Raw genomic sequence first — 288,358 nt, 5'->3', positions numbered from 1 at the left:
AGCAAATGGGAATTATGTGCTGTAGTAGGACCAGGTTTGAACCTCGTTTTCTCATTTGTAAATCTGAGACACTTCCACGGGACTGCAATCTCATTTGATGTAACCTTACAGGCAAGCGAATTCATTATTGTCAAAAAAAATCGTTATGAAACTCAACGAAAAACAGTAAATAATATGATGAAAAAGGGGTCCTGAACTTAAGACATCTTAGTCAAAATACATTAAAGAAATTAACGTAATAACCGGAATCAAATATTTAAAAGACCATCATAACTCATTTGTAGAATTAATCAAAAATATAAAACAAAAACACGTTTATTATATTCGTGAAATTCTGTTAGTAATAAAATGAAATAAAAATATGTTAAATGTCTATTATTTGTGGTACTTCAAAAAGTCATATTAAGCCTTTAGAAACCGTACTAAAACTAATTATAAAAATTATTATTTACCAAAATTCAACTTTTCTCTCCAGCCAATTATTTTAGGAAGCTGGACTTTTGAATCTACGAGAAATCTTTTGCCAGCAACGTCTAAAATATATTTCTATGCGCCAACCATAGAATTAAGAATTGTCCAGAAACCACATCAAACAGAAGGCAACTCAACTACTCATAAATGAGTATTTTTACGTTTTGACCCATTAGTTTCTTTGTAGACGTCGCTTAGTACGCAACTCCTGATTTGAATTCAGCTATGCCGTGTTGTACCCTTTTAAAGTGAAGAAATACTGCTAGGATCTTAAAGAAACAGGATGCAATCACATTTCATGTGTAATTAGCTAATAAATGTGTATATAACAAATGCATTACTTAAAAAATAAATTATTTTTCCATCTGTCAGATTGTCGAAGAAACAAAATGGAAATTTTGTTAGTGTTGCCAGGGTAGTAACAATTTTTACCCTACTTTGCTCATATAATGAGAGAATAATTGAAAATTGAATCTCGAATTAAACAACTCTGTCAAAAAACATCAAATATTATTTGACATGATATAAAAATATCCGTTTCATGTCAAATAAAATTTGTTTTATATTTTAAGTTCAAAGTTCATTTATTCAATTACTCTTATTAAATGACCCTTTACTTATCTACTCTGTTGTGTCAATCAATGTTTCCACGTGCACAATAAAATTTTAGAGAAATTAACAGATTGCTTTTTTTTAACCTTACATTTGTGTTATGGTTATATTCTTCGCGATTTGGCAATATTACCCGGTGACTTCGAGTATGCGCGCGGCGAAAGTGTGTCGAAGTGGGGGAATTATTGGACACAGTCCGATGTATTCAAATATGATTCTACGCTCCTTCTGGACAATTCTTTATTTTATGGCGCCAACATTTCTTTCCTAAAAATTTTAATCGATATAGTCAAAGATTGACTTATTTGTTTACTTGAAATCCCTTATTGTGAATCTAGACTTGGAAAAAAACACTCATTTTTCATAGCTTCAAAACTGTTCAATGCATTTCATATGGACTGTATGATAAATATTAATTATTTGAATATATTACGATTGAAATTTTCGATGAAATTATGGATAAAAAAAGGATTGAAATACCTTCTTTTTTTAATGAATAGAATATACAAAAAATAGTGTTCTAATATCACCACTCATTTTTTAACTTATTGATATATATTGTATACATTCACTAGCTTTTTTTTCAATTAAAAATAAAATGTATCCCACACACAGGCCATTGCTTTGTGGGATTTTTTTTGTGTTAATGTAATAGTTTTATTAAGTATTTGTAACTAATGTATACCTATTGTAAATGCGAAAAATGAAATATCCTTTTGCGTTAAGTACGGTTAGTATACATTTGTTAGTAATAGATTCATCCAAATTATAATATTTGATAGCCACAAGTCATGATGTATTTCTGATTCAGTACCCAGTATCCTCCCAAAATGACTTGCACTCTGTAATTTCACAACTTGCTTTATTGTATTATTAATAAAATGGCGCCAGTGCAAACATAATAAACATGCGCCATCTTCCGCACGCAAATATTACCTGCACGCAATAATTTGTCGAACTCAGAAACCTGTATTATCGGACGAACTAGAAATCTGACTTGGTTACCCAAATTTAATAAAAAAAGAACGACCTTAAACGATTTATTCAGAAATAATAAAGGCCCACCCCTTTCTGGGATTTTTAGGGTATTTAAGGGCACTTCATTAAAAATCAGTATTATCGTTAAGCTTTATTTAAATGTGCTTTAAAGTGTTATGGAATGAGTCATTATTTAAAAAAAAAATACCAGTGACTTCATATTCTTAGCACAGTCCCAACTCATTGACTTTTGGGGTCGGCTCTTTTCGTTCTTAGGCTGTATAATCTTAAGTTCTGTGTGTCACTTTCATCTAGGCCGCTTCTATATAGAATTTTGGAGCATTAAGGTATCCGGGAATTTTTTGGTCTTCCTCTGGATTTACTGTATGGTCTGGTGGTCTCCGTATTTTGTACTGTTTAAAATTGCCTGGAGTAGAATTTATACAAATTGTACGTAGTCCAGCATTCGGAGCCATGGTGACTTTATAAAATGTAAATAACTAACAGCACATATTAAAATTAAGTAAATTAACAAATTATTCGCGTTCAATTAATAAAAATAATAAAAGGTTTATTCCGGGAGGCAAGGAGGGTAGTGCAACTCTGATTTCCATATTTTTAAGTGCATGTTCTAAATTTTTTCATTTATTTACAAAAAAAAAACCTATTAACCCTTAGATTACACCGGCTTGGAAATTATTATAGTGAGATTGATCTTTTTCGTTTGAATATTTTTAATGCAATAAAAAAGTCTATGTAGTTATTAAATATTTTTTTATCTTTAAAATTTAACTTAATCTCCATAAGCGATTGCTTATGCAGATACACAATATATTATTTTTCTTATATTCATTGTTTCTGATTTTGTTATTTTGTGTACACATATTTGGCTGATTTGATTTATTTTACATTATTTCATTGATGGGCGCCGCACCGTGGCGCAGTTGGTTGGACGGCCAACTGTGAAACTAGCGTTGCGGGTTCGATTTCCGCAAGTGAAAAAAAAGTATCCAAAAATGTTTTTTTTCTCTATTGGTCAGGGTGTTGTAGTGTATTTTTTATCACCTCCTTCCGACTCCTCTCTTCCTAACCTGCCAATAAGCCACTAAAATAAAAGCTAAGTGATTTAAAAAAAAATTAAATATAAAAAATTACATATAAAATTACGCATATTTTGTATTACTGTGCATAACTATAATGTGCTAAAGTACCTAGGACGTATAAAGCAACAACGTAAAATGAAAATAAATAACTAGGTTTATGAAATAAACATAAATATAACATGTCATTGCGCTATGCACTAGCAGTCTTTTGGAGTGTCTAAGTCCAACCATTAAAATTTTACTCGCAAATTTAGCCATGTCATGTCACGGTAAAACTACAAGAATCAGATGGTTCCTTGTTTTTTTTTTTTACTTTCGCAAACAAAATCGAGCACAAAATTAAATTATTCAAAATTAATAACTCATTCATACGTATTTCAAATAAGTAGTTTCGTAATTAATTTAAATATGAAATGCCTTCTTTTTACCATAATATTTCATATTGCTTGTTGCCGCAAGAAGTGGTAATTTGTGTGTGTCAAACCGACGTTATTTGGAGAGCAAAAACCGATCTAACATCTTATGCCATACTTTATTGAGTAGGCTCTTGAATGTATCCACTTTTATTAGTTGGAGACATTTATCATCCTTCCCATGATTTACTGCAGGCGCTGAAGACCAGTTTAGAGACGATGAGAGGTGTATGGACACCTTTAATTATATCGGGTTTCAGATGCCGCGCCGCGCCGCGCCGCCCTGTTTCCATTACGTACACTAAACGGACTGACCCGGCTTTGACTTCTTTAAAAAATCCAGGGCGGACTCGTAAAAATTCGTTAAATATGTTTAGGAAATCCTACAAATACTTAATCGTTGTACATACTCTAATATTATGTAGTTGTTAACTTGCATTTTTTACAAATCACCTACATCGCTTTGTTATAGCCACGATACTTTTATAAAGGCAAGTTCCAGATTGTCATTGATATTTTCATTACATATTTTATTTGTACGAAATATTCCCAATCAGCAAAAGCGCGGGTATGAGGGGATATTATATACAATAACACAATAGTTTAAATAAAAAGTCTATAAAATAATATCACATATCACTCGCCACACGGGCTGTAAGAACTGTTTTATTTAGGTGTTTTTAAGTACGTATATGTTTTGTATATTTTTAGGTCATTAGAAAGTGAATTGTAAAAATTTATTACTGTATACAAAAAACTGTTTCTTTTTCTGTTGGTCCTAGGTTGTTCGCAAGTTAAATTATTTGATGCTCTTGTATATATTTTATGTATGTTGTAGTTAAAATTAAATTTAATATTTGTCTTAATTTTATTTTTTTTCATCTTAAATATCTTTTTTTTTGTTGTGTAGATTAATTCCTCTAGAGTGAGCATTTTTGTAACCCTATATCTTTGGTTCCAGTATATTTATTAAAATTAAATGTTACTTTAAGTGCTTTATTCATTGTTCTTTGTATTGATTCTTGCATCTGTTTACTACATTGCGACCATATAATTAATCCATATACGAAGTGTAGAAGTATAAAAACAGATTCTTATCAGCACTGCATTGGTACTCCGTATCGCAGGAATTTAGCTACACTACCCCTGGTTACGCTACATTTACTTTGTTGGATTTATTTGCTGTATACTGGGCCCTGGTTAAGATGTTGCGATGCCTACTGTGGGTACGTACCACATTTTTGTCTCCGGCCCAACATATCCAATATTCAACATTATTCAAATGTATTAAACAAAAAACAAAATATCATAACCAAACTATCAGTGTGCATGTGCTTTAGATATTCTCACCGCTATCACGAATACGTTATTTTTGCGATCAATAACTCACTTAATCCACTGTGTCGTGTAATAATCAAGGAATCACGTCAAGTGCCCCTCTATCCTGATCACAGGATCTGATCTGATCCTGACCACCGCGAGAGAAGTTCCAAACAATAAGGTGTCAGAACTCCAGGATAAGGTAGGAAATTGAATTCTTTGTATTAGGGTTCAGTGACAAAGTAGATAAAAATAACACATCCCGCGAACTAGACTCATTTTGAGCGTTTATATGCCACCAGAAAAATGGTGCGATCAACTCCTACCATCATGGCATTGCCCCATAGGGGTAAGTAGATTGAATGGACCGCCAAACACGTCTATCCAGACTTACATTTTTAGCTTCTTCTATATTCATACATCTTGTCATGCATGCCCTTCGGTGTCTTTTCGGCATAACAAGGCTTAAAACTTTGTCGCCTCTGTTTTGCTATTATTCAATAAATCGTTCGTTTTTCATGACCAAAACATCTTACTGATCCTTAATCTTATCAATTATAGCTGTCTCAGATTTGTACTCTTGTCTGATTTCAATATTCGTAACCATGTTTTACATATATAGTTGGATAATTTATATAGCGCCATTTTTGTGAAAATCACCTCAAGGGCGCTGTACAATTAATAAATATCCCAGTACGTCTTGCAGCTACAGAGCGCATGGACGGTTGGGATTCTAGTTCCTCGTTTTTAATTAAGATCAATAAAAAATTATAGCAGATAGGAGCTAGATTACAGGACGTCTTGCAGCTACAGAGCGCATAGACAGTTAGAAATTTAGCCCCCATTTACACATTTACACATTACATCGATTACTCACACATTCGTCTAAGAGATCGCTTACTGATTATTGATAATACAAATATATAAAGACGAGATGATCAGTCTGACATTGGACGCCACTCCAGATACAATGAAATATTGCAGTGATAAGCCAGTAAAAATTAGAGCATTTAATTGTTCTGCAAAGTTTATTGAAAATGTACGAAAATAATAATAAAAACTATTTTAATTGAAACGAACTACTTTGAACGACGTCACTAGTTCATATGAAACAACCAATGATAAGAGAGTTGTGGAAGATTTCCGATTTCCGATTATTACGACCAAACGGTAGAACCGACCGAGAAGAAGCGGAAGAGAACTTGAGTAGGAACAGTAACACGCGCAGTAATTTCATAAATACAAAACTTTAAAATATCATAGCGCTGATAACACGATACATAAATCTTTTTTTTTTTTAATTTTGGCTTAGTTTAATAGTCTATTAACAAATGAAAAATATAAAAAACCACTGGACTTCCTCATTGAATACAAATCGTCGTGGTTATTGTTCAACGGCGGATTTGCGAAAAATGCGACATTGACTTTCTTTCACATTTGGTCTTGAAAAGATTATATTTATTTATTTTATTCACAATTTATTAATGTTATATTAATTGAGACACAAATCCCATCCATGAAACCCAAGTCCTGTGTTGAGTTGGGACGAATATATGAATAACACTTTAAAAACATACTTATCACCATATATACTCGTATACATGGTGATAAGTATGGTTTAATAACAATACATGTGCCAGCCAGGATTTGTAGACGGTACCACCTGTTTAATGTACCAATAAGTAAAACATCGTATGTTAAAAATGCTTTTTTTCATAGGACTTTTTCAATGTACAATACAAAATTTAAAAATATAGATTACACAAACATCACTCTGTCAGATTTAAAATTTACACTAAAAATGTATTATGTAACTTAGTAGACATTATAATAATAAATATGTACATCTCCCCTCCCCTCCTTATCCTCTATTCAAGCATTTTTGTCCTTATCCCGCCCAATTTACAGTAACTTAATGTTCTTAAAATTAACATTTAAAAAATCTTTGATGTAATATATTTTCTTTACTAACTTTGTATACTATGTGGAAATCTGTTATTAGTTCTGAGTTTATACACTATATCTGTTTGTTTACTAAAAATATGTATGTAGAACTGTTGATTTCCCTAATAAAATAAAATAAAATAAAATACTATACAGAACAAAAACATCATTAAATAATACATTGCATATCACATGCGTCATTGTTCTATTATAATGACGAAATGTTTCCTCTTGATACTGCTGGCAATCTAATCCGGGATCTCAGGGATGCACATAAGGCCGAATACGTAAATTATGGCGACAAAAATATAACACATGATTTTATTTGATATTCTGATCAGAAACGAGTTGTGGTCCCGTGGCTAGTGTTGCGGACTCACGGATCAGAGGTCCGAGGTTTAAACCCCACTCTATCCCAACTTGATTTCCATTTTTGAATAGTGAGTTATTTACAACTCATCGAAAATGTCCCCAAAATTGAAATATTTAGGTAAATAATAAGAACGCAAATATTTCCTTGTTAAAAAAAAAAAGAAAAAAAAAACGCGCATAAGAAGAATAGTTTAAAAATTAATTTTCAGAAAAATACTTCATTGGAGTTAGTTGGGGAACAAGTGCTCAAAGTATTCTGTTTTTTAAATATCACATCATTATTTCTGTATTCTGAAATGTACCCATGTATATAATTTATGTACAACTTTTATTAAATATATTTTTTTCATTTCAATATTTAAAAAATATATATATGGTGTTTTATAGTATATGAGTATTATATCCATTCTTTCTATATATTTTATATTAAACATTATTTCAGACGAAATTACATACCTGACGCTTTAATATCAATACTGAAAACCTTGCGATTCTAAATTCAGGAAAACATGACGAGCGTAGTTACTCCGTCAACAATCCAAGCGCAACAAAACGGCTGTTGGCCGTGTGCGAGATAACCTAACTTTGCGAACATGCACGGACTGTTGTGTTTCGTCAGTAAAAAAAAACTTTTACGGTGCATTGTGCACTTGTTTATTACAAACGTTTTATAAGTATTTGTGATTACTTTGAGATAACAACTAAGCCTGTTTTTGTCGTAGTAATTAATGTATTCGGCCTTATGTGGGGTGGCAGGCAAATGCACTTACTGCAGTGATGAGCCACTTAAATACAAATGTTTCCCCTTGATCTTGCTCGGAATTGAACCCGGGATCTCATATTTTGCAGGTAAATCCACTAACCGGTATGCCGGAAGGCCGATTCATTTCCATTGATATCCTTCTTAAGAATTATTACCTGAGGGTCGTCAGCGGGTCGAGAACACTTGTCCGGGATTCTAGTTATAGTTCAAACACAGTAATAATTGGCTACAAAATGTGGACATTTTATGTAGTTTGACTACTACTACCATCACGCTATTTCTCCATAGGGGTAGGCAGAGAGAATGGACCGCCACACGCGTCTATCCTGGCATATATTCCTAGCTTCTTCCACATTCATACATCTTGTCATACATGCCATTCGGTTCTGTCTGCTTTTGACATGACCAGACTTAGGATTTTGGTTTATCTGATCATGCCACGTCTTTCTTGGTCATCCTCGTCTCATAAGAGTATAATAAAAAAACTTATTTATTATTGTTTAAACATTCACGAACTATTTTTGATAAGTGTTTTTGAACTATAAGGAAGAATTTTTAGACAAATTTCTTAGTACATTAATTTTAAAAATTGGTGATAAATTTTCTCTATTGTAGATCCTAGCTTCCCACTAATTTTAGACCAATCTGAAACAAAGTGGAAGATTTTTCTTCGCTGTGTTATTTGGTTGAAGTTTTAAGCCTCTTTTGTTTAATGCCTTAACAGTTATTGCTCATTTTATTTATAGACTAACTAATCCTTTACATTGAATCCTTATTGAAAACGGATAAAGTAAAGTGGAAAATTTTCCACTTGATTTGTTTTTACTTTCCTTGAAGTGATAACGGTCTATTAAACATTCATAATACAATCCTTTTCTATTTGAGGATATCTACCCCTTAGATGACCAGATCTCGCAAGGGATGAAGTTATACTATTACTAAGGAATAGTTGATAGAACCGAAGGGTTGTTTTACACTTTAAACAGAGTAGTTGGCACAAGAGTCACGGAGTGTTCGTTTTACGGAGCGAAAAGAAAATCATATTACGAGGGCCAAATACGATTCCTATAGCGTATGGGATACAAATGAATTTACAAAACGAAATAAATACATGCTAAGGAGTCTGAGCTATTAGTTAATACAACTTTCAACTGTTTTTATACTGATTATTCTATAAAATTTTAAATTTTGACAGAGCAAAAATTTTTAGCTTCGTACCCAAAACTGTTTTGTAAATAAAATAACTGTTTTTGCTTTACATTATTTTAAGAAACCCGTAAGGGTAATATATAAGAAATATTGTAAGGTCTAGTCATATTATGTGCTTTTTCCGGTTGATTTTTTTAAATTTGCCTCCACTGTATTTTTTTTAAAAGTGGTAAGGTAAGTCATTGTAGTGTTTAAGTCCATTGTATATTATTTTTTTGATTCTTTTATAATACCTCAGAATACTTATTCACTAAATCATTTTCTTTTGTAATCTTGCTCATTTAGGTAAATCAGTAGATTTTTCAATCTTCTCTCTTCATTTAGCAGGAATTTTCTCAATTTTAGGACCAATTAACTTTATTTCATCCAGTTTTTAAATGCTCAGACAATCCGAAGTAACATAATAAAACAACTTTCTACACAGTTTTAAATCATATTAAATAGCAGTTACATTTACGCATATTATAAAATAAAAACAAAAATACCAATCAAATTACAGAATCAATGAATGCAAATTAATATTCACTTTCTTAAAACAAATTCACTTGACAAACAAGACAAGCGCACAACAGAGATGAAAAACATTTAAGAGAAGGCAATATAGAAGTCCAGGCCTCTACAGGGCTTATGACCTGTCAATGGCTGGTTTAAGTGGCCACTTTACACACTGTGTAACATTCACCATTCTGCCTATATTTGAATATCTATATTCCTTCAATTCTTTCATCTGTTGATGTTTGTGAAGTTAAAGAGCTGAAACCTTTATTTATGCGGGTGAGATTCATCTAATTGAATTATTTCAGGCGTATTATCAGGCGTTGCCTAGTATGTAGGTGGTAACTTTTTTAATTAAAAAAAATAGTCAAGTTATAAACTTCTCTGGTCGAAATTATTATGCCAGTCTTACGATTATAAAATATACGTGCAATATTGCAATGTAATGTATTTTTCATAATCTCTTTCCATATCCTCTCTTTCTCACCTGCTGACAAGCCTCTAAATGGAGTATTAGCGGGTTATTTATGTGAAAATGGTAACAAATACTTTAAAAAAAAATTGTTTATCGGTTTTTGATTGTTTCTTCAACAACTTGATTTGATATAATGCATTCACCCAATATTGAAATAATAAAAGGAACCCGTTTTTTTTTAGTCAATAAATTATTAAAATACAAAAACAATATTTGCGTTTCAATTTAGCGTATAAATCAACTAGTGATTACTGTGCTATAAAATAAGAATAAGTTGTAGTAAAACGTAGTTCGAATCTCGAAATACTCAAAATAGCAAGCTTTTAAGTCATTGGTATCGTAATTTTTAAACCACGATTCACCTTTGATTTTTCAAAGTCAAAATGATTCAGGTAGCAAGTAATGATGTTTGATAGTTTTTCGATAGGTGGCATTAGTAATTCATAACTCACGATTCATGCAAATTAGAAGCTCACCGGCCTTAAGTTACTATGACGAATAAGATACCTTCCTTTATAATAAATTTCCTTTTTGAAGCCAACATTTATACTCGGTATACCCAATACTCTACCTTTTGGCCCATTTAATACGCAACGTTCAAATCCACACGATACGTTGCTTTAAATAGTGTTTACTTTCAGATAAAATTCCGGCAAATAAAATCGAGTAAAAATTAGTTGGTCGGTAATTACTGGTTAGTGCGTTTTTTTTTTTTTTTAATTTATTCAAACACACATTTAAATAAATAAAAGTAATTTATAACACAATAAATATAAATTCACCCTAAGTTGTGCAGTATAAATTTCGCCATGGTGTGAAATGGGCCTTTGGTCGACATTTCATTCGTTTCTGTTAATGCGTTTCGCAAACTTTAAACTCGAGTACAATACATTAGTTAAATTGCTAAATTACATATATATGAAAATCTCAAGTGCTCTTTTCAAAAATCGTCATCCTCTGTAAATACAAATCAAAATTATTTTTAATTTGTTTATTACGTAATACAAAAATATGTATTTTTTCCGTTATTTCAATGATTAATTAATTATAATCCTATTAGTGATCAACCGATGTTTCAGTTTCGGTTTTGGTCAGCTTCTGCCGCGGTTTAGGTTTCCGAAACTTCGGCTCAGCCGAAACCTCCGGTCTCAATGTGTCGGATTACGTTCGGCTGTACTCGGGTACATTTTATGGCTTTTGACTCGTTTGCCTGACGTGTGACCTTTAGTTTGTTTCGGCAGTGTTATTGAGTGACATAGAAAACGCTTTAATTTACGTAAAAGCACTTTTTTATGGATTGAATGAAATGAAATGAAATATCGACTTCATTCGCTCATTCCAAGCAAGCATTCAAAGCAGACACAGCTTGAGTATGTGGATCCTTGCAACAGGTTCTGATGCCTCCAATTCTTTTACGTTTTTGCTGTCATGCTTATTTCTTACTTTTCTTACTATGTCTGTATCAGTAAAAGGCTCCATACAATCAATATCTGCACTGTTTATCAAAATTTTAAATCTCTACTTCTGAAAAGCCTCTGCTTCGAAAAGAACTTAACGGTAAATCATCTTCGGGGTAAAATTTTTCCACACTTTGACCGGAAATGTCATCTGATTCAAATAACATGGGCCACACAGGTTTTTTAAATATTTTTTATACGGGAGTTGCATTATTTTTTACCTTGATTATTACATTATTACAAGGTTTATATTTCAAAAAGAGGATTTTTCTGCTATTGTATTACATTATTTTAGCTAAATTGTTGGAATCAGGGAGGATATTCTAATGTGGGCCAATCAGGAACTTCTCAGCATTTGCTCATGTGGAGAGGAAACCACTTAACACTCCTAAGGAGAAGCCGGCCTGTTATCAGTTGTCAACCGGCCTTTCGTTTCACTAGAAGAGTGTTCGGCATTTTGTTCCCTACTTTGGTTTATTTTACCAATTGCCTGCACTATATGTATCATGTATGATACTACCTCTCGTGTGAGTGGCAACACAGGTTTAAGAGAGGGGAGTCGTTCAGATTATAGAGGTGTTCCGATTAGCTGGAGTTCGGACTATCGAGGCCCTGCTTCAATTTGTGTTAAAATTCGAAACGCGAGATATTAATTATATCTTTAATTATTGGCGCATTGTACATTTTCTAAGTAGTAAAAATATCACTTTTTCATCAAATTTTGATATTGTTTAAACTAAAATCTTGAATACGTGCGTATTTCGACCGGCATAAATGTTTGTTACCTATTAATTCAAGTTCAGATGGTCAAATTTATTTACTGGTTTTTAAAATTTATCGAATATATTTTTCATAACAAAGCCCAACTACGTAAGATAGTTATCGTTAAATTATAATACATATTTTACATAACGTAGAGGCAAGTATCGAATAATATCCACTCGCGTTGCCCGCTCAACGAGTTTTTGTATTAGCCTACAATATAAGCTGTGATTTATGTATCTTACACTTGAATTAATTACATAAAACTAATTTCGTAACGTATATTTTCAAATACCAAATACATTAAAACATGTTAAATGTTCCATGTAATGATTTTTGGACATGCAAATAAATGTCTTTGCCTTTTAAAATAATTGAATAAACTAAACTCAACCTTCAATGCGACATATTTATTGCAATAATGTTTTCTTGTTACCATAAAGATAGTATTAATGGTACGATAAAGTCTGTAATCCGTAATTTTTTCACAAAAACATACTCGTTTAAAATTAGCAAAAAGAGTACCTAATTACATTATTATTAAGTATTTTACTTTAAAAGTAATTACTTTAGATGATGTTTTAAAAATGACAAGTAATTAAATGATTAAAATAAAAATTTAACTATAATTTTCTATTAAATTAAACTGTGATTTTTCCTAAAATGTTTCTAGTAAAGTTAATAAGGAAGATGTTTTACCTATATATCGCGAATGAAGGTATTTTCAATGATTTTTTATTGATTTCACGGCTTATGTCCTTTTTATTAATTTAAAGTATCTTGTTATGTGTTACTCATTTAAAGTTGTTAAAGACGAAAGTCCAAGTTGATTCTAATAAAAGAGAAATGAATTCTCATTATTTAATTAATTATCATGATCATTGCCATATTCTGACCTGCATCTAATGGTGAATGAATAACTGCGTTAGTAAGAACATCCAATACAAAATAACTTGATCATTTATTTATTTATTATGGATAACTTATATAGCGCCATTTTCGTAATAAAATACCTCAAGGGCGCTTTACATGGTTATTTGATTGTTAAATTAATTTAATTGAAGCTTTTAAATTTGTAATTTAATTAAAACAATTTATTTTGTTGTCACGTGCTGCGGATTCATTAAAATGATTCAAATGATTATTATTTTTTTTAAATTTTTTTTATTATTTATTAATAAAACATATAAGACATGAATATCATGATATTATATTCCCAGGAGTTGTACGAGAAAACTCATTTGGGACGGTACATAAAAAAAATAGTACATTTCTTGATTATAATAATTGTTATTTAATAACTATGGTGAATGATCAATGTTACACAGCGTGTAAAATGATCACCTAGGCCTAGTTATTTAATAATTAATAATAGTTAAAAATTTAAAGTAATGGCTTAAGATTTTTTAAAAGTATTTTTTTCATGCAAACAGATAACGTCGTCAGACTGGGGCGAGACTAAAAAAAATATTATGTCGTCTGAACCAAAACCATAATGATTTGATATTATTTTGAGAATAAACGTGTTTACATAATACTATTTCACCCGGTACGACCATACAGAATGATGGAATTGATTCAGTTGATTGAGCAAAAAAAGAAATAAAAATGTCTTCGAAAACTCGAAAAAACGCGTATTTAAAAATATATATATTGTCGTTCTTTGTGATTATTTTAATTTTTAAAAACGATTGGATTATTCAAAATCTTATTTTCAAAGCTCAGTAGCAAACGGAATTATTTAGAAATATGCATTTAATTTAATTATACGTACGCAAGTATCTAAACATTTGCATCTATGAAATTCAAAGAGGCATTTGCATACACCAGATAAAATAATCACCGTTACGATGACCGCTCTAAGCTTATAACATTGTCACCAATTATGCGGTCTTATGAAGGCAGGCAGAAGGGTGATATTAGAGTGCTCGCTCGTCTCGGAGCTTAGCAAAGTTAATAATTAAAGCAATTAATCGATTCAATTATGTAATGAGATTGACTTTTGTCTTTGTTAAATACCGGATTATTTCTTTGCTTACCGGTTTTGCCGTGAACATACGAGGTGCGATCGAAACATTTGGATATAATTATATTTTCAATGCAAAATAGTTGTATTATTAATATTGAAATCATTAACTTTGTGGTCAAACAATTTACTAAATGTTATTAAATATTTGTAAATAACCACTTGCCGAATTTTCATCAATAATAAAACAACCTTTTTATATCACCAGTTATACGATGTTTGATTGTAATAGTCGCCCTAAACCTATTAAACTCAAGCTTTTTCTTCCATCCCCTCTCCCTTTTTTCAACTATTTCTCAAACAACATAAAATATTTTCATAATCTAATCAGTGCATGTTTGTCTTAATCAGTGCACGTGCTTATTTAAATGCATGTCATGTTGATTTTATATTTTTGTGCAACAACTATTTGATTGGTGTACTGACGAAGGACGGGTACGTCTCGAAACCGTCTTGAAACTGGTAGACATAAAAAAGTCGGTAAGTGGTCATATACAAATATTGGATAACATTTAGTGAGAAAATTTGTTTTATATAAACGCGAAATGTAATAGATATTCATAAATGTTTATGCTGGTTCTTTTTGTTACTGTGAGTAATAGCATCGAATCTTACCATAGACTCAATATACTCTGTTTTTTAGTTTAATTAAGGTATGGAGATATTGGTGAGCAAAATAAAAAGCAGTTGATTTTAGTTCATGAATTTGTTGCATAAATAAGTATACATATTTAATTTAATTCCATACCAGGGAATCTTTAAAAAACTAGTGGATTTGAACAAAAATACGGAGCGTCCTGTGGTTGAAATAGTCTCCGTCTAACATGGCTCAACCTGTTCTAAGATGGAATTGTTTTAAGTTGCAAAGTAAAAGTAGTTCTACACTAATATTACAATAACATAAAAAAATAAAATATAGCTACTTTATTATAAATGAATTGCTAATCAATGTAAGAATTTAGAATCATATAACAACAACAACAACAGACCATCACGCCGTTTCCCCGTAGGGGTAGGCAGAGAGGATAGAACGCCATAACACTCTATCTTGGCATACAGACCTCGCTTCCTCTACATTCATACATCTTCTCATGCACGCACGCCAATTATTCCTACTTTTGACATGTCTATCTTCAAGTATTTGATGGACTTGATCGTGCCATGTCTTTCTCGGTCTTCCTTGTTTTTTGCATCCATCAACATTTGCATCGTAGATCCTTTTAACCGTTCTTTCGCTGTCCATTCGCTCTACAAGGCCAAACCAACGCAGCATCCCTTTCTTGATTCTGTCAATAATGCATGTCTCAGCCTTACACACTTCACGGATCTCGACATTTGTGCACCTATCATACATCGTTTTACCACACATTCACCTGAGGGATCACATTTCGACAGCATTCAACCTACTTTCATCATTATTTTTCCAATTCCATACTTTGCTCCCATACATTAGAGTTGGAACCATTATTATATAAATATGTTTTATCATTATAATTGTAAAAATAATTTATAGTTTTATTCCACTTTTATTTATAATTTTTTTTAATGTTTTTACCAGTGACCGGGTTTTGTCGTAACTGACAAACTTTAAAATATTTTTATTTTTATAATTAAAATGCAGTTCCACTAAGAAATGTCAGCAGAAAAACTCAATATATGTTTTATCACTTAAACATAAATAATATTTTATTTGAATTATTTATTGACAATTTTTGGTGGAATTCCATTGTACTGATGTAATAACTTATATTTACATAGAAGTTATTATTTAAAAAAATACTTGGTACACTTATTTATTTTTTACCAATTAGAGGGTGAAAGCGCAGTGTCAAAATAAATAAGTGGAAGTGTACCAAGTATTTTTCAAATTGATAACTTATATGTAAATATAAGTAATTACATCATAAATAATATTGTAAAAAAATGTTTAATGAATTTAAACTTCAATCGAAATGGTTAGCACTAAAATAAACAAAAAATAGAAAATTACACGTAAAGGGTTAATTGTATTTAGACGTACGTATTTTCTGATTGCGTCCCTTATTGTTGGCGATTAATTGGCCGAAGATAGACTTCATGACGCAACTCGGCGGGAGTAATGCTTTACACGAACAACTATAAATATTGTTCATCTATAACACTTGATTCTCATTCGACAATAATTATTACCGAATCCGTGACCGGACTGCGGCCATCGCGGGGAGCTGCAAAGGAATTACTTAACCCTCAACATGCCTTTATGTCAAGCAGATACCCCAAACAAAGACATTCAATCTTCATTATCATCATTCCCTTTCCGCACCTAATGGTGCACAGAGGACTGCATTGGTACATAAATCGCAGGAAAGATAATTATCCTTGTGCCAGTCCAGGGATTACGAAATATTCCAGTGTAAGTTTTGTGCGGCTGTGATGTTACACTAGTCAACATACCAGGGGCGAACCGTGTATAGAAGCGAATATGCGCAGCTTAGCATTATATTTGACCAACCATAACAAAGTTTTACTGTAACTTTAATTACAGAAAAACAAATAAATAATTATCATTTATTTTAAATCATTTCCACCGATTGTATTTTTATCCAAATATAAATATAAATTCTAATAAAACGCCCCCAGCGCCTGCGGTGAGCCAAGAAACTAGCTGATTATTCCAGCTTATTTTTTCGTACAAATAAGTATACTATATTTTAAATGTATTAACCCTAGTGTGGGTTTTTTCTTCTAGATTAAATTTGCAGATTACACAAATTATTTGAAGATTCTTGATTTAGAAAACAGTATTTTAAACATTGTTTCTTAAAGACTGTTTTTCTTTGAGATGGTACTTTTGACATAAGACTATAATAACTTTTGTGCGTCATATTGCAGGACATACAGTGCTCCACGCAGCCATTTTTAGCACTATTAATTACTAGAACAATTCGGCCAGTTGACATTTCAATTGAATACCTAATATCGACGGAATTCATAGTGGTATTTTTATTTTTTTTTAAATGAAAAATGTATCAACGTAATGGATAATATATCACGAAGTAACAAAGTTTGAGTTGATTTCATAGATGAGAGTTGTTGTATCACTCATAACCACAGAAAAATATCAATTTATAGTATATAATACTTACATTATATTATGTACCTCCTATGTAGGTACAAATATATGATATTTTTTTACAGCTTACCTGTAAATAAAATCACCATTTGCCACTACTACATACGGTACAAGAAGAAGTTGTATTTTTTGTAATCTTCAAATGGCAATTTTCACACCGGATTTTCAAGGTAAAATTTGTAGAACTATGCGTAATTTTAACAGATTTTTTTTATCCTTGCTGCGCGAAGAATGAATGTGACGTCAATACATCAATAAATATGCATAAGAGAGATCACGAAGATAGAACTCATAACAAGAAAGACAGAGACGCTGTTCTGTGGCCGGTGTTTGTGAGAAAAGAGATTTAATCAGTTACAGGGGATACACGCACGCATGTAAGATGACCGGAGTCTTTTTTTTTGTTTTTTTTTGTTCGAAGTTTAGAATATTCCGTCTTTTGCTTGTAAATACATCATTTTAAATAACCACGCGCAAACGAATCATTTACCACATTCTTTTAAGAGGTAAAAACGCCTTTTAAATAATTTTATTTTAAATAAATATTTATCCATCAAAGATTTATCACCAATATTTTAAAATCAAATCTTTATAGACAAAGAGAGGATTTCACTCCCTAAGGAAGTATTAAGATATTTTTTTTTACAACAGAGATGGAGAATATTATAGAAACGGATTATGTAAATACATCGACTTCTGTGCTCCCTTTTCCAAAATGTTTTCTATCTTTATAATAATATGTTGATTTTAGATATACAATATAATCCGAAAAATTGTATTCAATTTACTTGTTTGTTTTACATTTAACGAAGTTTTTGTTCGGTGTAAAATTGAAATAAACTATGCCAAAGAAAATCTGATCGAATAGGTTTTTTTTATCAGTAAAATATGAAAAGGAAATAATTAAAATAAAACACATAAACAATAAAACAAAAGTAACCCACTGTGTAAAAATAAAAAATGAAAAAGTTGTTAAATATCCAGGGATTTATATAGACTGTCAACTAATGGACTGAACAAATCAAAAAGTTAGTTAGTTAGAAATAAAATGAGATAGAGGTATATTATATATATTGAAAATACTAAGTGGTATTGTTAACTTAAGAATTATAACATTGGTTTACTATGCCTTTGTACATTTATGTCTATCATAGGGAATAATTAGATATGGTAGAGCCTTAGACAAACACATAAAATCTTTAGAAATAGCACACAAAATAATACTTAAAATCATGCATAAAAAATCCACTATTTCCCTTCAACCTATTATTTACCCATGAATTTAAGAACAGTACGTACAGACTACACCCATGTAGGTTTAAAAAAGATATTTTTCATATGTACTGTAAACCTATGTAATTATGTATAAAAAAAATCTGTTGATAAACTGAATGATTAGGTCAATTAAACCAACTGACACTTGAGGGTTAAGTTTCCTCTGACCCGTAGATATTATAAACATTAGATATCTATTGGCGTGTAATATCAATAGGTACAATAATAATTCGGATACAATCTCCGGCCTAGCATCTACTCGTATACCCACACTCTGTACATACCTGGTAACAATTATTAGGACCTCTGGCTAAAATGTAGCTTAAAAATATCGCCTTGATTAAGTGAGGCACGATTTTTCGTAGGCGCTTTCTGCTACTCCAAACTAACTTCATACTTGCGAAATCAATGGCTTCTAATTAAAATACATACATAAATTCCGTTGTTTATTCTTCTATTTGAAGATTTTACGATTTTTGAATTAGAAATTTCCACGACTAGCCTGTATCAAAATTAATAAACGTAAATAAATTCTTTCTTCGTATGTTTAAATAAAGCTATTTTAATTCTTTTTCACCTAAAATTTAATTACTTTTAAAATCTTTAAAAAAAAAAAAGGTTCCACTTTGCCTCTTAATTACCATCAACTATACCTTTTTCTTTTCAAATCAAATGATAGTTATTTAATTTATTTTTTTAATCATTCTATGAACACTTAGAAGACTACAAAAATGATTACGCATTAGTACCTAACGATCACTCTTTTTAGTATTATCAAAGCAATCGTATCGCCATTGGATGTCCGTATATTTCATGGCATTTAAATTTCTCTTAGGAATTTCTAAACTGTAATATGTATTAACAAATTACAACAGGGATTTAACATTTTAGAGAAGAGAATATGTAAGTCTAGGCATTTACAGGGCTTATGACTGTGGTAATTTGTTAATCTTAATGACTCTAGGGAGTGAAATCCAGTCTATTGTCTAGAAACATTTGGACAAATACAAAACATTCTAATACGTACGTCCATTTTACTTGACTTTTTTAAATTATTTTTTCTATTTAACCAATCTGTTACGTACATTTTGTAATGTATTGATAACGAATTAGATACTCGGTAATGTTCTCAATTTCAATAAAAAATATAAAATGAAATGAATTGAAATTATTCCTACCCATTCTAGATTACGCTGATGTTTTTATGACTGATTTAAAGTGTGAACTACTTGATAAACTCGAATGAATGAGGAACTTCAGCCCTACGGGGAATTGGATACAAAAAATGTTTTCTTACGCGGGGTAAAAATTAGAGCATTAAATTGTACGGCAAAGTTTCTTGTAAATGTACAGAAAAAAAAATAATAAATATTTTGATAAAAACGCACTACTTTAAATGACGTCACTGGTTCATGTGAATCAACCTATAATCTAAGAGCTATGGAAGATTTCCGGTCTGCTTGTCGCTTCTGGACCAATGGGAAGAACTGAATGAGAATAAGCGGAAATGAACCTCTGACGTTACACGCGGAGTTATTTCAGAAATACAAAACTTTGAAAAATCGTAGCGCCGATAATACGATATATAAAAATTAAAAAAAAAAAAATTTGACATATTTTAACAGTCTATTAACAAATAAAATTTTAAAAAAAAACCACTGAACTTCCTCATTCAGAATACAGGTATTGCGTATACTTTATTTAGTATTAAGAGATATTACCACATATCTGATTATCCAAGGCAGCCGAAATAGCTCAAAATTAGACAGCGCAGCGGAGAGACTATCACACTTTTTCATTTCTATTCACTGTATTTCATAGTCCTAACGCTCCTATATGTCTCCGTGAATAATTTCAACGCTTATCAATTTGCGATTTACCTCTTCGTTCTTTTCTCTCAAAGCACCCTCTCAATTTCCATCCACAATCCTCTTTCTTCTCCAATTCACATAGTGTCCTTGCAGCTCGACTGTGGATTCACCTCCCATCCTCTATCAAATGTGTTTCTACAGTATCAATATCTGTTTAAATCACGTCTGAAGAAACATCTTCTTTCTCTTCGTTAATCTCCCCTCATTTTCTCTCTCTTTATTCCCATTTTTCATTGATTTTAATGTATTTTTTTTACAAATGTTCCTGTTTCTATATTTGAGTCTATTTTTATTTGATTGTCTCTCGAATACGTTTTTAAACTTAAAATTACATAAATAACATAATTTTTTCTATCGGTTGGTTGGAAAAAAAAGCCATATGGCAATAAGCTCGCAAATGTACAAATATATATTATGACTTAAAATAAGTTTAATAAAAAATAAATAAAAATTGTCTTTGTTAGTATCAATATATACATATTAATTTTTTAGTTGAAATATATTACTTCTATAATTAAGATAAGGACATGTTTATTAAGTGGAGCAAACAGTATCTAAGTGAAAAATGGTAGACAATATTTAGAGTTTGTCCAAATGTTTGTAGACAAGGACTGGATTTCACACCCGGGCAGTTTTTAAGATTAGCATTTAGATGGAAAAATTGTAAGAGAACGAGTATGGAGAAATTGATATGTTTCGTTTTCTATTGTCGGTTTTTAGATTTAAAATTCTTACGGTGATAAAATTAAAATAACTTACATTTTTTTAACGCTGTTTAAATCACCGACTTTTTGTATTTTTCTTACTAACACTTAAATAATTCATATTGTCTCCATATTTTTTTGCCTAAAACTGTTAATTAAAAAAAATTATTTAGTAATGTAGGTACCTACCTACTTTTATGTAGTATTTTTTATATATCTGTATGTATCTATAAAGCATAATATGATTCGATATTTAAACATAAATTATAATCCTTGTTTTTTTTTTTTTTTTTAAATCGTATGTCAGTATCTGAGTGGATGAAAAATACAGTTCTGCGTGCAAATAGATAAAGAAAAATTAAAAGTGATAATGACGCACGTTTCAAGACGAAAATATTATTGAATTAGCTAATTAGTGTAATTTATGTAGGTACACGCATTTTGTCGGAAGAGCTCTATTTCCGTCGTAAAAATTTGGAAGCAATTACTTTAGTTATACGGATACAAAAGTAATGCTTCTCTAAAGGGGTTATTACGATACTAAACTAAAGGTGATAAACTGTCCCATAATGTTTTTTTTCTCTTTTTATTTACGAGCGCACTCAATCTTTATTTCACGTACACGAATATTGCGAGGCAATGATCTCCGATAGCGACTAAGCGACTATGGGCTGCAAATGTAGAAAAAATATGTACGGCTATTAAAATTATCCGCCTTGCAATGTTATTTAGATGAACCGGCCAAATTGTCGGATGGAATTTTCAAGATTTATTCTTGGCTAATGAAGTGATTGAAAAAATTCTCAACATCGTACAAGATAATAAATATGGTCAGCTTTATTGATTATTTCGTGGGTAACGTAGGTATTTAACTCTAAAATTATTATTATTATTAAGAATTAAGGGAATGGAAGAGTTTACGAAATTTGGATGTTCAAACATAGGCAAAATGGTGAATGTTACACAGAGTGTAAAGTGGCCACTGAAACCAGCTAATGATAGGTCATAATCCCTGTAAATACCTAGACTTCCATATTCCCTTATTTAAGGTATTCTCCATTCCTGTTGTAATTTGTTAAGAATTAAGGGTACTAATACAAGTGAGTCTTGAAATTTTGTAAGCTACGAGTAGAATGCAATAATTTTAATATTTAAAAAAAATATTTGTGTTGTTACGATTTCATCATCTTTGTTCCCCTATCCGCATCCAATGGTGCATAGGGCGCTGGAAGATAAGTTGGTCAGTCTTACACTTCAGATGCCAGTCCAGAAACAATGAAATATTGCAGCTTCAATATTTAAAATAAATTATTTTATTATATCCAAACGTTTTTTAACAGGCTGGATTTTCCCCTTTTAAATAATTTTGTAGCAACTACTTAAACCAGCATATGACAGGTTATAAGCCTTGAAAATGCCTAGACTTCCATACTATCTTTTATAAAATGTTTTTTTTCTCTGTCGAAACTAATTTAGATCAATATTTCACGTCTACCCTGCCATGATTTAAACCCATGACTTAAAGATTGATAAGAAAATAATTTACCTAAATATTTTAATTTTGAGGCGATTTATTTTTGCTGTCCATAACTGTGATAAAAAATATTGAACAAGTTGTGGTAAAGCAGGGTTCGAACCTTGGACTTCCTGATCTGGAGTCTGTAACACTGCACACGGGACCATAACCTGTCCATTATTTTTTCATCCTTTCAGGATTGAAGGGTTGCTATCTCATTATGGATGTTGGGAAAGATATATATTTGAAAAGTGTTCGTGCCATGCATAATATGACTTATTCAATAAAAAAAACATCAAATCTTCTTGATTTACAAAAAAAAAATATTTTTTTTTATTTTCGTTATAATTTGACAAATAATGTATTGTTCTGAAAAAAGGTAAATGTTTCCATTTTTTAGTACGTCTTTAATTGAAATGAAATCAAATTGTAGAGCTTTCTATGCAAAATCTTCAACAGTACAAAGCTATCACATTCCGGCCTATTAGTTGGTGAATTTATGTGTTTTACAGTGGTGAACAATAAATTTACATTAGTTATTGCGCAATATTTTTTATTACTTTTTATTATCTACTTTCTGCATCTTTAATTACTTCAAGCACTTAGGTAGTAATTTATTGTGAATTTCCCATAACCTAGATTCCGTGAAACGGTTGGATTATTTGGGTATCGTTCTAGCTAATGGTTATTCAAATATTTCTGATTATAATAATATCTTAGCATTTATCAATAGTTAGCGAAGTGGCTCTTCTTAATACTTATTACCAAAACAGATTTTAATCAAAAACTTAATCCAAAACAAGTTTCCATAAAGATCATTTTAATAATGTACGTACTAAATCTTGAGCGAGGTAATGAAGTGTGTTTAAATAATTAGCTTTAATTCTAGATTAATTTAAAAGCTGTGTAGCGGTTATTCCAAAGGCAGTTTACTAAAAATTATTGGTGTACAAGTATTTAGGATTTATCTGCATAGCTAAAACATTACGACAAAATAATGTTTAAGCGGAAACGGTATATTAAAAACATTTAATGTTTTAGTCATAAAAGTTAGTTGACTTTTTTAATTGAGTCGGTATACGATTGCATTTTTTATGCTTGCTTGCTTATTTTTTCGTGATTTTTTTCCACATTGACAGCTTACTGTAAATTAGCATTTTCTTCTTACTAACCAAAAAATACATTGTGATGTTATTTTTTGTTACAATACGCATGTAAATAAAAACAAACACACTACCGTAGTCTTCGATAGGAAATAAAATATGAATAATGTTTAAACAACGAGGGGAGGTATTAAATTTTAGAAATATTATTGAATCTAGTTATTCAATAGCTTTTACCAGTGGCTTCGGCCACGTAATATTAGGGAGAAATTATTTAGGTAATTATTTGGTCACTTAAACCAGTCAATAACAGGACATAAGCCCTGTCAATGCCTAGACTTCCATATTTCCTTATTGAAGGTATCCTCCATCCCTGTTCTAATTTGCTAATTATTTGGTCGTTTATCAATAAGAGTTTTTATTTAAAATTACTGATTTTCCCAATATGTTTTATATGGATTTTTTTATTTTATTTATCTATTTTATTCACAATATATTTATGTCACATATGTTGAGACGCAAAATTCCAACTCCATAGAACCAAAGTTCCGTGTTGAGTTGGGACGAATATATGTATAACACTTAAATAACATACATATCAACATACATGGACGAATCATCTTGAAATAATTGCTAATAAACTTAGATATTTAACCTATGTGTTTAAACGGTTAAGTATTTATGCCCAGCTAAATACTATTAAAATGGTATATTATGCACTTGTACAGTCATCGCTTTCCTATGGCATAATTGGATGGGGGGAGCTTACAACAACCATATTAAAACATTAGAAACTATTTAAAAATTTATATTAAAAATAATGCTTCACAAAAATCGCACTTTTCCCTCTTTCCAATTGTTTCAAGAAGCTAACCTTTTAGATATAAGACAAATATATTGTTTTCAATGTTTAAAATATATACTGAAGAACCAAAATGTATTTACAAGTAATTCAAATAGATCAAATCAAAAAATGAATCGTGTGCTAGAAATACCACATTGTAAAACGAGGCTAGCATAGAGACATGCATATTTTATTGGCCGAAACATGTTTAATTCTTTTTTTACTGATAATATTTCATTAATCCCTAACTTTCAAATTTTCCTTTCTTTTAAAAAAATACGCACTATTTAAACTAAATATATTAACTCTTTATTTCTATGATATGTTTTGTTAACCTTTAATAATAAGGAATATTTTTATACTTTTTTAAAAATAAAAAATATTTCCTTTTTTATTTACTATACAATAAAAAGTAGTTTTCAATCTTTTACAGAATATTTTCATTCTCTTTCTTATATTACACTAAAATATTATACCTGTCTATTTATCATAGGAACAAAAATACATAAAAATTTCTTGCATACTCACAAACATACCATGCCTTTGTGTGGTTTTTTGTTTACTATATTTACTGTTAATTTATATTTCATTGCTATGTTATTATCCTTTCTTTTTTTAATACTCTCTTTTACCTCTTATGTATATTGTAAAAAACAAACAAAAAATAAAAATAAATAAAAAATCACCATACATATTGTACAGAACAAAAATATCAGTATAAAATACATTGCATATAAGCATTTAAAAAGACATGCAATAAAAAAACATTTAAAGTAGATGAAAAAATATCATTGAAATAAACTCTCTCAAATATTTGAAAAACCATCAAGAAGTTTTTCATCTATATCTTCCCCCTAAGGATGATCCGATTCTGAAACTCTTTTTTGAAAATAGATTTTGTAAAGAGCGGAGAGACTATCACTCCCTCTCACTTCTTTTCAAAGTACTTCATAGTCCTAACGCTCCTATATACCTGCGTAAAAAATTTCAACGCATATCAGTTCGTGGTTTACTTCTTCGTTTTAATTCTCAAGGCACTCTCTTAATACCCATCCACAATTCCTCTTTCTTCTCTAACTCATATAGTGCCCATGCCGCTCGACTTTGGAATCATCTCCCATACACCATCAAATATGTTAGTTTAAATCACGTCTGAAGAAACATCTCCTTTCTCTTCCTTAATCTCTCCTCCTTTCCTCTATCTTCTTTTTTCCTTTTTGCCCATTGAGTAATAGTATTGATTTAAGGTAATTTATATACAAATACATTTATTTATATTTTCATGTTTCTTTAGCATTTTTTTATCTTTATTTTCTATTAAATATGTTTTAACTTGAGTTATAAAAATAAAACTTGAATTTTATTGGATGGTTGGAAGAAATTACCATTTGGCAATAAGCCGGCTAATGTACGATTAAAAATATGTACAAAAAGTTGAATAAAAAAAATACGTATCCTATTTTACTTTTCCTCCACTCCAGCTATCCCTATGCAAAAAAATATGTCAATCGGTCGCTTTGTTGAGACGTGAAGGAAACACAAACAAACAAACAAACGCACTTTCGCGTTTATAATTTTAGTGTAGATAGAACATGGTCCTAAAACTCTAGAGCTGTTTTTTTTAAATAAAAAGATCACGCATCGAGTATTCATAATTAATTATTTCGATTCTAGTATTGTTTCGACGAAAAATAACTCAGTGGCACCCATCGAATAAATCTCTCGATAATAGTCATCATTCCATCACCCATGCTTCTACATGCTTCTACATGCTTCTCCATGCCCTTACTGATATTGCGTGATAGCAATGATAATAACTATGATTTAGGAATATTTTTGACAGGATTATAATGATAACCTCACACGCACAACCAAATGTATCGAGGAATTGAGAAATTAACCACCCCGTTTTTTCCGTACAATTTAATTCAATGAAATGTAAATGGTCATAAATAATGAAATTTTATTAAATACCGAGTCAAATTGGTAGGTTTAGGACATTTATAAATATTTCTTTCTATTCGACAGATTGCTTGCGAATTATGTAAAAATCTTTTATTTAAATATTATATAGGGTGTAAGCATACGAAATTATTGAATAAGTAAACAGAAAGAAAAGTATCGATTTTTGAAAATACGTTTTTATTTCACCTTTTGTACAAACACGTTTAAACAAACAAATCATCACGCCGTTTCCCCGTAGGGGTAGGCAGAGAGGATAGAACGCCATAACACTATATCTTGGCATACAGACCTCGCTTCCTCTACATTCATACATCTTCTCATGCACACACGCCGATTATTCCTACTTTTGACATGTCCATCTTCAAGTATTTGATGGACTTGATCGTGCCATGTTTGCATTACTTTATGCGAAATGGCATTTTTTTCCCACCAACCAATAAAATAAAAGGTCTTGTTTTACGTCTTCCCCATCTGAGACATTGTTTCAATTCATGAAGGTACTGGACCATTTTTTTTAAAAAGAGTTATTGACACATTTCTGGTCATGCGGCTACAAGAGTAGATCCCAGCAGAATGCTCGTACGAGGTTTTCCTGTAATTTAAATAATTTAATTCTAAAAACACGTACGACTTTTGCTCAGAGGAATTTTTCTTTTGTGGCCCCAAGAGTGTTTAATGTCCTACATATTAAGTTCTTCAAAACGAAGGCCATTTTCAGGAGGAGTGTACAAGTCTGGATTTTATCTAAGGGAAAAGACCATTGCAGGAGACTGCTGTGAGATATTGCATAGATTTATATACTATTAAGTGTGTTGTCCAGATGCCCTTTGAAATATACGTATGTTTTGTAATAATATTTGATTTTTATTTTTGTTAATATTTAATTATGTACGTGCTTCCACTTTCCATTATTTTGTATCCTAACTCAACACAGAACCCTTGGCCTCATAGAGTTTCTGATACTTTATTTTTGTATTTTTTGTGATATGTTTATATTTGTTTGAATGAATGAATAAATAAATAATAAAAATGATTTTAGTTTCAAAACGCATGCGAAAAAAAACCAAATAGGAATGTGTGTATCTAAATTAATTAGTATCGATACTAATATTCAATGGATAAAGATAACAAAGAGATGGGAAAAGATGAGATATTAAAGAAAGGAAAGGATATGTTTCTTCGGGTGTGATTTAAATAGAGCTACTGTAGAAACATCTTTGACAGTGTTTGTGAGAAAAAATATTCAGTCGAGCTGCATTACATGAGGCAGTGAACTAAATTAAAATATTTACGATAAATAAAATAAATGTATGAAATAAGGGTACTACTTTTTTTCCAAATTCGATTCTAAGTGAAGCATGTGGACATCACCAAACGCCTCCGGGAGACCTAATCACTAGCCAGGACTCTCGCCTTCTCCCACGTCAATCCCGCGTCCCTTAGTTCCGCCGAATAAAGCCGAAAGATTGTCATCGCTGGTCTTCCAGGACGCGCGGCGGGAGCCGTACGTGTGAACAAGAGGCAACCTAGGTGGAGGCTCTCCTGAGGCATCCAAAGCCCGTGTCCAAGCCAGGTCTACAGCGGCATCCTCAAAACGCTCGTAAAAGCAGGCTACTCCTTGCGTTCTCGCACTTCCATGTTCGTTGTTACATCGAACCATCTTATGCCTAATGCTCTCATTAAAGGAAGTACTACTACTAATTCCATTAAGTAATTTCCCCGTAGAGGTAGATATAGATAGTAAATAAAGGATGTCACATGTCTATCCTGACTAGACACACTCATAGTTTCTTTCGTATTCATGCATCTTGCATACATGCCTTCTAGACAGGAAATTTTGTTTTATCTAATCATGTTATGTCTTTTTCCGGCCGCCTTTTCATACGTTACTGTATAAATGTTTTATCATTCCTTCATCATCCATTCGTTTCTTTTGACCCAGTCTTAGATTTGCATTCACGTCTGTAGCTTTATCACAAAAAAACTATCAACGTGCTAATAAGCGATTTGATAACAATGTCTAAACATGGTTGTTTATCAATGTACACAATGGAACATCCGTGAACACCTAATGTTAAATGTCAAAATATATACCTTTCGCGGCGTTTAATCTTGCTGCGCAATCACATATTTGAATTTCGCCCGTGTTAGTATTCCAAAACTGCTATTTTTATTTATTTATGTATTATTTGCTGTTTATTGCATTAAGCCGGCGCGGCGGTTGGCAAGCCAAATGTCAAGAAAGCAGTCGCCGTAGTAATTGTAATTTAATTTTCACTTTTTTGTATTAGATACTCCTTACTATTTTACGAATGCAATAAATTGTATTTTTTTTATAGTAAACGCCGATTTTTCGCCAATGAACTGAATTTATTTACGAGGAAAATAAAAAACAAACCGACACGAGCGTTGACTTAGAGATTACACACGCGTTGACTTGCAATAACTTAAGCATGTTCATTGTTGTTCATTGTGATCGCTCAAATGCTTAGTCTGATTTTAAGCACGTCGATAGTAATTTGTGATTGAGCTACTGATTTCATCATATCTTATAATGGTTAAAAGTAACGTAAGTAATAAAATAATAAACAACTACCTATCATTTATATGTGTATACACTAGATGTAGCACTGAGCACCCGTCTTATATTCCATCTAGGTTCCGGAACCTAACTTGTGGTCAGTAAACGTAAAGCAGCGTAAAAAGGCGCGACATACTGCTTGAATACACCGTAAACCGGCATAGAGAGTTAGTCTTTTTTACTCTAATACGCGTTTTGCACGACAATGTTTACGCGAAAACGCATTTTTTGGAACATGATTTCAAAATATCGTTTTATGAAGCATCATCTCTATTTGATTATACCTCAGTAATACCTATTAATATTATTTCAGAGGAGTATTTTCGCCAATATAAAGGAAACATTTATCGTATTGATTTTTCTTTCACAAGAATTCGTTTTACATTTCATAACCTGATTGGTTGGTAAACTAATATTTCGTGGAATTTACTGTCTATTTGTGTATTCACTTTATTTATATGAATAATATAATATTATTTTTAAACTCCTGTTTTTGTACTTCCTGTAGGTATAAATGTTCTAGACATTTAATTGTTCCAGTTTTTTCTACTGAACTATTTAAAGGACCAGTTCATTAGACTATTCAAATATTCTAGTAATATTTTAATCGAGTGATTTATATTCAAACTCGGGGACTGAATCTTCGTATCAATTAAATCAATAAAAAATGCAAGTACGCTTTAGTACCATTTAAAGCAATTGATCATAAATGTAATAACATGTCTATTTTGTGTTTAGATGTAATGTTTTTAAGATCGTAATCAAGGCAGCAAATTAAGGAAAACTAGCATTATTTATAAGTAATAATTAAAAATTTAATTGAAGGTAAACATGCTGTGGCCTTATGCTGTAACTTACTTGTTTCGTAAATTTATTCTTATCGTATGAAAGCGAGCGAGAGCAAAATACGGTTTTGATTGCGTTAGAATGAGATGGATATATGACGAACGAACAAACTTACGAAACGAAATTGTGACAGAATAAGCCTGCTGATATCTTTTTTTTTATTGATTAATATTGAATCCTTATAATCGACGTCAAAACAAATAGTTACATTAATTTTTTTTTCGTTTGGTCATAAAAAAAAACAAAAATTATAATGTATAATACCCGTAAGCAGAGACAAAACTTAAGGTGAGGAAAGTACATTCTAATTTCAAATGCAGAGAATAACCAGAAGGTGATGACAATAGAATGTACTCTCCTCACCTTCAGGTTTGTCTCTGCATACGGGTATTAGTGTCTTAATATTAACGTTTATCCAATTACGATTAAACTATATACTAATTATCAAAATTTCTTAACTATTTATTTAAACTTGAGACTTATATTTCATCACAACACTAAGGCAATAACGAAAAAATTGCAGAAAACAAAACATTTTCAATTTTGGGAAGAACCAAAAGATTTGTTTTTAAGGGTTCATGCAAAATCACCTTTAACACGATCACTGAACCACATACTAACCACTGCAGCAACACATTATCCTATGAAACCACGACATATTTTAAACAAATTCACCATATCACAAAACAAAGCTTAAAGAATAATCCCGACAAAAAAAAACAGATACACAACGGTCGAACATAAAGTCGATGTTAAATGAATTAAAAGTACTTACAAATTGATATCAAATAAAAACCTTTAATACAATGATACGAGGCATATCCAGAAAGTATGAGTATGAAATTTTTGTATTGAAAGATAAAAGTATTAAAAAAAAATTACAGTACATTGTTTGTATATAATATATTACTTTTTTTTCTACGTAGTCGCCTTCCCGTTCTATGCAGGTTGTAATTCGTGGCACAAGCTTTTTGATGCCCTCCTTATAAAACTCTCCCGCCATCTCCTTCGTCCATTTCAAGATCTCTGGTTTCACCTTCTCATCGGTAAGAATTTTTTTCCACCCATGTGAATCTACAGGAAAGTAATGAGATGACAATCTGAAGGCGCTAGCAGGATGGTTCAAAATGTCCCAACCAAACGAGTTTATATGCTCCTTGGTGGCGTTAGCCGAGTGCGGGCGGGCGTTTTTGTGCAGCAAACACACTCTATTTGTCAACATTTCCCTCCGTTTGTTTTGAATTGCGCTTTTGAGCTTTTGTAGGATCTCACAGTATCGTGCTGCAGTATTCGTCTCCCTTTGAGGCAAAAAATTAAATCAAAATCATCCCTTTTTGGTCCCAAAACACGGATGACATGATTTTTTGTCCGAAATTGAGTTTTTGAATTTTTCGGCAGATGGGAAACTAGATGGGGAAATTCGGCAGATGGGGAAATAGGGTGTACTGCCACTGTGGTGACTGTCTTTTCCTAGTTCCCCCACTTAAATACGTTTGTTTGGTTCATAACACCTTCGCCATAAACAGTTTAGATCCGTGCAAAAATTTCAGTCCATCTGTTGACTTTTGTTTGAAATAACTAACTGGTATGAGAAGTACAAAAACTGTAAAATTGTTTTGTAGGTAAATTGGTTCAGCCGGATGAATCTCACACACATGATAAAGGTTTCAGCTCTTCTACTTCACAAAAGTCAACAGATGGAAGAGTTGAGAATATGTGGATGTTTGAACATGGGCAGAATGGTGAATGTTACACAGTGTGTTCCGAGTTATATAATGTTACACAGCCAATGACAGATCATAATCCCTGTAAATGCCTAAACTTCCATACTCCCTACTCAAAAACGTTTTCTCTGTTGCAATAAATTTAGAAAAGAAATTGCTAAAAATAAGACGCAAAACGAAAGACCACTATCAGAAAGGTAAATAAAATTCTCAGCAAGATATTTTGGAGCGCAAGGATTGTGAATAAAAAAAAATTTTTTTTCAATAAAAACCTTAGCGTAAAAAAACAAAATATACAGTAAAAAAATGGAACAATTAAGGTTGAACTTGCCATAAAAGAGTCTTGCTCTTGTGTTTAGTTTACAAAATATTACAGAATATAAATAAAAGATGAGTGATACTTAATCGTAATGCACAAATTTTGAATATCCAGTGACCGGTTTCATCGCTTTCGCGACATCTTCATAATAAATTACAATGAACTTCCATCAAGACTTTTCACTTAAAAACTTAAATAATACAGAAAAGAAACTAAAAAATGCAAAACAAAATAATAAAATAAATAAAAAATTAAACAATTGTAAAAATTTAGAAAACTTAATACTAATAACAGGTAAAAAAAAAGAAAAACACAAAAATAATAAATTGATATACACAAGCACATATTATACATACATTTCTATTTTCAAAATATATTTTTTATGTTAATTATGTCAGGATTAATGAATTAATTATTAAATTTTCCGTAATTTATTTCTTGATGTTGACCTTCCCGTAATACGGTCCGATGGGAGGCTCTCTTTATGCACCTGGAGCATACAACACTTCCCATAGATATCCTCCACTCTTAAAATATTAAATTCTTTGAACAGTTCGGTAGTTGAGAACAAAGATGGTTTATATAGTATAATTTTTTTTTTTTTCTGTAGGAGATTTAAGGGTCTAAGATAAGCCATAAAAGATTGATAGTCTATACGCTGGTGTGGAAAAAAACTACTGGCTGCGGAAATGATGAGTTTTGTATATTTTATTATTATTATATCGAAAAAATATTCGACGCCAAAGAACTCGGTACTCTTCGGTACTAAAAGTAGGTGCCCCATTCTTAAATCTTGAAGTCGCGGCGCTTCACATTAAGTACGCGATGAAGTACTCTTCCGAACTCAGCTTCAAAACAAATTGGAGTACTTTCTGCTTGGCGGGTTATTTTAAATTTAGCTTACACTCCATCTGCGTTACAAGACGGGAAATGCTCCCTAAGTCTTGTACAAGGAACCACGAAATTGTTGACATATGGTAATTTAATTATAAAATTCATTAAGTATTGCCCTTCGTGATAAAGATAGCTAAATGTCATTGCTTCGAGGGGTGATAATATTAAAATCAAAAGTGGAAAGTAGAAAGCGCAGATTATTCTAATTAAATGATTTGAATAAATTCTTTGATAAAATACTAAAGTAATGCAAAGAATATATGAGTATCATCATAATTGTAATTCAAAACAGTGTGTGTTTGGAGTTTTTATTTATACTTAATAATTTAGTGTATTTACAACGTTAATGATTAATGTTTTCTCCCTTTTATTTCAAAATTTATGACATTTCTGCTTATTTATGAAACCTTTTTTTAATTTTTTGTTTAAATATACTCGTTTATCTATGTTTCGTTTTATCCACATATTTTTTTGTCTTTTTTTCTCCGATCCTTATAGTTTACTTAGCACTATTAAGATTTTGATAAATAGTGCAATTGTGTTATTTTTTGTAAAGGATCTTCACAGAAAACCCGTATTTATTGGCTTGGTGAATGTTGTAACTATAAATTTGTCATGAATTTTGGATAGCGTTATTGTATAACAATACGTTAATAATATCAATAAAATCAAATATGTACCATTTGAACCGATAACTACCTTAGCGTTCAAAACAAAATAACAGAAGATAGTATATGAATACCTGTACGCTTTCTGATTTTTAATTTTTATTTTTTTATTTTTTGTTTGTGTGCGGGCGGATGAAGAATACAGTCCTGCGTATGAAATAAAACCAAAACCCTGGCCGTTTGTTTTTGACTCGTTGGCTGTTCTCAGGTAAAAATCCTGAAAAGAAAAATCTTTTGGAGAAATGTCCGCCGCGGCGCTCCACCAGCCCCTGCACTAAGAAGTTAGCGCGTTCGCCTACCAAGCTTGAGGTCTTGGGTTCGATTTTTGGACGTAAAATATTGATTTCAAAGGTTGTTCAAACTGCAATGCTTCATTATTCTAGAACTGGCAGCTGAAGTCTGATCACCGTTCTTTCATGTAAAAGATGATCGAAATATGATGCGTTTGGTGTGCAAATGCAGTACCCTATGCACCACTGGTTGCGGAAAGGGGAATGATGACGAATTGTAATGACATAAATCTTTAATTTAGAGACCACATCCCTAATGACGAGGTTCTCAACAGAATCGAAGAAGGTAGGCTCCCAATCAAACCCATCTCAGAGAGGCGAGCCCGATGGATTGGCCAAATTATGCGCCATGAGGGTCTCCTGCACGACATCATAGAGGGAATGGCTGAAGGGACAAATTATAGAGGGCACCCCCGACGGGAGTATTTGGAGCAAGTGTGCAAAGATTTAAACTGCGCCTCAAATGTCAAGCTGAAGAGGGCTGCAGAAAATAGAGACCAACGGAGGACAAGATGCAGGACTTTGCTGCAAACCAATCCCCAGGATTGAGACTGGGAAGAAAAAAACTTTAAAGTGCAGTACTCCCTCTATAATCCAGCACTCCGCTTCTCTGGCCCTGCCAATAATCCGGCGTTAACCTATAGGCAGCTACCAAGCGCGTCGCTCGGTAATTTCGAGAGTGAATTTTTCGTTATTTTTAGTTTATGTAAATACTTCAATTTCGTGTATGTAATAATGTATTGTACAATACAGAATTACGTACATATACGAGTATGTTAACAATAAAACATAGCGTCTGTCGTTTTATGCGTCATTATTAGTTGTAGTATTCCAGCGTTTCTAGTTATCCGGCAGTGCTCTGGGGCTATTCTACCCACTGGTTTTAAAGCTATACAAGCTTCTTTATCAAAGTATACTTAACTAATGCATTCTATCCTATTTTAATCTATCAATATTGTGCTTCGTATAAAACTAATAATATAAGTCTTTGTGTCTTATAAAAAGCAAAGTATACCTAGATAAAGAAGCTTATATAGCTTTGAAACCAGTCGTTAGAAAAAATCTAAATTACGTATTCAAATGTACAAAAGTTTTTTGATGTATAAAACTGTTTTGAAAATGCAAAAAAACTAACGTGGTTTGGTCAATTTAACCTAATTGAGGTCGCAATAATGTTCTTAATTAAAATCATCATGATTGATTTTAAGTATTCATATTTATTTGACGTTTAATCATCAGTGTGGCCAGATATGAAGCAAAGTGTAGAATGTAGACGCATGCAAAAAATAAAAAATCCCAAATTAATCACTTCCTGAGATAAAGAAGATTAAGAATAGCATCCTAGGTCCGATATCTGCCGGATTACCGAGAGACATCCATGTGTTTTTTTTATTAAAAATCGATTTTTTTTAATGGCGTTACTTTAAAAGAACGGTGATTCCAAATGGCGAAATCGCATTATTTTCTCATTTTTTATCACACTACCTTAAGATTAAATTCGGTATTTTCCTTAAAATATATTGATGTACTTACCTACCTACCAACTCAGATTATTGTTTTAATGATTCGTTTATTTTTAAAGGCAGTTTACACGTGTACAATATAATATTGTGCAGGCTATCTTCACCGAACAATAATTACCCCCCACCCTTCTTATGAATGCGCATAATGCGCAGAATGACAATAGTAATTTGCTCAACGTGAACGTGTCACACCCGCGCGCCTAAAAAACTTGGTGAGGTAAAAGTCTTCTTTTTATTGACTTTTTATTTTTACCTTTGGCCACATAGAGTTAGGAATACGTTATTTTTTTGTAATATAGGTATATTTATTTGTATGAATAAATAAATAATTTAGTTCATTTTTTGCAATTCCGATACATCTTAGTGTAAAATCTCGCTCGTAATAAAACCCCGTCGTGTGTGCATTTTTGCAGCGCTCACGTGTGAAATGCGGGCAAATTTTCGTATTGTCCCAGTTACTGCGCAGTTCAGGATGTTTACAGAGCTGATGCAAGACAAGATTGTCTTGTTTATTTTATTGTCCACGCATAAACGATACTTCAAAATTTATACATTAAATGTCAAAGTAACTCGATACGTTCGTAATATAAACAATCAAAGATTTAAATTGATCAAATCGCACATGAAAATCACAGTGAAACACGTTTGGATACATTAATTGAAACTTGCAAGAAAAACAGCTTATGTAAGTATGTAAATTTATTTACTGATTAGAAATCGCGAAAAAAATAATGCGTCTTCCACCAATCATACAAATCTACATATTTTAAATTCTTTCAATCTGTTATCTATAAAAAATTATACAAATTTTAGAAGTTACATTCTTAACACATGTTGCTTTTCACTGCCACTATTAAATTTTGCACTGAAGTTTTAAAATCTCCGATTACTGAAATGAAGAGATGACTCTGACAAAACTATTGTAATGAATCATCATCATTAAATCTTCATCCTTATCTGATGGTGCATGGTGTTACGGGAAGGTCAAGTGATCAGTCTTTTCCTTCTGGTGCCAGTCAAGGACTGTGAAATATTGCACCCCACCTTATAAACAAATATTTCATGTTGACTCCCCCAGGAATCGAACCCAGGACGTCGAGCACGGTAGACGAACACGCCTATCACTATACTACGGGGCAGACTTTTCTCCACTCGGTTTCCTTTTTTTAGGATTTTTATCTGAGAGTGGCCATCGAGTCGAAAACGTTCGTTCGGGATTTTGGTTCTAAATGAAAAAGAAAAATAATGGAAATTGTATTCTATATTTGATTGATTTGTTTATTGAACTTTTTAAAAAATATTTCTACCTTTCTGTTAAAAATAATAGCAATATTTGACTAATGTATTTTTTATAAATATAATGTATACGCTCATATAAATAAATCAATAAAATTGTACCATACAAAGGCGAAAAGTAAACTTAAATAAAAACTATTTTTTATAAACAATTGTACTACTCTGCAATAAACATTAAAAATAATGAAAAAAAAATGTATGATAAACGGTTTCCTAGAATTTGTACTTCATTTTCATTTTTTTCTGGCTTTAATTACGGGGCTGCTATTCCAAACGCTTTTGGGCCCTTGAAAAAACTTTCATCTCGTGTGTTTACGTGAAAAATACGCGAGATAAAAGTGTTTTCTACGGCCGCGAGAAGGTTTGGAATAGCAGCGCAGGGGTTGGATTGTAGAAAACACCTGCACTCTCCTTCCCCAATTATTCGGGTCCTTGACGGCTCCGTTCAACTGGCCATAGTATGATGTACATTTAATATGCTCTTAAATCAGTTTGCGTGTTTTTTTATGTAGTGTTTATTGAGTGTTTTCTGCAATTTTGTTTTTATTTATTCAATTACTCGTATTATTGGCAATTTTATCACATCATCAAATTCTTAGCATTCCTTTGTAGGACCAATAATAAAGTTTTTTGATCGAATCAAATAAAATTATAGTTCAATCAACACTGTTATTAGTATATCCAAATATTTGTAGATAAGATAAAATATCACCTCTCAGGGAGTTATAAAGATTAGAATTTATTGCAACAGCGGGGAAAAAATAATGTTTCCAGCCTTGTCTACCAACATTCGAACATGCAGTGAAACTCCAATTATCCTGATTGATGAGTGCCATATTTTATCCGGATACGCAAAAATCCATAATTTTTTTTAACCATTAAATTTGCGCAATATTTTAAAAGAAAAAGCAAAAATTACTCTAAGATTCACATTATTATTTTTTTTTAAATAATACGGCGAATTGGAATCACATAAAAAATTTACTTAAACATGTTAAGCAAAGTTAATTGATTTAACTTTTTTTCATTTCCTGAAAACAATACGGATATTTAACAAACCGGATGGCTGTGATTCGGATAAACGGAGTTCTATTTACTAAAATATTGTTTTTTTTGCTCCAATATAGGCCAGGCCAGGAGGCGCAATTACAGTCGTGAATTACAGCAGAGAACATCCAAGCTTGAGAAAAGTAACACTAATTAATTTATCTAACTGGTACAAAAAGATGTATAAAAATTAAAAATATTTTCAAACGTCGTTTAGTAGATTCAATAATTCAGCCAGATGAATCTCACCTACATCAATAAACGTTTAAGCTATTTTACGTGAGGAAAGTCAATAGATGGAAGATTTTAGGATAAGTTTGTGTTTTGTGAGTAATGCAACCACTTAAACCAGCCAATTACGGCTCATATGCTCTGTTAATGCCTAGATCTCCATATTTGTTTTTTGTTTTCCCCAAAAATGATTTTTTCTGTTATAATTTAAAATGTTTGACCACAAAATTAATGCTTTTAAGACAAATAATAGAATTACGTTTTTCAATATGAAAATATATAATATAAGTAGATTACCAAATTTGATTTCAATATTATAATCTTTCCCAGTATGATATAGTATACATTTCGAGGTAACTTTAACAAAATATAAATTTTTTACATCAATTTTTGAGTATTTGAATTATCATTCTTTCAGCAATTTTTTTATCGGCGTCAGCTAAATTTCCCCTCATGTTATTAATTCAGGTCGTGACGTCACATCCGTCTCCGTCCACTCTAGCCCAAGTGGTCCTCGAGGCTACGGATGCTTCTGCTTACCATTTTCTACTCTTCTCCCCTCCTGTTTAATACCAAGTCGTCTCTGCATCCCTCTCTTTCCTCCAGATACAATTTTGGAGACAATGTCAAGTTACCTTCTGACCACAAATTAATGGAAGAAACCAGTTAAGAAACTCAGAATTACACCAGTTTATATATTTAGATAATAAATACCGTGTTTTTAACGGGAGATTTTGAGAATGTACGATTTTATAAATCTGTCCTTAGGGTGATTTCTCTAAATATTTAAATTTTTAGGTAATTTTTATAAATATAATTCCTCTGTACGTGTGATGTTACTGAACTCCTCCTAAACGGCTTAACCGATTTACGTGCGGTTTTCAGAGAAATATAGATCTCTGCGCTGTGCGTGTTCGTTTCAATCTAATATGTAAAAAAGAAGTACGAAGCACAAATGTTTTATTTATCGATCTACCAGGGTTGCGTTCAAGGAGAATGCATTTGCAAAAAAAATGGAAAGCTGATGTTTTTTTTGCGTATAAAAAAAGTTCGTTTTAGAATGTTTACAAACGGCGTTTGTTTTTTGTGGATCTCAATCAGATTCATTCCTTAAATTCATTATTATTTCTATGCATTTATTTCTTTTTACTGGATTTTTGGCAATACTAAAATAATATTAAATTCAATACACTCATAAAAACGTATTTCTACATAAGTACACCCTTCTGTTGGTGAGAAGACCGAAGTTTGACGTTTGCAAAAAGAATGCCATATTTGAAGAAAAAAATATTTTATGTTTTGAAATTCAACCATAAACAAGTACCTAGGTACCTACTTAAATTTTAAAATTGGAATATTAATAATTTTTAGTTTTGGAATTTAATCACAAACAAGTACCTAGGTACCTACTGTTATGTTTATATTTCACACTTAAAGATTTTAAAGGATTTATTATTCAAATCTTCCCGCAAACGACCAACAGCGCCACTTACGCCCATTTTTTACAACTATTCCAATCATACCAACCAAAAATAACTTTAATTCTCAGCACTGACAACCTAACAAAAACCTTCTAGAAAGGGCTTCTTTCATCTCCGACAGGAAGTTCGCGGATCCGGGCCAGCCAGCCAACAGCAAGGACGTTTCTTTAAGAACCGCCCCGGACTCCGCGGATAACCCGTTCCAGCCATGTTATTAGAAACCGCGTTATCAACGGGCGACGATCTCTATATTTGTCAACAAGCATTATAAAGTTGTGAAGTTTTATATACGACACCGCGTGTGACCGTTTCAACCCGAGCGTCAGTCGGCGGTAAGCGATTCCTCGCGCCCACCTGTCCGCGCCTCGTGACCACGCTGGTCTCCATCCTTCGTAATCTGCCCCATCCGTGTCTCCGATAGTCCTTGGGAGACTCTGGTTTCAACACGGAATCTCTGGCACCCTAGGAACGGTTTCCTTTTGTCCATGCGCTCACCCGAGCCCCAACAACCGCCTCGATAGCCCCCCGGAGGACTTTAACGAGCTCCTGGAAGAGTTGCTTCCCGAGCCAGCCACTTTCCACGTGATGCAGCCTCGACAACATCTCGTCGTCCCGCGTGTTTAACGCGAGGCCGTTTACCGGCCTCGCTTCAGCCAGGCCAGGTCGCCTTGGTCTTCGGGATTCTTCAGACACCCCGTCACGGTGAGATCGTTCCATAATTTCGAGCTAGCTAAACCCTTATTTTTTCTTTAGATCCGAATCAAGCGTGTTGTGGTTATCCTATCCCGCCATTCCTCCTTGTCATATGTAATCTGAGAGTTTTGTAGAACTAAATCTGTTATATTGTAATATTAAATTGGCCCCGAGCCTTGAACAACAAAGCTGTTTTACTTATTTGTGATTCCTGTGGTCTCGAGCGTTGAGGAGGAAGGGTTTGGAGTCATCAAAACCCTTACGATTTAACCTGGATAAGTGTCTTGTACTCTCCGCTGAAACTAGCCGGGCAAAAGCTAAGAGCGGTAATCTCCGTCTTCAAGTAGAAAGTATTATGTAAACTCAGTGGAAGTACTGTACACTTCCCGCCCGTAACACTGTCGCCTTTTGAACGTGGGACCGACTCTAAACCTTTTTTCTAAAACGCCGACGCCACGGAAAAACCAACAGTTTTGTTATAAAAATTAATTCGCCGGTATATGTAGAAATATTCATAAAAAACTGTCTATTAATCCCTTGTTTACAGCAAAAACCTACGTGGAAAAGTGAAATTAACCATGAAAAAATAGTTTCCGCGCATCAAGTATTTTATTTTAGTAACTGTAAGTTCGTTACATAGTGTCAAATAAGCGCGCATTCAAACCGCCAAATTTATCTGCGTCTCGCATCTAGGGCAAATACATTCGACCATAGATCCACTCATTAAAATTCATAGATTCCTTTTTTTCTCTTCGCTCAAAAAAAAATATTATTGTCTTTCGTCTATAATAACCAGGAGCATAAACACAAACAGCTGTGAACTGTCAAAAGTAAATCTATTTAATCAAATGTAAACAAACAATTTAATTATCAATGAAACAATTTGGAATATCTCACAAACGTCAAACATCGTCAACTCACTTCATATACGAGTTAATTAGAAGGAACTCTGTAAATAAGTTATTACCTTTCAACAATTTCGTTACTTTTAAAAAAAAAATAATATCAAATAAATTTCCGAAAATTGAAAATTAAATTCAAAAAGAATTATTAATAAAACAAGCACTATAAAAGTGAAATATATCTATTCTTACGCCAGTCCACAAAATTTCTATTTTTACTTTCCGTTCCTAATAATAGTTTTTTCTGTGTCTTAAATAAAGTGAAAACAGTGCTTGAAAAGTGAAAAATAGCAATGCCTAAAGTCAGTCCACGCCAAAATTTTCTCAAAATTCCTTTTTGCTAAGTCAAAAAGTCTTGCTTCAAATTTGATAATTAAAATAATACTTTAACAAATTTTAAAAATGAAACCTAGTACGAAAGGATCCACTGCTAAATTAACCAAAGGAATATCGTCAGCTCAAAGAACACGCCCTAGGAAGTTAAGCGCAATAAAGGCTCGCACTAGGGGAACCCGCAAAGAACTCGTGCCTCACCGAAACCAGTCATCAATAGACACCAATACCAGAGCAATTTCGTCACAAAATTTCGATTGTAGAAACAATTCGGCAATCTCCCTTACATCCTGGAATCTGCACTTCAATGGAAATACAGATGTTCGCGAATTCATTTTCAGAATCGAGGAATTAACTCAAGCCCGAAGCGTACCCGAACCAACCTTAATTAAATGTTTCGTCGACCTTCTGACAGATCGAGCCCTTGCATGGTACCGCTCCTTAAAAAATAAACCCGAGACATGGGCCAATCTGAAATCAATCATAACCAAACACTTCGAACCTCGCAACGCCCAGCACAATTTGAAGAAACAACTGTATGCGGCAAGACAGTCCAACCGATGCCCCGCAGCCGATTTTTTCATAGCTACCCGCGCCATTAACGATAAGTTAGATGATCCTCTGGCAGAAGCAGACCTCCTACAGATTTTCATACATGGTCTTTCTTCAGAATACGCCAGCATTTTGGCATGCCAGCACGTAGAGAGTATACAACAATTAGAAGACCTCTGCGTCAATTTCGAAACATTCAGACCGGCACCCGAAGATTTTCGAGCAAGTACGAATACATTGAATAGGGGAGATCAGCATTACACCCAACAACGCTCGTGCCACTTTTGCCATCAGACAGGCCACTTCAAAAATAATTGCGAGGCTTATCTAAACCAAAATAGAAACAATAGACCATCAAACTTTCCTCCAGCGCGGCTGCGCAATGAACAACCTTTGTATACTCCTCGCAGGTGTCATTTCTGTAACAGATCTGGTCACATAAAGTCCAACTGCGGAGAATACATTAAGTCTCTATCCAACATTAGGATGCCCCCGCCGATTGATACTACACGTCCCCCGCCACCATACCGGTACCATCATCAAAAAAACTAGCCGACGGTCACCCTACAATATCCGCACCCAGTTCGGAGGTTCGAATCCCCGACTGGCAAGGGTGGCTGAAGAAAGTGCATTTTGTGGATCATATGGCAAATATGTCCTCGGTAAATTGTAAAGAGGCAACGGACGGTCGCCCGTACACCCATTTCACCATAAACAACGTTACCTTCCGCGGATTATTAGACTCTGGAGCAAATGTGTCATGTATCGGAGGAAATGCCCACATACCTTTCATCAACTTCGGATTCCAGCTTTTGCCACACGATAGCAACGTGCAGACCGCAGACTCTAGGCAACAATTGGCCCTTGGAGTACTTCCGTTACCCGTCACCTGTACCGGACAAACCCGTGTCATCAATTTCCTAGTAATACCCACCCTCACACCAAAATTTATTTTGGGAGTGGATTTTTGGAAACTCTTCGAAGTGGCGCCGCATGTCATCACCCCTAGAATACCCCCGCCCGCTGTTCACAAGGTGTGTGAGATCAAAACCATCGTCCCCATAGGAAATTTGTCTCCGGACCAGAGCCAGATTCTACGTGAAACCATCGATAGTTTTTCAGAAATTTCTTTCGACACACAAGGTCTAGGATTGACCCACCTTATAACCCACGTAATCAACACAGAGGGACCACCCATCAAGCAGTCTTACTATCCTCTCTCACCCGTTCGGCTGCAACAACTGGAGCAGGAGCTAAATCAAATGTTATCTTTAGGTGTTGTGAGACCCAGTCGATCACCCTGGAATAATCCCACTCTGTTGGTACAAAAGAAGGATGGTTCGGCACGTTTTTGCTTGGATTCACGACGCCTGAATGCTGTTACCAAGGCCGATGCATACCCTTTACCCTTTATCCACAGAATACTGGACAACCTGCGCAATGCAAAATTCATAAGTTCTATTGACTTAAGCAAAGCTTTCTGGCAGATTCCACTCTCGGAGGAATCCTGCGAGAAAACAGCCTTCACCGTGCCAGGAAGAGGCATGTTCGAATTTGTTAGATTGCCTTTCGGACTGAAGAATGCCCCCTCGGAATTACAGCGCCTGGCCGACAGACTGTTTGGCCCAGAATTGGACGAACAACTATTCTGCTACTTGGACGACCTAGTTATTGTAAGCCCTACCTTTCAGAAACATATCGAAACCCTACGTATGGTAAGAGATCGACTAAAATCTAGCGGTCTAACAATTAATTTCCAAAAGTCAGAATTTTGTAAAGCTCGCCTTCGGTACTTAGGTTACATTATAGATCAGGACGGACTCCGCACGGACCCTTCAAAAATCGAAGCGGTGGCAAATTTTCCCCGACCACAAAACTCCAAGCAAATAAAGTCATTTATAGGTTTATCTTCATATTACAGGCGTTTCATCAAGAATTTTTCAGATATCTCCGCCCCCCTGACGAAGCTCACTGGTACCAGAAAAGGAAAGTCTAATTTTAAATGGTCGGAAGCCGCCGAAACAGCATTCACAACTCTAAAAAACGCCCTTTTGACGGCACCCGTACTAAGTTGCCCAAACTTCAAGCAACCTTTTACCTTGCATACTGATGCCTCCAATGTCGGAATAGGTGGCGTTTTAACTCAACTGGACGAGAAAAACGAAGAACACCCGATAGCGTTTTTCTCACGTAAACTGAACAAACATGAGCAAAATTATGGCATTACGGAAAGAGAACTCCTCGCAGTCTTGGAAACCGTCACTTATTTCAGAGGTTACATTGAAGGAAGTAAGTTCACAATCATCACCGACCACTCAAGCCTCAAATGGCTGTACTCACTTTCCAATCCTTCAGGCAGACTGGCCAGATGGTCTACCCGGTTATCACAATACACCTTCGAAATACAACATAGAAAAGGTGCCCAAAATGTGGTACCAGATGCCCTTTCACGTATTGAGACTCCGACAATAGCAGTTATAAACGCACTCCCTGACACCACCGACGAATGGTACCTGAAAATTTACAACGGATGCACAAACCACCCCCAAAGGTTCCCCAACTTCACAATCCGCGAAGGAAAACTTTACCGTCACTCTAAAGCCTCCCTATCCTTGCTAGAAGATTACGCTTGGAAATTAGTCATCCCCAAAGAACAGCAACAGGCCCTCATAGCGGAAAACCATTCTTCCAGTACAGCCATTCACCCTGGCACCTTCAAAACTTTCAAGAAACTGCACCTACGTTACTTTTGGAACGGCCTTTTCAAACAAGTACGTAAATACGTAAACCACTGCGATGTCTGTAAAGCTTACAAACACTCTACCTCCGCCCCCCTCGGTTTAATGTCTACAGAAAAACGCGTGAATCGCCCCCTTGAAGTTTTGTCCTTGGATCTGGTCGGCCCACTTCCAAAAAGTTATAAAAACAATATGCATATTCTAACAGTAGTTGATGTATTCACAAAATATTGCTGGTTTTTTCCATTAAAGAGAGCAACCTCGGCCTCCATTATAAGTTCGTTAGAATCATACATTTTTATTCCCCACGGTGTCCCGAGGACAATAATTTGCGATAACGGCAAACAATTCATTTCAAAGGAATTTAGGGACTTTCTTGCTAAATACGGCGTGCCTGACATTTTTTCCAATAGTTTTTATACTCCAAACAATAACACGGTTGAAAGATACAACCAGACACTTTCTACAGCCCTCGCAATCCTGGTACAAAAGGATCACCGCACTTGGTGTAAGAATATTCCGCAAATTCAAGCCTCTATGAACAATACTGTAAATCTCACAACAGGATTCACACCGTTTTTATTAGATCATGGTTATGAACAAATTGCTCACGGTTCCTTACATGAGACCATGTTCCCTACAAACCCAGACCTATCAGCTCAAAATTACGCTCATAGGCTGCAGGAACTTTCAGCTATATACGACGAAGTAACCAATGCCTTGTTTCAGTCCCATCAAAAGAGTGCAGAACGTTTCAATAAGGGTCGCAAACACGTGGAATACGCCCCAAATGACATCGTGTGGAGAAGAAATTTCGTACAAAGTAATGCGGCCATTTATTTTTCTGCCAAATTGGCGCCCCGTTTTGTTCAAGCAAAGGTTGTTAAAAAGATATCAAGCCTCATTTATATGCTCGCCGACTTGTCTGGTAAATCATTGGGAAAATACCACATAAAAGATATAATTAAGTCAGGAAGCAGCGAAAAGACTTAAGATGTGAATCGTCAACTGCGTGCTTTCATTACCTGGTTCGCGCATTAAAAACATTCCAGGCGCGTAAACAAATGACAACGCGTTAAAAATAATTCATAAATGCACAAAGAACACCAAATAGTCCTTCCATCTTGGTTTACTTTATTGTACGGAACAATGAGGTAACATTTCTTTTCTTATTTCATTGTTCCCCAAAGTGCATAATTTCAGCTTTCCTACCTATTCTATCTCCTTGGGCAATATTCGAATCAATGTTTGATGAGGTACGACCAAAATTTTAAACCTTTATGATGCATTGTGTACATGCTTAATTCTTTGGACAATTGAGACGATAACCTTGGGTTCGATACCTGAACTCTCACGTTCGCTGTTCCTTGTGATCACCTCAGCTGATCATTGAATTGGAGTCGCATTGGACTCATCGCATCATATTTTAAGATTCTAACAACGCTCAGAATTAATAGCACTATTCCACTGGTAGAGAAATTACTTTTTTCTCTAACTTTGAACTTTAAATAGAAATTGCTATAGGTTTTGTTATGATGTGATCATTATTGATATCTGTTGTTCAATGTTTAGTTGATTTTTGGAAAGTCACAAGTGTGTAGTATATTGGTCGTTTAATCTTGTTCCATGTATACAAATGTGCTTCTCATCGATTTGTTTCTTATATTGGGATAAGCTCATGTAATGGCTTTTCTGTTTCCATTGGCAAAAGCAAGTATAATCAGCCTAAAATATCACGAAGTATCCTGTCTGGCCTCATTAACCAGTCAAGGATTATTTCACCTCAACCTAGAATGGACATTTTGTTGGGAATAATGAACCCAACATTGTGCTCTAAACACCAAATTTTCAAATCAATAAATTCATAAACTTGCCCTTTCCTTAATTTTCTCTTGGAAATTATTATAAATATTTGAAATAAAAAACCTGTTCTTCTATAAAATCTTTAATCAACTTGCAACAACCTTGGATAATACCAGCAACAAAAGCCAAATACCCTGCTATGACTTAAATCTTCATGATCCTTTAATTCATTTAACCTAGGAGTGGCCCTAAAATGCCCCAAACAGCATAGGATCATGCAGATACTCTTGCCTCAAGGCAAAAAGGCAAATTTTATGTATATTTTTATATGTCGAAATCAACTGCCAACAATACTGACCTTCTAATTTAATGGGAAAAGACCTTAACCTTATGTTATACAATCTGTGCTCCCGAATCTGTCTGTTTAGCGGCTCAGCTACTAAACCGACTCATAGGCTATGTCCTTTTTCAAACCAAAATCCCTGTAAGGGATACTACTTGTAAATATTGTGTAAAAATTTGTAAAATATTGTAAATAATGCATAGGTTAAGCAAATGATAATTTGAAGAATTTTATCATCTTCTGCGAAATAACTATTTCCATGTATGTGTATTTATTCTTATTGTATATTCTTGTAATTGTGTAAAGCACTATTCGTATCGGGCACGAATAGGGGCTGTATAAACATGTACGTATATTTTCACCGGTTTAAGTTTAGTAATTCTGGTTATTTGAGAATGTTTCTCAATCTTCTTTAATCTCTTTCAATAAATTCCTTATATGATTTTTGTCAAGAGTAACATCGTCCCATGAATAACAATACCTTTGTATTATTATTGGCAAAACCTAAAAGCCAGACGACACTCTTGCCACAATTCTTTTGAAAAATTTTAACATCATGTAATCTGTATGTGTTGTCTTGACAACAGTTAAAATTGTTATCACCACCTTTGTGTTGATACGGCAGAACATCCTTATTCAAGGCCTATGTTGCTTCAGGAACAACCTACTTTTTATAAACCAAAACTGTCTTAATTTCTAAATCCTTTTGTTATTAATTTAATGTCATTGGGTTCCAGAAACGTACCCCTTAAAACTCTGGTGGCGCTCAAGGGAGATAATCTCATGGCTCTGGAACAGTGAGGTATGGTGAACAACATACCCTCACGTCACAAGTTTTGTGAACTGAGCTAGTGTTTGATTTGGTGCAGTAATTGTGTGTATAACATTACTGGCACAGGAAATTGTTTGTTCAAAAATGAAATTCGTGGTGTTATACGAATATTCCATGGAAGCGTTATTCACTGTGGTATGTGAATTAGTCGCTCGGATTTGTGCACAAAGGTTTTGTGTGGTATTGTATTATTGAAATTGTATTATGGATATCGTATTGTATTATATTCTGAAATTGTATTTTGTATTTGAATTTTTGTATTTGTCTTCTTGATATGCCATTTCCTGTTTTAATAATTGTATAAGAAGTGCCTAGGATTGTGCAGGAGGTAATTTTGTTAGTCTCAGAATATTTTATCTCTGTCGAGTAAATTCGGTTAATTGGTACCGCTGATCTACATCATTCCTGCCCATCCTGACACAATTTGCAATATATTTTGTAATGTTATTTCTTGACGTAATTTTTCTATCTTGTATATTTAATTGTATGTATATGTCATTATTAATGTGCCTGAGATTAGGCATGGAATAATTATTAGATTCAGAAAATTTTATCTCTATAGAGTGAATTCGGTTAATTGGGATCGCTGACCTATTTTATACCTGCCTGTTTCAGTCACAATATGCTGTTATGATTTTATTACGAATGTCAAGTTGATACACTGTAGTACTGGTGCAAACAAGAAGTAATTCACTCCTTACACGAGCGAATCGAGTCCTCGGACTAATGTTGCAACATCTCTCTGTGTCGGCATTTGCAAACGTAATTTATGTATATTTTTTTTTTTGTTAAATTTATATATAACTCGCTTTTCCTGCTACCTCTGCATTCTCTCACTATTATGTAAAATAATTGTAATTTCCTAACTCCTACAACGTATTAGACCACACACACATAGGAAGGTAAATCTCAAGAAATTTTGAATATTTAAAAATAACACTTAGCATAGGGGAACTAAAAAGAAAATGCCTCAAGAAATCTCACCCATCGATTCTACGCTAAGTGTGGGCTTCACCTAAAAATCATAAAGCCAAAGTGTTATTCAGTGAAAAAAAAATTGGCTTCTTCAAATGTGATACAGTGCAAATTCATCACAATCATCATTTATATGCTAGGCTACGCCATAGCGTAATATGTTCCTCAAACATACTACTGAATAGGTTTTCTTACTACTATCAATTTTGTATGTTTTTCCATGCTCAGGTTCCACTACACTACCGTCTGTTGTATACACATTCATATTTCACTAATCGCCCTATGTTACAATTACCATCATTTTTGTATGTTTTATCATGTACAGATTCTATTGTATAACCATTTGCTGTATGTATTTATTACTGAATGTCCTATGTCTTCCCCCACGCACCACATATAGATAGATTAGAGGATTTTTTAGACCTAAAACCTTCACTACCGCGTCGGTTAAAAAATTTGGTTAAATTTTTTTTTCATCCCCCCTGGTTCCGGGAATTGTGTTATGTTTATATTTCACACTTAAAGATTTTAAAGGATTTATTATTCAAATCTTCCCGCAAACGACCAACAGCGCCACTTACGCCCATTTTTTACAACTATTCCAATCATACCAACCAAAAATAACTTTAATTCTCAGCACTGACAACCTAACAAAAACCTTCTAGAAAGGGCTTCTTTCATCTCCGACAGGAAGTTCGCGGATCCGGGCCAGCCAGCCAACAGCAAGGACGTTTCTTTAAGAACCGCCCCGGACTCCGCGGATAACCCGTTCCAGCCATGTTATTAGAAACCGCGTTATCAACGGGCGACGATCTCTATATTTGTCAACAAGCATTATAAAGTTGTGAAGTTTTATATACGACACCGCGTGTGACCGTTTCAACCCGAGCGTCAGTCGGCGGTAAGCGATTCCTCGCGCCCACCTGTCCGCGCCTCGTGACCACGCTGGTCTCCATCCTTCGTAATCTGCCCCATCCGTGTCTCCGATAGTCCTTGGGAGACTCTGGTTTCAACACGGAATCTCTGGCACCCTAGGAACGGTTTCCTTTTGTCCATGCGCTCACCCGAGCCCCAACAACCGCCTCGATAGCCCCCCGGAGGACTTTAACGAGCTCCTGGAAGAGTTGCTTCCCGAGCCAGCCACTTTCCACGTGATGCAGCCTCGACAACATCTCGTCGTCCCGCGTGTTTAACGCGAGGCCGTTTACCGGCCTCGCTTCAGCCAGGCCAGGTCGCCTTGGTCTTCGGGATTCTTCAGACACCCCGTCACGGTGAGATCGTTCCATAATTTCGAGCTAGCTAAACCCTTATTTTTTCTTTAGATCCGAATCAAGCGTGTTGTGGTTATCCTATCCCGCCATTCCTCCTTGTCATATGTAATCTGAGAGTTTTGTAGAACTAAATCTGTTATATTGTAATATTAAATTGGCCCCGAGCCTTGAACAACAAAGCTGTTTTACTTATTTGTGATTCCTGTGGTCTCGAGCGTTGAGGAGGAAGGGTTTGGAGTCATCAAAACCCTTACGATTTAACCTGGATAAGTGTCTTGTACTCTCCGCTGAAACTAGCCGGGCAAAAGCTAAGAGCGGTAATCTCCGTCTTCAAGTAGAAAGTATTATGTAAACTCAGTGGAAGTACTGTACACTTCCCGCCCGTAACACTACTTATCAATGAAAAGTCTTTTTCCAAGGTAAGAAATAGCAGGCGAGCCAACGTTCGGGCAGGACAACGTCTGTCGGGTATAAAATAAATGGTATGCTCGATTGTACGCATCGCTAATTAATAATAATACATACGTAGCGGATACGTCAAACATACAATTACTAGTAATCATTATTTTGTAACTGCCTGTTTACACGTGTTATTGTACGTAGGTACGGTAGACATTTCCCCGATCCCCGAAATAATTATGCAGGCATAATCGTCGGCAACAATTGAGTTTTCTTTTCATGAGTTAGGGTTGATTACTGGCTGTATTGAAGGGCTGTTGTGGAGATATCTCTCGCTGACTCCACAATTTACACAGGGTAGTACACGTTACTGGTGCGTGTCTCGTATTATTTATTAACAACCGCTATTCTTTTATATCTGTTTCGTACACGAATTCATTTGGAGGCGCATTTTCAAACCACAACCTTCTGTTGCTCTAATGGCGGCACTAAAATTATTTCCCTTTGCATTTGAACTTAATGGGAAACCGGAGCAAGGCTACAAGGAAGTTAGCCCTATGGGGACATGAATGAAAACAATATTTCAAATAAATCCCTTTTGTGAATTCCTTCCTTGGCTATATTTTATAAAACAAAATATTATATGAGCTTTTTTTATATTTGTAAATACAACAGAATACAAATATTACAGACAAGTATTAAGAACATAGCTACCAACCAAATTAAAGTATTTTACAGTTTTTATCATTATCCAACCTTCGGTACATGGGTCCCGCCCGGTACTGGAAAAATGCATGCCGCATGTGTCGATCATGTGTTGGAAAAAATGCAACTGGATACAAACAATTTTATGGTTTGAAAAAAAAAATGTCAATAAACCCTTATGTACCTTATGCGGTGGCGCATAGGGTACTACAACACACCAGCGTATCTGAATTATGTGTTACATTAATGGCACTTGCAATAATCCTCATAATTTCCCTTCCTGCACCCAATGGTGCGAAGGGCACTGTATTGGTACTCCAATAGCAGTATATCTTGATCATTTTATTCATGTATGTGTTTATGTGTATTTATATATATATATATATATATGCATGTATGTAACATCAAATAACATTTATAATACTGATTTATTTTATTTGAAATCACGTAACTTCTAATCCGCTGAATAACTAAAACGGTATATGCCACTCTCCACGCACAAAAGCTATGTTAGCTAGTCTTCTTTTTAAAAAGTAACAGTTTTAAGATAAATATAAGCAGATTGTAAAAAAAACACGTATCACTTTATGTAACTATATTTTTACTTATAAACAGTTTGTTAAACATTTTTTTGACGTTCCATACGTTCCACTCCATGGGACTAAAAGTCTTGTGTTGAGTTGGGACGAGTAATTAGTTAACACAGACATACTAGTATTATCACCAGAAATATTAAATATAATCAGAAACATAATAATATTTTTTAAAACAAATATATTGCACATCAATATGGTAAACAGTAAAACCAAAAAATACTAAAAAATAACGCTTCAGTTGACCGAAAAGGGAAAAATTCCACTTAAAATCATATTTTTTTAATCAAATAACTTCTTACATTTGATTCGATATCCGCCAGCTGCAAAAAAAAATAAATCTTTTTTTTCCAATTGGTCTGGGTGTTGTGGTATATTTTTAATTACTTCCTTTTATATCCCATCTTTCCAACCTTCTGATAAGCCTTGAAATATGGGTTAAACGGCTCACTCTTTAAATAAAATATTAAACCTATATATAATTTGTAATTTAAATTACACTTCTTTTTGTCTGTTTTTAATAAAAACAGTATATGTCTCCGTAGGTAACTACTGTTAATTTCTTATTTTAAGTAAAAATTGTTATATTTTAACTATTTTTAGTAAACAAACGTTAACAACACTGAAAAATGTGTGAAAAATAACTTTACTCAATTTTTCTTGAGATCCAGTTCATTACGTATATTTACATTACCCAGCATAATATTTAAAATGATTACACATTTTCTATTATATTCGTAAATCAGAATTTGTATTTTTTTTATGAAACTTGAAACTGTTTCAAAGGCATAATTAATTGTTGAAATATTAGGAAATATCACAAGGTTACAAAAATTCTTTGAAAAAGGAAATACAATAAATGAAAATTTACACGGGTGCACTTATACGGTTTTTTTTTATTGATTTTTCGTAACGTGTACCGTTAAAGCCTTAACACCACAGTGGCATATAGTTAATATTGTCTTACAATGGTTTATTTTTACGTTTTTAGTGTAAGTATTATTAGAAACGTAATAACGTTTTACTATTTCTCTACATCATGTGAAATCACATACTGTTTATGATCTCTATTCTACCTTATAGTCATACACCGGTTCTCTGACATCCACACTTATTAAGTTCCTAATAAATATAAACTTCAGCAATCATGGTAATCCGAATAATATTATAAAACCTTTTAATACATTTTACTCTACGTAGACTGACCTCTATTAGCGTGTCCAAAATCTGACTTGTATCGTAAACGAACTTCCATTAATACTTATCTGTCAAGACATAATATTACTCTCTGTAAATTATTTTATGACTTTGTTCTTTTTTAAATGTCGTCAGTGTTAATTTTTTCATGATTATTCAACTTACAACGTAGGCTTCATAAAGGTTGTTTTTGATATTAGAAAGTTATCATTGTAAATAGACATTTTATCACACGCGTAAATTTGGTATTTCTGAGATATCACGCTCGTGTTAATTATATAGGATGCTGCAAAACACGTGGTCAAAATTATTAAAACTTAATATAACTAAAAAAAATAGAACATCCATTCAAACATTTCATAAACTTTACTTATATGGCCGTAACAAAAAGGTTTTAAATAAATCATTCAAATGTGCGTACTTACACAAGCAAAAAAATGTTTACCTGGTTCACTGTCACGCATCATCATCATCATCATTCTCTTTTCCACACCTAATGGTGCACTGTATTGCATTGGTACACCAATCGCAGCTTATCTTCATCATTTTTTGTGACATGAACGTAAGATGATCAGTCTTATGCTTTAGGAGCTAGTACAAGGACTATGAAATATTAGTGATCACCTTTAAAAATAAATACTTCGTTTCAACCATGCCGGGAATCGAACCCGAGTCCTCTTGCCTGCTAGGCAAACGCGCTGACCACTACCCCAGGAGGCTAACAAAATAAAGGTTTATTGAACATTCGAACACACTGTACACGATCTGTTTTATGAAACATATGAAGTTAAAAAACTTAACCCGGGAATGATGAAAATAATGTAATAATTAGTATTTGAACGAATCAAATAATCGAATGAATCATTCTATTCCGATGTATCATATATAGTGTACACGGACGTTTTAGTTATTGTGACCCGTGGATTGGGACTGGGAAGTCGTGGTTTTGTTTAACCATTTTTTTCTCATTCTTCATTTAGTACAATTACTAATTCATTCGCATGAATTACTGCATTCGGACTTTCATTCGAATGAATGTTGTAATCGAATGCATTAGATTATTTTTATTCGAATGAATTTAGTAATCGCATTCATTTCTTCTTCTGCTTCTTCTGCAGCCTTATTCTCTCCACTGCTGGATGGCGGCCTCTTCCAAACGTCTCCATTCCTTCCTATCACCCGCTTTCATCACCAACGTTTTACCGGCAATAGAGGCAATGTCGTCGACTCATCTTTTCTGTGGCCTTCCAACACTTCTTTTGTTTGCCCACGGTCTCCACTTTGTTATTATATCGCATTCATTACATTATTTTAATTCATCTCTGTTTTCCGGTGTACAGAGTTGTCCATCATCCAGTAAGATTATAATTATTTTTTTCATTATTTTTCAAAGAAAAACTTCCCAAAAATAATCATTATGGTCATCATAATTTTCCTACCCGCACAAAGTGGTGCATAGGGCACTGTATTAAGTCTCCAATTGAAAATCATTTAAATCAATTTCATTACATCTAAAGTAATTTAATTACTCTTACAACTACACTTCGAGCCCCAGTCCAGGGGTAACGAAATATTGCAGTGTAGAATCACATTTTATTTTAATTGAATTAAAACCAATTTATCACATCCCCCTGCCAAAAGTCAAAGAAGTCACTTGAGAGTAGTCATTTAGTCAAAAAAACGATTACGGAGTTCTGGTTTTATTTTTATTAGTTTTCTACACATAGAACTGTATTTCTTATTCGCCCGTACATGAAGATATATATTAACATTTCATTTAATTTAATTAATCATAAATGTTTGATTTAATAAGACACAAGATAAAGGGTTTGGTGGCAGTTTTATTATTATTCCATTAGTCATTTAGTAAAACGCAACGTTAATCATATTCATAAAAAAAACAAAAATGTATTTGGTAAATTTTGTCAAACTTGTAAAACAGTTTCATTTGTTGATAATTTACAAAATTAAAATAATAAATTTATGCTGTAATCACCTTACTTGAAAATATTGAATAACTTGTTTTATTTTTTCTACCATTTGTTTAGTAACACCGTGTACAATATTCATTAGTAATTTTAGCAGACGCTTTCTCCCGTATTTGTATTTATGTGAACAAGATTTCACGATAAACTGTAATTTAAAATCATTGATACATTTGACATTTTAGGTTACATTACCCCGTAATAACCAGGGATCCTCATTTTTAGAAAACTAAATATTTGTGCTTAGGTAATGAATCCAATTATTATAATTTTATTTTTAAAATTTTAAAAATATATGAAAAGAAACATTTAAATGTTAGATGAGCGACTTGAATCAGCCAATAAAAAAGCCCTGTAAATGCCTATTTTTTATATTCCTTTCTCTGAAGTTTTCTATATCTCTGTTGTACTATATATTAATGTTGTGTATGCATTTTTATTTTAGCCAGTACCTTTATAACAACTACAGTACAACAGAGGAATGTTTTTCATTAATCAAATGAACGAAGGATATAAAAAGTGCAGTAAAAAATACAACATATTAAAGAAAAAAGTTTTTTTTTAAATTTAAAAATAAATAACCCGCTAAGCCTCTATTTTTGAGGTTTGTCAGCAGGTGAGATAGAGAGAATATAAAAGAAGGTAATGAAAAATACATCACAACACCCAGACCAATTGAGAAAAAAATCTTTCTTGGATTTTTTCTTGCAACTGGCAGGAATCGAACCCGCGACGCCAGTTTCACAGTTAGCCGTCTAACCAACTGCGCCACGGCGCCTGTCAGTGAAAAGTTTTTTTCACAATTATTTTTTGTGTGGCACTGATTGAAAATATTTACTAATTAAAAATAAAATAAACAAATTATTGTAAGACGTCACTTCCCATTATGTCCACAAAAATTGATTTTTTTCTCACGTAAAAGGAAACGTTAATGATAATATATGTATTACATTTGTATTTAGTTGTGATATATCTGAAGAAACTAAAAAAATATAAAATAATTGCCAACGGTAAATTATCAATATTGTTTTTAATAATATATGTATATTTTCAAAAATAATATGTTGAAATTAAGATGGTGTTTGTCCCATCATATTATATGTATTTTAAACACATAACACGAATGTAGGTATTTAAATTTTATTCCAAACGATTGAAAAAATAATGGACGTAGTCTACTGTGAAATAACATTCTTAAAAATGGAAAAACTTTGTCTGATAAAGGGATTGCAAACAAAGCGATTGGATAATATATCGTTACTTTGCAACGCAGAACCGGAGTAAGATTCCATTAAAAAAATAAACATTATTTCAACTTTCAATTTCTAGTATGTCAAAATATATGAAAGCAAGGCTTTATTTCATTTTCTAAATAGTTATAATGATTTAAATTTACTAAATATTACACAGTGTGTAAAGCGGCCACTTAAACCCACTAACAACAGATCAATAATCATGTAACAAATCATCAGGCTAGACTTATTCCCGTCCTAAAAATATATTTTATTTACTTTGCAATAAATTATAATAATTATCAGAATCAATGTACATTTATTTTTTTTCACTTGAGATTTATTTTTTTCTTGTTACGTTGGTATTTATAGGCAAATTGCAGTATTTTATAATATCAATTACAACTAGAAAAATTGAATCACAATAAAAATCAATTCAACTTTTTTACACACGAATACTTAGTAATGAAATTTGAACGATTTCATCTTAGGATTAAATGTCTAGGAATATTATATATAATATGTTTTCCCTTCTTCAATATATAAAAAAAAACCTTTTTGTCAAGGAGAATTTAAACTTAGTGCAAGATGCTTTTCATATAAATTTCAATTCACTTAATTACACTTTTATCATTTCTATTGTGACTAGATAATAATAACACTAATTAATTAAACTTTTTTCAAACTAGCAAATACATTTTATAATAATCAAAACTAATGTTTGGCAAGATATCAACAATAAGAAACATTATTTGAAAATAAATAGGCGGTTAGGTGGACTGTCCAAAAGGGTCAATTTGAAATTAATTCTTTTACTGTCCATAATTTAATTACTTTATATATAGTTAGGTTGGTTTTATTTTTGTTTTGTAGAAGGAATTTGGATTTGTAAACAGAATAATGATGCAACGTCACCATAGACTAACGGATCGTCGTATTTTTTTCATGGCGATAGTTAGAAGACCAAGCTACTTTCAATCTCGATAAAGTATATCATTCCATCGGGAAATTTTTTATTGATAAACGACATAACTAATTAATTATCTAAATAATTTCTCCATTATACTGCGTGAGTAAAGCCACGGGTAAAAGCCAGTAATAAATATATTTACTGAAATGTGATTCCAAAATTTGACCACGGGTTTAAAAGTAAATTAAATCAGATTGTATTTCATGAGAAAAATTTCAGAAAAGTGAGTCAGTTGAAGAATTTTCCTCAAAGCGCAGTCTCTGCAGAAAACTAATAAATCCCACACTGCTCCTTGTGGCATTGCATAAATTGACCTCCAATTGGAAGTCCAGTGGGCACAAAAAGCCCAACCAATCGGAATTCCGCCGAGTGCAAGTTTCCTAGAAGCGGCCGCGGCGACTGTGTGATGCAGGAAGCTAGAATTCTCATCTTCCAAGGACGTCTTTTGTTTGCAACTTGGTCCTTGTGCGAGTTGTCCAATTATGCGAGTCCCGAGTCCTGACCAACTGCAGACTTTATCCTCGCCGCCTTGATTTATCGCTGACCCAGAGATGGAGACAGATCTGGGAGCTTAACCTCAAAACACCATAACTGCACTTTATTCTTAAAGCAATCCTTTTAAGGGGGCGAAATAACCCAACAATTTATACTGTGGGCGTAAGTACTGGTATATAGAAAATTATTAAAATATTTTTTAAATGTGTTCGCTAAGAAAAAGAAGTAATGTGTATTATATACATCCTACTATTTATATGTAAATATGGGCAAGAACGCTTAAAAATGCCAATTAGGTAGGTACAATTGAACGATTTAGAAGACTGTTAACTAAATATAATATGAAGCCGATAAATTTTTTTTTTTAAATATTTCCATCATTTACTTAAACTTTATTAATTTTCATTGACTTTTCCGTGCCTGATTTTTAAATAAATTGATCTGGAGTGAACCGAATAAATATTTATTTACCGTTATTTATAACACATACATAGCCTTTAAAAAAATATTTTGACATAACGTTGGCGCCCGACGGACGTCGCGTCGCTCGAGGTATTGTTGATACATGAGAAAAGCGTGTTTTTTTGCGTCGTATAAAATTCTTAACTTACTCGTGGTCGCTAGCCTACTGCCCCTCTTTAAGTATGTCCAAATCATCTTAAAACTGAATAGTGTACTTTTTTAAGTGCTGAATCAGCTGCAAGATGGATTTTATGCATAAATACAATAAATATCAAATGAAATAATGTATGGGTGTGTTTGCAATATTTGCGTATGTTTAAATACTACTATAGCTAGGGGCATGAAACAAATTATGTAAATGAATGCCTTAACTCGAATTTATTTCTATCATTTTTATTAATCGGTAAAAACTATATTTTTTCTCTATATTTGCACTCAATATCACAGATTAATAATGAAATATTTACTGCCTGTAATTTATTGAAAAGATCAAACTTGTTGAAAATACAACGTACTCTGCATTATTATTGTACGAAATTAAACAAAAATGATAAAATAATTGAAAGCACTGCTTAAAAACTCCCAATTTATTAATTAATTTAGGTACCGAAAATTTATAAAGATAATGAGTATAAACGAAATGTGTATGATTAAATAGTAAAGGCCTTTACGAGTATGAAAAATATTACGAATACATTGAAGAAATAATACATTTTGCTATTTGCATAATAGGGAGTGAAATTCAATATTTTTTCTACAAAAATTTGGACCAACTCAAAATATTGTTATAAAACCAACTGGTTCAAAAAGAAGTTTAAAAGTTGTAAAATGGTTTTCAGGTGTTGCCTAGTAGTAATGAATCTCTTCACATCAATAATGGTTTCAGCTCTTTAACTTCACTAAAATCAACACATGGAAGATTTAAAGAAGTATGGATGTAGAAACATAGGCAAAATGGTGCTCTAGGCTAGACTTATGACCAGCCAAAGACTGGTCAGAAGCCTAGACTTCTATATTTCTTTCTTTCAAATATTCTCCATCCCTGTTATGATTTGTTAACATGTATAATATTTTATTTATTTTACATGCCATTCACCATTTTCTCTTTTTAATATCTTAGATTTGATTTGATAATAACTGATCATTTATAAACGAGTACAAATTAAACAAGGTTTTTGTTCAACATTATTTTTTGGTATGTGTATTTTTGTACATACACAAATCTGGATTTCTCCCGAGGGGAAGTAGGTATATATTTTTTTATCAATATTCCTACAGAGATGAGGTAGATTTTTTTTTCAAATTCAGGATTATCGATATTCGAGCGTTTACAGGGCTTATGACCTAAACCGAATCAAAATGATACCATTGTCGATATTCGCTAATAAGCGGAATGGGGAATGTTGTACGTAAAGTGGCCACTCAACCCAGCCAATGACAGGTCATAAGCCCTGTAAACGCTCGAATATCGATAATCCTGAATTTGAAAAAAAATCTACCTCATCTCTGTAGGAATATTGATAAAAAAAAAAAAAAAGGTTTTTGTTTATTCATGTCATTTTCAACCAAGTTATCGTTTTAAATATGAACTTCAAATTTTAACTTACTTGAAATTGTGTTGCAATAGTATGTGCTCTCAAACATAAGAGATAATGAATAATATAATCGTAATTTCTTTTTTAAAAAAATCAAATATAAATTGCTGCTTACCATTTTCTGTTTGACAGGAGTGATATGTATTACGTAGTTAAATACATCCACATACACGCGGCATTCTGTATAAAAGACCATTCTGGTGCATGGTCGTAAAATAATAGCGAAATGATGTCTGCATAGATGCTAAACTACACAATATTACACGTATATAATATATGTACGCACAGCTAATTCTTTGTCGTCCAAACATCTCAAGGAAACAGTATTCACTTTTTTCCTATTGGTTGTTTATCGTTTATTGCTATTACTAGGAAAATTTCATAATGGCATGGCGGTTTGAAGGCATTTTAATTTGGCGAGTAACAGACATATTTACAAATATCATTTTCATTTCTTTATTTGTTTCGTTACCGTTATTATATATGTTGTTCGTGAAATCAAAATATAAAAACTTTATCGAACATACGAGTAACATGTCATATATTTTTAAAGGTATGTGTGTACCAACCATTTTGTAATTTTATGGTTATTTTGTCAATATTTTTTATTAATAAAAAAATTAAATGTTTTGGTTTCAACATATTACAAAAGAGATGAAGAACATTTTAGAAAAGGTAATATAGAGGTCTAAGTATCCACAAGGCTTCTGGCCTGTCATTGGCTGGTTTAAGTGGCCACTTTACACACGGTGTAACATTCACTATTCTGCCCATATTTTAACATCTATATTCCTTTAATTCTTCCATCTGTTATGTTTTTGAAGTCAATGAGCTGAAACCTTTATTTTTGCTGGTAGGATTCAACTAATTATCACCTACATACTAGGCAACGCCTGAAATTTTTATTTTTCAATTTTTATACTTCTTCATGGACCTTTGGTTTGGTTTAATATAACTTTTACGTTTAACTTTTGGTCCCTTTAAATGAAGTATTCATAAGAATATTTTCGTATTTGTACATTTTATTTTTGTACATTTTATTTTTGTACATTTATTTATTCATTAAGTATTTTTATTGATAAAAATTTTAGATGATTTATTTATAATGTATTCGTCACTGAGAAATCCCGTGCATCTCATTAGTTTTTTTGACAACAAAACCTTTTTTTTAAATTGAACAATTAAATTTACTTTATATACGAGTTTATGACTTTTAACAAAGGGTCTTATTTTTTACAAATAAATATTTCGTACGTAAACTCGGTTTGAAATCGAACCTAAAACTGCTGGCTGTTAGCACGTGTATTCTGCATTATATTTTGGGGTGGAAAAAAAAGAAAAAAACTTCGTTTACTAGAAACTATATATTTTTTTTTTTTGTATATTTTTTTGCCATTTACAAAAAGATTTTATAAAAATATTATGTTAACATTTTTATACAATATTGTGCATAGAAAACTTATTTAATAGCCAAATACTCGTATAATAACCCATGATCTTAATGTAAGCATGTCCTTTAAAGTATTTTATAAGGGTAATCTTAAATTTAAATCTTCTGGCACAGAGTTTCTCAATTTCATGCGATGTTATTAAAAAATAACCAAAATACCCAAAGATTATTATGATTTGAATTATCACTTAGTTGAATTGTTTCCGTACTGGTTCATTTAATATTTTGCAAAAAAATCAAAACAACGCAATACGAAGTTAAATCCAACCGAGGTTTGGAATCCAGAATACTATGTGGTTCAATTTTTATGCTTTTCATCTTCAAATTGTTTTGTGCACTTATTTTTTATTTGTTTTTTTGTCTCTTACTGTGCGATTTTAAAACCTTGTACAATAGGGAAATTAAAAAAAATAAATATTTGTTTATAATATAATAATTATCAAACTACACCAAATTGAAAAAAAAATATATGGCTTTTTTAGCTATACGATTATTTATAGTTTTCTAATTTTGAATTTGCTCCACGTGCGACGTAACGATTTCTCAACAGTCTTTGATTGTTTGATTCAGAAGAACTAGTGACGTCGTTCAAAGTCGTTCGTTTTTATTAAAATATTTTTGTCGTTTTTATTATTATTTTCACTCATTTTCAAAAAAATTCGCTTCAGAATTGGATGCTCTAATTTTAACTGGGCGTAAGAAAATTTTTTTATATTTAATTTCCTAAGCCTCGTCATTGAGACTCTGTTTTGCTCTTCTTTGGTAATCTTATATTTTTGTATGTAGTTCATGTGTAGGTATGGCACTGATTTCGTCATTTGATAAGGTTACCGACATTAAATGTTTTTTGTCCATAATTATTTAAATTTATTAATTATTAATCAGGTTGGGGAAAAAGTGATAACGTATTTTTCGCTTTATTTCAATTCTTTATAAAAAGTGTAACAATCATTCGTCCATGAGGTTTTTTGTGTCAGCTCGTGTGACACCTAAAGATCGAGTTTTTTTTTAAATTAGCTTTTTTTAAATGATCCAAAATGGTTTTATGATCAAAATTCAGCTCCTGGACGATACAACGACTGCTAATATGACGGTCTGTATTGATATTTTCCATGATTTTATCGACATTTTCAACGATAGGCCTGCCAGAGCGCGGTGCATCTTTCACCTTCACTATACCAGAACAAAATCGCTCAAACCACTGTTGTGCAGCACGAACCAAAGTAGTATTGGCTCCGTATACATTGCAAATTTTTTGGTCGCTTTCTACGCGTTTTTCCCTTTCAGGTAGTAAAAATGTAAAATATGATGAATTCTACCTTTGAGACCTCTATATTCGATGCACGATAGTTCACGACTAAACTGACCAAGCGCAATATTGAGAAAAAAACGTTTGTAGTATACACTCACACTTTTACAACGCCGTATCGTATGGTTCGATATAACCAATAATGAACGAGATATACTTAGTTGAAAACAAAGGGCATGAAATACGAAATTACCTTTTCTCCAACCTGATGGTAGTATGTTGGTATTTTCATCGACTGATGAAAATTTAAATTTTATAAACAAGTGTCCTTTAATATTGAGTTTAAGGCATTGGTGTTAAGAATAAAAAATACCAAACAAATTAAATGACTTAAGATGAGCTACAAATTGACATAATATAATGACGCACAGTTTGGAAAACTCTTTGTCAAATAGAAGGTTTATTACACAATCCTTTAAAATGTAGTTTGGTACATAACAAATTTATCATGAATTTTAAAGTAACATTTTCTTAGTATGCATTTTGTTTTTTTCAACAAAAACAATAAATAAGCATTCTTTAATGTTAACATAATGGTAAAGTCGCTTTAATTACTAATCAATAAATTTAATCAAGATCGCATAAAACCGTAACTAATTCAACTCCTGTTCTCACGTGCTTAAGTTTTTCACTTTGGAACACAAAGTTCTAAAAAATAAGAATAACACAACACAAACAACAGATATCATAATAGTTAAATCTAATTGGAATCCACAAATTTCGTTTTTTATGTTATGGAAACAAGTTTCGCAATCGCGCTAGTTAGTTGTGGGGCCAAGTTTTTAAAACCATTGTGATACTATGAAATGTATATTTGATTCGGTTTTTTAATTTTAGAATTATTCATTGCATGATTACAATAGAAATAAACAAAAAAAATGTAACCTCTTAGTATTTAATTAAATTGGATTACTATGCTACTGATCTGTAAATATACTATACTTCTACCTCAGATAAGATAAACAATTTTAAACTATTTTTCTTTCTCATGCTACTTTTTTATTGTTTTCTTATTTTCTCATTGTATAATTCTATTACGTCATATATATGCAACCCAAGAAAAATTAAACTGTATTATTTTATTACGTTATTACAATGCTAAAGTATGTTCTTATTGTTGTATTTTACTATATTGCTACCGTATTATTGTCGCATGTTTTTACTATATTATTTTAGTACGCTATTTATCTGAAATATTTGTCTGTTTTTATTACATTACTTTATTAAATTATTGTTCTGCAATTCTACAGCATAATTATAGCATAATTTTGATGTATTGTATTTGTGAAATTCTTATATGTTTCTACACTCCTATTTTATCTCTTCATTGCTCTTCTACCATGATAATAATTTATTCACTATTGACTTATATTAAATACTTCAATGTTATATTTAGTCAAACACATACTTATTATGCATGTTATGATACCTGTTTGATCTATTTTACTATAGGCTCGTATAACTACTGTAATTCCATCATTTTATTATGAATGAGTTAGTTGATATGTTAGATAATTTCAATCCTTTTCGATGACGATGAAATTAAAAATAAACTATTAGAGCAGGAAGTTTCCTTGAAAATATTTTCTCTTAACATTAGAAGTATCAACAAAAATTTTGACGAACTTATGATACTGCTTTCAGCGTTTGTTTGAATTGTTTCTAGCCCTTACAAAAAAAAATGCAGAAAAGCTTAAATGCACCCACCGATCTATGGAAAGATCCACGCTTGGTATAAGCCTAAAATACAGAGTTGACGGATAAGGCGTCACGGCCGCCAGATGACACCGCTTTTTAGTTTACTTCTCTGACGACGACCGGAATGGCCATCTTATTACACCCACCACATCACCGTTTATAACGGCCGCTAGATAATGGCACCGCTTTCCTTAGAAACCAATAAAATTTAAGTGAAATCAATAAAATTTAAACTCAAAGTCACAAAGATCACGAAAGTGCTTCTTGTTATTTCTGCTGAAAATGTCCAAACCTAATAATGTTTAAAAAAAAAACCTTTAAAATAAGAACGAATATATTTTTATTGACACGTTTTATTTCGTCCCTTTATGATAAAATGCGTCATATGTTAATATGAAATAGTTTTCTGTAACCTATGAAAATATTATTTACTACATTTAAATTTTCAATAATTTTTTTAATGTTTATAAAAAAATTTATCACTTGTAAATAATATAACAGATGAATGTCAAAAAAATGAAATTTTGAGTAATAAAATTTTAAGTTTTCAAACCTACTGGATATTAATCAATAATATAAAGCAACCTGCTTAATGTAAATAGCCTATACTATTTTATACCGTCTAAAATAGTTTTTATTAAACTGTCGCTTTATTTCCAGTATTTCCTCCTTCCATATCCCATCTATCCCACCTGCTTCCAAGCCTCAAAATAGAGGCTTAGCAAGTTATTCATTAAAAAACAAATTTTTAAAAACTACCACCCTTTACCCCATGTTTGCATTTTTTTATTGTTCAGCTATCTTGTAAAGTAGAACCTTTATGTAAAATTTTATTAAGCAGAAATATAAATCATGTGAACTGCCGTCAGATGGCACATTAGTTTGAAACGCATAAAAATTGACACCTATCCTTTATATCTTGTGCCTTTCATTTATCTTTATCTTTATATATACATATAATTCTTCTGTACGTGTGATTACACTGAACTCCTAAATGGCTTAACCGATTAACATGCGGTTTTAAGCAAAATGTAGATCTTTGCGCTGCGCGTGTTCGGAAAAAAATTTCAATCGAATCTGTAAAAAAAAAGTTAGAAACATAAATATTTTTTTCATCGACCTACCAGGGTTGCATTCGACGAGAATGCATAATATACAAAAAAATGGAAAAATGTTGTTTTTTTGTCTTTAAAAAAGTTTTTTTTTTAATGTTTACAAACAACATTAGCTTTTTATGGATCCCAATTAGGTTATTTTCTTACATCCCTTATAATTTTTTCCCATCAATTTCTTTTTACTGGATTTTTGGTATTACTTAAGTAATATCAACTGACATTCAATACATTTTTGAAAGTCGCCTTTATAAATAGTGCACCCCTGTTGGTGAGAAGAGCCGAGTTTAAAATTTGCAAGAAGAATTATTTTTAGTTTTGGAATTCATTCATAAACAAGTACCTAGGTACCTGCTTATCAATGAAAAGTATTTTTCCAAGGTAATAGCAGGTAAGCAAACGTTCTAGCAGGACAACGTCTGTCGGGTTCGCTAGTATAAGTATATATTAGCTAAAATGTTGTCTAAAACGTCAACAAGAAGGACAAACAACAGACGGCATAAACCAACAAAAACATTATTTATTTCCTTCGTTGAAAAATGAAACATAATGAGAGCATCGTTTCTAAAGTCAAATTTTCAGTTTCAAAATCATCGTTTTTTTAAAAAAAAAATATTTGATTGAAAAACTGACCTCGAGAGTTTCCTCTTCTGTAAAAACTACGCTTAACTACATCAGTAAAGGATGCTCGCTTTTCTGGGTCTCATTTATAACTACTTTATTTTATTTTTTTACGTTTTCTCTGGCGGAATGCCAACTTTACAGTACCCCGTGTTCTAACTATAGGAACACTAACTTACCGCCTGCGCATGCGCCTTCTCGCTTTATGTTACTTACGAAATACGCAAACATTACTTTGAGACTATGCACTGGAATTTTGTATGAGAACTCATGATGAATTTCTGTACCAACAATTTGTATAAGAATATAATATATCGAATCGGTTTGTGGATCCATTACTAGTGTTACGGTCTTACGGGTCAGAGGTCCTAGGTTCGACCCCACTTTACCCTTACTTGATACTCATTTTGTAATGATAAGTTGTCCTTTTGACAACTCATTGAAATTCAAATATTTAGGCAAATCATAACAACGCAAAGATTTTTTATTTTAAAAATACAATCCCTCTCCGGGTAGGTGAATAATATGGTTATGTTTGTGAAATAGAACCAGGCCTCATAATTAGTGTTTTAGAGTCGATATAGATAAATCATGAAAAGGAAAATCGACTGGAGATAGATGCGTAGATTTCCATATTTCATTTTAATGTTCTCCGTCTTTGTTGAAATGAAAATCATTCTTTTTTTTTGTTTTTAATTTAAGAAGCAACCCATCCTTGCAAGGATGATTTGTGACATACAGTGAATAATATTTTTTTAATAAAAAAAAAACATAATTTTAAAACAATAAATTTGGACAAGTGCAAAACCACTTCTGAGGATAAGATTGACAAGATATGGGATGAATTTAGGGGATGGGGAAGGTTTAGTTTCCAATGCGTGGTCTATGCATTCCTCGTCAAGCCGACACACACACCAAGGACTGTCCACTATCTTGATTATAAACAAATGACTATTCACAATACAGTGGCCAATCCTCAGTCTGATAATATTGGAGACGATTCTTTTTGACAAATTATATGCATGAAAATCCATTCTTATTATTGAGAATAAAATATCCTTGTATTTTTCAATTATTTATTTATTAATAAATACATAATTTTTAACCATTTATAAGACACTTATTTTGTGTTGATTTACGTCTTTCAACCCTAGTAAAAAAGTTATTTTTTAAGATAACATACCTATTGCATTTGAAGACGCTGAGTGAAAGACGCATCTACCCTCAGAGTAATAATACGCCACCGGCTTATACAGTCGCCGATACGAACAAAAACCTTTGATTATCTCTCACGAAGTTAGCTACAGCTTACAGCAATACAACGGTCCGTCTGTACTCAAACTAAAAATTTGCAATGCTATTGTTCTATGCAATAGAACGAAAGGGCCTCTCTTGGGAGCGAATTATTACTCTGATGTGCATACTCTTATGATAAAGGACTTATTGTTAATACGAAATATAAGAAAATAAATATCTCAATTCTGATGGTATATTTATGTACCGCTTTGTGTTTTGTGCTAGGTGTCCTGTCCATAAAGGGATAAATCATAATATCACGTTGATTGACGTACCTATCCAATTATGCAACTTCTTATTTAATTTTATTTTAAAAAAACATCGTAAAAATCTTGAATTAGCTAGAAAATATCATTTACTTTTTGAATTCGATAAATACTTATACAAAAAAACTTATTATTAATGGAATTAACAGGAACGTAAGCATTCATGATAACCAAGGGACTTAAGCAAGGGTTTAGCCTGGCTCCTACTCTCTTTAACTTAGTGCTGGAATATGTCATTCGGAGAACATTAATCGACACTGGCTCCCATATATGTTTCAGTAGTATTTAGATAGTCGGATAACATGCAGATGACCTAAATATAGTTGCAAGATCATTAACAGCTATCAAAGAAATCTTCTATTCTCTGGAAACCTCTGCGCGTGAGGTGGGCTTGAGAATCAATGAAGATAAAACAAAGTTTATCACTCAACGTCAAAACCCATCCAACAGAGCAAGATATAGCGTGCAGTTCAGAGATAGTTACTCCTTTGATACAGTCGACCAATTCACGTACTTTGGATCTCTACTCACGGAATGTAACGAGGAAACTACAAAAATAAGGAAACGAATATCGGCGGGCAACAGAATATATTTCTGCTTGCTGAAAACTAAGATAACCCTGTACAAGACCATTATTAGGACTGTATTGGCATATGGAGCAAGGCGCTGACCTGACAGTAAGGTCCGCTGAAATGCTGTATATATTCAAAAGGAAAGTTCTTCACCAAATCTGTGGTCCTGTGAATGAAGAAGAAGAATGGTGAATAAGGCAAAATGCCGAATTGTACAGCATATATATGAAGCCCCTAGCAACGCACATAAAACTCTTCTGGTTGAGAGGGGCTGGACACGTACAAAGAATGCCTGATGCGCGAGTAACTAAAAGAGTCATGACTGGACATTCAGGAGCTAAAGGAAGAATTGGAAGACCTAAACTGAGGTGGAAGAATGAAGTAAAAAAAGATTCAGCACAGCTTCTACATGTCGCAAATTGAAAAATAGCTGCTGCTGACAAGGCTCGATTTGGGCTGTAGCGCCTTCGAAGAAGAAGCAGAAAAAAAATACATTTTTAAAAAAAATATTTATTCAACGCTAAAGAAGCATTTGTTTGTTATATATCAATCAGTTACAATGCTATTTCTATTAGATTATTATTATGTTTAAATGTGTAATTCATTACTGTAGAAGGTATAAGCAACATGGCTATCAAACACAATTTTTATTGTTTATTTTGACATTTTATTTTGGAGAATCAGTTACGCTCGTAGGTTGTAGGCATACACAAATTTGATAATCAGAAATAAATCACTCGAATCATTAAAAATAATGCATATAATTTTATCACGGTTGTAAATTCTCGAGTTTACGCACCACTAGCACAGCACTATAGCGCATAAAACACTGACAGGTAAATCTAATAAAGAGAAGAAAAAAATCCTCAGTAGGAATAAAAATACTATAGGAGCAAAGCCAACTTTGACTAATTAATATATTAAAGGTGGATTTATGGCGTCTTATCAACTTACAAGATAAAAGTTATTATACCATTTCTTAAATGTAATTTGCTTCACGTGGGATAATCATCTTTTTGAGATGTTCTCAAAATATTTCTACTACTAAAAGTTTAATTAAAAAAGTTTTGTGTTTTCATCGAAATGGCAAGAGTTGTATTATCTCACTTTTTTTCATTCAACCCGATTTGTCGATTTTTAAGGAAACGCACGAATTATTTGAAAACGTGGTTCCGTAATATATCCGATAGCATCCTGTTTTTTTTAAAATGTACACGGCTTACTGTCTTTTACTGTACACATTAATACAAAATTAAATGCACCTCCATAAATTGGTACACGTGATGTAAAGCAAACAAATTGAATGAAATATTATATATTAAATCAACCAAATACAACTGCAGAGGTCAAAATTAAAATCGAAAATAAAAATCAAGATAAGAAACAATACACACTTACATAAGGAAATGAAAATAAATATAATAAACGAAATAAAAAAATAAGTGAGATTCTAGATGTTTTTTGGCACTCGTGATAAAAAGGCCAACAATATTCGGTGTTTTTTTAAACCGTGAATTAAAATAATATAAGTAAACGTAACTGCATAGAAAATAATCCAATGGCGTCAAATCGCTGGATCGTGGAGGCAAATGAGGCAGTTCAGTGGTTTTTTAAAGATATTTTATTTGTTAACAGACTATCAAACAAATCCAAGACATAATATATTTTTATGTATCGTATTTCATCGCTACGATTTTTTAAAAGTTTTGTTGTGTTTTCAATAATGCGCTAGTGACGTCACTATATCTCTTTGGTGAGTTGCCCTGATTGGTGGGTGTCATGATTTATTCCCGGAAACCAGAAATCAATCACAACACTCGATCGTTAGTTGATTTAAAAGAACTTGTGACGTCATACAAAATAGTTTATTTTTTTAATTTTTTCATACACTTTAAAGAAACTTACGACGCCGACGTACAATTAAATGCTCTAATTTCCCGCGTTTACGAACACATTTTTCCTATCCAACTTCCGGTAGCAGCTTGCCCACCACATACCGCACACCGCATCTGAGGACATAAGTCTCCTTGGCGGTGCCCACATACTCGGAAAATTCGCTCATTGTCATACGAGAAAAGCTGCCCGAAGGAGCTCTCTGAAATCTGGTAGCCTTAGGATCTTTGTGCTGAAATAAAGTAATCCAGAAGCACAAAATATGTACTTCATTGGATTGAGAAGATGGGGAAGTGAATTTTTCACTAACTGGGATTAAATTGATTGGACATGATCAATTCGCCGAAATGATTACAAAACGTTTTAAAAACCTTAAAATTCTTTTTGGAAGCCACCAGATCTGTATGTCCGACAGGACATATAACAGGGCCAGGGATAGTAGCGAGAAGCTCCATTCGGTAATCATAGAGAAGGGGAAAGGGACAAGACCACAGGATGTGTTCAGGAATTTTAAGTTCACAAGAATTTCCGGTAGCACTAAACTTCCTCATTAACAGGATTATTTATGGAAATAATATTATCGCTAAACTTTTCATGCAGTAAATTTATGGTTTCCCGAAGAACCGTATACGTTTGGCGATCTAACATAGATTTAACCAGTAAATTTTCACAATTTGCAAGGGTCGTTTGAGTGAAAGGCATTCTGTAAATCTGTCGTACTTATATTTAAACACAAGACGTCACTTTCTGAGTTTGTGCACCCATCACCACCTGTATTCCTAGACAACAACAGTTTAACGGTAACTGCAAAAGTCAAATATCTAGAGCACATACTGACTGATAATTGTAAAGATGATCAGGACATAGAGAGACAGAGAAGAGCCATCATTGTCAGGGCCTCTATGCTAGCAAGACGCTTCTTTTAATTCAGTAACGAAGTGAAGAAAATCATATTTACTTCGTATTTGACATCCATGATAAACAGCGTAACTATGGAACAACAATACGCAAGCAGCATGGAATAAATTAAGGGTCGCGTATAACAATTCATCCAGACAATTATTCGGATTGCCTAGGTACTGCAGTGCCTCTGAAATGTTTACAGCTGGACGAATAAACACCTTCGCTGCCCTACTTCGCCAAAGAGCCTGGAGCCTATGGAAACGCCTGAAAAGCTCTAATAACGAAATTCTCCAAGCCACTGCAGGGTGGATCCATTCACCGTTGTTCGAGCTATGGTGCGATATGCTAAGACCACCATAAGTGCTGCAAATATTAAATTTTATTTTATATTTATGTTTATTGTAATATTTATGTTTATTGTAATATTTATGTTTATTGTTATATTTTTGTTTATTTTACAATTATGTTCATGTTTATATGATAGAATTGGCTCTGCACTATATAGCTATTTTACTGGAATAAAATAATAATAATATTAATAATAATTCCATTATCAATAAATTATTACAGCTCAAGAACTATCGTCACAAAAAATCGTTTTATCGTTTACCTACGTTACCTTATTTAAGTCATAGGTATAGTTTTTTTTCATTTTACCTATTGGGTGTTAAAAACATAAGTTGTGTCCGTTTTTCAAATTTAAAAATGAGCATCAAAAGTTTTTGAAAAAGAATTTTGTTTTTTTTTTACGTTACTTCGTTCATTTGATAATAGGCCTTCAAAATGGAATATCAAGAAGACAGAAGTGAGCATTTTCGACACTTCCTTCTGTTCACGTTCAACCGAGAGAATAAAGGAGAAAACAAATAAAAATACATCATTGACTAATTTTTTGTCAAATAATGAAGAAGAACACATTTATTCATTTATTTACTTATAAGTAGTTTATCACACATTTTTTGAGACAAGTCAAAAATTGAATTTAAGTATTGATTATCAACCCTTGATGTTCATATATTGACGGTGGAAAGGCAAAGTTTACTAAGCGACATGTAGCCAACTTTACAGAACAGCCAATTAAAGTTTTTTGTTTTTTATTAATGATTAAATTAAATTTATAAATTTTATCGCACTAACTTTATGGTTATTCATTGTAATAAAATAAATAAAAACAACTTTGATTTTAACCACTTTTTAAGTACTCGTATACCTTGATAAAGAAGCTTGTATATCTTTGAAACCGGTCGGTAGAAAAAAAGCCGTTAAAGACAAATTGTTTTTATTTATTATATTAAATTCAATTCAATTTTAAAGAATTATAAGATTTGCTGATACGGATTCATTCCATATTATTTGTAACACAATTTTTGAACCACACATTAAGTACTGTAGCTGCATATTATTGTTTATCAAACCAAAAAAAATAAAACAAACTAGCCATATTACAAAACGATGCCTTAAGAGTTATTTAAAAAAAATAACCAATACACAAGTGTAAATTAAGCAAAGATTATTTTACAATACTTGCGTATAATATAATTAATTCTATAAAAACACAGAATTTTGGAAAAAAAATATCAAAGCTAACATGAACATTGGGGTAGGGCGATACTTTTTTTTCGAATTTCGAAATAAAAGTGGTCTAAAAAGTTGCCTTTTGGATTACTCGGAATGCAAAAAATTAAAAATATATATATACTTCTTTTGGCCCTCAACCAGAGCTTGAAGTTTTCGAAAAAGTTTTTTTTTTGTGCTAAACCGGCTGACATTTCGTATTTAAATAGGAAAATCAGTCCTATTAAATTTTATAATGTGCATTAAACCTTATTAAATAAGCATCTAAGGGCTTAAATTGCACTTTGGTTTGTAATAAATGTAATGGGCCATTGTTTTCGTCAATATTAGCCAAGCGCTCAACGGAATCAGTTCCGCGGAGTGAAAACTTTTTGCGTTTCGGTAATTTTAAAACGTGTTCGAAATTTTAATGTGATTAAGTTATATCTTAATAACAATTTTTTTTATCAATATATATAATTAACAAAAAATTCAGACAGTTATAAACTTCAAACCTCGGTTGAGGGCCAAAAGTAGTTTGCAATATTTTTAAAAATAATTTTTACGTTCAATGTGATCCAAAATGCAACTTTTAAAACCCCTTGAACTTTGATGTCTAAAACAATAAAAAACTTCATACATCAACGGCCCACTTTAATGAACATGATCACAATACCAGAGAAAAGGTACAAATCATTCTCCCGTTTTGAAAAAGTCAGAAAATTCTATTTTACATAAGGAATTTAAAAAAATATAATGCTATGGGTAAATACATTAAAGTTGGAAAAAAAAAGAAAATTCAATTCGATTTAAACAGAAAGTTAAAAAATATGTGTAAATAATTTATAAATGAAATATGTATGTTGCAATTATTAGAGCACACATAAGATTATGTTTATGTGTGCCCAGATTAAAGATTAAAAAATACGAGTAAATTATTTTTTTATTTTATTTATTTAAATCTTAAAGTAGGGCACACATATCATACATATTGTTATGTGTGTTCTAATAATAACATTGCAAATATATTTAATTTATAAATTGTTTATCACATATGTCTTGACCATTATTCTAAATTTTGATATGTTTTTTTCTTCATAAATATTTTTTTCCATTTCGTAATACTTTTTAATTGCTTTAAATAAAATTGAATTTTGTGACTTTGCCTTTTTCTAAATGGAAGTCTAATTTTGTTCTTTTCTCTAGTATTGTGACCGTGTTCATTATTATTTAAAAAAAATATTACTTTAAATTTTTATTTAAATGATGCTGGAATCCTGTTAATGTATGTATTAATACATTTGTGATTTGCTTATCGATTTTTTTTAAAAAAACTCAAAATTTGAATTATCTCTTCTGTAAAGTTACTAAATGTCGCTTAGTTAATTTTGCCATTCCACCTTCGAATGTAATTTCCAAACTAATATCTCAAATCCGATGTGTTTTGCTATAGCGCGTTCGGGTTATATATTTTTATTGACTAGAAAGTTTAATTTGAACTGCATACCTCGCTGTAGTGTCACTAATATCTGAACGTAGAGAAAATTTTAACGGCCTGAACTTAATAAGCTATTTATACCTCTTTACTGGATTCTACAAATGAATAAGCCCCTTCTCCCCTATCCTACCCGCCCCACCACATACTCGACCTCTTACAGTTGTGAGCCAGCGAGTGAATTAAAAATAAGATTCTCCGATCGTTTGAGCGCGGCGTGTTTGTAATATAAACACTGTAGTACTACTACGACTGGCGCACAATGTCCAATTGTAATACGAGTATATAATTTGGCCATAATTAATTGCTCACCCTGAAACATATTTTATGTATAATTTCATCACCAGAATATAATAATTCTCGTTAGTAAGTAATTAGTTAGTAATAGGGGTTCAAACTGTCAGTAGGGTCGCAATAAGTCACATCTTGCTGGAGGGTGTAATTCTGTAAAATGCTGTGAACCTCTAGTTGCATTCCGCCGGCAACACTACTGACTAAGTCCTACTCGTTAGCGTTCACGTCGTGAATCCCGGGCAATGGGATCACACTCATAACGGTGTGATCACACAGCAGATAATGAAAGGATGAAAGGTGAGTTTTTGGCGCCTCCAAACCAGAACTATCCAGCTAAGGGAAGGTAACCCCGACAGAAAAATCCTGCAGAGAAAGCAACAGGAAACCATTCTGGTTATCTTTCCCCAGGAATCACTATGGCGAGTATATCCAATAAGCAGTTGTCATGGCTGCGGAATACAAGAGTAGCGCAGGACTGAGATGCTTTCGCTGTAGTGATCGCCAACGTCGGGGGACCTGACAAGGCACCGCAAGAAGATGAAGTTAGTAATAATAAGTGTTTTTTTTTCATTATGTTTATTATTATGTACGCCCGGGGGGTTTTAACGTGACACGTAGAAAATTAAGAGTCAAGCGTTTCTTATTATAATAAGACAATATCCAGGTCTAATAAATATGTATGTAAATCTTTAAAAAGAGATCATAATTGCTGCCTTTGCGATGGACTCATCTCTCAAGACGTCTTCCATATATTACACAATCGTCTTATGTTTGACGCCAAGAGGTTAAACTGCAAACAAATGTACGCACAATACGGCCAAATGTTTGAAAACCCAACGGAAGTAATAAAAAATTAAGCCACTGCGGAAAGATGTGTTGACTTTCTGAAGACCTAAGTTATAAAAATGAAAAAAATTCATCAAGGAGCGGACCTAGACCCGTGAAGTATAACTGTTGTCCAAAATATTCCCACTAGGAAAAAAAGCAATAAATAACCGGTACAAGAGGAAAAAAAAAAAACAAATGAATCTATTTTTTTTTAATGTCAAATTATATGCGTTGAAAATATATAATTCCAATACGTATAAAAAAAACCAAGCCTAGGTAGTCTGTATTGTAATTCGGTATTGTAATTGGGCCTCTAGGTCTGTTCTTTCAGTAAAAAAATTTTTTTTTTCCTTTTTTTTAATGTGTTATTTTTCCTGGTATATTTTGACAACGTTACCTAAAAACATACACGTTTTATTTTCATATGCAATATTATAGATACCCAATTAGAAAACTGGATACAGATACGTCAGATACCTACGTAATATTACTTGAAGTTTCAATGCCGTAATAAAATGGCGTTATGTAGCAAAATAATATAAATTCAGCTTGCAATTCAATATTTGTTGGATCGTAAAAAAATAAAATTACGTTTTAAGCATTGTGTATCATTTATTGCTATTTACGTTTTTTTTTGGTAAGTTCCATGACCAAAAACCGTAATAAAAGATACTTTGACAATATATTGTTTACTTCTAAATTGTTGTTTTCGGGCTACTGTTTTGCTCAATTTGTTTTACAATGCTACTCAGCTGGAAATCCTTTTGAAATAATTGACCAACTTTTTGGCTCCAATTGCGCCCTGTGCGGCTCTAAAATAGAAGCAAGGGCTATACGAGGTGTACACACTACGTTAAGGGCTTTATCCCGTGATATATCGCGAAGACTGGCCTAAAATATGTATTACTAGCAATCACGGAATAGACAAACTGAAATATATTTATTGACCGTCCCAGGAATAATAATGTAAATTTACCATGTACAATTTTATGATTAGAAACATTTGAATATCTAAGAAATTCATAATGTTTATAGTGAAATTAATTAAATACCGGAAGTAAAGAGATCTAAAAAATTCGTAATAACAGGACCCTGAAAAATATATGAGTAATAATGAATATGTGATGGATGGTTGCGTTTGAAATGTTTGTTTTTTTTACAATTCTTAAGAATAGATAGAAAAAAATTCCCGAGAATTTTCAATTCTGTTCAAAATTCTCTATTTGTAAAAAAAGTCATTTGGAATCGTTGGCTATTTATTTAACAATATTCTATATTGTTTAATTTAAATTAATAGATAACAATGCGCAATCTTGCAAAAATAAAAAAAAACTTTTTTTCTTTCTATAATGCCAAGACTGTTGAAAACTAAATACCTTTATGTGTTTTCCGACTTATTTTCTAACATATAAGTTTTCTGTCTCGAGTTTCTTAATCGAAAATAGGTACGTCGTTTTCTGAAATTATTTTTTTTTTAAAACCAGATGATTTGAAAAAAAAACGCGTAGACGCATTTTATTCATGATGTGACAACTTATATTTATATTTAAGTAATTAACTTAAAAATACTTGGTACACTTCCACTTATTTATTTGACAATTATCGCTTTTACCCTCTAATGGGCATCTTCAGACTGGACATTTTATTCAAACGAAGCAGTATTTAAAAAAACCCAAGGTTTTAAACAAATAATCAAACTATAAAAAGAACTCTTTTCAAATTTATGAAGATCATACCTTTATTAATACTCGTATATCATGTTTCTTCTTCAATGCACAATATAAAAAGTACGATACAAAACAGTTAAAAATATTTTTCAATTAAATACAGCAGGATAACATACTAAATAATTAAGAAACTAATAATATAGTCAGGATTACAAAAATATTTGAGCATGAGTTAAAAAAACCATGACGATATTTTTTTTATTTATTACGACTTCCTGACGAACATCCTGTATATTTTGTAATTTTAAGAAAAGTAATTAAAAGACAAATAAAAATGTAAAACCTCACACTACCTATTATTGTTGTTTTTTTTTTTTTACTATTAAAGTAGTTTCAGGTTTATTGTTCTTTGTTTTATCTATTAGAAATGTGTTATATTTTCTTCGTTTTCTGTTTAAGAAATGTTTTTAATTATTTTTTTTGTAAATGTTTCCAATAAATATTATTCAAACAAAAGAAAAATATTAACAAATTGTAACAGGGATGGAGAACATTTTAAAGAAGGAAATATGGAAGTCTAGGCATTCACAGGACTATAACCGGAATTTGGCTGGTTTAAGTGGTCACTTTACATACTGTGTAACATTCACCATTCTGCTTATGTTTAAACATCCACAATTCATCAACTCTTTCATCTACATTGAGGGGAAATCCTTAAGCCCACCATCCACCCGCAGCTGTTATAGAGTCCTAGGGGACTCTCTGGCAGCTGCGCATAGAGGAAAGTTATTATAAATATTCCCAAGGAATACAAACTCTATGCAGATTAAGGAGGGGGGAGGAGGATGTATGGACAGAGGTTAACACGTCGTTCCCACCCTTAAGGATCCCTTCAATGCTTCTGTTTTTTTTATTCAAAAATATGTATTAACACAAACAATTTACATAAATAAACGTATCCAAATATACAAAAACAATTTCCTTAAACTATAGTAACACAACAAACATAACTTACACAACAAACATAAGTAAATACACGGATATTTACAATGAGAGAACGCCTATGTTTAAACATACACATTTCTTCAACTCTTCCATCTGTTGACTTTTGTGAAATAAAAGAGCTGAAACCTTTATTATGTGGGTGAGATTCATCCGGCTGAACCAATTCACCTACTAGATAACGCCTGGAAACAATTTTCCAATTTTTATACTTCTTTTACCAGTTACTATGTTACCAGTTTCTAAGTTACTTAGTTACCAGTTACTAAGTTACCAGTTACTGAGTTACCATTTACTAAGTTACCAGTTACTTAGTTACCAGTTACTAAGTTACTAGTTACTAACTAGTAAAAGAAGAAGTATAACAATTAGAAAATTGTTTCCAGGCGTGTTGCCTAGTAGATGAATTGGTTCAGCCGAATGAATCTCACCCAAATGATCAAGGTTTCAGTTCTTTAATTTCACATAAGTCAACAGATGAAAGAGATGAGTAAATGTGGAAGTTTAAACATCGGAAGAATTGTGAATGTTACCCAGTGTGTAAAGTGGCTACTTAAACCAGCCAATGACAGGTCATATGCCACGTCAATACCTAGACTTCCATATTCCCTAATCGAAAATGTTTTCCCTCTATGTTGTAACAAATTTAGATAAGAATAACTCCCTAGGGAGGATATCCAGCTAGTCTGCAAACATTTGGACTTTACTTTACTTTACGATTACTCAAAACATTGTTGAAAAGAAAAATAAATTAAAGCGAATATCAATAAATTTGCACATCGGTCAACTGTAATTTTTAAAGAACTGTAATTTTCCAAATAACGTACAGAATTTCTTCATTACTAATCGATTTACGCTTGTTTACAAAGAATCAGTAGTTTCGTAACTATTAAATTCGTTTTATCTTGGCCATAATATTTTGATGCCTTTGTTTTGAAACTTCCAGCGTACTGCTATCCCTAACGCTAATGTCGAGTATTAAGAAACATTTTTCAAAGTAAACGAAATTACTTATTTTTAACGCACATCAACATGGCTGAGGCCCAAAATATTTGGTCAATGTTATGAGAATATATTAAATTACCACGCAATGTGGATTAACAAATCCTCTTCTAAGTATAACCCCATGTAATGTTACAAAACAGAAACATGTGTAATATGTAATAAGATAAATACTTCTTGACCGCTTTTCGGTAGGTACACTGGTTGTCGTATTTTACTATTATGATTTAAGACTTTGATTCGATTTTAGACAAGATCTCCGAACTTGCATCCGGAGCGTTAAACTTTTATGTAATAACCGATCAATAGCTACTATGCATAAAGTCTTCGGTTTTAATTTGACATGACATTTTTAAAACGTGTTTTTTTTACGTAGAATTTTCACAGTCCCCGATCATAATACCTTTACGCAACACTTGATTACCATTGAACACTGTAATTTGTGTGCTATTGCGGTGCTGTTTTGCACTTTTAGGTGCAAAAACGGGTAAAGAAGACGAAGATGAAGAAGAAAAATGTAACAAAGACAATTAAAAAGAAATATTAGAACACAAAAAATGATAAAAACTTATCGGGTTATGGCCCCGTTATATTGTCACGGATATACGAATTGGACGTCCGAAGATGTTTTCATTGAATTTTACTTTCCGGAATATCTCTTAAAATTACAAACAAATAAAAATAATTTTCTGTTTATTTCTCCATATTAATGCACTGTATTTACTCTTCTGTGCTCTAATTTCTTCCCATTTTTCTTTCGATCGCTTCGTCCGTCCCTCTCTAGGCTAACGGAAATAGTACATTTAGGTCGTCAAAGCTTGGTTTATTGCTTATATTAAGGGCGTTTCTTTGGTTATGCGACATGAATTGGATTTATCGTCCGGACAATACGCAAGTAAAGGTACTTCTCACCTTTTGCCACTCCATCGTCGATTAAACTTGGGGTTGTTGACAATTTTGCTTTATTCACTGAAAAGAAGTTAAAGAACTATCGATGACTATTGGATTTTCTGATATGAGTACTCGTAGAAAACGTAAAATACTGTAATTGTTCAGTATTTAACAGCGGAATCGATAAATATAAATACATTATTTAAAAGTAAATCATAGAAGTATAAAACGCAGAAAATTAAAATAAATCTTACGGAGTGCGTGTCTGGGGTCTCACTTTCCAGTCTCATCTGGGTAAAATTTATGATACTCAGGTGAGACTGATAAAGGATATTGTACTTGATAGCACAACCCGTGAGGCGAAACATATGGGCGAATACATATATATATTTTTGAAAATTATTATTATTATTTTTTTTTTTTTTTTAATTCTTTAATGTCCTGCCGGTAAAACAATTTTGTGACTACAAATTATCTGAAATATAAAAAAAAGAGTTTCCCACACTCACAAAACTAGATTAAAAACTAAGGTCTCCCTGAATTACAAATTAGTTCGGAGAACGAATATTTAATTGCCTTATTCCATGGTTGTTCAATGATCTCCCACAAACCATCATTATTATGAAAGATCTTCAAATGAAAAAAAAGAACTGAACAAACATCTTCTTAATACCTTAAAGTGCCGGTTAATAAATAAATTTCTACAATGTAAATAAAATAATGTAAAATAAACCTGTAAAAAAAAAATATGTGTCTCACCGAAAAGTTTTTAGACTTAGTGGGTAACAAATTGTGATATGTATTACACTGAAACCTTTCAAGTCCAACAATTATTTGGTTTATAAATTTCAATAAATTAACAAAATAATTTCTTAGTGATTTTTAACAGTAGGCCTCTAAATTTTAAGGGGAATTTATTTATGATCTAAAAATACCCCCTTTTTAGCATTTTTTTTTATTCGTGAAATTAAAACTGGAAAATATATTAATTTTGTGACATGGTATTGCTTACAAGTAATTGATAAATGATTACAGTTTATGTTTTTCGCCTAGTGATGGATTATTCTGCATATTCGGAAAATGTAATAAATTAAAATAAACCTGTTTCTTTTTTGGTTGACTCTGTGTGTTGGATTTGTTCCGACGTTTAAGCTACCAGGATCCATCTTCAGGATAAACTCAATCATTAAAAAATCTTCGCACCTATTTTAAATAATCCTATTTGCGATCTAAAAAAAAACAGTGTGATTATTTTTTCATATATACTCACTATTGGAAAATGGAAAACAAGTTGGGGAAGAGTGGGATCCGAAACTTGGACCTCTGATTCGTGAGTCCGCGACACTGGCCACGGGACCACAACCAGATTCAATTTATTTATTTTTTTCTCCAGGCAGAAATATTTCGACTTCAAGTAAGACAGAGCATCTCGTGTAAATAAAAAATAATAACATTTCTAACTTTATTAGCTCATGATATTGCATAGAGCACTAAAGTGTTACATCAACATTCCAAGCATTCTGACTTCGAGACAAATAATTTCATTGAGTAGTTTATTTTTTAAACATTGTTTCAGGTTTTTATATAAAATTTAAATATTCTTGATTTATTTCCTTGGATTTATTGGTTTTTTTTCATCCATAGTTTTTTGGTTATTTTTTTTTTAAGGTTAATGAATCTCGATTTTTTTTTTGGATTGCCGATCGTGATGCCAGTTACTTAATGTTAAAATTATTTTGAAAATAAAATTATTATGCTCATAAGCTTTTGTGCAGAATTAATGGCACTTTATAAACATCCTCAAGATAACAGCGTATAAGGAAAATTAATATTTTACGAAAATACTGGTTTCAATTACGTAGAAATAATTGAATTTTTGTTTATCCAATCATAGCAAAGTTCACTCAAGGATATTTGCCACATTTACTCCGCATAATGGTACAATTTTGGATGTACGAATATTATAAGCATGTAATATTTTTGCATAATAGCTAATAAACATTTTAATGACTCCTTATATACATAGTTTGCAAATATTTTTTTCTATAATAAAGATATTAAATCGCTTTATACGTCTCCGTCGCGGTTTCAAAAATATTCTTAATTTAAAAAATAGATCTCTGAACATCAACATGGTGTAATGGTTGGAAAAAACGTGTTTACTTGTTTTCATTTTCACACACATATTTTTTTTTCATTGGAAAAGAAGTCGAAGCAAATCTGGACGCCTTTTTTAAAAATCACTTTATGACAAATACAATATTTAAATTTGCACATGTAAATATCACAAAATGAACTATCTATAGTCAGGGTTGTTAATAAAATTATCAAATTATATGTTTGTTTGGCATATTTGTATTTTTTTAAATAAATATTTGCATTCTTATGATTTATGGAACTTTCAACGAGTTGTAAATAACTCACTATTAGAAAATGGCCATCAAGTTGTGGTAGAGTGATGTTCGTGTATCTCAGACCTCTGGTCCGTGAGTCCGTGAACCTAGCCACGGGACCAAAGTACGGCTCGTTAAGAAAAAGAAGAAGATAAAAAGAAACGAAATTGAAAAGAAATTGGTAGAGTTTCGACAAAAAAAAAATTTACATACGTGTAAAAGAATATAAATAATAAAAATATAGATTGAAGAAATGTCGAGCTAGAATACATTTAATTTTTTTAAAACCAAAATAATATAATTTACACCTTGTAAAAATAACAGGAGCTAAATAAGAATTAGGTTTTCCTTAATTTGAAAACCAGAAAACGAAAAAAATGCTTGTTTATGTGAGATTAACTTTTTGTTTTTTAATGTGCATTTCTGATAAATTGATTAATTATTTTTTATTAACATACTTACATTACGTATTATTAACGAACTAAAAAGAAAATTAGGATAACTGTTCAAAACTGTGATGCACCTACCGAATACTTTTTTAGATTAGTATTTTTTTACTCATTTATTCATTATTTTTCTTTGCCTTAGTTAATATATACTATTATTTTTTTATTTATTTAAATATTATAATTATATCATACTAAACATAAATTTTATATTAAATATTTAAAAACACGCATAACTACATATGTGTAATTATTTGCGTAAAAACAACAAATGCTCCTCGTGGCATTTTTTCCGCCTCATGCTGTAATGGTCAGTATGTTTGCCTACCATGCGAGAGGTATCTGGTTCGATTCCCGACACGATTAACGTTGAATATTTGTTTAAAAGGGTTTTTCTTTTTTTTAATTAAAATAGTTTATGGTAAAAAATATAATATTTCATAGTTATTGTAACAAAAAACGATAATGCGCTTTGATTCTCTGATTGATGAGGTACGGAAAGAAAATGTGATGAAATTTATTGTATTTGATACGTATCCATTTTTTTGTTTTAGTTTTAATTACATAACATTTTACGATAATAAATTTCATTTATTACGTCGATGTTATTTTTTTTAATCCTAAGAGCATTTATTCATTTCCACCTTCAGCCAGAAAATAGTATATTTACTGCCATCTATTGAATCTCGGGGTAAAATAATACATCCTCGAGCCTTGAGCTTAAGTGTTATCCGTGACACTTACCACAAATCGGAAAATTTATCATCTTTCTTCACCAACCTACGAACTGTTATAAAATAAGCTCTTGTCTGAACAGTATTATACTGACATCTACCGGATATTTTTTTAAACATCCGATTGTTCTAGTTATGAATGAAAAGCTCTAGCGTACATATTTTTTCTTAGAATAATGGTACTATTTGTGGGTATTCTGCCAAAAAGCACTATGTCAAAGTTACTACTTCTGAGATTATTGAAGTTCAAAGTTTGTAACGAAATAACTTTATTTTAATACTCAACATTACTAAGCCAACCTTAAAAAATGGTAAATTGATCTATTGACTACATTTTATTTTATAGTTTAATAAATAATAACTGAACTTTCAGAACATTCTTTTCAAAATAATAGTGGACTGACATGACTTAGTGCATTTTCACTGATACATAATAGCACAGTAAGGAATTCAAATTGAAGTAACATTGTACCTGCAATAGTCACTTTGTGAAAAATGTTTTTTTTCTTTAATTAAAAAAGTGATGTAACCATTTTATCTAATGTACAGTACCTATTACATTGGGTAAAATAATAATTCATTAGTAAAAAGAGGAAAGAAAGAAAATAATAATTGTCACGTTTGCCCCTGAGTGAAGCAGGTAGACATTACTTACTAGACATCTCCAGGATATCATGTCACCGACTAACAATCTCACCTTTTCTCAAGTCAGTACAGCTCCATAAGCTCCGCTGAATACATCCGAAATATTGTTATTGATAGCCCACCATTACGGCGTCGCTTGTCCCTTGGTGCTTTTTCCTTGAACGGATTTATGTTATATTGGTTTATTACAGAAAATATCTCAACTTGTAGTGTAGATAAGATTTAGTGCGTTTTTGCAGATTGTAGAGTATTTTTCAACAATATAACCTCATAATTAAGTCAAAACAGCAAAATTTTAACTGTGCTTTTTCTCAGAATACTCACGTATAAGTCTTCTAGAAGAACATCTGATTGTGGTATTAAATGAAAATTTTGAATATCAATCATTTTTCTCTGCTTAAAACGCCCTTTAAAGTTTAATATTTATCATTGAACATTTTATTATTATATTTGTCATCATTTCGGCGAATTGATCATGTCCAATCAATTTAATCTCAGTCAGTAAAGAATTCACTTCCCTCTCTTCTCAATCCAATGAAGTACATATTATGTACTTCTGGATTACTTTCTTTCAGCACAAAGATGCTAAGGCTACCAAATTTCAGAGAGCTCCTTCGGGCAGCTTTTCTCGTTTGACAACGAGCAAATTTTCCGTGTATGTGGGCACCGCCAAGAAGACTTATGTCATCTGATGCGGTGTGCGGTATGTGGTGGGTAAGCTGTATTATATTTGTCATTTTTCATCAAAAATAATTACTTTTAAAAATAAAAAAAATCTGGCCTAGTAAAAAGAAAAATATTATTTAATTTATTTGTAATATGTATGAATATGTCAGCTTGAGTTTTCTGTAACAATTTCCCAACTGCAATACTTAAAAAAAAAATATATATATTCAAGGTCCCAGTCAGAGTATTAAGTAACTCAATTGACTCATAAATTTGATGCCGCAACCATGTGTCAGAAACACGAGGTCCTTAGAATATCTTCACTTCATCTTCTATCGTATCAATTCAGATCCGCAGTAAGTAGCTGGCGGAAAGGGAAGTCAACGATAGTCAAAAGGGCAGCAGGCTGAAGAGAAGAACGAAGAGCTCGTGCAGATCTTTTGCAGGTGTTGTGTTATTTTCCACTAGTGGCATTGCGCAGAGGAAACTTGGTATTTTTAGCTCCATCTGGGATCGCCTCTCGCCACGAGTTCCGCTCACACTTCGTCTACCGATCGGAGCCGCACGATCTGACTATCGAAGCACGCGTCATGTTCTACCCGAGACGAAAGTGCGAAGAACTAGATTTCAGTGGTTGAAGATCCGTCTGGGTCACGTACGATAAACGAATACCAGCATCTATACATTGCGTGTATTTCTGTTCCGAGTTACTTCGCGCAGTCCACTTTTTGACCGTGGCACAAAACGGACAGTTCGGAAAAGTTAACTAAAACTATACGAGTCGGTCAAAACAGAGTGCGTTATCATACTGTTTAACGCGTAGACGTCTGTGAAATTTAAATGTTTCTTCTCAGTGTTAGACATGAACTTCAATAATAAGATCACCCGTTGTTAAAAATAAGCAGCGCAACTGGCGCAGCCCGCGTTTGTCATGTGTGGGAAAACTTTCGACATCTTTTTGAAAATAATTGTCCGAGTTTGGTCTCAATGACAAACTTTATCAATGGAGTCTAACTAAAATGCATCGCTAACGCCAAGTGGTACTGTGGTTTTTTTTTCTTCTCTTATATCTGAAACAAAAATGGCTCATCTAAGGAAACCTGTGAGAAACTACAGATCCCCCTTTGGCAGGAGCAATAGAAGGGTAAGTGTGTACCCTCCTACGTGTCCTTTAGTAGCATTTGACCTAAATTAAAACATCTAGCCGCCAAAAACAAGACCACATTCCAAACGTCATTTATGACATTTACCCCAATCAATGTTTACTTTCTGAACACATAACTATGATCTTTTCGAAATAATTTAAAGAAAGTCCAAGAGAATTTCAGGAATATTTATTTACCACTAGCATATTATTTATGATTTCAGTATATTTTTCAATAAGGGTATGTCAACTTAATGTATTTTATCCGTTTATACGGGTGTGATTATTGGAGTGTGATTATTGGAGTGTGATTATTGGAGTGCGTTCGATTAACAAGTCGAATTTTTCTTTCTGACTTTTATGGATGTTTTCAATGCAAGTTTTTTTCTTTTATCGTTTTTGTTAATACCGTTGCCAAATATATATAATACGTTTAAACATGTTTATAACATGTAAGAAATAACTATTTCCAAGAATTGACAACTGCGCCAAGAACTGCACTTGTACCTGCAGAAATTGACTGCGTTGATATTTTTTTCATGATATTTTTAGTTAAATATTTTTAATTAAAATCTAATTTACCAAACATGGAATGTATTGTTTGGCGTACAATAAGTTCTTGTAAAAATCACTTACCTACGGTAAAACTAACTTAAAATTTTAAATATTCAGTTCATACGAGATGGTTAGTATAATTATTATGATTGTGATAGAACGTCAACGAATATTTTTAAAACAACAGTTTTATAATAAACAGACTACAAAGACAGCAAAATAAAATATGGAAGCTAGTATATGACCTCCCCTATCTAACAGCAACTAAAGAACTCTTTAAACAAACTAAGCAATTAAATGTAACTGAACTTTTCAAACTAGAATCATTAAAATTTATTCATAAATTAGCCATTGATGTAATTGTAGACGAAGAACTAAAACTTGAAAAAAATTGTAGTAAACATGGACGTAATACGAGAATATCAGAAAAATATCAAATAAAACCTTCAAAAACGAGACAAGGGCAGTCGAGACTAATAAACCAGGTACTGAAATTATACAATAAACTACCAGACAAAAGTAAACAAAAGACTCGGACAACCTTTACAAAAGATGCTTAAAATATTATTATTAACAGTGGAAAAGCGTATTATTATTTTAATCATATTATTTATTTATTTATATATACGCCCAATTGGCAGTTTTAATGACATATTATGTACAAATCGAAAATTAATATATAAGAAAGTAGAAAGATACAATGGTATATAGCAAACTTGGTGGGAGTGGAAGCGGGAGATAAGTGTTTATAATCGAATTTTATTCAGTGTTTTATGAAAGAAGACAACTTGTTCTCAAAAAAATCAAGACTGGTATATTTGTTGGCAGACGTAAGAACTCTGGGCGTAGGGGAATGAAAACCATAGGTAGTTCTATGGTTATCGGTATGAAAGCGTAAGTTTTGTCTGAGGTTTCTAGTTGGGATATTTAATTTTATTGAGCTCAGTAGTTCAAGCGCATCAAAGAGTGAGTTGAGCATTTTAAACAGGAAATTTGAATTATTAATTAAATTTTATTATGACATCATAGTAGAAGTAGGCGAAATAACGCGTTTTAATATGTTACAATATATTTTTTATCCAAGCTAGAAAAACTTCGCAATCAACTAATACTTCGCTGTATTTTTGTTGCAATATTTTTACAATAATATCGTGCGTAGAGTGAACTGCAGTTTTGAGCCAATATGTTTTTAGAAAAATGTAATTACTTCTCAATGGTATTTATTTGTGTATCAATCTATTAAGTGTATAAGCAAATTTATTTAATTAGTAAAATTAGTTCTGTAATGAATGATCAATAAATAAAAAAACATTTTTTGATCTATGAACTACATTAAAAACAAGTATTTTATTTGATTGTCATTATTTTTTGTTACAATATTATCTCACTTACACGGAAAATCACGGAAAATCTGCGCGGTAAATTAAAATCTAAAAGAGTTCGTGTTTGAATGCACGCGCGCTACAAGGTATACATTATGGAGAGGGGTGAAGTATACGGATTACCCCTAACCCGAACGCGATCGCGAAAACTCGGAAAATTAAGGATTCGTTCGGCAATCTTCGGCAAAGTTCGGGGTTCGTGGATCGATAGAAAAGCGCCGCACTATGTCGTGTACAGTCGAAGGCGTGTGTTTTTAAAGGAAGTATTTTTAATAAATTCCAACTCTTTTTATGGTGATTTTTTTCAATTATCTTGATATAATTGAAATACTATGCAATATATATTTGGATTTTAAAAATTAATATAAAAAATGTAAGTATCGTTTATAATTTTTTGTTTTTTTATTATGTATTTTTGCATTATTTAATTTAGTACTTACTATTATTTGGCATATTATTTATTACTCCTATTTCTTACTATAGTATTGAGTGAGTTTCTAGAAAACGTATCTGAATTATCATTTCAATTATGTTTTTATTTAGAAATATTCTTTTTCTTTTGATTTCAATGATACTATTATTTTGTTGATTTTAATAATACCATTATTTTGTTATGTGTATAATTTTTTATATTTAATTATGTGTATAATTTTTTAAGGTCTAAATTTGTATAATTTAAAAAAAATGTTTTTCTGATTATCATTTTTGAATTGTTTTCTTTAGAAATTTATTATTTAATACTTATATCTTTTTTCTAAATTGTTATTTTATTGCATTACGTGTCATTATAATTTATTCTAATTAATTTCACTATGTATCTTTACTGTTAATTATTATGGCTTGACACGGGCATAGCCTATAAAGCCTTAATAAGTTCATTAATATTTAAACAAGTGTAATTTTGAATGAATAAATAAAAAAACAAAAATAAATAAATAAAAGAAATAATATGTAACAAAAATATTTTACTATGACGACAATTTTATTTTCTTTATTTATAATATATTAAAAAAGTTAATTAATGATTTTATACTTTACAATGTACTTAATTATATATAAATAATAAAACAAAACAGAGGTAGATTTTAGTCCCGTGACAGTTTCAGGGACTCACCGATCAGATGTCTAAAGTTTAAACTAAGACCCCGTTTAGCCACAATTTGATGCCAATTTTCTAAATATTTAACAACTAGTTGGGAATGGTTTTTAAATTGAAATACTCGGAAAATAAAAAATGCAAATATTTTTTTTTTACAATTTGTGAATATTTTGTAATTTTAAGTGAGAAAAAATCTAAGAAAGAAACATTTATATTTTTTTCTTCTAATCAATTTTATTTATTCCTAGATCTCTTGGTTTATGATTCGCTGGTTGCTTAACGCAATTTCTCTAAAATTTTACCAGAAATTTACAGCACATTTCCTTTCCAAGATTTAACGTGTTTTCGTATAAAATATGTAATTCAAGATATCGCATCATTATTACTGTATCTGTAATCGTAATATGACGTCATCATCGTGTATCATAAAGATAAGTTATGAATACCGTCATGGACATGAATGTCAACAAACTAAAGAAGAATTCTTAAGACAAAATATGGTCATAGTCAATAACATCAAACATGAAATCGTATGAGTGTTTTCAGAAAAAACTTTTTGTGTACTGTTAACAATTTCAATGTGGAGTTTAAAAAGACAAAAAAAATAATTACACAAATCATCGATATAAATGACCCATTTTCAAATAAAATAACACTACATATTAATATAAAACATTACAAATACATAGTATTAATTATCCAACTATTACAGAACCAAACGTAAAAAAACTATATTCAAAATTTACGGGGGTTAAAGGTTGCTAGGTAATAATAAGCAATCAAGTGTATTTGCTATACGTCTTTTTCATGAATTTTCTTCTTTAACTTTTTCCCTATCCGCTCTTAAGTGTAGCATGACATCACCAGACGCCTCTAAAATGCCCAACCGCTAGTCAGCACTCTCGCCTCCTCCTACGTCAAATCCGCGTCTCTTGATTCTACCGGATAAAGCCGAAATATAGTCATCGACGGCCGTACAGAACGGTGGGAGCCCACACGTGTGAAGAAGAGGCACCTTGGGTTAAGGTTCCCTTCAGGCATCCGCAGGTCGTGTCCATGCCAGGTACACCGCGGCACCCTCAAGACGCTCGCTATAGGAGACTGCTGCGTCCGTTCTCGGACGTCAATGTTGGTAATGAAATCGAACCACCAAATTTACCCTCAAGAACTTACTCTGAAAACTCAGAAGTTTACTGTTTTGAGTTTTGGTATGGTGCCAAATTCGCACCCATATTGGAGTAGGTAATAGCATTATACAAGAGTTGAATAATCCTTTTTTATTTTGACCGAGTTTAGCTAGAGTTTTAGACATAACGCATCATGTTACAAATGGTTCCAGCAATTCCTAAGTGGATTGCGAGCTCTTTGTGCATGTCACTCTAAATTTTCTCGATCTTCTGCTCATTAGTATAGAGGGCGATAATAACGAATTGTTGCACATGATCTGGGTGTTTTCTGTATTAATATTAAGAAGAAAAAAAACAAAAAAGTTCTTAAAGTACCTTTTGTATAAGTCCCAAATTTCTAAACCACGTTCAAATTCAAATAACGAGCAATTTCTAACTCTTTTTTATTTTGATTCTCTGATAAAACGCCACGTGGTTTTCGATATAGAATTTCTGTATAAAATATTAAACTATAAAGTATGTAGATACTAACCTCCTAAAAAAAATACAAAGCAATGCGGGATTGAGAACACTCAGACATCGGAAAATATTTAAACTGCTTTTGTTTTCAAGTAATGCTACATACCACACACCTATGGTCCGCATGTGTCGGGAATATAATATTAACTGCCGAAACAATAAAATTGACGTTTCTCATGACACTCTCTCAACTTTTGTGAATAATCTCTTAGGAATAAATTTTATTTAATAAGTACAAACGTACAACTTATTTTTTATTGCATTGTATCCTGTATATAAAAAATGTCTTAATTTATAAATCTATTTTGTGTAATTCTATAATTAAAGATATATACATGTAAAACTGTATTGACGAATGTTCTCAAATTGTATGTTTTCTAGTATGTATCTTTGTTGAATTACCAAATAAAATAAAATAAAAGATCCAAACGAGTGGAGTTTTCCTGCAGTCTGTCAACAATGTACTGAAAATCACCAATAGACCTTTCAAGAAGAACCTCATCGTCTGCGTAGTCACACAACTTTGTGGAGGGGGAGTTCACTTCGATACCTCAATTATGTGGTACTGGTTTACAAAAAATCCATCAATATAAAACATAGGACACCTCGAAACAATCAGTCAAAAAGCTCAAGATTCTCACACTACAATAATTGCTATTGACGTAGAGCGTCTTCACAACAATCTTGGATGAAATTTCGTACGCCTCGGGAATTTTCAAGAGGTATGGTCGATGCGGACTACCAAATGCCTTCTCGTAGTCAATTTGTTATACGCTTGTATATTTTACCCGTGATATTTTTTCTGCGGGAAATTTCGTAAAGTACCTAAATGTACGTTTTTTAGAAAGCTATTATTTTATGGTATTTCCATAAAATGTTCGTAGTGTACCACTGTACCTCTCTCCCCCTCCCCGTCAGCCGCCCCTCCCCTGCCGCCATTCATCCCTCTCCCTCCCCGCCCCCGCCAGCTGCAGTGTCGCGCGCCGACCCCGGCCCACCCCCTCGCACTGCGCTACTACCTACTACATCACGCAGAGCTGACTCCATCGTATCCGTTGTGCAACCATTGTCAAATACCGCGACCGAATTGTCGACGAACATATTTTGACAGCCGCGCACATATTTAGCAGTGTTTCGTTTCCCGTGATACAAAATCAAGTGCAAGAAATTCGACAGTTTAATCCTCGGAAGTTCCGGAGTGAAGTATTCGCGGGTCAACGGGAAAACACGGTGTATTTGTATACAGTGACCCTTCAGGGTTTGTGTGTTATTTAGACAATACGGGTTATTAATTTCAAGATAAACGGGGGTTTCTTTTTCATATTTAAAGACCGGAGCTATTTTGAATTACATCGGGGTGTTGTGGGTTTCGAGAAAACTCCACGTAACAGTGAATGCTCGCAACTTACGTACATGTCCACTGTTTACCTGTTTTAATGAATCTTAGAACCAAAGGCTTATCTCGTTTAGTAAACATTCGAGGAATAAGTGTTCGTGTCTCCTTATGTGCTCACGTTGGTCTTGTGGCTGTCAGATGGTGTTAGTTTCCTCAAAAGAGGGTAAACACCCCAGAAGCGAACAAATACGTTTAAAGTGTACCACATAGCGCCATAATTGGCGATTAGAATATCCAGCGATCCAATCTAGCACTGTGTCTTAATTAAAATTAGATAGTCAAATAATTTCATTAGTAGATTCTGCCTGTTTAATACTATTCATATTAAAGTACAAAACGCTGACACATCGAAAGCTGTTTATATAATATAATTAAATTTCCATACAAACCGTCGAATGACAACGAATAAAGTGAAAGCGTTTTTTAATTCCGCAATTTTCTTCCGCTTCTCGTTTTATAAAAAGCAAAAAAAATACTAATGTTGAATTGGGATCAAATAAATACGCGCATACTCTATACTTAATATAAATTAAAGTAACTTAATAAATATTTACATCTTGCAAACACCTATCTAAAAGAAACTAGGTCAGGTGGGTCGGGGGAAGTTTTCCGGGTGAAGAAACGTTGAGTTTTGGGTGCTGTGAAGGTTCCTGCGAGTTTGCGGAGCCGCGTTGGGCGCGGAGTGCGGACAGTGCAGTTAGTGCAGATCGTAGAGCCCCGGCCGCGCCCCAGCGGCCCGGCCCTCAGGCGAGGTGTCGACTCAGCAGACCAGCACGTCGGACCAGAGCAGCCGGCCGCTGATGGTGCGAGCGAGCACCGAGCGTCCGGGACCATGTCGGAACATGATGGGATACAATTCCTTCGGACAGGGTTATAACAAGCTATTCACACAGGTCAGGAAGCCCCCGTGTATTCAAATTCAAATTAATGTTATCGTAGGAAAATAACATGTATAAATTTATTTATTCACAGTACTCCAAAATATTCACTTTACGATTTTTGAGACATAAGTCCCAACTCCGTGGGGCCAGAGTCCTGTGTTTACTTAGGACGAATAATAAATTTAAACAGCAAATATTATACCAAATAAGAAAAATCACTAATAAATAATACATGGCACGTCAATATGAGAACGAGCAAAGGTTGAAAAAAACTCAAATATTTTTTTAAAACATCGAGGAGTTTCCTACTCATATCCCTCCCGCCAATGAAAACCCAGTCCTAAACACCACTCTTGAAAATAAGTTTTATCCATGAGAGCTTAATACGCTCTTCCAAAATATCAAACACTCCCGGTGCGATAAAAGAGAAGCGCCTCCGAGAAAAAATAAAAATCGCGTTACAAATAAAACAAAATATTTAATGCGTTAAATTGGGACAGCATGTCAGACCATGGGTGCTTTTCTGAACCACTCTCGTGGCACGAGTTTTTCTCGTGTATTTTGGATGTAAATACACGAGATAATACGGCCACGAGAGCGTTTGGAGTACCAGCCCAGCAATGCAATGAGCTTGATACTATGAAGCCTTAATACTTTTCGATAGCAACAGTACATGTCTTAAACATAGTGTTACTGATGTGAGAGATGTCGATCTCCAAAGTGATCATGTTCAGCTACCTGACAGCACTTCCAATCGGTATACCAGAGGCAGGTTAATTCTGAAGGCCAGGAGGTAAAATAGTATTTGCTAACGCTGTCGGGGATATCCTTTAGGAACATAGAAATTGATACTCACCAAAATGGCCGAGTTCTCGCTATAACCTCTTTTTTTCAACCCACTCCAACATGAGGGAATGTCTCACCTTATATGGACTCCATATCATTATTTCAACCATGCTGCGTAATTTTTTGCAACCATCGTTAATAAAAGACTCTAATAAGAATAGAGACGGTTGGTCTACCGGATAACGATTGCTATTTAAAAATCTCACCTTCATGAAACATCTCTCCCAAGTCGGTAACATGAGACCAATCATAACAAAAGCAGAAATCCTAATACCTTATGTACAACGTGAAATTTTATAGTAGAATCAACTCACACAAATTGCTTTCAATTAATTTTATTTACCCAGCATTAAAAACAAATAGATTTCCATGTTGTTATGATACTAGTTATCCTGTTTGAGGCAAGCCGATTCCAGGACCTGTCCGAAAAATCTTTCACAATATAATTGATTTTGTATTTTGATTTTGATTTGAAAATAGACTAACACGGTGATTTTACATATATTCAAAACATCAACCGTTTGTCATGATATTGCTGGGACGACATTTTTGCTTGTTTACAATCCGGCGCTTTCCGCACATTTTCTTATGAATGTTGTCAAATTAAATTTCATATAGTATAGACATTTTGAAAGATTATAATTTCAAGCATAAATTATTATTGTTGACTCAATAAAGTGCATAACTCCGTGTATTCGTAATATTTTCGTCATTTTCCTCTGCTTTGTCGGGTCTTCCCGACGTTGGCGATCACTGCAGCGAAAGCATTTCTGTTCTGCACTATTGCACTTCGCACTCAAAACGACTGCTTATTTATGAACTTACCATAGTGATTCCTGGTAAAAGATGATCAGACTGGTTTCCCGTTGCCTTCTATGGTGGATTTTTCTGTCGGGGTTACCTTCCCTTAGCTGGTTGATTCTGGTTTGGGGGCGCCAAAAATTTGCCTTTCATTCGTTATCTGCTGTGATCACACCGTTATGAGTGTGATTCCATCGCCCAGGGTTTGCGACGTGGACGCTAACGAGTTGAATTTTCAGTAGTGTTGCCGGTGAAATACAACTGGGCGTTCGCAGCATTTAAAGAATCACACCCTCCAGCAAAATGTGACTTTGCGACCCACATTTACTAACAGTTCAAACCCCTGTAATATTTAATGTTTTTTTTGTTCTGCAACAAGTAGGAAATCCTAGCCATTTACAGGATTTATGACCTCTCATTGGCATGTTTGAGTAAAACCTTTATTAGTAAGAATGTGATCAGTAGTAAGAAGTTTTTGCATTTACTTCTCTTGTTTCTTGATATTCTTTTTTTTTCTCATTATTATGCACTATTTTCCTTAAAGACCAGAAATTCTTCTCCAATTATGTATTTTTCATCACTTAAAGATCCCCGAAAAGCCTTCCACTCAATGTTTAAAGCTCTATTGGCAAGATATCACATATGTAAACAAATGGCGTATGGTTTTAAATCTTAATATTAAAAATATAATCTAGTACATTTAAACGAGATATGATGTTTTAAACATTAGCAAAATGTAAATAATATAAAGTTATCACCTAAACTAACATATTACAGATCTTTATTATTTTAATATTGAAATCAAACACTGCACTGATTTGAGTCAATTTCGTTTGTTTAATTTTAAAAACACAAAAAAAATCAGTCAATTATTTCGCCTCATTAATGTGAAGATGAAGGTCATTGTATACAATTATACAAACATAGGTAGTTAAATAATAATTTAACGGATCGTTCTTGAAAATGCCCGAAAACGATTATCCGATATTTTAAGATTTAAAAAAAAAAACTAGTACACTCAAATCATTGTTCAATTTTATATTTAAACTAAAATATAAAGTTCTACAAAATAACCACCATCTCAATAAAAAAATAAATAAAAAATTATATGTGTTTCTGTAAACTTAGAATTCCATATTCCCTTAATATTTGTTCAAATATAATTTTTTTGGTTAATAGTCGAAGGATAAAAATAACAGAGTTATTTAAAGTTGAATTGGCATATCTAATATGCATATAAATTTACAAAAAAAAGTAAGGTAAACTTGTAATATTTTTTTTTTAAGTTTGAATAATTTTCGCGTAATGGTGTTTATTACAGTAACATCATCATCATTCCCTTTCCGCACCTTACAATGTATTGAGTGCTGCATTGGTAAATCAATCGCGGGGTATCTTGATCATTTTTGGTAAATAAAGGTAAGATGATCAGTATTACGCTTCAGATTCCAGTCCAGGGACTATAAAATCTTCTTGTGTAAAAACCTCTTTTTAAATAAATATTTTCTGTCAACCATGTCGGTGGTCGAACCCGAGACTTCTTGCATGGTAGACGAATGCGCTGGCCATTATTAACCAAAAAATATAACAGTATCTGTAGGTATATTATTTTTTGATACGGTACGACGCTATTAAGTCATAGTTAGTCATTAAAAAATTTAAGTTTGTTAGTGAAAATTCTCGATGGAAGTTCATTGTTATTTATTATATAAATAAAAGACGAGTGATACTGAAACGACTGTACAAAATATTAAATCTTAAGCTAAGAATGGCATACCAGCACCTGTGGTTCAACCGAGAGATTAAGAAGCAGAACATGGTATAAATACATTGAACTTCTTAATAAAGATACCAGTCTCGAAGATTTCGTGAAAGCGATGAAACCGGTAACTGGATATTCCAAATTTGTGGATTTAATTATCACTCGTCTTTTATTTACATATTAAAAAAAAAGTTAGTCATTAAATTACGATAAAAATTAGTGTTCCTAATGGTCATACCTTAAGGAACCCAAAAACATTCCACATAGGTTCATTTAAGAATAATGTGTCCTTCTTCAATCCAGTGTCAAGAATGTGCAGATTATACAACACCATTAAAAACGTGGAGATCGACATTTTTGAAGCTGGATTGTTTAGGTTTAAGAAGTGTATACAAAATGCGTTTTTATATTGATATATTAATTTTGTACATTTAATTTTGATGGATTACATTGCTGGTTTTGTTTCGATGCATATTTCGCTTTTGTTTTCATTAGTTTTTTTATGAATTTTTTTTATTAGTTTTATATTAACGAATAATTTTTTTTTAATAATCTAATTTTGATAATTTTTATTGTTGATTTTATTTAAATACGTATTTTATTCATGTTTATTTTATTATTAATTCGTACAATTTTTGAAATTTTATTTCAATTTTTACAATAATTTAAATTCAATTTAATCATTTATTTTGCTAATTTTATATAAATATGTATTTAGTTAGTGTTTACATGTAATTGATGAAAAATAAGTAGTCTATTTGTTTTATTGTTTCAATATTTATGTGTATTTTGTATTATTTTTACATTGTTTGTAAACTAAATAAATAAATAAATCAAGTTTATTTCAAAGCACTTAAATCGAATTAATATTTATTTATTTTTTTAAGAAATATTTGCGTTCTTAAAATTTACCCAAATATTACAAATTTTGTGGTCATTTTCAACGAGTTGTAATTAACTTACTATTAGAAAAAATGGAAATCAAGTTGGGGTAGAGTGGGGTTCGAATCTCGGACCTCTGATTCGTGAGTCCGCAACACTAGCCACGGATCCACAACCCAATTCACTATGTTGACAGTAGGTACATTTTACTTTTGTCCTGGTGTCAAGTGACTGCTTCCCAAATCGAAAACCTCACCGCACGCCCCCGGTATACAGCTAAATATGTTTTTAGTCCATTTTTTTTGTTATCACGATAACTTTCACTATTATTTTTTAATTAAATGTTTTAGTTCTTGCCCCTATAATTAAATAAACCCATTTATATAATTCATCAATTTTGCTGTATTTTTTTAATTCAGTCTTAAATAACTGTGTTAGGGAAAAAAAACCTCAAATCTGGGGATCGAAACTCAGTTCTTTTTTTATTAAAACATTTAAGTTTGTAAGTGAAAATTCTTGATGGAAGTTCATTAATTTTTTTTTATTAGTAATGGGGAACTTCAGCCTTACGGAAAATTGGATACAAACAATGTTTTCTTGCGCGCAGTAAAAATTAGAGCATTAAATTGTAAGGTGAAATTTCTTTAAAATGTACGAAAAAAATAAAAACAAATATTTTAATAAAAACGCACTACTTTGAATGTGACGTCACTGGTTCATATGAACCATCCAATGATATGAGAGCATTGAAGAATATCCGGTTTGGTCACCGTAAACGAACCAATCGGAAGAACTGTTATTGAACAACCTCTGACGTCGCACGTGGAGTTATTTCAGAAATACAAAACATTAAAAAATCATAGCGCTGATAATACGATAAATAAAATTTAAAAAATAAGAAATAAGCTTAGTTTGATATTCTATTAACAAATAAAAAAATTTAAAAAAGACACTGAACTTCCTCATTCAAAAACCCAATGCGAACGTATTGTTAATTGGACATTTATTTAAATTATTATGAAAATGAAACTTTGTTATTAGTGTTACACAATTTATTATTTTACAAGAACACAACTTTAGTTTCGGGAGAGCACTCCTCCCATCGACGGGTAATATAAAACTAATATAGTAAACACAGAATATTGTTCACAATGTCATAGAATTTAAACAAAAAATAAACAAATTAATCAGTGAAACTTAGAGCAGGAGGGTTTTTTCCCCTCTTATCTAAGGTGTAAGCATATGAATGGATAGAAACCTATTTTTTGTTTATTTATTTAGGTACAATCAATTAGATCTGTTAACACGTCCACTAAATATGGATTTTAAGCTGTGCTCGTGTTTTTATCTTAATACAACATTTTAAAATAAGCTAAAAAAAAATGATTCCTTCGTTTTACTGCCAGTTTGCCCTAGTTATAGATTTTCTTCTTATATTCTGAAAAACTAGAGTTCTTTCTGAAAAGCCACTGGCTGTTACGAAAGTTGCATTCCGCTAGAACTTCTTACATTCGCGTTGTAGTTCGCGTGAGTTGTTTTCATAATCGTCGCGAACACTGAAAACTTAACATTTATTTTTGATCAAAGACTTGCATGATATAAATACATCGGCCGCCGTTTGACAAATTTCGAAACAATGTAGATTATCGATAAAAGAATCAGTTTCTTGATAGTTAAAGTGTTCACGACTGTAAAAAAAATAATCAAAACTGCTTCAGAAAACACGTATCACGTAGCATGCATAACGTGTTTTCGCTCACAAATTAAATCACAATGAGAAGAGTTAAAAGGCGTTTTAATAGGATTATTATGGTTAAATTTTTTATCTTATAATGTTAATAATGCAATTTACAAAGGTAAACAACTTTAAAAATATAAGGCAAACAAAGTATACTCAACATAATTTTTATTGCCGTTTCATAGTACAATGATGGCGTTTACTTTGTTAATCATTTAACAAAATTACCAGCTGTTACTAACCATGTATTTTTTAAGTGAATATTTTTTTATTTATTTTTATTTCGGAAAAAAACAACAGTTTTTACATATATTGTATACAGAAAATAAGAATAAATTTGAACGAAAATTGTGAAAACAGTCAACAAAAATTTTCCACAGTGGTGTAAGATATTGATTAAGTACATTATCGGTATCAAAACAAAAGCAATTAACAATTGTTAGCCATTTAGAAGTTGCAAATACAGTTATAAAAATAAAGTTAACAGAAACAAGATAAATTTAAATTTAAAGAATAAGAAAAGAAAAAAGTTATAAGATAATAATGTAAAAGGTACAAAAATATAACAATGAACAAACGAATACATACATAATTACTGGCATCGTAAAATCTAGTATCTTACAAAAAAAATGCACCTTAATATAAATGATGCCAATACTATGAATAAATTAATTAAACCAATATTAAATTGCAAAGTTAACATGTATACATCATTTTCATCGTAATCTTACCGCCCCCCGAATACGAATGTTAAATAATTTACTTACACGGTTAATTTCTTCTATTAAATAAAAAATGTATACACAGCAACAAAAAAATCTTAATTATTTACAAGAGAAAGTTAATTATTTTTTTACGGCTTATGAGTACGTGTAATATTTCCAAAAACATATTGCCAAACAGAGAAAACCAATCAAATAAATTATCGTTCCCTTTCCGCACCTAAAGAGCACTGCATTTGTACACCAATCGCAGCATATCTTGATCATTTTTGTTACATAAAGGTAAGATGACCAGTCTTACGCTTCGGGCACCAGTCCAGGGACTATGAAATATTCTGGTGTAAAAACACCCTTTTAAATAAATATTTCAAATCGACCATGTCGGGAATCAAACCCGAGACCTCTCGCATGGTAGGCAAACGCGCTGACCATTACACAACGAGGCTGACAAATAAATTACTTCAACTAAATTAAACATTCATTGATATTTAAATACTTAATACACAATGAAATCAATATTAAAATCTATAATTTATTTTTAAACGCCCATCCATTTTCATAACTTTTTTTAAGTTTCCACGCATGTTTAAATGCTGAAATTTCATATTTCCTACCGCTTTTTTAGTGAATTTTCTCCCCTAAACAGGACTTTGTCATGCGTGTTAAGTAGAACAAGCATCGCTGTGCACATTCCAGTAGCTTTATTCCTTTCTTTGAACATTGATCACAATTAACATCAAGCTAGTTAAGATTAACCATAACCAGCCATCCAGAGTAAATAAGCTGGGATCAGCTAACCATTAACCGAGCTATATAATTGCCGTGTAAATCATTTGGCGCTGTGTTGTGCGTAGCTTCTGTATCCGGCTAATTATGTTTCTAAGTAATTCATAAATGCGTTGAACTCAACGTGCAACGAAAAATGTTGTATTTTATTTTTTTTTTAATTTGTAGCATTTTGTTTATATTTCCAATATTCAATCAAGCACAGTCAAATATTTAACTAACTAACTAACTAACCATCACGCCATTTCCCCAGAGGGGTAGGCAGAGAGGATAGAACGCCACACCACTCTGTCCTGGCACACTTCCTTTGCTTCCTTCACATTCATACATCTTCTCATGCACGCACGTCGATTATTCCGACTTTTCACATAACCACTTTCAAGAATTTGTTGTACTTGATCATGCCATGTCTTTCTCGGCCTTCCTCGACTTCTACAACCAGACACATTCGCATCATACATCTTTTTAGCCGTTCTTTCATCATTCATTCGCTCCACATGACCGAACCATCGCAAAAGACCTTTCTTAATTTTGTCGATAATGCTTAACTCAGCCTTGCATTCTGCTCTAATTTCGACATTAGGGCACCTATCATACATTGTTTTTCCGCACATTCGCCTGAAGGATCGCATTTCAACAGCATTCAGTCTACTTTCGTCCCTTTTTTTCCAACTCCATGCTTCGCTTCCATACATTAGGGTTGGTACCAGAACTCCATTATGAACTGCTAATTTAGCCTCTTGCGATAGACACTTATTTGCTACGACAGACTTTAAGGCACCATTAACTCTGTTACCGGCACTAACCCTCCTTTCAATATCCTTGTCCATATTTCCATCTCTAGTAAACATACTACCCAGATATACAAATTCTTCGACCTGTTTCAAACTATCTCCATTTACTACAATTTTACATTCAGTCATAGTTACATTTCTTTCAAAGACCATGACGTTCGACTTTTGCACATTCATTAGCAAATCACTCTCCTTGCACACTTCGTAAACCTTTGTAACCAAGGATTGCAGTTCCTCTTCGCTGTCAGCTAGGAGGACTGCGTCATCGGCGTACAGAAGGCAACTGACAGTTAGATTACTCATTTGCGCTCCCACATCCATACTTTTCAATTCTTTCATACATTTATCCATGTATATGTTGAATAACCACGGTGACATTACACATCCCTGTTTGACTCCTTTAGGGATGTCAAACCAGGAAGTTAATGACCCATTTACCCTTACACACGCTACACTATCTTTGTACAAGGAAGCAATAGCGCGGACAAGGTTGTCACTCACTCCATACTCCGATAGAACCATCCATAATTTTTTCCTATCAACTCGATCAAATGCTTTTTGCAAATCAACAAAAGCGCAAAAAAGCTTCTGGTTTTTCGCCAAAAACTTTTCTGTCATATTGCGTAATGCAAATATTTGATCCATACATCCTCTACCATTCATAAATCCACTCTGTACATCCCATACTTTCTCCTTGGTCACGTTTCTTACTCTTTCTATCAGTATTCTTCCATACATTTTGCCGACAGCGCTCAGAAGACTGATAGCTCTGTAATTCCCACACTCCACCTTAGAACCCTTTCCCTTGTATAACGGCATAACAACTGCCCTTCTCCAATCAGTTGGAGTCCTTTCCTCCTTGAGACACAAGTTAAAAAGTTTATGTAGCCATGTGAGAATTAATTTGCCACCCGACTTAATAAACTCTGCTGCAATACAGTCATACCCTTGCGCTTTACCATTCCGCATACATTTGACAACGCTGATAATTTCTTTCATACTAATCTGACTTACCTCATCATTTGCGTTCAGACACACCTCGGATAGTGTCGATACATCGGCACCGCCCGAGTTACCAGTGTGCGATTCATAAACTTCCTCAAAGTATTCCTTCCATCTCTCTTTTATTCCACTCTCACTAGTCACCATTTTTCCATCCTTATCTTTAACAACTGTCATGCCTCCGCTTTCACTGCTAATCCTGGAGTTTTTCACAGCTTTCCAGAAAACTTTAATGTTTTCATGGAAATTGTGTGTCATTTTCATTCCTTCTTCATCCTTCAATTTTTTCTTCCGTTCACATACACCCTGCTTAACCTTTTTCTTACTTTCACCATACACGCGTTTAGCCGATTCATATTCAATTGTATTCTTTTTTACAGCAAGCAAATTTATCCACGCATCCTTCTTTTCTTTAACGAGTTTTTTGACTTCGTCGTCCCACCACGCATCACCTTTCGTTCTCCCTAGCGTTGTCACACCGCACACTTCTTTCGCCGCCTCGCACATACTTATTTTCAAACACTCCCACATATCGTTTATACCCATACATTCTACATCTTTTTCGTTCAGTCTGTGACTCACAGATCTTTCAAAATTATCTTTTATGTCAGCATTCTGCAGTTTTTTAACTTTGACTCTAGAAGGAGCCTGCACTTTGTTTGTTTGGGACCGCCATCCCTTAAACAGAATCACCCTTGAGACCACTAAAAAATGGTCGGATTCCATCTCGGCCCCTCTGTACACACGTGTGTCGACAGTTACAGGCTTCAATCTAGAGTCAATGATGACATAATCGATAATCGACCTTTCATTTCCTCTCTCCCATGTGTATTGGTGGATTCCTTTATGTTCGAAAAATGTATTTGATACAAAAAGGTTCCATTCCAGGCATACCTCTAGCAGTCTTTTCCCATTGTCATTCACTCTTGCATCCCCAAACATACCTAGAGCTGACTCCAGCCCATCTCTCCTTGTTCCCACCCAACCATTAAGATCTCCAGCCAAAACTATCCTTTCGCTATCTTTTTTCCCATTCATAACATTCATTAGACTCGTCCAAAACTCGTCCTTCTCAGATTCACAGTCGGAGTTGACAGGAGCGTATCCTATGATAACAAGCAATCTTGTCAGTCCGACCCTAAATCTGACAAACATGAGTCTCTCACTTACAAATTCATATTCATTCATGCCCTCTATCATTCTTGGCGATAGAAACGCAGCAACACCCCGGCAAGCTCTGTCCGTCTCAGGGAGACCGGACCAGAGAACCAGAGTATCACCGTGCTCCATCGAACCACTCCATTTCTTCCAAGTCTCAGAGACACACAATAAATCTATACATTTATTCTTCATTATATCACACAGTTCATTCATCTTATCAGTCATACGTCCTCTTACATTCCAAGTGGCAATTCTACATTCCTGAGAATTCCTCCTCTTTGCGCCCCCCCGAGAGAAGCGACCTGATGGGTTGCGAGCCTCATCGCGGTCACGGTCGCAGTCAAATATTTAATTTTAATAAAGTGTTACCTATTGCTGAAGGTTTTTGAATTGATTCAATTTATTTCATGTTATTTTTAAAGTCTTTATAATTTAAAATTGTGTATCAAAACAACGAATCAATATTTAGTTGACAAATTCCTTTAAAAATAAAGTAGGGTTTTAAAATTACTTAATTTATGCCCGTTTACAATGACATGTGGGTTTGGTATAAAACTCTTAATTTTCGATATAAAAGTCCTGTTTTTTTTAAAAAACTCAATTAAAAAATAGAATTCTGACAATTTATTTGAAAATTCTTCAAAATTCGAAAACATTGTAATACTCGTACATATAATTTTTATCGCGTTTTTACTCGCTAATTCTTATTAATTTAAATATTACTTGGTTCTATTTTTAAAACTTTTCATATAAAACTTCGAATTATGCTTACCCTCAAATTACTGAAAACACCGCAAGTTTTTATTTGTCTTCCATCTTCCGTTTCCCATATTTTTCTTTTTAATTAAAAAAGTATCGGGCCGAACAATGGCTCTATTAGCTTCACGCGTTAGAATAATAAAAGTGCTGAAACACAAATTTGAAAAGCCTGTTTCATAAAATAGACATGCAAAGTCAATTGATTTTTAATTTCACAGCAGAGTTTTGCAATGCGACTAAACTCACACGGAGTAGTACCTACAAGTTTAGTACAGCCGCGGGTTATTTAGACGACCATTTTCTCTGCTTGGCGGGTTGCATGCAATATTTAACCAGGCGCACCCGGGGGAAATTATATTGTTATGTTTTGTCGGTCTATATGACTAAGCTGTAATATTCTTTCCCGCGTTACTTCCTTTTTAACTACTGTTCTTGTATCTAAAATACTAGGAACAAAACACTTGAACAAACGAGCAAACGAGCCCAAGAAAAAACCGACACCAAATAATATTTTTTTTTTTTTTCAAAAATATTTACAAAGTAGTCTTAAATTAAAGTCCTGCTGAGTTGCATACATACAACTCGTGAGCAGGTTCTTATAGATTGCATTGATTATTTAAACTTAACCTACATTAATAATAATTTTACTCGCAAAACATTACATATTACATTATCAAAAATTAAAAACCATCACTAATACAAAACACTTTTTTCAATTAACCATAATTTGAGCAAACGTCTCACTCCTGTATTTAACTCAGTATTTTTAATACTGTTTGGTAACATGTTAAATATTTTAGGTTTACTGTATTGCAGTGTCCTTTTGCCATATTTATTGCAATATCTAGGAACAGCTAGCCCTTCCATACAACTTAACTTGTGTTTATACTTGATTGATTACTTTCTAAATAAACATCCAACTTAACGTTAACAATAATTACATCATTTTCCCCATGAAATAGCAAAATGACAACTGCTTGTAAAAAAAGTTTCTTAGAAAAAAATATCAGCTTTATATGCATGTATTTTAATCTAACAATATATTTGTATTATATCCTGAATACGAGTATATTTATGTACCTTCATAAACACATATAAACTCCATAATTTCGAAATATTTTAATTATTTTTTAGTGCATGTTTTCATTTTTATTTGTGCCTCTTTTATGTTTGTAGTTACTGTTTTGAAGAAGTAATATTTATTAATTTATTTCAAAAAAGGTGTGGGTACTCGTTCAAGCATTTGGATGCACATTTTTCCTTTGTAGGTACATTTTTGCTTGCAAAGTGAAAAAAAATTTTTGGCTCTCATATTATCTACCTTATATTTTCTATTCAAAAGTTTATAAATCGAAAATAAAAACAAAGCACGTTAATAATTCAACAATTTTCTATCAATAAATTACATTATTTTATCATTAAACATTTCAAAAATGAATTTTTAACCTTTGGTTTGATTAAAAAGTTTTTTGACTACCTTTAGTTTGATTTTTTAGTGTACTTACTTATTTTCGTAATATTTGATAAGTATTTTCAATATCGTGTTTGATTCAATCGTCACCAAATGTAATTGAAATATAGATATCAAATTTTCATGCTATCAAATTAAAAGACTACCAAGGGTTCATTTTTAACGTACTAGGTATTCATTTGATTTATACTTATTTCTTGTCGAAAATTCCTACAAAGATTTTTAACAGTTTTCTTAATCGAATTAATAATTATTATTCTGAATGCTATTGTGAATTTGTTTATATTCTAAATGTACTATTGCTACTTGATGTGAAATATTATGATGTTTTTCTTTTGTCCACTATTTGCATGCACTTCTTCCTTCAATACTGGCAGTGTTAACATATGACCAAGTATAAGGCTTTGGTAAGATTTTTTACTTTATTCCCTTCGACATTTTTTTGTAACTGAAGTTTCCAGTACATTTTTAAACTCTGGTGAATAAGTAAAAATTTACTTCCTTAATTGGTATGTTTTATGATACTTTTTCTACTGTTGATAGATACATTTTTATTTCCTTTGCTTATATATATTTTTCTACTAATAAAGTCTTGATAAATTACTATTGTCAAAAATTCAGAAAAAATCGCTTACGGCATTTGTGCTGTAAAAATATTTTTTAAACAAATATATTTATTACTTTTTGACTGTGCTTAACTAATGGAATTTTTTTTCTGATGTATGACAACATGAGTATGTTAATGTGTTGGAAGAAATTTATATATGGTCAATAACAATATATTATCACCGAGCACTTTCTACTTAAATTAGTAAATAATAATAAGTTTTGTCTTCCCTCCTTAAAATCACAAAATCTTTATAAATATTATATTATATATTTTTATTGTTGATATATTTTTTTTTAATAATTACCTGTGCATTTATTTTATTATTACATTATCGTGAAATACTGATAATTATTCAACTGTTTGTCCTCTCTCCTGGCTATATTTTAATGGAAATGGCTTTTCTTTATTGTATCCACTTTTCTTGTCATTTTCCTGTGCTGAATGTTCCGTGTATGTCGCATGTCACATCACTTAATGCACAAAATGCGTTTAAAATGCACGCTACGTATTGATTGCAACTGTATAATAATTTGTGCCGTTATAATATGCAATAAAGTTTTCTACAGCATGACTTTTGTATTTAACACATATATACCTCACATTTATGTATACAACACACATACATAATGAAAATGTATAACGCAAATAATTGAAACATTTTACTCAGCGCCGTTGCAGTATATATATTACCCCAAAATATATGGGTTTAGTCGTAAAAAAATATTGTTTTAAAAATCTACAGACAAATGTATAAAATACGCCATAATATTTTTTCAGCTGTTATTAAATCACACGTAGATCACAATAGCTGGTCTCAACGTGTATTCTCAAAAACTTAAAAAATAAACTAGATTTATTTTGGATATGTTTATGTACGCCAACAACAAGCTTTCGTCAAAGTAAATTTGAGTATATCAGCTTTAAGCTGCTCGCTTGCAATTTTAATAATAATAGTAATAATAAGGATACTCAAAACGCTTCCAAGATAACAGTACTCTGTGTTTTTTGACTGATAATAATTATTGCATAAAAATATTAACTAATATTTTCCATAAAAATATATTGACCCATCTTTTGAAAAGTAATGAGGATATCCAACTTTTATTGCTATAAAATTATCAAATAAAACACCTAAGCTGGGCATTTTTTATTTAATTATTGATTATTAATAATATAAAAATAGATTATAAGAAACAAATTGCAATCTTTTGTTTTTTGTAAATAGAATTATACGAGAAATGGATCAATTATCTTAAAAAGCGTATGCAACGTCTCTTAGTAAATGTTCTACTAACTTATTATTATTTTCTTTATTGTCTTTGTTAAATTCAGTATTTTCAGCTGACTTTCAAACTTCAAATAATAATAAAAATAATACAGGTTTCTTAAACATTATACACAATTAGTAAAGCCGATAAGTATATTATTTGTTCCATTAACAATATTGCTGCATTATTTTGGGCAAAGTATAATTTTTCATGTCATGTACTTTTCATAATATGTTATTAATATCATAACAAATTTACGGTTTGAAGACAAAACTGCATACAAAATGTCCGTTTTAAGGTCGCGAATAAGCTAAACCGTAAAATCTCCTGGTATTTCAATAAAACCGCAGTTTGATAGGGCAATCCTATAGATATTAGCAGTTTTAATGATTCCTCTATTGTATCAAACGTATAGGTCGGGTAACTTAACCTTACCGATGCTGACTTCAATGTACATACTTATATCTTTGACGTCATCAGACTATACCCTCGTATTATTCAAGGCTGCATCATAGCCTGTTGTGTAATACACAAAGATGGTTGACTTTTACTAAAGTGGCATCTTCATCATGTTACAGGGGTCTGCTGATTCCAACTATTCGCAGCCCTCGTCTGACCTGTCCCTGGACGAGGAGAAGGAGTCTCTGAGGAGAGAGAAGGAGAGACAGGCACTGGGGCAGTTAGAGAAAGCAAAAGTATGTATCGCAATGGTAACATTAAACAATATCATCATCATCATCCTCATTTCCTCGAACACGAGACTGCAGAACTAGTTTTTCTGCAAATACAACTATATCATAAATGAGTAGCAAAAAAGCAAGTCATCCAAAACAGTTATTATTGTATTTGCAATACCGTATTTGGACGAATTTAAATTCACAACAAATTATTTAATACAACCTAATAAAATGTACAACCGCTTTATCCACGTCGTGATAAATTTGTAAATAATATTTTTTTGATTACTTGGCCAAGTATTCAAGCTTTTATTATTTGTTGACATTTTTTTAATTGTAAAATAAATCCACTTTTCTCAAAACGAGTGGTCTGCTTATATAATAGGTACTTATGCGTTGTGTGTATAATATTATTATGTTCTTTTTACTTTTACGTATGTATCTATGTATGTTTAAACTTATATGTGCATGTATTATGTATATATTATATATATGTCAACTATTATTATAACTAGGAGCATATAATAAAGAATCAACGTTAATTAATGCTTTAATACGGGTTGTGCCCAGTAAGGTTTTCATATAGAAAAACAAGTGTTATGTAAAATAAAGTAAAAATGTTTTTTTTTTTTTTTTAATGATTGTTTTCTGTTATTTTCATATACCTGTACATAAATGGTTTGATTATTTTATTTTTTTGTAAATTTTATATAATTTTCTTATGCACCTATCTAAGTAGATCAAAAGAATGGAATTTAAAAAATATATATCTGTCGTTCAAATTAAGTATCAACTTGACGTTTTAAAAGGAATAAATAAAACAGACAAATATTGGCGGCCTCCGTGGTGTAGTGGTCAAGACGCTTGACTCACGCACGGAAGGTTCCGGGTTCGATTCCCGGTGAAAACACGAAAAATTAAAAATGTGTTTTTTCTCAAGCCTGGGTGTTCTGTGATGTAATTTACCACTGTGATTGGGCCTCCTGGCCTATTGTGGTGCAAAAATAAATAAATAACAGTATTGAAATTATTGAGATATAAATGAACGTGCCAATTCAATAATGAACATGCCAATTCAATAAATGAACGTGCCAATTCAATCAATTAAACAAAATTTAAACTCAGCTTAATTATTTTATGCTAGTTCAATGTTATATTTGTGTTCATTTTTAATACTTGCATTTATGGATAAAATTTTCATTCTATGATAATTATCTACTGTTACTTTTTCAAAAGAACTCTCATAATGTTAAGGCATCTCCTCGTAAAATTATTATTTGATAAAATGCAAAATGGACGGGGTCAACAACTTATTTTTTTGGAATCATACGTATAATTAAATATACACGTTACAAGCGCGTATGGCAATTCATTTCGTGGGTAATTGCCTTCGTTGCTTTCGTTCTCTAACAGACTTTCGTCGTGATCAGACGTGACACTACTAACTTTTGTTGAATAACGAGTGCTAATAGGTATTATAAATATTTATTTTATGATTTCAGACGAAGCCTGTAGCGTTCGCCGTTAGGACCAATGTGTCCTACGATGGAGCGTTGGACGATGACTCACCAGTTCATGGTAGTGCCATCTCCTTCGATGTCAGAGACTTTCTGCACATCAAGGTAAAAACATAAGTTTCATTGAACAATTACAAAACTACACATATAAATATATATACATATATGTGCGTATATGCACTTATTTTTTTCAAAAATGGTATATTTACCTCCATTTATTTTTTTGAAATATATGCGTATTTTGTACTTAAATTATTAATATTGTCATCCCACAGCAAGCACAAGAGGTTGCATCTTTTTTGGTGTGGTATTTCGTTTCGTTTTTTTGTTTCTGTACTTTTGCTTTATTATGTATTTATTTTTGTTAACATGTTGAAGCATTATATTATATTAAATAAAAAATATAAATATATAAATGGGACTCACCCGGAAACCAATGCCCGCTGTCACTTGACCTACTATCGTCTTAAGGACAGTACAGATGGTCAATCATACATTTCCTGTGGGTAAACATTAAAATAAAGTAAAGTACAGTACTTAGGTTTGGAAGTGGATGACAAATTAGCGTGGACAAAACATATCAAACGGCTATAAAAAACTGTGTCAAATTATTGGAATACGAAGATAACAGCAGTCTTTGATAAAAGTACAGAACTTATGATATACAATGCTTTCATACTTCCACACTTAGTATATCGATCAATAATATGAGTTAATAAATAAATGGGTCGAAATTATAAGGAATTCAAGGAAAGAATCTGATTGAGGTCCACCAATAACGAATGTTGATTGTTGACGTTAAAATACTTTTTTTTTATATATACCAAAAACGAGTATCCTCCAATTTTTGGTAGCATGTGAATGCTCGTTGTATACAGCCCTGGTATAAACAAACACATTTAGTAGCTATGGGTAGGTACGTTTTCGTGTCACTACTTTTTAAAATATTTTAATTTATAAGGCGCGTCTATGTATTAATATGTCAATGAAACAGAGTTAATTTTCAGGATAAAATATCTGGTGAATGTGCAGTTTAGCTATGTCAATAAAACTTTCGTTAATTGGAGAGAGAGAGTAACATTTTATATTTTATAACAGGTTTACCAATACTTGATAGTCTATTATATGTTAATTTTCTTCATAGTTACGTGAAGAATAAAAAAAATAGAAAGCATTGAAATATTTCAAAAATTTATTCTTGAGAAATTTTGATGAAAAATTGTATAAAGGTTTATATTAGTTCTTAAGATGTTATGAACTAAATAAATAAATCATGTAGTTACGTTTGATCATTTTTATTTGAAATTGTCACTGTACATATATTAAAATTATAATTAAAAATCATAATTTCGTTTTGAAATTTTACGAATCCGAAGTAAAATTGACGTGAAATCAGCTCTTTCTCTACGTCTACCAAGTTTTCTGCCATTACATAAATATAATATAAAATCCGCTGGTCTTATTGCTGAGGCTTCTCTTATATAAAAATCCGCAATGCGGTCGGGTAGAGCTGCTAAATTTATTGCCCTTTAAGGAAACCAAATGTCACTATATATTGTAAAATTGTATGTTCGTATACCTACTACGAAAGCTTGGAAATTAAAAAAAAAACATATCTCGTTTACCTACCTATTCTTTTTGGCGAGCATAATGCCATGGATTGCAATTTTTTTTTTTTTCTACACGATATGAGATCTGACAGAACTTGGTTGTTATTGTACCAATATTTAATTTCAATATGACACCCAAAAAGAAATACCTATACTTTATATCTACTTACGTGTACCTCTGAAAAATTGAAAATCCTTTTCACGAAATCAAGTTTTGTTTTTTTTTTAACTTGTGAAATAGATAGGTAGATTTTTTAACAACATAACATTTTAATGTTATCGTGAAACTATATTATTTACACGCCCAATAAATAAAGGGGAAAAAATAAAAGGACATCGTTGAGAACAAAATATTTCGTATTTCCATTTTCATCACAAACCAATAAAAATCTAAGAGATTAGTAAAATCATTTTATCTTAACAGCACTTTAATATTTTTAGAGTTAAATTTTGGTAATATTCTTGAAATATAAATACCTACTTAATAAATATTTTTATAATGAAGAAATCGGAAAGATCTCGAGAGAAAAAGTTTGTTTACCTCAAATAGAAGAAGTCTTTCGAAAAATTTCCGAATTTTTAGTATTTCTCGTGCTAAGATAAAAAAGTTTTTATACTTAGGAAATATACTGAAAATAGCAATGATTAATTATGTATACAGTAAAACTACAATTATCCGGATTAATGAGTGCAAGATGTTATCCGGATAATTGGATTAATCATTACGGCAATGTTTTGATAGAAAACGCAAGATTTGCTCTAAGATCCCCTTTTCATTGCTTTCAAAATAATAGAACGATTCAAAATCATGTTAAAAACTTATTTCCAATTAAATCCAACAAATCTAATTGCTTTGATTTTGTCCTTTTTTATTTGTTATTAGAATATCTCCTTTGTTTTTTATTTCCTGATGAAGATCCGGATAATAGGCCATCCGGATGACTGGAGTTTGGATAAACGGAGTTCTACTGTACTAATGAATAATTATCATTTGGTTGAAATACTGACCACTTGTTAATGTCTTAAATTATTATTTACTCGTACATGTGGACAATACAAAAAATAGCTCCGTAAACAGCCTCGACCGCGCAGGACAGAACGCTGGATATAGGAGTTGTTAAATAACGAACTAAAAAAATAAATGTTTTTTTCTGCCGCCATTTTCGGCACAATAAATACGCGGGAGCGACGCGCATCCGTCGAGCAAATCGCTATTGTCATAAGGTCCTGTCCATGCGCGTTCAATAATCATTCATCATTCTTCCGCGAGATAGCCTGCCCGTCTATCTCGCCCATCTCGGTGACAAAGTCTCGGAACAATGTTTTGTCCTACAAATTGCTGTTTAAACGTGGACAGTGGTCAAGTCCTGGAACAATACAATATTGTATTGTCCACGTGTAAACGGCCTTTAATTTATATTATTTGACATTGACAGATTGACAGTCGGTAAGTTCATAAAATAAAAATGGTGTAAACCGTAAACTGCATGAAAATAATGACAACTGACAAATTAAATTCCCGGTGGAGGGCGATTCAAAGCTAGGTACTGCGTAGGAATTTCCTTCGACCAACAAAGTGTTTGTATTTTAGAAAACTGTTGTAAACCTTCCAAGCCCAGGTCTTTACGGAATATTATCTAGAGGCTAGCCCTCAGGTCACACCAGTAGTCCCCTGAAGATGTGACTTCTTTTGTGATATAAAGCATCACATTCACATATGAGGTTTCATTATCTTCACTGTAGAACATGGATCTAGTAGGTTAATTTTAACATTTAGCAGCCTGCATTTTCCTGTAAGAGCTCTAGTGATAAACCTCAATTACTTCTATCTCAAAATATATCGTCTTTTGTTTAATGTAACACGACTTTACATCACCATCTTTAATTTAAAGGGTATTTTTTCAGCACTGACTTTAAAGACGTAAAGACCTGGGCTTGGAGGGCGAGAACTAATTTATGAGGACCCGTCACAATAGATCTACACAGATCTCAGTGACGTCAGGAGCTTATACAGCACCGACCCCCATTCTTCAAAATAAAAATAACAATTGTTTTACAGGAGAAGTACGACAATAACTGGTGGATCGGGCGACTGGTCAAGGAGGGCAGCGACGTTGGCTTCATCCCATCTCCGGTGAAGCTGGAGCAGCTGCGCGCGCAGCAGGCGGCGGCGCGGCCCTCGCGACTGTACGCCGCGCGCGCTGGCTCCAGCTCCGGCAACCTGGCCCCCGGCCCCGACGCCAGCCGAGGTAGCACCCCCCCCACGCCCGGTACGTCCGACAGCCCCCCACGCCCGCCACTGATACATTCTTCTGGAGACTGCTTCGTTTATGGAATTGCATTTGGTGTCTAGTGTCGTGTCATATGTCGAGTAAATGGTAAAATCAATTAATAATGCACAATTTGAAACATAAATTAATACGTTCATCAAGTCAAATCAACCGGACAAATCTAGCAGTGCTAGTAGATAATTATGAAAATGCTGGTTTTGATCCTGAGCAGAAAAATGATTACAAAGTGCATCTGCTCTAGCCATTGGTTGTTGACGCAATGCCCGCCTGTTAAAACACAGCGTAAGCTCTAATAGGATCTAGCACCCCATCACTTACTGAAGAGGGACGGGAATGTACACATGTGTAAATTAATATATTATTCTCCCCTCTCTTGTAAGCAAATGTCTGCTTTTTTCTATAAACTTAACCTGTGGTAGGTCTGGCTCTTTTAGCACAATGGTCCATGGCATCATACCATATCATCATTGCTCTACAGAATTTCAATTATCTGAGAAATGTTTAAAATTCAGCTTTATATATCAGAAAACAATACCACAGTGAATTACAATACAGAACATCCAAACTTCAGAAAATCACATTGAATTACATGTGTATTTTGATCTCATTAAGAATTGATCCCAAACGTTCCTTCTGTCAGACTCCCATGGTATGGTTCTACTTAATTGTACAAAGAATTTACTGTTTTAATTACTCTAATGTCCTCCACTAAAACTGCTCAGCGAAACTGCTGAAGTAATGAGGTTACAATCCTCAACTTTATTGAACACATAAAAAAGTTATTTTCTTTAAATACAAACAACAAAACACACATGAAGGAAAATATAAGAACACGTCAGGATGAACTTGCTGTCTAGTTGGCGAAAATAGCACTAGGTGCCATTTTTTTCTCATATATTTATATTCTCAGCAAATACTCCATTGATCACCACACTTTTTAATTTGTCACAAGTCATGACGGATCCTGTAACGTCAAGTTTAAAAAAATGTCCTATATTAAATTAAATACAGTTATTTTTTTTAAATTCTCAAATAAAAACTCAAATTGATGCATTTATTAATCGCTGATAACTGATATCTTTATTAAATTACTTACTATTGAAAAAAATATGTTAAATACAGAATTAAAACTTACTACAAGAATTACAGTACCTGGATAATATTATATGATCAATACGATAAAGGCTACCAGTGCCATCTGTGATTCCAAAGATTTATTTTATTTCGCATCAGACTTTCAATTACCTGAAAACTTTTGGTTTTTAATATTTATATCTTTGAAGTAAAAACAAAAATAAAATTTGAAAAAGCCTTCAATAAGAAACATATTTTTAGTACTACTCAGGTAATTGTAAGATCATAAAACATTTCGTTTTCCTGCATCTTTGTGTTTTCACTGTGGAATGAATGCTTTTTTTTTACCGTATGTGTTTTTACAAGGTACAAAAATAACAGAACTATGACATTTAAATATAAATCATCAATTAATTATTATAATTTAATTACTTCAGAGGGTATGCTGTAGCGGAGAAATTTGATAAACAGGTATTTGAACATTGTTTTTCTGTCACTCTCTCGCAAATGCCTTCTCGGTACTATGCAAAAAAGACAACTGTACGTCGTATGTGTTTTTCAAAAATAGTTATCATATATACCGTGCATCCGAAGATGGAAGATAAAACTTCGCACTTTTAAGAGTTTTGTCATGGGTTTAGCTCCCATAAGAAACAGTTTATCATTAAAAGAAAGCAATAAGGACATGTCTACGGTAAATATCTATATCGTGTGATAAAATCATTGCTCTAGAACTAAATCCAGGGAGAAAATATAGGAATACGTTTGTATGAAGAAAAGTCAGACTGCGTTTCCTTTCAAGTATGTAGGAATTTGAAAAAAACTCTGAATGGACTGATAATACACATAAAGTTTCAAAAAAATACTTTGGTCGTCAAAGTATTATAATCATGAAAACAAAAAAAAAAAAAAATAGAAAAATATCTACAAATCCTTACTGATAACTTTATTTGTTGATTTAGGCTGAAATGTTATCGGCATACTAAATCATCAAAATAATTTTTAATTATCCTCTTAAAAACACATATGGTAAAACATTATTTATCTTATTTGTTTGTGTTGTATTTTTTGATGTGTTGAAATTTTTTGTTTTGTATCTTCTTTTCTTATTCTGATTATGTTTTATAATTCAATATTACAGTGTACATACAAAAGAAACCAATTTATGATTTCAGCAACAGCAAGAACCGAATAGCTCAAGCTAACGGTAGTCATTGATATATATGTATACTCATGCAGCACTAAGCACATGTCTTGTGTTTCAATCAACTTAAGTTCTGGAACTTAACTTGTAGTAGTAGTGTGAGGCAGCGTAAGAAGGCGCGACATACAGCTTTGAATTCTCAGTAAACTGGCATAGACAGTTAGTCATTTTTACTCTATTACGCGTTATGCACGGTAATGTTTACGTGACTGCTAATTTTTCCGAACATAATTTCAAACTATCGTTCTATGAAGCATCTCTATTTGATTATTGTACCTCAGTGATAGTAGAACATAATAAAATTATCAGACATTACTCACTTTACATCTTCACAGTTTGTTTATTTTACAAAAATTAATTTACTGGAGTTAAATATAATATTATAGAATCTTAAAAATGTTACAATTGTTTTGTGAATAATTAAAATAAATATTTGGGAGGATTTTTTTTTTTTGACATGATACGGAAAAAGCATTAGAACTTGTTTATTCCGTTCAACTATAAAGTTTAGTATATTACAATTTAGTGAATACTTACTTACATAGGTAAAGAATCAAATTTTTCAAATTTGATTATTGCAAGATTCTCATTGGTAAGTATTTTCTAATAATTGTAATCAATACTTAAATCCGCGATTAAGCAAAATAAATACAATATAGAAATACAAAGTAACTTAATAGGTACCTTACAAAATAATAATATAGCACTCACTAAGAATTATTATTTTCCTCACAAATATTACATTTGAGTTTTATCACAAAATCCACAATTCAAAATTTTCACTTGTTCTTTGAAACAAAGTACCATACATCACACATTACTTACTGCTGATATTTTTTTAATTCCTTGTTAGCAAACCGCAAAGAAATTACAGTCATGATATTAAGCAATAAAATATTGAGGGAAGGTTTTCAGGTAAGAGCATCAGGATTATTTTTATACTTAAAACAAGACACCTATGGGAGAACCTTTTCTATATTATTATAGACGACCTATCAACTTAACACTTCTCTTTTTATGAAGATGTCTTGAAAAGTATTATGTTTGAAAACAACATTAGACTGAGTTTCACTTTACAGAGGATATTTTATAATTTAAGGGCAAGCACTTTATAAATTGATTAAATCCATAGATGATGCTTATTAGATCTAAAAGAATAATGTAACTCTGAAATTTGAAATTCTGATACACTCAGAATATGAAAATTAATCAACATATCACTTTTGTATTGAATTTAGTTTAGTATCCCTAATGAAGCAATATTTATTAATAATTTATTTTACTTTGTACTGTGTGCCTGCTCGTTTATTATGTTGCTCGGTTATTATGTTTTGTTTTTGTTTGTGTTGGTTACTTTCTTGTGTAAAATTAGTACCCCTATTTTGTTTATGTCAATTGTACGTATAGACCTGTTATAAATACATATGTGATGGTCCCTGTTTTTATTTCAAAATTTGAACTCAGTTTTTAAATCGAGTAGTAATTTTATATAATTTACCGAGTTTTGTAATCTTACCCATCTAGATTTTTTATTTTTGACAACCATAAACTCATACATTCCATTTTCAGTCGTTCATTTCACTCAACATCATAAAACATTATCCTTTTGTCCTATCCTTTATTTCCGTGAGCCCTGACCCTTCCTTCCCCGCCCAGTACCGATTTAATTATTATGGTGTAGAATAATTAAATTTAAATATTATTACCGTTAAACTAATTTAATGTTAAAAAATGTATTTTTATTTAAGGTCCCAGCAAATGGTAATATATTCAAAGCATGTGTATATAATTTTAGATTGAAACATATTTTGAATACCAAGTATATTCCTATGTGTCCCCTGCCAAATATCTGAAATTGCTATATATGTATTTAGTTATTTCCTTGGTTTTACGTATAGTAAAAGTTATTTTTTCTATTTGTGTTTATAAAAAAAACATGCTTTAATCAAAGTACATAATATATTGCACATTCCATAGAAAACAATCATAAAAAAAATATTTGTATTTGACAAAAATATATATGTTTTACAAATAATCCTCTTTTTTGCAAGTTGTAAAGGAACTTTTATACTGTTAAAAATAATTATGTTACTCCAAAGTAAATATTATGATTTTTCTATGGAACGAGTAATATGATAATATATTCATGTTCAGAAATTTGGCATGCTATCAATGAAATAATATTTCCAATGTATCAAATGAGATCTTTAGTGTTTTAATTTAATCAGTTAAGCGAACAGAAAAGAGAATTACCTACCTACATATTAATCGCATTAGACTAATCTAATTGTTGATGATTCAGGCCGGTCTGATTTGGTTAAAACATTATAAATACAAATCAACAATAAACATGGTTTATTACAGTAGAAAAATAAATATTACTATGTTGTATAAATATTCCTGTGATTTGTGATCCTAACATCATAGGTTCTGTAAAATAAAGCTATGACGATGATGATTAATAATATTAAGTGTTATTAAATCTTATTATGGAACACATTAGTAATACCGCACAATTAAATATTCCTAAAAGTCAGAGATCTAATTTGATATATTTTAACCGAGGTACATATTATAAATTTTTAAACATTCCTTGAATCATGTCAGTTACAATGTTAAATTTAGAAACAGAATTTGCATTATTATTATTATTAGAATCAAGTTGTGGTCCCGTGGCTAGTGTCTCGGACTCACGGCTCAAAGGTCCGTGGTTTGAATCACACTCTACCCCAACTTGATTCCCATTTTCTAATAGTGAGTTATTTACAACTCGTTGAAAATGGCCTTCAAAAATAAATATTTGGATAAATCATAAGAACGCAAATATTTCCTTTTTTACTAAAAAAAATAATAAAAGTTACATTAGGTCATATTGGAAACATTATGTACGCACCATATTTTGTGTCAGTATTAAATAAACCTCTCTACTATAGTCTACATTTTTCAATAAGAACATGTCAAATTACTGTATGTTTGTTTTAATAAGAATTAAATTAAACACATGATTCAAGGATTATCTCAAACATATTACATATTATAATGTTGCATTATTGCTTGATTGTCAAAGTGTCTTACCTTTGAAATCTGTTGTAATATTGTTGTAATATATTGTTGTGTTTCCTAAACTATTGTACCGTTATCCATAAAGGTAATGATAGAGTTTTATTATTATTGTTATAGAAACTAAAACTTTTTTCAACACTAAAATAAAAAATACATGATTAATAAATTGTAGTATAGGCACAAATCTCAATATTTTAACAGTTATGTCATCAGATAAAACAAGATAAAGCTTGAAATTGCTGTAAATGAGTTTTTGCTTGAGACTGATGATTTGTGAATTCTCAAATAATATGATATGAAGTTGTAAAAACTGAAATTTTAAATCCCTACAGATAGATATTTGACAGTGTATTTTATTGTTTTGATATCAGATCTTTGAACTGTTGAATCTATGTAATTGAACAACTTCCTACTAATGTTTTTTAATATCTCAATTATGTACAAAAATAACACAATGATGTTGTGGGAAATTGAAAAATATTTCATTGTCAATTCTGAGGATTAATTGATACTAAAATATATGACAATATATTGTGTACAGGCCATGGGTTAAAATCCCGAGTAATACATAATACAAAATTTTCACATAGGCATCTATATAATATGAATGGATAATCTGATTTTTTATTTTTTTTCTGTCTCAGGTGAAGACTCAGACTCGGTGGCAGGAGCACGGATAGGAAAATCAACCTTAACAACACCACCGACAAAAGAAAAAAGAAAACCTTTCTTTAAAAAACAAGAAAATGCTACTCCTTATGATGTAGTACCATCCATGAGACCGGTAGTTTTAGTAGGACCATCTCTTAAGGGCTATGAAGTGACAGATATGATGCAGAAGGCTCTCTTTGATTTCCTTAAGCATCGATTTGAAGGAAGGTAAGAACTCTATTCACTCGGTGCTAACTTATGTATTCTAGATCAAAAAGAGGATTAGACCAATTGACTTCTCAAAATTTAATATTAATGTGTCCACATTCAATAAAATAAAAACATTTTTTTATTTCAGAATAATTATTACTCGAGTAATGGCAGATATTTCATTAGCAAAGCGATCACTTTTAAATAATCCATCAAAAAGAGCAATAATGGAAAGATCGAATTCTAGGTCAACATGTTTAGCGGAAGTACAGGTATTTAAATTGTATTTATTAGTTTTAAAAAAAAAAACCTCATGTTTTCTCTCTAACAAACTTAATTTACGGGCAGAATGGTGAATGTTACACGTGTTGTTGTGTGTAAAGTGGCCACTTAGACCAGCCAATAGGTCATAAGCCCTGTAGATGTCTAGAATTCTATATTACCTTCTCTAAAATGTTCTTCATCTCTGTTGTCCTATGTTAAACTTAATTTAATATATGTAGGTTTCTCCCTTAATTTTCATTCAAAGTTAGTACTAATCTTTACAGAACAACATGGCAACATTGGCATCACTGAATTGAATATTTGTCTTATCTTGATTTTAGTAAAGTTCATTTGTTTTTTTTATCTATAGTTGAAAATTACTTTTTAAAAAAATCACTTTGTTATTAGACTAAGCAAATCCAACCCACTTCCTTATAAATTCTGTTGACATTTGTGTCTTCAATCTTGTTAATTCATACACAAATGGGATTGGAGAGGGGTGTAGCGAATATTTTTAACAAAACAAAACACTTGACAGTTGATAATATTAATATTATAAAAGTATGTATAAAAGTTATGTGCATCTATATCGAAATAGACAAACATTTATTAATATTTAACATCGACCTATTAATACATAGATGGCATTGACATTATATTTATGTAATGATAGACGCCCTATAGAGTAGAATATTAAAAAAAATAGTAACATGAAAACGTATCCATAATTACTTTGTTTGTTTATTTAAACAAGGGCTGCATTCAGGGAGAATGCAAATAGTACAAAAACTGGGAGGATACCCATTTTCAACATAGAAAAAAGTTAAATTTTTCGAAACAACATTACTTTTTTGTGAATCCCAATCAGATTTATTCCTTAAAATTAATTTAATTCCGATCAATTTATTTATTTTTAATGGATGTTGGGGGAATGTTCAAATAATATTAACTCACATTTATTATATCTTTAAAACCGTATTCCTACCTGTGCATCCCTGTGCGAAAAACCATCTTCGGTTTTGTGGCCCTAGGTGTAGTTTCACATTTAAAATGAATAATACTTATATTTGAATATTAGTTACTTTATGTTTTGATAATCACATATAAACAAATACTTCTCAATTAAAAGTTACGCTTTCACAACACAAGCTGGCGTTTTGGTTTCGATTCTGTTTAGTTGACATTTTTTAAGCTCACGTCACACCCAGCTGGCGGTCAAAGAACGACTGAATAGGTGTTGGGCATCCCTAAAGCTCGGGTTTCCTCGGACAGCGGTGCCCGTATTTTAACGGCCGTTAAGAACGGTGATGCGGTGGTTAACCGTCGTAACGGTGACTAGAGTGTGGTTTCCTAGGAAAACGGTGTTATCAACACCATTTAACACCGTTTCCCTAGGAAACCACTCTCTAGTCGACGTTACGACGGCTATCCACCGCATCACCGTTCTTAACGGCCGTTAAAATACGGGCACCGCTGTCCTAGGAAACCCTAGCTTAAGCGTTTCGGCATCAGTAAAGTATCATAATTTTTGAGGGCTCAGAGTGTGTCTATGTGTATTAGTAAGTCGATGCTCTTTAATGATAGAAATATAACAATGAGCATGTTCATTTTGTAATGAAAGTTAATTTTTAATTTAAAAAAATCATGTGAGTAACATATACTTGTAAATTTATTGTAATATAATACTAATTTGCACTACTTACCCTCTTTTGTATTATTATTTATTTACATATTTATGTGTGACAACAAACATTATATTATATTGTTAACTTAATATTCCTTAAGATCTCTAAAATGTGTTAATTTTTATTACAGGCTGAAATAGAACGAATATTTGAATTAGCAAGAACTTTACAACTTGTGGTTTTAGATTGTGATACAATTAATCATCCATCGCAACTTGCGAAAACATCTTTAGCGCCAACAATTGTATACCTAAAAATCTCTAGTCCAAAAGTAAATATAACCTTTTTGAGTAAATATGCAATAAAACTTGTGAACATTACTGTCATAACACATAAAAATATAACAAAACATTTTACTTATTAATTTGTTTGTTACAGGTTTTACAAAGATTAATCAAATCTAGAGGTAAAGGCCAAACTAAAAACTTATCTGTACAAATGGTAGCATCTGAAAAATTATCTCAATGTCCACCGGAAATGTTTGATGTAATTTTGGATGAAAATCAATTAGAAGATGCTTGTGAACATATTGCAGAATACCTAGAGGTTTGCACTTATTGACTTACTGATATTTTTGTTTTATATTCTTGATTGGATTTTTGAGTGCTAACTGGCGATAGGGTCTCCCGGAGCAATGTCCACATGCTTCACATAAGAGGGGATGTGGAAAAAGAAAGGAGGAAGAAACATTAAATAATTTATCACATTATTTTGTATACTGGCAATATGCCTAAATATTATTTGAATAAGAGTGGAGTGATAACTGGAATGGAATAAATACTTATAATCAGGCGCTTTATAAATTACCAAACTATGTAATCAGCCAGCAGGTTTCAAAAATGACTCATGTAAAAGGTTTAGTTTCACTTGTACGATGAAAAAGATTAAACAAACAGGTATAGAATGAGCTACCTCTTCATATAAAAAATGCACCTTCCTTGGCTACTTTTAAGAAACACCTCAAACGTTATTATTTATCCTTAGAAATCTCCCTTAATTTAAAAAAAATCAAACAAACGACATGATTAAAATGCAAATTTGCAACCTTTCCAGGCATATTGGCGAGCGACCCATCCACCTGCTGGGTCAAGTAGTAGTGTGGGTGGTATTCCAAGACCCATTCCAACCAACCCTTCACCGCAGCCATCACCGACCACTCCTCCAACTCCTAATACTCCGGCTAACATACATGATAGAAATAATCAAACTCCATGTACTTAACAATTTAATCATTATTTTACATTGCCACGAAAGACAAAATATTGGAATAATTTTAATAAGATTAAAGATTAAAATATTTATCAAGATCCTCTGTTAAGTTTATATCATTGACTACCGAGCATTTCAATGATCATTTAACAAAATTTTTATAAAATAAATTTTTATCTCGTTAGTACCAAGTATATAAATATCAAGAAATATCTTTCAAAAATCATTAAGTGACTATGCCGTCATTTAAGTTAATCTCAATTTGATATGTAAAATGATTGGATTTTACTAAAGCATTACAACCCAGTTGTGGTCTCGTGACTAATGTCACGGACTCGCGGGTCTGAGGTCCGAGGTTTAAACCCCGCTCTACGACAACTTGATTCCCATTTTCTAATAGTAAATTATTTTCAACTCTTGAAATGGCCCCCAAAGTTTAAGTATTTGGGTAAATCATAAGAAAGCATTTTTTTCTGTTTAAAGTTAGTAAAAACTTTATGTTTAAATATAGTATACTTAATTTAGAAGATATATAATTTTATTTTGATCTAACATCATTAGGTGTTTATAAAAATATCAATGAATGTAAGTTTTAAAACTCTCGGTCCGTTAAAAAGATGGCATCTGGCCTCGATTCTGAATTTTTAACTCAATCTCTTAAGTTATTCTAGGTCATCACGTGCAAATGAAAATATTCTAGGGCTATTGATATGTATAGACAAATATTGCTATTTAGCATAAGCACAATTTGTGTGCAATTTAATATAACTTATATAGATTGTTTATATAGCATAATATGCTATAATAAACAATCTATATAAGTTATATTATATAGGTACATCAGGACATGGGACCTTAAAATGAAATTATTTTCAATCAGCTAATCAAAAATCAACAATGAGGAAGTTCAGCCCAACGGGAAATTGGATGTTTTCTTACGCGCGGTAAAATTAGAAGTTTCTCAAAAATGTATGAAAAAATATATCAAAATGATTTTGATAAAAATGAACTACTTTGAACGATATCACTGGTTCTCAAAATCAACCCAACACAATACTGTCATTGACAGCTGATAATGGGATACATAAATAAATTTAAGAATTCTTTTCGCTTAGTTTGATACTCTATTAACAAATAAAAAATATTTTAAAAACCGCTGATCTTCCTCATTCTATGTACTTCTAAGTCAGACTTAGGTTTTGTAGATTTTACTAATATTACTACCAACAATTATAAGCAATTAGCTGATGGAAAAGTCTATTTAGAAGCTAAAAGCTTTATATGATTCATTCCCTTTTTTATGTTCTTTATTAAAATAAAGCAGGTATTTTCGATTGAACTGTTCAATGTTATTTTAATCTTATATTATCTGTTGTTACCCTTTCAAACACAAGCATTTGAACCGTGCACTGTTTCCCGGAGTTTTAGAATGTTTGTTGGTGTTATTTCCTATAGAGTAACCCTGTTTTATTGGTATTTTAAAAAGTCACACCCATATTAAGCACCTTTTCATTTTGTTTATACCCTGTGATTATAAATTTCAAGACCTGTTTTAAAATAAATATAAATTGTAAAAAAATCTGTTAAATTGCCACTAAGTGAAATCAGAATTTCCGAAGGTGCTGAATTTCATAAACAATGTTATAGGTGTTGGAAAAAAGAGTTTTAGAAAAAATACTTGTTTAATGCACACAGGACATCGTGATCCTTATGGATACGTCCATGAAAGGGAAAGAGGTAATCAATGAGTTTATTTAAAACCTCACTATCTTACTTCTTCCATTAATTAACCTTGTGGTATCATCATATTTCCTAGTTTATATATAAAATCTATCATTTCAACTTATACAACTGTAGCAAATTATTATTTATGTATTTATTTTAAAACCGATTACTATTTGCCAACACTATATCTGGTACTTATTTTGATCCAATTTTATCAATAATTTCAAGTATGCATTTGATTTATCTATTTTATTTTCTAAATTATCATTTAGTCCTTATTACTGTTGTGCATACACCGTGGATGTTAATATTGTATGCATGGATGTCTTATAATATTATTTTGCATTATTATGTGATGTTATAATGTTGAATTTGTTTGTATTGATGTATCGTAATAATGTACCGCCATTGCATTACTGTTTATTTCATTTCACTTTCAGTCCAAGCAAAAGGCCACGCACGTTGATAAGATGTTCCCAACCACCACTTTATTATTTATTTGTATTCAAGAAAGTTTACAACATATATCAGGTTTCCTTTCATGTTGTAATTGATTATACTAACCGATTACTTGTTTGGCAACTAGGTACTGATATTAGTTTGTGCAGCTAACATTTCACTTGAACATGACTAACAACCTGGTTCTAGAAAATTATTTGGCCTTATAGATACTTATGAAAATTAGATTGTTTTACATTGTGGCAAATTCCATTTTATTGTTTATTATACAGTTCCAACAACACCAAATCCTGCCGCTGAGGTTGTCCTTCCGTGTCCTGGAAAAGTTCGAACCACTGGAGAAATAATTCTACAGTTCTCGCTTAATCTTGTCACATAATATATCACATCTCAACAAACTCGAATAAACACGTTACATTTTTGTGAAGTTTTTATACAAATTATTTTTATAACATTCAATACCTACCTACTTATATTATTGTACACTACTTTACTTTAGAGATATTAACACTAATTACACTTCTCTCTTTATTCTTCTGCTGATTTTGTAAGTAGACTCGTTTTACATATTTGCATTTTTATTTCCCAAGTTTGATGCTTCTTTTTGTTTCTGTGTATTTTCCTGAAAAGCATCTTCACTGTGGAAGCCGTGTATTCTAGTTGTTGTTTTATGTATTGCACAATAATGTGCAATTGTAAAATGTACAATTATTTCTGTAAAAATATTATCCTGTAGAGAAAATCAAAGCGATAAAAGTATTGATATGTGTATAAGTATAAACAATAAAAAATCAGAAATACCTAATTAAGTTACTAATTCATTGTTTATTTCACAATATAATTTACTGAAAAAAAAATTATAATCACCTCCTCGGTGATGAAAGGTGCTATGTAGTTGTTTTATTCTTAATTTAGGTGGAATTTAAAAAATCCTAAGCTTCTAATTTTAGAAAGAAATCTATTATGAAATGAGATCGTATTTACTAATTTTCTGTCAAAGTAAAAAAAGAAAAATTACTGAAAGTATATTATGGTGAATGTGAAATATATTAAGGTACAAGATAAGACATGTACATTAAGTTCTATTAAGTTTTGTCAAAGTAAAAAAAGAAAAATTACTGAAAGTATATTACGGTGAATGTGAAATATATTAAGGTACAAGATAAGACATGTACATTAAGTTCTATTAAGTTTTATGATTGATAAAATCAAAAGCAATTTCCTTATTTTTGCGCACAGCTTGCATGGTTATTTTCACTTAATTGATTGGACATTTTTTCTTTTGAGTAATGTTTTATTTTTAAATGTGTTTGTATGGATTTGATAACTCACATGACTTTTTTTGACATTATAAAATCAATCCTAGTTTCAGTTAAATCTTAGACCCTCGACTCATATATTTAAAATAATACACAGGTCCATCTTATCATCCGCATCACTCGGGATATCACCGGGGAAGATCAGCCAGACTGGATAGAGAGAGAGATCGGATGGAGAGAGAAAGAATGCGCTCATACGAGGATGATTATGGTTCAGAACGCGACATGATGTACCATCCTTCTCACCACCACCACCCCCCACCCATCCACCACTACAGACAGTCCCACCACTCCACATCCCGGGAGGAATATGACCGGGACTACGATGATCGGAGGGACCATGGGAACCATGCCATGGCTCACCACCATCGGCCGAGTGGCCAAGGGGGGAGTGGAACGAGGGATGGGAGATCAGAAGAGAGGTACGGGCGAGGGGGGAGCGGTGACGAGTATGGATCTTCAAGACGAGCTCTAAACGCCATCTAGTATGAGGAGGAACCACAAGTGTGGTACGATCGCTTCTAAATAACGTTTATCTAAAGTGGTCAATATTATGTGCGGACTCAATGAGTTGAATAACATTTAATAAATTGTTCTTGTATTCTTGCGCTCCTTACATTGGAATTTCCTCACGGACGGCAACTACAATCAATGCGAAGTAAATATTTTATTACTAGAAGCCTTTTTAAATAAATTTCACAAGTGACATTACCTTTAGATTAAAAAAAATATATATAGCGTTTCCAATTATTTATTGTGTAAGGATCTTTTGATAATTATTCATATTGAAAATTGTGTTACTTATATTTGTTTCGTGCATTTTGTCGTTTAATGTATAGCTACTGATTGTTCTAAAAAGTAATCATTTATTTCAAAATTTTGTATTGTCAGCGCAGATTTCATTACATTTCAATCATTTATGTTAGTGGAATTCTGACAACAATAATTAGTTTATGTAAACTCTGTGTCATTTTTGATTTTGCTTAAATTATACAAAATATAAATACAGCTATTCATCAACTTACGACCGCTATCGGGTCCGGAAAAAAGCTCGTAAGTCTGAACATGCAATAATTTCATTATATATACAGTTACTTACGCTGCGTGGTGATATTATTATATGACGAAAATGAAATTGCGTGTTACTGTCATTTATCGGGTTTCTACGTGTTTCTTTTTATATTATTTTGGGTTGGTCTGTGGTTGAAAAACCATTACCTCATTTGGAAATCTTGATTTATTGTATTCAGCGCAAGCGAACAACTGATTGCGATTGTGGTCGTAAAGTTGAACAGTCGTAAGTTGCATAGGTCGTAAGTCGACGAATAGCTGTAGATTGAAATATAATAAAGATCTTAAATGTTAAATGAATTTATAGAATAATTCCTATCTTCATGAATATATTTTTGCCTCGAACCCTACACAATGACTTATGACTATTCATACATTATTTTTTACTATCCACTTATTTAATTCAATATGCAAAATATAACTTGTTTATAATCTCCATTATTATGGTTAAATCTGTATATGTATTTTATAGATTAAATCTTATTAAAACTTTGCATTCCTTTAATGTATATATATTTCTCTGATATATTTTATAAATTGAACACCATTTAAACCACAAAACGTAATTACTTTAAAAATAAACATTCACACCATTTATGCAAAAAATATATCTGTAATATTGTTTTTAAATATGAAAATGTAATTTCGTTGAGCTATGGCTTTGCTACACTATATGTTTAAATCTGAAGACTTTTCTTTTGAGCAATGATAAATATTATATAGAATGTGCCAAATACATGTGGATTTATGATTAAATGCTTGTCTTGAACATATTTACTTAAAACTCAGAATATGTTTATCCATAAATAAGCAACACCCAGTATATACACATATAATAATTATACATAGTTATACGGAAAGCAGCCAGCCATAGAAAAGTGAAACTGAGATAACAGCACTTTTGTGAAAAGACTGAATTATGAAATCTACACAACAGTTGGAATGTTTTTGACTTTAACAAATGATAAACAATGAATTCATAAGTTTTTTTTACATATTACAAACAAGAATCTCATTTTATATTGACCAGTTTTAATGATTTTTAAAGTACCATAAGATTTTTCTAGTGCTGTGGATATTTTCTGCCAATTAAAAAATGCCGTTTTTGTGATCGACACCTTTTTCAAAAGGTGATTAATATTTTTTTTGTTGTATGAAACCGCTTGACCGCTCTAACTGATTTTAGCAGGACATAGAATTGACCTTACTGCACCCGATAACATCAATATCTAATTTTTTCAAAATTGAGGACTGGCTGCTTTCTGCACAACTACGTTCATTTAAACCTTCTCTTAATTTCAAAGGCTTGCCTGATATAAAAATAAAATGAGAACTTAATAGTTTTTTTTATTTCTTTATTATTATTTCTCAAAATTAGCTATTATTATTTTTTAAATCAGCAATTCTGTCGGAAAACTGTGATTTTTAGGTTTTTTGTATTAAATAAGTGCATCATGTTTAACTAACGTATCGTCACTATTATTTTATAATAATGTTACTTGAATATTTTTTATCTCGTAAAATTGCTACTGAAATTTTAATTTTTTCCCCTTTAATCCACGTTAAGTCATTTCCAGGTAAAGCGCCTTATAAAAAAAGAGCATTGACTCTGGTAAATAAATATAAAAATTTGAGGGGCATCAAAATTGATGTAAAAACAATAATTATTGAAAAATGATTTTTTTTATTATTCTGTTTGAGGTTAAAATTATTATTATGGAGGTTATCTTTAAAAAAGTCCATCCACTTTACATAAAGTTAAATCAATATATCTAAGCTTTGAGTATCATTTATGAATAAAACTTATCGTCTGAGAAACAGCATTTAGATACAAATCATTTTTATGATCTAAATAAAAATATCCCAAAACTGAGTAAATCATAAAAACGTAAACATTTATTTTTTATTGAAAAAAATATGTTAAAAAATAATTCAAATTGATCTTTGTAAGCATTTAAAAAATTAATTTATTATATTTGCAGCCTTTTTATGATTGATTCAATTATAAAATGATTTATTTTACTTCTAAATTTCAATACTAGTTGATATAATAGATTCCTTTTGAATATATTTTTTTTTTGCATCTGGTTACAGGGAAAATTTAGTTTCGTCCAAATTAAACATACGAGCCCAACACAATGTTAATAAAGTGATTGGATATGTTTTTATTCGGTCTTCGATGATATGAAGAGGGCCAGAAATTTGTGATAATAAAAATACAAAAATAAAATCTTACTGAACATAAATAATGTGTTCGAGACATTCAAAAAGTATATTTAAACCTGAAAATATTTTAAGGAATTTTTGTACAGAAGATGCACAAGATTGTGCATTTGATAAACAATTCATGTATTGTTGGAAGCGTAGAAAGCTTTCCAATAACTGTCTCAACTACAAATTGTCTGAACATGAAATTGTATAACTTTAATGGCGCACCTACCACCTATGTTTAAAAAAAAAACAAATTAAGTAGTTTGAATTTCTTAAAATTATGTTGTCATTGTTATTGTACAAAATCTCATATATTTTTATTTGAGATATTAAAATATAACGCAATTATTTTGAAAAAAGTTAGATAGAAATGTATTCTAATTAATTAAACAAAGACTTCTAATTACCCTATTACTGTCTGTATACTTTTTCCACTTGCAAAGTGTGAACAAAATTTTTAAAAGTGCTAATATGATCTTATAAATTTATTATAATAAAAAGGGATAAATTATTAAAAGTTATATCAATAGAGTTGACTATGTAATATATATGTATCCATTATATAAATTTAAGTTATCAACAATAATACCTACTCATTTATTTACTGTACAAATGGTATTTATTGATTATATTTATTTAAATATAATTATTACACAGTTAGGTACTAAATATATTTAGAAAATATCCTAGATTGATTTATAGTAGTAATTTGATAATTAAAAATAAATATGAAAAGACAGTAATGATTTAGATTTTTATGTGTTACTTTTCTTATGGATTTTTTTTTTCTTTGTGTAGTTTATATTTTGTTCTTGTCAACTTTGTAATCTCATTCCACATTGATGATTTCTGCAGACACGGACCCATGTAGATAAGCAAATACATTTTTGTTTGTTTCCTTTACATAAATAAATTATGAAAATTTATCTTAACCTCAATGTGCAAATGCAAAAATCGAATATTAGATTGCACAATTTTAAGGACCAGTCTTTCAATCCAATTATTGCTCATTAGATAAGACTTTAGATTCCCAGATAAAATATAGTGGGAATAGTGTTCTCAACAATGTGTAAACAGTCCCTGGTTCATATTTTAGTAACAATAAATAATTAGATTTAGCTAAATAAAATAATAATTAGTAAATAATTTGTGGAAATAAAATTATGATTTAATTTAGCACGCAATGAGGAACTTCAGCCCTATAGGAAATTGGATACGAAAAATGTTTTCTCGCGCGCGGTAAAAAATTGAGTATTAAATTGTACCGCAAAGTATCTTGAAAATGTATGAAAAAAATAATAAAAAATATTTTAATAAAAACGCACTACTTTGAACGACGTCACTGGTTCATATGAACCAACCAATGATGTGAGAGCTGTGAAGGATATCTGGTTTGCTTACCGTAAACGGACCGATCGGGAGAACTGACAGAGAAGAACCTCTTACGTCACACGTGGAGTTATTTCAGAAATACAAAACTTTAAAAATCAAAGCGCTGATAATACGATGTATAAAAATATTTTTTTTTTTTTGCTCAGTTTCATAGTCTATTAACAAATAAAACAAAATTAAAAAACACTGAACTTCCTCATTGTTTATAGAAAAAATTAAGCCTCCACTGTGACTATCATGAAGTAGAATAATTATATAATTTTTAACATTTTAAATATTAGAATTTCTTTAGTAAATTGATATTATGAATATTGGATGCTTGTATAAAAAAAGCATGTTTTTTACCGATTTAAAATTTCCCAATTCCTTAAACAAGTGTTGTTCTAGTTGATAACTTTTGCCTGTAGTGTATAAAATCTACAAATTAAATTACTGATCTTATTTCTGTACAATTTAGAGAAGTTGACTTCTTTCTCGTAATAAAATTAAACTAAATTTATATTATCTATATTTATGGCGAGAAACATGATACTGACTGTTAATCTGCAATTGTAATAATGTGACTAAATGCAAAAATTTTATAAATTATTATTAAAATGAGGAATATTTAGCTATATTTAATAAATCCTTGTGCAAAATTTTATATTGTAAATATTGTATGAAATATATACATATATATATTATATCTAACTTAATGTCCCTAATTGTGGACTTGTAAGAAGTGCTGTGATGTTTACTGAAATTTATTGGAAATACGATGGAACAATACCTTCAAATACTAAACAATTCTTTTTGCATGCTTATCCAATCAATTTTCTAATTAAAATAGTAGAAAAATTCATCAAACATCTATATTTGTTTAGCTTATAAATTTTATTGCTTAGGAAGTGTATCAGTATTTCTCAAATCATGTGATTGTATCCATTTGTGTGAAAATTAATCCAATATGCTAAAAATATCAACTTTTTTATACATTTTAAAATAATCTCATTAACACTAACTAAATATGGTTAATATGTTTTTGACAGTTTTGTAGGATGAAAAATTTACATCCCAAGTACTTACATAGTTAACCAAAACAAATCAATAGTTTTCTATGTGCATATTTTTTTTTATATATATAGAGTTAGGAAGATATAATATACCTAATCATTATTTGTCATTCATTTTGAAAAATTCTTTAGTACTTATCTAATTATTTTACAATTAAAAGCGTCATAGCTGACATTAACTATAATTGTGTTGACTTTTTTTAATTTATGCTCCTTAATAATTTAAACTTTCTGTTACATTTATTTGTTCAAATGGAATAATTTCTCTTTTCATAAATAAACCCTACATTTTTTAATAAACCTGTTTAAAATAATATATTTGAGTTTAAAAGAACATTTAGAACTATCCTGGAAATATTGTATCATAATCAATAGAAAAAATCTTTCTGATATTTATTTTTAAGAATTCCTCGGTGTGTAGAAATTCCTTCTGGATCCTATTGATAAGATTGACAACTTCCATATTATTAAATAATATTGAGTCTGCACCGAAAAATTCAATGAGTAAAAAAATTGGCATGGTCTCGGTGGTTGTATTTAATTCACGGGTAATCTCCTTTGTTTGTTTGACAATGCCAATGCATTATTTGTAAAAATACTTTACTAGTTTTACATACAGGAACATAGAGGGCACCACGAATCAGATTTCACTATTAAAAAGAAACCTTCATCTTTAGTTTCAGTGTGATATATACAGTATTAGCCACAGCGAATTGTTGATGTTAAGTTATTTTAACAATGGAATTAAGATACAAATCTTTTACAACTTCCAAAGACAATTATCTCAACAAGAATGCCTCGCCGAGTTGGTTTCTGTTTTTGGCAATGAAGCACCTCATCGATTTACAATTTCTCGTTGGTATGGCGAATGCAAACGTAGACGACTGAGTCTTAGTGACGATTCAAGGACAGGAGCCTAAAAAACGGCAGTCACCTAGAAAAACGTTGATGCTGGGCACAAGCTCATCAAGGAAGATCGCGAGATCGAGATCTCATTTCAAAAAAATAAATTTGTACAGCAACAAAACATCGAATTGCTAGACAATCCTCTACAGTTCCGACCTAATTCCCAACAATATTTTTACCTTTCTGAAAATCAAGAATGGACTGCATGGTCAAAGGTTCCAGTCACCAAAAGAAGCAGTCGACGCCTTCAACAATGCAATTTCAAGGACCAACATGCGAATGGTATAACTGCTTCCAGAGTTGGTTCGAACGGTATTTAGTGTATCTATGGTTCGAGCACATGCAAAAATGTATTAATCTTGGTTGAGAATACTTCAAAAAACAAGAAAGCTTTTAAAAGTGATCTACTGTTTAAAACATGGAATAAATTCCAGCTCTTATAGGCAAAACTTAAAAGACAACCCTCATATAAAGTAAAGTTATTTTAACTTGTTATAAGAAAAGTACTTGTAGAAAACATATTCTTTAAATTGTGTTCTACTTTTCTAAAATATTTTGTTTTTTTTTTTAAAGAAATCAATTAAGCATCAGAAATCTAATCGGTAGTTCATCTTCGGTTTAGAGTTTAACAGGTTCACTGCCAACTCCGTCAATTGGCGGGGTTGGAATTGGGAAGCAGTTTTTAATCTATGTGCCAGTTCCGCCTATTGGAGTTTTCATTTTTCAATTGGTTTTAATATATAATATTAAATAACTTACTTTTCATTTTTTATTTGATCTCCGAGCCAATATAATAATAAAACATCTTCGATTTGTTTTGAGATTCAAATATTTTAGGCTGGCAATAAAATTCAAGGATGTATAAAATAAATAAAATACATTGTTTTTTCACAAGACAGTTTTATTTACTAAACATTTTCACATTAGAATTAAGACTTTGTGAAAAATATATTTTCAACTCAAAACACTACTAATATAAATAATATAAATTTACTATGAGATATAATCTTTGGTCTAAACTAGCTCCATGATAAATACATAAATATGTATATTGTAGTATCAAAATAGTATGGATGTAAACAGAATATTTTTATTGAAAATCCTCCATTTTGTTCGCGTGCCTGCATAAAAAAATTAAGAACGAGTTCAATTAACTAAATCTAATCTTTGGGAGATTAAAAATGAATTTTAATTGATTGATTGGATTAAGTTATGGGAAAAGTGATGTAAGGTCAATTTACTAATGCATTATTTTAAGTAAGATAATATTATAAAACTATTAAATTTGCAGTTTAGCCTACACATCATCAGGCTTATTAACCGTTCAGCAAAGATAAAAATTAAGTTAGAAAAACAATACACCCATTTTAACATCATTCTGATTAAATCATATTTCTGTACCGATTTTTTGTTAATGTTAATTTGGCTTAGATAAGCCAAAATAACAAATAATAAAAGAGATAATATATCATCAGTGATACTGCAATACTGCATAGCTATCAATCAAAAAAACTATCATTATTTAGATTAAAAATAGCAATAATTAAAAATTAATGGCTCTTATTCCCTATAGTGAATTTATTTCAGGAAAACAGTTTCATAAAAAAACATTTTATGCGGTATCGTAGTATCCACCGATGATATGTATATTTATGATCGCCAATAAAAAAAAAAGTAAAAATTGCGTAAAATGTAAACTGATATATGAACAAAACAGTATTAATCTGGAATGCATAAAAATACTATACATAAAAAGAGCTTAACAATAAAAATTATAATGCGACTTGTTTTTAGTCATGCTGCCGACTTGTAATTAAAAACTTATTTTATAATACAATACACTAATAAAATATAAAAGACTACTCATTTTTAAATGACTTAGACAGCACACTTTGTTACAAGAACAGACCACTTACATAGAAAATACTAAATGCAAGATAATTATTTATTTATTCTTATAAATATGGTAATCAGAAAATTAAAGGTCAAATCTAAGGAACCTTTGAATTGTTTGTAGTTTTTTCTACAGGAGTTAAGACATACTCAAACATATTGATAAATACATTTTTGGTTAGCTTAATGTGCAACATTTTACGCACATGATTGTTAATATACAAAAATGGGTATATGGGTAACCATGATAATAATAAACAATTTATAAAAATCTATATATACATTCAACACGGTTATTAGTTATTACAATACAAGCCATAAAAGTCGATAATCTTCACTGGTCTGAACTTTTGAGAAATTGTAGAAAATCAGATGCCGATTTCAGAAATAGTAATAATTACTGAATATTTTTTTTGATGTTGAAATGAATTAAATTTATAGAATATTGAATTTTCACTATCACCATTAACCATTAAAAAAGTTGTATTATGATTTTTAACTTAAATAAATTTGTATCTTGTGCTCTTTATGGATAAAAAAACATAAATATATTAAATGAAACTATGTCATTATTTACAATTTTTACAGATGCTAATTAATTAAATGTACAATTATTCTTACGTTTAGATAAATAATCAGAAGTCTCTAAATACTTAATACTTTGGTTATATTATTGTGATCTTATTTTAAGTTCAAATGTAAAAGTAATTTTCATAATCTGCGTGAGTATGGTTAATTTTTTTCCTCGGAGCTGCCAAGGGCGGCATCCGTGAAGTGGCAGGAAGAGGGGGTGGAAGAGATTTTCGAGATTCTGAATATTCCAAATTTGCAGCTTCAAAAGTTGTAGCAACTGGTGACGGGATTGGCGTACTAGTCACTAAATCATCACTCTCCATGCTGATGATACTATTTGTATCAAAGCTCTTCTTAGAAAACCTGTTTGAAGTGCAATAACTACCGATACTAGGGTACTTATATACAGGACTATAGTACCCAATCTGGTGGCAACTCTTACTCGATATCATGCTTGCATTACCAAAATTTTTGACATTTGCATCCTCGCAAGTTTTACAAGAGCAAAATGCATTTTTTTCACTGTCACAACTGTGAGACTTTTCAGTTACCATAGGTTTGAGACTCTCACACTTAAAATTAACGTAATTGCCCCATTTGTCACCATTATCTTCTAGGATATTGTCAATGCTCTTGTTCCTCGGTTGATAAATCTTCGAATCCGTGTTATTTAAAACATCTTCAGAGTGAGACTTTTTGTCAACCAACGGGGAAGCAAGGGATAAGCTGGAGAAGGATTGCAAAGTCTGCTGCATGGTCGAAAAGAATGGCAACTGTTTTGTTGAAGGTTGAAATTCGTGAGACCACAGCATCTGTAAACAAATATACTTTCTTTAGAAATAATCATTGAGGTTAGAAATTTACCATACCGAGTTCTTAGAGATGCGCTATATTATATTCATTATAGTATGGTCGGGTTTCTGGCACAAGTTTGTAACTATAAATATTCTAAAAAATACATGTCTTCATAAATAACATCAAATAATCTTTATTTGAAATGTAAATAAAAATATTTCATCCTTTATAAACACAAAAAAGAATATTTTATAAATTTCAGCTTGCAGTTTTATTTGAATTGTTGATTTTGGATAAGCTTTTAACTTTAAAAGTGCAATATCTCACAACTGGTAAAATGTATTTACCAACTTGTTCCAGAAACCCAACGATATTATAAGTTTACAAAAATACATTAAGGCAAACAGCTCATCAAGTTTAAAACATTGAATACAAAAGTTTGACAATTTTGTTAGCAGGTTCACATCACCTGCAATGGACTCGTATTATTTATTAGCATTCTCTTAATTGAATCTTATTGTAAATTGTAGGTAATATGACATCAAATCAGGATGATATATTGTGGAAAAGCTCAAGAGCCATTCTTAATAATTTGTTAGGTAATTTTAAAATAAAAAATGAATGAAATGTTTCTATTGTCCATGCTTGTGCAGAGTTGAATGCAAGTTTGAAGTACAAAGATACTCGGTATTACCTGCTTCCTTCTCTGCAATGGCCTGTAGTCAGGATTTCTCCTGACGAGAAAGTGACAGGGGTGATCCCCAGCTTGCCATGCCTGCTGCACGAGGAGTGGAAGGTCATCTGGGTGTAGTTTGCGCTGATACTCCTGGGACTCACACACCTAAAGTCAAATAGATATGGTATTTTAATTTTAGAATGACAACATTATTGGACAAACAGTATTTTTTTAACTTTCATCATTTAAAATTTTCCGTCTCACTAATATTAATGTAATTAATGGCAGAAACAAAAAATATTTGACAGAAATGATGCAAAAATAACAAACAAAAGTTTTTTTTTTATTTCTGTAAGAACCTCATAGTGGATGACCTGCATGAGCAAATAATTTATCATTTGAGCTTGGAAACTGGTAAAAATCTATAGCAGATGTGTTTGATAAAAATTCAAACTACATAATAATTAATTATTGACTTGCTTTTTCCTTTTTTAGCATCTTTAAGGATCATAGAATTAAGAATAGTCCAGAAACCGCATACGCACATCAAACTGAAGGTGACTAAACTACTCATAAATAAGTAGGTTTACGTTTTGACCCATTAGTTTTTTTGTAGACGTCACTCTACTGAAGTCGCTCTACTCCTGATTTGAATTCAACTATGCCGTGTTGTGTCCTTTTAAAGTGTAGAAATACTGCTAGGATCTTAAAGAAACAGGATGGAATCACATTTTATGTGTAATTAGCAAATGAATGTGTATGTAGCAAATGCATTACTTAAAAATATAATTATTTTTCCATCTGTCAGATTGTTGAAGAAAAAAATGAACGTTTCATTAGTGTTGCCAGGGTAGTATTTTTTTTTACACTACTTTGCTCATCTAATGAAAGAACTAATGGAGATTGGATCTCGAACTAAACAACTCTATCGTGGACTTTTGACCAAAATTATCTTTAAAACATCAAATGTTATTTAACATGATATAAAAATATCCGTTTTATGTAAAATAAAATTTGTTTTATATTTGAAGTTTAAAGTTCATTAATTCAATTACGCTTATAAAATGACCCTTTACTTTATCTACTCTGTTGTATCAATCAATATTTCCGCGTGCACAATAAAATTTTAGAGAAATTAACAGATTGCTTTTTTTTTACCTTACATTTGTGTTAAAATAATATTTTTTCCCATCGTACAACATTACGCGGCGGCATCACGAATGCGCGCGGCGAAAGTGAGGCATAGTGGGGGAATTGTTGGACACAGTCCGAAATATTCAAATATGATTCTACACTGCTTCTGGACTATTCTTAATTATTTATATAGGATACAATTTTTTGAACATCATAGGTTTCATAATATTATTATTATACCTACTTCATTTAATAATGTTATTCATAGATGGCGTTGTAGCGCAAATAACTGAAGTAAAAAAGTCCTTAGCTAGTGATGGATTTAATGTTCGTATGTAACGAAATCTAATAATGTATATGTTTTTTGCACCACAACAGGCCAGAAAGCCCATTCATAACTGCGCACAGTACAACCCAGGTTCGTTTAAAGTCACTTTAATCCTAATGCATTTTTAACTGGAAGCTTTATTATAAAAGAACATATATTATATAAAAAATATTAAGAATGTTAAATTTATGTGTACTTTAATAATTACATATGGTGGCCTGTGATTCACGTACCGTTCCGGGTTCGATTCCCCGTGAGAACACAGGAATTAAATGTAATTTTTTCTTGAGAACCACCATTTTGTGAAAAAGGCCTTAATTATATTGTTATGATATATCTTACGATCAATATAGTGTAAAAGTTCCGCAAACCAAGGTTTGTAAAATTTCAATTGAAAATAAACGTAAAAATGTCATTTTTTTATAAAAAAATATAAAAGCGCCATATCTATGAATAATTAGTTTCGTGTTTTCGTTTCGAATCACCTTAATGTTTCAATAATAAGGACTAGGTCTGTATGACGTTTAGGTAGGTACCGACTTGAATACTTGGATTACAGCGTAAATAAAAATACTGATCTTGGAAAAATAAAAGATGTCTCTGGAGACCTGGGTGCATTCTAAAATACGTTGCACTCAAAGTAAAATACATTTCTGGAACCAAATGTTCCACGTCAAACGAAGAACAGCGTTCTTCATAATTTGGGGTGACCCCACATAAGTTCCCAGTGGAACTGGTGGGTACATAATATTATGTATCTATTTTTAACTCGTTTCAAATGATCGCGTGTTTCGGACGAATTCCACATTTCATCATGTCCATTGATACAAGTTTAATGCGAGTTTTGACAGAAAAATAAACAATATTTTTCTTAATTAATAAAAGTAGGCATCTAGGCAGGTAGTATACATTATAATCCTTGGTATTAAAAACGCAAGGCAAAAATTATTAACAGTAAAAAAAGGCAATGGGAGTAGTTTTTGACATAAGTATATGTAAAAAATTTCAAAGATAGCAGCAACCGATTGACGTCCATTTTCACTTTTCAATGAGGAAGTTCAATGTTTTTATTCATTAATTTGTTAATAAATTATCAAATTCAGCCAAAAGATTTTTATACGTCGCATTATCAGCCCTACGATTTTTCAAAGTTTTGTAATTTTGAAATGACTCCGCCTGTGACGTCAGAAGTTCTAGTCGGTGAGTTCTGCGATTGATGAGTTGGCTCTCTCGAAACAGAAAATCTATCACAATACTATATTTGGTTGATTTTTAAGAACTTGTGACGCAGTTCAAAGTAGTTACTTTTTATTATTATAATTTTCTTTGTTGTTTTAGTACGTTTTCGAAAATGTTGTTTGAAAAGAAATCATTGTTTAAATGCTCTATTTTTTACCTGATGAAAACATTTTTTATATCAAATTTCCAGTAGCACTGTAGTAGTAGGTAAGTATTTTAATATTATGAATAAATATTTGTTTTTTTTTTCCAGAGACGGTACATTATTAAATTACGATACCTACCTAGAAGAGTCAAAGCTTTATGTATATCCTTTTCATGACAACTTAGTAAATTTATACCTTTAATAATTAATGATCGATACGACAAGTAAAACCAAATGCTAGATAGGTTTTTCTTTGTAGTTTTGCAAAATGTTTAAAAACCACTTGTATTCTTTAATAATGCAATTGAGAGCAAAAAAATACTTAAAAACTTAAAAGCAACTCGCGGAATGACAGTAAGAAATATTGTTTCCCCTCCTAAAGAGTTTAGATTTGTTGTAAAGCTCCACGGCTCATGGACCTCATAGCACGACACTTGAAACCAGAAGCCGCTAAAAATAATGTCACACTTGACTCGGGTCGTTTTCTCGCTGTTTTGAGAGTAATTAAGGAATCGCGCCACCCTTGAGATTACAATAAAAACAACACGAACCCATTGATATGTGTCAAAAGACCATTAGGTCTAGCTAAATAATGTGCTAATCGTAACCAAACATCGAAATGCTTACTTAATATTTTTAAAATGCTTTAAGTATGCTACTGGTGAAACCGCAAAATTAATGACGTTTATGTAGGTACTAAGCTTTTATGCTGAGAAAGAAGATAAATAAAGAAGGTTTTAATCCAGCATAGATTTTATTAAATAAACAGGAATGCAGTATGTCGTATTATTCCATATCCGTTTTTTAATGTAGCGTAGATACGCTAGATACTAAAAACTAGATAGTTTGATTCAATCTGATCGCTTGCGCTTATAGGAATCAATTACGTAAAAATGAATCAATCGCGAGATAGAGTATAAACTGTTGTAGGTATCTTACACTCCAGCAAGAGTGTTATTTTATAATTATAAAATATCAGTTAATTAAATATAAGTTTTCGGACTTCCCGACACTACCACTCCAATTCAATGTATTTTTGCGTGTTATTTCTTTTTAAAAAGACAAGACACGCAAACGAATTTTTGGTTTGGATTAAAAATTTTGTTTTTAAAACGGCGGAATTGAAAATAATGCAACAAAAATATGAAGAGTACAAATTAAACAATAAAATGCACAAATTTGCTATTTTTTATCAAAAACCCAGTTAAACTTAACGAAGTTTCAACTGAGTATGATATAACATTCAAAATGAATATGAAAGATATCTACTAACCTCGTAAAGTGAAAACTGTTCAACCTTTTCGTTAGAGTTGTAACAAGAGAGCAACAGAGACAGCAGCTCATCAGCCGTCGTGAGGTCGCTGATGAGAAGACTCTTATACTGGGAATTGCTCATGAGGGCAGAGTCGTATATGCGGATCAAACCACCGCGTCGAGTCTGCAGCGAGAATCTGATGAAAATAAATAAAACAATATAATTAATTTATTTTACTGGACACTGGTAAAATCAAGAGAAAGGTCAGAATTCAAAAACACCCCTAGTAGTTTGACAATGATAAAACTGTAGATACCATCGAGCAGATCCGGATTTTTAATACAATCTGCCATCTGGCTAAAGCCATTCGTAATTTTTCGTTTAGGATACATTAAACTTTAGTAAATGCTAGACTGAAGTCATTCAGAAAATATTCAGCCATCAGATTTTCTATTAAGTATATAATTAATAATACACTTTGTTTCTAGACCACTTGAGTTTGTTTCAAAAGTTTATAATAACACCTGTAGATGGAAGAAACTGTGCCTTCCGAAACTAGTATTACTTTGAAATAAACTCAAGTGATCTAAAAACAAAGCGTTTTATTAATTACAAAATAAACCCCGTTATTCCACAAAGTTTTTTTTTTTTAAAGAAATATTTGCGTTCTTATGATTTACCCAAATATTCCATTTTGGGGGGCATTTTTAACGAGTTGTAAATAACTCACTATTAGAAAACGGGAATCAAGTTGGGGTAGAGTGGGATTCGAGACACTAGCCACAGGACCACAACCCGATTCGAAATTAATGCCGATTCAATAAAAAATATAAGATTTCCTATTATTTGAATGAATTATTCTCACAAGTCTTACGTACAATAAACATCCTTTCATGCATGATTCGTGCAGGAAGACCGCATAACAGTAAGAACAGAATATGCACGAGCTTATTGACTAACTTCATAACCATCGCGCCTTCTCCTCATAGAGTGATAGGGGTAAAGAATAAATGGATTGGATATAATGGAATGCCATATTACTACGTCTTTGCATTTTACATACATACTTCTCCGTCTCTAAATTCAAGTATCTTCTCGTGCAGGCAGAATGTATTAATTATTCTAACTTTTGCCATCTCCAATCTCAAAAAGTAATTATTCTCGATCATACATACCGTCAGCCTTCTTCGGCTTCTGCGTCATTCTACATTCGCGCTGTAAATCTTCTGTATCGAAACTAGGAAAGTGGCACGAGTACTGGCTTTATCTTAAAGCAGCTAAAATTCCTCCTAAATTGGTAAGCGGAATGCATTTAATGAAAGTCTCTCGTGCACTCACTTGGAGTAGCCCTTCGGGTGGCAGGCCTGTAGCGCGGCGGGGCGGGCGTCCTCCCCTAGCACCAGCAGCGTCCTGACGCCCGCCCGCTTCACGGCCACCTCCATGGTGAGGTAGAACAGGCGAGGGTCTCGGTGCTTCATGCGGTACTTGCCCAGCAACATGGCCACCACCTCCCGGCTGCTGCTCTGGAAGGTCACGCTCAGGGTCTTGTACTCGATGTCCGGACGCAGGCACTTGGCGTACACCTTGATCGTCGTCTGTGGACAAATGACACACCGATTAAATGAAGGATAAAAATATGGTAAATTCTACTAGAAAATAAACACTTATAAGTACAGGTATGTAGCATCTTGCTTATAACTGTACCACTGAAGTTTCTAGGAAAATCATACATAGATATTGTGTGAAATGCACGTCTATCCTTACTTCCTACTCGCAAATAACGAATCATAAGAAATCTAGAAAAGTGGACAAGAATAATTATATTATACTACCTATTTATGCTAATGATCTAAAAATAAAATATTTTAGCTTTGTAAACAACCATCACAATATTTATAATGTTTATACTCGTATACAGGGGTTCTTTAAACCCTGTCACATCCGATACCACGATGATTAGTATGAGCAAGAAGACATATTGGCACATTAAAATATTTTTTTAGAACGGATAAAACTCTAAATGGTTGCTTACTCCTGCAGGGGTGAAACGAGGAGGGGGAACGGGGGAGTTTGATACTGCGCCGCGCTCCCCTGCAGAAGTAAGCAATCATTTGTTTTTTTTAATATTTATTTTTAAACATTTTCTTTCTACTAAATATTTTTTTTAATTAGCTTTTGTCTTCTTGCCCATACTGATCATCATGGTTTCGGATGTGACAGGGTTTAAAGAACACGCTGTATATGTATAGGTGCAGTAGGCCAATATTATGCACCTAATGCACAAGATTGTGAGTTTTTAATACTTTAATATACCTAGTACATCTAACAAGATTTAATATACTATGGTGCTTAGGGCACTGCATTAGTACACCAATCGCAGCGTATCTCAATATGTATATTTGATTACACTACGACTATTTTTAACAAAATCAGTAAAGGCGGGGTGGGGTATAAACGCTACGAAAAGTTCTACGATTATCATTAAATCTGTGCGTGAAAATTAAATTTAGGTACCTACACTAAGATAAAAATCTGAAGGAGAGTTAAACAAATTACCGGATTATTATTGGCTCCGATTCTTTTGATGCTGTACATCTTAACAGATAGGTGGAGTACTCCAGAGCAAAGATCAGTAGCAGCGGAGAAAGGCCCGCCCACCGGAGAATGAGGAACTAATCGTAGGAAGACGTGCGTAGGGCGGGAGAGTGGGCGGCGAACTGATGTATCAAAATTAAATCTTTTCACTCTTGTGGCAGAAATATTCAAACTATAATTGATGGTTAATTAGTGGACGTGTTCAGCGCTAAAAAGCTGTCGAGGAACCGGAAAACGATTTGTCACATACCACTAAATTTTACACTCCGAGAGAGATCTGAAATTCTGTGCGTTAATTAGCACGAAAATAAATTACGTACTAACACAGCGTGACAAAAATTACGAAATAAACACAAAAACAATCCGTCTGTTTTATTTCGTGAAACTGTCACGAATCACACACTACTTTGAATGAACCTGTCGATCAATCAAACGCCAGTTCAGAACTGATTTCCCACATTCGCGACGGCAAGAATATGCCGAGAAAAATGACAAATGATCTATGATAGACAATGACAGAAGATAACGACTGAACCGTGTTACCCTCTGATATAGACTGAACTGCAGCGAACTGAGGATGGACTCGAAGGAAAGAAGATACATTTACCGGAGGGCTGAAACCTCTCAAACACGCCGGAAGTGCATCGCGTCGGAGAGGGACAGATGCTCAGAAATAAGATACCTCGGACTTTTGTTCTTAAACTGTGGGAACAATTAATTATAAAATCGAAATCATAATAAATCACGATATCGGAATTTAATATTACAAATTCTGAAAGTAAGAACATATATTTGAGACTAACGGTTTTCATAATTTTATTCAAACAGAAAAAATATGTTTTCTAAATGCAATACGAACTTCTTAAAAACATATTTTGCATTTGTTACTCACGGTCCCTTAGTTAGGTAGGGTTCATAAAATTAATTTTTATTAAACAAAACTATAATATTAACAAATCACAACAGGGATGGAGACTACCTTAAATAAGGGAATATGGAAGTCTAGGCATTTACAGGGCTTATGACCTGTCATTGGCTGGTTTAAGTGGCCACTTTACACACTGTGTAACAAGATTTAATGTCGCGGTAAAGTGATTACCGTTAATGGGGTACCTGGTTCGATTAGTACGGTCAACATGAAACAATTAAATATCAAAGCTATTTTCACAGTAATAAAAATAAACGTTAATTTCAGGAATACTTAAGAGAAAGATGTTTTGAGGAATCACCATAAGTGAGAATAATTTATATGTAAACATTCCAGTTATCTTATATAAGTACACATAATTTTTTTGTTTATATTTCTATATTTTATCTTTATATTCCGGTTTATACCGAAAAATAACAAAATGTCGCTGCAATTGATAGTTTAATTAAAATATTTATTGAAGCGCCCGCACACCAGTGGGAGCGATTGTCGGAAAAGAAAGAAAATTAAAAAGTACCAATACCTTATATATTTTACTTGAAGTAAATAACGGGTTGCCAAATATATCGTTTATGCGCGTCATAAAGGTCTAGGAGACATACTCCTAGATTTAAAGTTAAAGAATCTCCTCTGAACTGTCTTAATTGCATAACTGGCAGTCCAAAAAACGAGCGGAATGAGATGTTACGGTTGTAAATAATAAGCTTCCAGAAGGAACGCATGGGAAAGGGGGAGGAATGTCGATGCAGAAGAAAAAGGGAACTGTAAAGGAAAAAGAAAAAGTAAAAGGAAACTCCCGTCTATTCATCTCATACGAGAGATCAAGAGATTAATAAATTTCCCCGAGGTTTCGGCTTTATGACGGATGGTCGATATATTCACAAATCAAAATAGACTTTTGGAGATTTAAGAGCGAGGCTTTGTGCTCAAACTAAATATTAACTGACTGCTGAAGGCAATTTATTAGTAAAAATATTTATTCTCGGGGTTTTAATATCTCGGGTTTTAAGCATTCCGACAGGAATCCGTTAAGTACGATACTTATAAAAACAAGACATACTATTACCGGTTAGCTGTCGGTACGACTTGAGAACTCGGAGGCGCCTGAAAAAGGCATAAATATGAAAGAGTAAGTAGTAGTCGCAGGAAATAAGCACCTGTTTACACAACATCCTTTGAAAGGTTGAGAAAGAGTAAAAACGACTAGTTAATCGCCTTCTTTGGATACGTAGTCTATGATTGCCTCTGTCCCTATCTACAATAAGCAATGCCACCAGCATGCCACAACGTGCCGCATGCATGCCGGTGGCCGATGTAATTGAGACAACCGAACCCTCATTATCGGATCAAGTAAAGCTGAAAGATACTGGGATATTATTTTATGCCCGGAGCAAAAATGCGTTTTCAATTAAGTTCCATTCTCAACAGACGATACGAATGAAACTGCATTTGGGTGAGTTTAACTTTTTACCCGATACGAAAGATTCTCAGCTATTTCATCAATCCGTCAAATCGCGCATAGAGCGTGGAATGCATTCGCACCACGTAAAGAGATTTTTATTGTGCGAGTAATCGAAGGTTCTTGTAAAATTAAATTTTATTTAAACGCTTCCATACATTATACGAAGAAAGTTAAAATTCATTTCTATTAATGTTGTTATTTATTTATTTATTTATTCACACTCTTTATCAAAATACAATTCCATGTTCACTTTGCCCAGCTAACAAGGGTACATACCCCGTTCCAAGCTAGGCAATTACATTTTAATATATTATAATAGTTAACAAATTAATATAGAGCACAGACAAACAAAATATAAACTTATTCGGATACACATTTTGATTCATATACATACAGACATACACATATATACACACATATATATAAATATACACATATATACACATGTACATACACACACACGTACATACACCCATGCGCATACACATACATACATTCATAAAAACATAGACAATTTATTTATGCGAAACTTCATGGTTGTCATCTATAAATATTTTTTTTTTTTATTATTCCTTATTTTTTATATTTTATTTTTGACATCCAGTAAGGTTCTCCAATCCGTGGCATGCATCAACTTTTCTGACTCCCTACGACCAATGTCGTGAAAGAGCGAGGTCAACACCTTCCGTAACTTGACAACACTCCCGTCTTTCCACGATTCTGGCAAAAGGTTATGGACCTTTTTGCCTCCGTAATAGTGTTGTCTCGATGCCAGAACAGTGTTGACCCCTTCACTTAGTATCAGATCCCTATTAGAGTATCTTGTATTATGGTTGTGGTTGACGCATGTTTTAGAAAGGATGTTCTCTATCAAAGTAAAAAGGGGTTTAGTATGTGAGTTAACCATTCAGAAATCGATTACTGTCGAGATCGATTTCTTTTATCTTGTAATCGAAGGGCACCGTATCTTTACATAATAATACTTCACCCTCAATTACGATCTATGATCGGCATAAAAGAAGTAGCTTAATAGAGATTTAGGTCTTTTTTGGATGTAAGTTCTTGAACAAAAAATAGCAAACGTGTAATTTTAGAAATGCAGTTTCACCCTTGGTTTTTGTGTAAAGCGGAGTACTCCAGAGCAAAGATTAGTAGCAGCGGAGAAAAATCCTCCCACCGGAGAGTAAGGATTTTGATCGAATAATGTTATTTTTTTTAAATAAATATTTGCGTTATTATTTACTCAAACACTACAATTTTGGGACCGTTTTCAACGAGTTGTAAATAACCCACTATAAGAAAATGACAATCAATTTGGGGAAGAGAGGGGAGAGAACCTCGGACCTCTGATCCGCGAGTCCGCAACACCAGCCACGGGACCACAACCCGATTCGAAATTCGATTTCATCGATTATTATATTATATTGATTACATACAAAGGTACGTTTTACGAATCTTATTAATGTTTTCATAATTTTAAACAAATGAACGTCATTAGTCAATATAATAGAAATATGAAGTAGGGAACCAATGAAGATCTAAATAATAGCGGAAACGACAGACAGCCTAAAGCGTTGATTTCAAACATAATTATAAGGTACAAAGTTTTCTACGTAGGTATTATAATATCCGGTCGATGTGATGGTACTTATTAAGGTTTTTTTCACACAAAGCTTTATGCATGTTTCTTTGTTTGATAAACGACCGATATTATAAAATAAGATTTTCTCGAAAGGAAATGAAAATTCAGAAAGTGAATAACAATATTGTTTATTATTCCATATGTAACGATAAACTTTCTTGCAATCAATATTACTTTTAATAGGAGGAAATCAAAGAAAAAACAACTTAATAAGAACAAATTACTTACAAGACGTGACATATATTGAAATAATTCATTACTTCTAACGAAAAAACGAGAAAATGTTAGAGAAGATGAAACTTGATTTTATTAGTCTATAAAATGTATTATAGACTAATAAAATCAAGTTTATATTCAACTCAACTTCCTTTAAGCTTTTCAGTAGCAACTCGATTTCTTACTAACTTGTATTACAGTTTTAAGCATATTTTCTCGATGCAATCGGAAATCGAACCTGAGCCTTATGTTTGGAACTCCAATGAGTATAAAATTACTCATTGGGCTACAAAGCACAATATCCAAATACGTATGAAATATAAAGCTAAATGTTATCAAATATTTGTATATAACCACTTACCGACTTTCCAATGTCTACCGGTTTCGAGGCGTAAGACGGGTACGTCTCGAAACCGGTAGACATAGAAAAATCGGTAAGAGGTTATATACAAATATTTGATAACATTTAGTAAAATGTTTAGCCGCAAAGTTAATGCTTTTAATGTTAATAAATATTAAGCATTAGAGAAACCGAAAATGACGTAAAGTGGGTAGCAATTTTTACGTAGGAGAGATGATCATAAATAATTATTATGTTTATTTAGTTGTAAACAACATTCATTTTACAAACTAGTTAAATCATAAATAAATATTCTTATCTGTTTCAATGTAGATATGCATTATTTTTAATTGTAGAGACGTTTATAGCTTCCTTAAACTTTCTGAACTCATTGAATACTTACTCAGCTATTTGGTTATTCTGAGTTTCAGTCAGTCTCACCCTCGAAAGCCTTAAAACGTCTCTGCTTCTCGTTTGATGATAGTAAAGTTCTTGTTGCACCTGATACCCTTAATGTGTCACTTGGGAGTAATCCGTTTTTGAACTTATAAATAAATTTATTTATAAATAATCATAGAGAAGTAAAAATTACGACGTGTCTATAACCTAAAATTGGTTAAACTTACAATTTTAAAAAAAATGATTAATGTGCTGTATTATTTTATAAAATGCTCATTTGAAACTGTCACTGCGACTCTTACAAAAGCGTTAGTACTTTGTCTTCATTAAAAATATCAGTTTTCATTTTTAAATGTTTTGTAATCCCAAAAGTTTCCAAAAATAAAACATAGGTCGGTAAGTCTCATCCATAATCCCCTAAATTATTAATTATTAAACGGCACGTCATCCTAAAATTAAATAATTATTCATCAGTGAAGAGGGTGGATGGTCTGTCAAAAAGAGGAATGACTTTTTACGCTTCAGAAAAGTATTTTGGTGATCAGCAAACCGCGAAGGTTTTACTCTAAATTGTTATGTTAATCAGGATCCGTGAACTGGCGCGTGGCAGAGATTTGGAGATAAAGTTAATATATTGGTACAATATTCATTCTTGTCTTATTTCGGATATTGACCCTATTCAAGTTGGCACGAGAAAAACTGAACAAGCAAAAAAATTATAGGTAGTAGGTACCAAGCATGACGAATAGTATCTAAAGACAACCATCTACTAGTAAATGTATATACTCTAAAATTATCTTAGAGTATACACATTTACGATGTGTATACTCTAAGAAGGTAAAATATTATCCTCAATATCGTTATTAATATAAAGCGGAAAGTCTTTACGTAAAATATGTCCGTCTCGTGGTAGAGTGATTAGTTCATTTGGCATTAGGTATGCATGAGATCTCGTGTTCAATTCCCAGCAATGTCGCCACGAAATATTTATTTAAAAGGTAGTTTTTTACTTTTCAGCATTTCAGCGTCCGTGAACTGGCACATGAAGCGTAAGACTGATAACTTTATCTTCATGTTAAAACAAATTATCCAAGTAAGATGCGTTTTGAACAAAGCTGGGAATTTGAGAATAAAATTATTACTGTACGTAGGTCCAGTCAAAAACTCATATTTTCTTTTTACACTCCAATATTGATTTATTAATAACATTGTACATACATTTGATTAAAACTAGAGATGATTCATTCGAAAGAAAATAATCCGAATGCAGAGAGAAGGAGGCGTGGGTTACTTTTTTAAAAGTAACTAAATAAATCAAATTAAAATAATATTTAAAACATCGAAACTCTTTATCTATTTTTTTTATAAATACCAACCCAGGCACGGCATTTGAAGCGCCTCGGTTTTTATAATTCCGCATATTTGTATATTTTTTTATTAAATTTAAATGGACAAGAATAGAAAACAGAAAATATAAATATGTAAAAAAAAAATGCATGAAACCGTTCACCAACATTGCGGGAACTTTCGATTTTATAATTCATGTTTACTTTGTTCTGGTTATGGGTTCATAATTTCCTACATACGTATTTATGCCTACAATGTAAGTTAATCGTAACACATTACTAAATTAATTCATAAAGCTTGAAATTATTCAAACAGACATAGACAAAGGTAAGTTAAATATACAGAGGAATTTATTTATATCTTTACGATCACTCAACGACGAAGAGTTTTTTTTAAATTAGAATCGTTGGATTATTTATGCAAGTTTATCAATACAATAGAACAAAAATCCCATAGAATATCGTGGTTTATTATATAAGATCCAGTAAACATCTCTTGAATTTCGTATATGTATAATGAACCTTTAGGTATTGAAAGGGCTCGTCTCCTACATGAATTGAGCATCTGCCCCATAATGATTGCGGTTCGAGCGGATTCAAATCTGAAAAAATCTCTTTACTTCCATTTGAAAGGAAAGCAATGCCATGAAGTTAGTATGAAAAAAGTTATACGCAGGTGTTTATGGTAAGAGCACGTGCGCGCGCACCCGTTTCCTGTCAGTTGTGAACAGTTTGCGAGTAACGCGAAAGGTTGACATAAACCAAAAGAAACCTTGAGCTTAAACTTGTTTGATTTTTGCAAAAAATGAGAGGAAATTCAGCGAAGAGGAAGGAATGTCTACTTCTTATATATGGCGACATATTTGATGCGCAATTACAGGTTACTTTCAATCACTTCCTCTCGAAGACATCCGCTAAACTGTACTCCACCATAGATAGGTATCAAATATATTTCTAGATATGAAGAAATAATTATATAGATAGCGCTTCATATACGAGAACGATTCCTATTAATTTCTCGGCACTAAAAATGACAAAATATAATCATTTTCATTATTCTTCTTTGTCCTGCTCGATGCTCAGCGCATGGTTTTCGGGGATAGCAAGCACTAGCTGTAAGATCCGCCTCCATTTCTCCCGGTTTTAGGCCAAAATGAGGGCAGTGTTTAATAAAGACCCCGTCAATTCCTTTATCAGGTCGATCCATCTTGTAGAAGACCGTCCTCTTTCTCTTAACTGTACTTGTTACTACTAGCTTTCCGAGATTTTCCACATTCTTCCCTGCAATATGTCCGAAGTAGGATAAAATCCTTTAGTAATTCGATTAATAATAGTTCCCGGAGAATGGAGACGTCTGTGCGTATTGCCGTTCACAAAATGTTATCACGCGCGCTATAGTCTGCTTAGTGTAATTTATTGTAGAAAAATCACTCGTTTGCGAAATGCATATTTTGCCACTGTAATTATTACCAACGAATTTCACAAAGATAAATAATAAAATACGACGCATTCTTGCTATGAAGTTGTTCTAAATAATAGTATCTTTACACAAACAAATGATGTTTTGTAATGCGACTGACCGCAAAGGTTATCGTAATAATTCAGCATTCCACTGTCGGCAACTGCCTCACAAGACGTTCAACAGTTGAAAAAAGTTAAACAAATGAAAACATTAATTCCATCATCATCTATAATCTATACTTATGGATACTAAGTTTTATTCCCTCCGGCATTTTCTTTAATTTTACTTGATACATTTATTTTTATTCAATACAATGAAAGGAACTCAGATAAATGATAAAAGATGTATATCTTGTATTTTTCTCGGAATGGAACTAACAGTTTTAGGCTGATTCAATGAATCTCTCTAATTGGATATTTCTATTTTCTGCATTCTGGTTTGTTCAGCCGCTTCTCAATAATCGCAAATGTGGCGCCAATTTGAGGCTTCGGGATGACGACAGTTCCGCCACATGCCAAAATGTCACCACCAAAAATATGAGACCAAAGGAAGATCATTTTTATTTATAGGAAAAAGCCGACAAAGGTCCCACTCCCCCCCATCCGTGGTCTCACGACGTGTTCCTTTTATTTTTTTGCAATTTGTGCTTAAAGACAAACTTTATAGGTAGGTATGGATTACGAAATCGTATCCTGGTTTGAGCTTTAATCAAAATGCAACGACACAGTTCACAATTTTACCATCAGACGTTCATCATTTTTTTTTGTTTCTAAGTATTTCAAATGTTTCCACGTTTAACTCGCTTTTAAGATATTTTTAAAAAGTCCTATGTTTAAAGATTAAATTTTAACATAAAAATAATGTTTCTTATTGGCCTCTGTTTCGGTATAAAGTCACGATTAATATCGTTTTATAATTAAAACATAATAATTATATTAATACAAGAGTACCTAACTAAAACAAACTCATAAAACTTAAAGGTCACTTTACGCTATAATATATAATTTAAAACGTTTAACATAGGTAGGTAGTTGTGATATTTAGGGATTGATCGGGAAAAGCATAGTGTCTAATGACTAATGAATCACGATATCAAGGAAATAACAATGTTTGCGAAAGTCTAGCGAGAATGTGAACATGATGACAGGTAATATATCAAAATAAATATCTTATCTGAAATCTGATGAAAAGGGGGACTGTAATTCCTTTGCCGACCAAACCACAGACATAAAGTTCAGACGTAGAGAAAAAAATAATAAACGAAGAGAGGGCGAGGTGAATGGAGCACGAGCTTTAAAATAACCGACTTCCGGTGTTTGAAATAAGAATCCTACTAATAAAATTGTCTATGGTGACATATAGCCGTCACGTTTTACAAATGAAAAAATAATATTCTGGAAAAAGTTGTTGCCCAATGGTTATTACGCTCCTATGTATAAAATGACTCATATAATCATAAAATATAAGGTTTTGGTAATAAAACAAAAACTTGTTTTATTATGTTTTTTTGCCATCATTTCATCTAGTGCACACCATTTATCTGTCATTTGTATATTAATTATTCCCAATGTAATGTCGTTTTTTTCTACTTCTCTCTTATCTTAATGTGCGATATAACAATAATTTATTATTATTGTATCTAGCTACCCTGGCGCCATTTGTTCGCCTGAAATGTTTGACGAGCGCGAATATATTTTTCCGACAAATGAATTGTGTATTTGGTATTTATGTTTACTTTACATGTAAACACTGAAAGTGAATGTGCTGGTTAACATAAACATCCAACTAGGAAGATGATGGCCTGTCTAGAGTCTAGACAGCGGTAAATAAATAATTAACACGATTGTAAGTGTTTTGCGGTGCGTATGATGGGTTCACTGTGTAATTTCGAAGCAGTAAAGTTGCAAAAAAACAGCGTTTAACCTTAACCTTTTATTTATATTCGTCAAGAATAAAAATTGCACACATAGGTACCTATACTGACCATACTTATATTACTTCTAGCAAAAATTATGATAAACTCACATTTGATCGTCAAACAACATAAATTACGTAAAAATGGTATCACCGCAATGATTTATGTTGTAATTTTATTATTTGGTAATTTATGGCATTTAAAAATACTATATTTTCCTTTTTAAAATTACAGTTACATAAAAAGCAAACATTTAAAGAAACACAAAAAAAAGATAGCAATACTTCCAATAGAAAAAAAAGATATTGTATTAAATAGATCAAGTTTGTGCATTCGAAAAAATACAACCTAGAACGTAGGCAAATTAATTTTGATTCTGGGAATTCAAACAATTTAAGCGTGATTAATCGGTAAATCGATAGAGAAATATTTCGTTTTGATTATAAACTTATATGTAATTCCATGGCGTTATAAAAGTGGTCAGCATTCTTTTATACATGTAAGTAATTCACAAAACTAAGAATATACCAAGTAATTGAAAAGCATAGCTTTCATGAGTAAAATATTTTATGTTAATTACATCATTGATTTAAAAAAAAAAAACAAGAAATAGCGTTGAATAAAAATCTAATTATTTTTGTACGAAAGTTTATAATTAGGATATTTATAGCCTATTTCTTATTATTAAAAGCTAGGCAGCACTTAAACCATGCACCAAAATATCTATGAATTTTTAGAACTTGGGACAGAAAAGGAAAGATTTTCGTTTCTTTTTAAAAATCCTTCGTTTCGGTCATTTGCATGTCTGAAAGACTGAAGCATCATTCAAATGCGAATCATAATTTAAGTAGGTACGCGAATAAAAAGGCGGTCTTGTTGATAAGTTTTACGGGAAGAGATAAACAGTAGTTGCATCATGTATGCAATATTTGATACTGGGTTTTGGGTTACTGAGACGCAATAACGAAAACATTTAGTCATGTCTTGTGTCCCGAAACACGAGACACAAGATACAAACTAACACGTGTGGGTTGGAAGATGGGAGTTGGTACTACACTGTAATTAGGAAGTAATAGCTACTTGCTTCAGTGTACCGGGGTTGTAATACAACTCTTGAGACATTGAAGACATTCTAATCAATAATACTTCGGTGACACGGAGTAATTAAATTATGCGATTCGCCTCAGTATGAATATTTTTACATAAACGACTTACAATTTGTCATACTTATCAGGGAAAATTTATTATACCAATACTGACTTATACTTAATTTTACATGTCAATTAAAAATATTTTTTAAAAACACTTCGCATTAAGTGTTATTTGAGCAAAATTGCTCATTATTCAATCAAATCCCATAAGAGAAGGCAGCAAAAGCAAATAGAAATTGAATATGATTTTAAGTAAAATACCATTTTGATTTATTCTCTTTTGATGGTATTTAGTACTTATAGAAACACGAAAAAGGCATAAATGTAATTGTTTTAAAACTATACAAATGTTAATTAGAAGTATTAACGATTGGTCAATATGTGAACTTTAAATGCTTTTTACATCAGAATTATAAGAATGTTTAATCCTATTTTTGGTAAAATGCAATAATTTTACCCAAAATAGGAATAATTGATAGATGTTACAATTTGCAACAGAGACGTGAAACACTTTTGAGTAGGTAGGTAATATAGACGTTTAAGCTAGGGTTTCCTAGGACAGCGGTGCCCGTATTTTAACGGCCGTAGTGAACGGTGATGCAGTGGACAGCCGTCGTAAAGGTGACTACAGTGTGGTTTTCTAGGAAAACGGTGTTATCAACACCATTTAACACCATTTTCCTAGGAAACCACTATCCAATCACCTTTACGACGGCTGTCCACTGCATCACCGTTCACTACGGCCGTTAAAATGCGGGCACCGCTGTCCTAGGAAACCCTAGCTTTAGGCATTTGCACAGATTATGAACTGTCATTGCCCGGTATATTTTATCTATCTCGATAAACTCTCTGGGGGGTGTAAAAAAAAATTAAAAACATGTGGACAGAAATATTGTTAATTAAACCAACTTGTCCAAGAAAAATAAAAAAATATTTCTAAAATATTATCATGCGTTGTCGTATAGGTGAAATGACTCCGTCAGATGAATCTCACTAATAACATCAAAGGCTCGTAAATATATAAAAATTAAGCCTTTGACGTCCTAAAATCCTTTAAAACATTTAAACTTAATCAGTCATAACTCTTTCTAGGTACTGTCTTTTTATGTTTTATTTTAGAGGCGGTTAAATTATTTTTAATAGTCCTTACAATTTTGTAGAATAGTTTGTGACATCCCTATACATGGCGCGTGTATATAATCATTTTATAATTATTATTTTAAGTGCTGGATGCGTTTCATAATAACATTTCTCTAAAATTAGAGAGCTCAGAGGGCTATATTTGTTTTCAATTATGATAAAGAGTGTAAAATTGTTATGGTAATTGAACCATCGATTATTATTTAAACATAATACAGAATAAGCTAATATTGAATTACTTGCCGAGTACCAAGACACGCGAGAATGTATGTACATAACACAAATATCGGCCATTTTAAAAAGCGTGATACAAGTTTAAACTAAAAAAACTAATATTAATTTGTTAGAATTTGAAAGAATGAAAATATACTTTTTTTTTTGAAAATGACAATCTATAAAAATTTCCTCCGCAACGACCGCCACTAGAAGTCTAGTAACATTCTGTGGGTCCCATTTTTGGCCCCATTTTTTTTTACAAATCTGGCGTTATTTCCAAAATGGTGTGTTATATAAGATATAAAATGAAAGAGTTGTTGTTGAAGTTTATCCGCCTCGCGGTCCAATGGTCAGCGCGTTTGCCTGCCGTGCAAGAGTTCGTCAGTTCGATTCCTGACACGGTTGCCATCGAATATTTCTCGAAAAAGGTGCCTAAACACTAGAATATTTCAAAGTTCCGAAGTGCAGGTAGGAAAACGGTGATGATTAAACAATCTATTTAAAAAAAATGTACATAAAACAAACGCCGATAATAACACATAAATAATAATAAATTTAGATACACCTACTAGAGATGATTCTTCCAAATGAAAATAATCGAATGCCTTCGATTATTAAAATCATTCGAATCAAATTCCGAATGCAGTAATTCATTCGAATAAATGAATGAATGAATGAACGAACGAACAAATAATCGAACGAACGAATGAATTAATAAATGATTGAATTTATGCATTAATGATGTTGCCAAATCATTCTCTAACTCTCGCTTTTGACTCTTTGTGGACAACAAAATTCTCAAAATAATTCAAACTTTACAAGACTTTTTTCTTCTTCAATCAAACATTGACCATTTCAACCAATGATGTAAAGTCAATAAATTAAAACTAAATATTAAAAAATGCAAAATAATGTAATTTCATAGAACTAGACAACCGATTTCTATCGAGTACCTAATAGAAAACTCCAAAATTGATTTAGTTATGTCCATCATAGATTTAGGAGTTGTTTTAGACTATAAACTGACAAACAACGAGCATATAGATAATACAGTAAATAAATCATTAAAATTACTTGGCTTCATTAACAGAATATCCTCTGATTTTACTTATGTCCGTACAATCAAAATTCTTTATTGCTCAACTGTTCGCCCTCTTCTAGAATATACCTCCGTGGTCTGGTCTCCATTCTACGTAAATCGTATAAATCACATTAAATCAGTCCAATATCGCTTGCTTCGAAAAGTAGCGTGGTTGCTTAAACTAGAGAGAAGTAATTATTCTTATGTTGATATAGAGTCACTGTTAAATATTTCTAGTCTACAAAAACGTAGATCTAATATTGATTCCATTTATATGTTCGGCATACTAAATGGTTATAGTCCTAATTGTAACAAGCAAAGACAAGATCGGGACTTTTTTGGTTTAAGTTTACAGCGATTTAAACAAGCACTAAATAAATAGTACCGATCTTGTTTTGATGTCCCTTATGTTTGTCAATGCTTATTTTCTTTTAAAAAAATTTGGTTTAACTATCCTTTTATTGTAATATTTAAACTCTATAAATTGTATAAATGGACAAAGTCCGTTGATAAATAAATGAATTCATTCATTAATTATTTGCAAACAATTATTGGGAAGAGACAATTCCCACAAATCCGTGGCCACTCCACGGATGGAAGCTAACATTTTTCTGAATTCTGTGGTTCAATTAGAAGTTCATTCGATGAATTCATTCGATTTGTAAAATTATTTGATTATTTACATCTCTAGTACCTACTACCCACGCTGTTTTTCCTCTTTCTAGAATAATGCACAAAAATAGAGCATTTGCAATTCAGATGAAACTCTACCACGGTCTAAAGGACGATTACGTTGCGCAAAGGAGCCGCGGATTGGCCAATAATAATGATGTTGTTACTTGAAACGGTTCATGATGTCTTCATGATGGGTGATTCGCATTAACTACTGACGGCTGAAGCCTGAAGCTGGAGATAATCCACAAGGCGTAAAGGAGAATGTGAAATCTTACTTTTCCACTCTCTCAGTCACATATTGTAGTCGTACATGCGATGGGCCAAATTAAAGAGCAATTAAAAGCATGGAGCATACTCACATGATAATCGGTACGTTAACATGAACAAATATAAAGATGTTCTCATTAGGTAGGTACTAAATCACGAATGGATTCTTTAGATTATCTATATCAAGTCATCTAGAAAAATCTTTGCCATGTCACAATCTTAATTACATACATAGATATAACACGAATCCATTATCCCGCTATATATTTTGACATCACGATTTTTTATAGTATGAGACATATTCAGAAAGTAAGAGTACTGTTTGGCTCTCGTGCTGTGAGAATATATTTATTTATTTATCCAAAAGTTGGTAACACTGATTGGTAGTGGGGGATCTCTTGAACACAACGAGCATCAGTGACCCTCGTTAGTACCAAAACTTGGCTCGTAGTGTTTGTTTCTGTGAAAGATGTCAATAAGTAATCCCGCCAAGTGCGAGGTGCGCGCTGTCATAAGGTTCCTTCTCGCGGAAGGAAAAACTCCGACTGAATTTTTTGCACGGTTTAAGCTCGTTTGGTTGGGACATTTTGAACCAGCCTGCATACTTCTCTGACTTAGCGCCTTCAGGTTTTCTTATTTTCACCTTCCTGAAGACTCACATAGGTGGGAAAAATTCTAACCCTTGAGGGGATGAAACAAGAGATCTTGAAGTAGACGAAGAAGATGGCGGGAGAGTTCTATGAGGACGGCATCAAAAAGCTTGTACCACGACTTACAACCTTCATAGAACAGAAAGGCGACTACGTGGAAAAATAACTAATATATATACAAACGTGAATTTTTGGGTAATTTTCAACTTGTCCTAAATAACTGCTCTAGACGAGCGCAAATCTCAGGCTTTTGACACACAGCGGGGAGCGGACCTCACAACTGTTTGCTATACTATCATAGGACTACAACTATGTTTTATTTAATGAGTACTACTCTTATATTAATTATATTTAAAGCATTCACATTGTTGTCAAACATTTGATTAAATGTTAATAATAGTATCCTGACGAAGTGACGGGTACGTCTCGAAACCGGTGGACATAGAAAAGTCGGTATGTTATGTTCAATAATTTACTAACATTTAATTATTCTTTCAATGTCTCGATTAATAGAGGAAGAAATTCATTAGGCACCACTCGAATCGAATAAAGAATTATATTATTTAAAGAAAGCAAGTGGAATATCAGTAGGTATCTATTATTATAACTAAAATGTATTCGATAAATCGGCAAAAAATATACCTACCTACTAATTATAAGAACGTCATAAAACTACTCTTAAGTACCTACTTAATTACAAAGGCAACATAGATATTCAATCTTCATCATTGCTTTTGCGCGCCTAATGGTGCATAGGTCCGCAGTGTATCTTGATCATTTTTTTACATGTAGGTAAGATGATCAGTCTTATGCTTCAGGTGCCAGTCCAGGGAATATGAAATATTCTAGTGTAAAAACATCTTTTAAATAAATATTTCATGTCAACCATGTCGGGAATCGAACCCAAAACCTCTGCATGGTTGACCAAACGCGCTGACCACTACACTACGAGGCAGACAAAACAATATTAACAATGTTCAATACCTGCAATAAAACATCAAAATATACATGATTACGGAAATAAAGTACTGAATTATCGCGAGTTTTGATTGAGGAAATTTAATCGTTTTTCTTGAGTTACAAATATTTCTCACTAATCCGTATCAAACTATCAAGGAGGTTCCTCGCAGTGAAGAACTCAAGGTAATTTTTCACAATATGAATGAATTATGGCAAGAGAAACTTGAATAAATATTTTATCAGCCTAATTTAAATGAAATCAGTTGACCGTCAATGGATATACCAAATATAATCCGGACGATTGAAATAAAGTTCGGGCTCTTTGAGATCGGACATTGGGAATTTTAATAGTTTTATTATGCACAAGAGCTGCGGCTTAGAAATTAACGTCTTAATTCAAATTGCCGTTTTCCAACACATTATAATTTCGAACTCAACATCATTTTTAGAACTAGACGGAAACTACATGCATTTTGGAAATTCAAGGTGTTAAAATATTTATTTTTGGTATATATTTGGTATACATGAATAAAGTTTGGAAAATAATTTATAAAAAGTAAATACAACTAATTGCATTTTAAGTGAATCTGATATTTCATCCTAAAATGCCTCTTTATAAGTTTAGATAAGTATAATACTGTTCATATTTATTAGTTATGAAGACTTAAAACTTACTAACCTTTTTTATATTTTTTACACTCGTGTCATTTACATATCGCATCTTTTCATTTAGTATTTATAGGTACTTAAGTAAAACTGTTATTTTTTTATTTAAAAGTACACGTTATTGTTAAAAAAATGATAAAAAGTTTCCAGCATAGAATTAAGAACAGTCCAAAAAGAGCGTAGAATCATATTTTAATACATCGGACTGTGTCCGTAAAACCCCCCACTTTACCCCACTTTCACCGCGCGCATGCGTGAAGTCGAGGCGCAATGTTGCTGGATCGCAAAAAATATAATCATAACACAAATACAGGATAATTATATTTATTAAAAAAAAGCAACTGGTTAATTTCTGTAAAATTATTGGACACGCGGAAAAATTGATTGACACAACAGAGTAGATAAGTAGAGGGTCATTTCAACAACAACAACAACAATAAACCATCACGCCGTTTCCCCGTAGGGGTAGGCAGAGAAGATAGAACGCCATAACACTCTATCTTGGCATACAGACTTCGCTTCCTCTACATTCATACATCTTCTCATGCACGCACGCCGATTATTCCTACTTTTGACATGTCCATCTTCAAGTATTTGATGGACTTAATCGTGCCATGTCTTTCTCGGTCTTCCTCGTTTTCTGCATCCATCAACATTTGCATCGTAGATCCTTTTAGCTGTTCTTTCGCTGTCCATTCGCTCTACATGTCCAAACCAACGCAGCACCCCTTTCTTGATTCTGTCGATAATGCATGTCTCAGCCTTACACACTTCACGGATCTCGACATTTGTGCACCTATCATACATCATTTTACCACACATTCGCCTGAGGGACCGCATTTCAACAGCATTTAACCTACTTTCATCATCATTTTTCCAATTCCATACTTCGCTCCCATACATTAGAGTTGGCACTAGAACTCCGTTGTGAACTGCTAGTTTAGCCTCCTGCGATGAACATTTGTTTGCCAAAGTAGATTTTAGTGCACCGTTCACCCTGTTCCCGGCACTCACCCTCCTTTCAATATCTTTCTCGGCCTTTCCGTCCCTAGTAATCATACTTCCTAGGTACACAAATTCTTCTACCTGATTCAGATTATTTCCGTTGTTCACGCTGATCTCACATTTAGTTATATTTTCATCCCTTTCAAAAACCATCACTTTCGATTTATCAACATTCATTAGAAAATCGCTTTTCTTGCCTACATCGAAGACTTTTGTTACCAAGAATTGAAGGTCTTCTTTGCTGCTCGCAAGAGGCACGGCATCAGGGTCATTTAATAAGAGTAATTTAATTAATGAACTTTAAACTTAAAAAATAAAACAAATTTTATTTTAGATAAAACGGATACTTTTATATCATGTCGAATGATATTTGATGTTTTAAAGATAATGTCGGTCAAATGTCCACCACGGCGTTGTTTAATCCGAGGTCCAATTTTCATGAGTTCTCTCAGAAGATGAGCAAAGTAGGGTAAAAAAATTTACTACTCTGGCAACACCAACAAAATGTCCGTTTTGTTTTCTTTGACAATCTGAAAGATGGAAAAATAATTCAATTTTTAAGTAGTGCATTTGCTACTTACACATGTAACGAGATTTTATCCTGTTTCTTTAAGATCCCAGCAGTATTTCTACACTTTAAAACGACACAACACGGCATAGTTGAATTAATATCGGGAGTTGCGTACTGAGCGACGTCTACGGAGAAACTAATGCGTCAAAACGTAAAACTACTCTTTTAAGAGTACTTTAGTTGCCTTCTGTTTTATGCGCGTGGGCGGTTTCTGGACTATTCTGTGGTTTCCAGCTTACTTATTACAAACAAACTAAACTATTATAGCAGTTCATTGTTGCTCAATCGGAGTGTTTTGTAGGCTGAAAATATATTTGTAATAATTGCTAATTGTATGGAAACACTTCTGCATTTTTTAATTTTCTTTCACGGTTTGTATTGTTTGTTGTGACAGCGGACAATCCAAACTTCAGGTAAGTTCAATAGAATGGCACCAAAATGAACTTCAGTGTCTGAACATTGCACCGGAAATTATAACTAACTTCTACTTTTCAATCTCAAAACTAGAATGTGCACTAAAATACAAAACTGAATACTTTCTTCATTCTTCCAGGAGCATTAAAGTAATTGCCCCGACTCTGCACAAAACGCTATTTGACAAATAAGTTAGGGCGAGAATCATTGAAAATTTACGACCTTCCTAAATACCCGGCTTCTGTGGACACCCATTGACTAATAGACCTCATCCCCATTGATCAATGGAATAGACTAATAGAAATGAAAAGGACAACTACCTACAACGACAATGCACTAACAACAATCGCCATTATTGACCATTTCCGCTTCCACGCCATGGTGCAACTTTACACTTGGGATATTAAATTACTGTGCTCAAATATACTAAGGGGGGGGTTCTAGTTTAGATTCCTACGTAACTCATTAATCACGAACCACAATGGGTGTATTGATCAGGGGTGATTCTTTTTATAAACATATTTGCAGTCACATCTAATCAAGTAATTGATGCAATTTATTCAACCTCACGTGTTTGGGGTGAATATTGGTAAGCGGTAAAGTGTAGAGAAAGTTGCTTAAAATACAGCACACGGCTATAAGTTCAGATGTAAAAATTACTTTTTTTTTAGACTGATCACACTTTATCTATCAGATTTTCAAAACGTTGATCATATTTTATTCATCGTAAATTGCTAAATATGACATTTTAGGTAAGATGTATCATAATAAATAGCGCATTTTCATTACAATTAGAGCTAAAATAAATTATTTATTTATTTATTTATTCATACAAATACATATTTAATATTACAAAAAATAATAACGTATCCCTAACTCTATAAGGCAAAGAGCCCTGTGTTGAGTTGGGATACAACATCATGGAAAGCGGAAGCATGTACATTTTTAAATAAAAACAAAATTTAAAAATATATATAAACATACATTTTAATAAACATCTATAAGAGTATATAAATCTATGCAATATCTCGCAGCAGTCTCTTGCAATGGTCTTTTCACTTAGACAAAATCTAAACTTGTACACCTCTCCTGAAAATGGTTTTCGCTTTGAAGAACTTAATATGTTCATCCAGGACATTGAACACTCTTGGGGCCACAAAAGAGAAATTTCTCTGAGCAAAAGGCGTACGCGTTTTTGGTATTGAATATTTAATTCAAGCTACAGGAAAACCTCGTACGAGCATTTTGCTGGAATCTCCTCTTGTAAGCGCATGTCCAGAAATGTGTTAATAATTTTAAAAAAAATAAATTGTCTATTATCCAGTACCTTCACAAATTGAAACAATATTTCAGATGAGAAAGGGGGGACATATAGCATCACTCTATGTTTTTATTTATTATAAATACATTACACTTAAAACATAGTGATAAGCAACTAAGTGATTTCCTCTATGCATTTGGTTATAGTTTTTTCTTTGAATGTTACTATGGTATGAATGTGTGTGGTTTATTTGCTTTTGGTTTGGTATGGGATTATTCTGATAAAAATACTTGCAGGTATTCTCCGAAACCGATGCAAATTAAGAGGGTGGTTGCTATAAATTAGTTGAATCAGTTAATTCTGTCAACAATATTTTGAGTTTGTCAAAATGTTTGTAGACAAGGACTGAATTCAACTCCCCGGGGAGCTGTTTATATTAACATATTACAACAGAGATGAAGAACATTTAAGAGAAGGTAATTTAGAAGTCTAGGCATTTACAGGGCTCATTATGACCTGTCAATGGCTGGTTTAAGTGGCCACTTTACACACTGTGTAAATTCACCATTCTGCCTATATTTGAACATCTATATTCCTTCAATTCTTTCATCTGTTGATGTTTGTGAAGTGAAAGAACTCAAAATATTGTTGATAAATTACCTGGTCCATGAAGAAGTATAGAAATTAAAAAATATATATTTTCAGGCGTTGCCTAGTATGTAGATGAAATAATTCAATTAGTTGAATCTCACCTGCATTAATAAAGGTTTCAGCTCTTTAACTTCACAAACATCAACAGATGAAAGAATTGAAGGAATATAGATGTTCAAATATAGCCAGAATGGTGAGTGTTACACAGTGTGTAAAGTGGCCACTTAAACCAGCCATTGACAGGTCATAAGCCCTGTAGATGCCTGGACTTCTATATTACCTTCTCTTAAATGTTCTTCATCTCTGTTGTAATATGTTAAGTTAACTATGTGCTGTATTAACTACGTAATATTAAGCTAACTACGTAATATTAAGCTAACTAGCGCAACGTCTGTACAGACATACCATATTGTCAACGACTCACCATGACCACAAAATGATGACGAATCATTGTATTTTTACACTGTGATTAAGAAATGACTAAAAAATTTTCTTATACACAGCCATTATTAACCGCAAAAACGCATTAACCTCCCAAGCAGGTAAACAAATAATAACTGTACACTAATACTACACACAAATAGCCACTAAATTTATTGCAGATTGGTAGAAACAGTCGAGGGTACCGAAGGTGGAAGCTGGTATTGGCAAATACCCATCTAAATATACTTGTTTTTAAAACACTCGAATCAACACTAACAATCCACATTCCTGTTACAAACCACAACAATTATTCACTTTTAAGTACTAAGGGCATAAAAAATAATAATGGAACACGTGCACTTCTTGAAATAACTGATAAAATGGTTTTATTTAGATTATGTGAGAAATTTCAAATATCGAAGGGTGTTTTTTTAAATCCGTACATTCATAAACATATTAATACATAGACGTGCCCTATGGAGCAAAATATTTTTAAAAGTAGTGACACGAAAACGTACCCATAGTTATCGAGTTATTTTACTAACACCGGGGCTGCATCAACAATCATGCATATGCTACCAAAAATTAGAGGATATATCACTAGTTTTTTGTATATAAAAAAATATCTTAACGTTGACAATCAACATTCGTTTTTGGTGGATCCCAATCCTAATTCTTTCTTAAAATTCCTTATAATTTCGACTCATTTATTTCTTTTCACTGGATTTTGTGGAATGCAAAAATAATATTAACTCACATTTATTATATTTTTAAAACGTATTCGTATCAGTGCAGCCCTTTAAATAAGAAGAGCTACGCAACTGCGCCACTAGGCGTATTTTGGCGTTTACAATTTATTTTGATGTATTTTAATAATTATTGTTTTAAGTTTGGTTAATCACTCGTGAACAATTATTTGCTGATGAAAAGTTACACAATTATTTTTACGATGTTTATCCGAATGATTTTATAATGCTTTCATGACACAAACATGCATTTTGGTTTCGATTCACGTCAGGCCTGACTTGCAGTCAACGAACGACTAAATTTTTAAAAACTTATTTATTTACATTTAAGTCAAGTCAAAATATTTGAATAGTTCCTTTATCCTTTGCTGACGAGTTGTATGTATGCAACTCAGCAGGACTTTAATTTAATACTATTTTGTAAATATTTTTTTTTGAAAAAAAAAAAAAAATCCTTCTTCTTTCCTTCCCATCCCCCCTTCTCTCTTCATAGTAGTGTTATTTTTTATATGTTTTTTATTTTGTTAATATTTGTTTTTAATTTTTGTATAAAATTGTAAGATTCAATATGTCCATGTATTTGTAATTTTCTCAAACTGGACGCTTTGGGTAGGTAGGAAGTGTATATACATGTATATTGTGTATGTATATAAAGTGTTAAATAAATAAATAAATACGGGTTGGGCATGAATGCGCATTTGGGCATGAGTTAAAAGGCATCATGTTTGAGGGCTCAGAGCATGTGTTATTAATATGTCAGTGCATAAATTCAAGTTTTTGATTAAAAATAAAGAAATGATAAATGTACAAAAAAAAATATTGAAGAATTTATTTCGGTTATTTTTGTTTTATTTTATAAAACAATCGATATAAAAATACGTTTCATTCTTTTTTAACTTTTTCATAATACTATTATAATTTTTAATTAGGCATACCGATAGCTAAAATTACATAAGAGCAAATGAAAATGCTGGGTAAATTCATCAAACAAAGGAAATAGTATAATACCAAATCTAATTGCCGAATTTATTTTTAATATCCAAAAAAAGAGTTTCCGCGAAAAGAATTTACACTGTTGTTATATAAAAGTAATTATAATTTAGAGCATGTGTGGTTTTTTACTACCAAAATGATTGATTACTAGAGAGAGTAGTAAATTTGGGTGTAATTGTGAGAAAGTTCTTCTTTGTAACAATCTCTCAGTTAATTGTGGTATAATTATTATTCGTCCGAAAATTAGGTCGATAAAACTGTTAGTCGTTCGGTCCTCACAAAATCTTCCTACTGATGGTAGGACCTATGTACTCGTATGAACATAGTATATTGCAATACAATTTAATTTTTTCAGTTTGTAGAACTTCATATTATAATATTACCTCATTATACAATTAAACACTGATTTGAGTCTGCTCATTTAAATTATTTCGTTTATTCATTATGTTGTAAATGTCTTGACATTCGTTTAAAAATGCCCAAACAAGACAAAACAATTGCAAGATTTTTTTTCTTTATTGTTTAAAAAATAAAATAAACGAAATTAGTTGGCTCAAATCAGTGTTTGATTTTAATAGAAAAAGTTGTATATTTCATATCAGAAATCATATTTTTTTTTTTTTTTAAGTACATAGGTACCTACGTACTAGATCACTTTTGCACCGAAAAAAAAATATTTCCCCAAAATGTATGACCTAGGAAATCTAAATACCTAATTCATTATTATTTGTGTCGTTGAATCAATTTTTTTTTTTTTTATTATAATTTTTTTTAAATTTGCTAAGGTATCCAAAAAAAATTACTTTTTTTTTTTTCTTCTTTTATATAAATATACAAGAGTGTATAATATGACGCGTTTCGTCTTGTTAAGTCATTATCAAATTAACTTAAATATTCACAATATTTCCTTATTTACTAACAATAATTGCTGTTCAGTGATATATGTGCATAACAGTGCTAATATTTTATTTGACAAGTATTGAGAATTTTTATATAGACCAAGAAAAGTAAAGAACATAATTAAATTATTTATTTATTTTTAAATTTTATTCTGGATACCTTACCAAATTTTAATAAAGAATTCTACTAATTATCTGCATGCATAATAAATACACTTTTTTGTTTGTAAAAGTTATTACTTTTACATGAATTTTTCAGTAATTTTTATATTTTTTCCATACATTTATCTTTTTCACAATCATATACTTGTATATTTAATGACAAATATGTTTGTCCTTTCGAAAGCTGTAGGCAATAGTTTTACCTACTTTATATTTTAATTAGTTGGATAAATAAAATAAAAATTTCATTAAATTAAAAAGTTCGTGGTCAGTTATTTACAAATCCACTTTTTTAAAATAACTTTATTAATATGGATCATTCATCATATTGGAAGATCACCCCGAGGCATTGAAATGACCGTTGTCGGTAGGTACCTACAATTTAGCAGTCAATACAAAGATTATATTAATTTTAAAATTGATTACTTTAATAAATTTAACAATACATTTACTAGAGTTCTTAAAGGATATTATACGTTTGATTGCTTATAAGTGAACCAATATTTTTTAAGCTAAATTATTTATGCACAGATCACAGACCCGTATTCCTGGTAATTTAAATAATTCATAATACCTTTAGTAGCAACGCGTGTCTATTATAATACCTTACAACACCTCTATTGGAATAAGTTTTGAATTTATGGTCGGTAAAATTGTTTATCTAAAAATTTTCACGATTTCCTAGCGAAGCCTTGCATCGAATCGCGAGGCCCACAAATGTCACATAAACTTACAATAATGACCATAAAAAGTAATGATTGTTTCAACAGCTGCATTTTCCGGTCGTTCAACTACGATTCAAAATTACAGCAAAAAATATGTCTTCCACTTGACATTTTTTGGAGACTTACACGCAAAAAAATAATGTCTTCAATCACACCATTTGGATCCATTATCCAACCATTTTTTCGTTGTGCTGTAAAGTTTCATACACTTTTTAATATTTTTGGTAATCAGAATTTTAAAAATACAACGCAATAATTTGACGCGCTCAGTTTTTTGCTGACATAAGAGTTCGTTTACAAAATACTTCATACGGCCTTTATAGGGCGTATAGTTTCAAAAACAAAAGAATAGGCCAGCAGATTATTGAAGCATCGCATATTCCGAAAATAGATACATGTCATTGTGTTAAACGTTAAATTGAATTCTGGAATTTTACAGCCAGCTCCAGCAATTTCAAGTAATTGATACGACTACGCACACAGACAACACACGAGTGTCGTAAATTTTAAAACAATTAAAGTCAGTGCAATATTAAATATTTGCGAAAATTAGAATGTCAAATATTTAAAAAAAGATAGTGTTAATAAATATTTTAAAAATACAAATAAACTAGAATTCCAACCATCCATACGCTTGTAGCTGCTGAATGTTTTTTTTTGTTTATGGCAGTTGATTATTTTTTTGCCTTACTTATTATGTATAATTATACAAAGCTTATATTTACTGCAATACGTGTGCTCTTTCGTGTGAGGGTTGAGTATTGCATAGAAAAAAAAACACGAAAATGCCCATTTTTAAATCATATAAATGGGGGCTAGATTTCATACCATCCATTCGCTCTGTAGTAGCAAGACTTGCTTTAATCTAGCTCTTATCTATTATTAAATTATATAATAATTGGAAACGAGGATCTAGAATCTCAACCATGCGCTATGCAGAATAAGACACATTTTGCAAGAAGCTTGACAGCGGGGCTAGTGCATAATAATACCGACGTGATTCTTCCGAAATGTCGCACGCCCAGAAGTAAACTGTCGTAAGTCAGAATTTAACTGTTTTGAGTTATGAATACAATTTAACCACATTTTTTTCTTAGGGAATACAAAATAATCTTCTTCTTACTTTCCAAAAATATGTATTTTAAAAATATATTCGTTTTTTTTCTTTCTTCTACGATTGGTTTTGAGCGATACCTGTATATATTCGTATTACAAACTTCAGTATTCTTTTAAATGAATTGAATAAAATATCGAGAAGAACACTCCATTAATGAAGAAGCCTAACGGGAAATTGGATACAAAAAATGTTTTCTTACTCGCGGTAAAAATTAATTAAATTATACAGCATAGTTTCTTGAAAATGTACGAATTTAAAAAAAAAAAAATAACAAACTAAATTGAACTTTGAATCGACCAGTGATAAGAGAGTTGTGGAAGATTTCCGGTTTACTTACCGTCAGCGGGCCAATCGGTAGAACTAGCGGCCTCCGTGGTGTAGTAGTCAAGACGCTTGACTCACGCACTGAAGGTTCCGGGTTCGATTCCCGGTGAGAACACAAAAATTTAAAAATGTGATTTTTCTCAAGCCTGGTTGTTCTGTAATGTAATTCGTCACTGTAATTGGGCCTCCTGGCCTGTTGTGGTGCAAAAAAATGATATGAAAAAAATGAAAAAACTGACCGAGAAAAAGCTGAAGGGAAATTGAGACGTCACACGCGGAGTAATTTCAGAAATTAAAAAAAAAAATCAAAATCGAAGCGCTGAAAATGCGATACATAAATTGCAAAAAAAAAAATTTTGGCCTAACAATAGTCTATTAACAAATAATACAATTTAAAAACTTCTGGGGGTGCGATGTGTCAAACTTTGGTTGCAAGACGTGTGTGTGTGTGTGTGTAAATGCAACGCCTTTGAGATGATATTGACAAAAAAAGCGCTATATAAACTTTCCATAATCATAAGAACATAAGACTTGTAAATTCCAAGATGAATATACTACATCGTCGGGTTTCTGGAACAAGTTGGTATCTAACATTTCACTAGTTGTTAACTTTTAACGTTAAAAGCTCATCCCAAATCAACAAACAAAATTAAACAGCAATTTCAATAATATAAATAGTCTTTTTTGTATTTATAATATTTAAAATATTTTTACTTACTTTTTGAACAAAGATTATCTGATGCCAGTTCTGAAGACATCACTTTTTTCGAAAATTTGTAGTTACCAACTTGTTTTAGAAACTAAAACATAATTTTTTTTTACACATTTTGTGCATTGAAAATTAATATAAATTTACAGAATAACCAGTTTTACTCCCCTGAGGATATCAAGAGGTACTTAACAAAGAATGCACCTAAGAATATTGACACTCAATGTTTTTGCTTCGAGTGTTTGATGAATACGTGTATTTTCGTATTGACCTATGTAGATACGTGCGCCTGAAATTCTTATAAATTTGAAAAGATTTTTAGCAGTCTCGCTAATATGAATAAAGGATAGATTCCCAAAGAAGATCGTCATAAAATATTGTTTTATTTACCAAAATATAAGTCTGATATTTAAATAAGACAATGTAGTTGCTTATCAATTTTGCCATTTTACATTTTTTCATCCCACGCCGCTCAAAATCTGTTGACGAAACTATTTGTAAAATATTGTGAATCATTTAAATAATAATATGTCATCCTACTCAAAAATATTATTTATATCACTTATGTATATTTTATTTAAGGTACTTATTTTATTAACATAAATCACTTAGAATCAATTGAAGTTTAAAAAAATTGTGAATGACGAAGTTCACTGCAACGGGAAATTGGATATAAAAATGTTTTTTTACGCGCGATAAAAATTAGAGCGTTTAATTTACAGCAAAGTTTATCGAAAATGTATAAAAAAATCATTTAAATGATTTTGATAAAAATAAACTACTTTGAACGACGTCCACGAATCAACCAATGTCAGAGTGTTGTGATACATTTTCGGTTAACGAGAAGCCAGCCCACCAATTCGGATACCTCAATAACTATTTCAAAATCACTAAAAAATTATACAGCTCATAATCCGATACATTTAAATACATATTTTTTAAATTGCCTTAGTTTGATAGTCTATTACCAAATTATAAAAACACACCTAACTTCGCATTTCTTCTGCTGTTTGTAAATAAATATCACTTAAAAAAAAACAAATCTATTCAATATGTTGCTTGCATACGTTTAAATATTATTTGACAACCACTGAGACGACAATGACACTGCATAAGTTACCTATAATAAAAATATCGTTAATTATTTGACGAAACATTTTGATTTGTTGAAGCATTCCTAAAAGGCATAAATGACAACTGGGAATAGTTAAGTTTGGTAAACTAACATCACTACTAACAAGCCCGTGGATGTATGCGAACGTTCATCCCGCGACAGATGTTCGACAAAAGTTTTCAGCAAACTCAACACATGCTGACCATCAATCTCTCGTAGGGGCAAAATCTTTCACCCAAGCAAAAGTTACGAACCAAAGACATTTTGTAAACACATTAAACACCAAAGACATTTTTTGTAAATTGATTTTTTTTACAAATAGACTGACGAAATATTCCCAATAAATTGACTGTATACTTGTAGAATTAACCTGGATTTCATAATGCCTGTCTAATGTATTAACTTGTATTTGCTTTTCTTTATTGTATTGCTTCTTATTATTTGTTACTGAATTATTATTGTTTTTCGTTGTATTTTTTTTTATTGATTTGTTTAAATTAGACATTGTCCGTAAATTTGTTAAATAAGTAAAACAAATGGTAAAACGAATATATGGCGAGAATGAATGGTAATATAGAACTTGGATGGCGAATAAATATTTGAGAGGACTAGATAAAACAATCAAATATCAACTTTGGTTATGTCAAAAGCATAAGTATATAATTGAAGGTGAAAATATGTATGAATGTATAAAAGGCTCAAAATGTATAAATAATACAAAATTTACCGACATCCGTCCGCTCTCTCGGGAATCTTAAAATGTTTAAATAAATAAAAACCTATCGCAAAACGCAGTATATTTCGACGTAAACGACTTTGATTATTTTTATAGAAATTTTAATCAAAAAAGTTCATATGACCTCATAGGACGCATAACGCGAGTTCATGGGCGCACGTTAAACTTAAAGATTTGCCAATTGTCACGCACAATTGATATAATATATCATAATTATAATCCCCTCAAACTAATATTCATGTTACTTGACTATATTTACACAATTTATTACTTTTGCAGGGTTCGATTGATTGTAAAAATTTCAAATGTATGAGTTTTTTTTCCAAAATCGAATCAAGACATTTTAAAAGCATTAAACAAAATATGTGTTAAATTCATAGGCAGCTCATACTCGTACGTCCCATCGTAAAAACAAATTAATGTTTTTTGGTTGTTTTTCTTACAAAGTAAAAAGATGTTAGTTTTATTTTAAAAATTAAACAATGCACTGTAAATTGAATTATGTTGTGTTAAATGTTGACATGAGAATTAATAAATGATTATAAAAATACTATATTACTCTCTCTGCATATTGAAATCGAAAATTTAAATGAATTTCGGTTTATTTATATATTTATAACTGTACATGTGAGTTTATAGTTATTTATAGGATAGGAAACCCATAAAAAGTAAGGGAAGTACGAAGCACATATACAAGAGGAACAGGAAAACAGGGGCGTTAACAGGACAGGAATGTCTAGTCTGGGGTGGCGTCAGGGTTAATTGAAAAGTATTTCAGTAACCTGGAACCCATTGCTCAAGTGTTTAATCCTTATCGCTACCCACTGTTGCTACTGTAAGGGAAATATTTACGAAGCTCTAAGTCGTATTTTTAAACAAGGGATGATAAATCAAAAATAGGAAGAATATTCACATTATGTGTATATGAGTTATTGCGCCTTATCAACAGAGATTCTTTATAGTTAACCGCCAATACTTATTTGCACAAAACATAATGCTATATTAAATATTCAAACACAAACAAACAAACCATCACCCCGTTTCCCCGTAGGTGTAGGCAGAGAGGATAGAACGCCATAACACTCTATCTTGGCATACAGACCTCGCTTCCTCTACATTCATACATCTTCTCATGCACGCACGCCGATTATTCCTACTTTTGACATGTTCAACTTCAAGTATTTGATGGACTCGATCGTGTCATGTCTTTCTCGGTCTTCCTCGTTTTCTGCATCCATCAACATTTGCATCGTAGATCCTTTTAGCCGTTCTTTCGCTGTCCATTCACTCTACATGTCCAAACCAACGCAGCACCCTTTTCTTGATTCTGTCGATAATGCATGTCTCAGCCTTACACACTTCACGGATCTCTTCATTTGTACACCTATTATACATCGTTTTACCACACATTCGCCTGAGGGATCGCATTTCAACAGCATTCAACCTACTTTCTTCATCATTTTTCCAATTCCATACTTCACTCCCATACATTAGAGTTGGCACTAGAACTCCGTTTAGCCTCCTGCGTAATACATTTGTTTGCCCAAGTAGGTTTCAGTGCACCGTTCACCCTGTTCCCGGCACTCACCCTCCTTTCAATACCCTTTTCGGTCTTTCCATCCCTAGTAAACATACTTCCCAGGTACACAAATTCTTCTACCTGATTCAGAATATCTCCGTTCACACTGATCTCACAATTAGTTGTATTTTCATCCCTTTCAAAAACCATCACTTTCGATTTATCAACAGCAAATCGCACATTAGCTATTGATGAAAAAAGACATGTTCATACCCATTTATATTATTTGAATACTAAGCGCTACCACCATCCAGCGGGAATATTTTAGACGAGTAAAGATACTTAATTTAGATACTTATTTTGCTAGGTTTTAGTGCATAAAAAGTGTATTCAATTGCTTATTAAATAATTTTGAAAAGTAAATAAGTAATTACCTAAGAAGTTCAAACGTCAAACTGTGTTTGTCGATAAGTCATGAAATATGTAAGTTTTTCTTCGATAAAAAATATCTACATTATACACGCACATTCCTATTCGAATCTCATGGCCCGTGTTTCTTAATTGTACCAAATTATAAATGTCAAATTTGAATGTTCGCGTAATAAAGCATTTCTCAATTCTGTGCATTTCTCTCGAGGCTTCAGATACCGATGGGAAATATGTATTCGTACGCAAAGGGAACCAAACACGTTTTTTATCTGCTAATGTTAAGTAAATGTTGTAGCCATTATACCTAGAGGCAATTATACTAACGAAGATGTCTACACGGCTTTGGTAGGCATCCGATAACGATGAAAGATTATAGAAAGCTTATATAGGTATACGGTATAACTTAATAACAAATGCATAAAGAGATTACTACTTACTTTGCATAAATATATTAATTTATGGGTATAACGCACAAGTTTTAAATTAGAATCACAACTTTCTATATACTTTGTGAATATTCGTGTAAATAAGTACATTGTTTTCTAGATAATCTGCGCTAATAATTAAACAAATGTAAGCATGTTCAGAACGTAAAGGTACTCGTTATAAACGGATCTTAGTATTTATTCTGATTACACAATTCTGAACCACATTTATTCTTCATTTTAAACAAAACAAGCAAAAAATCATTTGATATTGTTTAAAAACGAAAAACTATTGTTAACACAGTAACCGCGATGTATTCGGGAAATAATGGAATATTGCAAAATGTTAATGTTTAATGGACATACGGAATTATTATTGTGATGAGAGACAGGTGGAATCCAAGATCCAATCTGAGTTAGTTACCCACGTATTGTGAAAACTTAAGAAAATACAAGAATCACATGTTTTGTGCATACGAGAAATGAAATACGCCATACTTGCTCGTGGGAATCAGGGACATAGTTGTTAGTGTTACTTAATGTGAAACAGATCGTCTAGAATATGTGACTGATTTCGTTGGTAAAGTAAATTACAAAATAAAAAGTTTAGACAATCTAAGATAAGATAAAAAAAAAACTTTTAAGTATACCGTTACGGGAAATAGGCAGGGAATCCTTAAAACCATGTATGTGAAGATTTCTTAGAAAATTCCCCCTAGAAACTACCCAATTGAAATTAAACTAAATAATTTTGTAATATTTATGTAAGTATGTGCTAATTTTAAGGCAATAATAAGTTTAATAAATTTATTCCAGTGTTTTAAATTTTTAATGTACCTACTATATAATACTTTAAATAATAGATTTTGTTGTTATTCATTTGATATAAAGCGGTTTTTGCCGGCTAAATTAACACACCTCATATAAACATAATTACAATCATATTTTTTTTAAAACCGACCACATTACAGTTATGGCATTATAAAAAGTGCGAGTTTTATAATTCAAATCTTAATACCATACTGACTTTTATTTCGAAACGTTATATTCAATTTAGCTCAATTACGAGATTTAAACATGACAAACATGATGATGCGCTCATTTCTAAATGTCGCTGAAAAATAATGTAGCCCACAAAGTGGCGTTTGCAATATGTTGCAGGTTTAATATCATGTCAATGGTCGGAAATCACGTCTAATTAATAAAAAGTCAGTTATTCAACCTGGTAACACCGATGAACATAATAATAACACACAAAACATAGAAATGTTTATTTATATATTTATATTCATAATTTAAATTATTAACTCATAGATGAAAATGAAAAACAATGTAATTTATACAGGCGCTATAAATGCGAATTTTATTAGTTGAAATAACACGAGCAACCACAGTATTTTTTTTTAAAGAGCTGTAGATGGCATTTATCTTATCGTGATCGTGGTAAGAATTGTTCTCTCAGATAAACTGGAGGAAATAAATTATTTATGATTGAATTGATTTTAGGGGTGTATGTAATTAAACCGACGTAAGTTCTGTGGGGTGGAAGTCAGTGCATTTTTAACGGTAGATGATTATATTAAATTAAGTTATAATCGGTTATGTAATAGTCATATTTACAACAAAAAGTATGTTTGCGTTTGAATTTAGCAGCATTTCAATAATCAAGCTGTTCACAATAATATATACGAGTAAGTAGGTTCCTATGTGGTAACAGATATCAATTAAGTCTAAGTATGGAAATAGTAAAAGCTCTGGATTATAGTTTTCTTGAGATTTATAGGCAAGAAAGATTAAAACAAAAATTGCAACTAACTCAAATGATATTAATATTATTTCGTACTAAATTCGTAAGTTTATATCTGTCATGTTAATGTAGGCCTGTAGAATATGTATCTTCTACTTCTTCTTTTCTACATCCCCTCCGAAGTGGAGCACGTGGACATCGCCAGTTGTCTGCAGGAGACCCTATAGCCAGCCAGCACTCTCACTTCTTCCCGCGTCAATCAGCGACCCTTATTTCTGCCGAATAAAGACGAAAAATCGTCACCGATGGCCTTCCAAGTTAGCGTGAGCCCGCAGGTTTAAAAAACGGTCAACTCGGGTTAAGGTTCTCCTGAGGCATGCGCAGCACGTGACCAAGCCAGGTCCACCGCCGCATTCTCAATACGCTCGTTACATAAGGCTGCTGCGCCCGATCTTGGACTTCAATGTTAGTTATGAAATCAAATTACCTTACGCCTAATATTCTCCTCAAGCAATTACTCTCAAATCTTAGCAGTTTGGTGTTCTGAGCTTTTGTAAAGTGCCAAGATTCGCACTCATATAGAAGTGGGTACTGGCGTAATACAAGAGTTAAACAATCGGCATTTCATTTTGACGGAGTATAGACTAGAGTTCCAGACATCACACATGTTAAAAGTTGCTCCAGCAATATCTGGGTGGGTTGCGAGGTCTTTGTGCATGTTCCATCGTCAGTAATGTAAGTTAATAATAATAATAACAATTATGGATAATATAACGCCATTTTCGTAATATAATAGGGCGCTTTACAAAGTGATATAAAGATATAAATTTAATTTTACCTTTTTAATTTAAGAAAAATAATGTACTTTTTCATATTACTTTTCCACCACGTGCTAAGAGTTTATGCAAATGATTTAGAGAACAAGTGGGTTTTAAGTTTCTTCCGAAACATCGCTTCACTCTCACAGTTTCGGATTTTTGCTGGGAGAGCATTCCATGCCTGTTTGCGTAGAGGTATAATAACTTTTCCTTTCCTCCAAGTATTTGAAGCTGTCAATTTTCTCGATCCTCTGTCCATTATTATACCGAGGCTGATCAGGGTCAGGACAGGATTTGTTGCACATAATCAGAGGCATTAATATTGAGAGTCAGACGAGTAGAGTTTATCTGTATTTTGTCAACAATTTCCTGAAAATCACCAATAGCCCTTTAAAGAATAACCGCATCATCCGCATACTTCAAGTCGCACCACTTTAGAGAGGAGTTCACTTATATGTCTCAATCAGGTGGTATCGATTTGCATAAAATAAAATCCATAAATATGATGAATAAGAACGGTGCAAGAACGCAGCTTAACCTCACATGTATAGCTTATACAAATTATGGTATAAACGTCTCATAAATACCAGTAAACACAGTCATATATACAATTTTTATGAACAATGGGACAGTTTTATCTATCAAGAAAAACACCCCGTGGTAATGTTACGTGTTAGTCGAAAACGACGTTTTTACAATTTAGAAAGCGTGGGTACAACGTTAACGCGACAGACAATGATAATTGTTATGCCTGCGTAAAACACGAACATCTGTTCGTAGTCATTTATTCTTTTACTACTTGTTCGTCCTTTGTTGATTACGATAAAACTACTAATATAAGTAATTATAGGATAAGCGCAAATATTTCAACTCCATAAAAAAACATGTAAAATACTCTAACACAAAAATAAATTTCAATATTAACTATTTAAGAATGACACAATAAAATCGAATCATAATATCTGTAAAACTGACATACAACGAGCATATAGATAATACAGTAAATAAATCACTGAAATTACTTGGCTTCATAAACAGAATATCCTCTGATTTTACTAATGTCCGTACAATCAAAACTCTTTATTGCTCAACTGTTCGCCCTTTTCTTGAATATGCCTCAGTGGTCTGGTCTCCATTCTATGTCAATCGCATAAATCACATTGAATCAGTCCAACATCGCTTGCTTCGAAAAATAGCGTGGATGCTTGGACTAGAGAGAGATAATTATTCTTATGCTGAAATAGAGTCAATGTTAAATATTTCTAGTCTACAAAAACGTAGAACTAATATTGACTCCATATATATGTTCGGCATACTAAATGGTATAATCGATGTTCCATCATTACTGGGACAAGTAAAATTCAATATTCCGACTCGTAGATTGAGAAACAGTGAAGTACTGTTCATCGATCAGCATAGAACAAACTATGGCCTAAATTCTCCAATGACCCGCCTTTGTCGTATTGTTAACTCAAGACAGGATCTGGACTTTTTTGGTTTAAGTTTACAACGATTTAAACGAGCACTAAATAAATAGTCTAGATCTTGTCTCGATGTCCCTTATGTTTGTCAATGCTTCTTTCTTTTTTCTTTAAATGTTTTAAACTACTCTTTTATTGTAATATTTAAACCTTATAAATTGTATACATGGACTATGTCCGTTAATAAATAAATAAATAAATAAATAAATAAATAAATAAATAAAACGATACTTAAATAATTAAATGCTATATTCTAAATTAATTTTTAGTGTTTTTAAAATAGAGTCAATGCTAAAAAAAATAAGACTTCTGCGCAGATCTGCAGATTTGTATTACTATTATATATTTTTTTAGAATATGATTTTATTATTTTTAGAAAAAATGGTTTGTTTCTGTAGCCAGAGCTTTATTATTTTTTATATATTTATGTATCTCAAGTAATTTCTTTGGTGCATTCACTGGATATAAGTATTAATTAAACGAAAAGTTTAACATTACCTAATTAATTACCAAAGTGCATCCATAATGCACAAAAACGTGTTCCAAAAAAATCATTGTCATTCTTCATTCTACGTACGAAAAACCTTACACACCTGACTATTATTAATGGCGTATCACTTTTAAAATTGAATTGGAAATCAAAATACAAACACTGAATTTACTAAACATATAATACCTAACGTAGGCTATGAAATAACCTGTCAACGCTGATTTATTAATAGAAGATGAATTTTTTATATTTTTAAGGACCATATGGTTTTTAATACTAAAATCATGAGTGTCTTAATTTGTCTACCTTATAAGGAAACGATTCAATCAAAGCAAAGGTGATAATTAATAACGTCAATGACAATATGATACTTTGTGAATTCAATGAGATATATTTATTTAACCTTATTTCATTGAAATTAGAGGTCTTTTTTTACGAAAGAACTTTACTGTAAGTGAAATTAATTATTTATTACGTAAATAATAAGGTACAGTAAGGTCATTATTATCCCGGTTATAACCTATTTGTTAAAGTAGGAATGACTTTGTTGATTAGATGCGTTATTGTGAGATATTTTTTTAAAGCAAATAATTACGTACTATACCACACATTAAAAAATTCCGGCTTTAGATTTAAATAATTTATTTCCATAATTCACCCAAAGTTGATTGCTCCTAAGCCCTTTAAACTGTCATTATATTTACATTTGAAGGGAAGATTGTTAACGCATTTCCATCATAGGGAATTATCATTGTAAATATGGATAGTGAACCTTTTTAAGCTACGAAATAAAAAATAGTGGAAAGAGCAGAATCAAATAATAATTGTAATCGAACATAAATCTAGTTTGCTTAAATTACTAGGATAGTATCGAAAAGGCAAATTACATTATTTCTAGTTGTCTTCGTAAATTTTATATAATATATTCAATAAGATTATGTGCTTAAATTGATGTGTGATGTTGAAATTTATTTATGTCATTCGTCACCGGTCAACTGGTCATACATTTAATTGGTTGAAACCCATGAACCTTTTTTGCATTCGTTTGGACATCTAAGGCGAATGGACGGCAAAAAAATGGCAAAAAAGTTTTACAATGTGAATTATGACGAATGCAGCAAACAAAGAAGATAGAAAAGGACATGGCGTGACCAACTCCAATATGAGAAGATATATGCATGTAAAGTAAGCGAGGTATCTATGCAAAGACAGACTGATTTGGTATTTTTTCCGCTCTGTCCACCCCTAAGGGGAAACGGCGTGATGGTTTGCTATTTTCTCCACCTGTAACCATCATAATTATAACGAAGATAACTAATTGGTATTTTTTTTAATGTTATCTTATGCCTTGTAATTTTTGTCCAAAACTATGATTTTCATAGTAAATTTAAAAAATAATATTGAGTAGGATCGTTAGCATGATAAAAGGTATGTAAAGTAATCAAATCGTCTAATTTTGACATGAGTGCATAGCTTATAGAAATTTATGAGAGAACGCAATATACGTTATTAAAAACACGTTGTGAAAAAAATATCTAATTTTTTAAACACCGGATTTTAAAACTATGGTTGATTATAAAATCTTTTCTTATTTGTAAATTTTATTTATTTTCGACTCTCACTGGTTCGTCAACTCTTTCCTAGGCTTGTAACAATAGCCACCACGCCTATTGATGATGACTATTCCTTGGCGCTTGAGAAGGAGTGGCTTGTGTCCATGGTCCATGGTTCACAGTACATCCTGACAAAAATATGACCCCGAAATCTATTCATACCGAAGCAGAGATACGAACCGTAAACACAGACATTGACAGCATTAATATTAGGCGCGAGGTACGGTACGACAGACCCAAAGGTTTGTAATAGAAGGACCAGATCATGTCTCTCCCATTCTTGTCCTTTGTGAATATGTCGGTTCAGATACGGGGTGTTGTATAAGGAAAAGGATGAATTCCATTCATGAATAGACGAAAGGTAGATTGAGTAAGTAAGGTGCTCAGATTGGAATGCAGACGCATTATACCTACCCCATTTTATTTATTTATTTATTCATTTACACGCCCAATGGGCTTTTACATATTTTAGAAATTACATTTAAGTGCAGCAGTGAAACATGAGTATGTAAATTTAGTTAAAATTAAAGATAACATAAGAAAAGCTAAAAGATACAATAATAAGTAAAAATCAGGAAATGTACCAACATAGGTATATGGTACATAGACAAATATTTAAAAATTTACATATGAAAACATACACGCATACATATACATACATATAAGTTTAAACATTATTATAGAGATACATGAGAGAAAAAAAAAAAAAGTAAAATTTTAAATGAATCACAAGCATATAAGGGTGAGAAGTGTAAAACACAGAAACAAGAATTAGAATTGAATTTATTTTAGTATATTATTTTTCTACTCATTCAAAAAACTTAATTCTTAATTGTAATTTACTAAAAGTATTATTCACACGACATTGATAATATACAAAATATGATAATGTAAGAATACAAGATGAAACTAATTTGGTTATTATTTATTACTATTATTATTACTGCTTATTACTTAATTATTACCTATCACGTATAATTATTATATTTATAAAAAAAATGTATAATTGATAAGATTAAGAAAGGGTCTCTGAGATGGTTTGGTCACGTAGAACGAATGGACGACAAATAATGGTAAAACAAGTATATATGGCGAAAATGGTAACGTGAGACGAGGACGAACAAGGAATACTTGGCATGATCCACTACTTCGGGAATTGCACTGGCTACGTTTTCCACGGAGGGTGGAATACAAACTCTGTTGGCTTATGTATAAGTCACTGCACAACTCTGCTCCAGAATATCTAAAGGAACTCTGCATTCCAGATGAACTAGCTGACAGACGTCTTACGCTTAGATCAGGTACATCTACGTCAAAAGGAAAAGTTATTATACCTTTACGCAAACAGCGCACTAAATTTGGCGAACGTGCATTTGCGGTCGCAGGCCCTACGGCATGGAATGCTCTCCCAGCCGAAATCCGAAACTGTGAGAGTGAAGTGATGTTTCAGAAGAAACTTAAAACCTACTTGTTTTCTAAATCATTTGAATAATTCTTAGCATGTGGTGGAAAAGTAATATGAAAAAGTGCATTATTTTTCTTAAATTAAAAAAATACAATTAAATTTATATCTTTATATAATCACTTTGTAAAGCGCCCTTGAGGTATTATATTATGAAAATGGCGCTCTATAAGTTATCCATAATAATAATAATTATTATTATTATCAGATAAACCAAAATCTTAAGTCTGGTCATGTTAAAAGCAGACAGAACCGTAGGGCATGTATGAGAAGATGTATGAATGTGGAAGAAGCTAGGAATGTTTACCAGGATAGACGTGTGTGGCGGTCCATTCTCTCTGCCTACCCCTACGGGGAAATGGCGCGATGGTAGTAGTAGCAGTAGTAGTAATTTGTAGATCCAAAATTTATTCTGATTTAGTTATTTATTCACATATTCATAATTCATACAAATATACATATAACAAAAAAAAAACATATCCCTGACTCTAAGAGGCCAAGAGTCCTGTGTTGAGTTGGGATACAACATAATGGAAAGTGGAAGCATGCATATTATTAAAGAATATAAAAAATAAACATTATTCCAAGAACGTAAATTTCAATAAGCATCTGGACAACACGTTTAATGGTATATAGATAAATCTATACAATGTCTTGCGGCAATCTTGAGTCAATTGTTAAATTAAATTAAATATGGAATCCTACAAACTAAAACCTTTCGTGGGTATGCTCGATTTGTAGGAGAGGATAAATACCAACATGAAAATATTTAAATTTATGAAGAAATAATTTTCATATATTTCAACATAGATTACCTCTATGTGTAGGTAATATAAAAATAAGGCATTTACAATGCATTATAATGCATTATTGAACCACACGTTAACTACTGTAGTAGCATTTTATTTTTATCAAACAAAGAAAACATAGATAAACTAACTGTATTACAAAATAAAGCCTTTAGAATCATTTTGAAAAAAAACAGATATACGAGGGTAAAGTCGATGGTAAATGAAATGAAATTATTAACATATAAACAAAGAATATTTTACAATACAATGATATTTGTTCATAAAATTATAAACTCTAATAAAAAAAACAGAATTTTGGAAAAAAATTGATCGGAACCAGCATGAACACGATCACAATACTAGAGAAAAGAACAAAATTAGACTTCCATTTAGGAAAAAGGCAAAGTCACAAAATTCAATTTTATTTAAAGCAATTAAAAAGTATTACGAAATGGAAAAAAATATTTATGAAGAAAAAAACATATCAAAATTTAAAATAATGGTCAAGACATATGTGATAAACAATTTATAAATTAAATATATTTGTAATGATATTATTAGAACACACATAACAATATGTATGATATGTGTGCCCTACATTAAGATTTAAATAAATAAATAAATAAATAATCTATCACAAATTCAATGATTGGATTTGGACAAATGTATGTACTTATACTCAAAATATTATTGATAAAATGACATATTGGTGTGACAAAAAATAAAATATTATTACTCACAGATCGGATATTCTTAACGATTCTCAGTTTTACATTTTTTAAGACAATTTACCATTTATTGAAAAATCTTTCATATGCCTAATTCTACTTTTAATAATAAAAATATTCCTCTGTTTTCTGCCTTAAAATATTCAAACCACGTCTGTCCGGTTATTCACTGATATTTTTAATGAACGTCCATTGACTCGACATCAAGCGATTAGGCGTAGATTTTGTCACGTAAAATATAAAAATGCGGATGGACAGCATAGAGCAATCATGGAAATTGCTCGAGACAAATTAAGATGGCGGGACGATTGTATTATACCCCACATTGAATGTGAGCCTCCCGTGATTACACCGATATAAAAATAACTCAATTATTTAGGGATCCACTGATCCCAAAAATAATTGAAAGTCAGAAAAAATAATGGAAGACACCGTTAATGATATGCAGGAATTTTATAACTGAAGATAATAAGTCAATCTGAGTTTTGTTTTTAACTCAGTAGCCGTGTCAACTTACGGACATTTTAAATACAACACTTTATAGCATTGGAGAAGTTGTCCTGCCCCAACGGGTGTCAAACATGGGTATCATATTGCACTCAAACTAATGGTTTCCTAGAATATTGTTTGTCTTTTCTAACGTCTATTTGTATGTCAATCTTGACACCATTGAATAAAACAGGATTTATAATAAATGAAGAGGGAAATTCTTTACAAATCGGCATAAGTTTATTATATTGTTAGAATAGTTGTCTCAAGAAAACGCTGATAAGGTACATTATATTTTACGTTTTACGTATAATATTTTAACAAGTAAGGTTGTGTTTACTGGGGTTAGAACAACGTATTACAGGTTTTGAAATGCTTGAATATGTATTGACGGTTAAATTGATCTTTAATTTATCATAATTACAAGTTATTAGTGTATCATTTATTATTTCACGAATTCGTAGGTGTCAAAAGAAGGTTTTATTAACCGTTTGTAGGGGAAGGGTTTACGAAATGACATGGATTTTTTGTAAAATGAAAAAAAAAATAATTGTTAACATGTTTAGTAAAAAATCTCTTTGGTTCAAAATGTACACTATTTTTTAACATCTTAGCACTGTTGTTGTAGGAAAAAATACAAATCTATCAAATAAAAATACAAAAATAAAAACACACTGCAAAAATCCGTTTTGCCCCACCGGGCGTACAAAATGACATACGATATATACTTAGATGGGATGATTATTCAACACTTTTTACAAACAGAATTGATTTTTTTTATGAATATTAAAGAACTAAAATATTAAATGCACACTTCACAAACAAAAATCTTGTTTTTTTTATAAATTTAAACCAGGACATTTTGCATGAACCCAGTTTCCACACTTTATGTATTTTAACCATGTTTCACCTGGCTTTGATCTCGTATATAACTCATTACAATAAATGCATGAGCAGTCATCTTCATCGTCTGTAAGAAGAAGGTCTTCAGTGTCTGAATCAATAATCAATATTTTACATATACCTTGTTTACACTTTTCCAGGATATGTTTTTTGGAACCTTTAGCTTTAGCCACTGATATATTTGGAGTTGTATTCAAATGTCATGTTTTACGCACATAATTGCAAAGCATTATTATTCTTATCAAGAAATAAAAGTATTAAGTAGAGAAAAATGACATGGTATGTCATTTTACCCTACCGGTACATATGTCGTTTTGCCCCCCTACGTAAGTTTTTAAAAACATTAAAAAATATCACATTGCACTTAGTAAATTTTAACAAAATTATAGTTTTTCATGAAGATTAACAATGATACAACATTTCCTTTCAGTTTGTGTTGTAGAATAAAACAAATAAAATAACAATAATACCTTCGGTGTCCGCGCAACAAAAATATTGTTTTATTTCAAAAAGTAACCCGCAACACGTCCTTCTCGGGCGGTCGCCATAAGCGTCCTAAATATTGGTGAGTATTTATGTGTCGGACCAGTGCTGTTCAAACATGACCAAGAGTTTGGTTTCTGAGATATGATTACTATGTCTTTTTACTCGCCTATGTCATTTTGTACACCCTTCTCCTACGTATTTAACAAATCTCAATGAAACTAGTAATTTTTTTACAGTACGTGTAAAATGTATTGACAGAAATCAAATATTTAATTATGTTTCACGTTTGAAACTGATTCACGGTACAGTTAGGCGTGTACTTGATAACATGTTGGAATTAATAGAGTGGACTTATCTTGATGATGTGGCGTTCTGATAGGAAGAAACGTATTATGAGAAAGTGGTCATTTCCTACTTACCTCCGCATATCAGGCTACTTGTATTAAATACACTTCTTGCTTTCAATCCGCCAAAGATAAGTCTTACAAACATTATTATTATTGGTAACTGTCAATGTCAATTAATAAATGCGTCTGTGGTGTCTAAAGCCGATTATTGTAATGGTATCTACGCAGGTCTACCATTGAATAAAATGACTAGCCTACAGTCTCTAATGCCGCAACTAGACTTATTTTCGTATCACTCCACTACTTCGGGAATTGCGCTGGCTATTTTTTCCAGCCAGTGTGATTTGTTATTCCAGTGTAAGAGTGGATTACAAACTGTGTTGGCTTATGTATAAGTCAATACACAACTCTGCTCCGGAATATCTAAGGGAACTGTGCATTCAACATAAACTAGCTGACAGACGTCTTACGCTTAGATCAGCTACATCTACGGCGCAGCGAGAGCAAAACTTATTATACCTCTACGCAAGCAGCGCACTAAATTCGGTGAACACGCATTTGTGGTCGCAGGCGCTGTGGAATGGAATGCTCTACCAGCAAAAGTGTGAAACTGTGAGAGTGGTGTGATGTTTCGGAAAAAACTTGAAACCCACTTGTAATCTAAATCATTTGAATAAATCCATGTTATAACAAAGTAAATTGTTTTACATAAATTACTTTGGCGGCCTCCGTGGGGTAAGACACATGACTCACGCACGGAAGATTCCGGGTTCGATTCCCGGCACAACAATGTGATTAAATGTGATTTTTCTCAAGCCTGGGTGTCCTGTAATTCACCACTGTAATTAGGTCTCCGGGCCTGCTGTGGTGCAAAAATAATTGGTTGAAATTAGAATGATTTATTTATAAAATCACATTGGTTATTTACAATAATAACTTTCCTCATTCATATTTTTTTTTAAATATAATGAATTACGCGATAACAGCAAAAAAACTAATTCTATTTCCAATCCAGGGGTAATGTATGAGGTCTGTTGAGAAACGCCCATGTTGCTAGATTTATTGTTTGTTTATGTTTTTAAGTAATCAAAGTACCTGCTTGATTGAGATAAAAAATGTGCTCAACGCAAACCACAATACGCAAAAAGCAGAGTTCTTTTGATAACCGCATGAAACAAGGAATTATTTGTTTTTATACCCCGAAAATTGCCCAAAAACGGAAAGACCAAAGATAATCTCAGCATTAAAAATTCTGCTAAAGTCATTGAGGTATTATAATTTAATTGGTAGAGCTGGCTGCCTGGAAAAGGCTGATAAAAAGGCTCGGGAAGCTACGCTCAAGAAGACAACAGCTGGAGGCGCGATGCAGAAGCCCGGGTGAAGATCTTTGCGACATCCCATCGGTGATAGGTAATAAAGAACTCACAGGAGAGGCAGTATCATACATGATCAATATAGTACATGCAATTGGTAAAATAAACCAAAGTAGGGAACAAAATGCCGAACACTATTCTAGTGGAACGGAAGGCCTGTTGACAGTTGTCAACAGGCCGGCTTCTCCTGAAGAGTTTTAAGTGGTTTCCTCTCCCCACGAGCAAATGCTGAGAAGTACCTGATTGGCCCACATTAGAATATCCTTCCTGATTCCAACAGTTTAGCTAAAATAAGTAATGTAATAGCTGAAAAATCCGTTTTTTTTATTGTAACCTTGTATATTATAAGCAGGGTAAAAAATAATGCAACTCTCATATTAAAAAAATGTTTAAAAAATCGGTAGAGCAGACTGGCGTGCAATGGTTTATTTAATAAAAAATGTTCCGAAAAATGACTTACAGGTCATGCTAAGCACAATATCAATGTTTTATGGAGCAATGTGCTACGTTTAACTCTGTACATTTATTATATAAATAAAAGACGAGTGATACTTCAATCCACAAATTTGGAATATCCAGTGACCGGTTTCATCGCTTTCGCGACATCTTCGAGACTGGTATCTTTATTAAAGGGTTCAAGTTACATATATCTACAAAACAGAGGTAAGGATTAAATAATTCAAAGTTATATGTAAGTAAATCTGTACAGACCGTAACTCTGGACAGACTGTATTTACTGTACTGTACTGTACTGTACTGTACTGTAACTCTGTACAGACTGTAATTAAGAGGAAGATTTGCAAAGCAACTTCCGTGGGCGTTTCACAAACAGCGATTCATTTTCCTGAACTGTTGCTTCCAACAACACTCACCGGCATCATTTCTATCCGTGGTGAAACGTCGGATCCCACGCCTTGATGTCTGTTTTTGCTGGTACGCAATACTTACTCCCTTTCATACAACTAGTGTACTAGAACTAGCTAAGTATCACTATCCCAATCGCTTATTTCACAAGGAAACGTGACATAATGAATAATTTCTTTGTTACTCGTGTATTTCTATGAAACATCACGAAAAGTCTTCGACGCAAGAATTATTATAGTAAAACACAGAAATAACTACTAAAGATAATTAATAACAGGACAAAACGAAGAAATATTTTTGCGATACGCATGTACATATTTTTTAATTGATCGAGAGAAAGAAATAAATCTGTATTTAAAAAAAAAAAATTTTACCTGCACATTTGATATTGTTCGGTATTATTCAGACAGGCGCCGTGGCGCAGTTGTTAGACGGCCAACTGTGAAACTGGCGTCGCGGGTTCGATTCCCGACAGTTGTTAAAAAAAAATCCAAGATAGATTTTTTTCAATTGGTCTGGGTGTTGTGGTTTATTTTTCATTACCTCCCTTTATATTCCTTCTATCCCCCCTGCTGACAAGCCTCAAAATAGAGGCTTAGCGGGTTTTAATAAAAATATTTCAAAAAAGAAGCATTTTTTTTTTTCAATATTATGATATTTGTACAAAAATGTTGATTGTTATTAGTATAAGTATAAGCATATGCAAGGTACGTACAAATACGTATTTAAAAAATGTTGAAATTTGCTTGTTCAAATGAGGATTTCGTCAAAAATTTCCTGGGAATATTACATCAAATTTTATATGAATTATTTAAGTAAATGTAGGAAATGCAATATTTTTTCTGTATTGTAAGTTAGATGAAGTTAGTGAATAAAAATATTTAAAATCTATATATTAACTGATTTTTTTTCACACATCTGAATGCTGCCGTAAAACTATTACATTATTATGTAACCAAAACAAAGTAAATTGCTTAACTTAAATTATAAAATTAAAAAGTTTTTATTAAATTTATTTATTTACAGAATCACTTCGTAAAGTGCCCTTGAAATATTATGTTACAAAAATTGCGCTGTATAAGTTATCTACAATAATAATAATGATAATTTTATTTGCTGTTGTCAGTAGTTTAAATGTTAAGATTATATTGATTGATTTGGTGTTTATTTTGTAGAACTCCATATTTAAACTTATAATTAGAAATCAAACACTGATTTGAGTCTACTGAACACTTTATTTTATTTTTATATGTTTATATTTGTAAAAATAAAATAAAGTGTTCAGTAGACTCAAATCAGTGTTTGATTTCTAATTATAAGTTAAGATTATAGGTAAAATGTGATCTAAAATCTAATTTTAAAGTTCTATGCGGCTACAAGCAAACCTTTGGGTAATGACGCGCAACGGCTTAGGAATGCAAAATGTTCCTCTTAGTACCACACTTTAATTATTTATAATAATTACCTTCTCGATGAAATTTCACCGGGCAGGTTAAGCGCGGACTATTAAATGCTAAATTGATGAATGATTTCCGGTGCCCAGGTAGATGTTATAGAAAATAAAACTATTCCGCCGTAAGACCAAGACGTAGGAAGTACACATTTATATTATGGGGATTAATTTAATTATGATCTACAACACTAAGCAGAAACCTTTCGTTTTGCAATATTTGAAGGAAGAGATACATTATTTAGATCTGCATTATAATATTTTTTAAATAAATAAATAATTAATGAAAGCAAGTGTAAAACCGTGTAAAACCGTGTAGTAAAAAAAAACTTTAGCAAGTTACTTATGATGTGTTTTAAAAATTAAATGGTGAGTTTAATGCCGGAAGACCAATTTTATTTAATTAAAAAGGCAAACAATCTCAGATAATTAACAAATATGTATATTTTGCCAGAGTAGGAGTAAAAAATATAATTAATTCTAAATACACACAAATATGTTTTTTTATTAGAAAAATGAATTTTTGCGTTCTTATGATTTACACAAATATTTGATGTTGAGGACCATTTTCAACATGTTTTAAAAAACTCACTATTTGAAAATGGGAATCAAGTTGGGGTAGAGTGGGATTCGGACCATGAACCTATGTGCCGTAAGTCCGAGACACTAGCCACGGGACCACAACCCAATTAATAATTATTACAGTTGTCTTTTCTCATGTTTAAAATACAACTGTGTTTTTAAGATTTAATAAATATTACGTATTTTTATTTATTGGTTTGATTATTTGGTGTATTAAACATAACTTCCTTATATAAAAAAAAATAAAAAATACATATTTTTTTCCACCTGCTGTTAATCCTCTAAACTAAAGGCTTAGCGGTTAATTCATTAAAAAAATACTGTTAAGTAACTGATTGAATTCAAAGTATTAAATTGAATATCATTTACTGCGGGAGAAAAACGAGTAGGTATCTTATATGTGCCTACAATATTTTAGTTAACATAAATCATAATAAATAATCGGAAGTTACAACCTCTACCGGTCGAAATGCCTTTAAAAATCGATTGATTGCTGATCGAAGAAAAAAAAAAACTCAATATTTTAATTAAGCAACTACGACTCGCTAACGAATTCAATTAAAAACAAATTTCCTATCAGTAATCTTAGATCTAACAAGATGCATAATGTGAATTACAATATCTTATCAATAGCATCTCCATTAAAAATAGCGAAATGAAAAAATCTAACATGACAGATGAATTTTATTTACTAATAGGAGAGCGGTGAATTTCATCCAATCTAATCACGGGTGATAATTAACATAATCGTCAAAATCGTCCTTAACTATCGTCAATATTTACGTTTCAATAACTATGAAGAAGCTGCAGTACATCACAAATTCGATACCTTACAATCTAGAAGAATCATCAATGATACCGTTTTCCTTTACAAAATATGCAATAACAACTTAGATTGCCCTCAACTGCTTGAAAAAATTAAAATTCGTATTCCTCAACGTACAACTCGGCTGCAACAATTATTTCATGCTGGCTGGCATTTTAAGCACGAATAATAATAAGAATGCATCTTTGCCCAGAATTTTAAATAATTATAACACATTTTTTGCTGAAATAGATATATATTTTCTCACTTTAAACAAATTTAAAGAAAATGCTAATTAAAAATAATAATTACAATTTAATCTAACTGTACCTACCTAATATTTTATTTTTTGTACACTTTAATATTGTAATTATTTTCTCTTGTTTGAAAGAAGAAAGCAGGGAGGACTGATAGCTCCGTATTACTCCGTATGGATCCGCCGGCGAAAGGATTTCCGAGTTAACAAAAAACTTTTTCTTTTATTTTTTTATTATTTCATTATTTTTGTAATATTTTATTTATTTTTTTACGTGTGAAATGATGCGGAGTGGCTATTTCAATGTACGCTTTTCTTCTTCTTTTTTTGACACTGTATTTAGTAATGTATAGAAAACTATAATTGACCTATAATTTTGGTTTATTTGTAAATATGTATTTTGTTGTTGTCATGTGGCTGTTTTTTTCTTTTGATAAATAAAATAAAAAATAAATAAAAATAAAAAATAATTTCCGGCAGGATCGCGACTCGCGATACAAACAGAGGGGGTGAAAATCCGGTTTAAACAGTCGTAACCATTTCGTATAACGTTACAAGTTACAAGAAATAATATTGTATTACTGTAAGTAAGTCGATAGCAAACACTTAGTCGATTGTGCAACTACATGTATGTAAGATGTAAGGAAATGTTGCTGACGTATATTTAATACCATCGACGAGTAATCAGATGCAATTCATTTATAATATTCACACGAGTATGCTACTTCGGCACAGTAAGGTTTCAACTTTCAACGTAATTACGTATAGTAAATTAAAGTGAATATTTGTATAAATGTTGATTCAACAAACTTTAGAATAATATCTTATACAACCGAAATAACAGTACCCAAGATAACTTTATGACATGAGGAATTTCTAACGATTTTAAAGCAAACGAATAAAATATTGCTTTTGGCATTATTAAAATCCTGGAATAATAACAATCATATTCAATCTGTCAAAGTGCATTAGATAATAAAATCTACGAAAGCGATATTTTAAACCTATTGTTCGCTATTAACTTGTCGCGTAACAATGCGCGGCTCTAGGTTTAGTCTCGATGGGACGTTTCATTGTAATCTCTCGATTATTAGATGCTTCCGGTCCCAGGGAGGTTAAAACGTCGAAATCATCCGTTTTGACGGATGGGATGGTACATGGAATGGAACGTCCAGAATACCCTATATTGTCGTATACATTTAACAATATATTAAAATGTAGATCAACGTATGTTGGAGCTTGACCATTTTATCACTAATAATACTTTTATGTCACAAAAGTAACTTAATAACATAAACTGGTAGATCAGTCTTTCACTCAGCTTATTCAAATGTAATACCTAGGCTTATTATTTATTTATAGTATTTTCGTAGATTTGCAAGAGTAATTAAAAGTTTAAAACACAAAGTAAATTTACTTACAATATGTGCCAAAAGGCTACTGAAAGAATACGACAGGTAACAAAATTATTAAAAAGTGAAAAAATACATTCAAATATAAATGTTTATAATTGTTATTATTATTAATCAAAACAATACATAAATGATACATATGTATTTATATTTTAATACAATTCTACTTTTAAACATCTAGTAAATGTTATAACTGTAACTCTCTAAAAAAAGGGACTAGCTTTTGTGCTTGGAGAGTGACTTACTCTCTTTTAGTTATTTATTTATTTATGTGAATTTATATAATTTCGAATAGACGAGTACATGTGATTTTATTTTTGTAAAATATTTTTTTGAAAAATTGCAAATAATAATACAGTAATACCTACTAATTGAAATACAATGCTGTTTTTACACGTGTTCTAAAAAATCTTTTTAATTTATTTATTGACATATTTGTCAGTAAAAATTAAAAACAAAGTATACGCTGCACATTAAAAAAAACTATTGAAATCTGCATTTCATCCATAATTTAAAAAATATTTTAATCGAAACACGTTCAAATAAATAATATTCTGTAAACAACATAATAAATCAGCAGTGACTGGCCGGAATTTCGGTTTCGGCAAGTTTCGGCCAATAAACCGAGTTTCGGCCGCGGTTTCGGTTTCGGTTAGCTTCGGCTTAGCCCACACCGGTGTCAGGATGTGTCGGATTACATTCGGGTGTACTCGGGTGGAAAATTAGCACGATTTGAGATATTGGATTGTTGTCCATTCAGATAATTAGTTACTGTATTGCCATTGTATACTATGAAAAATTAAAACTAGACTGATTTTTTGATTTGTTGACTGTAGTAAGTAGTTCTAAGATATTTCTCATTTATATTTTTGTATTTCCTTTAGAGGTAATAAGATAAAGTTCCTATATCGTATACTGAAAAACTGATACATACAAGTTTTATATATAACAGAACAACAAACCATTAAATTTATGATTTCATGTAAGGTTTAACAATAAAAGCGCCTAATTTTGGGCGTTTTGAAGTGGCTTTTCACTTATTAAATAAGTTTCGTTTTTTGTTTTTGTTTTATCCGAAACTAGAACAAAAGCCGAAATTCGGTTTAGGCTTCGGCTGAAAATATTTTTTCGGTCGGTCACTATGAATCGAGAATTTTTTTTTATCTGACCTAATCAGAGAAACGTATATTCCTTTTCACAAAATGGAAGAAATGGAAAATCTTATTTAGTATTAATATTGTTTATGTCTGAATAAACCATAATATGTACCTAATAATATTATTATTGACCTAGGCCTTACTAATTAGAATGACGTAAATATATTTCGTATTTTAGTCAAAGTAAAGATAAGAATTCCTAATTAATACTACCTGGTCAATGAACTATTAATGAATGACTTAAATAAACCATTGGTAAAGCTTCTCTGGTTGATATTAATTAATCCAATCATTATTTTCCCGCTTTTTTTCAAATGCAAAATACGACAATTTTTTTATTGTGAATCTTAACAATACAACTTTCATTAGTTATTTAATTTAGAATTTCCAGGCTTAGTACTGCATCTATTCAGATTAAAAAATGTGGTATTTAAAAAAAACTCATTATTTAGAATTTCCGCAAATAACAACTGGCATTTTATGATAATAAATTGACAAAGAGTGATTGCTTGATTTAAATTTAAAATGCATTGGGCCAAGCGATTGTGATAACGGTTGTTTGGCTCAAATGATAAAGTAACAACGCATAGATACATTCTTCTAACATTTTCATATTTGTTATTTATTTATTATTAAAATTATGGTCAAAATTAACACAAATTAATTTAGCTCCGTTCCATCAAATTAAACAAAATATTACATTTCTCTGTTTCTGTTCAAATAAGACATGAACTTTTGCACCTAAAGAGATATATTCAGATATATTTTGTGGTCAATACAATTTTTTAAAAATCCTCTTCCTTATTTGATCACATGAATAGGTATCACAATAATTTATCTAATATACAAGAGTGAGCTGGCTTTTAAAGATACTGAGCTTCCAATAGCTACCATGTTCATTTGTTATTTGAGATGGTTTATTTACAAATTATTCAAAACAAATTATCAATACGTATTTTAATAACTTGTTCTAGATTATCTTTTCTTAAACTCTCAGACTATACAAACCTATAATATGTACTTTAATGTAAATAATTCTGATGTGATACTTAGTACATCAAAAAATTCAACTTCAAATAGTTAAAATGATCAACTTTTTATAAACTATAAACAAAATTCTTATTTTTAGAGCACATACCCATACGAATATTTTTACATGTGCACTATTACAAGATTTAAAATTTAAAAAATGTGTGTTTACAGTTATTATTATCTGAATCAACTTATTTGATTTGGAACTGGTAAAAACACTTGCTTATTAAAATCGAATGCACAAAATATTTTTTCATTGTACAGAAGTGACAGATAGTAAAAAAAAAACTAATGACCTCGTCAATCTACCTGGTCTGCATTGCGTAGAGATTTTTGAGTTATTTATTCATAAACGTTAAAATGCTGTTATCATTCGTTTCCGTCGAATAAAAAAATCGCTTATTTTAATTACAGTATTGACGGTGTTAATCTCTCTGCAGTATCAGTGATAATAGATTTTGGGGTATTTTTTGATCAAAATTGTCTTTTGTAGATCACATAAACATCAATTAATTTCAATCAAGGCATCAAGAACGTTGGACTTTTTTTTGAGAAACACATAAAATTTCAAGTCCATACGATCATTGAAAATAATGTACTGTTCTTTCGTTAGAAGTAATTGAGATTTTAATTCATCAATATGTTCACTTTGCCATAATGTTCATGTTTAAAATACAAAAAACGTTTAACATACATTTCTACGATATCTAACTGACAAAACTACAAATTAAACAATCCAATACGAAATGTGAATTATGACTATTTATTCACACTGCTTAACCTAACGACACTTTCTGAAAGAAGAACTATTATTGATCTCATTGTACTATATACAATGGTAAACTCTCTTTTTGATGACCCAAAAATACTTGAATTGATAAATTTTAGAGTACCTGCTGTCAATACTAGGAGTACTTTATTGTTTCATTGCTCCAGTACTTCTTCTAACCAACATAACAATTCATTGGTACCGAGACTGCATAGGTTAGATATCACTTATGTAACGGCTGCAGCTATTCTGTCCAATACTTATATCTTACAAGTCCACAATATCATGTTTATTTGTAGCTGCTCGTCAAACTGTTATTTACAATTGAATTCGATAAATTAAAAAAATACTTGCTTGTTTATTTTATCACCCTATCCTTGTTTTTATTTGGTATGATATCCAATTAGATTCCTGGCACGATTAATATGAAATATTTATAGAAAAGGGTGTACCAATTCAGTCCCCTAAGCACCATTAGGTGCGGGAAAGGAATGATGATGATGATGATAATATCAAATTGCATTTAAGCATTGGTAAATACGCATTTCATGTATTGTTTTAATTTCTTCTTTGTTCGCGATAATATGCTTGCTTGATTTTTCATTTTACTCAAATTATTCTTTCTTGCTTACCGTAACACTTTATTATCTTTTCTGCTTTATAGAATTTATTTAAATAACCTATATATCTTTGCATTTTTTCTTAATATGCTTACTATTTTTTCTCGTAGGTATTGCATAAGTTTTTTATTGTATCTTTTATAATTTCTCTAACTATCCAACTCATTTTGCATCTTTATTTTTAAGTAAGTCAGCATCTATTTATTTTATTTTTTTTATTTTTAATAAAATGGCGTTGCATAATAAATTGTATGCTTTTGCCTATTGGGCGTTAATGAACAAAATAAATAAATACGGGAGGATATAGTAAAATCCTTGTATCAAAAGATTGGGGCATTTGATTTAAGCCGCTGCGTTAGAAGCATTATAAATGTTAACACATTCCACCTTTTCTTAGAAGGGGTCAAGATGCGCAGGTAGTTTCTCAAATCGCCAACTGTTAACCATCTGCCAGGAATATTAAATCTTGGCTTTCTTTAGACGCCGTAATAAAATACAATGTTCATAAAAATGCGAAGAGAAATATGCTTATGGTCGGTTTTATGGGGATTATAAGTATTTATTTGGATACGAAAAAAATACGCAGACGGGTGGAGCTCACATTTTTATAATTTAGTGAAAAATAGTAAGTTTTTGGATGAAATAAATTGGCTGTATTTATAAAAAAGAAAACCAAAGGCAGCTTCTTTTATTTATGTATTAATTGTCCATGACCAAAAATACTGTTTTTGAGATAGAACGTTAAAATAATGAAGCGCAAACTAGGACGCCGACGCTCATTAAGTAAGAAATAATGACGATAACTTACTTGTAAAGAAAAAAAAACACTGACCTAACTTTATAATTTTATTTATTCACTAGTATTTATTTGTATAAATATAATATGTAAATATGTGTTAAACCACCAGCGTAGTGTAATGCTAACTTTAAAAAAATAAATAATGCTGTTTTGAAATAGTGGCTGGGAATGTTACAAATTGAAATAAATTCAGCAAACGCAACGATTAAAGTTAATAAAATTTGTCGAAATTCTGTAATATTAAAACGGCGAATGTGCATTTATTTATGCATCATAATTTTAAAATGTATTATTTTGATTTAAATCAATATTCCCCCTATGCGCCATGCCAGGGTCAAAGTTTTCCAATTCATATTTAAACGAATTAGAATAAATTATTTATTAAATCCCTGACACCTACTTAGTAAAGGATACCAACGTACAAGACAGTGAGCGCTGATAGCTTCTGTGAGCTACCTTTTTTTATTGTTTGTAAAATAATATTCTTGAGACTTTTAAAAATCAGGCAGTGAAGGTATTCACCCCATAATTGATTGGAGAAGAAGACCAATGTGCTAAGACTGCTAAGTAGAACAATCGTAAAGAATTACAAAAGAAAGTTTAATTGGTTGAAATAAATGCTACTTAGCAATAAACCCGCCAAATAAAGTGCACATTTTTTTAAAAGAAATATTTTCATACCACACAAAGCCCATCAAGGAATTATTGAAAAATCATGACTCAAAGATAATATTTTGTCGTTTATCGTGACAGTAATTCAGGTAACAAAACACTGTTATTTAGCCTCTATGTTATGTAATGCGTACCGAAAGAAGTAAAAAAGGTATAGAAATGAGATGATTAATTAGAGGTAATTTATTTCAGTTCACTTGATAAGATTTTTAGTATCAAAATACATTTTACGTTGTTTGACAGCAAGTTAATGAACTGTGAAATTCACTTCTAAATTTCATGCGTGTTTTTTTATAACAAGCCGGTTTATTATTTAGAATTACTAAATTCCTTTTGATTCGTTGAATTAGAAACAAGTGTTTGAAAATTTTCATATTCTTGGAATTATACATAAACATGTATGTAAATTTTTATCTCATTTAGTTTTAAACTTTTCTTTTATCCAAATCCGAAACGAACAATTTTTTTAAAGAATTTATGTAATAGTGAAACTGAACTTTAAAACGAAGCCTGAAAACAATATTGTACCTATGTAAGTAAAATTGTAAAAAATATAATAACTTAGTACGTTTGAATGTTTAATAAACCTATGTCAACGTGTTAGTGCCTGTTAGTGACCCAAGTAAACATACCAATTTCGTTTGTGTTAGTAGGCTCGCTAGAATATTTTATATAAAAAAGTTCGTTCGCGCATACATAAGAAATGGTTTATTATAGCTTTGAATGGATATGAATATTATATATATGAATACTATTATAGAAATAAAATATATGAATACTATTATAGAAATAAAAATACAATTCCATTTTTTTTATTTTTTTTTTATATACGTACTTCGGTACTTATATTATGTATAAGTGGAATGTAAATATTATTTGGAAGAAATGCTATTATTACTATTTTGGATAGTTTATATTTATTTTCGCTATTTTCGTAATGTAATACCTCAAAGACTCTTTACAGAGTGATTGTATGAAAAATTGATTTAATAAATGTAGATAAAAAACGTAGTACTTTATATAATTGGTACACATATTATTTATATTTTTATGTATTTCTTTACTTTAAATTTGTTTTTTTATTTTATATTATACTATGTTATTTACGTTGAGGTAGCATGTATTCTTGGCACATGTATATATTTTATATTTGTATAATAACGATTTTTAATTTATTACATTTGATTAGCTAGGCATTTATGATTAAGCCGTTTTAGTTTTTTTTTATTTGTTATTGTTATATTAGTGTAAAACTACTTATGCTCTAAAAGATAAAAAATCTCCATCTTAGAACAGACTGAGCCATGTTAGATGGAGACTAACATAAACAGAGAACACTCCGTTTTCGTTTTCTATTCATTAGTTTTATAAAGATTCCCTGTTATTAAATATGTATGTAATTTTGTGCAATAAATTTATAAAAAATAACATTTGAACTTAAAATAAACAATGTAAGTACCTAAAACAATTTGTTCGTGTCTTTACGTGCTACGGATTTTTACAAATAAACCCTGTAGTCATCAATCAGCTAAATATAGTGTACAAAATATTAAAATATATATGTTTATCCACACAAATCCTATCAAGAAATGCAGAGGAAAAATTTATGTTATATTTTGTTGTTTATCGTAACAATAATTCAGGTAACAAAAACAATGTACGTGAACCGGAAATTGGGTAGGTAGACTAGGTAGTGAGTAGTGACTAAATTTCTCCATCGATTATTATTAATATTATTTTGGATAACTTATATAGTTACGACTTATAACTTATTATTTTATTCATTGGTAGACCTGCGTAGATACCATTACAATAATCGACTCTAGACACTACAAACGCATTTATTAATTGACGGGCGGCTAATTTCTGCGTATACATTTAATCTGTGTCAGCTGGTAAAAGCATGAACTTATCGTTCTACTAATTTGAGCGTCAAGAGAAAGGTCAGAAAGGATGATAATTCACGCTCTCTGTAGCTGCAAGACATACTGGAATCTTGCCCTTGTTAGTAAAAAACATTACAATGAGGAAGTTCAATGAGAAGAAGGAAGGACTTCAGCTCAATTTTGATGTATCGTATTACCAGCACCATGATTGTTTTAATTACTTTCTCTAAGTTCGCTTCCCCTAATTCTTGATGAGTTCTGCTGATTAGTCAGTTGACTTACCGTACGCCGGAAATCTATAAGAACACTCTCATCATTGGTTGATTCAGAAGAACTGCATGCAGAGTAGGTTTTTATGAAGATCATTTTTATACATTTTCAAGAAACTTCGCCGAGCAATTTAATGCCCTAATTTTACCACACGTAAAATACATTTATTATATCCAATTTTCCGTAAGACTGAACTTCCTTATTGGAAACGGGGAACTAAAATCTCAACCGTCCATGCGCTCTATAGCTGTAAGACGAGTTGGGATATTTATCGTACAGCGTTATTGGGGTGATTTTCATAAAAATTGCTCCGTATAAACTATATATAATTATAATAAAAATAAACATCGCGACATGAGGTTAACAATAATAGATCATACATTTAGTAAATAGTTTAGGGTAGTAAAATAACGGTCAATCAGTCAATCGAAGCTAAACTGGCAGTGCACAACGGAGTTTTAGTCCCAACACTTATGTATGGAAGTGAAACATGGAACTGGCAAAGGAAGGATGAAAGCCGAGTGAACGCGGTTGAAATGCGATCTCTTAGACGAATGTGTGAAAAATCAATGTATGACAGGGTTACGAATGATGAAATCAGGAGAGAGTGTAAATCTGAGACAAGTATAATTGATAAGATTAAAAAAGGGTCTCTGAGATGGTTTGGTCACGTAGAACGAATGGACGATGAGAGAATGGTAAAACAAGTATATATGGCAAAAATGAACGGCAACGTTAGACAAGGACGACCAAGGAAGACGTGGCATGATCAGATAAACCAAAATCTTAAGTCTGGTCATGTCAAAAGCAGACAGAACCGAAGGGCATGTATGACAAGATGTATGAATGTGGAAGAGGCTAGGAGTGTATGCCAGGATAGACGTGTGTGGCGGTCCATTCTCTCTGCCTACCCCTACGGGGAAATGGCGTGATGGTAGTAGTAGTAGTAGTAGTAGTAGTAGAAATAACGGTCAGTAAAAGGATGTATTTCCTCTATACGAGCAAGGTGGACTCTAATTGTCTGTGCATTGTATCCTAACTAGGGAATCTGACTCTTACGGTAATATATTATGTACTTGAATGACTGCACATATTTCTATAACAACTCCTGCATCGCTGGTCCACCGAAGACAGATGTTGTTCCTAGTAGGCGGATCTCGTGAGACCTAATTTCGGAACAGCATGTGGTCGAAAGAATATTCCAGAACCGGCAAAAGGTTAAAAAAAAAACTACATTTAGACATCAAATGGATATTATTTACGCTATGTAATTCTATGCCACAGTTTGCCAGTTTAATTTATTCAGAATGAGCCGTATATATATATATATATATTTTTTTAATTCACAAAGCAAAGTGGTAAATGCGTTTCGGTAGTAAGAAATATTTCTGAAAAACTATTCTAAAAACTTTTGTTTTTAGCAAACGGGAAAATTGTTTCAGAAAACCTAATTTTTTCGTTAGTTAAAAATTATAAAATAAATTATATGATGTTCAATTTTATTAATTTTGTAAAACTGAAAAAATCGTAATGAAAATAACTATGAATACCAGACAAATTTTGTTTAAAAATAATCCTCAACCGACTCTGCACTCTAGAATTTTATGCCAAAATACCACTTAATCCTGATCACCTTAGAAGAAACTTAAAAGGGAAGTTAGGATACTTCCTGGTTAAGATTGTTTCTTTAAAAAAACTTCATATGGCCACCTGGTATCTAGTTCACACGGTAGTTACCAGATTTAACGTACTAAAATATTTTTTTATATATTTTTTTGTTATACCGTGTAAAAACTAAGGATACATTTATGGAATTTATTCGATTTAAAAATAGAACTTCTACCTGCGAATTATTACGATTATCAATAACTTATTTTGACGTTCTTTTATAAAATCTATTTGCATAATTTGAAAAATAAAAATACTATCTAAACCTTAAAGTATAGATGTATATACTCTAAGATCTAAACGTACTTTAGTTAACAATTTTAGGATTTTCAATACATAGGTACATATATTTTATTTTTATGTTTTGGGTTCATGTATAAAAAATGTGTTCGAATAAAAAATAATCAAATGTAATAAAAATAAAAATAAAAAATACATCCTGATTATGAAATCAATCTTCACGACAAAAAAATAATCAATTAAAATACACGAGTACTTAACCAACGTACGTATATGAGAGGTAGGGGCGTAATACAAACATAAAATATTAATGCAAAAATATGATATTATAAATTTGCCTAACAAAATAAATCTCATAAGTGCTGTCAGATTGCATAAAAGAGAATTAAATAAATCTTTAATTACTAATACAATACAACAGAAGAAAATTTTAAAGAAGTAAGTCCAGGCATTAACAGGGCTGTTTATCTTCGTGTCGTTGGCTGGTTTTAAGTGGCCACTTTACACACTGTGTAACGTTTACGATTCTGCCTGTTTTAACATCCATATTCCTTCAATCGTGAATGTTACACAGTGTGCCACTTAAAATCAGTCAATGACAGGTCATAAGCCCCGTGAATGACTAGACTTCTAATTTCCATCTCAAAAATGTTCTCCATCTATGTTGTCGTGTATTAGTCTCAATGATCATCGTTACTGGAACGAGTGGCATTCAATGTTCCGATCCGCCGGTTGCGAAATAATAATGTGCTGTTCCTCGATCAACACAGCACAAACTATGGCTTGCATGCACCAATGTCTTGATTGTGTCGTATTGTTAACTCGAGACAAAATCTGGACTTTTTTAGTGCGAGTCTTTATAGATTTAAAAATTCACTAAGATAGACCGGATCTTGTCTTGAGGTAGAATTTTCATTTTTTTTTGTCCTAGCTTTAATTTTATTAAATTGTATTTTATTTTATTAGTGCCTGTATTTATTATTAGAAATTGTATTTACCATCGTTAGAATGGACTGCATAAGTCCGTCAAATAAATAAATAAATAAATAAATGAGTTCCGAGTGAGTTGAATCCAATCCTTATCTGAAAAAAGTTGGAAAAACTTAAAACATTGTTGATAAATCTATAATTGATAGTTTCACAAACGTAATTACTAGCTTCTCACCTAATCAAATCCCTAATAATATATGAAAAGTTTTTTTCACACATCTTTAATGTATACTTTTGCCTCCGACGACGTGGACAGTAGCAATTCTATTCGACCTTAACTAAACAGGAATTTTGAGCGATTAAGACGTGAAACGGCTTTGAAAAATTTTCTCTTTTCGACAAATGTTTTATTAATATTGTGTAATTTGAAATGTTTTCGTGTGATAAATTACCGTCAATAATATAGCTGTTGTCTGGGACACGCTGTGTGATTAATGTTTTAATAAAAATACACACATATAACATGAAAAGTGCCTTTTAATAATACGGCATTATTTGTGACAGGAAAAGAGGTACACTCTATACACTATATTACACAATCAGTCTTAATGTATTTTTTGTTCTTGTTAAGACCTATAATAGTTTTTTTTTTGCAAAACGTACTGTACTGAAAATTGCTTTAACCAGCATAAACGCATATCCACACCAGCTGTATGAATTTTCTGATGAACAGTGAGCCGATTCAAAGGTGTTCCCCAAAATTAAAATATGGTGTTTGAGGAAAACGCGACGCGATCTTGAATTATAAGCAAATCAAACTATGTACACTTTACAAAATATGTTTTCAGGGAAATCAAAATTAGAAATATAACATCTGTGAAACTAAGAAACAATTATTTGAGTTATTTACCCATGTGTCACCATTGTCAACACCTGTCCTAGACAAAACCGCAAGAAAGAACGTGCCGCTGTTGGCATTCTTAGTATTTGCTTAAAAATACCTGTCCATTTTGTATTTATTTTCTAGTGCATCATTATTATCGGAATTATCGAGAGGTTCCCGAAAAAGGTGATTATCAATGCGAAACAAAGAATTTCACACCTACTTTTGAAGAATTCGGTGTCTACTCATCGTAAACAGTGTCCATAATTTTAAATAAATAAATAGAAAGGGGTGGAGCTTCCTTTCTAAGAAAATTGTTTTTTGTGCTCATTTCATTCATTCATTATTCCCATTCCGCACCTAATGGTGCATAGGGCATTGTATTGGTACACTAACCTCAGCGTATCTTAATCATTTTTGTTACGTCAAAGATAGATGATCTGTCTTACGCTTCAGGTACCAGTCCAGGGACTATAAAATATTCTAGTGTGAAAACACCCCTTTTCATAAATATTTCATATCAACCATGTAGGGAATCGAACCCGAGACCTTTTAAATGGTAGGCCAACGCGCTGACTATTACACAACGAGGTCAACGCATTTAGTTTTTATATTATGAATCATGTACCAAAATACAAAGTGTGGTGATTTTTTTTAATTCGTAGCAATATTCAATATTTTATTGCAATTTCCCATTTGTTTTGCTCTAATTCCGAATGATTTTTTTTTGTAATATTCCTCAAATTCTCCTGGATTTGTTGAAATAACGTGAACGTTAAGTCGCTAAAATTTTCAACTTGGTTCGCCCGTCGACTACGATACCGTTCACGTCATCTCAAGTTCTTTTCAAACCCTGAACTATCCCAGTTATATCAAACAGCTGAATTTAGGAAATTAATTATACCTACGTTCAAGACAAATTATTGAACAACGACCCTTAAGCATTGTTATCATATTCAGGGAAAAAGACTAAGCGCAGAAGTCAAACAACTACTATCGAATCGTCACCATTCACGAATCTCGGGAAAAATTTAGAATTTAGTACTAGCACTACATTAAATTCAAAATTATTGATTGATTTGGTGTTTATTTTGTAGAACTCCATATTTAAACTTATAATTAGAAATCAAACACTGATTTGAGTCTACTGAACACTTTATTTTAGTTTTATATGTTTATATTTGTAAAAATAAAATACAGTGTTCAGTAGACTCAAATCAGTGTTTGATTTCTAATTATAAGTTAAGATTATAGGTAAAATGTGATCTAAAATCTAATTTTAAAGTTCTATGCGGCTACAAGCAAACCATTGAATGTGTCATTCGTTTGAAAATGCCCTAATAAGGCGAAACAATTGTCACGAAGTTTTTATTTTTATATGTTTATATTTGTAAAAATAAAATAAAGTGTTCAAATCAGTGTTTGATTTCTAATTATAAGTTTAAATTCAAAATTCCTAACCTTTTCGATGCACCATTTTTTGACATACAACAATATTATGTACGATCAACGTATCTGTCAATCCACTTTAAAAACTGGTGTCAATAAATTGGCAATCTGGCAATATAAATCAATTAATGAAATACGACGCTAGTCATTTTTACTGGGCGTCATATTAAAAAATGATAGCATTTGTATGTAGATTAATTACTTTTACTTTTGTTAACTCTTTGGCTATCGGAAAGATTGTACATTTTTATTGCTATCCGTCACGACTGTTATTTAAGAATTACACCAATAATCAAACGAAACGAATAATTAAATAGATGTTAATTAACGATAATTTGCATTGACTGTTAAATATAATCGTGTTCAAATGCCGTGTAAATGTTAAATTGACTGTGAGTAAAAAGTAAAATGTAAAAGAGAATATAATTATCATTTTATGTGCGATATAAACAAGTAGACTATCCCATAGTGTAGATTGGTTGATGAACATAACTTTTTCTTTTATTATTTTGACATTTACTTCTTGGTAATTTCAAGACATTTGATACGGATATTAAATTTTATATCGATATTAAAATATGTATACTAACAGAGATGGAGAACAATTTACTGAAGAGGATAAGAAATAACATAAGAAGATCAACGTGTTAGTGCCTGTTGGTGAAACAAGTAAAGATACCAATTTCGTATTACAACATAGATGAAGAACATTCAAGAGAAGGTAGTATAGAAGTCTAGGCATTTACAGGGCTTAAGACCTGTCATTTGCCAATTTAAGTGACCGCTTTACACACTGTTTAACATTCACCATTCTGCCAATGGGTCAGCATTTATATGTGTTGATTTTTTTAAAGTTAAAAAGCTGAAACCGTTATTGATGCGGGTGAGATACATCTGACTAAATTATTTCACCTACGTACTAGACAACGCCACAAAATATTTTAAAAATGGTATACTTCCTCTTCCAGTCCTTTTTCATGCATCATTATTTTTTATAACTTAACCTACTTATACTAAGTGATAGCAACCTTAAAAGGGAATGTCAAAGAAGAAAATCAATAAATAAATACAGAAAACAGTATTCTGATGAAAATCTATTACTTTTAAACGCGTCGTGCTCGAACCAAATTTGTAGAGAAATATTTTTATGTTATTAAACTAAATGCCGAAAATCACATTACGCGTACGCTTAGGTACTGCATATATATTTTATTTATTTGGTCACCCACGTCCTTTTAATTACTTCTGAACAAATATATTTTACAAATGACAATTTCAATTATTTACGCCCATAGGAACAAAATACACACTATAATAATTAACTTTTATTATTTTTCTGTTCAAAATTATTTTGTTTTGATATATTTTTTTTTACATTTATAAAAAAGTTACAGCCATTGTAACAACAAAAATGATATTAACAATTAAACCAAAATTTATAGTATTCTATATATAAGTAAATATAATGCAAAAAAATAAGAAAAAAGCGTACACGTGAAAAGCCACTCCGTATAATTCCACTTGTGTAAAAATATAATGAAACAATAATAACGAAAAAAACATACGAAAATATATTTTTGTTTTTTTTTTGTTGACAATGTCTTAAAAAAATCCATTCGTCAGCGGATCTATACGGAGAGACCTTTTTAAATGGGTACAGTTAGAAATTATAATTATTATTTGTAATTAAGGTTCTAGAATTTTCTTTATGTTTAGAGTGAGAATATATTCGTTTATATCGATTTTAGAAAATAAGTTGTTATAATAATTTAGGATTTTGGTAATAGATGCATTCTAATTGTTATTTGTGCTTGAAATACCAACATAAAACAATTGTTGCAGCCGAGTTGTACGTTGGGAGATACGTTTTTTTTAATTAGCTATTTTGTAAAGAAAGACGGTATCAATAATGGTTCTTTTATATTTTTGGAAAAAAATACATATTCTATTTCTTTTCTAACACTTTTATGAACAAGAAAGATGTATATATAGGTACATTTAAAGATTTTTTTATATACAAAACGATAAATGTAAACAGAACCATGGTATTTTTTCAAAACTAATTATAATATCCATTATTCGTTGGGCATTTATCATTTTCCAAAGCCCTCTCATGGTCATTTATTCCTTACTATCTCGGATAATTTTATGCTGCAGTGAGATATTTAGTCTTATTGAATAGTAATTTTATTAGTTGAAAAGCAATGGAACATTTTGACCGAGTACATTTGGCGATGCACCCATATTGACAATGCAATTGTTTTAAACAGCGATTCTCGGTTGCATTCTCCGTAACATAATATTATGTTCAAGTATAATGCGTGTGTACAAATAAAGCAAGGCTAAGGATAGGAATGAACTGTAAAGCAGTGATTGTATATCCTATACCGAGGTTGTCAATATTAACAATCAATTTCTGATATGGAAAGTGTTATATCGAGTTACTTCAACCAGTATCATGCTTTATGTATTTATATTTATATATTTTAAGCGTTCTCAGCAGGCCTTTACGTGTAAAAATATATAATATATAAATACAGAAGTAGGTTTGTATTTGAAGAGTACAGGATATAAAGAATGGATGTAAATATGTATGTGTTTAAAACCAATAATGGTATCTGACGGCAGTTTACACAAAATATATTTCTGTTTAAAAAAAATTGACTTAAAGACTGTACTTTTCAAGGTACTTGAACAAGAACAAATGCATAAAGAGGATAAAGGGTGGATATCAAGCGATAATATCATATTAATTTAACCCATATTAAATGATCTAATTACAACTCGTCTATCAGTGGTGTGTTTGAGAAGGATACTGTCTTTCTTCGGACATATTGCTAGACGTGAGCCAGACAATCTAGAAAAGGCAATAATGTCTGGCCGAGTTGAAGGTAGGAGAAGCCGGGGTAGAATCCTCTACGCAAACAGCGCACTAAATTTAGTGAACGCGCATTTGCGGTATCAGGCCCTATGGCATGGAATATGCATGCATGCTCTCCCAGCAGAGGTGCGAGGCTGTGAAAGTGAAGTGATGTTTCGGAAAAAACCTAAACCCCACTTGTTCTCAAAATCATTTGAATAAATCCGTAGCATGTGACAACAAAATAAATTATTTTAATTAAATTACAAATTTAAAAGAATCACTACGTAAAGCGCCCTTGAGGTATTTTATTACGAAAATGGCGCTATATAAGTTATCCATTATAATAATAATAATCCCATATAGATGGACTGATCAAATAAAGGTGGCTACGGAGCTAAAATTTGATGAGTCAGTTCGTCGGGTTGAGGACAGACTGGAGTGGAACAGACTAATCAGAAGTGTTCTTGGTGATCACGATCCTCAGCATTGAGGGACCGACTTGGAATAAGATAATCTAAAGTAGTATTTACGAGTTCTTACGTTAAGCAGGTTCTTTTACATTTTTTCGTTTATATAAATGTTTAATAGAATTGAAAGCTTAAAAACGTTATTACCCAAAACTTCATTCTTTATATCCTGTACCCTTCGTTTGTAAACTTCAAAGTAATAAGCTATTTATAATTAACATATGAACAAAATGTATAAATATAACCAAAAAAAACAATAGTGGAACTAGATAAAAAATGTCTAAGTAACGCAATAAATTATTATATCTTTCATAAAAGCCTGTCTTTAAATTTAAATATAGGATAGCTATAATTTATCAAAGAATAATATCACATAGGAAGGACAGCAGACGGGCAAGATTGAAGGAGACTCCTGGATTCAGTCAAGGCCTACTGTCGAGCTTATGATGATGTAAACTAAAAATAAGATCGGGCCCAGGACCTTGCCTTGTGGACTTCCAAAAGTAAGGGGTGACTTTGTACTTTGCGCTACTCCCTGTGAATCACACGAATCAATTATCACTTTTGGTGACAATTGATTAGTACCATAATTGTAGTTACAGCTATAGAGAACAACTGAAAACTGATAACAATGTATACTTAAAGTGGAATCTAATAATACAAAATGATATCGGAAAATTTGTTTTATGATAAGGAAAATGTCTAAAAGCCAGTTGCATCACAAAAAGTTCAGTTGAAAAAGTGAATTAATTGTTGTATTTGCATCAAAATGGAAAGTTATTTTACTTTAAACTTTATTGAACTAACTCTTTTTCCTACAACGCAATGGGACCAACAGCAATGCCATACCCTTATAGAAAATTTACACATGGCCATTTTTGTAAAAACCACCTGAATAATTCAATTATTAAAACTCAAAAGTTTTTTTTCAAAATTTATTGATCAAACTCCATTCAGATGCAGAGATGGAAAATTCACAATTTAGTCAAACTTATTCAAATAGTTTAATCAATTATTTGTTATAACTATTCATGTTTAACTTATATACTAACCGATACATTTTCCTCAAAATAGGTAATAGGTACTTAGATAACATACTCATATTATAAAGATTAGGAGACGATATTTTATAATGATTGCTAAACGTAGTGAAATCCAATTAATAACAATCGCCCGGAAACATAAAAAGACATTAATAGTTTGCAATACCCTGACATTCCCACAGTTAAAAAACGGTATTTAATGTGAAGTTTAATATGTAAGGAAATTTGTAACAGTGCATTGCGTAAATTGAATAGGAGTGTATTTGTATATGTGTTCATAAAAATCAGTGGCAAATTACGTAAAATACTTTCTGATAATGTAAGACCAATTTTGGCCACTTTGTTTTGCATCTATTTAAAATTGCACAATATCCGTTTATGCCAAAATGCTTGACAGTAATCACATATTGACACGGAGGAAACACACTTTTGTAATTAATTGCTTTACTATCTTTCATAAACACTTAATTCGTAGTTAATACATGGTTACCTAATATCACCATGTAAACTCCACATATGTATTGTATGAAAATTCGTGAAGAAAAGGAAAAGGCAAACTTTATATATTTGTATAAAGAAATTCGATAAACGTTATTTTATTACAAAAAAAATTGAAACAATACAGCTTACACAAAAATTAGACCATATTGTCATTTTCTAAAATAAAACAATACGAGTAAGTATCAAAACTTCAACATCACCACTATACCCCTATCTACACCCGAAATGGTGCACAGGACACTACATTGGAATACCAAATTTATCCCATCTCGGACATATGTTACATGAAGGTGAGGTGATCAATCTTACAAAAGGATTTACGATGCGAATGTTGATGGATGCAGAAAACGAGGGAGACCGAGAAAGACCAAATTCAACAAATACCCGAAGATGGACATGACAAAAGTCGGAATGATCGGTGTGCGTGCCTGAGAAATGTATGCAAAGACGGAGTGATGTAGCGTTCTATCCTCTCTGCCTACCCCCATGGGAAACGGCGTGATGGTTTGCTTGTTTATTTGTTTATATTAAGTTTTTTTTAAATCTTTTTTTATTTATTTATTGAAATCTACAGTCATATACACAATAATAAGTTATAATTCAAAAGATACTTAATACTCGACTCAAAATGTTTTCAAACTTATAATTAACAAAATACGTAATGTGTCACAAATAAAGTTATATTAAACAAGAATAGAATTAGGAAAACAAAAAAATCCATTTTTGTACGTATTTTTGTAAATTTCAAATAAAAATAAAATAATAAAATGGTATTTATCCATAATTACTCACCCACGACGATAATGCCTGCATGCTCTCGCTGATTTTCCTTTTGAATTTATTAATATTCAAGTTGAAAATATCACTTGTACTGTCTCCAAAATGTAATTATACAAGTTGCAAATACTATGTATGCATGAATTTTTCGCTGCATCAAGATTTACGCCATCACAGCAAAATAATTTGGTGTGACGGGTACATGGAAATAAATTAAATTGTGTCAGTAATGCCATTTAAAGGCTTAAATAAAAACATGAAGTCAGCAATCTGTCGTATATTATCCAAGGAGTCTTAAAATTTCAAAACCAGGTTGTGGTCCCGTGGTAGTATTGTGGACTCAAAGACCAAAGGTCCGAGGTTTAAATCCCACTTTACCACAACTCGATTTCCATTTTTCCATAACATTTGTGACTTTTAAGAAATGGTCTAAAAATTGTAATATTTCAGGAAATAAAAAAAACTCACGCATTTATTTCTTACAGAATAAAAAGTATTCTTGCTTCATGTTATTTATTATATTAGTAATTGTTTCTGTATGATAGACATTTTAATAATTTATTTATAATTTTTTTATTTTATATTTGTGATTTGCATAGTATTGAGACCAGATTAAAGTTGTGTATTCAAGCCGATTTCTACCAAATACTATGCATTACTCAATGCATAATCAACGACTTAAAAATACTTGTTAACGAATCGTATGATCCCTCGTGTTTCACGAAGTTATCCGAATGACTGAATTACGAAGAAAGTGAACCGTTCGAGTTAACATAAATTGAAGCACTATTCTTTCACTCCAGAAATGATGCATTCATTAAGCGAAGTATTCCTAAAGAGACCGCCATTAACAGCATGGGGAAACAAATTCCGCAGCCACACTGTTGGTCAATTATTATGATCTTTGCCGTTGAATCAATTAATTTAAAATAAAGCAACATTGAAATCTGCACAAAAACTGGCAGCACATAAATTAAAACGTCTGTGCATAAAATTTACATGAGCAATGACGCCTATTCGGCATTATTTATCACTAGACGACAAGTCGTTCATTCAGGGCTTTATTTCATAGAAATGTCATTAAAGTTAACCACATTAATCACGTCTGAACTATTAAATAAACCAGAGGACATCGATACTATGGTGATAAAGTACAATGATCTATCGCGTATCGAATATCGCATTAATGACATATTACATACAGCTTCTTAGGTACTATGGGAACAAAAGCTCACTGAATTCGAAATGTGAAAAAGATATAAGTAAGCTATTTAACAGTTCTTGTGTATAATTCAAGTCCCTTTTTATGTCAGAAATGCACGAAGGATCCATTATACTGCCGTCATAAGAAAAAAGGACGCATCTAACATTTTTTTCGAAAATAAGTAAAAATGTAAATACATATCGGAATCAGGAAAAAAATACGCATCTACTAAAAATGCATATATCTTCCTAAAATAACCACAACCCTATTATTTTCACTAATAAATGAGACTAAACTGCAAAAAGTCTTAAAAATTACTAAATATAAAAGGCTGTTCTGACTAATATAATTATTGAAGACTGATGAAAATACTTATTTTTTCTTCTATTCCGTTTTCAAAAATATCTGTAATGAATGTACCTACTCGTTTTCAATTAAATTTAAGATCTGCTGGTAATTTCCAAGTTAATTGATTATTAGGTCGGCGTTACTAGTTTGAAAAAACAGTAAATGGCCAATAACGTCCATTTTATTTAGTTGTTTAGAATCAACTGGCAAAGAAAGACGTTTACTTAAAATTACTAAATAAAAATAGCGTTTCTAGCTAGAAACGTCTTATCATTGAAGTATATCATATTCTCTTGTATTTTTTTTTACTATAGAGAAGATTAAAATGTTAATTTTTAAATATATAGCGTAAAATTTATTAAATTTAAAATATGTATTCCGTTAGGGCAAACCATAAAACATACTGTCGCATAACAATATACTCAATTTTTGTAGTATTTTTCACACAGCAAATTTTTCAATCTCCGAGTTAGAAAATATTTATTTTCTCCGTTTTTTGTTTTATGTAGAAACGTCTTTCTTTCTTATGACGGCAGAATAAAGGATAATAGTCTCAGTTAATTTATTGTCTACCACGCTAAATGTATTTATTTGTAAACTTCGCCCGCAATCTCCTCTATTAAAAATTAGGAATTTAAAGGTGTATTAGATATTTTCCAAACATTAAATTTCTAAGTAAGTTAGCGAGTGTTAAGATGAAGAGTGGTTGCTTTTGCTACCAACAAGTAAAGTAAAGTGCATCAAAGTAATCAATCTCCAATTCACGAAGAACGGAAGGACATTTAAAAAGGTAGGAGTTTTTCGTTTGACACCCCGGTCCTTCGAGAAAGCCTTTTATAGTTTTAACTATTTTAAAAAAATATTGTAAAGACCTTTAGTAACTCACAAATATTGTGGGTGAATTTTTATCATTTTTAAATAACACATATAGATAATGCATGCACATATTATTATATACATTGTACAGTACACTTGTAGCCCTATGCCATATGTTCATGTTTGCCGGATGTACAAACTTCAACAGGGCAAAACAAGAGATAAAATAGTCACCAAGTTAGAAAGCTCGCATGAAATAATATTTTATTGTTTTACAAGCGAGGGTGGAGATTTCTTACGAACGTGATACGACTGAATTAGCAATGCCCTCCGGATGGGTTATTTTTATAGCCTGCATGAGGTCAGGGACTGTCTTTTTGAATTATCTTCAAATTCGCTCCATTCAGTCTGTTTTTATGACCAGATTTCAGAGTGAAATAGACTGCTTGTTAAATATAAACTGTATGCGACCATTGAGGAAACAGGAGCACATTTGTTACGTTTTCTAACAGAAGCCACCGTTGTTTCCCTATCTCGAATGTCAACGTTCGCCGAAAAGATGAATAGCTACTTAACGATAGCATCGAGAAATAATTCATCTAAATACATTATTTAATCTTACAAAACAAATTCTAATTTATTTATTTTAAAGAAACAAACAGTCGAAAATGATATAATAACATTTTTTTTAAATACAGTTTAAAGACAGACCAGCGAAGTTTCTAAATAAAAATCATACATATTATTAAATTGTGTTACAACAAAAGGATGTATCAACAATATTTTGAGTTTGTCCAAATTTTCGTAGACAAGGACTGGATTCAATTCCCTGGGGAGCTGTTTATATTAACATATTACAACAGAGATGGAGAACATTTAAGAGAAGGTAATATAGAAGTCTAGGAATCTACAGGGCTTATGACCTGTCAATGGCTGGTTTAACTGGCCACTTTACACACTATGTAACATTCACCATTCTGCCCATATTTAAAGATCTATATTCCTTCAATTCTTTCATTTGTTGATGTTTGTGAAGTTAAAGAGCTGAAGCCCTGTAGATGCCTAGACTTCTATATTACCTTCTCTTAAATGTTCTTCATCTCTGTTGTTATATATTAACAAAAGGATGTGTTTATGTGTATTTGTATGAAAATAAGTGAAGATGTGTGTTTATGTGAATTAGTGTGGAAGTAAGTGTTCAGGCGTGTGCATCATTAAATAGTAAGTGGGATCGTATCGCAGCCAGAAATAATAAGTCATAATTAATTTTTAAATAAATTAAGGGGCATAAATACAATTATCCGCAGAGAAAACGCTCATCAAGCTTCTTGAAATGCAGAACATATAAATTAAATGTGTGCGCTTCTAGAAAAAATGTGTTTGAAATAAAAATAATAATAACAGAATACGATATTGGATGTTTATATGATAAATATTACTTTTTGAAAATTCAATACAATAAATTAACATGCATTTAATATTTCATCAGTTTAAATAACTGGGAAAATAATGTGTAATTCGAAATACGAGTACAGACTTTTATACAAGTATTGTAAATCGATCATTTACGAGGTTAATAACTTCACTGTTTTATTAGATAAACAAATAAACCAAAGTATTCATTTATTATTATTCGTTTAAAATGTTAGAGATATCTACATCCGTAATGGCCCGCGCTATGCATCACAAATCACTTCACATATCGCCAACTAGCAAGACTGAATAAACGTGAGTAGCTTTCATAATAAGCTAAATAATATTTTTGAACATAATTAAATATTTAAACAATCGAATGAACTATTTGTAATTTTATTTTATTTTATTTTATTGGGTAATTCAACAAAGATACATACTAGAAAACGTACAATTTGAAAGCATTCGTCGATACAATTTTACATGCATATATATCTTCAATCATAGAATTACACAAAATAGATTTATATATTAAGATGTTACACATATTTTAAATATAAAAAAAAAGAATTCTACAGGATACAATGCAATTAAAAATAAGTTGTACGTGTGTATTTATTTAATAATATTTATTCCTAAGAGATTATTCGCAAAAGCTGAGAGAGCATCATTAAAATTGACAATTTTATTGTTTCGGAAGTATATATTATATTCCCGACACATGCGGGGGCATAGGTGTGTGGTATGTAGCATTATTTTTTTAAAAAGGCAGTTTACATATTTCCCGATGTCTGAGTGTTCTCAATCACGCATTTATTTGTATTTTATTTTTAGATTAATATGTTATACAGAAACTTTATATCGAAAATAACGCGGCGTTTTATCAGAGAATTGAAATGAAAAAGAGTTAGAAGTTGCTCGTAATTTGAATTTGAACGTGGGTTAGAAAATTTGGAACTTCTACAAAAGGTACTTTAAGAAGTTCTTTTGAACAGATTCTATTGAATTTATATGATTTTGATATTGCGGACTCCATACGCATGAGGCATACTCAAGATTACTGCGAATCAAACTCATATATAGACATATAACAGTTTCCGGTTTTTTAAAGGGTTTGGTTCTCTGGTTCTTTGGCTCTCTTTAGGAACTCCAGTAGCTTTAGTGACTTACGAGTTATGTAATCTATTTGATGATCAAAATTTAATTTCGTGTCAAAATAAACCCTGAGATCCTTAATAATGTTAACCCTACTTAATGGTTTGTCATCAAGAGAGTAGTCAAAAATTATTGGGTTAGTATTAGGTTAATGAAATTAGTGCTATTCCGTTCAAAACTAAATACGAGTAGTCAAGTACCATGAACCATCATGTAAAATTATGATAGGTAGGTAATGTCGATAAACTGTACTAGATGAACAAATAATATAACATTAATTTGAATTGCATATTCAAACACTCGGACGAAATGCATTATGATAACAGAGTGAAACAAAAAATAAAAGCAATCATTTGGGACAATATTTTGAGGCCATCTTAAAGGTTTTATATATTATACTCGTATTCATACATACTCAGAACATAATTTCCGGTGAACAGACTATGAATAACTTTATGATAATGCGATAAGGATTTTAAGCTTCGCGTATTGGGTCCACTTTATTTTATTTTATTTGTGAAATTTACAGAGTGGTATATATAATAAAATAAATACAGTACAATTATAATCACATATAAATTTTTAAAAGACATAACAGTACCCCTTAATTAAATTTTTTAACAAGTAACAATGTTTACACTTTGAAATAGAAAATAATAAAAACACTAAAATAAATAAAAAAATCCGAACGTAATAAGGAAGTTCAGTGCTGTTTTATTCATTTTTTATTTGTTAACTACTAAACTAGACTATTAAACTAAGCCAAAACAATAAATATATATATTTATATTTCGTTTTATCAGCGCTATGATTTTTTAAAGTGTTGTATTTCTGAAATAGCTCCACCTGTGACGCCAGTGGTTCTTCTCTGTCAGTTCTTCCTATTGGTTCTTTTACGATAAGAAAACCGGATATCCGTCTCAGCTCTCATATCATTGATTGGTTCATAAGAACCAGTGACGTGGTTCAAAGTAATGCGTTTTTATTATTTTTTTCGTACATTTTCAAGAAACCTTAGCCAACTATTTAATGCTCTAACTATTTCCGCGCGCAAGAAAACATTTTTGTATCTAATTTCCTGTAGCGCTGAAGTTCCTCATTGAGAACATTTAAACCATTTCCAATTTCAAAAATATTACCATTTAATCCATCGTTCATAATATTAGGTACACATTCTGATTAACAGATTATTAATTTCAATATTTGAATTACGCCTAGCTAATTATGAATTTTATTTTGGTTTAATTTTGTTTATTACGTATTTGGTTTATTAATTTGATACGTCAAAAATTAATTTAAAAATTAATTAATTTTGATTTAATTATTAAACAATACAGTCAAATCATAAGTCGTATATTAAACAAATAGAACCTTAATTCTAGTTCTCTGGATTTTCCCACTGGGTAGAATATCCGGCAAATGTCAAATATTTATGAAATAACGAGCTTAATCCGGCAATGCTTTGCTATTGCTAGATTTGATTACATACTCGTATATAGATTTAATTAACACAATCGAAAGTTTAAAATCAATTTTTGTATTTAGCGTACTTGTTGTACCTAGGTACTTGTTTATGATTAAATTCTGGAACTTAAAATAATTCATTTTCAAATATTAAGTAATTAGGTACCTAAGTACTTGTTTATGTTTAAATTCCAAAATATAAAATAATTGATTTTGAAATATAGAATAATTTTTGCAATTGTCAAACTCTGCTCTTCTCACCAACAAGGGTGCACTTTTACCATGGAATGCGATTTTCGAAAATGCATTGAATGTCAGATAATATTATTTTGGTATTACCAAAAATCCAGTAAAGGAATTTAAGGAAATAATCTGGTTGGGATCCATAAAAAATGAATTTTGTTTTTAAACATTCAAAAACATTATTTTGTACGCCAAAAAACAACATTTTTCCAAGTTTTTGTATATGCATTCTCGGCAAATGCGGCCATGAAAACGATGAAAAAAACATTTACGCTCCTAACTTTTTTTTCTACTTAATAAATTGAAGGTTTTAATAGTTATAAATATGCTCGTGGCAAAAGTCTACATTTCGCTCAAAACCGCACGTGAACATTGCCTTTTATACTCGTATATATTTATATAGATTGTACAGGTTTCTGGTTTTTGCTGAAGGAGTCTACCAACTGCAATCTACATCTACTTAATAATCAATAACCATATTTTTCGTGGAGTGAAGGTCCGAGGACGTGCTTGATAATGTATGACATACAGAACTCGCTATTATGTATTACTAAATCTGTCAATAACTCGAGACAAATGGATGGACGCTACTTGCCATTCAAAGCACACTCAATGTTGAAAACAATGATCATTTTGGTGTATTCTCAGATTTAAGAACAAAAACTCAAATAAAGTCATTCAATAGAGTCTAAATACCAAATATTCAGTAAACAGACCGTTTATATATTTTTATAAATAGGGATACTGTAAGTAAATATATAGTATTTTCGAAAAGTGCAGTAAAGAAAACTTGCGTTCTTATGATTTACCCAAATATTTAATTTTGAGGGCCATTTTCAACGAGTTGTAAATAACTCACTGTTAGAAAATGGAATCAAGTTGGGGTAGAGTGGGATTCGAACCACAGACCTTTGGTCCGTGAGTCCGAGACACTAGCCACAGGACCACAACCCGATCTAGATCCGATAACTTTATTCGATCGTTTATTTTTTGGACACGACAGGCGCCGTGGCGCAGTTGGTAAGAAAGACAGCTAACTGAAATTGGCGTCGCGGGTTCGATTTCCGCCAGTTTTACGAAAAAAAATGTAGAAATATTTTATGAAATATATATATATATATTTTTCTATCTATATAACTTCCTTCCATATCCTCTCTTTTGCACCTGCTGACAAGCCTCTAAAATACAAGATTAGCGAGTTGTTAATTTTTTTTAAAAGTATTATATAAGTTGGTAGTCAGATGGCAGAAGGGACCATCTGTATTTTTGTCTATGTTTTAATTTTCAAAAGTTTTAATTAATATTTCAATAAATACACGCAGCAAAAAAATAAAAAAAATCAGCGTCATTTAGAATGGTAATTTATTATTGAAAAACAACACTAAAATATTTTAGTTTGTGGATTAAAGTCTTGAAATTGAGACGTATTTCAGCTCTCCTGAACATTTTCGAAAATTACAGATGGTCTCTTCTGCCATCTGACTACCGAAGTACGAAAAGTGTTGCGTGATTAAAAAATAAACACTAAATACTTACATACATTTGTAATACAATCACTTGTCAAATAAAACCGCTTTCTGTTTTATTGCTCTTTTTTCATAATATATATTCGATTGACAAATATTAGAATAAGTACCTAACATGTGTTTTTATTAAATGAAATCATTCTAAAATTAAAGTGTTTTATTTAATGCACTCGATAAGTTTATTCAGTGCAAGAAATCGTTTATAAGAAGACTATTCGATATCTCAAATAAAAACTCAAAATGTCGGTGTCGTTAAATTAAGGTACCGTCCGTTGAATTTAAATCCAATCTTCAGGATGTGAAGCTCTGTGATAGTAATATCAATATGTCACAGAATGTGCTCATGTTTGTTATACGATGTTATTAGTATTAGTGATTCAAGACACGGGGTGATCGACGGCTTAGGAATATTATTTTTGTGTTAATATTCAATGGTTACCAATTACTAGTATCAAAAAACGTAAAAGTGTTGATATTGAAGAGTTATTAATATAAAAGTGTCAATAAGTTTAGGAACTAAGGATGTTTCCACAGAATAACTTTGCAAAGTTTGGCGCCGCATGATGAAAATACTTTATTAAGGCATTGATATTAAGTCTACGTATTAGTATTTCAGATTTCCTTCAAAAACAAAGATTGTAATATATTCACACAAATTGCATTGAATTTCAAATACAAAACAAATTTTATAGTTTACACACTTTGATTTTCAAAATGGACAGATAAAGATATCGAACTATTTTGATTTTTGTGAAGTTGGTGCAATTTCATACGATACATATTGCTACTGCGTTAATTTAATTGTAATTGGAATAACTTAAATTCAATGTTCCCAACAATGATTTTAATCAAGAACAATGTTTAAGGTACAGAAATAATTAGCAAAAAAAATTAAAAAATTTAATCTACAACAAAAAGCGAGTCCAGCGACTAAATTTATGTATGTACTCGTGTTTGATAATAAAAAAAACACTTCCTAAATTATGTCAAGTTAACCATGGACTATTGTTCGAACCAGATAAGATTGACGGTAGAAATATAAATAATTTAGACATAATTCAGTGTCAATAATTGTTAAGTGGGCAGATTATAGACAGCCGTATTCTTATATATATTAAAAATATTACATCGATTAAAATGAATTTAAAAAGCGATGTTTCTTTAGCACGTGGGTTAATCAAGTTACCAAAATAAGAATGTGCAAATTTTTACGAGCGAGCGTTATTTTTTCTTATCTGCTTTTGGAACAATGCTATTCTTTATATGGACGGTCAAACATTTGAAAGCAAACATTGGCGAAAATCCGGTAAAGTTTTGGTTCGAAGATGACATAATTGCATAATAGTCATGAGTCAATATCGGAATATTCATATTATCTACGTATATAATCTCCATCTCCATCTCCATATACTAACGTAAATCAAATGAGAGGATGGGTCATGGGGTCCACCACAAACTCTGAATTGGGCAAAGAAATTTCAGGTTTTTGGGTCGAAAAATATACGAGGTATTTTCCGATCACAGTAAAATCATGATTCAAATGCAATTTAACACATTGAGTAAAAATTGGTATTATGTAGAGAGAAGTCAGAACATTTGTTAAAATATATTTCATAAACACTAAAAAATGACTGCCTCAAAACAGGTTGTACCTAGCATCTCTGGAATATGTGTAGACTACACATATTCCAGAGATGTTTTAACCATAAAAAGTGTAGTAGATAAGGGTATTGTAATTTTGTTCATTTCGGGGTACTATTTTCATTATTATCTTCAGTAAATAAATAAAGAGAAACTTCGTATGTTTTTCCAAGCTAAAGATCATCATATTGTGTTTTTATTCCAAACGTGTAGGTGATCAGGTGTGATCTCAATGTATTGTTCTCGGGTGCAATTAAATACACTGCACTGTATAGCTCTTAAACAATGAATTATCTTGCCATAATCATCATTTTCGAAAGTTCATTAAAACCGCGACGCCGCGCCGTTTTCTTGTAGTTATTACAGTTCAGCAAATCTCACAATACGGTCTCCGTTGAAGAGTGTGGACGAAAGAACGATATTTGTCTTCTCGTTTTTCATCTACAAGAGCAAACGACTTCTGTTTGCAGAACACAAACAACATTGCACAAATGAAAGGAGGGATCAAAGAACCTACTGAGTTTTCTATGAAAACTCTTTTGAACCAGAAATGTTCGTTAAGCTATTCACGCAAAAATAGAGTACGAAAATGAAAGGTTTCATAAATGAACCTATTTCGTAAGGAGAGATACGTTGAATGGACCAATTTCGCGAAATGTATCTAAAAAATGACACGTCAAATAGATAAAAAATTAAACAGTTTGTGAGAATTTCGAGTTCTTGAACGAATTTCTCAGGCTGCTTAAATTATGTAATATGAACTCGATATTATCTCATAAATCCTTCAACTCAATAGGGGCGTTTACCGCAAGATACACTACCTAGCAATATGAGGTGTGTGGTATATACCAAGTACAACTTACGAACCTACCCCGTGTGATAAATTCTTGGGACGGAAACATTGTATAACTCTTGATAGCTGTGCTATACGATAACTTCTGATAACAAACTGCCAAATCTATCCGATAGATGAAATCGTAACTGTGTGCATTGCGTTTCGCATCCGCAGCGATGTATATACATAGAGCATGTAGGATTATGTATTTAGTACTTCATGATAACTTTTTTCAAATAGCATCATTCGTGTAATCTATGGTTACAATTGATATGTGTAAATTAAAAGACTAAAATAAGGTGGAAAAAATTACCGAAAGAAGCTTTTGTGCCGCAAACATTATGGAAAAGATGAAAAGTTTATAAGCTATGAGAAACGTGTAAAACAGGGTTCGAAAATATCATGATATTTACATACATAAATATATATCTGATTTGTATCAAAAAGTTAATTTTATTTTCTATTAATATTATTACTACAAGGAACAAACATTAAAAATTAAAAATCATTTTTTTTTTTAATTTCACGACAGTAAATGTATAGTTTTTATTTTCTTATGATAGCATTTTTAACGATTACCCATCAATATCTTAATTAGGGTGTGTCACGCTCCATACAAACAAAACACTATTTTTGTTTCTGGTGTAATTGGTCTCAAAAGTTGTATAAGCTTATGACAATAAGAAAAGCAAAAAATTATCATCTTTGGCTAAGACATTTAAAATGTTTTTTTATGATGTTCCTATTTTTTTTCTTAAACATTACTTTTGAGACCTATTACGTTTCTGAATTCGAAAGTTGAAAAAAATGACACACCCTGGTGTTCATACTCCAATACATTACGAAGTTTTAAACAACAAATGTCATTTTAAATGAACAAATCAACACGACTGTAAAACAAATTGCCTCTGAAAATCCGAATCGTGGAATACTATGCCAAGGTTTGATTTCCAAGTTTACCTGATATCGATCAAAATTGACAAAAAGCTAATATATGAATGTTTCCCGACAATGACAGTGGCAATTCCTGTCATGTCGCAATATTTGTGAACCTCTTTCAACTTCTAACCATTAATCACGATCTTCATTTCCGTTTAATAAACGTCCAACACGAGTAACAAAGGGCTGACGTCAAAGAAGACACGTTAATAGCAATCATCTCAACAAGCTAATGTTTGATAGGATTTCATTAAAGGTTGCTAAGAAACCGACACTACCGGCTTATAGCGTCATTAGCAAATAAATTATAACAATAATCTCATAATGCGGCTGATGCAATTTAGGATAATAATTGCTCTTTTTAAAAAATATCACAAGATTGTATGCGACTCTTTTTTTTTTTTTTTTACTTAAGTTAGTTAATATTACATTGTATATTAACTAATATATTTACAATTATAACAAATACTTATTAAATATTTCTTACATAACTACATTATTACAATAAACATAACATTTTTTTTTTAAATCCGTAAGTTTTCTTTCATTCTTCATACTTTCAGGCATCTCATCATACAGTTTTAACCCTTTATACATTAAGCTATTTTGTGATTTTGTTTTTTTCTTAAGTGGTAGTCTTATCCTATTTCTATTTCTTGTCCTATATTTATGTACATTTCTATTTAATATAATTTCACTTTTAAAATACTTTGGCATGAGACTCTGTACTTTACAAATAATTTAATATGCCATATAACATCATAATTCCCTCATCATTATTATCAACATCTTAAGGTGCATAGGGTACTTCGATTAATTGATACATAATACATTATATAACCAAAATAATCCGTCTCGCGCTTCGGATGGCAGAGTGACTATGAAATATTGCTGCCTTGTCGGAAATCGAACCCGAGGCCTACTCCATGGTTGGAAAACACTCTAACAACTGACATTGAGGCGGAAATTGTAGACATACAAAAAATAATCCCGCTAAGAAAACATTGCCGTATTTCTATAACTACTTTAACATGTTTAAAATTGAAGTAAAACATGCATCATCGAAAGTTAACTTATCTGTATGTATTTTAAGAATAAGTTTTTCACGTATTTTATATGTATATATATATATGTATATATTTGAAGCACTTAATTTATGGTTATTCATTTTAATAAATATAAAACAACTTTCTTTTTAACTACTTATTTTTATTTTTTCTACCGACCGGTTTCAAAGCTACACACGCTCCTTTATCAAGCATTAGTTAAGTAAACCTTGATAAAGAAGCTTGTGTAGCTTTGAAACTGATCGGTACGAAAAATAAAAATAAGTGGTTAAAAAAAAGTCATTTTTTATTTATTTTATAATAAGTTTTTTAGTTGGCAGATAATTGTAAATATCCAGCGAAAACATGCAGATTTATCTTTACGTGAAATGGTGTTGGGATAATTTAGTTAAGTTTAGATAATGCCCTTTCAAAAAATTATTACTTGAAATCTAAATATTGAAATTTTTAAAATGTATGTAAAATTTATAATTAATTTAAATACGGCTATTTAATTAATTCAGAAATCTTATTTTTTCATTACCTGCATTAAAATAATATTACGTTACATTTCTTAAATGGTTTCTCAAAACTCACACAACTGAATTTTAATGTTCGGAATAAATACCTTATATGCAAATAAGCGCATTCTTGTGTCGCGTTTAGATGGTCGAGTTTTAAGAAACAAAATGAATCTGCATAAATGATTCATTTATAACTTATAAATGGATGACGTTTGATGCCTACTACATATCTACTAAATGTCAGCTTTAATCAGACGAGAGCATAGTCAGCATTAAATGAATTAAATCTTAAATGACAAGAGTTCTCACTTCACTGTTAATTATAAGCCGACGAACGCATTTTTAGCAAGAATGAAAAGAAACAGTTTATTAGGGTTTATTATTATTATTATAACAGTTTATTATTATTAAGGGATTTTGTCCGTTTGTTCTGCACCTATGTTAGCCGATTACAAAATCTAATACGCTATTTAACGCGTTCCTCATACGAGGAAAAAAGCAAATATGATTTGAAAGAAGGTGAATTCCTACGCAAATTCACGATAACCAAAATTATATTTTAATAATTGATTTACAGTTAGAGTTTAGTGGGTTTAGATTAGAGCCTTTTGGGGATTAATATTGACCTTAAAGGAATATGTTTTATAGAAAATACAAAAAGTGAATTTAAAAGTAAAAATATTATAATTTTATTCGCTTACTGGAATTCATCAGTGGTACGAAATAGCATTGAATAATGTCCAAAACAGAAATAATTGACTTCTTTAGAATTAGAAGACCGTATTAATTTAGCCCACTAATGTATTTTTAATCATTATTTATACAAGTACAGACGCTACATACATCGTATAGCCAAAACAAGTGCCATAAAGCATATTATATAATGTATGTATATTGTAATATGTAGGTTCTTTTTACTCACATATTCTGGAAATTTTTGTTTAGTCTATGTCGGTTCTTACCTGAAAAGAGAAAAAAACGAGATCAGTGAGGTTACACAGTTGAAATAATCCAAGGTAAATTACTGAAAAATAATGTCAAGAAACTGGAAAAAAAGAGCAAATAACTAAATATTGCTATCAAAACCCATTTAAATTGTTTTATTTTTATTTTAAAGGAAATTTTAGTTTTAATTGATTTTACTAAATGAACACAATAAAATGCATTCTATTCCAACCTTTGAAAATGGGCTAATTTTGCAATGTGCAATTATTGCAACCAGCATGTAACTCTAACTATGTCACGACAGAAATCAGACAATTTACACAAAAACGCACTTAAATTTGTGCGATTTCATACCTATTAGTAGATAAATTGTAATAAAATAAATTACACAGTAAAATTTGCGGATATAAACAATGATTATATCAAAGATCTCTTACGTAATAAGTAATTTCATTATTCTCAGTTCTCAGACAATAATAATTAAGATACGTACAGTAACAAAAAGTCAGCTATTAAATATTTATATATTATGTAATATTACTTATTAAAAAATAATCACGTTGCTAAGATATTAAGAATCAAATAATATATCTGATCGATATGGTACTTTTTCATATAAAAAAATACACTCGTTTGTTGTGTAAAATAATAAAGAATGTTTACAGTAAATGGCTACAAATTTCTGTCGGATGCAATGAAAAAAAAAACATACTAAACTTTTAGAAGTTTAATAAAGTCTTATTCTGCACTGAACAACTCCGATTGTTCAGAAAGTGAAATAATACGTAAAACAATAAATTATGATTAATTACTGATATTCGGTATGAATAATATAATGTACATAATAAAACAATAGGAAAGGAAAAATAAACAACCTGTATAATCTGTATATTTAAAGACATGGTAAACTTAATTTTATTTATGAAGTTACTTAAAATAATTGATATTTTAACGGAATCCATTAGATTCTAGACTAAGAGGGGAATTCAATTAAGACCGTTCATTTTGTTGATAAAATTAACGTTAAAGCAGGCATGTGTTTGATGATACGAATAGAAGCCCATCAAATTAATGGTAGTCCAAATCTAATTAAGATGGTCTTAAATCAATTTCGTGTTATTAGTCGTATATATAAATACACATAGTCATACTTCTGCAACATTTTACAAACTGAAATTGAAACTGAACGTCCCGCACTAACGGTGTGAACTTTGACATAAATCTATATAGATTCGATAATCTGTATAATTGCAAAAATATTTATATTCTTGAGTACCTATTTACTTTGCTACTTAATATACACGTAGAATCGTCGAAATTTAGTGTTTTGGTAAAAATAACTACGGATTTGGCGAATACGCGCAACGTTTTGGAAAAAGTGCGCTGTGCGACAAGTAGAATTTTTATTTTAGTTATTATTCAATAAAATGTTATCGTTGCAATTCGGCAACGAGAGTTCTCCGGGCAAAATATACCGGCTAGCTGTTTGTGTCATTGTTAAAGCTTATAAAAAATATATCTCTTTATGCCACTAATTTTTGAGTAAAATAATGTAAAAGTTTTGGTTAACTCGACAAAACCCAATCCATTAATAGATATAAAACTGAATAACGTCTAACTCATTTTTTAAGGTTTTGGTCGATGGCATATTTTTTTTTTAAATGTAAGGATGTTCTAAATTAAAAATACTCAACTGAACGCCTAATTAAAAATTATTAATTGACAATGATGCATTGCTAGTTTTCAAATAAAACGGTCTGGTCAAACATACGGGAATTTTAAATTTGTTGCAACAGAGATGGAAATCTTTTTTGAGATGGGAATATGGAAGTCTAGACAACAACAAGGCTTATGATCTGATGTCGAAGGTTTATTAGGTACTCGAATATTTAGGCGTAAATCAAAACATTCGGCAGATGAATTACAGTTGAAACATTCGTGGTATCCCTGTCGCTACCACCGATCTATACCTATCACTGACCTCCGAGCTCAATTGGCAATTAAGAATAGTTGGTCATCGAAACGGTCAACTAGGAACAATACTGAGTTAAGTAGCATCGGTAACGCCTGGTGTCTAACAGACCAACTCTATTATATTGGCTCATTATTCCAGAATAGATAGCGGATATATCTGTTAACGTACGACGCGTTCCACGTTCATTCTGACTAATTCAAGGCAACAATATGTATTGTATCGGTGGAATGGTTGATCAGGGAAAAAACGTAAACTCCTGTATTACCGACGAAAATATTGGCCGTGGTGGAAACACGAAAATAAAATAACTTGATTTTGACTTTATTTTTAAAATAAAAAATGTGACAGGAATAAGATGTTATGTAAAAAAATTGCCATGTTTGACGATCGATACCCGACTAACCCGACACGGTCGATGCGAAACATTTTTCACTGCATATTTTTCAAGCCTTTGTGTAATAATTAAACGCTAACCGTACGCTGCAATAGCTGTACCAAATACCAAAAGCCTATGCACCATTGGGTAAGTTTTTTCTTTTGGAAGTGATGCTTTCTTTCCTTCCCGTCACCCCTACACTCCTCTCTTCATAGTATTGTGTATAGTTTTAGTTCATTTTATTTTAATTTTTTGTATAAAATAATAAGATTCCCTAAAGAATTATTACTTTGAGGATCTATCGAATTATTGTAACTCAGTAATAAAATATTTTTTAAATACCTAGGCTTCTCCGACACGCTTATAAGGGACACTATTTTCATACCTAAAAATACTTACGATAACGTGATTATTCTCTTTTTTTTGGTAATAAAGTATTATTATTCTCTACTGTTATAGATAAATAAAAATAAGAAAAAGTAATTATTTAACACAAATATATAATTAAACGTAAATTTAACGAATAAAAAATCTTACTGAACATGATAAGTCATTATTTTGCAGGTTTAAGAGTTTTCTATCATCAATTTTTTTCGAGTGTCTGGCCATCCTGTATTATAAAATGTACAATCGTGTATGCTCATACAAGGTTCACAGTTCATAGATAAAATAATTTTTATGTAACTACTAACTACGTAACTACGAAGCACATAAAAGTCTCAAAAATGTTGGCGTCTATGGACGTAATTTCGTAATATATCGTGTAATTATTACAAATACCTTATGGTTTTTACAAAAGGCCACTAGAGTACAAAAAAGTTTTTTTTTAATAAATCTGTTTATTCAAGTAATATCCTAGCCATCTTCGTCGGCTCTCACGACCTTACTCGTAACAGTCATAACTCAACCAAAAGATAAACATATATGGTATTTAAGAACAGATTGCTTTTTGCTTCTTGTTGGTAATACTTACCAAAATACAAGCGCTAATGATTCACTTGTTTGTAATACATATTACGATTTTGTTGATGAAGTCATTTGGAATAATAGCAATTTGGTATAAGCCGTTTATAATGTAAACAGAACCATGTAGGTTAAATAAAACATTGTGTGTGTAAAGCAAAATTCGTGCAATTCACTTTTATTTTTCGTATTTAGTATTTTAGAAACTACCATCTATGGCCTTGTGAATCTCCTGATTAATATTTGATTACAAAATTCGAATTTTTTGACTAATGTAATTAGGCTCTGTTAAATTTAATATCACTTATTGGTTAGTCCATTTGTAGGTCAAATTAAATTAACGTTATGCTCATTAATTATAAAGTATTAACGTTGAAGAACTGATTAAGCTATTTATGCACTGTTGGATAATGTGTATGTTTCATTTGATTATAGATGTAAAATGTAAAGCATTTCTAAGATATGTATAAGTGTTAACTTTTAAAACTTTTCCGCACTCCGTTGGTAAATACTATTTTTTGTATGTATTATTACAACTGTTTTTGCTCAAACAGTTTTTTTTTTAAATTTTGTCATTGTTTATTTATTCATTATTAAAAAGATACATATTACAAAAAAATAAAAAACGGTTTACTAACTCTATGAGGCCAAGAGCTCTGTGTTGAGTTGAGATCAACATAATGGAAAGTGGAAGCATGCATATTATTAAAGAATACTAAAAATAAGAATTATTGCATAAACATAAATTTTAATAGACATCTGGACAACACACTTCAGAATATAAAGTATGAAATATAAAATCTATGCAATGTTTTGCAGCAGTCTTTTGTAATGATCTCTAACCTTAGACTAAATCCAAACTTGTGCAGTTAATAAAAATATCATGATAATATTATCTAACTAATTCAATTCAATAAATGAAACACGATTTTCAAATCCATGAATGATGTGACCGCTATTATGCAATTATTTCATGATTTATTAATTTATTCAAATACTCGGCCAAAGTCACACGTTATTTAAGTCCTTATATTTAGTTTTAATTATATCTTATAAGTAATTAATATATTATAAATAAAATAAAGGTGTTTTGACGAACAATAATATTATTATCATTTCTTATTTTTATTTTTTTTAATAAAGAAATATTAGTGTTCTTAAATTTTCCTTTCAATTTTGGCGGCCTTTTTCGACGAGTTGTAAATAACTCACCATAATAAAATGGAAATCAAATTGGGGTCGAGTGGGGTTCGAACCTCGGACCTCTGATCCGTGAGTCCGCAACACTAGCCACGGGACCACATTAACATTGGTATATTTTATGTTCGCCGATAGTTGGTTTAGGCTCATTCAAAAATACAATAGACATGTATAAAAATTATGCTTGTACAAGGCGAATGATATATTATTTTCTGTAAAATGAATGTAATAATCCGTAAGGGTTAAAAAATTAATTTTCAATGAAAAAATATTTTTTTTAATTAAAAAAATCTATACAATGAAAACATAGTTTTTGATATGAATATGTACTTTCTTCCAAGTCTAATATACAATCATCAAATTAGGTGCTCCAATAAACGTTTTAATTTAATTTGGTTATGCATTTGAAATGTTTAGTTACACCGAGTTTAATTTTACGCTGAATTTACAAGTAAATATTCACGTTATACTGAGACTCAAGCGTAAACGCTAGATTCATAAGTAAGGCTGTTGATGGTATAATGTTAAACTATACAGGGTGTTCTTTAAACCCTTTCACATCTGAAACCACGATGATTAGTATGAGCAAGAAGACATATTGGCACATTAAAAAAAATTTTTAGAACGACTAAAATCTTAAAAAATAAAATATTAAAAAAAAAACAAATTGTTGCTAAATTCTGCAGGGGAGAAACGAGGAGAGGGGAGGGAGAGTCTGATATACCATCAACCGCGCGACCGCGCCCCCCTCGCTTCTCCCCTGCAGAAGTTAGCAACCATTTGTTTTTTTTAATTTTCTTCGTTCTAAATATTTTTTCAAATATGCTAATATGTCTTCTTGCCCATACTGATTATCCTGGTTTTGGATGTGACAGGGTTTAAAGAACACCCTGTATAAATATAGATATATTTACCTAATACATAAAAAATATTTATTGATTCTCCTGCAAAATTCAATTTATGGCGCAAAACATTAATGATTTGTCAATGTGTTGAATTTAAATTTTTTAGATATTTTTCTTTACTGCATGAACCAGTTATAAAGCCACATAATTTTATGCTACCTCATAGTGCGAATCGTTTTAGTAAAAAAATTACGTTTTAGTAATAATTATTTAAATCGCTAACAACATCATAATGTAACGATTTCAGATGCTCAAATTTTTTTTTTTACATACATAAGTTTATTGTACATTATTTGAGACATAAGTCCCAAATCTATGGGACTAAAAGTCCTGTGTTGAGATGGGACTAGCAATAAGTTGACACAGACACATAAGTATATCATAACAAATATAGGATCAGAAACATAAAAAATATATGTATTTTTTAATATATATATGGCACGTCAATATGGTAAACAGTAAACTTAAACTCGGAAAATCACCAAAGAGTTTCCTACTCAAATCCCTACCACTAAGGAAAATGTTTAAATTGTAACTAAAAATTAGATTTCTACCTCCGTAAAATATTTTTTTAGGTCGTACATAAATATAGACAAATCACCATAATTAAATAATAACCCTTTTACCGTAGATATGAAGTACTATATGTAGATAGATAATCTATTTGTGTACGTACTTAATCCTCGGCAGATAAGGCAAAATATTTTTATAAAAGACTTCCATTATGGTTGTTATTATTATGATTATTATTATTATTTTAGATAACTTATATACCGCCATTTTCGTAATATAATACCTCGTTGTATCCATAGGTTTGAAAAACACTTAAAGTAACTGCAGATATTTGACCACAATTCGAGTTTGGAATAGAAGCTTCTTCATTTGTTTATATTGGATCTCAATTGTACAATCAAGTGACGAATACCGTCAACGCAGCGCCGTTCTCAAGCGCCTGACTGTCCACAATAATAATTATCTCCCGAGCGCGGTACCTAATAGAAATATTCGAGTACTCGAACTCACTGTTTGCGAACAGGGTCAGGGAACATTGTTTGCACAGATGCAGTGGGTACTAACATTCGACACAGCTTCAGAACAATGGCGGAAAAATGAAACCAAAAAATAATTTCAATGGCTAGAATAATAATTGCGCGCTTTCATATTATTTGGAGGCACCTACTATAAAGTCGGGCACACTGAGACTTCTAAATTAATATAAAGGAGTAGAGTATTATTGTCTGGTTTGATGAGAAATCTCGGGTATATCTATACAGACAAGTTTACAATACGCCGCACAAAAAATGAGGTCGAAATAAAACATTTTAAAATCGAGTTACTAGTAGATGGTAACCAAGTGATTATATAAAAACAGTTTTTATCTATAAAAATATAGAGTATGGGAAAAAACCCAGGAAAACGGACGAAATTAATATTTTAATCAGATAAAACTATACGGTATTTTATATCAATGCATTGACATAGTGAAAGTTTTCACAAATATATGACCCCACTTTCAAGGGTTTTTATAAAATGTTAATAATAATTATTATTATAAATAACTTATATAGCGCCATTTTCGTAATATAATACCTCAAGGGCGCTTTACAAAGTGATTATATAAAGATATAAATTTAATTTTAACTTTTTAATTTAAGAAAAATAATGTACTTTTTCATATTACTTTTCCACCACATGCTAAGAATTTATTCAAATGATTTAGAGAACAAGTGGGTTTTAAGTTTCTTCCGAAATATCACTTCACTCTCACAGTTTCTGCTGGGAGAGCATTCCACGCCGTAGGGCCTGCGACCGCAAATGCACGTTCGCCGAATTTAGTGCGCTGTTTGCGTAGAGGTATAATAATTTTTCCTTTCGACGTAGATGTAGCTGATCTAAGCGTAAGACGTATGTCAGCTAGTTCATCTGGAATGCAGAGTTCCCTTAGATATTCTGGAGCAGAGTTGTGCAGTGACTTATACATGAGCCAACAGAGTTTGTATTCCACTGTTACCTTTAATCTACTATCAACCTACACTAAAGTATTATTTACAGACAAATAAAATATGTAAGTGTCTCTAATGCATGAAATGCTCCCCCATGTGTTAAACGTAAAAAGTGAAAAAGTTTTTTTCGGTAATTGGTAGCCTAGTGGCCCTTATAATGTATTATACATACCTTGAACCTACTTGAAAACATATTTCTTCCGAATTTATAATTACTTTATTCTAAAAATTCACTTCATCAAATGATAAAACTGAATTTGCTATAAGCAAATTAGAAAACATTTTATACAATCAAAGAGAAAAGTGCGATAATAACAAGCCGCGTAATATAACACTTTTCTCCAACTATACGTACAGGTGTCAGATTCAATAGTATCGTATAATGTTTGCTAACTTTGCAAAACCTGATGCTTATTTGATCTAAATTTATTCATAAATATTCCATCAAGAATGGCAAATATTGTTTTCTGTGGTCCATTCGAAATATTTCATGAAAATGTTTTTTAAGCATATGCGTATTTACTTTTTACAATTCAAATTCTAGATAAATATGTAAACATCAAATTTCTAAAAACTAATTTACTTGAAAATAAGTTACCGATAAATTTATTTGACTGTTCTATTTTCAAGTAAATAAATAAAACATTGCGAAAATCATAAAATGCGGAAAACACAATTTTTTGAGTTGTTGATACTTCGATACTTGGTACCATCTGCAGAATCGTACAAGACATAATACAATATTAAACGGATTTTTGAGTTTCACTTTTGACCGAATCAAAATGATATAATTTTTTGCTATAATTTACATACTTTACAATGATGCTAACTGAAAAGACCAATCTCAATGTTATATTTACGGAATTAAATGCAATTTGTTCCTTAATGCAGCGTGATTATAATACTAATGAAAATAATGATAGATACTTACAATAATTAAAGTTATTATTAGCGCCACACATCGTATTGTTCATTTCATGTAAGGTTTTTAAATAGCCTTTTTATTGTTTTTTTAAAAGAAAATAAACACTAACATTTTCAAATATGCATTAAACACCTCAGATCTATGATCTGTGGGTTCACACTCCTGTTTCATATATATTTTGGTAGGTTGTAGATACTTGTTACTAGGTTAGTACTAAGTTAGTAGGTACTAAGAAATAGTACCTAATACTAACGTAGGTACCGATTTTTTTAACAAATAGCATCATGCTTTTTAGTGATACTTTATGTGGTTAGTGCAATATACTATACTATAAGGTCTTTATGCTTTGCCGTCACACTATCAGACAAATCTTTAATGTCTATCTCCAGCCTTGGGTTTGATATCAACGAACTCCCTTGTACAAAGTATCTAAGTATCTACCGTACCGAGGACTTGGGAATATATCACTATTTACTTAGTAATATTTACACATGAAGAACTTGCTACAGAACACAGTACTTGGCAATAAAAATAAGGTATCAGCCGGAGGGCTCTCAAGGCCCGAAGTACTTGTCCTTTCAATTTCAATTTATCGGTAAATAAATTGTTGGTTCGATTAAAGTAAATAGTTACTTCCTCCTTCAGATAACCCCGCAAAATACAGTTATAACAAATTAGTAACGGTTCTTTTCACACTAATAGTGTACAAAACATTTATAACAATAATTTTATTTGTACAATAGTTACCAACTGCCGACTTATTCATACCTTTTTTCATTTATATAGTGAGATACTGAATCAAATGCTCAGAATTTATTTTCGTTGTACGAATTTATTCAACATTTTTTTATTAACAGCGTACAGCAATAATCGATATTAACTACCTATTATACATAACATATTTATATTGCGATAGTAACTATTATTCAATACGTCTGTGTAAAACTGAAGAGGCCCTTTAAATAAAATATCTTGAGGTGATTTCCATAAAAATGGCGCTCTAAAAATTATCCAGAATAATATTATATATAGTTACCCATCCGGTTTACTGCCTTGCTAAGCCAAAAAAAATGTAATAACACATATTTACTAAATCAACAAGCCATTTCTGCTTTTGTAGTATGAGATTTTTTTAATTTAAAAAAAATTATAATAGTAAAGAAATCAGATCGGCAAAGCATAAAACAGAAATCTAACAGTAACAATAGATCTTTACAGGTCGCAGTGACGTCAAGAGCTTGAAAAGCACTGATCCCCACCTGTAAGAATCTAACGAAAAATTTGCAATTTAGCCAAGACGACTTTTAGCCTTGGCAAAACAGTATAGTAGTTTATTGATAAAACAAATAATATTAACCACATATAATATTTGTTATTACGTTATAATATATAGATAGTAGTTAAAGACTTTCCTAAGTTAACAAAAAAAAAATATATATGTAAAACTGAAATCCATGATTATATCCGACAATTTTTTTATCTCGTAATTATTTAGATGAGGGATAAACATAATTATCCTGAATTTGAAGGAAAATTTCAGCGAGGCGCGACGATGAATTTGATTACGTTTGTTTAATATTTTCCACAAAATCATACATAAAACTGAGTTATAAATCAATTTCCAAAAAATTTAAGCAAACTTCCACAGTTCAACCATTTAAATGCGTTAAATATTTTTTTTTTTTATTGAGATATTTTGACAGAATCCGTCCTTAGTAATTATGATTGGCAAAGACCTGAGAGTTCGACAGTTGTTCGGACAATGTCTAGTCCGCGGTCAACCAAAATATACTGTTTTATTTTTCGCGTTAACTTTGACCGACATAAATCTGTGTATTAGTGTTCTCGCTCTGTTATGCGTTTGACTTGTATCGAACAAATGGGACGTAGGACTGACATGTGTTCCCGGAGAAACAGGATGAAGCATCAAATAATTGTGAGGACGGACACAAGTTCCTTGCACTTCCGGCCCATCAACGAAATGGCCGGCCCTACATCCGCACAGGGTACCAAGAACTAGAGAACTGAAGTCTGTAGGATGCATCAAACTGAGCTTTGAGCTTTAACAAAGCCCCGCCGCCATTACTCCATGTAATCATTCAAATTATCTGATGAATAAATTAATAGAATAACAATAGAATAATTTATTGCTATTTTTTGATAAAAAAAAATTACTATCATAATGAGGCGGTATTTTCTATGTGTTTTTACACTAATATTTATCATTCTTTAATTTCATAAAACAAATTGAACCTGAATTGGTTACAATATGTGTGTTTTGTACTAAAATGCGTGTGTTTTATTTAATCCCGAAGTATCGCTTAAAATCGCCGATGCTTTCAAACGAAATTCAAGATTAAGCGAGATGATGATGATTTTATTACTCAAGCTAAGCAGGACACCAACTCGGTTTTTTCTGGTGATGTAGTATTTTTTTATAAATATTACGTGGGTAACATTATTTTATTTTAAGACAATGAATTAGGTCGTGGTCTCGTGGCTAGTGTTCCGGACTCTAGGATCTAAGGTCCGAGGTCCGAGGTTCGAACTCCACTCTACCCTAACTTAATTCCTTTTTTCTAATAGTGAGTTATTTACAACTTGTTTAAAACGGCCAAAATGTTTAATCTAAAGAATGCAAATACTCTTTTTTTAAACTGTTTTAAAACACGACTATAACTAAAATCAGTAATTTTATTCAATAAAAATGTTTCAAGTACGCCTTATTATGATTATTTTTTTTTTTTTAATTGTGCATGGGATACATTTTTTTTTTATAAAAAAGTGTTTAAAAATACATGTACATTATACACCGCAAGACAAAAAAAATTACGAGTTTACCTGCTACCGCGCCCCTTGACTTTACTGAACCCTTTTTCTAAGAAATCCTTTATCGATACCTCTTTCTTTTGTTTAATAAATTAAGGACACTATGTGTCACCTTTCTACAATATTTACATTTTAAAATGTCTCAACAGTCTTGTTTTACCCGCGTTTGAGTGAACATAACACAACAATCATGGAAAGTGCAAAGCAAATGTCGATTGCGATAAAATCCAAAATAATCACATTGTCGCAAGAAAACATATCTAATTGTGAAATATCTCGTCGAGTTGGGTATTCAGAAGGTGCAGTGAGGTTTTTATTAAAAAAAATCCAAGAAACTGGATCCATAGAACGGAAAAAAGGAAGCGGACGGGGGCGCGTGACATCTGCCCGAGATGATCGCTTAATAAAAAAAATTGTTATGCGCGATCGATTTTTAACGGCACCTGAAATACACGCAGAGGTGCAGTCTACCAGCACATCAACATTTTCAGTAAAAACAGTGTCCAGGCGGCTGTTGGAGCATGGTTTCCAAGCACGGAGTCCCGCAAAGAAACCATTACTCACGGACAAAATGAAGAAGGCTAGACTGGATTGGGCGAAAGAGCACCAGAATTGGACCTTGGAGGATTGGCAAAATGTTGTTTTCTCTGATGAATCAAAATTCAACCTTTTTGGTCCAGACGGCAGAAAGATAGTTCGACGAAAACGTGGGGAAAGATATCATCCGTCGTGCGTCACTCGAACCGTTAAACATTCACCCTACGTGATGATTTGGGGGTGCATGACAGCATACGGTTTAGGACCTCTAAATTTTGTACAGGGTACGATGAATGCCATTCAGTACAAAAAAGTGTTAAAAAAACATATTATTCCAACAATCGAGGACATTACGCAGTATACCGCGGACCCAATTTTTCAGGACGATTCTGCGCCGTGCCATAGAGCCCGCACTGTGAGTACAAATATATATATTTTTAAATGCATTTTGTGACCACATGATAAATAATTTATTGTTTTTTTATAGATCAATGAATTCAAGGAGAAAATTGGCTTAAAATCGTTGACGTGGCCCGGGAATAGCCCTGATTTGAACCCGATAGAAAATTTATGGGCGATTATGAAAAAAAAAGTCGGGAAAAAAAAATCAAAAAACATTGAGGAATTTTAAAAAATCTTAATTCAAGTTTGGGAAGAAGAAATAACATCAGAAATTTTAGATTCGCTTTACGCTTCTCTAAATAATAGAATTTTACATGTTATAAAAAATAAAGGTGAATTCACTAAGTACTAAATATTTTTAAATGTTATAAATATGTTTAAATGTAAAATACTTTAATTTAAAATAAAGCGATAAGAACCTACTTCTTAAATATGAATTAAAAAATAACATGTCTTTTATTATTCCATCACAAACACTCGACCATAAATGAACCGTTATGGGTCTCTAAGGTTCGGGTAATCTGATACCTGATATATAATGGCAATTTCTAAGTACAATTCATGAGTAAGATTTTTTATTTTAACCTTGAAATAACGAGTAGTCATCACATATGTCAAACAATATAAAAAAAACTAATTAAATATCAAGAATAATTCATTATATGTCAATTTTAGTTTTTTTTGAGAACTCGTAAATTTATTTGTCTTGCGGTGTATTTACCTTTACATACTATTAATATTTTTATATACATTTAATTTAAAATCAATGGATCTGAAAATTTATTATTTTTGAAAAAACAAAATACCAATAAAAAGTTTTAATTATATTAATAGCATGCAAATACTGGATTGACCTGCCATTTCCTTAAATAATAAAATCATAAAATTTTATCGTTTTGGAACTTTTTTAATAGTTCATCAAAATCCTATTATCCACTTGAAATGTTGCCAAAATAAACGTAAAACCGACCACCCCAGTTAAACTTTTATTTTTCCAATATTTTATTACGTTACGTCCAGATATCTTATAAAATAAACAAGATATCGTCATAGTCATAAAACTCTAAAGCCCTTTGATGACTTGAGGCTTGGGGTCATATTTTATCTATAAAAATATTGAAAACGCGAAAACGGACCAAGAAATCGAACACGTGTTACGTTAAAATAAATATACGACTTTGTAATAAACTTTATCAGTGTTAATAACCTCAAGAATAAATAGTCTATATTTATTAAACAAAAACACATTTGTAGTAGGGAAGAGCGGAGTCATTTAGTCGCGAGATTGAGTGAACCACTCATATTAGCACTTACACGCTGCATGATAAATAAAAACTTACGATGCCGGGTGCATGCTATCATTACATTAGTAACCAGCCGGCTTTCAATCAAAATTCAAAGTTGCCTTTTTAAGCAAAAAGTAAAATGTCGTTGCATCGCATTTTTAGATTTGCACATATATTTCTGATGTTACGACAATCACGAGAGTTTTTTTTGTTTTTAAAATAGAGCGCACACGCGATTACTATATCTTCTTACTTTCTAAAAATTCTTTGTGTTATGTTGAATTATTATATTACAGCATATAGGTGATTCAACATGGTTGGTGAGATTGAGTGGTTTGTGGCTAGATGGACCGCCAGTGGATGAAGGTCCACCTATCCTACCCATCCTGTTATCTCCCAACTTCCAATGTTTGTTTATTCTCCTCGTCTCTATGGCCATGGGTAGCTACGGTTGCTATGAGAACAATTTTCCATATCCATAGCAACCAAAATCAGCAATCAGCTGTAATATCATTCTAGTCAACGCGCATTCAAATTCAGGTGTTTGTGTCACTCAATCTACTTAGATGTCTCTCGATGTATTTCTACATTAGCATATCTTTATTTAAGGATGCCAAATTACAAGATAAAAAAATAAGGCAAAACCTTGCTGGAATCTGACATGTTAGGGCAACCGTCGGATCTAGCCATCACGCATTTTTTTCTACGGACCAATTTTTTTTTTTACAAATTACCTACCTGCTCAAAATTGCATCAACATTTCGGGGGTTAATTTTTCTAAACCTCCGCCGCCGCCGTGAAGCAACGTCAAATAAGGATAAAGAAAAGAAATTGCGCAACTCAGACCAATTTATAGTAGAAAAACGTACTTATAAAACGTTAAAGAACAATGCATTATATAAAGGTATCCACAAATAGAATCACGTTAAATACACTTCTGGTGAAGGCGTATTTTGTGTTTGCATAATTTGTAAAAGTGACTGAGGTAAGGCCCTGTTTTTTTTAAACGTTTAATGTGTTTGTAAATGTTTTTTATTTTAAATACACGAAAGCACCTATTTGTTTAAAAAAAAGTGTTTGTAAGTATTTTGTATTAAAGCTTTTTTTTATATTTTTATTTATTCATATAAATATACATATTGCAAAAAAACGTTTCCCTTACTCCATGAGGCCAAGAGCCCTGTGTTGAGTTGGGATACAACATTATGGAAAATGAAATCGTGCATATTATTAAATACTAAAAATAAAAACTATTACATAAAAATAAATTTTAATAAACATCAGGACAACACGCTAAATAGTATATATATATATCAACGCAATGTCGAAGGCAATTGTTTTTATTTTATATTCCTCCTAAGAAAATACTTACTGAGCCCACCGGCTCAATGAACCCCAAGGGGTGGCTCACTTGACCCCACCTATGGGGTCAATTGAGCCATTTGACTTTTTAGTCGATATTGTTAATCAAGTTCTGTAAAAAACGTAATACATAACTGTTAAACTTTTAATGGAAAAACAAACCAAACAATGAGTAAACAGGTTATAAAAACATCGCTTCTATGTTTAAAATATACTAGGGCCTACGCTGTTTTAATAATGTTCAAGTGACCCCGCTCTCCCCTGTTTACGTAATAAATTATTCAAATAGAAGAAACACGTGTTTGCGATTTTTGATGAAGAAAACAGAAATTTTATCATTTAATTAAGAAAACTCTGTTAATTAAAATATCTGTTCTTTTATTCTTTGTACAACCAATTTTAAAAATCTCTTGGTAGTACAATTTTAAAAACACCAGACTGGATATCAAAATAAGATAAATTACACATTATAATTGTTATAAAAGAAATAAAAATCTTATGTGTTTACGTATTTTAATTCCACGATTAATATACATTTCCATAAAAATTGTTTGACTTGGAGTTCCCATAACCGCCCGTTTTAGAGACCTGACATCCACAATAATTACAGTTTTGCATAAATTTCATCTTACTATTCTTTTAGTTACACGAAGGAAGAAGAAAAAAACATTTTGTTTATTTCAATGAAAGCCTTCAAAGTAAATTGGTTTTCAAATATATATTAATATGCGTAGCAAAAATAAATATTTTTAAAATCTTTGGGATTACTGGAAGTTTGCTTACTGTCCTTAACCTCAAATTTGGTGTTGAGTTACCATAAAAAATAAATAAATAATCTTTGTTATTAAAAAAATTAGGAGTTAATGCTATTTACAATGTAACAGAGGACGAAAAAGTTGATATCGACAATAACTCAATTTAATTATATTTGGAGTAACCGTAGTTTACCTTTCGCATACAGATGTGAAAAAGTCCAACAAAAACTCTTTAATTGCTAATATTCTTTTTTAGCAATGATTATTTACTAGCTGTCGCATAGCATAGAATAACATTGCTGCTCTTACTATAATGTGTCATTAATTTTGAAGATGTTTTTAAATTGACTTAAATATATTGTCTTATTTAAAGATTCTTCTCATCCCTTAAAATATGTATGAGTATATTTATGTTTTTCCTTTTTACAAATGTTATTATTATTTTATTTTATTTTTACTTTTGAGCATGTTTTTCATTTTTTATTTTAATTCTTAGCTTTTTTACTTTAATTAAAAATTTTAAACAACTTTTATTTATGTTTTTTTTCCTTCTCTTTTTTGCACTTTGATTATTAACCTTAAATATAACTAATTTATATTATGTAAACTTCACCGGTCCATTAGAGTTAAGCTTAACTATGTAAAATATAAACCATGTACCTGTACTGTATGTTCCCTAAATAAAAGAAAAAAAAATAGCTTACATATATATGTATGTACATGTTTGTGTTACAATAACTTTTATTATGCGAAATACTAAGAAGAACTACAGAATTCAAAGAAAATTCTTAAAAATAAATTTACAAAGGTCGGGTAAGAAACTAACACTGAAATTATTATAATTAACACGTGGTGACTGTTTAGTGTTGTGTGTTAGATGATTATACACGTGCCTTCCCTTCAATTAACACCGTAGTTATCGCATATTCCGATGGCGTCCTATGCACAAAGGTAAATCCAGGAGTTTGTACGACACTGCCTTACCTGGACAGGAAAGTCAATTGATTTCAATAGAATGTTAAATTACGAAGGTTGATTAAATGAAGTACAGTTAAACTGTGAAAGTTGGTTAATAATCAACAATCAACTGATTATGAAACGTTCGTTCGACCACCCACGGGTAAAGGGATTTTGTTTTCACGTTCAAGAGAGAAGTAATTTCAGAATATACATGTCTTAATCTGTCATACATAGATATCAATTAGAGAAAGATAATGTACCAAAAAGGCGATTTTTCTGTGAGCAATTTAAGCTGTAAAGTGCTCGGTAAACTCGAACGACTTTAGAATAGGTATATGCATTTGGTAAATATTTGGTTTTAGTAAAAAAAAAAACACATAACTGATTATCGTAGGCAATTGAAATGGCTTGAAATTGGATAACGGAGAGACTATCATACCCTATCACTTTTGTTTACCATACTTATTAGTCCTTAAGCTCTAAGTAATATACCTTCGTAAAAATGTTCAACGCTTATCAGTTCAGTGTTTACCTCTTCGTTTTTATTCACAAAGCACCCTCTTAATGGGGAAGCTCAGTGTTTTTTTTAATTTATTTGTTGTATTATCAGCGCTATGATTTTAAAAAAATATAATGTGTCTGAAATTACTCCGCGTGTGACGTCTCAAGCTCTCTTACGCTTCTTCTTGGTCAGTTCTGCCGATTGATCGTAAGACAGTACCGTTGACGGTAAGTAAACCGGAAATCTTCAACAACTCTTATCATTAGTTGATTTATATGACCTAGTGACGTCGTTTAAAATAGTTAATTCTTATTTATAATAATTTTTATCGCGCGTAAATTTTTTTTTTGTATGTAATTTTCCGTAAGGCTGAAGCTCATTGTCATTTACAATTCCACCGTCTTCTCTAACTCACATGGTATCCACGCGACTCGACTGCGGAATCATCTCTCAACCACTATCAAAGCAGCTCTGTTTAACTAATACGTTTGAAAAAATATCTACTTTCTCTTCCCTAATCTCTGTTATTTTCCTATCCCTTTATTCCCCTGTTCCCATTGAAGACTAGTATCGATATTAATGAATTTATATGCACAATTTTGCAGGTCTATTTTTGGATCTTTTATATTTCTCGCACACTTTTGAATGATTTTTTAAAAATAAAACCTTTCGTTTTATTGCTTGGAAGAAATTGCCAATTAGAAATCAGCTCGCCAATGTACAAATATATTTGTTCATAGGTATAAAAAGTTAATAAATCATGGTTTTCGGATGTCATATAAACTATTGTTATCCTAAATACCTGCCTGACCTATCCAAAGCCAAATTCTTACGTAAGTACTGGGCACTAATCGGCCGGTCGAATCATCGTCAAAAAAATGGTGCTATTTAAACAAACCACCTTATATCAAAATATTAAATTCGTTAATTCAAGTTGTGTGAAATGTTACGCATCGTAGTTGGAAGAGTTTGAGACCATACATTAATATAATACAAATAATATGTATTCCTATGCAGGTACTCATTATAATGCAAACTGTGTGACTACATTGCATATTTTGAATTGCTCGCCGATTTATTTTAATACTGTAAGTATTGTTAGCTGATTGCTAAGGTGAGACCTTCTACAATGAATTAATCAGAAATAAACGAGGTTAGTAGTTCATTATCCGTAATATTGCACATACCATAAAATAACGAAATCAATATTGTAAAAAAACTTATTTTAAATGTCACCTCTTCTGCGGAAATCGTTAATACAGAAATACCGGTTTAAAATTGCCTTTCAATTAAAAATACTATTTCAAGTCTCTCTGAAAATAAATAGCTTATTTTATAGGAAAGTTTACTTGTATTTACGAATATACTATTATAATTATACGCTATAAAATCAAGTGTAAATGCGAGAAAGTATCTTAATTGTGTCAGCATTGTTTGATTGACAATTAATTGATAACTCCGACAAGGATTTTTCCAGCTATTCACGATTAATTGTTGCCATAAATAACAATGATTATCACCCCCCCCCCCCCCCCCGTAAAGCGTGCGTCATTGGAATACCAGTGATATTGTTTTTAATTATTTTATTCAGTATTTTTTGCATTTCTGTTCGGCTTCGACAGTTGCAATAAAGGTCATCAGATAAAAGACAAAAAACTTTAATTTTATACAAATTCGATAAACGGAATCGATAAATGTTATTTTAATTAATCATTATCCCTCATTCCCTGATTTATATTTTTAACATTGGTTATAATAATAATACTTTTATACAACGTACGAAGGAAATATACAATCTCGATTAATATAAGTGTTTTTTTTTATATAGAATTCAATAAATAACCATTTTTTTTTCAATTTCAGCCTTGGTTAAAATTATCATGTATCATATATATTTTTTAACAAAATAAGTAAATAATTACAAATGTTGTGCAAATATATAATTAATAATAACGTTTGTACCTCTTTACAAGAGTAAAAACTAGTGTTTAGAGAGGGAGTTCGTTTTATATTCACTTTTATGTTTTATTTACATTTCATTTTTATAATTTAAAGCAGGTTCCGTTATTTCTAAAAGATGCATAATTTCCAGTAGTCCAGGATAGGGTGGATTTCATGTGTTTTTTAAAAATTTAAATTGAAATGTTTTAGTATTTTATATTGATTTGAAAATTTATGGAAGATTATAAGGTTTTTTTCTCAACATTTGTGCAATGATTTAAAGCTGCAGTTGTGTTGCATCTATGTAAAAGGATTTGGAAATCTAGGGTTTCGAGATTTCTGTAAATTAGTGGATATTTTTTCTTTGAAAGTGTGTACAATAGATGCATTATTATTATTAGGCTTTCTGTATTTTTTTATTGCTTTGCAGAAACAGCATTACTCGTAAAACGTTCGTAATATTTTGTGTCCAAGGAATCCCTTAAAAATATGAAATATAAAACAACATAGACACACAGTAACCAATTACAGGCAAAGTACACATCATTATCACTTTGGGCTTTAAACTATATATTACTCGTGTAGCTATTGAAGGACCACGGGGTATTACACCGAAAGCACCTACCTTTACAAATATCCTCCAGTTCATGATAAGTTGGCTTGATGCACTAGGTCGACCTTTTTCGTGGCAAAGGCCACCACCCATAGAATAAAGAATCGTCCAGAAACCGCATTCGCACATCAAAAAGAAGGCGACTTAACTACTTATAAATGAGTAGGTTTACGTTTTGACCCATTAGTTTCTTTGTAGTTGTCGCTCAGTACGCAACTCCTGATTCGAATTCAACTATGCCGTGTTGTGTCCTTTTAAAGTGTAGAAATACTACTAGGGTCTTAAAGAAAGAAGATGCAATCACATTTCATGTGTAATTAGCAAATTAATGTGTATGTAACAAATGGATTACTTAAGAATTGAATTATTTTTCCATCTGTCAGATTGTCGAAGAAACAAAATGAACATTTCGTTAGTGTTGCCAGGGTAGTATTTTTTTCACCCTACTTTGCTCATCTAATGAGAGAACTAATGAAGATTGGATCTCGGACTAAACAACTCTATAGTGGACTTTTGACCCAAAATTATCTTTAAAACATCAAATGTTATTTAACATAATATTAAAATATCCGTTTTATGTAAAATAAAATTTGTTTTATATTTTAAGTTTTAAGTTCATTAATTCAATTACTCTTATCAAATGACCCTTTACTTATCTATTCTGTTGTGTCAATCAATATTTCCGCGTGCACAATAAATTTTTTGAGAAATTAACAGATTGCTTTTTATTACCTTACATTTGTGTTATAATTATATTTTTTTCCATCGTGCAACATTACGCGGCGGCATCACGAATGCGCTCGGCGAAAGTGAGGAATAGTGGGGAATTGTTTGACACAGTCCGATGTATTCAAATATGATTCTACGCTCCTTCTGGACTATTCTTAACTCTATGTTGCGGGGTTTCCTTGGCCATTGGGCGCGTATTGACACAACTTTAGTGAGCGCGGTTGATATCGAAATTAATATCCAATCGTTTCAATATTTTTTTTAAAATAAAAGAACATTCAAGTTTTTGAAATTCTCACTCAAGTGTAAGTACCTACCTATCTAAAAAGCTTCCAAATCGATGTAGTACAATCACCCACACTTGTTTTTAAACAATGTCCTATCTATAAATGATCAAGAGGCTGAATCAATTCATAGCACATAACATTGAACTAGATATTAGATATTAAAACTTATTTCTTCTATTTGAAATTACTTTTTTTTAACAAACAAATCGTTCGTATATCATTTTAGGGACCACCCTAAAATGATTTACCAAAATAGGACGGTTATAATTATGAAAATCCGGAACCTTTTCATTGGGTAGTGGGAACTGGCAACAGAACCCCCAATCCGCGCCGGAAACTAAAGTGTACCAAATGGCTGCCATTATTATCTCCGCCGACATGTGGCTTTAGTGAATTTAGTTCATTATGTAATTAAAACATCTTTTATAATCCGAAATGGTAAGATTTACACACGGCGAAATTGCTGCATCGATATAACTAATTAACCTCTGAATCAATCATGAATACGTAATTTTTTCAAGTCTCGTCAATACAATTATTTACATAATCAATTAGAAAAATAGATAATAATCAATTAGCTTTACTTCATAACAGGTTAATTTTTACAATTTGTACTTTTGTGAACTATTATGAACTAATTTAGATAATTTTATTAAGAGAGACTAGGCATTTGTGTAGCAATCAAAAAAGACCGTGGGCCAAATCGGAAATTCCGCAATATACTGGAATCTCTTTTTACAGGGGTGATACGCTCCATACAGTACCGTGTAAAAAGACATACTAAAAAAATAACAATGCTGGATACAAAAATCAATACGAGATTACAAAAAAGTTAAATTGTTTACTATTAGTTTTACCAGATTTTTTTTCTTAAATATAACATGATATCAGAATACTTTGTAGAGCATTATAAAAAGAAAAGCATAATTTTATTACTATTACGCATTGTTAAAATTACGTTAAAAAATATTTTGTGAATTTTCCAATCGTCAGACTACATCGGCTCGGAAACGAGTATGGAGATATTTATATGTTTCGTTTTCCATCAAAAGTTTTTAGATTAAAAACTCTTACGGCGATAAAATCAAAATAACTTGCAATATTCGAATGCTGTAGAAATCACTTTGATTTTTTGTATTTTACTTATATACACTTAAATTATACCTACTGCATATTTATTTTTTTTTGCATAAAACTGTTTTTATTTTTCTAAAATATTTGATCATGTAAGTACCCACTTACTTTATATAATATTTTTTTATTTATTTATGAATGTCCATAAAGCATAATGTAATTATTAAACATATTTATTAGACTTGTTATTTCATGAAACGCTTGAAGTTTAATTTTGTACCTGTCACGTAAAACCCTTTGAGGTGTATATAATAAATAAATAAAAATATTTATTTAACTAAATTTTGGACCGCGATATTTAGAACCGTGTAAACCGATGGTCAAGTTAGTTAAAGTGAATGTTAAAATAAACGTGGTAAAAAGGAATGTTTAAATAAATCAAGTATGTAAATAAGTTGATACTATATGGGTTTAATTATAAAAAACTTTTTTTGAAATTAAGTTTTTAGATATTTCGATACCATACCTATGTATAGTATTTCCTTGTTTATTCTTGTCGTTATTTCGAATCTCTTATACCCACTAACGTGGATATTTTACTAATTTATCTTGTGTATCATGCTTGGAGGACCCGGGTTTGATTTCTAGAAAAGTAAACATATTTTTTTTATGTACTTTATGCTCCCATTTTTCACTGTCTTAGGACTGACCGAATCGCAAAACTGACACTTTTCCTTCGCGTGACAGATAAACGAGATGCAGTACGTTTGATGTTCAAAAACAGTGTTTTATACACCATTTGATGCTACTGATGATATGATGATGATTCAATGTAATATTTATGAATTATTGTAGATTGTAGGCACATAGGCATAGGCATACAAAATATTAGTTTTCATCTAGATTATTTTTATTCAAAACATTCTACACGTTTACAAATTTCAGCGTTGCTTTTTTTCGTATTTCTGTTGGTAAAATATCACAGTCAAATATGCACCAAAAATCTATTTTCAAGTACCTTCCTTCAAGTATTTTTACCTTTATAAGGCTTGTATAATTCAATTAAAGGTAAAGAAAATACAAAAAAACGGCATGTTGGAAATTATTGAGTAAACTAAACCAATTTTTCTTGTAATAATTGACTCTTCCAGCTGTTTTACATACTAGTATAAATTTTAATCCAACTGATTATAGACCGTCATTATTAGGCACTTTTATGCTCAATGCATATTGGTTACCTTGACTACCTTTCGATATGGGAGGTCGAGGCATGGCATGAAATTTATGGTATTTTCTACGAAATTCCACAACTTGACGTTCTTATTACAAACTATTCCTTACATATTACACTAATTAGAAAAACCTTAATAAATCTGGGAACCAAAATAGTGTAAAAAAATAAAAACATTGTGTATATTATACCTATAATCGACGATTCATTTAATTAATACTTGATGGAAAACGAGATAAAAACTCAAAACATTATACATAATTTCAAAAATTGTGTTTACATGTTTAATTTTATACGATATTTTTTTTAAGGATTGTTAAAAAACCTGAAATTCTATTCTAGGAAGAAAGTTATGTTTTTGCATAATTTCTAAAAACACGTATGACTATAATTTCACTTGAAACGAATGACGAAAATGTGATATTAATTTCTCAAGTTTTGACTTTTTAATTTGTGATAATTCCAAAAAATAGCGAAACATATTCAACAGTTTTAATTTATTTTTATAAATTCTGACGAAACCTTAAAACATAAAATTCCTCGAGTTTACCGTTCGATAAAATATACAGTATCAATTTATTGGTCCTTTTTGTAACCGCAGCTTCTTTTAAAGAGAAATTTCAATATCAGTGCATCAATCTAAGGCGTAGATATATTTTTTATACAAACATGAGTGCGCCTCTGCGGTCCATTGGGTAAGACGGTCATAGAGCTTCCGGTAATAGCAATGTATAATATTTTTCTCCGTCATCGAATTGATTCCCGAGAAGTGAAACTGCATCAATTATATATTTTACCTTAAGCGAATTCTTATCGAGAATACTTTTTAAAATACAAATCGATTCAGAGAATGCGAGAATTGATCAATAAATTTGTTTTGGCAATCACAAACATTACGATTGTGAAATAACCATCGATACTTATAAAAGTTATGTAGAAATTCTGTGAATGCTTTGACGTCATTTTAATTGTTTTACTACGTAGGTACTGTCTCCGCGCTTGGCTTTATTTATGTCACTGGATACATACGATTAAACAAGTAATACTCAGTGTAGGGACCCCCACATGCTTCAGACATTTACGCAAAAAACAGTTACTTATAATAAATTTGTATACTTAGATGCGGGATAAATACAAAGCAAATCATTTAAAAGATGTTTTCAGTTTCTTAAATATATATATATATTGCACTGTGTAAGTGTAGCTATAACTATGCTCAATAAAACTTGACAGAATTCATTTCTTCAAAGATTTACTAAAAAAATAATAACGGCAAAAAGCAAAATCGCCTAGATTTAATTTTGTTATGAAAGTGGCGATCCCCTTATTGATATTTTTTTTACTTTTAGATGGTATGTCACATACGGAGTACTTGTACACAATTTATTTTAAAATACTTAAACGCGACAAAAACAGTACGAAGTAAATACAATTTAAAATTAATGGAGGCCTATATATTTTGAAACTCTTTTTACACTTCATGGAATATTTTAACGGAAAACTATATTTTAATCAAGTGTACCTTATGTATTTTTGTTTATTCAAGTATCCTACTACTTTTACATTTTTCTTGCCGAATATTTCGATATTAACAGGAATGAATTCAATTTATTCCGAGCGTTAAAAATCACACTTATTGTGAGTCAATCAACCGAAGAAAATTGCAAATCAGACAATGACAGAATTGTATAAAATTTCTCACACTAACAGGCTCTACAATTACATCTTGTTCTCAAATTGAGAAAAATGAAATACGAGACATTTATTAAGACACATTCTTTTATTAAGTTACAGGGACTCTATGCGTGGCTGTGTTTTGAACATTATGAAAAGATATATTTTTCCCTTATTGCATAACGCTAATCTCACCAAAGAACTCTAAATTCTAACGTTAATGTTCTGGGAAATTATAGCATTTATAAAGAACATTGTTCTTGCTACGCTTGATTGGAAACAACGGTAAAAAGTAGGGCATTACTAAGGATTAAAATAAATCAAACCACAAAAGGCATTTTGAATAGCTGCCGAGTCATGTTTATTTTAATTCTAACAAATCTCAAAAACAAATTTATCATAAGTGCAAACATTGATTCTTGGATTGAATATAATAATTTATTATCTGAAAAGTGACAGTTAAAAAAATACAATTTATGAAATAATATGTTTTTTTCATATTGAACCGTCAAGACGTGCCCAATCTCAACACATACGAGTTTTATAACAAAAAATCCAATGGCCTAATTACACAAAATCTTCTCGGAATACAAAACTATCGAGGTACTATTAAAGAAATTTACGGAATTCTTCAGACAGTAATGATTTCGTTCGATATTGAGACATAAGAGAATATGTAAATTAAAGTAGATTCTAAGAACAGCCGAAGCAACATATTGTTCCACAAGAGAGCGCAGGAATGCAATACGCAATTGGTCTGCTCTAACTTGGCATATTTATTTAAACATCACAGAACAAACTGACGAAAAAATACTTAGTATTATACATTTTAATAGTGCCGATTGCTCGCTGGCGTAAACGTTCACGAGTTTTAAAGCGTTTGGAGGGGGCAAGGCAGACCGCTTCTACTTGCGACGAGGAGATTCCAAACAACGTCATCAACCATGAATCATAATATCCACTTGATATTCGTTGCCTAATAATCTCATTACGTATCATAGACACTTGAATGCATAGAACATTCGCCTGTAAAGAATTCTCAAGAGGGCAAATTGCAGCATAGACGAAATTTCAAATCGTAGCAACGGAAAGCTTTAATTTCGAAGTTAAATTTAATTAAAACGATAAACTACGTTACATCGATTGTTCTAGAAAAGCTTTGAGGTACTGTTTACTAATATGGCTTAAAATTACATGTCCATTATACCTACAAATGCTCTAATACTCTTCCGGTGTTAACCACATTATAAGTCACGATTGTGACATAGTAGCAATAGGTCAAATTAACCAATTTACTTTATGCCTCAAACACGAGAACATTAAACAACGGATGATGTTAAAATTTGGCAATTGACCCACTGATCAGCACCATTAAGTACAGTTAATCAGTATTAAAGGAGCACAAATTAATATAAACCACATTTTGACTATCTTATTAGAAGAACACATTACAAAATATAACTTGTTGGTGGTGTCTTGGTAGACCACAGTTGTTGCTACGTCACGAGCTAGAACTGTGACGTAAAAACAAATTAACAGCATCCGTCGCTCGGGCAAAAACTGGTTTATTTAAAAGCATTTTTTTCGGACGAATTCCAAACTGACATCACGTATCCGACAAACGGCATTTTTATATTAATAATTAGCTCTGATGTCAGAAAAGTTATTACCTTATGGTCATTTACATGAATTTCGATTTAATTAGTAAATGTGTCGACGAAAACACTAATATGGGAATTCCGATACTAATTTGTTAAATTTGCGGATAACGTGACATGATTTAATATTGCAAAATTAACAAAGCTTTGTTTTTAAAAATATTTATTTAATCCATTTTTTCAGAGGCTTTTTATAACTCATGACTTCCTATCATATCTTTTATTTCCCACATTTTAGAGGTGGGAAAGAGAGAATGTGAAAGGAAGATATGGAAAATACACCACAACACCCAGACCAATTGAGAAAAGTCTTTCTTGGATTTTTTTTTGCAACTGGTGGGATTTGAACCAACGACGACAGTTTTACGGTTGGCCGTCTAACCAACAGCGCCAGTCAAAATTAAATATGAATTTTACGTTTACTTTAAGACCTTGTCTTCTTAAAGTGGTAAAATGTTTTGCAAAATTTTGTTGGTTAATTATAAAACTTTAGTAACTAGTTTATTGCCTCCGGTTATTTATTTGGCATAACCAAACGACATGTCCATTTTCTCACGTTCTTGAACAAAACAGCAATAATTCCCATGTCCAAAACTCTAATCGTTTGATCAGTTATTGACAAAACTTATTTCGAATGTTTTATCATAGATTTGGCAATTAAAACATAATTATGAAGGCTTGAGTATTTTCACTTTTTATTACCTGTTGAATAAGTTTGATATTTGCCGAAGCTGCTTAGTTATTACGTGCTTATTTTACGGCGTGGCGGTTCTGCCAAATTGAAGGTTCTTCGTTTTCTGTATCAGTTTCCCGGTGAACAATACAAAACGCAGGCGAGATGGGTTCTCCGTTCTCGCATGGTTGATCACGAAGCTTCGCATCATTTACATCACCGTGACGTCATGCGTGACTGGCGCATTCCCTGGCGTATGCGGAGGAGATGACCAGCAACCAGAAGCTGATCTATCCCAGGCAATGTTGAAAATCATTTTAGATTTGTAACGTCATCGGTGGCAATATAAACTGGACTAAACGAAACTTGTAAGAAAAATACACACCATTTATGACGTAATTTCACACTTTGTTAGAGTTGTTTTTTGATGGTTTAGGATAAAACAAAATAAGAAAACAAATAGAAAGCCAAATCACTCTGTCTTTGCATACATACCTCGCTTCTTCTACATTCATACATCTTATCATGAACGCACGACGATTATTCCAATATTTGACTTGTCCATATTGTAGATCTTCAAGAATTTGTTGGATTCAATCATGTCATGTCTTTCTGTCCATATGTTGTAATCGTTGTCATGATTTTTTTTAAATGTATTTTCTTGCAATAAACAGGACATGCATTTTTGGTGAGCATTTCAACCGCCATTAGAAGTTGTATCACCTATTGAATAAATGCCTGTCATAACGTCATGACATGACGCAGAATGGCGCGTGTCCGGCAAGTGTTCTAAATTCAAAGAACTCCATAGATTAATTCAGTAGGTGCAATTATCTAGAGAGCGTGTTGACATTTCTCAGTTGGAGAAATAACAGCATAACCTAACTTTTTTAACATAATCATATTTTAAGACTTTGCATGGCAATTGGATAGATTTTTAATATAGAATAAAAACTAAAAATAGTATTATGATAACATACAATGTTGCCTTAGAATAATAATTACAAATTAACGTCAATAATAATTTACTAAAAAATTTCAAGCCATTGCATTGGTTCCAAGCAGGGGCGAATCATCAAAATAAGCGATTATGCACAGCTTACATTTTATTTGACTTTCGATAATAATGTTTCTTAGTAAATATGTTTATGCGAAATAAAGAAAATATTTGTTATTTATTATAAATCATTACCACCGTTTATATATTCCTACAAAAAAATATCTATGAAGTGCGCACAGCACCCAGCGCCCAGCCCGTTTTCAGTGATTGATGAAACTAGCAGATTATCTCAGCTTATTTCTCCATTCAAAAAAGTACACTATATTTTACATCTTTTACCCATGTCAGCTTTTTTAGTACTAAACCAAGCTTGCAGATTACAAATAATATTTGAAGATTCTCCATCAGGAAACTAGTATTTCGAACATTATTTCCGAAGGACTATTTTTCTTTGATAGGATACCATTGACATAGTATGTATCACATAGGACATGTGACGTTCGCAGTGGCCGTTTTAAGCAATACTCATGCGTCGACAGTTACTGCTGAATGTTATTGTGGTATTTGTTAATAAACTTTTGTACAAGTATTGTATTAAAATAGTGTAGAATAAAGCTACGTATATCGCGTGGTTAATAATAATTGTTGTTTGACTTGATTTTTACAGAACCACAGAAAAAAAAGTAATTTGTAATTACATTACTTACACATTATGTACTTATATGTTGGTAGAAATTAATGAATATTTTTTGTGGATTACCTATAAAATAAATCAAGGCTCGCCACTGGTGCCAAGACATACATACATGGAAGCAATGAACCACGTTTTTGTCTTTCATCATACCCTTACGTACCTGTTTGTGCATGGGGCACTGAATTGGAATACCAAATGCAGGGTTTCACAATCATACGTTACATGAAGGTAAGAGGGTCAGCCGTATGCTTTAAATGTCAGTCCATGGACAAAAAAAAAATGCCATATAAAACCAACGATTATTAAAATCCTTTTTATGTCTTGATATTTATTTATATTTATCTTAATGACATGAGAAATTAATTCTAAATCAAACAAAAATTTATTTATTTTTCATTATCATTTCCCTTTTTGCACCCAGTTGTGTAAAGGGCACTGCATTTATAAACCAAATGCAGCGTGTCTCAATCATCTGTTACATGAAAGTAAGGGGATCAGTTCTACGCTTCAGGGGCCAGTCCAGGAATTATGTAATATTGCAACTAAAACAACCTTTAAAATCAATAATTTACGTCTAGGAATCGAACTCAGGACCTCGAAAATGATAGGCGAAGATGCCAACCTCTACACTACGAGGCAGACTAATCTCCAATAGATTTTCTTTACAGGATTTTTACCTGAGACTAGAGCCTCGGCAAGGGTTATGGTTTTATTTCTCACACAGAACTGAATTTTACCTCCGCCTGGACACGGGGATACTTTATGTTTAATAATGTCTGTTTTTGAATTGTTTGATTAATAAAAATATATTTGGTTTTTTAAATCATATTTAACAAATAAATAAGTATCTAAATAAATGTATTAATTAAATTTGATCTCAGCACCGTTTAAAATACAATGTTAACAACAGTTTGAAGGTGGTTTCAATGTTACGCTAAACGCGTTTATTTTGGTATTGATGGGTAATCGCGAATGAGTAGGATGACTTAATGGAAACCCATTCTAGAAGCCTAAACTTACTGGCGAGAATAACAAATTTAATACTATATTACCATACAGGTGTTTAAAATACTAATTGAAACGAAAATGATGTACCTATGAGTCATTCTTTATTTTGATGACGAGTAAATTAGTCTTTCGATTGCATCCAAATTATTGGGTGTTTTTTGCGTTGACAAAACGTTGTTTAATAATTAATGACGGCCTCTTGTTTTACTTTTTTTAAGTATTTATTTGGAATAATTTACATAGCACTATTTTTGTGAAAATCACCTCAAGGGCTCTGTACAATAAACATCCTAACACGCCTTGCAGCTACAGAGCGCTTAGGCGGTTGGGATTCTAGTCTCCATTTCCGTTTAATTTTAATAATTATATAGGAGCTAGATTACAACACGTCTTGCAGCTACACTGTGAACGGACGTTAAGAAAATATTGCCTCCATTTACACGGTACAATTTTTTTCTAGTAAGAATTGTTTTAATTTTTTTTTTTTTTTTAATCTAAATTACATATCCTGTAGCTACAGAGCGCATGAGCGGTTAAAAATCGAGACCCTATTTACAGTTGAAGTTTAATTTAGATACATATGGAATACAGAAGCAAGTGAATGTGATGATTTACATCATAAAAGGAGCCTCATCCTCGGGAAATTAAACCTGATTAAACCTGAGGATGTTAAAAAGCTCGCCCCCTACCTAATAACTCGATACTTTACGGATCTGGGCTTAGAGGGAGAGATTTAGCAAAATGTAAACTCTCGCCTTCCTCACAGTAGCCAGGCTCTTTATAGACCTGGGCTTGGATGGCGAGAACTATTCACGGGGACCCGTCACAATATATCTTCACAGACCGCAGTTACGTCAGGAGCTTGCCTAGCACTGACCCCCTACACTAAGAATAAGAATTAATATGGAAGCAAACATCACACGAAGTCTTGCAGCTACAAAGCGCATCAACGAGTGGAATTCTTGCAACTTTAAAATAATTGTTAAAAGCTCGCAACAAAAAAAACCTTTAATAATATATTAAGCAAAGTATGATGCAATCGTAAAAACTAACCAAATATAGCATTCCTTAAAATATTATGATTACCAAGATAATGAAACGATAACCGAAGGGTAGATATTTAAGGTGTACTTATGTATGTTAATATTATAAGAATTTCATGTGAATTTTCCTAACGCTTTTTTTTTAATCTCAAAGTTTAAAAAGCTTCTATAGAAGTTCACTGAGTGTTTTATTTGTAATTTTAGTTTTTCTGTGCAACGAAAAAGCTTGCAAAGTAATTTGACTATATTTGCATGGACTGATAGAAAATAAATTGAATTAAAATATATTACTACACCGAAACCTATTTTTACACCAGGGATATATTTATTTAGTCTTAAAATAGTACATACATAATTATGAATGTCTTAATATTGACTTAAATCTAATTATCATTAAACTATACATCATCGCCGTTCAGGCAATAGTCACTAACCCTATAAATGATAGTTTTGTGCTAAATTATGTTATTTAAGAGGTAAAAAAACCAAGGTAACTTTGAAAAAAAGTAGCGTAAATCCGTTTTTTTTTACCATGTTTTTTAATTCTATATTAAAACATTTTAAAAATCACGTTACAAATTATTTCTTATCGAAAAAATTTTTTATAAAAACCTTTTTTATAATAATTATTTCTAATTTTTCTTCCTTTTACTAACTCTTAGAGCTTGCATTATCCAGATTGGCAACAAAATGAACGGAACACTAAGCACAGTAATTGCCAATAAAAATATGTCAATCGAAGCTTAACTGTCAGTGCACAACGGAGTTTTAACCCCAATACTTATGCATGGAAGTGAAACATGGAACTGGCAGAGGATGGATGAAAGCCGAGTAAACGCGGTTGAAATGCGATAACTTAGGTGAATGTGTGGAAAATCAATGTATGACAGGGTTACGAATGATGAAATCAGGCGAGAGTGTAAATCTGAGACGAGTATAATTGATAAGATTAAGAAAGGGTCTCTGAGATGGTTTGGTCACGTAGAACGAATGGACGATGAAAGAATAGTAAAACGAGTATATATGGCGAAAATGAACGGTAACGTTAGACGAGGACTACCAAGGAAGACGTGGCATGATCAGATAAACCAAAATCTTAAGTCTTGTCATGTCAAAAGCAGACAGGACCGAAGGGCATGTATGACAAGATGTATGAATGTGGAAGAGGCTAGGATTGTATGCCAGGATAGACGTGTATGGTGGTCCATTCTCTTTGCCTAATCCTACGGAGAATGGCGTGATGGTAGTAGTAAAAGTAGTAGTATAAACAAGCAAAATATACTTAGCCAAATTTAAGCCAGCTTGCCTCATTAAAAACCTTATAGATAATGTTTAATGTATAAGATGAGCAAAGTTACGAACGTAATTTATTTAAAAGACATTAATGTATTATGTTGTATATATAAAACCTCCAAAATACAAAAATCTGATTTTTCCTTGGTCTAAAAACTTTCAAATTGCGATTTCTCATAACGATGTTAATTTTTACCTGAACGGTAACGATATTAATTATAAATAGTTATTAGCAAGCGCACTCATATTTTCTAAACTTATATTTAAATAAAATAAGATTTTTTGTTCTCTTATTTCTAATAGTATTTCCTCATTAAATGCACAGCTCGGTGTATTACCGAGTTCTATCTGTGTGTTTGTTTTTTTGCGAAATGGCAGCTTTATTTTATTGTCGTTTCTTGTTTCATATTCGTGTTCACAATGATTAGAAAAAAAAATCCATGCAGTACCGTGTAAAAAAATACACTAAAAAAGAACAATGGTGGATTGAGTTCCTTGTACAAAAATCATTTCGAGATTTTCTTTATTTAATTTTTGTGTAACTAAAACGTAATAATTTTAATTCTGTCGAATTTGATGTTTACGATTTTATTTAAATGATCAATTACTGGCTTTAAAAAAGTTTTTATGTTTTTTAGATAGTCATCTGATGCAATACAAATATCAATTATCTTCTACAATTGTCTGTTACAGTATTTAGATATCAAGAAAAGAAATTCTGAAAAAAATGATCTTACCGCTTCATCTGTAGAGCCAATAAGTGTCGGTGTAAAATAAAAGACCTAGATTTGACTGCCGACGAACTTCACCTTCACCAAAAAAAAAAAAAAAAACCTTTTTATATTACGGGATAACGAATCGTTCACCCAATTCGTTAGTCTGCTGGAAGCGTGGAATTATACATTGATGGAAATGTAAACATTTAGACGAGGAATGACAAAAAAGCGGTATAATAGATAACAGGATGCAGCAAGAAATAAAAAGTTTAGTAGTGAATTCTTCGGGCAGGTAAAGAATAAATAAAGAATTAATTACGGTCTCTTAAATTCTTTCAAATTTCAATATTATTTTATTTTTGGATCTTCGGCTCGGCTATGTTCGTTTTATCGAAATCCACAGATAGATAAAATACACCACAGCAAAAAGTTTATTAAAAAATGTGGTTTTTAACATTTGCATAATGCAACAATTGTAAATAAAAATTGTACACATTTTTTTTTTTATATAAAAAGTTGTTTAGTTAATTGAACTGTGCTCACGTAGAAGGGAATACAGGTTTTTTTTTTGAGTAATTCGACAAAAATTTTTAGGCAAAGCTGTATCAAGTCAATTTTATTGTTTTTTTCAATGGTACCTCTTTGCTCTATATCCCATTCCAGCAGCTCAATCACAAATGACTATCGACGTGCTAATTAGCGGCGTGATAACAACTTTTTACCGTGATTGTTTATCGTATGCGCGGTCACAATGAAACATCCGTGAAAGTTATCGATCGGGATTATTATATTTATTAATATTGTCATACTTTAACCTGATGCTTGGCAACACCTAATATTTAATGTCAAAATTCAAAATAATTACTTTTCGCAACGCATAATCCGTCACATATTTGAATTTTACCGGTGTAAATGAATATTCCTAAACTGTAAGTAAAATAATTTAGTTTTATTTTTTTTTTTCACAATTTATCATGCTATTTATTTGTTTTGAATCAAATTGAGAAAGCAATTAAACGAAAAAATTGTTGAAGAAGGTATGTACATGATAAACAACAAACATAACATTTTACCACGATTTGACGTTTGACTACGGAACTTATCTATGGCGTTTTGCAACGCGACCGCGTGTTCATAATTGTTTGTTGTGATCGCTCAAATATTTAGCACGTTTTTTAGCACGTCGATAGTCATTTGTGATTGAGCCCCTGGTTTACTATGTTTTTTTTTTAAATTTTATGGTATGCGTCCTTCTACGTGGGCACAATTATTATTTTATTTTTTACCTACTTATTATTTAACCAAAAAATATAAACCAATAAGAATATTGGTATAAGAATTATCAATAAAAATCATAAACCTATATAATTATGTTTATTCGCGATAGTACAGTGCGTTTAAATGATTAATAAGTTCGTGTAAACGTGTTAGTCTGTTAGCGTCTTTTGGTGAACCAAGTAAACATGCTATTATCATTTGTATTTGAAGGCAGGTAGTCGCATATGTAAAGGTTTGAATGGACTGTACACTGGTAAAGAATTGCAATCAATTTAATATTAATACAAACTACATACCTACTTAATTTAATTTATTTATTTAATTTTACAATACGCCTAAAGGCCTCGTATATTATAAGCAAGGTAAATAATAAAGCAACTTCCATATAAAAAAAAATATTTAAAAAATACGCTTTAGGGGCATTTACAAAAATAATACCGGTAAGTACAAACATAGTAATAATAAAAAAAATAAAAAAACAACTTGTTTTTTTTAAGACATATAGAAAGTAGAAACCAAAAAAGTATGCTGCTATGCAAAATCAAAAGTAAAACTTTGCGTAGTAAAAAAAAAAAGAAATGTGTGGATATAATGTAATATTAATTGTAAGGTACAAAAATATGCAAAAACAAACCGTTTTGAAATCATTTTTCATACATATTTCCTCGTCACGAGACAGTGTCAGTATGAAAATATTATTTTCAACAATATTTTGAGTTTGTCTAAATGATTGTAGACAAGGACTGGATTCAACTCCGTAGGGAGCTTTTTATATTAACATATTACAACAGATATGAAGAACACTTTAGAGAAGGTAATATAGAAGTCTAGGCATATATATATATATATTTGGATAATTTACATAGCGCCGTTTTTGTAAAAATCACCTTAAGGGCGCTGTACAATAAATAAATATCCCACCACGTCTTACAGCTACAGAGCGCATGGACGGTTGGGATTCTTGTTCCTCGTCTCCAATTATGATATACAGGAGCTAGATTACAGCACGTCTTGCAGCTACAGAGCGCATAGACAATAATAAATCTAGCCCCTATTTACATTTTTATTTGACAATAAAGTTTAGAGATTTAGTGATATTTTAAAAAAAAAAAAAATACAAATTTATAAAAATAGAAGTTAGAAAACAACAAGTCTTGCAGCTACTGAGCGCATGGACGGTTGAAATTCTAGACCTCATTGACTAAATTTGGATATTTCATCGTTGATAACATTTACCTATTGAAGCTAGATTACTAATTGTCTTGCAGCTACAAAATGCATGGAAGAGTGAAATTCTGGCAACTTAAAATTATCAATAAATTTACAAAAACAAACATTGAGCATAATAGTAAATTTGTAAAGTGTTCGTGCTAAAATGTAAACAATAAAAAACTAAACAGATAAAGCACTTCAACATCTACATCTACAGGCATCTACAGGACTTATGACCTGTCATTGGCTGGTTTCAGTGGCGACTTTACACACGGTGTAACATTCACCATTCTGACCATATTTGAACATCTATATTCCTTCAGTTTTTTCATCTGTTGATGTTTGTGAAGTTAAAGAGCTGAAACCTTTATTTATGCGGTTGAGATTCATTTGACTGAATTATTTCACCGACATACTAACCTTCTTCTTCCCCAACTTCTCTAACTTCACCAACATACATAAGGATTATAGATGTTCAAATATGGACAGAATAGTGAATGTTCCACAGTGTGTAAAGTGGCCACTTAAACCAGCCAATGATAGATCATTAGCCCTGTCGATACCTAGACTTCTATATTACCTACCTTCTCCAAAGTGTTCTTCATTTCTGTTGTAATATATTTATATTTATATTTTTTTTTTTTTAAAAGAAAATGAATAAATACTTAATGAACGCTAAAAGTAAGACATTTATGTTTTGTTTTAATGTTGGTAAAAGTAAAAAATAAACAATAAATAGGTGCATAACTTAAATTGTTTACCCGTTTTTATATTTATGATAAAAATGCACCTTTGCTGTTTCACACGAATATGCATGTTTTAATGTTGAGAAAAAACGCATAGAAAATAGTACAAAGAACGAAATAATGCATGTTGTATAAAATCGGAAATAGTATTGGAAGAGGAGTAATTTCCTGGAAGCGGTTCAAGTGAATAGGGACAGATTCACCTGGCGCTTGGTTCAGGTATAATGTATAATAATAAGCATTAGATACCTGTACCTATTTACTATGTACTGTAGGGGTGGGAACATAATCTTACAACAAGAGCCGTGTGAAGATGCTGTATTAGTGAACAGGTGATAAATGCAAAAATAGTGGGTACCTGGCCAATGTTTACGGTGGAAGTCTGAAGGAATAAGTAATCAAATGCCGTTTAGTGGTAGATTCTTTATGGCGAATCTTAACCAAAACGAAAGTACGCGACGTGTTTTATTAGTATTATTAATTTGATTTTGACACAGTGAAGCGAGGACTATTACTTTCATTGTTGACTATTATTTGTTTGCACCGGTAGTGATTTTACGTTACATTCATATGATATAAAACAGAAACGCAGACACATAAACATCGTATTTACATGTAAAGAAGGTATTGAAAAATACAAAAAAGTACAATGCAACGAAGTAGGAAAATCGAAATAACATTACATAAAATCGTATTCAGTAAACCAAACTATCGTAAAGGAAAAATTTCGTGAGAATACAATATATGGACGGTCAAAACAATTTTTTGTTTAAGTGCATTCTTAAACCTTAATATTTAAGTCGAACACTGATTTGAGTGTATTTATTTTATTTTTTAAACAAAACTTCGGACATTCGTTTGAAATTGTCCTTACAAGGCGAATAAATTTATCGATATTTTGTTTTAAAAAATAAAATTAATTAAATTAGTAGACTTTAATCAATGTTCGACTTAAATATTCAGATTTTAATATTGAGTTCGGCAAAATAAACACAAACTCCATTCCTAAAATACAATGAGATAGTTCAGTGATTTTTATTTTTTTAATATACATAATTTCACTTTCAAAACGGGTCAAAAAAAAAAATTGTGCATCGTACTATCATCGCTGTGGTTTTTCAAAGTTTTGTAATTTTGAAATTACTCTGCCGTGACGTCACTAGTTGTCATGGTGATGTTTCGGAAAAAACTTAAAACCCACTTGTTCTCTAAATCATTTGAATAAATCCGTAGCATGTGACAACAAAATAAATTGTTTTAATTAAATTACAAATTTAAAAGCTTCAATTAAATTAATTTAACAATAGAATCACTGTGTAAAGCGCCCTTGAGGTATTTTATTACGAAAATGGCGCTATATAAGTTATTCATAATAATAATAATAATAATAATTTAAAAAGTGAACCTCGTACGTGAAACACGCACATGGCTTTCTGGAAACCAGAAATATATCAAAACACATAGTTGATCGACTGTTCCAAACAGCTTTTCACTAGAATTTGTGACATTTTAAAGTATGGATTTCATTTTTATTAGTTTTTTAATACATTTTACAGAAACTTTACTGTACAATTAAATGCTTCAATTTTTACCGCGTATGATAAAAAAATTGATGTCCAATTTCCCGTAGCACTGAAGGTAAATTTTAGTTAGAATTGGTGACTATTTTTTTACTCTGGAATACCTGAACCTTAGTTCAAGAGTAAGGGAGGACCTTTCTAAGGAAATGCACGCTTATCGCTTACCAAAGGGAGTATCGTGACGTACACAAATACCTTCAAACTTCTTTGAATTGTATTTTAATATGTAAGGTTTATAAAATCAAATATAACAATAAACGCCTGACAGGTTGATATAGTTTTTGCTTGTTGAGTTTTATTTATTTATTCGAAACACCGTTTGCTAATTATTATTATGAAACGTCGTAAGCGTAAATCATTAATTGACAATAGAAAATAAATCCAATATTCACAACATAAATACATCGAAATGGAATTCGAATCAATACACTTAACGAAAACCGCTTTGTCACGTTAGCAAATATAATAAATCTTCCTTAAAAACGTAACAATATTTTAAAGGTAAATATTTCATGAAAACAATGTTTATTGAAAGCAATAAATCTCTTCAAACCAACGCGAAGCATGCGTGTAAAAGGAAGGTTATATGATTAAAATGACATAAATAGTATTGGTCGGAAAGCACTAATATTATTATTTATTATGCAATCAAAGTGCGTTTTTTAATAACTTTATCTTCAAAATAAGGTACAAAGTATCAAATTTATTTTGATTTTGTATTTTTGTGGATATCTGTTATTGGTTTCATTTTATGTTTTTTTTTGTACATGTATATTAGCTGTATTACTATTGATATCCCAAATAAATAAAACTATTTTTTAAAAAAAGCACATTCATACATATAATTAAAATGCTAAATATTCCAGAAAAACGAAGGTTTAAAGCATTTTAGCTGTAGAGTAATCTTTTGAAAAAAAAATTGTGTATATATTATGTATGTTTAGTTCTAAATAACCAAGAAAAGAGCAACGTGAAGTTGCCAAAACTGGTCGGTTGTGTCAGTAAAAAGTGGTTTAGACAGCAAAGTTATTTTATTTATCTCTAAAAATATAAAGTAATGAATTAATTTTACAGCAATAAAATAACTATCACTAACCGGTGTGACTGTGCCTGCCCGGCATACTTTCCGCCAAAAATGATCTTTGTTGTGAATAATTCTACGAAAAATCAATAAATATTTTTATGGCCAGTTGTCAATGGAAACGTGTGTCAACATGATATTTCACTTTTAATAGTATTATTGCAATGACATTCTTACATGTGCTCACTTTTTATAGAAAATGTTTTGACACAAAGAATAGATTGCTTCAAAACATGATTTTTATTTTTTTTGCTTAATTTTGTAATTCGGCGAAAAGTATCATTCAACATTTAGAATACTTTGCTTTAAACTTTGATGTTTTTTTTAGAGTATTTTTTTATTTTACTCAATAAATGTTATATGGACTTACTTTTTTCTTCCATTTGAACTTGTTTTTAAAAAAAATAAATTATATATTGGGTAAGATTTTTTAATATTCATGATCATTACCTTTTATGGCGTAGTCACCCCCCCCCCGGGTTACAGTACATACTTATAATTGTTTGTATTAAAAAAAAAATGCTTTTCACATAATTTTCAATACGCCCTTAACCTCAAAATAATAAATAAAAATATTTACTTACATTTAAGATGGTTTTTATTTTTTTAGTAATAAAAAAAAGCAATCCATATTACAGAAGTTTTAAAATTGTAAACGATTATACTTTTAAAAATAATAGACTGAAACCTTAGTTGTGTGCTTAATCAATAATAAAATAATTGCATAAAACGTAAATTTAAGTTTCTAGTATCGGATTTACTTTCTATCGTTGGTCATAAAAATCAACACGTTAAATAATAACAGTTTTCTGAGATCACATGTGCTTCAAGTGTTATTTTGAAAAAAAGCATAATTATTTCAATGTACGCCCATGTTATTTGCGGTTGCATGCTAGATTTACAAAACACACACTAACACCCATGTAAAGCGCATAAAATATGCACGCACACTTATGCATTAAACACTTGTGGTTAGATTAGGTAGGTACCAAGAGAGTTTTTTGGTCTGTTTTGTATCTTCTTCATGGGAACAACCCGGGAACGAAATGGAATGAAAAAAAATAGTTCCGGAACAAATAAGACATCTGGAAAATACATTTGCAAATCATGATTCCGCATTTAAGTTTACGCTGAAATAACAGGATATTTGTGAATTTCAAAAACACCCCACATGTTATGATATAAATTTAAAAACATCAAGTTATCTTTGTTTTTTTTCATGATAGATTTAAACGATTTTTTTCTAGGTAACTGCTAACCAAGTATGCAAAATATAACTAAAATACTTCAATGGATCCATACACATTTAATTTTATTCTAAACAATGCAATGATTTGTATACAAAATACACGTATAAACTCAAATATTGTAATAAAATCAACTGTTCCAAGAAGAAGCTTAAAAATTGGAAAATTGTTTTCAGGCGTTGCCTAGTACGTGAAATAATTCAGTCAGATGAATTTCTTCACAACAATAAAGTTTTCAGCTCTTTAACTTCGCTAAAATCAACAAATGTAAGAATTTGAAGAAATATGGATGACCAAATATGGGCAAAATGGTGAATGTTACACAGTGTGTAAAGTGGCCACTTAAACTAGCCAATGACAGATCATAAGCCCTGTAAATGCTTAGATTTTTTTTTTTTTTTAAATATTATTAATAAAACCCATAATACAAAAATTACATATTATACTCCCAGTTATAAGAAACTCATTTGGGACCGTACGTAAGAAAAAAACATATTTTTGATAATACACAATATCATACAAATTAGGTTTAAAGTATTCTATCCATCCATCCCGGTTATAATTAGTTAAAAATTTATGTGTTCGTTTTTTATTCCAAATATACTGGTATAGTTATTTAACTGCTTAAAATGTTTCGGCCGGTCCTTAAATAAACGGTGAAATCGATTTGGCATCCGTTTTCGTATTACAATACGAATATAATAGCGGTTTTCTTCCTCTCGTCACACAAAAGGTAAGAAGATCGTGAGATGAGATCAGTGTTAATAAAGGATTCTACCTAACTTGAGGTGTAGAACCTTGAAACACTACCGAGATGATTATCGCGCGATTAACGATCATACAAAAATCCCTTCACCACGCTTGTGTTAGATAACTTCCCCACGCTCTTTGGGTAATTTACTAGATCCTCTTCTGATTTACATCCGCGTATAAAAAGGTCAAATGCAACAATATAAAATACTCCATAGCTGACGGCTGCATACTCATTTGGTTAAACAATGTTGCGTTCAAATAAAAACGTCGACGAGTTTGAAAGAATATAAAAGACATAACTGAATATATTTTTTAATGATTTAAATGACATTTTATTTGGCCTTTTCTCTTAAACTATGTAAGTAAGTAATGTAAGTATGTAAGTAAGTAAAAAATATGTATTTTTTTTTGTATTTATTTAGTGTTTGCTTTCAACGACGCGACAATTGATTGGTTTATTGTCTTATTTGCATTTTAAAACTTTATTACATGTAACTTTTTTAAAACTTTTTAAATATTTTTATTTTATTTATCTTTGTTTTTAATTTTTGTATAAATTTGTAAGATTCAATATGTCCATGTGTTTATAATTTTCTCAAACTGAACGGTTTGGGTAGGTAGGAAGCAATCGCCCCTAGGCAATATGCCCGCCCTTATATGTATATATATATTGTTTATGGATATAAAGTGTCAAAACAAAAATAAATAAATAAACATTATTTAAAGGTTGACATACATATAATACCTTCGAATTTTGACGTGCAAGAGAACGACCAAGAAAGACGTGGCATGATCAGATAAACCAACATGTCGAAAGCAGATACAACCGAAGGACACGTCAAAAAGATGTAAGAATGTGGAAATGGCTAGAAATCTAGGTCAGGATAGACGTATGTGGCAGTCCATCCTCTCTGCCTACCCCTTCTAGGAAATGACGTGATGGTAGTAGTTGTATATTTTTGTAGAGTAATAAGCGTAAAGATCTATTGTCTATTTTATTCCGTAAGATATCATGTACATCTATTTTGTGTGCAATACAGATGGGTGTATTTAACGTCACGGCTAGAGCAATGCAAGAGTTGAAGCGGAAATTTAAATAAATACATTTTAATTTTAGTTAATAGCCTCCAGGCACAAGGCAGCCATTTACTTTATCTTTATTTCCTGCCGGCAACCCGGCGATAGTAAAAAGACAAGGCATTTGACATACACTACCGCTGCTTGATTAAACCAAACTTCTAACAAATACCCAATACAGAGAAGGATAATCGACTGTACATAGTACACATACAAAATCCACGCTTTATTGGGTTTTTAACAGGGGTACTTTAACCCTGACAATGCCTCTGGAATGCTGGCAGGACTCCAGGAACCCCATTCAAATATGAGACACTAAAGACGCAATAAACTCTCCAAGAATGAACTGTGTAAACAACCAACAAAATTTATCACTTTGCGGGTGTTTTATTCACATAAATAAATACAAAATACAAACTGATTCAAATTCAAATTCATTTAGTAAAAGGTCGTAGCAGAGATTTGTAATATTTTAACAGGAATTCAGAACTGAGAATTTGGGTCCAACGGTACGGTTAAATATTTATTACGATCAGGTTGCATTTCACATACTCATTGCGTATCTTATACATAATAAATTAATTGAGAGCAAAGACGTGCATTTATGTTGTTATTGATTGGTAGACATCGAAATATTGCAGTTTCCAATAATATTTGCAAACTTAATTTACTCGTATTCTCAGAAAAATATGATTTCACCGGTGAAATAATTATATCACGTATTTATATTTACTCCATTGTGTAAGCCATTGCAATAACTGCAATTTTCGTATCGCACCTTTAGGACGAAAACGACTCCACTTAAAAAATTAACTTTTAAGGAAACTGGAAAAGGGAAGAATGTAAATTGTGACACCTTCGTATTCTTTCGTCGATTGTTTCGTACTTTTTGAAGTAAGCACCGAATTTTGAGTTAAAAATAATACCGAAGGCATTCAGCTATGAATCTCTGAAAAAAAGCGTAAAGAAAAATATTATTATAAGTTTAAACAAGACATTTATTGAATGAGTCATTATTAGATTGAAAAAAACAAAAAACAGACATAATTTTAAGTCACTAAGATTATCGGTAAGTCGGAACGAAACAATCACAAAGCTAAATTGTGTCGTTTTAATATTTAAAAAAATAAAGTAAAGCCATTTGTATCGGTATAAAATCGAATCAACCGGCCTTTCGGTCACTATATGTTTGTCTACGTTGCGTCCTTCACACAGCAATATAACTACGACACTTATATGTAATAACTAAAGTTGCTCTTTTTTTAATGCAGAAAGGCGGATGGTGTTCATTGAACTCGTTTTATTATCTTAACTCATTTAAAGATTTTTTTTAGTTAAGTCGTTTTCATTCTAAAGGTGCGATATATAGGTACAGGCACGATTTATTACTGTCTCTTAAGCTTATGTCAACCAGTAAAAAAAAACATTAGCATAATTCCTCTAAAAAAACTGTGAGCTTATTTTAATACTGTACCCGATATTCAAAACGAGACGAGACAAGAGGATCAATGACTCCAACTCGTTTTTAATTGATCTCAGGAGACAGTATCTTCATAATCCATCGCAGAATTTTCATATCCTAAATCATAAGAAACAATAGCACCCCGTCACGATCCAGTGCTACTCTGAAACGACGCAAGGACGGAGCATTTGAAATCAGAAAAATAAAACAATTGAATATCTTAAGGTTGCCAACACTGCAAATGCTACTTAATGTTTTCCCAACACAAAAATATAACTTATCCTTTTCCGTAAACCAGTATTTTTTCTTTGGGAGACCTTGATACGCGATAGTGCAAATGCTTGACAATGAAAATGGAATAAATTGTAATAATGTCCTAAGATATTCACGGTCGTCGCGTGATTCCTTATTTTCAACAATACTGTATAGAATGATTACTGTATTGCGTATTATTCCATTGTGTAAAGATGTTGGTTAAAGTCAGCAGATGGTTCGTTTGCTCCTAAATCCATAAGCCTGATAAATTAAGCCACTTACAAGACTAACGCCCATAAGGAGAAAGTAATCTAACTTATACGCATAAATAAGTCATAAGAAATATTGTATTTACATATGATATTGTAAAACATACGTATGTAGGTACAACATAGATTTCTCTACTACTAGAAATATACGCATGCGAGTACTATATTTTTCTAATTTTAATATTATGTACATTAATACTACTCTTTCCCGCCTACTGACAAGCCTCTAAAATAGAAGCTTGGCGGATTATTCTTTAAAAAAACACTATTTTTATTTTATGCTTACGGCTCATATTTTATGTGTATAGAATCTAGGTACCTATGTAGTATGGAGAGTATGTATTATCTACAGATCAATGCAGAAAACTGTAGTACGTAATGCGTTCATAAGAAATATTTTCTTACAGCGAAAATACAGAGGTAATAAGTACTAATTAATTCTAAAAAAACGGTTACAAACAAAATTCGTATTTTAAAAAATGCATCAACGATGGAATAATTTTGTTGGCAAGTGCGTAATGAGATAGTTGAAATTAAATAATGCGCCTTATTTGTTGTAAAATATCTGTATATAAACTGATTTATTTATTATTTATAATTTTTTATACATATACAGTTTATATACATATAAGGGCGGGCATATTGCCTTAAGGCAGTTTCTCCCTACCTACCCAAGCCGTTCAGTTTGAGAAAATTAAAAGTACATGGACATATTGAATCTTACAATTTTATACAAAAATTAAAAACAAAGATTAAGATAATTGAAATACACCAAAAATTAACACTATACTATAAATAGAGGAAAGGGGATGGGAAGGAAAGAAGAAGGATAAAGGAACAACTTAAATATTTAGATAGTGACATTTCAATCTTGACTTAAATGTAAATAAAGAAGGGGCGTCTCTAACATTAGTGGGTAGATTATTACACAATCGAGCAGCTACTACTTTAAAAGAGGAGGAAAAAACTTAATTGTTTTGACTTCATCAATACAGTTTTCAGACTAAATAACTGCCTATTGCCTTTATTAATGCAAGCACATCGTTATATCATACTATTTATAGTAAAAATATATGTTTCAATATTATGGGAGGTCTTGTTAAATTATGTAAATATTTATCCGATAAATAACTATAAACAAGAAATAGCGTGACGTAAATGTTGATATTTTGCGCATACATGTAAATAAAACTTTTTAGCCAACATTTTTTAGACGTGCGTACCGCTACGAGCCACGAGTCGCGAGTAAAGAAATTAGTTTACTTTGAATTTCCATTTGTTGAACATTTTTCTAACGTTGCATAAATACCCGTACATCGATATGATGCAAATTAAATATTAACTAAACAATTCAATTAAAGAAAGTGTTTTGTGACGCCCTGTGCCATTGAAATAAATTACGAAGTTAAATTATGTGAATTCCAGTGAACCCATATATTTATTTGAATGGAGTATTTTGTACCAAATTCTTAAATCGCTGTTGGAAACACGTTTTTATTACCCATTTTTACATATTCTCTGTCGTTGATTCATACTCAATACCCACAAGAACATCCGCTTCTATTTAATAAACCCCAGTCGCCTCATGTATTGTTGAACTGACTGATATTTTATATTACGATACCCACATTAAATATGCAACATGAACCAGATCAATATGTTTATTCCCATACAGAGTAGTACTTAATCTCTTAACTGCTGGAGATTTAGAATATAAAGTAGTGACCATTTCCTCTCTATAATCCTCCCGGCGCTATCAACGGCCAATACCATCATAAAATACCTATAAAATTAATCAAATGCACCTTACATTAATTATTCGGTCTGTTTATGACTGAGCAATATATCAAAATTGGTTCATTACGGCGCATTACCGTCGCTTCGGGTGATTTTGCCGGAATCATCGAACCTAAATAGATAACATATAAAAATAAGGTACCAAAGATCACCTTTGTGATTAATATTTCGAACCGTTCTTGTGTTTATTTTCTAATAAATTGCACGGATCATTGCCTAGAGTCAACGATGCGACCCAAGAAAGGAAATCAACGGGATTGTTACTTGATGGATATCCAGAAGAAAAAACTACATTCCTTCTGTACAGTGCCTACATATTTTGTCTTCTAATGTATAAAGTAATCAAAATATAAATATTATACATTAAACAGATCAGTTGGAAAGTTTGGAGTACTCATCAATCATCGAGTAAGGTGGAGATCACGCGATTCACGAGTTCGAATACAAAATATTAATAGTAAATATATTCATAAAAATAAAATATATATCTATTATAACATCGTTTGCGTTTACTAGAATTTCAGCATGAATTTCAATAAAGCTGTTTTCATGCAAATATTAACTGGTCGTTTTTAGTCTTTGGAAAATATTGGCCATTCCGAATACAATAAACTGCCCGATGAGCTAAAACACGAAAAATTACCCAAAACACTGAATTAGGTTGAATAGATCAAACCGATTTTTTTCTCCGTTTTATAAACAATTTTATACATCTTTTGACGTTTAATCATCAGTGTGGCCCTTATATGAAGCAAAGTATCGTCGTATTAAAAAATAAAAATCCCAAACTAGGGGGTAGAGAAGATTCAGATTACCACTGAAGGGAAGTCGAGAAAGGGGCAACAGAGATATTGCACCGCGAAACGTAAAAGGAACGCAACATTTGAATTATGTCCTTAATTCAAAAATACTTAAATATTGTATTCTTATTTTGAATCTACGGTTTTCACACATTTCGTAGCCAACGGTAGGTACTTATACAGGTAACTGATAATATTAGTTATGTTAAATCGTTATTTTTTACCTGTAAAATGGAATTTAGTGCCGCAAATAATGTATTATTTTAAATAAGACCTAATACAATACACATATCTTTTTTCTAAAAGAATAACCCGCTAAGCTTCTATTTCAAAGGCTGACAGCAGATAGGAAAAAAAAAATGGAAAGAGAAATTGAGAAAAAGACAAATTGAGAAAAAGTCATTGTTGGGATTTTTTTCTTGCAACTGGCTAAAATAGAACCCGCCTTGTCAGTTTAACAGTTGGCCGTCTAAAAAACGGCAACACGGCGACTGTCATATAAACCTCACATTTATTAAAAGTACGCTTTTAAACATTATCCGACATTAATATAAAAATAAAAAACATTTCAGAAGAGTAGCAGCCAGCACTAAGCAAGTCAACTTTTTGATGATTCTGTCAATCGGAATATTATGCTGGTTCAGATTATTGGCACGTCAGTCATTGTCCGTACCATGGCGTGTTTTTTGTTTACGATAATGGCTTCTATTAGTCTTACAAAATTTAACGGTATCAACGAAAACTCGGAGTTTAATTTTAGTTTTAAAGGTTTTTCTTTTTTTCAAATAACATTTTCTTAATTATTTTACTTAAAAACAATAAAGCTAAATAAATACATTTTTCATATTTCTTGCTTTAAATTTTAACGAGATCGAAGAATATCCATCTCCTCTTCCCAAAAACTCTGCGACCTGGAGTATGCCAATGATGCGGTTATAATTGACGATTCAGTCAGAGGTATTCAAGCCACTTCAGATAGCCTAAATAGGTACTCCGCATGCATGGGTTTAAAAATAAATATTGCAAAAACTCATGTACTGTGTAACACTTCATGATTGATGCCGAAAATCTCCTAACTCTGTTAAACCAAGCCATCGAAAGAGTTGAGAGTTTCAAATACCTGGGAGTATATGTTACGGAAGATGACCGTTTTCAAAAAGAATTAGGACTACGGCTAGGATTAGCAGGCGCCACATTCAACAATATGAAGACTGTCTGGAGATCGGATAATTACTTAATGAATACCAAATGCCGCCCATATGCCACCTATTTTCTTCTACGGATGCGAATGTGGGCACCTCACTAGGGCCCAAAACAGCAAAATTCTGAGTTTTTAGAATCGGTGTGTCAGAAAAGTCTTGTAAGGGGTGTTGATTTTGTAAGGAACGAAGTGATATTATTCAGGACCAACCTGGCTATGGTTATGCCTGTTGGAAGGGCTACAGCTATGCTGAACAACATCGCTCTGGATATTGGTCTATTCCATGTATCCGAAGGGGTTTTCCGGAGCAGGATTCTTCTACTACTTTGACATGAGTCTCTTTCGTGTATTTCTTTTTATTTTTTATAATATGTACGTATTGAATGTATTTTTGTAATGTATATGTTATATTTAAAATAAATGAATTGAATTGAATTGAATTGAATTGAAGAGGGACGCAGCAAACTCCGGTGAAAACTGTCATCAAGCGGAGGCGATACGGTTGGCTTGGCCATGTGCTGCGGATGCCTCCTGAGAGCCTAAACCACGCTTGCCTACCTTACAAGGCACCAGGTTCTCGACGTCCACTGCTGACTGTTCGTCAGCAGTTCGTGTCAGAACTATGGAACGCAAACCTGACTTGGGAGGATGCACAAAGATGGCAGCCGACAGAGATGCTTGGAGGATGTGGACACCACATGCTCCAACTAGGAAGCGGACATGGAACGATGATGATGATTTTACGGGTATGCAATTTCTAATAATACTAAACTTATTATTATTGATGACTCACCTGAGCTGAAGTATCACTGAGCGAGGAGTACGAAGGTGCTCGACTATGAAGTGGCTCAGCCAAGCTGCACATGGAAGCAGTAGAGCTGAGACTCACTGAGTCCGCTCGAGAGCGCTGCGGTGAAACCTGCACGTGCTTCAGCATTCTGAAAACAGACATCAGTCGTCATGGAACCTCAAATTGATTGGTGATATCAAGAAATTGATTGGTAAAATATATACCGTAAAACAAAGAGCATGAACAACCATGCATAGAGCACCTTGCTTTTAAAAGGCAATAAAAATATAATATCGCGATGTTTATCCATGAAATAATTAAAGAGTTCAACCAAATTCCGAAGAAATCACGAACAATACCATTTGACTAGATTGCCCAATAGAAAATCGTATGACTCATTGTACAGGAAAGATACTATTATTTATTTGTGGCATGGAATTGAAAACTTTTATAACGGCCTAATTGGCAGCATGTTAGTAAATAATTTAAAATACTCATATTGCTAATTTTGCGCAAAAGCAATAGAATTAGTAATCTTATGAAATAAAAAATAGATAGAAGGAGATACAAATAGACAAGAAGCATTTCAAGGTGAAGGCTAAGCTTAGTGACTAAAACATAATGGTAGAGTAGATATAAAAAAAAGATAGTGACAAAATGAATGTAGAGCCATTGAAATAGTCAACGTTATCAGGGAATAAAATGCAGTTCTGTTTCAGGGCCCCGATTACAATGGGAAGTTATCATTTATCTTCAATTTTATCTACAAAGAAAAATTAAGTTTTCTGTATGAAAAGCAGAATGTGCAATATATGCATACAGTTTTTTCTTCTGAATATGTTAAATTATAGGTTACCGACGAAGATATTTTAAATGTTCATGCAAATATACTCATTTTCTTACACAATTATCGGATTTTCTTTATAGACTGTCGAAGTTAACTGTTAACTTCCCATTGTAATCGGGGCCCAAATCGTTTCTCTAAGAAGTCAAATGAAGATAACACGATATGACGTTATGTTTTAAAAAATATTGATTTATATAACTCAATGTTCACGGGTGCAAGTCCGGTAGCTCAAAAGATAATTAATGTCATTGCAAGAGATAAGTCGCTTATCTGCCACGCTTTTGTTTTTACATTTTCGCTACTCGTTATCACTAAAGTAGGAGAAATTAACACCGTTATTAAATTAAATCTAAGAAAAGCTTTATCTTCGTATAATATTCAATAGTCTGAAGATGCCCGTAAGAGGACGAAGGCTCTTTTTGGTCATACCAAGTATACCAAGCATACCAAATATTTAAACTAAATATATAAGTTATCACCAAATCAAAAAATATACGATAAAAACAGCGGGTTATTTGAAAAAAAATCTATGTTACTTTTCAATACCTATTTTTACATCCGTACAAAAACCCTTTGATAAGATCATAAGATGGAATACATTTGATGCACGTTCGCGATGACAGATTAGCAAAGAATATTAAATAATCCATTCTTAATGTGGAGTGTAGAGATATCTAGAATGAAGCCATATGGACTACAAAGCTTATTCCTAGAATGTTATATTTGTTAGTACCAATAATCTCGGAACTGATATTGCGTTAAGAACGCACCTAATAACGTAAAATTGTTTAATTATCTCCAAGTATTCTAAAGTCAAATGTTTTATTAAATTTTTCTAGTAGGTATTTTTAATATCACCTTATCAAAACACTTCAATGTGACAAAATAAGCCGTGTTTTATGATAAAAGTCTAAGAAAAATGTAGACTGACTTGGTTTTGGACGTTTTTTAACCAGCAAGTCTACAAATATCGCCAGCCCAAAGCAACAGTGAGATATCTCTTAAGGACATATTCATATATATAATCGAACTTAGAAGTGTGCAAAGGGTCTGACTGAATTTAATTAATTATATCAATAATATATTTTTACAAAGGTTCACTATCTAACTTCAATATTTTAGTACTTGAAAAGATTATTTTATTTATTAACATATCTGCATGTGTATCTCAAAATCGGAAATCTTACCGTTTCTTTAGGCTAGCGATATGTATGTTTATTTAAAAATTGTGTACCTATATCCAAATAACAACAAACAGTTTTAACTGAACACTCAAACATGTAAATGACATCTCATCAGCCTTGTAAATGCTAAGATTTACAGCTCTTTGGAAATATATATATCAAATGCGTTATATGATTAGGAATCCTATGTTTAAGAAAAAATGTAACATCAGCCACTAATTCCTTAGTGTTTGAATAAAAAAATTAAGCCCTAAAGTTATTATGTTTAGTGGAAGATTATCGTGTATTCCAGTTGTCGAAGATCTTTAAAGCCGAGGTTGCGGTGTTTGTGTTCAGAGTTCATAGTGAGTATATCTTGAAAGGTATGTACATCTCCAGTTGCCCAATAGACGGGCTAATAAATAATAATAAAAGGCACAAAGAGTCTGCGGTTACTGGTGACTATGAAGAAAACCGAAATGGATTACATCCGACCCTAAGGCGGTGTCTAAACAAATAACTAGTCTACATTCTTTAAAACCTGATATGCAACATATTACGCCAAAATTAGCATCCCATCTACTGACCGAACTGACGCTGACAAGGGAGTTACTTTACCAAATTTACACCTACGCAAACAGAAACTCGTTCATCAAACCCATGTAAGACTTGATCAATACTGTAACCGCAATCACGCAACATTTTTGTAACTTATTACTATTTTTAAATCCTTAAAGTTACCATAAACACACCCGTTACAACTTACAGCTTACAACATATGACAAGTAAATAACTGATGTAAATGTATCAAAATATGCAAAATATAGGTTAAAAAATAACGAAGTAATTTTAATATAAATATTAACATATTACTACATAGGTGAATTAGAGAAGGGAATATGGAAGTTACAGGGCCTATGATTTGTCACTGGCTGGTTTAAGCGGTCACTTTACAAACTGTGTAACAGAAAAAAAAAAAAACTATCAATATTCCTATCTTGTATATACAATACATTCTAAGATTCTTAATATACAAATTAGGATATAATATTTATGTTCGTAACATACTCGTAGTTATTAAAATGATTGTGTTTCAGATGTTTAACCCGGCTAAAAAAGCACAATAGTAAAAAGGTAAAATTTTTAAGTCTCCACAGACAGACATTCTCACTATTCGATGAGTCACGGCTAAGCAGAAACGATGCTTTTCCATTAGCCAATTGGCTCCGATAAAATCAATTTATCGATAGATTTATCAGAAACGTGAAGAAAATTTTTCCAGTAATAGACATTAAGTTGTAAGTGATAAAATTATTCTCTGTAGGGGCAGTATTTCAGATGTTAAAAAGATTTTAACCACAGCCGGATCCAGAAATTGGTTACATATTCATGTAGGTAATTGACTTGCAATGCTCTGTTATCTGATGGTTCGTGGTATTTACTATAATTTCTATTAGAGCGTTCTTTATCAAACCTCATTTTTCAATCTCATTTAGTCAACTTAAAGAAGTGTCTAGTGAATTTCAACTTTTTTGTAATCTGTCGGTTCAAATTTCATTGAATCCAAATTCCACGAGGTAATCCTTGGGTGGATATCTTTGATCTGTATAAAAACGTAAGTTTTATAAGTATTAGGGCCCAAAATTGATATAGAGTGTAGAATGTTGAATAAGTATCCTAAAGGCTCCGACAAAGCTCGCGGTTAGCACCCAAAAAACAACTCGTTCATATATCAGGAGAGCGGTAAAATAAATAATGGTTTATCAAACCACATAATAACAGTTATTTGAAATAGAAAACTGAAATACTTTCCTACTTCCATGGAAGGAAATGTAGCATTGCTGTATTGTTCTGTTTCTCGGAATTAATATGAAGCTGGAATCTCAGTTTTTGCTACTGCTGGCTTGGTAAGTAAAATGCAGGAGGCCTACTGAAGAAGAACGCGGATATTCTTTTAACAGCTGAAACCATTTAAGAAAGACATGTCTCGAGTCCAACGTATGTATATCTTAAAAAGAGTATTGTTTACTACGGATGGAAATAATGAGAAATATATTGACAGGAGAGTGAGTGCTGGAAACAGGGTGGAAGGTGCACTAAAATTTACTTTGACAAATAAAGGTATGTTGCAGAAGGTGAAATTAGTCATTCACGTAGATATAGTGGCGAGATATGGAATTAGAAAAACAAGGATAAAAGTATGCTGAATGCTGTCAGAATGTGCTTTCTCAGACAGGTGCACAAATGTCAAGATCCCTGCGTTATGTAAGATTGAGATAAGCTTTGTCGACAAAGACAGAAAAGGAGTTTTGCGTTGGTATGGACATGCAGAACGAATAGAAAGCAAAAGAACAGCTAAAAAGATTTACGATGCGAATGTTGATGGATGTAGAAATCGGGGAACACCGAGAAAGGCCGAGAAAGACCAATTCCATGGTCATGTCAAAAGTCGGAATAATCGGCGCACGTGCATAAGAAGATGTATGAATGTAGAGGAAACGAGGTTTCTATGCAAAAAACAGAGTAATATAGCGTTCTATCGTTTGTTTTATTTTGAAAGTGGACAATATGTTTTTTTTAGTACAACATTAATCAAAGCTATTTTTCAGCTTTCAAAGGTGATGCAATCATGCAACATGAAGCATATGGTTAGTGTTTAGTTGTTGCTGTAACCTTTATGCTTTAGAATATTATCAATGTTGACCATAACTGCGTGTGGGCCAAAAATAAACAATGCACATAACAACGATAGGAATACGATATTCGAACTTTACATTTAGAAATATAATACTCACATGATTTACACACATCTGTGTGTTTATTTATTTGGGATAATAATGTGACGCTACCAAAACAAATAAACGAAATCTTTACAATTCAGCACATATCTACGTAGTTCTTTGAATATGAATATGGTATTTTACAACATCTCTTGTTTTTATATCTCTGAGTATTATAATACAAATCCATTGTTTTTCTCATTTTATCCATCTCATTAGGCACGTACATCGTAAATCGAAATTAAATTTTGAATGTAAAAAAAATGGTTTTTACGTGGCAACACTTTTAATATATCATAATATTTATCAATTTTAAAATAATTCTATCTGGGTGATTGTTATTGTGAAACCAGAAGTACGTTCAAATCTTTGATAAGCCTTGCTTATGTGTGTGTGTCAGAACGTTTTCTATTGTGCCTACTAACACAAACGAAATTTGTACGTTTACGTGTTTCACTGACGGGCACTTACACATTAACATGGGCTTTTTAAGCATTCGAACGCACTGTAGTTAATAGTAATGTTTTTGAAAAATATTCCTTTTTAAGCAAAAAAACTTCTAATTTTAAAATTATTACTATTAATATAAAGTAATAAGATTTAAAATGAGTTAAAAAAAAAAACAATTTAGTTTTAATAACATTGTAAAGCAGTTTCTAATTGTGTTCATATGAATATAAAATCACATAAGGTTATTAAAAAACGCCAAATAGCGGATGTGTTATTAATCTGTATATTGAAAACGTATAAAAGTTATCACTAAGTCCATACCGAAAAAAATATATAAAAAACATGCAATTCATTTAACCGTAAAATGTAGGCATTTACTTAAGTTTTCCATTATTAGAGTTTGATATTAAATAAGACATTAGACATTATTTTCTAATATACACACGTCGTACATAATATTATGTAAATAAGATAAGGGTTAAACATATCTATCTAACAAATTACAACAGGGATGGAAAAAACCTTAAATAAGGGAATATGGAAGTCTGTGGTGTAAAGTGGCCACTTAAACCAGCCAATGACAGGTCATAAGCCCTGTAAATGCGTAGACTTCCATATTCCCTTAATTTGCTAATCTTAATGACTCCCGAGGGGGTGAAATCCAATTTTTGGACAAACAACATTTGGACAAACTCAAATATTGTAATGAAACCAACTGGTCCAAGAAAAAGTTTAAAAATTGAAAATTGTTTTCAGGCGTTGCCTAGTATGAGAAATAATTCAGTCAGATGAATCTCTTCACAACAATAAAGGTTTCAGCTCTTTAACTTCACTTAAATCAACAAATGGAAGAATTGAAGAAATATGGGTGTTCAAACATAGACAAAATGGTGAATGTTACTCAGTGTGTAAAATGGCCACTTAAACCAGCCAATGACAGGTCATAAGCCCTGTGAATGCCTAGACTTCCATATTCCCTTATTTAAGGTATTCTCCATCCCTGTTGTAATTTGTTAATCTAAATGACTCCCGAGAGGGTGAAATCCAGTCTTTTGTCTACGAACATTTGGACAAACTCAAATATTGTAATATCTATCTAACTTTTAAAATGTTATGTTCTTTCGACTTCCAGATTTCTATGACTTACGGGTGAGTCACGTTTCTCTATATACATTTACACAGTCGTGTCTGTCTGAATGTTGCTAATATTAGCATGCAGAAATGTACATATTATGTTTAAATATACACTTAAATGTATCTATAAACTTTATACCTATAATTTTATAATACAAATAATCTTACCTGAAAGAATTGGTTAATTAATCCAAATGATAAAAAAACACTCAATTTCGAACTCAAATAACTACCGATAGAGGTAAATCCAATGCACTCATCGCAGAAACAACCATTTTTGATTATTATTTTGAAAAGAAGTTCGTTTAAAGTCAGAAAACAAAGAAAAAAAATATTTTTTAATCACTAAACACAATCTTAAAAGGAGGTTTCAATGTTTACATAGGATAATGTAACCCCAGCAAAATACCAAGAAAAAAAGTATTTTAGATCTCCTTATCACTTTCCAGGTACATAATAACGTTTTTACTTGCAGGTTTTTTTAACAATGTCACCTACACAATGTTTATAAAAACATGGGTTTTTCACAATCAAATGCCAATTAAACTTATTTCACAAAATATGTAACACTATGAGTCAACTCATTATTGCAAATAAGAACAACAGATAAAATATTGTTATTTTATTTTATAAACTAGTAGATTCCGTGCGTTTGACGTTTGAAAACAAAACAGAACTCAGAATATTCGTAAAATGCGCGAGCGGCAACTTTCGACACGACCCTACCCAGAGACGAGCGGAGCGCGAATGCCGCCAATGCCTATGCCGGGCGAGCGCGGGCAATTTGAAATGAAAACGCCGCCTTCCAAAATGCCACACCACGCTTGTTCATTCGAATTACGAATACAACAGTAACAAATAGTGATAATTAGCATTGTGAATCCGTAATGAAATATGACTAGCGTTAGCAAATGCTATTTACAGTTATTATACTAAATTTAGTGATATACTGAAGATATCTTTATTTATTCCATGGGTTGTAGGCATCTAATAATAACTTTGTGTGTACATACATACTAGGAAAAAAGCTTTGTATGCATAAGCAAAGCAATACATAATCGGAACAAGAAAAAAAAACTTACAATTTCCACAAAAAAAGTCTTTTATTGTTGAATGGATTAAGCAATTTGGGAAATGAGTATGAAGATAGAAAAGAAAAATAATTTTTTCAATAAGGGAAATTGATAGGAAGAATCATAGAAAATATTTTTTAAATATTCAAATTGGACTAAATTGTTTTTTTAATAAAGGGAAAAATAGACTTTTAATCGCAGAGTTCCTAACAAAAGATAAGTAATATGTTTCAGAGTAGAAAATTTATTTCTAGCATTATTATTTTTTTTTTTTAATAAGTCATTTATATAATTTAAATTAAACATGATACAAAATAGCGTAAAAAAGTTCACGAATTGGCACATGGTGAAAAATAATTCATATAAGGTATATCAAAAGAGACTTATGCGTGTGAACTTGCTCCGACTCGATAAAAAACCCGTGTTGAATTTAGGAAAACTATTTATGAATAGCCAGCGCGTTTGCCTACCATGCAAGAGGTCTCGGGTTCAACTCCCGACATGGTTGATATGGAATATTTATTTAAAAGGGTGTTTTCACACTGAAATATTTCATAGCCCCTGGACTGGCACCTAAAGCGTATGAGTAATCATCTTACCTTCATGTAACAAAAATGATCAAGTATGCTGTAATTGGTGTACTAATGCCGTGCCCTATGCACCATTAGGTGCGGAAAGGGAATGATGATGATGAATTATGACTTTTTTCAAATACCTATGTATTTATTTATTGTTTTTTTACTATTTTCTATTTTATTGTTAGCAAAACTGATTTAAGAAAATATAACTGAAGGTGCGTTTTTTTTTAGCATTGCTGTTTATAACATTTTTTGTTTGCAAAGAAAACCATGCAGCACGCAGCACACTTATAAATATATGCATGTTGGAAATACACATCAAGTTTTTAACATTATTTTGTATGATTTTATTTGTATTTTCCAATGTTAGTGTGCCTACCGAATATTTGAATTGATCTTCATCCGACATTCGTTTAAAAGCATAATTTTGTTTGTGTTTCGAATGGAGAGGATTGATAATAATATTATAAAAGAGGCAGCATTTCTCAGTTCACATAAGCTGTCATTCAAGAACGGTGTAAACTCGCCTGGAATCCGGTTCACTTGGATTATTTTTTTGCTCTGCGGTTTATTTCAAAAGCCTTCGTAACACGATTCCCTCGACTGGTGCATCTATAACATAACAGACAATAAATACATCCATTATAGCAAAAGTATTTTAGAATTTATTATTTTCTTTTTGAATAAAAAAAAAGAAATATTAGCGTTCTTATAATTTCCCCAAGTTTTCAATTTTGGTGGCTCACTATTAGAAAACGGAAATCAAGTAGGGGTAGAGTGGGGTTGAACCTCGGACCTCTGGCCCGTGATTACACAACACTAGTCACGGGACCACAACCCGATTCATTTTTGTTTCTTTCTTATTTTATTTACATATAAAGATGTTATAGGTACTTTTAGTTTTCAATTTTTGTTTTTTAGATAAAAAAAATAATTTATATCTTCTTAATATTATTTTTAATACTAAAGCTTTTAAAACAAAATAATAGTTGTTCATTATTTTATATGTGTAGAAAATTAAGACCGTACACTTTTTTTATTTTTATTTTAATCTGAATTAGAACTAATGTCGGAGCACCCGATGACAAACTATTATTTATTTATTTTTGAAAAAAATAAATATTTGTGTTCTTATGGTTAACCAAAATATTTCATTTTGAGGACCATTTTCAACGAGTTGTAAATAACTCACTATTAGAAAATGGGAATCAAGTGAGGGTAGAGTGGGATTCGAACCACGGACCCTTGAGCCGTGAGTCCGAGACACTAGCGACGGGACCACAACCCGATTCGGGGATTAGTTTATCGGGACAAAATTAATGTTTGAATACTTTATGTTATTCTTTTAATAATCTATTAATTCTGTAATAATATGAGTATTTTATTGAATGAAGACTTTTATTATTATTATTATTTTAAGCTAGCAGTATGCAGTCTATTGATACAAATAAGTATATTATATTTATATTTATGTTCACAATCTCCTAATGTGTATTTAACAAATAAACATTGATAATATTATCAACAAATCTCTCAACATTCTTGATTTTATCAATAGAACGATGACAGATTTAAAAAATAATAATACCATTAAAACTCTTCACTGTTCGCTAAATCGATGCCTTCTAGAATATGCTTCTCCATATTCTAGATGGCGTCGAACGGAGACCAAATGGAGTCATTTTTTTAGGGTATGATACTTATTATTTTATTTGGCAGAATGTTGTAAGTTTGTCTAGAAATGCAGAGCATTGTAATTAGCAATTACGATCTTCTTCCACCTACTTCCCACACCTACGATATTTTCCGGAACAAAAAGACGAAGAAATCCCGCCAAAGCGGAAGAACCTGATTAACATTTTCTCTTAATCAGAAGCGTGAGACTATAGTGACATAGATTTAAATAATTAATTCTGCGTGTTGTTGTGAAATTCTAAGTCCAATCATTCCATCAGATCAGATTCGAATTATTAGGGAATTTTTTATCAAACAATATAATAATTATAGGACACAAACATTTCTTATATACGTACCACCTGCAAAAACGACGTTTTTTATTATTATATGATCAATTTCATTTAAAAAGTATGCCAAAACTTACAAAATGTTCTTGTTGATCATAATAATAATTTGTGGTGCACACTTAGCAGTGGCGAATGGTGATTTTTTATAAGTAAGCTACAAAGATGTTCATAAATATGTACCTACATATATGTAATATATTAATGGCTAATTTTTCTGTGGTTCTGTGAATATCTATCATCTCTCTGCTTCAGCTGATGACAATAGAAATTATTACCTTGAATCCATCAAATCAACTAAAAAAATAATTACTATTAACTTCGCGGTATTGGTAGCTATATTTTTTACTATTTTAACTCAACAATGGTACAAAAGTTTATCCAAAAATACCACAATGAAATTCAGTATACATATTTCCATTTAGTTTAAACGTCAACTTGTCAACATTGACCACTGGCCGATTCCTTCTAGAAATGTATGATACCAAAAATGGCCACATCGAGCGCCACGTATCTTATGTCACATATCAACTGTATCATATCAAAAGGAAATAGTCCTAAGAAAATAACGTTCGAAATGCTATTTTCCAAACAAAGAATCTTAAAATAATATTTGTAATCTGCAAGCTTGTTTTAGTACAAAAATACCACAACTGGGTTAAAGGTGTAAATTATAGCGCACATTTTTGTATGGAGAAATAATTTGGAATAATCGGCTAGTTTTTTCGTTTACTAGGAACAGGTTATCGCTGGGCGCGCTTTGTCAATTAATTTTTAAAGGAATATGTAAGCGGGGCGGGGCGGTGATTAACAATTTAAACTCGTTATTTTATTTATTTTTCTATAAATAAATAACAATAACAAACCATTACGCCTTTTCCTCTTAGGAGTAGGCAGAAAGGATAGAACGCCATACCACTGCGTATTTGCATACCGATCTCGCTTTCACTACATTCATACATTTTCTCGCTTCTTCCCATAAACAAAGTTACAATAAAGACATTCTTATCGAACGTCAATTATAACGGTGACCTGCGCAGTATCGCTTATATGGACGATTCGCCCCTAACACCTAGTGCTGCGTGTTGTTTTAGAGAGTGATATGAAATTGTTATTTATGTTACAATTATTATTTTTAATTATGTATGCTTCTTCTATACATGATGTCGTATTCCAACTCAACACAGGGATTTTGGTTTCATGGAGTTTGGGATACGTCTTTATTTTATTTCAAGTAAAATGTACTCAAATAAATTACCACAATAAATATTGGAGCAAGTATTTGACAAAATAAGTAAAATAAAGAAAAAACTTTATTATTTATTATCAAAATTCAACCCAGCAACATAACAACAAATTAGACAGCGGAGAGACTATCACTCCCTCTCACTTCTTTTCAATGTACTTCATATTACTAACGCTCCTATATACCTGCGTGAAATATTTCAACGCTTATCAGTTTATGGTTTACCTCTTCGTTCTAATTCTCAAGGCACTCTCTCACTCTCACACCAATCCACAATTCCTCTTTCTTCTCTAACTCATATAGTGTTCATGCGGCTCGACTGTGGAATCATCCCCCATCCACCATCAAAGATGTTACTACATTTTCTCTGTTTAAATCACGTCTGAAGAAACATCTCCTTTCTCTTCCTTAATCTCTCCTCTTTCCCTTTTTCCTCTTTCCACTTTTTTCCTTTTCCCATTGAGTAAAAGTTTCGATTCAAGGTAATTTATAAACAAATATGTTAATTTCTATTTTTATATATTTTTAGCTTTTTAATCTTTTTTTTTTCTATTGAATATGTTCTGTAACTTGAATTATAAAAAATAAACTTTTATTTTATTGGTTGGTTGGAAGAAATTGCCATTTGGAAATAATCCCGCCAATCTACAAATAACATTATGTACAAAAAGTTAAATAAATAAATAAAACATATCGCATTTTCACAATTCCGATGTCCAGAATATAATATAATTTAAAAATTTAATATTTTAAAATCGGTAAAAACGTAATTGTGAATAATTTTAGGCTAGATTTTTCCTGGCTCAGGAAAATCCTAATTTTAAAACTGAACAGGATAATTCGAGGTGAACCAGGTAGCTACTTAGACTTTAGACTGCAGTCAGGTATTATTGATTTGATAAATAGCCATTTCTTTGAAGAACACTTCTAAAAAGATTCCTGTGGTTTTTCCAACTAGTAAATATATTTACCATGATCAGGTACCTTGTAAATTGTGACATGATATGATTATGTTCTTGGCAAATTACCAAGAAGTGAATTCAATTTGTACGTATTGATTCCGACGTGTTTTTTTACAATAATTTCGTCGAAATTATTCATATATTTGCGTCATCTATAATGTAACAATGCAATGCATTTTTTCTGACAGTTGGACATTTTTTTAACAAGTAATTTCGAAATTTTTCTCAATTTCAAATAAAATTATTTTGATAAAAACATATAGTTTTTTTTTCATAAAATAAATTTCCCGTATTATATTATACTTTTATCATCATCATAATTCCATCTCCGCTTTCTAGTTGGAGCATAAGGGTATCCATGTCAGTAGCATAAAAAATATGTTTGAATTTGTGATTTTGAATTCCCCCAAAAACTGTCCTTGCATTGGCTACGCCTCTATTTTTTTGTTTTTTTTTTTCATACTTAGAAATATAATAACAAAAATACACTTTAGAAAAAAACATCTTAAAATTAAGCTTTAACATGAATTGGAAAAAATGCCCACAAAGACTTCAGCGTCTGAGCATGGGCCATTCCTTTTTTAATAATTAAAAAGTTTATAGCATAAATATATATATGAGATGACATGACCATGAAAAGAAAAGAAAGGAAAAATAAAAGATAAACCAAATTAACATATGCTGATATTACGAAAATATGATTTATATGCAGTGTGCAAATTTTTTTTTTTTTTTGAGAATGTGTATCTGTTCCTTCCCATGCTAATCCAAGACCTCAAACCTACTTTAAACTGTACCAGTGATTTGATGTTCTGTAGCTCCTTGGTTAAAAAATTGAAGGATCTCGGACCAACATGTAAGGAGTGCCTCTGTGCGAACTTAGTTCTGCATCCTGGAACTGGCAGTACACTATTGGATCTATTGCTGATACGATTTAAATTATTACTAAACAATTCCCTATTCAAGTAAACATATTTCAGGCACTGAAATAGTCTATGGTTTTTGTAAATTATTTTGATTATATTTTTCTGTGCAATTTCTATTGAGCGACTATGCGCGTCCAAGACTCCTCTCCGTCCTTTTATGCCATATGTTATCGAAGACTGAATTAAAGCGTTATATACAATTTTTAATTTTATTTAAGTGTTTTACTTTGTAATCAGGATATGTGTTATTTGTTTTAAATTTTAATTATTTATTTAGACCTACTCGTAAATGGCAAATTACCTATTTTTCTGATTTATGCGCATACGTAATGTTATTATTTTGTAAAAATGTGTATAATTACAGTGTCTCCGGATGGCGAATTCACTGATTTTTAGATAAATTCATAATTAATTTACCCGCTCACTGATTCTAGAAAGATACCTGTAATATTATATGGAATATGCAAACGGGTTTCACTGGCATACTGCCTACTGCCTACTGCCTACTTCTTACTCATCGAGGCAGCCTTGCAAGGCCGCAGCAACTCAGGGCGAGTAGCTTGTGGCGAGTCGTATTCTCACGCGGCGAATCAACAACCAGCGCGTCATTATGTGAGCACTTGACAAATTACAGCAGAGATGGAGAACACTTTAGAGAAGGAAATGATGAAGTTCACGCATTTATAGGGCTTATGACCTATCATTGACTGGTTTAATTGGCCACTTTACACACTCTGTAACATTTACTATTTTGACTATATTTGAACATCCATATTTCTTCAATCCTTCCATCTGTTGATTTTAGTGAAGTAAGAAAGTTTTATTGCCAGGCTGAGGAAGGAGTTGACTGCATTTTTAATCTATATCGGTCGGAGGGAGTCAAATTGTTGTCCGATGTAGAAGGACGTAAGCTGGTTTCTTGTTTTACTAGTAATGACTTAGGACTTAGGATATAGAGTTTTTGGTATTATTTATGTTTTCTTTGGATATTTATTGTTTACTTTTAAATCTGAAAAAGCACACATAATGATAAAACTGTAATTGCCTTAGAACGGGGAAGCTATCCCTAGTTAGGCAGTTTAGATGAACCAACAGCAAAAATAGATATATATATGTTTACTTTTACTACTTAATTAATTTGTTGTATAAATAATTACTTGTTAATTGCTGTAATAAATTATATAAAAAAAAAACAGGGCTAAAACCTTTATTGTTGTGAAGAGATTCATCTGGTCGAATCATTTCCTTTACTAGACAACGCCTGAAAACAATTTTCCAATTTTAAAACATCCTCTTGGACCAGTTGGTTTTATTACAACATTTTAAGTTTGTTTTAGCTTTGGTCTCAGGTTTCAGCTCTTTATCTTCACTGAAATCAACAGATAGAAGAATTGAAGAAATATGGATGTTCAAACATAGACAAAATGGTGAATGTTACACAGTGTGTTAAGTAGCCACTTAAACAGCTAATGACAGGTCTTAAGCCCAGTAAATGCCTAGACTTCCTTATTTCCTTCTCTACAGTGTTCTCCGTTCCTACTGTAATTTGTTTATGTTAATGACTCCCTAGGGGGTGAAATCCAGTCTTCTGTCCACAAACATTAGGACAAACTCAAAATAGTGAAATATTAGTGGTTATTGAATCTTTTTTCTTAAAGGCCGTGGACAAAACAGCATTGTTTTGTCCCAGGACTTGACCATTTTCCACGTGTAAAGAGCATTTTGAAAGACAAAAATTGTCTCGAGACATCGCCACCGTAATAGACGGACAGGCTCCGCGAAACAATGGTTACTTCCACCACCGCGCGCGGCCGCCAGCGGCCAAATTGTCCTTGTGTAAACACATACAGTCAGGGCCTTGTGATTATAGTGAATTACTTGATGTGAACGTGTCGTCGTGAAAATGGCGGGAGTGAAAATCATTTTTATTATTAAGTTCATCGTTTAAGAATTCCAATACATCTTAGAATTAATATTGTTTATCGTGAATTATCTCTTAACGAACGCCGTCGTGTATTTATTTTCGCAGCGCTCACGTGTAAACTATGACCGAATTATTGTATTGTCCTAGCGTTCTGTCCCGAGCGGCTAAGGCTGCTGACAGAGCTGGGACAAGACAATATTGTCATTTCCATTGTTTTGTCCCCATTCAAATGACCCTATGGGAAGCTTTGTTTCATTGCCTCTGTCAATGAAAAACTATTTTTTATTTTTATCTTCTGTTATATTGTGTTGTGTGCAAAAGTTATGGGTTAAAATGTTTGTTATTTTTCTCTTTGTTTGCCAGTGTTGTAAATTTTTGGTTTATTTTGTTAGAAATACCGGTGTTTTGTATTTATTATTATATTTTAAAACCTTATTAAAGCCATAAGCCGCTGAAAAAAAATATTCTACACACATAACTTTTTAATGAACTAAGTGTATTTGATTATCATTTTCTTTTCCGCACCCAATGGAGTAAAGGGCACTACATCGATGCACCAAACGTATCGTTTCTAGATAATTTTTTTTTACAAAAAGGTAAAATGATCAGTCTTTTACTTTGGGTGCCAGTCCAGGAACTATGAAATATTCTTGTGTAAAACACATTTTCAAATATGTAGGCGAAACTTTCATTTTTACCAT

At 31.7% G+C, this 288,358-nt stretch overlaps 3 protein-coding genes across 6 annotated transcripts; 2 read left to right on the top strand and 1 right to left on the bottom strand.

Annotated features, from left to right (window-relative positions):
- Positions 1-85,029: 85,029 nt before the first annotated feature.
- Positions 85,030-125,961, top strand: Ca-beta (Calcium channel protein beta subunit). Of its 3 annotated transcripts, none has more exons than XM_088229890.1 (10): positions 85,030-85,646; positions 107,786-107,902; positions 109,387-109,506; positions 113,071-113,260; positions 119,288-119,522; positions 119,653-119,776; positions 121,584-121,724; positions 121,832-121,999; positions 122,507-122,666; positions 124,828-125,961. In XM_088229890.1, the coding sequence occupies exons 1-10, from the start codon at positions 85,584-85,586 to the stop codon at positions 124,851-124,853; spliced, it is 1,344 nt and encodes a 447-aa protein (XP_088086016.1). In that variant the 5' UTR covers positions 85,030-85,583; the 3' UTR covers positions 124,854-125,961. The 3 variants fall into 3 exon arrangements, with proteins under 3 accessions (XP_088086016.1, XP_088086006.1, XP_088085998.1); XM_088229880.1 differs by having other exon boundaries at positions 85,039-85,646; positions 113,071-113,281; positions 125,119-125,961; XM_088229872.1 differs by lacking the exon at positions 85,030-85,646 and adding an exon at positions 91,335-92,617 and having other exon boundaries at positions 113,071-113,281; positions 125,119-125,961.
- Positions 125,296-127,584, top strand: LOC148285137 (uncharacterized). Its single transcript, XM_088229921.1, has 2 exons — positions 125,296-125,393; positions 126,263-127,584. The coding sequence occupies exon 2, from the start codon at positions 126,337-126,339 to the stop codon at positions 126,649-126,651; it is 315 nt and encodes a 104-aa protein (XP_088086047.1). The 5' UTR covers positions 125,296-125,393; positions 126,263-126,336; the 3' UTR covers positions 126,652-127,584.
- Positions 127,585-133,680: 6,096 nt separating this feature from the next.
- On the bottom strand, positions 133,681-279,651 carry rau (RA domain-containing protein rau). Of its 2 annotated transcripts, XM_088229900.1 has the most exons (6): positions 279,096-279,651; positions 272,557-272,701; positions 142,174-142,430; positions 140,854-141,031; positions 136,753-136,899; positions 133,681-136,075 (listed from the first exon to the last, which is right to left on the bottom strand). In XM_088229900.1, exons 2-6 carry the CDS (start codon positions 272,698-272,700, stop codon positions 135,383-135,385), a joined length of 1,419 nt encoding a protein of 472 aa, XP_088086026.1. In that variant the 5' UTR covers position 272,701; positions 279,096-279,651; the 3' UTR covers positions 133,681-135,382. The 2 variants fall into 2 exon arrangements, with proteins under 2 accessions (XP_088086026.1, XP_088086035.1); XM_088229909.1 differs by lacking the exons at positions 272,557-272,701; positions 279,096-279,651 and adding an exon at positions 143,392-143,988.
- Between the last annotated feature and the right edge of the window lie 8,707 nt (positions 279,652-288,358).

The sequence above is a fragment of the Micrasema longulum genome, unplaced genomic scaffold, assembly GCF_059751315.1.
Source record: "Micrasema longulum isolate JH-2025_06_02 unplaced genomic scaffold, ASM5975131v1 h1tg000056l, whole genome shotgun sequence".
Taxonomy (NCBI): Eukaryota; Metazoa; Arthropoda; class Insecta; order Trichoptera; family Brachycentridae; genus Micrasema; species Micrasema longulum.
The sequence above is the reverse complement of the archived record's forward strand: the minus strand, read 5'-3'. Positions and strand labels throughout refer to the sequence as shown.

What these genes read in the sequence shown, in the direction of transcription:
- Ca-beta (XM_088229872.1), top strand. Translation starts at nt 92,525, where the DNA reads ATGGTGCGAGCGAGCACCGAGCGTCCGGGACCATGTCGGAACATGATG. An exon ending in ATAACAAGCTATTCACACAG is followed by an intron (nt 92,618 to 107,785) that starts GTCAGGAAGCCC and finishes ATCATGTTACAG; the next exon opens with GGGTCTGCTGATTCCAACTA. An exon ending in TAGAAATAATCAAACTCCAT is followed by an intron (nt 122,667 to 125,118) that starts GTACTTAACAAT and finishes TTTATTATACAG; the next exon opens with TTCCAACAACACCAAATCCT.
- rau (XM_088229900.1), bottom strand. Translation starts at nt 272,700, where the DNA reads ATGCTGAAGCACGTGCAGGTTTCACCGCAGCGCTCTCGAGCGGACTCA. An exon ending in TCAGTGATACTTCAGCTCAG is followed by an intron (nt 142,431 to 272,556) that starts GTGAGTCATCAA and finishes ATTTGTCCACAG; the next exon opens with ACGACGATCAAGGTGTACGC. An exon ending in CACCCGAAGGGCTACTCCAA is followed by an intron (nt 141,032 to 142,173) that starts GTGAGTGCACGA and finishes TATTTTCATCAG; the next exon opens with ATTCTCGCTGCAGACTCGAC.
- LOC148285137 (XM_088229921.1), top strand. Translation starts at nt 126,337, where the DNA reads ATGGAGAGAGAAAGAATGCGCTCATACGAGGATGATTATGGTTCAGAA.